This window comes from Ammospiza nelsoni, chromosome 16, assembly GCF_027579445.1.
Source record: "Ammospiza nelsoni isolate bAmmNel1 chromosome 16, bAmmNel1.pri, whole genome shotgun sequence".
Classification (NCBI taxonomy): Eukaryota; Metazoa; Chordata; class Aves; order Passeriformes; family Passerellidae; genus Ammospiza; species Ammospiza nelsoni.
In genome coordinates, this window is record NC_080648.1 from 1,480,863 (window position 1) to 1,767,206 (window position 286,344).

The 286,344-nt window shown below is 50.2% G+C and overlaps 3 protein-coding genes and 2 non-coding genes across 9 annotated transcripts; all 5 read right to left on the bottom strand.

Annotated features, from left to right (window-relative positions):
- Nucleotides 1–97,122: 97,122 nt before the first annotated feature.
- On the bottom strand, nucleotides 97,123–153,828 carry FBXW11 (F-box and WD repeat domain containing 11). 5 transcript variants are annotated; one of them, XM_059483517.1, is made up of 15 exons: nucleotides 153,715–153,805; nucleotides 145,644–145,723; nucleotides 138,371–138,472; nucleotides 120,807–120,869; nucleotides 119,527–119,752; nucleotides 116,241–116,427; nucleotides 114,822–114,912; nucleotides 107,472–107,609; nucleotides 106,843–106,961; nucleotides 106,068–106,317; nucleotides 105,022–105,140; nucleotides 104,390–104,500; nucleotides 103,782–103,860; nucleotides 102,195–102,383; nucleotides 97,123–99,371 (listed from the first exon to the last, which is right to left on the bottom strand). In XM_059483517.1, the coding sequence occupies exons 3-14, from the start codon at nucleotides 138,419–138,421 to the stop codon at nucleotides 102,222–102,224; spliced, it is 1,596 nt and encodes a 531-aa protein (XP_059339500.1). In that variant the 5' UTR covers nucleotides 138,422–138,472; nucleotides 145,644–145,723; nucleotides 153,715–153,805; the 3' UTR covers nucleotides 97,123–99,371; nucleotides 102,195–102,221. The 5 variants fall into 5 exon arrangements, with proteins under 5 accessions (XP_059339500.1, XP_059339502.1, XP_059339501.1 ...); XM_059483519.1 differs by lacking the exon at nucleotides 138,371–138,472 and having other exon boundaries at nucleotides 153,715–153,822; XM_059483518.1 differs by lacking the exons at nucleotides 138,371–138,472; nucleotides 145,644–145,723 and having other exon boundaries at nucleotides 153,715–153,828.
- Nucleotides 153,829–160,825: 6,997 nt separating this feature from the next.
- ETF1 (eukaryotic translation termination factor 1) lies at nucleotides 160,826–186,436 on the bottom strand. Its single transcript, XM_059483462.1, has 10 exons — nucleotides 186,221–186,436; nucleotides 172,285–172,460; nucleotides 171,404–171,543; nucleotides 168,176–168,314; nucleotides 167,114–167,304; nucleotides 166,546–166,675; nucleotides 166,037–166,192; nucleotides 165,447–165,511; nucleotides 164,204–164,351; nucleotides 160,826–162,966 (listed from the first exon to the last, which is right to left on the bottom strand). The coding sequence occupies exons 1-10, from the start codon at nucleotides 186,304–186,306 to the stop codon at nucleotides 162,884–162,886; spliced, it is 1,314 nt and encodes a 437-aa protein (XP_059339445.1). The 5' UTR covers nucleotides 186,307–186,436; the 3' UTR covers nucleotides 160,826–162,883.
- Nucleotides 186,437–187,665: 1,229 nt separating this feature from the next.
- Nucleotides 187,666–209,106, bottom strand: HSPA9 (heat shock protein family A (Hsp70) member 9). The gene is made up of 17 exons (XM_059483443.1): nucleotides 208,952–209,106; nucleotides 207,623–207,681; nucleotides 206,018–206,105; nucleotides 205,748–205,929; nucleotides 204,968–205,092; nucleotides 203,197–203,270; nucleotides 203,006–203,112; nucleotides 202,051–202,213; nucleotides 201,328–201,420; nucleotides 199,521–199,730; nucleotides 197,052–197,279; nucleotides 196,194–196,298; nucleotides 194,966–195,083; nucleotides 192,655–192,749; nucleotides 191,014–191,106; nucleotides 189,165–189,305; nucleotides 187,666–188,439 (listed from the first exon to the last, which is right to left on the bottom strand). The coding sequence occupies exons 1-17, from the start codon at nucleotides 209,021–209,023 to the stop codon at nucleotides 188,380–188,382; spliced, it is 2,013 nt and encodes a 670-aa protein (XP_059339426.1). The 5' UTR covers nucleotides 209,024–209,106; the 3' UTR covers nucleotides 187,666–188,379.
- LOC132080735 (small nucleolar RNA SNORD63) lies at nucleotides 195,643–195,711 on the bottom strand. The gene has a single exon (XR_009419605.1). It is a non-coding gene; the product is annotated as a small nucleolar RNA SNORD63 (small nucleolar RNA).
- On the bottom strand, nucleotides 196,752–196,823 carry LOC132080736 (small nucleolar RNA SNORD63). The gene has a single exon (XR_009419606.1). It is a non-coding gene; the product is annotated as a small nucleolar RNA SNORD63 (small nucleolar RNA).
- Nucleotides 209,107–286,344: the final 77,238 nt, after the last annotated feature.

Sequence of the window (286,344 nt, forward strand, 5' to 3'; positions counted from 1 at the left end):
GCTGCAAAGCACTTGGAAAGGAGTTTTTGCCCAGAAAATCCTACCATTTATCCTGCCAAGGTGCACCCTCAGGTGCAGACACCTGTCCCAGGGCCACCACAGTGCCAGGCTGGCTGAACCTGGGGGTTTCCTCCATGGCTTCAATTCCTCCTGACTGGAATCAGCCAAATGGCTCAAAGATAACAGAAGAAGTACAAAAGGACTGAAGACACTTTGAAGTAGGTGATAGTTTTCAAGAACAGAGCACTCTTGCAAATCTGAAGCTTTCATTTATCAAAAAATTCCAGTGGAAAAAACCCAAAATATTTTAAAACATTCTTATGAGAGTTGAAGTACTTTAACCCTATTAATATTTTTTTTAATCCCTGATTTTATTTAGAGTAGGAAAATTTGCCAAATAGACATTTTAGATGTATTTACAGACCAGCGATTTTTAGATGAGTTACATTAGAAACATCCACCAGCTCTGCTCTACACTAAGAATTCATGTCACTTAAAAAGCCAGATATAGACAAATAACCCAGAGCAGCCCACTCTGTACAGCTGAGCCCAAATGACCCTGAAATGTACAAATGTACATTTTATTAAATGTGCACTGAGAGCAGTGGGTGCTGGATTTGCACAGAGCTCAGTGAGGGCTCTGTGCAGGGCTCGTTTGTGATGCTGCAGCTCCAGGAAGAAAGGGGCATCCAAGCAGGTGAGGGAGCAGCAGCACCAGCAGAGGCCCCAGCTGAGGACAGAGATTCCATTTCCAGGAAAGGCACCCTGCAGGAAATGGGGGTGGGAGCAGCTCCTGCAGAGAGCTCGGACACTCCGAGGCAGATGCATCTGGATTTTTCCATTCTATGGAAACCTTTGCCCATATTTACTGCTTAGGGATTGTTTTTCCCCCTGCTGTTGTCCTGCCAACAACGAGCACTGGGGGCTGGAGCTCTGCAGTCCATTGGCACAGCAGAGAGGACTTTGAGGCCTGACCTCCCTGCACTTGTGAGCTTTGGCTCTGCTCGGTCCCCAGCCATCCACAATCAGCATTCCCAGGGCACGGCTGGCTGGGAATGCTGCAGCACACTGGGCTGCTCCTGATTCCCACAGCCCACTGGGACAGGAGGAAGCCCCAAGTGTTCCTCAAGCACCACAAACCTCAGCACCAGGCAGAGCACAAGGGCACTGAGCCTTTGCTGGGGATCAGGTAATCCCTGAAGAAAAAGGAGAGCCTGGCTCCAGGAGGGATTTCCAGGCAGCTGCCTCCCCACCTGAGCCCTGCTGGTCCCCACAAGAGCTGCAGGATGGGCACCAAAAGAAGTCTGAGCTGCTCTGAGCTCAGGCACCAAAGTGTTTTTCCAGTTGTTATTCTGGGAATTTAAAAGATTATTTGCCTGAGCTGCAAACATAGGAGGTATTTCTTACACAAGTGTAAGAAAAATGCAGAAATGAATACAAGTGTCAGGAAGGGGCCAGGCTGCAAGGCTGGTGGTCCCTTGTGGCCCTCACATGTGTGAATCAGTGAAAATCAGGATTTATCATAGCACTGAAGCAAAAAGTCATTGATAAAAGGGATAGTGAAAGCTCCAAGACAAGGAAAGTTACCCAAGAACAAAACTTTAATTACACATGGGAACAGCCTCCCTCAGGAGAGCAGCACAGTCCTACTCCTGGAAGTGCTTTATAACCAGACTCATCGACATTCTTGGGAAGGTCAGGTAAAGGAACACACCTCTGGGCTGACCCTGCCCCTGTGCCCAGCCCTGGGGACACCTCTGGCTGCTGTGTCCAGCTCTGCATCCTCAGCACAGCAGGGCCAGGAGCTCCTGGAGCTGAGCAAGGGCCTGGAGCAGCTCCGTGCCCAGGAAAGGCTGAGGGAGCTGGGGCTGCTCAGCCTGGAGAGGAGATGCTGAGGGCATCTGAGGAGCAGAGCCTGGCCCTGCTCAGCCCCTCCCAGCACACAGGGACACCCTGAGCTCAGGCCCCTCTCACCCAGCCCTGCCTGGCCCAGGCTGGCTCTGCAGGGCGCAGCTGAGCCAGCACAGATCCTGGGGGCACCTCTGGAAAAGCAGATCTAAGAAAGGGCAAAGCCACCAGACAGGCAGAGAAGAAGGGAAAAAAAGATTGCCTGTTTTAATGAGCAATAAATTAAATTTACCTAAGTTGAGTCTGTTCTGCCCATGACAGGGATTGCTCAGGGACTGCCCTTGAGCAACCCCACCTTCTCCTAACAGAGCACCCCTGTACCCAAATCTGACACCTACTCAGGGTCAATCAGCTTCCTCAGCAATGCTGAGTGAGAACATCTTCCTTTTAGCCAAACATCCTTCACAGCCTCTTGGAGAAATGGCAAACTCACCAACAAAAGCCCTTCAGCAGTCCTTCTGAATTACAAGCTGCTGAAATCTTTTATTTATGATAATAAGATGACTTGAAAACACTTCCATATATTAAAAAACCTATTAATACTTCTCTTGTCTGACAGATTTGCAAATGTAGTTCTGCTTTGTGCCTTTGGCAGCAGTGTTCAATGGCCAAGCATTTTCAGAAAATTGAAAGTTTTCCTGACCTTTCCTGCAGCAAAAAGTCACCGACTTCCCCTGCTGTGTATTTGCACAGGGAGTGCTCTTAAGCCAGCAGCAGTCAAAGGAGACTTCAGTAGTTATGTCCAGGGCTGTATCCTCAGCTAGAGGTGACTCCTACAGGAGTTCCTCCAGCCAAGTTCTTTAGAACCTGGAGGTTCAAATTTTATGAATTTTGCCCCTTTCTTGTATTCCTTATCCTTTCGTTACTAAATTCAGAGTTGTCACCTTTACATGGAATTGATCAGACAGTGGTGTGGCCAGAAGAGGCTTTGGGTCATTCAGAGGTGGATGATGAAGTGTCACAGCCATCAGCCTCCTGGCACTGCCCTCTGTGAATAAATCCTGGCTGTGCATGGTGCTGCTCCCACACCTTGCAGTGCTGCAAGGACTGAGATACAGCCCTGAGCTGGATTAGTCTGCCCTCTAACCTCCCTTACCTGAGGGGTCCCCTCTTGACTTTCTCACTCTTGTAGAGCCAGGCTGTGGAGCATTAATTTGCTGCAGCTTTTGTCATTTATGACCAGTTATTTGTGTGTTTTGTTCATTATTAGAGCCTGACTCATGTGCTAGGCCAGTCACTTCCAATCATCCCTGTCCTAAACACTCAGCTTTGAAAGGAGAGCCCAGCCCTGGGTGAAGCATTCTCTGGTGAGCAGGGCCATAAATCAGCCTGGCTGAGCTCTCCCAGCAGCTGGGCAGGCAGAACTTTCCGAGCTGGAAATGCTCCCCCACCTTCTTGCAGGCTCTCAGGCTTTTGATAAACATGAGCAATTAGCACCTTTGCAGACATCATTTTCCTTCCCCACTGGTGGAATATTGGATGCACAGAAGGAAACTGGGCCTTGGAGGGAGGCTGCAGGAAGGTGGGCAGGATGGGGGATGGGATGGGATGGGATGGGATGGGATGGGATGGGATGGGATGGGATGGGATGGGATGGGATGGGATGGGATGGGACGGGATGGGACGGGATGGGACGGGGTGGGGTGGGATGGGACGGGATGGGGTGGGATGGGATGGGATGGGATGGGGAACACTGCTCCACTCACCCACGGAGGGCTGTGCTCACACATCCTCTCTCAGCCACATCTCCCTGCCCATGCTCTGACAGCAGCTCTGACAAGCCCATTTCTGTCTGATGGGAAGAAAAACAAACATTGCAGTGGATAATCAAACAAATGTGGGCTCTTCAGTTCTTGGATGTGAACTCCAGCTAATGTCATAAAACATGGGAAGAATGCTCTGTAATTAATTCCTCCTCTGGAAATATTTGACTAGGTTTGGGATGTCCTACAGGAACAACACTGAAGTCAGCAGCAGCAGTAAAGGTGGCATGAGTCTGGAAACTGAGGGATTTTCCTCAAAGTAAGTACCTGGAAGAAGTTGCAACTGAGATGCTGTGGGGTTGAGCAGGGGGATTTAGTGAGGGATTATAAACACACCCAAGCAAGTCTGCATTTCCTCCTGCTTACATCCATGCAACCACCTGGGGAAAGCTGTACCTGCAAAGAGGAGACAGTTTTACACCTCTGCAGCCACTGTCACACACATCTTTCCAATGCAGGGTCCATCTTCCCTGCTGCCTTCCCATCTAACCTGTTTCCAGCCACGACAGGAGCTGAGCTGTTCCAAGGAAAGCACATGGTGGTGGGAGTGATGCTGTATGGATCTGCAGCCTGGAGCACAGAGCTCTGGGCTGGGACTGCAGGAGCCACAACAGCAGCATGCAGGGCTGGGCACCTCCCGAGAGCAGGATGGACAGCAGCAGTGTCAATTCAACCAACCACCACCAGAAATGCTGACAAGAAGAGAAAGAAGTGATGAATCCTAATGGGGCACAGATATTCAGGAAGCTGAGCCCAAGAAAGCTCTCTGACTGTTCTGTTCTGGATCCCAGCAGGATCTGAGGGATGTTCCAGAAGCAGGGGAGCACATACAGCCATATTTTGAAATTTCCACACCAGCAGAGCTGCATCTCATGAAGGTTCTGTCTTTATTCTGGACTGTGAGCTTCCCTTCTCCCCAGCCTACATCATTACACAATTCCTCTGTTCACCACTAATTCCCCTCCTCTCCAGGTGATGAGAAACAGGCATTCCTCATCCTTTGCCTTTAATCCTCCTCCAGAATGTGGAGCCCAGCTCCCAGCCCCTCAGAGGCTCAGCCACCAGAGTTGTTTGCCCAGGGCAGGTTGTTGATGTCCCTCATGGCTGGCAGTGCCAGGGCTGATGTCAAACCCCACCCTGCTGTGTGTGGGATGCAGGAACTTATTTGGTAATTGAGGTTGTGGGGCCAGGTTTTGGTAGCAGGGGGAGCTCCAGGGGTGGTTCCTGTGAGAAGCTGTGGAAGCTTCCCCCATCTCCAGTAGAACCAATTCCAGCTGGCTGCAGGATGGACCTGCTGGGGATCAGGGCTGGGACAGCCAGGAATGATGGGAACCACATTGAATCCACATTTCTAGACCAGGGCTGGATTACCAGGAGGGCATCAGGGTGCACAGTGCTGTAGATTGCTTTGTCTTCCCTCCTCTTCCTCCTGAGCCTGCCTTCCCAGGTGAGTCATGCAAAGCCCTGAGCTCCTGCAGCGCAACAGAGCCTGGGAGAACACACCCATGCAGAGAAAGGGTTAAAAAGGACAATAAAACACAGCAGGTGCAACCACACAAGAAAGAAATAAAGTAAAATTCCCTCCTTATGGGAGCAATAGAAATGATTGAGAGCGTGGACTCTGTAATCTGCAAAAAGTGGGGCGACACTGTTGAGTCAAATTAAATGCACAGAGTGGAAAACTCCGAGCCCAGCAGTGCATGAGTGTGGTGTGGCTGTGGGGAATTCACTGCCAGGGCTGGAGTCTGCCTTGCAAGGACTCAGGGCACAATGAACGGGGGAGACTCATTTCCCTGCGATGTATGGGCACGTCTGGAACCATGCTGAGCAGTGAGGAACAGGACAGGAAAGGTTTTGCAGTCCCCAGTGCCTCAGCTCCTGGTTGCGAGCTGTCTCCACCCTGTCACTCCTGCATGTGCTGATAGGAGACAGGGAAGGAATTTCCAGGGCGAATCCTTGGAAGACAGGTGTGTGCTCAGGGCAGGGAAGGGCTGGGAGGCAAGGAAGGCCCTGAGGGGATGTGCCCTCCCTGGAGCCACTGAGCCCCTGAGCTCCTGCCCTCAGCTGCCAGAGCCCAGGGGGGCAGAGCCCAGCATTCCTCCCTCTGCCCTTCCCAGGGAATTGGGGAGCTGCAAGGGCTGGAACACAAACCATGGTGACAAATCCGGGCTCTGAAAATCCACCAGGAACACCAGGACATGGAGAGATGGGATACAGGGATGGGATACAGGGATGGGATACAGGGATGGATACAGGGATGGATACAGGGATGGGATACAGGGATGGGATACAGGGATGGATACAGGGATGGGATACAGGGATGGGATACAGGAATGGGATACAGGGATGGAAACAGGGATGGATACAGGGATGGATACAGAAATGGGATGCAGAGATGGGATACAGGGATGGATACAGGGATGGGATACAGGGATGGATACAGGGATGGATACAGAAATGGGATGCAGAGATGGGATACAGGGATGGATACAGGGATGGATACAGAAATGGGATGCAGAGATGGGATACAGGGATGGATACAGGAATGGGATACAGGGATGGATACAGGGATGGAAACAGGGATGGAATGCAGAGATGTGATGCAGGGATAGATACAGGGCTGGGATGCAGGACAGGATACATTCCAAATCCTGCTGCCCACCAGCCCACCCTGGTTCAGGGCAGGGTAAGGTAAGTGCAGCTTCTCTGCTGGCTGCCTGGAAGAACTCAAGAAAAGGAAATTCCCTCCCTCACACTGCTCTAAGGATGGGGTGAGCACAGCCCCAGCAGCGCTGCCCTTACCCAGAGCCTCAAGCACCAAAGTCTTTTTCCCTGGTGCAGATAATCCAAGCAGACAGGTCGGTGTTGGAGCCCAGCATCCTTTCTGGAGGAGCCCTTCTCCTCTGCAGTGATTTTCCCTGCCACCCATCGGGCTGGACTTTGCTGTCAGTGTTGGATTTCAGCTCAGGGGTTTGCACTGCAGCTGCTGGCCAGGTTCAGCTCCGTGTGATTAGCTCTGGGAACCTTTCAGGGTGAAACACAAAACTGGGTCATTTTGGTGCATTACCAGCAATGCTCTGGCACGACTCCTTGGTGTTCATTAATACCAGGCAAGTTTCTAGTGCCCCAGAGTGATTTATTTTGTCTAATGGATCAATGCAAAGCAAGAATCACAGTTTGACTCCTTTCTGTAACACACACAAAATCCAGATCACAAAACTCCACTGAAGAGGCTTTGTTATCTTTGTTGCTTCACTGGTGTCAAATGCAAATTGCACCAAAGCCATTGAGTCCCAGGGGGTGGGAGTGCAAGACTGAGCCACAGGGGTTTGTGAGTCCTTCTGGGGCTGCCTTTGGATGGAATTGCCCAGCAGTGAGCACATCTCCCCTGCCTCAGGGCTGCACCCAGGCTGCAGGGAGCAGGGGCTCTCCTGTGTTAGAGGAGGGACTGTGCCACAGCCAGAGTTTCCAATTCCCAGTCATTCTTACAGGTCCCTCCATGTGATCAATTCTCCCCGTTTGCAGAGACCAGCAGGCCTGCCTTCCCCTGCAGGGCTCCTGACTGGAGGTGGTTACCTGCCAGCAGCAATCCACAGGGCTGAGATGAGCAGTAAATATTCCCTGGCTCCCTTCCAGCACCCAAACATTAAATTGTACTCTAGCAATCACACAGAAGTTAATTAGGTATCTCAACAGGCTGGTATTATTTATTCCATCATTTCATGGCCTGGCAGTTCTCACAGGATATTTGTTTGATGCTCCTTATTTCAATCTATGGGTTTTTGACAGCAAGCTGCTCTGCTGCTGCCAGGGGAGCAGGGCAGAGCAAGGTGGGCATCTGGGGGGCTTTAGCCTTCAAAACCACCCCCTGATCAGGGGCTGGGTCTCCAAATTCCCAGACTGGTCCCAATGTTCCCCATTCATGCAGCCAGGACATGGGATGTTTATGTCAAGGAAAGGAAGCTGGAATAAAAATTTCTGAAAGAGAAACACAAACCTAGTGCCCTCCATCATATCTGTCTAATAAAACTATCTGGAGGGAAAATTCAAATGGAATTGTTCCTGTTTTTCTATAGCAAGAAATCACATTGAAACCAATGCAGTGTCTGATTTCTTTCCCTGTCAGTGATACTAAAAACCCCATCAAACTGAGCACAGTGAGCCTTCACTGAAAAGTTTACAAATCTCAGAAATGTCTTTTAAGGGTGTAATTTTGTTTAGGAAAACAGAGCTTCAAAATCCATACCTACAGAAAGCTAACACAGGAGAATTCTGCTGGCTGGCCTGCAGTCAGACACAGCCATTCAGGAAAGGAAAAACACTGTAAAGAATTATTAGTAAAAGAATTTACAGGGATTTGGAAAATCTGAATATATACAAAACCATTTCTCCAGACAGCACCTTCATCTTCTCAGAAAGCAGAGTCACTTCTGTCCCTGTGCCTCCCCAAGAGCCCCTGCCCTGCTCCTGAGTGGGCACGGGGACAGGGGGATCTCACAGAGACAGAGCTCAGTGTTCTCATGGGCAAGAGCTCAGCAGAGCAAGGCATCAGCTATTGCACATGAGATTTGTGTGTTGTGTGAAACCTACAGTGCTCTGTAAGCTGCACTGCACACAGGCTAAATTCCACATTCCCACATGGATAAACCCATCCCATGACAGAGGATGACAATGACTGGCACTGGGAATCACACACACTTTATCAGATACAAGAAGAGCTCGAGCATCCAGGCACTGGGGGACTCCCAGAGCCTGTCAGAGGATGCCCCTGCAGCCCTCAGCATCAATTAGGATGTGATTAATGACTCGTTTGGGCCCTGAAAGGAGCACAGTGGGAGGAGGCCGTGACCCCAGCCCTAATGGAGAGCTGTGGCCTGTCCTGCAGGGTGAGGCTTGGGGCTGGTGGCAGCCAAGGACTGACACCAGGATGAACAGTGTTTGCTTGGACAAGAGCTCTTTGTTGGCCAGTCCATTGAGGGGTTGGGTTTCAGGCCTGAAGAGGTGTCTGGTTACTCCCACTCGGAGATAAGGTACCTGAAAGCCTTGTGCAAACACGCTGGGGCCAGGGGGAGAACAACACTTTGTGGAAAAAGGCTCTTGGTTGCACACTGTCAAAGGGAGAATGTTCTGAGGAAAAACCAAACAACTCCCCCTGACTTTTGTTAGCACTGATGGAAAGTGGCAAGGTATAAAAAGGAGCTTTACGGCTTGCCAGAGCGTGGCTGGGAGGGAACAGATGGCAAATTCATATCCAGCGAGCTTGGCACTTCCAACAAAAGAAACAATATGTGTTTGGCTGCCCTAATTTCTCCCCCAGGTACCCCGGCAGGTGACTGGGATGTCTGATGACAAGAATGACTTGACTTGTGCTCCCCAAGAGCACATGTTGCTTCTTGCTGTGGCCTTGCCATTGTTTTGCCCAATCTCCCACTCTTCTGCAGCGCTCGGGGAGGTGTCCCCAGATCCAGGGGACAGCAGCAGAGCTGGATGGCACCACCCAAATCCAGCACTCACAGAGACTCCTGTGCCACGTGGAGATTCATTCCAGCAGCCCTCATTTCAGTCTACAAACATCTATTTCCCAGCACTGGAGCTGAGCACAGCACATCCCAGGGATGCTTTGCTGAACGCAACTGGCTGTAAAAATTCCAAGATTAGATCGAGGGATCCAAAACTGAATTGGCTACCCCAGCATGTTTTCACATTTAATGCTATTTCCCAGGCACAACCTTGATTTCCAGCTTTATATTTTCCTACACAAGGGATAAGCTGCTGCACTTTCTCACAGAGAGGGTTTGGGGTGACTTTCACAGGGGAGGGAGGGTGAGGGAAGGGGAGAGATCATCCTCATCTGATGCAGCATGTGCAGGGCTCCTGCAACAGAGCTGAAGGAGAGGGCCATGGCTGAGTCAAACACCAAATTATATTTCTGGGTAAAATGCATCTTTTCTCAGCCCTCATGCTAAGGTGGACATTGGTGCAGTCTGGCACATACCAAGATCCTTAAAATTTGCAAACAAACACCAAAAAAGGAGCAGTGTGTCACCAATGCCTGCAATATTCTCAGGGTGGGCAGAGAGTATATCTCCTGCCATTGCTTTTCTTTGCAACAAGAGCACAGCAAATGAAGAACCAAGTCTAAAAGGCACAGGAGGCTGCTGCCCGACCAGGAACAGAGGAGGGGAGTACACATGAGCTCTGCAAGATTATCTTGAGAACCCCACACTACAGCTCTCCAAGGAGTCCAACTCTAACTAAAACTTGTTGGGCCTCACAAATTATTCTCTACCACACCTTAATGATGAGGCCAGAGCATTAAGCTGAAATAAAAATCATTAAAAATGATTAAAAATTATTCACTAGAAAATTTCTAGAGAAATCATATTAATAGATCAAATTCAAGTGACATTTTAAAGAAGCTGATTTTTGTTTGTATTAGTGATGCATGAGGAGAAACTGTAATGGGTTAATGTAGGATTTTATCCATAAGCTGTAATATTAGGAAATACAATGTTATATTCCCCACAGAGGAAAAAGTTGTTTTGTCTTATTAGTAAATATTGACTAAAAAATACTGATTAAATGAGTGTTCCCATGCTGCTGACTCAACCACATCCGTGTTTGTTCCCTTAAGAGAGCATTACACACGCTGAACATACATCCAGAGGAATCAATCATTAGACATATGGTTAGGATATTATCTTTTCCAAACCAAAAGTCCAGGCTTTCAGGGAGAAACCAAGAGCCAAGACAAGTTGTTAGACTTGGTTATCTCTCAGAAGCACAGCAGAACAGGTCACACCCCAGCCTTTGCCATATTCACATATTTTAAGGAATTTCTAAAGAGAATCATAGAATTCTTTTTACTTCTCATCCCATTATTTTATGCTGTGGCTATCTATAAGGAAATTAAATAGTCTTGCAATTAAAAACACAACCCTGAATCCACATGTTTTTAGGCAAATAATCTCCTGACAGGTTTTAAAGATCCTTGATGAAGATGCAGAGCTTTAGAATAGACTTGGATGCTTCCCTGCCACCACTTTCAAGGGAGCTGAAACCTACAACCTGTCTTACCCAAGCCTTGCAACAGTGAGTGGAACAAGGCCTGAATATCTTTAAAATGCTTGGGTTGGACAGATTTTCAACACAGCTCAGCTCAAATTTCCCCTCTTCAGCAGGACGCACATGAAGTCAGAGCGCGGGGCCTGGGGCTGCCGGCTCAGCTCTCCCAAGGCTGCCCAGCATTTTTGGGAATCTCGCCCCTTTCTCGTGTTCCCAGCTGAAAGATGAGCTGCTTGAAAAGCCCAGCTTTCCTCCTCTGTAAAAATAAGGCTCCCAACACATTGCTGATTCACAGAGGCTCGGGAAAGCTGAAAGTGTCCAGAGCTCAGGCCTTCCAAAGGCTCCTGAGAGAAGCAAACCAGGTCAGGCCGTGTCCCTGCACTCCCCACCCCAGAAATATTCCTCATTCCATTGGCCACAGCCTGCTCTACCATCTTCACATGCTCCCTTCTAAAACTGGGCAATTTCATTCAAAATATTTAAAACTGCTGAGAGAGAAAAGCTGCTACAGCTCTCCAAGTGACAGCCTGGGAACAACCTGGGAGGTCACATTTAGCAAGTTTACAGTAAATTATTTCTGATTATAGTGAAAATAGTGAGGTCTACAAGTCCTCAGATCTACTCCTCATTTCAAATAGTGTGGACAACAAGAGTTGGATGCACACAGACTGAATTTTTCTAGACTAAAATTTCTCTTTGCCATCCTAATACTGTGAGTTCCCAACAGGCTTTTGAAGGAGAAAACTTAAGTACTGAAGACAGTTATTAACTAAGAGTTATATTCTTAGTTTTGAAAAAAATTATGGCCCTTATTTTTGAATCTTGTCATGTGTGATGGACCAAAACCAAATTTAAGAAGGGAGTGCAGGTGGATTTTGACAAAATTACCTGAAGGGTAAAATTCTATCAAATCTGGAAAATTGCTTTTTGAAAAGCGACCTTTAAAATACGAGAAATGGTTTCTTTATTAACAACTCCATTTAGAGTGCCTGAGCAATGCTCAGTGGTGTCTCAGGCACATATTCCCAGGATATCTTGCAGAGCTGTGTAGCTCTGGCGGCAGACCCTGTGCAGAAGAAAGTTCCCCTGGCCCTGTCCCAGTGTCACAGCAGAGCAGCTCTCCAGGCCCCAGAGCCTGCCAGCACCAGGACTGAGCTGGAGCTGCTCTTTGGGATGAGCTCCAGGTGCCAAAGGGATTGGGAGAGCTTGGCTTGTCTCTCTGCTGTTCAAACGTGCTCATTACTGGCCTGGGGCATAATTACAGGAACCCTGGGAACGAGAGGGAAGGGACAAGCACAATCCTCTGTAAAATATGTCCCAGCTGGGGATGACATCATGGCCATTGATCAGCCTGGGAGCCCTGCAGTCCCCATCCATTTACACACAGCAGCAAAAGGGAACAAGGCCTGCACTGAGCTGCCCTGGGAGGCACCTGCCAAGAATTCCTTCTTGTCTCAGGACACTGCCAAGCCTCTCCAGAAGTTTTCTTAAAAGCAAAACCAGTGAGCGACTTCTTTCCAAGGATACTGGAATACCTCATGCCCTTGGGTTTGCTGTGTCAGGAGCAGCTCCTGAGGCAGTTAAGAGCTGCTAAACAACTTCAGGTGGGCAGACTGAGGGACTGAATGGCTCAAGCATGGCACTGTCACCAGCCTCAGCAACTGCCTTTATGTACATTTATATTTAATAAAAAACAACCAAGTGATGGGGTTTTCTTCTCCCATTTGTCCAACTTACAGGTCCCAGGCTGAGCTAAAGCCTCTCCAAACCTGTCCCAGCTCCCAGGCTGAGTTCCAAACCTGCCCCATCTCCCAGGCTGAGCTAAAGCCTCTCCAAACCTGTCCCAGCTCCCAGGCTGAGCTAAAGCCTCTCCAAACCTGTCCCAACTCCCAGGCTGAGCTAAAGCCTCTCCAAACCTGTCCCCTCAGTGCAGCACACGCAGCCTCACGCTGCATTCCAGTCAATCAGCAGAAAATCCCACACTCCCTCCTGGATGTTCTCCCTCCCTTCTGGATTGGTCCCAAGCTCTGAGTACTCCAGTAGGCACTGACAGACAGCCGGAGATGATGTAGAGGTGCAATCAGACCACACTAGGGAGAGAACAAATCTGTACAGCATAATGAGTCTTCTATTGCATATATCAGAGCTTTGAAACTTTTTCTAGTTAAATATATGGTCTGAAAGTGTTCAGCGTATATCATCTCAATGGAACAACAGGCTTCCATTGTTGCAGTGGCATAAATCTCTCCCAGGCTCCTAACAGCACCTGATTGCCACGGCTCCAGGCTGATAGAGTGTGGCACGAGGAGAGGAGGGCTTGTACATGGAAATCAACTTACACTGGAAGAACAAATTTTGCATTGTTCTGTACCTGCAAGTCACACGTCCCCACACTGCCCAATGAACTCTTGCACGGGTTGCTGTGAGAGGAAATAGCTCAGGAGTCAGGTGTGCATTGCCTGGGCTCTGCTGGGGTGATCTGCAGCTCTGTGCATTGCCTGGGCTCTGCTGGGGTCACCTGGAGTCACCTGCAGCTCTGTGCATTGCCTGGGCTCTGCTGGGATCACCTGCAGCTCTGTGCTTTCCCTGGGCTCTGCTGGGGTCACCTGCAGCTCTGTGCATTGCCTGGGCTCTGCTGGGGTCACCTGCAGCTCTGTGCTTTCCCTGGGCTCTGCTGGAGTCACCTGGAGTCACCTGCAGCTCTGTGCATTGCCTGGGCTCTGCAGGGGTCACCTGCATCTCTGTGATTTCCCTGGGCTCTGCTGGGGTGACCTGCAGCTCTGTGATTTCCCTGGGCTCTGCTGGGGTCACCTGCAGCTCTGTGCATTGCCTGGGCTCTGCTGGGGTGACCTGCAGCTCTGTGGCCCCACAGCCCTGCTGGATCAGCACAGCCCAGCAGTGCCAGCACAGAGTACAGCGGCCCCAAGCCCCGGATCCAGGAGGGTTTGGGGGTGCTGCAGCCCCACACAGCTCTGCCACTCCCTGGGGAACAAGAGCTGTCTCCTACACCCTGCAACCCCAAAAGGATTCAGTGGGGCTCTCTCAGCTCTGTGAGTGAGAGTAGGACACTTCCTCAGGGGAATCAAGGATCATTTCCAACTCGTGGTCCTGTGTCAGGACCAGCAGCACACACAGGTAGGCACTCAGTGGCTGCCAGGTGGAAGATATTTGCTTGGCAGGAAATGTCCACATTTCACCTTAGCTGCATGAAGCTCCACAGCTGGCTGGAGACAGCTGCTGCTCTGGGGCCAAGGAGAGCTCGGTATTAGGCCCTCTAAAGCAGTGGTCCCAGCCAGGCAGCCTGCTGCTCCATATTCTGCTCTCTTAGCAAAAAGGACCTGCATCACAACAGGCTGCCTGGAGCTGCTGGATGCTGAATAGAAGTGTTTCTACCCTAAAACAAGACATGGTCATCCTCAACCTCCTTCATTGTCAGCTTTGTTTCCATTCTCAGACCTGTCCTTGGTCACTTTTCCCTGCAGCTGTCCTTCTTTTTGGGAATACATTGTCCTCCCTTTGGGAATACATTGCTCCCTGTGAGGGTGGGCAGGCCCTGGCACAGGGTGCCCAGAGCAGCTGTGGCTGCCCCTGGATCCCTGGCAGTGCCCAAGGCCAGGCTGGACAGGGCTTGGAGCAGCCTGGGACAGTGGGAGGTGTCCCTGCCATGGCAAGGGTGGCACTGGGTGAGGTTTGAGGTTCCTTCAGCCCAAACCAGTCTGGGATTTGGTGATAACAATCACACCATGACCATCCATACCCCTACAGATGAAGACCCATAGTTTTCTCAGGGCTCTTGTGGCAGGTCTCAAAAGCACAAGAGAGAGATTGCAGCACCTGTTAAATGCTGGGGACATTTTATAAAGCCATCCCTGCACGAGAGGTGCTGCTCCAGGGGTGCCCCTGGCTCAGGTGCTGTCAGTGCCAATCCCTTTGCCTGGAGTGCCCCCAGGAGGGGCCTGGCACAGCACACACGGGGTGGCCAGAGGTCACTCCAAGGGCAGGATGCTCTCATATTCCCTTGAGGACAGAGCAGATGGAGTGCTATGGAGATGCTCTCTAGGGCTCTCCTGCAGCAAACAATTGACAAATTCAGCCTCAGAGGCATTCCCGAGGATGAGGTGAGTGCAGCCACAAAGGCTGATTCATGAAAGGGAGATAAAATACACTGTAAAAATATTCCCATTCCAGCTGGAGATGGGATTGAAGCCCTTTTGCCCTTACCCCTGAGGACCAGGGCAGGGAGATGCCCAGAATGCAGAGAGGGCAATTCCCAGGGAGGGTAGGAAATGACTCGGGGACTGCTGGAGGGGTGCATGAAATACTGGCTGTGCTCTCCCCTCCTACCACACAGGCAGAGAATTCCTAGCAGCACACAGAGGCTATAGGGTTACATTTCCTCATCAGAGCCCAGACACACAGCACAGATTGCAGGCACTGCATTGCTTGTCCTGCATGCACGGCTGTGTTCTGCTGCCACTCAGCTGCACTGAAATCTGAAAACAAGGTCATGAACTACAGCCTTGCCAGGGCAGGGGCCAGAGTACAACCATCATCTCCCTGGCCCACAAGCAGTCTGGGGTAAGGAGCGAAGTGCAAATAAATCTGTTTCTGGCTCAGGAATGGTTTGCCCAGCAGGAGCAGGGCAGGGATTCTTCCCCTGTGCTCAGCACTGCTTGGGCAGCACCTCGAGTGCTGTGTCCAGTTCTGGGCCCCCAATTTGGGAAGAACATGGACAGGCTGGAGCGTGTCCAGAGAAGGGCAACAAGGCTGGGGAGGGGTCTGGAACACAAATCCTGTGAGGAGTGGTTGAGGGAACTGGGAGGCTCAGGGGGGACCTCATCCCTCCCTACAACTCCTGACAGGCTCTGCTCCCAGGGAACAGGCACAGGGTGAGGGGCAGGCTGGACATCAGGAATAATCAGCATAAAGTTCTTCCTTAAGATAATCAGTGAAAGCACTGTACAAGTTTATAATTCCCAATGAAGTATTTATCTCATCTGAATAGTGTTTTCTAAATGAACAACATTTAGACCTTTCAGTAGATTTCAATTTCAGTGAATGCTACAGTGATATTAAAATCTGCATGTTGTAAAATGCTTTGCAACAGATTTTGAGGGTTATGGGAATGCTCCCCAAAGTTCACTTCTTTGATGTGTGTGACAAGGATGGCAATACAATTTTAGCACACAAAAGGACAGTGGGATTTAAATGACTCTATTTGAAAGTACATCAAGATCCTTAGGAGAATGTACCAGAGATAAGAAGGGCTAAATGTTAATATCCAGAAACTGTCATATGATAAGGTCAAAATATTGTTAGCTAATGAAATACAGACTTAATGTATCTCCTGTTGGCTATGGAGCAGGCAGGATGTCAGCCTATTTTATTAGCTTAATGAGAATTTGAAAATAAAGATATGAGAGAAGGTGGCCAGACCAACAAATGCTTTTTAATTACCCCAAAAGGGATAATCTGTTAATTTAAATTCTCAGCTCCAGACACCAACATGACCAGTGCTGAGACATCTTCACAGACTTTGGCACCCTTCTTTTAGTGAATAACAGCCATGAACATTCAAAGGTTTAAAACAGCGAAGTTTCTGATCTTATTAAACATAAAATAGGCATCACATTGCACACATTTTCCAGTCTCCTGGGTCCCTGAGGCACTGATTAGACTATTCCTTCAGGAAGCATCCAGGAAAGCCAGGAGAAGACCTTAAATAAAGGTTTTGATCTATGTTTCCAGCATAGAGCCTAGCTGATGTGTCCTCATTTGAATGAGAAAAGGAGCTCTGTAGAAATTCAGATCTCTAATGCTGAAAGGAAATAATGCTCTTAGTCATGACTCATTGGAGAAAAATAAGTCTCATTTGTTGCATTTAGGTTCTTGTTTACTTTCTATCCTGTTAATGGCTTTTTGCCACTGCTGTCCCCTCCACTTCCCTGTATTTGTTCTTCCCACACCTACCCGGGGTGCACAGTGATTCCCCACAAACACTGTCACTCATTATTTCCTTCTGTTATGCCTTAAACATCTCCTGTGCCCTCTCAGCCTTCCCTTTGCCTTTCAGGTGGTTCCCAGGTATAACTGAAGGAAAGAAAAATTGCTAAATACTCCTGTCTTCACATTTCTTCCTTTCTTCTCTTATTTCTCCTCATGTCTTGTTTGCAATTTGCCTTGACTTCCCTGCTTTCACTCTGTCCAGGGAGCTGGCACATAGATATTTTCCTTCAGAATGCTGAAATCAAAGGTTTTTCCCAGCAGTTTTCCCCCTGGACCAACATGGATATCAAAGAGCAATGTTTGTGTGCATGCTGCAAACCAAACCCCAAAGACCTCCAGCCTTTGCTGACACTCACAGATGATATTGCTGCTGCAAGACTGGCTGGTGTGGATGCACTCTGCAGCACCTTGATTGCCACAGAGGCTGTGTCCACCAGGCTAAATGTGTCTCTGGAGATGTGTTTCCATCTCCATTGTGTCCCTGGAGATGTGTTTCCCTCTCCATTGTGTCTCTGGAGATGTGTTTCCCTCTCCATTGCTTACTCAGGGGGTCACACATTCCCAGAGGCAGCTCAGAGACTGAGGTATTTCAGGGAGACAGAAAGAATTCAGGTGTGAGTATCTGACCCAACAATTCCATGTCAACAAAACACTCACTGAATCAACAAATCCTTCACCTGGATTGATGCAGTCATTGTCCTTTGGATTAACTGACACCCAGAACAACATGGGCTGCCCACATCCTGCCAAATTCTGATGGACAAAACCTGAAACATCTGGGTTTGGCTGTAATTCTGAGGATTCAGGAGATGAAGACCCTGCTGTGAGAAGGGGGAAAACAACCTGTTTAACCTGCCTGGGTCCCTTCATGGGCAGGTGCCTCACAAGTTTCACATCAGCTGGAGATGTGAACATCCCCCAGAATCCCAGCACAAACCATCCCAAACGGGTCCTGCTGCTCCAGCTTTCCACAGGCTGCACTGTGTCCCTCACCACTGCCCAGGGATCCTCCTGGAGGCTGCACCAGCCCCTTCCAGGCCCTCCAGCCTCTGCAAACACACACGGAACACCAGGGTAAGTAATGAGATGTAAATGTATTCCTCCAGAGGTTGATCCAAAGCCCAGTCAAGTCAATTATTATTAATGTAATTAGTACTGTATGAGCAGTTCAAGGCATAATTCAAGTCGGGTCTCCATCCAGGCAGGCTGTGGATATGTGCAGAGCAGAATGAAAGGGTTTACAAGCTAACTGAGTGTGACAGACAAAAAGAAAGAGAGGAAGGAGATGTGAGGTGATATAAAAAGAGCAGATAATCTGCCACAGAAACCCAATCTTAATCCTGGGCTTTGTCTGGCAAACCATGAAGCCTTCAGCGGGAATTTCCAATAGCAGTTACATCAGCAGTGTGTTCATTAAACAGTATTTTGAACCTTTATTTGTCATGAATTTTCTATCTCCTTACATTTTTATTCATTTCCCCCTGCACTGGGCTGGCATGAGCATGCTGTTTATTTCTCTGGCAGGGACTGTGTACTGGGGGTCACTGGAGCCAAGTCAATAACATGACCCTGGTGCTGCAGGCATGAATGAAGGGCTGAACAAAACCCACCATGAGCTTTGCTTTCTTCTGTACCAGTAATTAAAAATGCCTGACTCACACTGAGCACTGTGGAACTGGTTTGCTCGAGTGTCACGTCCAGATGCCAACCCACGAGCCCCTCGCTGTTCACTGGCACTCACCCAAAAGCTCTTTTTTCCCCTCTTTTTCACTCTCTTTTTTTAATTTTCCTTTTCCCCAGTCCAGAAGGAAGACTGGAGGGAGGGGCTGGGGAGGAGCGGGCACAAGGAGGGCACAAGGGATGCAGAGCTGCTCCTGCCGTGCTGGGCACCCTCTGCCCGGGCTGCAGCCCTGCTGGTGCAGTGAGAGCAGCTTCTGCTGCAGCCAGAGCCCCTGTGCTGCAGCCAGAGCCCCTGTGCTGCTGCTGCTGCTGCATCCAGAGCCCCTGTGCTGCACCCAGAGCCCCGGTGCTGCCCCTGCAGCCAGAGCCCCTGTGCTGCTGCTCTCCCCCCTGCAGCAGCCCCTGGCCCCGCAGCCCCTCTGAGCTCTCAGGGATGCTGTGGTACCCCCCGGGCTCTCTGCAGCCTCCCCGGCTCTGCCAGCACCGCCCGAGCTCCCGGGGCCGATGGAGGGAGGGGTGAGCCCGGCCGCCTCCTGCAGGGGCTCTGCTCACCTGCTGCACCACAGCTGCGGAAAGGCAGCACGATCTCCTTGTTCCATAATCTGCTGGCGCTGGGGATACAGGGCTGCACCAGAGCCCTTGGCATTGGCATAGGTTTATCTGGAAATATTTGTAACTGCCCTTGCTATTAGAGCATATGAATGCAATTACAATATTCCAGCAGAAATCAGCTGAGTATGTGGTAAAGCAGGGGAACATACACAGGAACGTGTGTAAGATAATCTCTCCGGCATGCACATGGCAAGGGCACCGGGATTCCTTCCAGGATCCAGAATCCAGCAGCTCCCCACACTCCCTGCTGCTCCTGGGGAGGGGGGCACAGCCTGCCTGAGGCTGCACTGCTGGTGTGGAGGCCACCAGGTCACCCCTGGAGCGGCCAGGCAGCCACATCGGGCAGCCACGGACAGCAGAGGTGCTGAGATCTTTGTAGCTGGAAAAGGCAAGTCAACATGCAAATCCTAGTTAAAATATCTTTATTAGCAGCATTTTAATCACTTGTAAAATCTGGACCAGGATCAAACCAAACATAAGGCAGCAGCTGCTGTAAACAGCCGTTGTTGAAATGGAAAAATGATTGGTGCTGAGGGAAGGATGTCAGGAGTAATGAGCCTGCCTTGGCTGCCCGGGCACCTTGGGCTGTCCTGCCCTGAAACCCCTCCTGGGGCAGGGATCCCCGGAGCTGCACCTCCCTGTTGGCCCCAGTAACCTTCCCTGGCCATATTTACAGCACCAAGGGCTTCTTCAGACTCTGCTTGGAAAAAGGAACAATTCCACTGGTGCAGGAGCCTCTCTCGTTCTGCCACACACTGGAGGATAATGCTGAAAATCATTTTAACTGCTACACAATTAGGTAAAAGTAATTATCCACCAAAACTTGCACTGAAACAAGGTGTGTATCAGCCATGTTTTGGCTCTGGTATTAATTACATTTTTTTCCCCTCTGCTGCAGGAAGGGAGCTGGGGGTCCTGGTCCAGCTGGATCTCAGTCAGCAGTGCCCTGGCCCCAGGACGGACATCCCTGACCTGGGGACACCAGGCCTGCCCAGGGAGGGATTGTCCTGCTCTGCTCACCTCTGAGGCTCTGGGACAGCCTCACCTCCAGTGCTGGGGCAGTGTGGGTGCCAAAATATAAAGAAACATTAGAGTGTCCAAAGGAAGGGCATGAGGATGGGGAAGGGTCTGGGGAGGAGCAGCTGAGGCGACTTGGTTTGTTCAGCTGGAGGAGACTGAGGGGAAACCTCATTGTGGTCTTCAGCACCCTCCTGAGGGGCAGCTCTGATCTCTTCGCTCTCCTGGCCAGCAGCAGGATCCAGGGAGTGGCTGGAGCTGGGCCAGGCTGGGTTTTGGGAGAAGTTTCTCTCCCCAGAGGGTGCTGGCACTGCCCCCAGGGAATGGGCACGGCCCTGAGGCTGCCAGAGCTCCAGGAGCCTTTGGACACCAGGGATGCACAGGGGGGACTGCTGGGGGTTTGTGCAGGGCCCCAGCTCTCACTGTGACACCTCAGCCCTTCCCACAGCAGAGAGCTTCTCTCCCTTCCTCGTTGACGGCACGCCACAAGAAATTCCCAATGTGAAGCAGCCCACACCATGTTGAGCACGAACATACCCCAGCCATCAATCATTGCCGGGTGGCACAGGAGCAGCAGCAGCGCCTTAAATCATCTGCATTTCAAACGCTGACTGTCAGAACACGAGCAGGGGCTTCAGCCGAGCCAGCTCCGAGTGCTGTCCGAGCTGGGAGGGGAAGGGCGGCGCTGAGTATTTCTCATTTCCATCAGGGGGAGCCTGTGCACAGAGGATCGGGCTGGTGCCTCTCCAGGCCCGGAGGCTTCCCGCAGTCACTGAGGGCCTGGGCCGGGATTCGGGCTCCAGGGCCCGGAGCTTTCTCGGGTGAGGGATTCAGAAACGTTTCTGCGTTTGCAGATGTGTCTGAGCTGTGCTCAGGAGGGCACAGCTGTTTATCTAATTACGTTAGGGGAAGGTTAACATTTTTATTTAGCTGATGTATAATTCATACCACCAACAATGCAAACCACACTCTGTGGTTTGGAGGTTGACTCTCCCTGGTAAATATTAACATTTGTGGCATGAAAAATAATTAGAGGGTTAGTGTCAAGATCTGTGTCAGGGTTATGTGGTAAAAGGCCCTAGACTGTAGGGCTTGGAATTAAAGACCTTACTGTAATCAGACTTTACAAAACATCACCCTGGATCAAAGGGAAGTAATAGTTTCTATCTGTTATGGTAGCACTTGAGTAAGTAAATTGCTGGTAAAAAATTCAAAAAATTCAAAACACTTCCCACTGGAGAGGTGGCAAAAAAGTCAAATGCAAATTATCAGGTGTTATACAGAGTGAATCAGGTGTTGAACACACTGAACTTCTTACACAACTTATAAAAAAACCTCAGTTGAATAAAAAGCAATGAAAATCTAACACTGCAAAGGCCTCTGAGGTGTAACTTTAGAACTCTACTTCCAGTTCTCTTGGAGGGAAAAATTGGCCTTCATGGTTAAACCTGTCCTGTGTCTGAGGAAAGAGCAGTGGCCACCCTGAACACCGTGTGCAGCATCTGCTGAAGTTCTCTCACCTCCATCACCTGCCAGGATTTCTGGGGCAAACCCAAACTCCCACACTCAGCTTAAGGCCTCCTGTTAAATACTCTGAGCCAGCTCTGTGGTACCCAGGAGCGGTAACCCCTCCTAAAATGATCACTTGGCATTTTGTTTACACTTAGTTTTCAATGCCTGCTCTGTCACTGCTGTAACCAAGGTCAGTTCCTACACCCTGTTCCCCAGTTCCTGCCTGTGTACCTGTCCTCCATGGAGGTGACTCTTGAAAACTCCTGCTGCACTCCCAGGTTTCTAAAAAGGGCTGATTTGGATGCCTCCCAAGAGGCTCAGCACATCAGAAAATCACGTCTCTGATTTAGGGACCACCAGACCATTCAGGTGTATCTTTTATCAGGTCAGTCTTTCTATGAGATCCAGAACAAATTTGGGGTGTGGTCCCTCATACCCCAAACTGCAATAATGGATTTGGTTCTTCCAGTGCCTTTTCTGTCTCTCATAACTGATCTGGTGCAGGAACACTCTCTTGCATTTTGCAATTTAGGACACAATTCAACAGGTGAGGCCATCAAAAAAATAATAAAAATATAGTGACTATAAAGTCAGCTCTAGTGGCTTGAGTGCAGACATGAGGTGGCAAGAGTCAAAGAGCTTATTATGTTAATTTTAAAATAACGATGGAAAAGACTGAATTCTATCTTCTGAAATCTTTCAGCAGAGTCCTACTAAAATATGTGCTCTACTCCTGCTAGTCTTATAGGCTTACTAGAGGATTCAAAGAGAATCAGAATGGTATCTCTTGGCTTTGAACATCTCTGGATCCTGTGTGAGCAAAGGAGTTGCCAAGGAATAAAGTCTCTTTTTGAATTCAAAGTAAAACACACCTACACCTCTGAGCTGGGCAGACAGCTACTGAGGAGATCCAATATCAGATCCCAGGCTTGTTTCCTCTGCTACAAGGCAAGGGCAGATCAGTCCAAAGAAAACTCCTCAGCAGATCGGAGCAGTTGGGAAAAAAATACATTTACTTGTTAATGTCTCATAGTCTCAGATGTCTATGGTACAAAGGAAAGTATTTGAACAACTTAAAGGTTTTATGGTTAGAATAACATTCAATAAAAAATACATTTTTGCAGGACTGACTAAGGAACCACAGGCAGGCAGGAATTCCGGGAAAGCCCCCGTTCCTCTGGGACGAGCCAGGGGGAGCAGGGAGAGGGGTCCCTGTGCTTCCCTGGCTCCCCAGAGACACGGGCAGAGGATGCTTGGGATTTTTACCTCTGGAAAACTCTTTGGTCAGGCAGCTGGGCTCAGTCTCAGAGATGCAGCTTTCTGCTAGCAAAATCCCCAATCCAAACGCTGGGTGCTATGTTTGCAATCTCCAAAAAAATCTGACGTGTTCCATGTGCCACTAAACCTCCCCATATCTGTGAGCTTGCCTAGAACAAAGTCATGAACTCTTGGAGCAACAACTGGCTCTTGGACAGAGGGGTTCTGGGCCAAGCTTCAAATACCCCACACTGTGATTTATGGATTGGTATCCAAAGCAGAGCAGCAGATTTACTGTTTCTTGTCATTTACAGAGCTGAAACCAGGTGAGATTCAGGGTTTTTAATGAGTTTGACCTAGAATTTGAAAATCCCTTTGATGCCCAAATTCAAAGTGAATTTGAGTCAGAGAAATGAGCCCACATGAACCAGGCCCAAGAATGCATCTCCTCAAAGCCCTGTGAAGTGAAAGCACAACTTTGCAGCAGCTTTTGTTGACATCTTCCCTTGCAGCACCTTTCTAAAACTTCTGACTGCCCAAATGCAAAATGTCCTCACCTCACTACTCACAAATGGCCTTTAAAAAATATTCAGAGGTCTGGTTATACATTACATGAGCATTATGAGAATGCAATGTCTGGCACCAGCATCTCACAGGCTTTCCAGGAGTTATATTCTCTCTGTTTCTGTTTGCATCACTCAATGCCAGCATGAACTAAAGGGGTATTTAGGTGAAGAGAAGTGGGAAATACAAAAAAACTAAAGGAACATCTGTATGTTCCAAGTATTTCCCTGAAAGGTGTCTTCCCACACTCAAGAGCAGCAGACCCACCAGTTCCCTGACATTGGGGAGCCATTCTCTGTGTCCTGTCCCTCCATCCCTTGTCCCCAGTCCCTCTCCAGCTCTCCTGGAGCCCCTTTAGGCCTGGAAGGGGCTCTGAGCTCTCCCTGGAGCCTTCTCCCCCTGAGTGACTTGAGCCCTGGTTGTGATGCTGAACTGAACTCTCCAGAACTGAAGCTCACAGTTTTTCATTTTAGAAACTGCACGTGGCACGAGCTTGAAAATCCTCTCCACTGCAAGTTACCATGAAACTTCTGCTAAGGACAATAGAGGGAACCAAACCATGAAAAAATGAAAGCCTAAAAGTCCCACTTTGGCTGAGCAAACCTGGCTGTACAGCCCTGTCCAAGAGATGGTACAGAAAAGCTTCTTGGAAGCCACCTGAGAAACTTCTCTGGTGCATGGCAGTGCCAGCTGACACAACGGAAAGCACACAGGGCAAGTTTCAAGAAATCACTTCACTTGGAAAAAACACTGTGAGCAATGCTTTTTTCTGAGAACTAATTTTCCAAATAGAAGGTTCATTTTCTTCCTCAGAACAATTTCTCCCTTCAGCTGTAAACTCAACAATTTACATCTGAAGTAGCCTTAAGATTCTACTAAGTCAAAATCAAGGCAAGTGTTCCGAGGCATTCATTCTTTCTGAGACATTTCTCGTTTGGAAAATGAGAGACCCAACAGAAACTGAAAGATTTTATTGCAAGTGACAGAACATCAGGCTCAGTGATGGAAGCCTCAGCCTTGGTGTTAAGGAACATAAAGCTCCTGACTCCAATTAAGATTTGTTCCATTTATATGGACAGAAAATTGGGTCTTTTGAAAGAAAAGTCATCGGGCTTCAGGCAGCAGCCATGGCAGGGAGACACCACGTGGAAATTGCTTTTATTTCTGTTCCCAAGACATCAATCCTAAAGGAAAGGCTATAGGTGCTGACAAGCTTCAGCACTACAGATTAAACCAGGACAGGAAAAGTAATTAAGGGTGAAAAACAAACAAAGGAATATTTTAGCTCTCTTGGGACTAAAAGGCTCTTTTGCCTGGCATTATTGGTCTTCTCACACAAACCTTTAGCTTTGCTGAGGAGAATGCTAGACTCTCCCTGGCATGCCAAGTCCTGAATCCATCATGAAAATCTATTTTGGAAACCTTTCTATCACAACTTTAAAGGAAAACCTTGTGTTGACAAAAGTGCCTGTTGCATTCGATGCAGCCTTTCCATGTTTGTTGTGTTGAGGAACATGAAGGAGGTTGGGACCAAGGGATTTATAAAAGTTAAGCAAACTCCATCCCTTTAATCTGAAATCTGCCTCACTTTGCCCTGAGTTGACATTTATTGTTTAAAAACGTTGAGAAAATGTGCTGAGGAATTGCCCATTCCCATCAGTGTAAGTATGAAATGTTTAAAGTGCACATTTTTCATCTGGTGCCAGCTCCAGGCCCGCAGCCAGGTTCTGTTTGACAACCAGATGGGCAATACAAAGGGGTTCCCCTCATGGAAACGTTTGGATGTGGGAGCTGGCCCAGCCCCTGGCTGGCAGCTCTCCCTGCCAGGAGCTGGGCTCAGGTGTGTGCAGGGCACCCAGCAGGAGCAGGGCCAGCTGAGCCATGCCAGGGAATGCCAGAGGGCAACCTGGACTCATTTTCCATTGCACTGGAATCCCAGAGCTGCTCCAGGGCTTTCCATGGAAGTGATTTTAAGAGAGAAAATGAAAGCAGAGCCCTCTTGGCCTGGAGGTGAAGCAGTGCTGGTGTGTGGGTTTGAGATGCTCAGTATGAACACTGCCCCTGTGTTGCATCTGCTTCACTGATTTCTGCCCTGAATCAAATTAACATGTAAAAATATAATTAATCTCTTTTTACTGGCTAAAATCTATGGATGAAATAATCTCTGCTTACAAGAGCAGGGGGCTCACTTCCCCTCCCAAGCACAGAAGTGCAAAAAGGATAAAAATGTGTGCTGATTTCTTGGGCAGAGAACAGAAAATAATTTCATTTCAAAGATGTTTTAGAAACTTTGTAAATTAAATGGGTGGTGCTCTACTTAGGGCCATCCTTGCATGGTTTGCAGGATTTACTATTGTTAATTTCTACTGATTGTGGGGTTTGAGCTGTACAGATACTCCCACCTCAGGGCTACCCTATAATGGCAAGACCTGCTCCTAGTTTATAGTGGATTGGGATACAAGTGTGTTGTTACCTCCTTATCTCCCTGTTAGCAGTGCAGAGCCAGTGGTTTGGGTTTGCAGAGGGTGGGAAATGCTGAAATGGGAAAAGGCAGATTCTCTTCCCTCTGCTCTGAGTTGAAAGCTCCCAGAACATTCCTGTCTGGGACTCAGCATTGAGCACCAGCAGAACAACTGAACTGGGAGCTGTATTTCTTCCAGACATTAACATCCACTAAATGATCACCTTCCCTCCACGTTGGGAACCTGCACACGTCCAGTGAAACAGGCTGGAATGGCAGTAGCAGCACATTGCCTGATGCCCACCTGGCAGAACCCGCTGCTAGAGAGTTTTACAATTTGGGGATGCAGCTGAGTTTGGCTCTGTCCTGTGCTGGAGAACAGAGTCAGGAGATGTTGTGCCAGAGGAGTTCACTAAACAGCACTGGAACCCTGGGCTGCTCCCAGACCTGGGAACAGGACACGATCTCTCTGCCCTATTTGTGTCAATCCTTCATGTTGTCAAGCTGGCTGCCAAATGAATGGCTGCCAAGCAAATTGACCTTGTCAGTTTTAAACCACCAATTATCATCATTACATTATTGAAAACAGCACTGTGCCTGGAATTACACCAGTAGGAAGATGCTCTCTGATACAATTTTGTTCCCATATGGAAATCAACAGATTAGTCCACACCACCTTTACACTGATTTAAAGTCTGCATCATGCAGCTCGTGCTGTTGTAATCATAATATTCTTATCCCTGGGAAAGACTGGGAGGCAGCTAAACACTGAACAAAGTGGGTTTCTTTATTTTATATTTTATAAAATATAATGCTGCTTCCAAATTCAAATAATGCCCTTACAGCACACTGAGATCACTGCACATTGATCATAGGACCCAAGAAGGGTCTTGTTTCCATGTGATGTTCATCACCCAAGGGGTCAGAGAGCCACTTTGCTTTCAGACACAGGAGTGGATGCACTGAGCCAGCTTTGGGGCAGAGCAGTAACCCCAGAGGCAGAGCCTTGTAGCCTATACCCACCTGAAGGAATGGTGACCTCCCTGGGTACCCTTTGTGCCTCTAATACCCATCTTTTATCCTTCCCCACTACTTGCAATCACTTACAGCTTAAAACAAACATAAAAATGCTTGGATCCCCCCTCCCAGATGCACTCGGGAAAAGAAAAGGAGAACACACAGTAAAAATCCCAAATTCTACTTTTGCAACCCAGCAGGGAGAGATTTGAGCTCCAAGCCCTCACCAATAACCAGAGAGGCCCTGAGCATTCTGCCAAGCTGTACCTCTGCACACTCAGAGGCTGAAACGGGTCTGGTCAGCACGAGCACCGAGTGATATCATCCGTAACACTGCAGGAGAAGCTTTAAAAGCAGATTCCTACAGAAATAATCAATCATCTGCTGGGCTGGCGGGCAGCCAGGGTGACGCCATGGCAGCGTGTCCAGCGCAGCTGAGCCGGGCATTCCCCCGGGGCGCTGCTTTGGGAGGGGATGCTGCTCTGCACAGCGGCACAGCTGGGGCCCCGCCAGCGCTGGCACCCGGCCTGGAGCTGATCCCCGGGGACACCGAGCTGGAGCTCTGCCTGCTCCTGGGGCAGGAACAGCAGCCCTGAGCTGGAGCTGCTCCCTCCTGAAGGGCTCACGGGGCCATGAGGTGTGGGAACTCAGCACATCACTCCTGATGTCCAGAGTTGCTGAGATAACCCTTGGGGGGCTCGGAAATCCTGGAATGTTGCCAGAAGTGCTTGGTGGTTGGATTTTGACCCTGCACGGGATGTGCCACCTGTATGAGGACAAGAGGATCACTTGGGGATAAGTGGTGAAGGAATTATTCACAGGGTGAAAATACATGTTTTGGGATTTTGGTACAGGGGGGGTTTTAGGAGACAAGATGGAGGAATTAGGGTGTGTCTTGTCCTTCTCTCTTCTTCTTGTCTTCCATCTTTGGTGGTGATGCTGGCACTTTGGGATTGGTTCACATTAAATATGCACTTGTTAATAAGGGTAAAGGGTATTGGAAGGTAAAGGTAAATATCTTATACGTAGTTTTTAGTATAAAAATAGATGACCACCCAGTGGGAGGTCAGTGTGCCCATGGCTGTCTTGCTGGGCAGACCTCTGTCAGGCTGGGAGACAACTTTGTAGGTAAGAGATAATAAACAATATTGAAGACCGAAAAATCTGAAGAGTGCACTCGTCATTTGGAGCGCGGGCTGTCCCAAGGCCGCTCTATGTGTGACCGGGCAGAGAAAAAGGGCCAAAACAGAGAATGAGGCACCAGCTGAGCCATGCACAGACCTGGGAGCCCCGTGCTCCAGTTCTGCTCCTCTGCTGCTGAGCCCCTGCAGCCACAGGAGGCACCTGCAGCCCCTGCCAGGGCTGGCCTCCAGCACATCTCCCCAGGGAGGCTGGACCAGGATGCTCTGTGGGTTTGTGCAAAGAAAATGTCCATGTGGACCCCTTAAACTGTAAATACTTACTTCCATGTGCCCCAAAATTCACATTTGGCCTTGAATTTTATTAAATGTGCCACGGGAAATAAAACCTATCATGCCAGTGATTTGGAGAGAACAAATGATCCCAGTTGCTTGGGTAGCAGCAAACCCTCTTATTTCCAAGCCCAGCCATTCCCAGCAGCCCATCATTCCTATGGCAGCAGCAGCACCCATCCATTATTACAACATTATGTGGTTTATTTACTTCTTTGCTTCCTGCTACTCTCTGCCTGCATCCTGTTCTGCTGGGCTCCGAGAGAGGCAGCTCCCACCAACAGATTTGTCTGACTTGCTATTTGTACCTAGAGCAACTTCTGCATCCAGAATAACCCTCCCCACTCAGAAATGTTAATCCCATAGATCCTCCAGCATCTTTTAGTGATTTTCCCACTTCTTCCATGGCCTAAGCTGCCTTCCCTGAACAGTTATAAACTTTCCTTGCCAAAACACCACTCAACCAAAAACCCCGAATCATCTGCAGGGCCCTGTGTTTTCCAGATTTCCCTCTTGGTTATGTGAAGGTCAAACATGTTCCCCAAGGTTTTATTCCATGGATTTCTTCACGTGCTGCAGTCAGGCTTCACTGCACAGACGTTTGTGCAGGGACTGATCTCAGTGCAGAAACCTCTGGCTCTGGAGCCTGGCTGAGCTGCTTTGCCTCAGGGAAGCTGCCAGGCTGAAAGTCACTGCAGGGACTGGACATCAGCTCTGAAATCTTCTTCCAAGGTCAAAAGACTCCTAAAACTAATGACAGGTCAGCCTAGAGATATATTTCTAACTTGGTCTACAGTTACAACAAACAAACCCACTTTGGTTGTGCTGAAAATTATTCTGGTTATTAAACCCCCAAAATGCCTCTAAACAGCTTTTGATGCTCAAACTTCCCCTGTGTTCAGGGAAGCCCTCATGCATCCATCACATGCACTGTTGCTATTGGAGCAGGATGACCAAAGGCACAATTTAAATAAAAAATCTGCTGGTGCAGTTCCTTGCACAGGAGTGTCTCAGCTGAAATCATTCTGTGTGTGACAGCAGGGCTTCCTCTGCCTTTCTGGCACAGAGACCTGTGGGCTTCACTGCTCCCCTCACTTCACACCAGCACTTTTCAATGGCTCTTTCAAACCCCAAGGACCTGTACACATCTTTCTCCAAAAATACCACCCACTTAACACAAGATGGCACCGCTGACCACCTCAGGGTGAATGCGAGCCCAGGTATGCAGGACAGGTTTAGATCTGTTTATTCAGCTCATTTATGGCTCCTGAAAAGCCTCTCCTGCTGCTTCTCCTCCCCATCCCTCACTGTGCTTCATCACAGACACAAATCTGTCCTCTTGCTTCATCTTCCAACAGCCCCTTGGTCAAAACAAGCTAAAATCCTCCCCAATCATTTTTAATTCCCTAATTAAGGCTGGCAATACCCTGATTAATAACTGCGAAGAGAAGGAGGATACATCAGACTCACTCAGTGTAGTACCACATCTCTCTTATTTTGCAGTACGAGCAGCTCCCAAGCTTTGCACCAGTGAGAAGTGAAGGATACCCCACAAAACCTCCTGTAAACCCAAATCCAGGAGTTCTGTGAGTCTGAGTGAGCTGCCAGCCTGGGCTGGGCACTCAGCACCACCAGGCTGCAACCAGCCCTTCCTGATCCATCACACAAAACTCCTCTGACAGGACTGGCTTTCAGTCACCACCAATCTGGACCCCATTACTAAAGGGGGGAACAAAAATAGGTTGACTTGATATTAGCATTTCTCTTGAGTCCCTGGGAAGCAGAAAGACTGGGGGAAGGGTGAATTCCTTCCCTATACAACTGAGAATTACAACCTTTCTCTGGAATGTTTAAGCTAATTTGGAGAATTTAACAGATATTAATGTTCTTGCTGCAGAGTCATACTCACCAGTCCACAGCCTGAGATGAATTACTTGTGAATCTTGTTCTATTTCCATAGTTCTCTCTTGAAACAAGGCATGTTTTATAGCACTTTATACTTTTTTTTTAAAGTAGATTCCCCAAATCATTGCCCTTCTGTGAAGTCCATGACATTCCTTAAGCTGTTTTATACCTAGACAGGACTGAAATCTCCAGAGCCCACTCAAAGATACGTTCTCCTGGTTTCTCATTCCTTGAGGATACACAGGCAGAACTTGCCCTGTGTGTATTCTCCAGGCTCACATTTTCCAGCACCTCTCCTCCCCTTAATGCTTCAAAGTGCTCCTGCAAAGAATCCAAACCCACAAAACATCCCCCAGTCAGAACTGAACAACCAACTGGCTTTACTGGGCTTGAATCTCACCCTCAGCTGCAGAACAACTCCTCAGCTTTCAGCTGAGCTAACTCAGACATTGTCCAGCTTTACCACTTGAGTGCTACTGAAAAAAAAAAGGTTCAGCAACTAATCTTTCAGGGCCATACCTGGGTATTTCTAGAAAGGTTCTTCCTACACTCAAGTCCAGAGTTACAGAATCATCCCACATCCCAGAATGGCTGGGGTTGGAAGGGACTTTAAAGCCCATCCCATTCCACCCCTGCCATGGCAGGGACACCTCCCACTGTCCCAGGCTGCTCCAGCCCCATCCAGCCGGGCCTGGGGGACTGCCAGGGATGGAGGAGCCTCTTTTGTCCTCTCTGACATATGAACACATCAAAGTTATAACTCTGATGAAAACCCAGTGGTTAATAAAACTCACAACTTATCCAGTATCAAGTGATTAATTCCATTTTCTGTTACATGCACCAGAGCTTTGCTGTTCAGGCAGTGGCCCAGCAGTGAAACCTGCAGGCCTCATTCCCAGTGCTCCTCACATACTCGTACAAAGGGATATCAAGCATCCAGTGTTGTAGGGGAACATGCTCAGAGTGTAAAGGTTTGTGGTTAAAACACCAGCAAAGCATCTCTTAAGAAGTGCATTTTGCCTCAAAATCAGATTTAATTTCTCTTTTAATAAACATTTCTGGAATGTTTTTACCAGGACAGGAACTGAAATCAGATCAAAAGACTTTTCCTATTAAAAGGAATTCAGGTGTAACCCCAAATTGCAAATTTCTCCCAAATTCATCCTCTTTGATTCATTTGGTTCAGGTTTGGTACTCGCAGCAGTGTCTCCTGGTTCCCAGAGGCAGCAGGAGTGACCTGTTCCCTGGTAGGGGGAACTGTTATGTTTCCATCACAATGCACAAGCTCCACTCTGAGAGGGCAAGCAGGCAAGGGGCCAAGAGCAGAATAGCTCTGCTTTGCAGTCATTTCTGAGCCAAGATATTTGCTTTGCTTTTCAAAAGCATGAGTGGTCAGAAAGCCCTGCTTGGAAATTGAAACCATCCTGCACGCACCTCTCTGAGCAGTGAGGCTGAGCAGCCTGTGGATTACATGACTCATGCAGCGTGGGGACTGCAGCTGCCCTATCAATAATGCTCTCAGCTTATATTTCTCATTTGCACCTCACTGCTTTTCCTGCCTTGATCACACGGTGAGGAGCCTGTGCTGAGGAGCTCACTGGACAGCCCATCCCCATCTCCATCGCTCTGGGACAGCTGCTCCTGCTCCACCTGCCCTCCCAAGGGGCCTGAGCAGCCCCTGGAATCTGTGGGGCAGCACCTGGGCTGTGTGGCACAGCCCCAGCCCTCTGTGCTGCAGCAGCCCGTGCCATGCTGGGGTTTGCCTGACACTTCCCCAGCTATCCAGGGCTTGCTTTCATCTCAGGAGCAGCCTGAAGTATTTTTCAAGCTGTAGAATTTCTGTTTTATGGCTGTCCAAATGCTGCAATGTTCTGCTGGTATTACTATAAAAATCCAAGAGGAAAAGCTTAAGCTGAATTAATTCTGTACAGATTGTGATTCTCCATGGGTTAGCTCAGTTCTTCGTGCTGACTCAGTCAAGTTTGGCCTCTTCTGCCTGCAGACTCTGGGTTACAGCCCCACTGTCAGGTACTGGGGCTGATCTCAGGGTAATTTATGAGGAGGGATGAAAGTGGGGGCCAACACATCCCACTGTTCTTTTTAAAACACTGGGAGGCTCCATTGTGCCCAGCACAGGCTCCACTCAATCCACCCCTGCTGTCCACAGTTAACTGGTGCTGGTTGGAAATGGGAATTTTGGTAAAACCCGCAGTATTTCATATCCACAGGCTGTAATGTCCACGGCCTCCCTCACTCAGCAAGCCAGCCTAGATGCTGAGCCTGATTGGGAATTAAATAAAACTGCAGTCTGGGGAGCAGGGCTGCCAGGAGGAGCTGGGCTCCCCTCAGCCACTGTGGGCTCAAGCACATCCCACTCCGCTCATTCTCCTGTCACAGCCACCTGCACATCCCCCAGAGCACGAGCCTTACAACCCAACCCACAGCTGAGCATTCCCTTTTATTTCTGCAGAGCGCCTTGTGCAACCCTCATGCACTGCATGTGGCATTTCCCTTTGCTCTAAAACCCAGAATAAAATCCCATGGAGTCCAGGCTGGAACATCCCATCCCAGCAGATCTTCTGTAGGAAAGCAAGCTGGAACAGGCCAGGAAATGCACAGAATTAGACATGGCTACTTTTAGACACTCGACAGCAGCCATAAAGCAAACTTGGGATGCTCACAACAGGTGGCAGCTGCTTGCAGGGACGTTGAACGGGCCCCACAGGCTGCTGCTAATGAAATAATCTGAGGTCAAACCAATATTTGTGTAGAACCACTGTGTTTATCTCCATACGTCAAGATAGCACACACAAATATTTATCTTCCCTGAAACCATTTTAAACAGAGTATTCCTACCGATTGGAGTGCTGCCGAAATCCTCAGCAGCCACTTCCTGGAGAATCCTGCAATTCCCGAGACAGTTCCCTCCGTTTGCTTTGGGCTTTCAGCACATCTGCAGCTGCTGTTATCAGCACATCTCCAGCTGCTGTTATCAGCACATCTCGAGCTGTTATCAGCACATCTCCAGCTGCTGCTTATCAGCACATCTCCAGCTGTTTTTAGCGGGGTGCCAAGCCCACAGCCCAGGCGGGAGCTCAGCCCTGCCCTGGCACATCCCGGGGGCTGCCAGGCTCTGGTGGTGTTCCAGTGGCACCGACAGGCAGGTCCTCAGCGCCACAAAGGGCAGAGCACCGCGCTGGAACACCCGGAATTCTCTGCCCCACGGAACACGAGCGCTTTGGATGGGTTTTCCCGCAGATTCCAGTTTTCTGGAGCAGGTTGTGATGTGGATCAGGACTGGGAATTGCTCTGGTGCATGGGATCACTGTGAGCAGAGCTGCACACACAGCCCCAGGTACAGCATCCCAGATTGGTACAGGAGGAGGGCAAACCTCACAAGGAAGCAGCAAAGCCCTGAGTAGGTACTAGGGCTGTTCACCACAGTTACTCACTCATTCCACAGAACCCACAACACATCCCATTTTCCAAAACCACTCCACTTCTCAAGAAGGTGTTAGGCCTTGTAATGGAGCTCCCAGGAACACCCCAGACCAGCAGTTCCCTGTGTTAACCCTTCAGCCTCAGAAACGTTCTGTGATATTTGTCACTGAGGAGTCTCCACGCCATCAGGGGGATTTTGCTGTGCTGGCACTGACTGTTCAGTCTCACTGTACACAAGAATTAATGCACAATGTACACAATTGATGTACAGCTCTATGTGTATGTACAACTGTGAACATCAATGCACTGAAAATCTGGCAGAGGGAACCTGGCAATTCAAGTCAAAAACTGAAATGAGGCTGCAGCATTTCTAAATTAACCTGTTTCCATCTCCTTTCCAAAGTGAGGTGGGTGTAGCATTAAAACACAAATTTGCCTCCACAGCACCCTTGTATTCCCCCCATGTCCAGGATGTTGAGCATTGGAAAGGCTGATGAAGTATGGGAAAGTGAAAAATTGCCTGCAGTGACCTCTGGAGTATTTCTGCTGTCAGAGACCAGCAGCCAAATGTCCTTAAGTTTTGAGAAAAAGATACAGACACTCCCTGCTTCTGTGCAGATGCATCAGCAAGTACCAGCAAGTTCTGCATCTCCCCCTGGTGAGAGGGGACCATCCTCAGTGCAGGTGAGTGGGAAACAGACATCTCCACATAATATCACCCAAACAACTTCAGAGATGCTGGGGACAGCTAAAGCAGGTGGTACCCAGCAGCTGATAGGTTGTAAAAGAGCTTTAATGTGACACTGGGTTTTACCCTGTGAGTATCCTTGTAGATGGTTCTGTTTATCCTCCTGACTGAGGCAAATATGTCCATGATTTATCTTGGTTTTCTTTTTTAATTACAAAATCCCTTTAAAAGCCATTTTCATACCATCATCCTTGCTTCTGATAGAACAGCAAGTGGGGGAGGGGGGATTCACTTTAAAACACATGTAACAGATGAGACCTTTGTTTTCAAGACCCCCAATAAAAGTCAGGTTTTTTCAGCTAAACCTGTTGCTTTGCTGCTGGTCCACCCTAGGACACCATCCCTTCATAACAAGTGTCAGTAGATGCCCCAGGTCGGCTGACCAGAGTCGCTGGGTGTGAGCACTCCATGGTGAGCAGTTCCTGCTGGAGAATCCCCAGGAAGGCAGGAGCAGCCCTGGGACACAACCCTGGGCACAGGACCCCCTGCTCCTGGGAGCTGAGCAGGCTCAGCAGGCACCAGCTCCTCCTTCTCCTTGGGGAGATCCCAGAGGAGCAGCCAGAGGGTCCATCCCAAGCCTGGGTCAGGCCAAAAACGTCTCATTAGAGCCAGGGGTAGGTCAGCAGCAAACAGGAGAAGTGGGCACCTCACCTACAGAGCCCCAGAGCTGCAGCCATCACCACGAGTGCCTGGGACAGGAGGGGTGGGGCTGTTTCCCAATGGCAAATTATAGAAATCTCTGTGTGCTTTTATTGCTCAACCTGCTGTGCATGGGCTTGTGTATTAAACACCAGCTTGCACATTCCACAAAGAGGTTTGGGGATTTTTTCCTGCTTTCTGGGCTGTCAGAAAGGATTTGGATGAGGTCAGTCTCTAAACACAGAACATTAAGTCTCAACTGGAGGAAGGACACAAAAGCTACATCTCTACTGTACAGCGTGTTGCATATTGTGCATATCAGTTTGATTTGTTTTATTACCAACAATTACCAGCTCCAGGCAGGGTGACCTGCTGAACGAGCTGTCTGACACAGTCATTAGTCACAGCTCAGCAGACACCAGGATGGAGGGGGAATTGGATCCTGTAAAGCAACAGGCACTTATCAAACAGTTGAAAAACCAAAGATTAAGCACAAGCAGCACCGTGGCTGCCAAGGGGGGAAGAAACCTCCTGAAATCTGGAATGTGTTTCTACTTACTGTCCATCCTAGTAAAATAAAATAATCTCTCATTTGAGCATATGGTTCTGCTTAGACAAGAAACTGTATATATTGGTCTAAATCCAGAATAGCCCTTCTGACATATTACTCAGTATTAGAAAATCACTACAACCTGTGTGCTCTGTAGCAGTTCCTAATGCTAAGTGCAACAAACCTTCAATGAGCTTCCTCCTCCCTCTCTCCTCCCCAGCTTTCTGTCCTGGACCCATTTCATTCTTCTTTTCTCAGCTTGATGCCTTTCCTATATCCTTCTCCTTTCTTGTCTCCATCCTGACACTCACCTCTTAAAGAAGGGATTATGACTTTTCCACAAGAAAAGACTTCCAGCAGCATCCCAGAGTTCCCAGTTTGTGTGGCAGCCTGCTGATTGTACAGATTGAGCTTTCAGATGGCAAACACCTCATGGATAATCTGCATGTGTATTTTTAAGGGCTTTATATATTTTAACAAATTGCTTGGCTTTTATTTGAGTACAGGCAGAGGGACAGAGGAAACTCCAAAGCTTTTGGGTGCTCAGGTGACAATGGAGATCAAGTCTCCAATTTCCAAAGTAGATTGTTCTGAGAATGAAGAAGGCTTTGCAGGTCATGGACACTGAATGGAACCTCTCCAAAGAGAAGCTGGTTGACATTTCTCTGCCTGCATTTCCCAGCTGAGAATGTATTTTAGGCACAATCCAATATTTCCAGGGCAGCATACTGATTTTCAGAAAATGGCATTGTGAAAGAAATATTGAACTGAAACATTTCAGTGAGATCAAAACATTTGAATGGGGAAAGCTCACCATGTAAGAATGGATATGGATGGGAAAGGAGCCTTTGCCAGAAAACCACGCAGCCAACTGGGCCTGGGCTGGATCCAGCTCTGTCAGAGATGGATTCATTTCTGCTGGGCTCTCCTGCAGCTCCCAGAGCCCAGCAGCCATGGGAGGAGGGGGCAGCTCCAGGGCACCTGAGCTGCACTGAAACAAGCTCAGAGCCCTGGGTCCCTGAGCTGTGCCTGCATCAAAACCTTCCTGGAGTGAGCTGGGAGAGCCCTGGCACCAAACACAGCCCAGAGGTGCCCCTGAGCCAGCACAGAGTGAAAATCTGACTCACAGCAGGGCAGAAAATAGCAGTGGCAAGGGCATGCACCAGTATGGCCCCTGGGTCCACTGCTTCTAAGAGCTGAGAATGAAAAGCAGAGTTTTTCCCATGAAAAATCAGCTTCTTAGATGAGTAAATGAATATTTACACATGAGCAACAGGTAAATACAACTGCAAGGAAAAATGCAAAAATAATTCCTTGGAATTTTCTTAAAACAGATTTTTTAGCAAAGCATTGGACTGGCAAAATCCCTCCCACTTCTTGTAAGGAAATTATTCCTTTGGGACCACGTTTGTCTCTGTGGACTAAGAAGTGATTTGCTGAAATTCATCCCAGCTCTTAGTTCCTGTTTAATTTGCCACACACCAATACAAGCCATGGCATCTGAGGAAATGGGCAAAATCACCCAGAAGGGTAAAACCATTTCAAGACACAGAGGGGAGGAAAGGGAATCTTTTGGGATACCATGGATGAGGTTGGAGGCCTTTCTGCACTCCAGGATCCTCAGTCTGTGCCAAGAGAACAGATCCTTCCTGCATAGGAAAGATCCCCATAGACCTCAGCCAAGACAATGATTTGTGCCAGGGATGAAGGGGCCTCAATTACTTGTGTAATCCTGCTAGAACAAGCTTCCACTTACTGGCAAGGCTTCAACAGGGGCTGAGGTTAGAGTGAACCCCTTCAGAAATTCTCAAATAGGGAAAAAAGGGTATTTTGTGAAGTAGACACCTTCACTGAAGTGGGGCTGAAAGCCACATGTGCCAGGGAGCAGTGGCAGCAGCAGGAGACAGGCTGGGATCAGGCAGGGGCACCACACCCAGACAGGGTGACCAGCACAGGCTGCAAAGGAGGAACTGGCATCTAAAAACATCTCTCACATCACCTCCAAATCCAATGCCATCAGAGGAGATCTCCATGAGTGAATGCCAGTGTCTTCTGTGGCCTTTGTTGAAATTATTGCTCTGGTTTGTTTTGGTGAGGTGAAGTTCATTTAGGCAAAGTGTACAAAAAATTAAAAATCATTACCAAATGAGGACTTTTTGACCAAGCAGGGCTGAGTTCAGCCCTTGTCTCAGGGTGGAAGAGCAGAGGCACCCCGGGGTTTGCTGGGCAGAGCTCTCTGCTCTCAGAGCTGCTCCGTGCAGGGCCCAAACCCTCCCAGGGCTCCGAGAGCTCCATCCCCTCACAGCCCTGGTGCAGAAACCAAACACAGCCCCGGCCCTGGCACTTCAGACCTGTCCCTAACACCTGCTTGGATTGCTCAGGCTGTGCCCTGGCTGCGGGCCAGGCGTGAGCTCAGCCCTGCAGCTGGACCCCCCCACACTTCACAAATCGCGGCCAGGCCGGGCAGCGCTGCCCCGCCTCATGGCTCCTCCCGCTCCTCCATCCATCACCGGGAACGCAGGGAGCAGCCCGCTGAGGGGAAAGGGAGTGGCACAGCCTGGGACAAAGTGTCAGCACCGGCACAGAGCGAGGCGGCAATCTGAGAGCAGCTGGGCAGGGAAAGCAGCCAGGGCACCCCCGGCCAGGGAGGGGGCTTGGAGGGCAAAGCCAGGGCGAGGAGGCCAAAGGAAAGGAGCAGGGATGAAGGCTGAGGGAAAAGGGCAGAGCTGCGCCTCAGCACAGCCCTGACCCCCATATCCATGGATCCTGAGCATCCTCCTGCCACAGGAGACAGTTCAGAACAGGGCAGGGCCAAGGCGCTGCTTCCCTCTGACAGGCACGCTGCCATCCCTCAGAAATTTCCTGGGGACATCCCTGTCTGGTGGAGTAGCAACAAATCAAACCTTCCTGTGACAACAGAGCTTGAACAGGGACACCGAGAAGTCAATAAGGTGTCAGAAAAACCTGCAGAGGTGTTTCCTCACTTTGTGATAAATCCAGCTAAAGCCAACCATCCACAGCAGACAGGTTGTGGTTGTGAAAGGTCCTGCACCAGCCAGCATGAAAAATGTCACCACTGTCCCACTGCCCCAGCAGGTGGCACAGAGCCTCGAGTGGCAGGAAACTGGCTGAAACAAATACCAGGTAAAACCAGGACTGATTGCTACATTTGGCTCTGATTTTGCAAAGTTGTTGTGATAAAGGGGTTATAATCGAATAGGAGGTATAAAAAACCCCCAAGATAATTTATTTTAAGGCAAAGTCTGATGATTTTAAGTAGAGAATGATGTTGTGTGCTCATTTCTCCAGCAAAGGACTGGACATGAGGGTTTGGGAAGTCATTTAATCTTGTCTTGCACATTAGTGGAAACATGGCAAAGAAAATTGCACAAAGAGAGAAAATTCTCTAGTTGGAAAAAACACCACAGCACCCAGTCTCCTCAAAAAAACCCCACACCCAAACAAAGGAAAACAACCCCAAAAAAGCCCCAAACCTTGGCCCATGACCCCAGGCCACAGATGTGCCCTGGCACATCTGTGCTTAGACCACAGACAGACACCTCAGTCTGAGCTGTACTATACATAAATAAATCAGCCTAGAAATTCTGTGATACTGACTTGTATCAACAGCAAAAAGAGAGCAGAGAAAAGGGGACTTGCCTGGCAGCAGGTAAACAACAATCCTGGGAAAAAGCCTGGTCTGTAACATCCCCACGCATGTGTGGCTCTGAATGAGTCCGAAACACCATCACAACCCACCAGAAACCTCAGCACAACCTGCCCTGTACAGAGCTCTAAGATGTCTTTGCTTCTCCAACCCAAATTTGGTTTTGTCTTCCCCCTTCACAGGCAAACCCCACCATAAAGATGAAGACAGTGTGCAAAACTATGGGTGGGGGTATGGAGCCAAATTAGCACAAATCCTTTCAATATGAGACAAAAAACATATGTGAGACCATCCTGCCTGGATTGGAAGCACAGGGAATTCATTTATATGCCAGGATGTTAGAAAGTGGATTTTTAGCACGTTTCAGAACTTCCTGTTGCATAACAAGGAATGGGAGCTGGGTAGGAAGCTCTGGGGTCTCACCCCAATCTGCAGCACCTCACTGCTCCTCCCTTGGCTTTGCACAAAGGAGAAGCAAGACAAACAGAATAATAACACAGAATAATGGGTTATCCTTCTTATTCAGCTTGAAAGCAAAAATAATCTGAATTATTGAAAATCACTGGGACTGATTTACAAATCAGGGCCTGGTGTAGTCCCCTCATCTCCAGCAGCCAGAAAGAATGAACAGCAGGGGAATGGTTGATTCAAAGACCTGGAAGGAAAATATTGATGGATTAAGAGCATCAGGAAGCATCCAGTGTAGTTCCAGTCTAATGCAGACACCAATAAAAGCCCTTGTCAGTCAAAGTCTCATCGGCCACCAGAATACAACCAAATCCATGTTTAATGTGTCCATTTTGAAGGTTAATCAGGGTGCCTGGCATTAGGGGGGGGAAAATCACTAGTTCTTCTTGTTTGAAGTAAAAAGAAAAAAGAATAAAGGGGAAAAAATTACTTGGAAATGGAATTACATTACATTACATGCAGAAATTGGAGAGCACTTAGAGCTGAGAAAAGAAGTGTTAAAAAGGAGAGTCCAAAAAAATTCCCTTCTGTAATCCTCAAACCAGGCCCCTGCACTTTGCCACATTAGAGCATCACCAGTGCAGGTGTCTCAGGAAACATCACAGAGGAGAAAACTGGGAAGAAATACATGTATAAATACACTTATTTTGTTAATTAATTTGATTTTATTAAATAGATATAGATGATATAGATATAGATATAGATATAGATATAGATATAGATATAGATATAGATATAGATATAGATATAGATATAGATATAGATATAGTATCCTCAAAGAATAAATTACAATAGGAGTTGTTTGTGCAGTAAAGAATTCTGTTGGAAAGAGCAGCAAGTTCTGACACAGCTTTTCCATCTGAGGATACCAATCAGCCACTTCTCTGAGGGTTGGTGTGCAGAACATGAGCTCCTGCTGAAGGATAACATGTCTTATAAATACTAAATATTTTTTATCCTTTCTGTCTCACAAATGAATGGGATTTTTTAGGAACTCCTCTCTTTTCAGAGCTGAAAATTTTTCTATCCCTGATGCTACTGCTGAGTATCTGCACTGTTTATTTGTACAGTTTTTTGTGTAACTGAGTCTCATCAAACAGGATTTCTGATTGTAGAATAATTATAAAATACACAGCAGAAGTAGCAAAGGCTGACAAAGTATCACGTCGTGGTAGGAAAAAATGAAATTAATTAATATGATTCTATTCTAGCTATTTCCTATCTACATTTCTTGAAAAAACTGCTATTAAAGACATATTTTCTTCCAGTTCTTTTAGCAACTTCCTCCTTTTGGAACCTCACTTAAGATGTCTGTTTGATTTTGCTTATTTTTGTAATGCTGCTGAAACTTGGCCAAGCACCTTTTAATATCAGCCAGGTCTGTTGTGCAGCTCTGTGTGGCTGCAGCATTCAGAGGCTGTCCAGTATCCCATGGCAACTGCTCAGAGTTATGAGCTGCTCTGCAAAGTTGGTGATTCCCTGGCTAATGGAGGAGAAAGAAGCTGTGAGCTGGGAGGTGAGGATGGTTCCTTTTATGGCCTCTGTCCCTCAAGTGTTCCATAAAATCACCCTGCCACTTCTGGATGCTATAAACCCACTCTGGATGTGCCTCCAGTTCCCCTGAGCCCAGCACTGCCCTCAGGGAGGCTCTGCTCCTTCTCCTCCTCCTCCCACCCAGCAACGCAAACCCACCCCCAGTGCCCAAAGCACACAGGGTGTGATCACACAGGAACCCTTGCACCAGTTCTAGAAATGCTAGGGTACAATAATTACTGTTAATTACTAGTGATTTGTACATACACTGAATAACTGAATTTATTCTGTTTACAGTTCCTTGGAAGAGTTGCACCCTGTGGTGGCACAGCATAAATGGAACTGAATCCCTGGGAGCTTCTGGAGATCCCAGAACACAAAGTATCCCCAGAGCAATCCCTGGGCCTCACTCCACATCTTTGTCCTCCAGAATATTCTTGAGTTGAATGGCCTGAGCTACTCCCCCTCCATTTCCCCCTCAGATGCTCCATTTGTGTAGCAGCTTTGTCCCTACAATCCCCCCAGCCCCAGGCTGCCCTGCCCCTGCACACTTTGGAGCTCTATTTTCACTCACAATTAACTTTAACAACTTATCACTCATCCACATTGGGCTTAAAGTTTTATGTTTAGTTTTATGTAAAATTATATTCACTCCCCCCGAGCCAACTCCAGCACCTCTTTAAAGTTCAGCCAATTTTCCTTCAGAGGCCATTTTCTAATAAACAGTGCCAGTCTACTGCACTTAATCTGTTCCTCATTTTATCTGATTGGAAGCTTTTGAAGCCTAATTCACCTGTTTTTACATCAGACCTCCTACCATGGATCAAACTGGAAACAGCAACCCCTCTCTACCTTGAGTGGGTCACAAAATGTCATCCCAACATAGAAAATCCAAACATTCTCTTCAATATCTTTACCCATTGGTTGCAATATAACAGTCCCAACACACTAAATAAAGGGAATTTATTTATATTTATAACATACTGGGAAGTTTCATGTAAATGTAGTGCAAACCACGTAAAGGTGGCAACCTCATCAAGTCACCATTCTGGATTCCTGCAATCTACCAGCTCTAGGTAAATAATTTTCCATTAAAAAAATCATTGCCCCAGAAATCCCTCATTAAACAATGAATTACCCAGACAGGAATACACCACCCAGCAGTTAATTCTTATTTTTCATTTCCATCACTCTATTTTCTACAAGATGTGGGCAAAGTCTGCTGAGTGCCTGTACCCCAGGAGCCTGGGATGCCCTTTGCTCCCTCCTGTGCTGTGGGGAGCAGTCAGAGAACCCCAGAGCCACTGAGGCTGCAAAAGACCTCCAGGAGCATCAAGTCCAAGCTGTCCAACCCAAAATCAGGCCCCAGTGAGGAGAGGCTTCACTTGTGCTCTTTGTTCATCTGAAGGCAGAATGCAGGAGGGTCTGAGGGAGTGTTCCAGTCATAATGGTTTCTTTTCAGGAAAGGTTACTGCTAGTGCTGCTGGGGACAATTTTTGTAAAAGTAAAGTGTATTTTCTAGAGCACTCTATCACCCAGCAGAGAAATTCCTCATGCAGGTATAAATGCTGGCAGCCCATTATTTTAGCAGTGACAGTCCACATGCACCTGCTGACAGCTGATTTGACTGCACTCCCTGTTCCTGGAGGTACCTGAGGCTCAGGAGCTGCAAAGGGAGCAGGGATGTGCTCCCAGATGTGCTCCCTGGCTCTCCACCCTGCATCTGCATTGCCATCTGCATCCCCACGAGCAGCATTCCCACCTGCCTGCCTGCAGACCCCACAGCCCTGCCAGCCCTGCCTTTGCTGGGGACCCCAGGGCTGCTCCTCACCCCACACCTGGCTGGGCTGACCCTCAGCAACGGGCTGAGAGCAGCAGCAGAGAGGGAATTTATGACATTTTGTTGACAAATCGGAACTCCAGTGTTGTAGACAGCAATGCAGAGATGGAAAACATGCTGGGATGGCCACCCCAGACCCATCCCATCCCTGGGCACAGGCCAAGCATGCCCAGTTTTCCCCCACTTTGTTCCCTCAGGCCCGAGCATCACCCATGGTGAGCAGATTGAGCCACAGTAGGGCTGAACTCAGTTCTGAGATTCCTCCCCCTGAACATCCCTTCCCTGGGTGTAACCTGGAGTTTTCATGTGCCCCAGGTGTGACCCTGCACCTGGCATGGGCCAGGCCTGCCCTCCAATGTGGCACAGGGCTCCTGGAGAGGGAATGGCAACAGCCAAGCAAATTCCTGGGCCATGGCAGCACTGCCTGGCACAGAAGCAAAGCTGGGGCACAGAAAAACAAAGCTGTGGCACAGAAAAGCAAAGCCCAGTAGGATTTAGGGAAGGCGGAGTGGCTCTGGTCCCAGCACGAGTCTCTGCTCCCCTGTCCAATCCTCCTTTGTTCCCAGACTGAGAGCTGACCACGGCCTTTGGTACCTCCTGCAGGGTGAAGTTACCCAGCAATTATTGAGATCAATTAGCCAGCTTCGTTTCCATTTCAACATCTAGCAGCGTCAGGAGCTTTCCAAGAGTCTGCTTCTTCTCAGGGCCTTTTTCCCCCAGCATGTTTTTAATTACAGCCCATGCTAATTTTAACGAGTTGTCTGCCTTCAGTTCTGCGTGACTGTAATGTTCTCCAGCTGATTTTCAAAAATCAGGAGGTTTTAACTTTTCAAGCTGCCTTTTCACCAAAACCAGCCGCCTGCTAAACGGCCTGGCAGCCAACCCTGCTCTGCAAACTGCACTGCTGCATTCCAGGCAGGAAAATTCCTGATCCTCCTGCAGCCCGGGATGGATCCCTGAGCCCCCTGGGATGGATCCCTGAGCCCCTGGAGCCTGGGATGGATCCCTGAGCCCTGAGCCCCTGCACCCCAGGATGGATCCCTGATCCCTGATCCCCCTGGAGCCCGGGATGGATCCCTGAGCCCCCTGGGATGGATCCCTGAGCTCTGAGCCCCGGGATGGATCCCTGATCTCCCTGCACCCCGGGATGGATCCCTGAGCCCCCCAGGATGGATCCCTGAGCCCCTGCAGCTCAGGATGGATCCCTGATCCCCCTGCACCCCAGGATGGATCCCGGAGCCCCCTGCACCCCGGGATGGATCCCTGAGCCCCTGCACCCGGGATGGATCCCTGATCCCTCTGCATTCCGTGTGGATCCAGGCACTGCCGCAGGAACACTCCAGGGCATTAACCCCTGCTCTGCTGGGCTGCACCAACAGGAACAAACCTGAGCTTCACAGCGCTGCATTTTTCACCTTCCTGGGCTGAGGAGCATGAGAGGCATTGATCCTCAGAGATAATTCCCAAAATTATTTTGAAAAAATATTTCCCAGAGTTTTCCACTAAGGTTTATAAAAGAGAAATATGCACTTAGAAACTTAATTATTCATAGAATCATAGAATTAATCAGATAATGGTTTGAGTTGGAAGGGATCCTAAAGCTCATCCCATTCCACCCCCTGCCATGGCAGGGACACCTCCCACTATCCCAGGCTGCTCCAAGCCCGTGTCCAGCCTGGCCTTGGGCACTGCCAGGGATGCAGGGGCAGCCACAGCTGCTCTGGGCACCTGTGCCAGGGCCTGCCCACCCTCACAGGGGAGAAATTTTTTTTTTTTATCTGTGATCTAAACCCACTCTCTTTCAGTTTGAACCATCCCTCTCACTGCCGTCCTCTCACTGCCACCTCTGGTGAATTGTCTCTCCACCCTTACAATGGAGAGAAGGGAGCTCAAAAGGGAATCCCATTGGATTTAACCAGATTCTCTATCTGCAGTCAATTCTTGTCCCTTTGTATAAACACAGAGCAGCCACCAAACTCCTCCTCCCCTGCCATCACTGCCTCAGACATCACATCTGAGGGGAAGCTCCAGCATTACAAATTAATGAATGATTTATTACCTTGTCATTATTCATGGCTATAAAACATTAGCATGCCCTAAATAAGTAAAAACATTTTTGCAGCTGCTGCAAATGTTTCATTCCTAGCTGTAAGCTTGGCCCAGAGCACGGGGCCCTATGCCTCAGTGCCAAATTCACAGTGAAGTAATTAGCACATTAAAAAAAACACACCTAATGCAGAGCTCTGCAGCCAGGGCTTTCACAGCAGCACTGCTGATAGCTACCCACAAACACAAATGTTTCCCAGGCTGCTCCATCCAGCCAGGTAACCCTATCCCTCATCCCCAAGGTGTGGAAGAGCAAGGATGAAGTGTTACAGAATGGGAGCGACGTTGCACATTACAGATGTGTAAAACAGCTGGGCAAATGATGTCATTAAAAATACTTTGCCACCTCTGCTACTTGCTGTTGTTATTAAAAGCAGACATTAAGTTTCTTTACCCAATCACTCTGTGTGAACCTGTTGTGTCAAGTGCTGGAGCCCGTTCTGCTCCCAATTACCAGAGACAACCTGCAGCTGCTCCCAAGAACTCCTCCCCAGCTTTCAACTCTGTGCTGCAGCACAGATGTGCTTTGCTCCTGAAATGCACATTTTTATCTGGCCAGGAGAGCCTTCTGAAGAGCCCATAGGTGCTCCACTCTAAACCCAAGGCCCATGGAGCATGTAAGAACCACAGTGGAACATTAAATGGAAATTAAACTATAAACACTTTCTTTCCATCTCTGAGTCACAAACACAGAGAAAACTTCCAGGTCAACTCTTCAAGCTGCTCCATTTCTCATGCTGAAGTCAACCAAACCTCCACTGAGCTTCTTGGAACTCCAAAGCCAGTTCCTAAAATCCAACAAGAATATCTCAGTGGCTTTCAAATTTTAATAAAGAGGAAACCAAGTACATGCTTAGGGGCCTTAAATATTGGCCCTGTCTTAGGTTAAGGGTGTCACCTCTCCAGTGCAGGATGCCTAAACTCTCCTGTGAGACCACCAAGCTCAGCTGCCCTGCCACTCTCCTAAATGCAGCAGAGTTTTCAGATAAACTCCCCGTGGCTCAGCCTTAGCAACACATTTAAGAGGGACAAATCAGGTCTGTGTGAGAACTGAGCCTCCTCTCACAAGTGCATTTTGCTCCTTGTCTTAATTTAGTCATGGCAGTAGCCCAAGACACCCCTGTGGCAGATTGGGATCATCCATTTACCCAGTGCCCCCTCAGTACCAGCCCATGAAATCCTGTTAGCAGGCAGGAGTTCTCTGCTGGGCTCCCTGTCCATACACTCCACATTTCCTTTCCAATAACAACATAGTCCTTCTGGACTGTTGTTAAAGAGGTGGAAAAAAACCCTAGATATTAGTAAACATGGATAAAAGTAGACTATTTTATAATCCTATTAAATTTCAATAGGTTTTCTCTAACTCCAGCTGGCAGCACTACAGCTGTTTTACTCAAGTGTGCAGCAGGAGATGAAGGCAATGAACCAATCACACTCAGTGTCTTTATAACGACTGGCAGCAGACCCAAAACATGCAAAAAACTGAATGTAATTAGCCTGAGTTGGGACTACCAAAGAATGATCCCATCCAGATGGTAAAAGGAGGGATAAATAGGTGTATTTACATTTATTAAATAGGTATATTCCCTCTGCTTTGACACTACAGCAAGACTAAAAACTCCTACTGGATCTGAGCTCATGGCTTCATACAATGTCTTGTAACCACATGGGATCACATCTGCTGCTGCCACACCTCCTCCTAGGCTGGATGCTCATTTACATCCCACTAAGAGCTGAAAAAGGGACAGGAGTTGCTTGGCTTTAAGTGGCCTTTGGAGAGGATGAGAGATAGAGACATTCTTTCCTCTGTTTTCAGGGAGAAGCCTTTTGAACTGACAGTTTGTGGCCAGCTGGACAGCAGCAGAGCAGCTCCTCTGGTCATGGGAAATAAGCCACTGCTCTTGGAAGGCTGGAGCTGCTGCTGAGCATTCCAGTCCAGGAACATCCTCACTGACAGCCCAGCTCAGAGGGCTGAACTCCTACGTGAGCAGGGAGTGACTCTCCTGGCCTGGTTTGGATAACCTCTGAAACATCCAGATGCTGCTCCAAATCCCCTTGGCCTGGAAACCAGGCTGGCAAACTCCCACCAGCAGTCTGATTTTTTTCCTCCTTGGCAAGTTTTCCAAAGCTTCCCGGTCTTGGCTGGGATGGCAATCCCACAAGAATTGTCTTCCTCGTGTATTCCAGAAGTTTCCTTTCCAGTCCCACCTCAGGCTGGGGTGGGGTGGAGCAGGCGGAAAAGACAAAATATGAGCCCCTGCTTGATCCCACAGGAGCCTGGATGTTCTCCCTGTGTTCCCTGGCTGCAGGCTCAGTCCCTGTAAAGAACAGCCTCAACAGCAAACCTTGCTGGAACCATCAGTTCAAGCCTTTATATGCAGCCATACATCGATAATATTTCCATCGTTAAGGTTTCTGAGACCATTACAACCAAACTGGGTTGTCTTAGAAAGACCATCCTGTTTGATTTGGGGTTTTAGACTTGAAGGTTCTGATTTTCCCTCTCTCCTCCCTTCAGTGACAGTCCCACTGCAGCCTGCAGATGCAGGTAATTACAGGTGTACGTTGCACCCCTGGAGAGAACCTGCAGAGGAGACCGGAGGAGCTTTGAGGTCCCTTCCCAGCGAGGCCATCCCAAGATTTTGTGATGCACCAGGACCCCACTGCAGTTCCTGGGCTCCTTCAGGATCACCCTGCTGGGGCCACTTGCTGAGTGAAGCATTTCACTGCAAGGAGGGTGTACAAAAATTGCCAAAATATTTCTCCACTCAAATCTGCCTGTGTTCCCCATAGTAGATTTTTTTTCTTTTTCAAAATTTTGATTCAAAAGCTTCTCACCATGGCACACAAGTATCTCAGAGGACTTTTGTTCGAACGATAAAATGCAGGGCTTTGTCTCTTTTCTATATGTTTAATTTTTATTATTTCAGGCTGTGAAGATCATTATCAGCTCCTCACTGATGCTGGCAATCTGTAATATGTTCTCATCTATTCATATTTCTTTTTGAGTGCCAGGAAAGGCATTCTTCCCCCCAACTGAAAAACACACCATGTGTTTCCCTGTCTCAGTGCCTTCAGTAGTGTATGAGAACTTGTTAAAAAAACCTGCCAGCATTAGGGACTCTGATTGCACAAGTGATAAGAACTTCTTCAAATTCCTTCTCCATATTTTTCAAATGTGGGAAATTTGGCAAGCCCCAGAAACTGTTCTCAGAACTTCACAGATTTCCTCACTGACCCCAACAGTTGTCTTTTATCTTTCTGAATTGGCCTTTCAGTTTCTGCAAAGGCATAATTCATGGAGTGATGAGAAAAATTATATAAATTGAGGAATCACTAAAGCAGCGCAAGCAAATGAGCAGAGCTTATTTTAGGGGATGGTCCTCTTTATCTCAGAGTAGAGAGTGAATATTTGACATCACCTTTACAAACATTTTATTCCTTCTCTCTGGCTGGCTTAGGACACAAAGCTCAGAGGTTAAGCAGAAACAAATGCACACTGTGAGGGATGCACAGCAATTTAACCAGCACTTCAACATGTGCTTTAACTTTGAACATGTGTTCAAAGCCCCTGATCTCTGTGGGGCTGAAGGACACGCTTAAGAGCTTTGCAAGCAGGGAATGGTTATGGGATTACACATCCATTCAGGGCTGGTGTGTGTGCTCCAGTGCCTCTCAGCACAGACAGCAGATAAAGAGCCCTACAGCTCAAACAATCAAAGTGCTTAAGTTCTGTGTTCAGAAATATTTTCCATAATACCTGGCATTACAGAGAGGATGTAGGTCCTAATCTGTTCTCATTTTTCCTCAGCCATCTGTTGCTTCTTGGATTTACAACTTTTAAAACAGACTGACAAATTAAGGAAATTCCTGTCTAATTAACATTGAGACTTTCAGCCTTATCTGTGGTTTTTCACTGCTGTTAGCACAGGAAAGACATTCCCACTATCTAAATAAGCTCACTGTTCCCTGCCATTGCCGTGTCCTTTGAACATTCATTTTAGACCTCGGAGAGTCAGGGGAAGAGTTTAACAAGGCACTTTAAACTCCAGCTGAGCTTCTGTAAGAGCACTGGCCATGCCATGGCAGATGGATGGGGATGGGTTGTTGGTTTGGGGCTGTTTGTGGGGTTTTTTTCACTGCAAAGCAACGCAGGATAGCAAAAGATGCAGGAGCAGAGCTGCTCTTCTCAGGCACTCAGGGAGCAAAAGGTGCTCTGTGACCAAAGCTGGGTGCGGAGGGCAGAGCCCCACAGCTCCTCCACCTCCTGTGTCACCCTCAGGACAGGCAGCTCTCCTCTCAGGAAAGTTCAGGGATTCACTGTCCCAATTCCCTCCCTGCTGCATGAAGCAAACAGCCCACAGCACTGCTCCCTTCCTGGACAGGCTCCAGCCCCTCGAGGTCTTTCTTGAAGTGAGGGACAAGTTTAGAAGGAAACATTTTCACAAAGCTTCACCTGACTCTATCGAACAACAATTAATAAATATACCTCCAGTTTCTTCATAATATTCTATTGGCAGAAGTATTGAAGGGAATTAAAAACAAGAACACTGCTCTGTGTCCATAGAAATGGGATTTTACACTGAGAATTATGGTTCTTTTTAATAAACAAAAACATGCTCAATTAGTTAGGCATTCTGAATTACCAAATGAAAGCAACTCTAAAGAACTGATAGACAAAATACTACTACACAAATCAGTAAAAGAATTTAAATTTACACTTATCTGAAGCAATTAATCATTTCTAATGTATACAGCAGAGAATAAAATGTGGTTTTCACATTTTAGGAGCAGGAACAGAGTGCACTGAAAAGAATAACAGCAAAATTTTCTAAAGTGCCCCCATGCCTTAGAATCAAAACTGATTTTTTGAGTAAAATTATACTTTCCCCACCATCTCTGTCAACTGAAAATTAAGACCTTGATTCTTAATTTCAAAATTAGTATTTAATCTGCCCTAAAGCCTCATTGAAAGTCAGAGGAAAACACCAACTAAATGGCTTGAAATGTTTTTCCCTGTAAAAAAGTGGTGCCTAAAGGCAAAGCAGCACAGGCTGGGTCTCTGTGTCTCTCCTGACGTGAGCAGGGCTCAGCCACAGCCTGTGCTGCTCCTGCCTGGGGCACACCAGGACAGGATCCAGCTGGGGCTGGAAATCCCAGCTGCAATGGGAGAACCTGGCACTGCTCAGCATCTCTTTATTCCTGGTCCAAGATCCCACAGAAGGGATTGCTCATGCTTTTATGAAACAATGAAATAGGGCAAAAAATTCACACCTCAGTTATCCTCAAAAAAGAGGAGGGATTTCAGGGGGCTTGTTTATATAGAGAGAATAAAAATGACAAATCTCCACTGGCCACATCTCTGCTCAGATTTCTGCCTGTGTCTGCCAGTTTTGGTCACCCCATGTTAAAGCAGAAAGATAGAAAGAAAAACAAAGTGTCAGAAGGTCTGGTGTGTGTTAAAGGCACTTCAGTCAATGAATGGAGCAGCAGGATATGACAGATTTTTGTAAGAAGCAAATGGAAAATGCTATTTAAAGAAGGGAAGGCAAAGCCGGGCTATTTAAAAGTGCCACAAGGCAGGGAAGGTGCATTTAATGCAGCAGAGACTGGGAGAGGATTCCTGGCAGAAACACAAATTAAGGGTGTGGACAAGAAGGTCAGCAGAGGGTAAATGTGGTGCAGGAAATGCCCGAGGCTCAAAACAAACTCCCTGCTGTGGTTTGCTCCTGTCAGTGCTGGGACAATCACAATTTTTCATGAATATTGAGAAAGCAAGCTCAAAAACAAGCCTTGAGAGTGTAAAGGGAAGTCGGGAAGAGTTATTTTGGTAATTGTGCCCTGGGAGGGTTTGGTTCCCTGTGTAAGGAAACACAAGTGTGGAGAGCTGTCCCTCAGCCCAGGAGCAGCCAGCACATCCCACTGTGCACACACACTGGGAGCCATTCCCATGCTGAAGTTCCCTGGCAAAAAAAAACCAAAAACAGTACAGCCTCTGTAGGCACAGGTAATTTTTAGATAATTTTGGTGCTATTTCTACAAAGGAAAGGAAGTGTGAGTTTTCCCACAAACTTTTTTTTTTTCCCCAAGTGACCACTTGAGCAGCAATGTGATCAAGCAGTTGTTATTGTTTAAACCATGGTAAAGCTGAATATCCCAAGCTGAGACCTCACCACCCACTGATGTCTGCTGAGTTTATCTGACAGATACAGGAGGGGTCATACAGGGTGGGTGCGGGGAAATTCTGACTTGGAAAGAGAGATAAGCCTGGTAACCTGGTTATGTCCATTCAGCCCCTCACTGGCAATAAGCACAGTCAGGACCTGCACATCAAGGGATAAAGGACAGCCCTGGGTATCCACTGAGCTTTCCACTCTCATCTCTCCTGTTAGGGCAGGGACTCACAAATGGCTGCTGAGTTTTCTCCTTTTGTGCTTTTCCCTGGCAGGAGAAGAACCATGAGCTGTTTTCCCCTTGGCTGCTCCCTCTTCACAAATACCACAGGCTCAGCAGCAGATAAACTCATGGGTGCACCTGGTGGCACGTGGTCCCTCACCTTCACGAAGCTCCCTGTTGCTCTGGAGGGCTGGAGCTTTGCTGACCTGCTGCTCACTGCACTTTGTTAGAGAACATTATTGACCTGCTACTTTGGCTCTCCCATTCACCACTCATGGAGTGAAAATAGAAAGTACTTTGCTTTTTATTCAATTTTACTTAGATGGCAACTTTTCCCAAATCATTTATCCAGGCTCATTTACAGCAGGCAAACTAATGAGGCCATTGAGGGATTTTAAAGAAACCAACCCAACCTCTTGAGGCAGCAGCCCTGCAGGGTCAAGTTCTCCTGCTGCTGCTCACATGTTGAGTAGTAGGGGAGGTGAGTGGAGGGTGGCCTGTCCCCATGTCACCATTCCCACCAGCAGCAATGAGGGTGACCCCTGGAAGCCAGCCCCGGGAGGGCATTTCAGCCAAACAGACTCTGAGGAGGAGGAAGGCAGCTCAGTTTGTTCCTGAGCTCTTGCCATGATGGTTTCCAGTGCAGGGTGTTTGTGACTGAACTGCAGAGTCATGAGCAGCCACCGCTCAACTGATTTACTGTGAAAAAAGAGCCACTGAGCAGAAAACCAAACAGCTTCTAACTGCAAATGAGGCATCTGGAGAGTCACTGGGAGGAAAATAAAGGCGTTACTACTCCATTTCATGATTATATGCTCAAGGACTCTGGCAAGTGCTGCTTCTGCATTGAAACACAATGTATTTCTGCTTTTTACTCTCTGTCCTTCTAATTAAACAAACTTTCACTAAGCAGAGAGAAATTGTATGACACATTAATTCCAGAAGATGCATTAGTAGTGGCTGCAACTTCTTCATATTAAGCAGATGTTGTTTTTAAAGTTTCCCTCCTTTTGTCTTGTGTAGCTCCCAGCAGACTCAGTGGCTCTGAGCAATCACCAGACGAGTTCATTTTGCCATTTGCAGAGCACACAGCGGGTGCACTCCAGATTCTGGGCAACGAGGAGCAGACACAGCCCTGGGCCGTTCCCTCTGCGTCGTGCTGGTGCTTTGTATTTTCGTCAGCAGCCACTGCATTTGTCAGGGTTCCTCAGCAGCCACACGTCATTCCATGGAGCCCTGGCAGCTCCTGAGAGGAGCTGGGTCCCTTTCAGCAGATAATGTAAGCTTTGGGCTTGCTGGGAGCAGGTCGCTTTGGGAAGCCTCCAAGCTCACTCCAAAACACTTCCTGCCTGTGCCAGGAGCTGCTTTTGAAGTGCTGTGCCCAAGCCACAGGCTCGTGTGCCAGGATGCTGCAGGGCCCAGGGCAGGAAGCGTGTCAGCACTATTGCCCCAAAGCAGGGCGGGGAGGGTGCGGACACCGGCGTGGAAAATCAGCTGACACGGAGCGGATTGGGATGGGTCAGATGACATCCATTCAGCTCTCGACATCAAACAAGGCTTTATTCTTTCATATTTTTGGCCCTGCATGTGAGAGCGTGCTGCAGTATCGTGCTTTTTTAAGTGGAATATGCCGGAAATTGTGTTTGAAAGGCCTGGCATTTATGGTATTTTTACGAAGTTCTCTTTCCCCTTTTGCTTTTCATCTGTTTTCTACATTTTTTTTTCAGCATGCTTTTCCTTCTAATTTATTGGTTTAATTTTTCTATTTTTAAAATAAGAAATATTTTCATTCCAGAGCTTCTAATGTAATGCACATGAAAATTAGCAATGGACAAACCTCAAACTCTTTAGAGGTCTGATCTGGCTGGGAGAAACATCCAGAAGTTCAGAGGCTTATCCAAAGCTAATCTGAATATTTCCAAACCTCTTCAGTCTAGACAGAGCTATAGGAACCCACTGGCTCAGGACCCCATCACGGGCTGAGCTTGCCTCTCCCTGGCTGCTCCCTCCTCCAGCATCCAGGAGCAACTGTGAACAATTCCTTGCTGAAGCGCACACAAGGTGTGCAAACACACCCTGTCCTCCAGGCAGAACCTGGCTCCTGGGACACTGTTCCACAAAACAACAAACAGATATTTGGTTCCACTGGAAATGGCTTAAAACATCCACCAGAGGCATTTGCTTACCAGAAATGCTTTGGCAGATTTCAACTCCACAGTGTGATTAAAATTTATCATCCCTCTTCATCTGAATCACAGAATCACAGAACAGTTTGGGCTGGAAGGGACCTTAGAGCTCATCTTGTCCTGTGCCATGGCAGGGACACCTCCCACTGTCCCAGGTGCTCCAGCCCCAGTGTCCAGCCCGGCCTTGGGCACTGCCAGGGATCCAGGGGCAGCCACAGCTGCTCTGGGCACCCTGTGCCAGGGCCTGCCCACCCTCACAGGGAACAATTCCTCATTCCCAATATCCCATCCATCCCTGCCCCTGGCAGTGGGAGCCATTCCCCATTGTCCTCCATCCCTTGACAATCATCTCTCTCCATGTTCCTGGTAGCTCCTTCAGGGTGGGGAAGCCAGGCAGGAGGGTGAGGATGAGGAAGGACTCACCTGGAACAGGCACATACAAGGTGACACAGCTCATAGCTCAAATTCCACAATGATTATGAGGTTTTACTTCAATATTCTGTCCTAGGCAGTGTTTACTTCCAAACTCTCTGAGCTCATAGTGCTAAATGTATAAAACCCCTCCAAGAGCTCCACACCTGATGAACCTTTAATATTAGGACCCATTATAGCTCAAATAACCTACAATTAATCACCAGAACTGCATCCAGCAGACATCCTATGGCTGGATTCTGAAATGGGGCTGGAGTTCTCTGAGCTTTGACAACATTTCTGGTTATGATTAAAGCACAAGGACCTTTTACCACCTGGATTCAAAGGCTGTCCCAAAAGCTTTGGTTTGGGTTTTTAGTTAGACTGGGGGTGAAGAGGGGCTGAAATGAGAATGTGTTTTTCTTGAGGCTTTCACATTCTCTTCAGTGTTCATTTATCAACAATGCCCACCAGCCAGCTGCCAGGCCTGTGAGACCAGCAAGACAAAAAGCTCTGCGTCTTGCTCCAATAATCCAGAAAAATGCCATATATTGGATTAAACAATAGCCAAACATCTCAAATCTGCTTAAGCAGATGATAAATAAGATGATTCCTGTATTCATTTACATCCACTCAAATTCAGAAGAAAGGGACTGGTATGACAGACACACAAAATTCTTTTTAATTTCAGGAAAACCCTATAACTTAGAAGGGCAGAGGGCTGGAATCCCAACCCTTCTGATCATGCTGTCACCCAGAAAGCACCTTTCCTCCTTGCTCCTGGCCAAATCCCTTTATCAGAGGGATTTGCTCAAGCTTTCCTTGGAAAAGAACTCTACCTCTAAAAGAGTTTTGGTTGTATTTAGGCAATTTTACCCAAAGAATTTGATTTTCAGTGTTAAAAAAGGAGATACTTGGGCAGATTCAGATGTTTGCCCACAGGGAGATAGAGATGCTGGAAATGGCAAAATTGACTTCAATTGTGTTCTGATTATTTAAAAATCAAACAAATCCACAGAGCTCACTACTACTCATTTTGCATTTTTTTTCTCCCTTCTCTCTTATCTTGGGCCATGACCTCTTCCAAAACCCAGTCCATACATCAATTTCCCAAGACAGCTCCAGTGGTGCCGTGTGTGGATTTGCCGCTGGTTCATTCCCTCTCTGGGAACAGGGAACTGTCTGTCCAGCTCTGGTTGTGCTCTGTGCTGCAGTGAGGTGAGCTTTAGAACCTGCAGAGCTCTCCAGCCGTTCCATCTGCAGGTGGTGCCATGCACAGAGCCCCACGAGTGGCTGCAGGGCTCCCAGGACCATTGGTGATTCCCTGGCACTCAGACGTTCTGGAAGAGAAACCTCCAGCACTGGCCAGAAGCCCAGTGGAATTCACTGAGTGTTTGGGTTGGGGATTTTTTCCCCAAAAAAAAGTATTTTAAACATTTTTCATTTTTCCAACTATCGACTCAGCTTCCTCCCTCCTTTTTCTAAGGCTTTTCCTCTGAAGTGGATAACGGTGTTATGTCTGATCGTGAAATTCCAAATGGAATTATACACCCAGGGCATGGCTTCCCAGAACAGCCCCTGGAAGAGCTCTTGGCCTTCTCAGGAAGAGGCAATTTGGATGTCTGGGTATGTCTTGGAGCATGTCAGGCAGCAGAACTGCCTGTCCTGCTGTCCAGCCACGCTGATCCACACCCCAGGGATGCCTTTCCCAGCTCAGTGTGGAAATATCAGTGAGAGGGTTCCTACCATGTGTGGGGACATTGCTCCCCATGGAGGAAGGCAGGAATCACCAGTTCCCAAATCCTCAGGCTGCAAACACACCCAGCCCCTGCCCATGGAGGAAACAGGTTCCACTGCCCTAGGACAGGCAGCTTTCTCCTACTCTGAGCAGTAAAAGCACAAGTCCAAATGCTATGAAAAACAGGGGAAAGCATCCTTTTCTCTGGTTGGGTTTTTTGTGGGATCTGACTCTTCTCCAGCCCCACCTTGCAAGATTCTTCCAGGTGCCTCTTGCTCGCAGCACAGGGATGGCTCTCCCAAAGGCACTGAGGTTACTTGTGCCCCAGGAGAGGCTGAGGGAGCTAGGAAGGGGCTGGAGCCCCAGGAGAGGCTGAGGGAGCTGGGAAGGGGCTCAGCCTGGAGCAAAGGAGGCTCAGGGGGCCCTTGTGGCTCTGCACAGCTCCTGCCAGGAGGGGACAGCCGGGGGGCCTTTTCAGAATGCATTGGCAAATACATGGAGCAAGAGTTGCACACTCCAAGTGCTGAATGTAGAGCAAAGGCTTTCACCTTGTTTTTTGCAGATCTCCAGGGTTGTACTCTCCAATCAGAATTGTGATTGCCATGCACAGTTTTAGGGTTTGTGCCTTCTCCTTGAAAAAAAGAACGATAGTTGTTCCACATCCACTTAAAAATATTCAAACTGACAGAAAAGCAGTTTGCAGAGAGAAAACCAGTGAGATGAGATGAATAAACAGCACCAGAGGTATTCACAACCTCCACAGGTACAAAATACCTCATACAATCTGTCCATTGTCTTTAAAACTAAAATGGTATCTCATTGATTGATCCCAGATGGAAAAAAGCCCACACTAATCTACATCTGGTACAAGTCTGCTCAACCAAATATTGATGAGGAAGAGCTTTTCCTCTGACTGGAGAGCACAATGAAAGTGTGATTATAAGCAAGGAAATGTGGTACATCCCCGAGAACACATGTTGGGTTTGTGATGGATTGTGTGTGACACTAATCCCTGCACACAGCCAGCAGAGCATGGACCAGGCACTGGAGCAGAGCAGGAAAGGAAACGAGGAGAACCTTTCTGGTGCACTGAAATCACAGGCTTTGCACATAATCTTGCAATTTGCTACCTTCTCAAATTCCCCCCACTCCCTTGCCAAGACAAATCAGGGAACATCCACAGAACCAGAGCCCTGCAGCAGAGAGCTGGGGTGTTCTCCCCAAATGGGAAATCCACTGAGTCTCTGGGGGTTTTCTGTAGCTCTTGAGAGCTATGAAGTGGATTGTCTCCAAACTGGAGCTGCTGAATGTCTGAGGTCCAATCCAGCTTCCAGAAAGGTGCAGGCTGGGTGATTGTTCTCTATATAGTCAAGGCAGAAATGCAGCACAATGTCCTGTGTAAAAAAAGCTTGAACAGACACAAAATACAGGTTTTGGGGAATGATTTCCAAAGTTTTTGCTGCTGGATTTTGGTATATTAAATTCTAATTGTCTCTGATTTATTATGGCTCTCAAACACTTCAGAGCAGACCCTCAACCTTCTGCCATTTCTGTCCAGGCTGTTGGAACACAGCATGTTGTTTTATAAAGAGAAATTTTACAAACGGAATTTTACAAAGAGTAAAGGAGATGAGAAGCCACCACTCAGTACCAGGAGCTGCCATGGCCAGGAAAGCTCTAAGATGCCACCTCCTGAATCCTGTGGATGAGTTTGGTGGCCCCAGCACTGGGAGAAGCTCTGGTCCCCACCACCCATCCCACACCTCTGACACTACAAACAGCCCAAAGTGCCAGAGCAAACTGGTTCTGCTTACAGGGAAAAGGGGAGGCCCCAGAGCCTCTCTCAGCTGGGGAAACTTGGATTTGCCCAAAGCCCCCCCTGCTGCAGAGCACAAAGGGCAGACCTCTGCACGGGAATATTTAGGAATGAAGCTCAGCCCAGAGCAAATCCCTCTGTGTCCCATTGCCTGGAATTCAGCTGCTCACCTGCCAGGGCTGAATCCCTCCCTGGGCTTCAGGGCAAACACAGCAAATTTGTGTGGCTGTGGTTTTCAAATTGGCATGGAAACCTTCAAAAGTGCCACCCTGAGCATTGTCAGGAAGAACTGGATCCAAAGCCCCTGGAAGGACACGGGAATGCTGCCATCCCTGCCCTGCTTTGGAGCAGACTGTTCCTTTCTGAGTGGTGCAGGAGCTGAGCCTGGCTCAGACAGGGGGAGATGAGCCCAGGGCAGCCACAGCCCTGATGCTGCAGGAAAGCAGACAGTTTCCATTGAATTCTGATTTCCTTTTGAAAGCTAGAGAGCATTCCAGGGCACTGGTGAAGCACATCCATTTCCATCTGAACTGAAGCTCACTGGCTCTCTCCCATGGTTTTTTGGGTGGAAACTCGGTGGGTCATGGCAGGGTAATCTCTTTTTAATGTAGTCCTCTGTAAAAATCCACTCTGACCCAGACAAAGACAGATATTAATGATATTATCTTGCCCACATACAAAAATAAAACATCTGTGGTGTTATTAATCTGCTTTGATGACTCTGAATGCTGAAACCTTGCAAGTTACCAGGTCTTGTTAAAAGAGACAGAAAAGATATTGATGGAACTAAAATGCAAATTTCAAGTCCTGGTCTAAGTGTGTTTAACCCAAGATAGACTTTGACTTTTCTTTGAGATCCCACAGTCCCTTATCAAGCTGAAGACCAGCTGGAGTTCTGGTGTACAAATGAAACTCTTGCATTCCATTAATAAAGGACACACTAAGGCTCCCATGCAGTTACCAAGCCCATGTATCCCAAATCCACATCACCTGACCACAGAGGAATGTTTTTGCTGACTTTAGGGTAGGTTTGATGGAACACAAGGAAGGACAACACTTCAGACATCCTTGAACCTCAGTTTCCAGGCCTAAAGAACAGCTTAATTTCAGCCCAGCTCACAGATAGCTACTGAAGCTTTTAATCTATTGCTCATCATGCCTCAGAAGTGTGTTCTAGAGATAAACCTGTCACTAGGAAGGCCTACAGAGAAAGAACTTCACTTTTCCTGAGCCATGGCCAGCATTTTCCAAACATGTGGTATCCAAATGCCCGTCTGGAAAGAGCATTCCCCCTCCTGAGGCAGGCACACACACACACCTCATAAAAACAGATTTACAAGTCAAAACAAGCCTGGCTTGGAATGCAGATCCTTCCCCGTGGATGCTGCAGAGCATGAGGTGCTCCCCAGATGTGCCTGGGGCCATAAAGTGCACCCTGGCAGGAACAGGGACCAGCTGATTCCCTGGAAGTTCCCCTCTCTGTTCCCTGTGGCTGCTCCCAGGGGTGATGGGGCACTGCCTGTGGGAACTCCTCATTCCCCCAGTTCCACCTCCCAGGGCAGTGCTGGGCTCTGCACACCCAGCTCCCAGGGATGGAAACACTGCTCACACACCCCAGATTGTCACTGAACACAAAGTGGGAACTTTGATTGGGACCCGTTTGTAAACTCCCCATTAAATTAACTGAAGGGACAGAATTGTCCCTCATTTGGGCACACTCAGAGCTGGCAAATCAATTATATGGGAAATAGGAACTATTCTTCATTCCCTCTGCATCATGTTCAAAAATAATTGTACTTATTGTTCACAAAATGAAGGGAACCCTTTTTAGAAATGCTTTTCCCCAGCTGCCATGGTGCAATTTCTGTTTTGGTGAGTGTTTTTTCAGTCTGTGCCTCACTCCTCAAGGCTTAACTTCAGCTAGAAAATGTTCACAAGTCGTGACTGCTCCAGTCACTGCTTTGACCTCTGACTAACACCCTGCTCCTTGCTCTGGAAAATAATGGATTGCAGGGAAGCTTTTTCTAAACACAGATCCTCAGAGGGAGAGCAGCCACCCCTGAAACACGAGCACTAACCAAACACGGCGGCGTAAATTACCTCAGTGGGCAAGCGAGGAAGAGACAAGAGTTGTCAAAACAGAGAGTGAGTTGTAGTAGATTTACTAAGTTTTTCTGCTGTTTAACTAACTCTGCCCTTAGCGTAGAGGGGGATATTTTTGGAAAGTCTTATAAAATCCATTCAGCTGTTTGAGGGAGATGAATGTGGAAAAAAAACCTCACAGCTGTCAACTTTATTTTTCAGATATTTTTCTTTTTTTCTTTTTTGGTGCTTGGATAATTCAAAAATGGCTTTGATTTAAAACTCCAAACTTGGCAAGGGCAAAATGGTAGCCTTGACTGAAAAACAAGTGCAGTGCTTGAAGTTCTGAAGTAACCAACTTATGGATGTTTAAAGCTGAGTCCTGAGCCTGAAAGGACAGTGCTCTGAACCTGGGCAGGTGCAAAGGCAGCCTTGGAAAAGCTGTATTGGAATATGGAGGTGTGAACTTGGAGTGTTCAAAGCAATCCCAGCTATGAAATACAGCAAGGGACCATTTAAAAAATAATGTACTGAAATTGGTACCATGGTAAGCCCCACAACTAAATATCAGGGCAAAATAGCATCTCCTTAAAACATCACACTTGATTTTCTTCATCTTTTTATCTCCACTGAAAAACAGCCTTAGGTGTGACTGAAAATAAAGTTAATAAACTGACCGTGCTGGGAATACATTTTCCTTGGCAGGATGAAGCAGTTCCTGGACACCAGTGGCTGCAATGGCTGCTCATTATCAGCTTTCATTTGATTATTTCCAGTTTAATGGGTCTGTGTGTTGATACTGATAATGGGATTGTGTGTTGAACATAAAGTTAACATCACAGGCATTTTTCTACTTCTCTAAATTATCATTTGCTCAAAATGTACAACCTTTGGTCAGGTACAACTGATGAACTCCATTGTTAACAATTATCCCTCTGTACTCAGCACCAGAGGCCCCACCTCGAGGGCTGTGTCCTGTTCTGGGCCCTCATGGCCAGAGAGCCCTGCAGGGGCTGGAGCGTGTCCAGGGCAGGGAACGGAGCTGGGAAGGGGCTGGAGCCCCAGGAGAGGCTGAGGGAGCTGGGCAGGGGCTCAGCCTGGAGCAAAGGAGGCTCAGGGGGCCCTTGTGGCTCTGCACAGCTCCTGCCAGGAGGGGACAGCCGGGGGGGTCGGGCTGTGCTCCAGGGAACAGGGACAGGAGCAGAGGGAACGGCCTCAGGCTGGGCCAGGGCAGGCCCAGGGTGGGCACAGCAGGAATTTCCCCATGGAAAGGGGGCTCAGGCCTTGGCAGGGGCTGCCCAGGGGGGTTTGGAGTGCCCATCCCTGGAGGTGTCCCAGGAAGGGCTGGAGGTGGCACTGAGTGCTCTGGGCTGGGGACAAGGCGGGGATCAGGCACGGTTTGGACTCGATGCTCTGGGAGGGATTTTCCAGCCTCAGTGATGCTGGGATTCTGTGAACTCCGTAGCTCAGATGATGAACTCTGACATCTCAGTGCCTTTCTCCTGAGACAACCCAGTTAATTCATACACTCATATGAGGGGATGGAGGGTGGGTGTGGGGAGAGGAGTAAACCAAAGCAAAAACTAAATTAAATGAAACTCAGGGTTTTCAGTAGCCTCCATTCAGTAGCCAAGAATTAGCAAGGAAAACACCATTTCCCACTTTTTAATTGATGCTTATGCCAAAAGGCCTCAGGTATGTACAATCCCAAACAAAAGTCCTGGGGGAATTTCAGCCTCAGGAAACAAACTCTCCTGGGCAAAATGTGATTTCCTGGAGTCAGTAGTTCTACTGCAGAATACTGGATGTTAACTTTGTTAAGAAGAAAACATTTTTCAAATGAAAAATGACTTGTTAAACCACTTTTATGCCACTTTTTCAGTAACACATTAAAGTAAACAAACCTAAGATGTTAAATAAAATAAAAAACCACTACACCTGCAGAGTTTTACCAGCTCACATTACAAAGTGCTCTCTGAAGTGGTTGGGGAGCTATTTCCATTACAAACAGCAAGTGTGCCTGAAAGTAATTCAAAGAGTCAAATTAGGCAGATTACATCAGAGTGTATTTCCCTGCAGCAGAAGGACTTTTGAAACACCTGCCTGACATATTTCAACCTCTGCAGAGAAATATGACACGGATGGGTTTCAGGAACAGCTACAGCCTGCACAGGGAGGCCATTTGATGTTTGGTTCCACAAAACAACCCTTAATTAACAAGCCCATTCTGTTTGCAATTTGTAATATTGTTTTTAAACACAAACCAACAATAATAAGCAGTGACAAGAGGCCAAAAGCTGCACCAGCTGAATTTACAGTAAGGTTTGTACACTTCATGTTAAACACTGAACTACTCCTATCAGTCCCAGCATTTTGTTGGCTGGGACACATTTTAGTCAACTAAATATCTCACCACACACTCAAGTGACAATACTGAGAAAGGAGAGAGACCAAGAGGTCCAGTTTAGCACTGGAGGGAAGAGCTGAGGGCACATAAATGGATCCACTGTTGGAGCTGACCCACCCCAGATGTGTCGTGTCACAGGGTACTTGGCATCTGAAAATTCCAGAGACTGCTGCAATTGCCTTTTCACTTTGCTTCAGTTCCTGGAAAAATGCTGGAACAAATCATTACACAAACATTTGAAGCCAGAGGCAGAGATGACTGATGGCCAACAGGCGTTTCTCAAGAGCAAATCCTGTCAAGGAGTGCAGTTCCCTCACACAGACAGGCAGGGGACAGACACTGGGCAAGGGCAGCACCTGGAGTCCATGCCCTAAGTTCTCAAAAGCAGTGGGCACACCACAGGGACAGGTGTGGGAGGTGCCCACTGGTTAGAGAATCATGGAATATCCTGAACTGGAAGGGAGCCACAGGATTATCAAGCCCAACTCCTGGGCCTGAACAGCCACCCCAACAATCCCACCCTGAGCATTGTCCAAATGCCCCTTGAATTCTGGAACCCTTGCTGGACCCCTTGGAGCTTTAACCTCCTGCAATAACATTTTGATGCTGCCTTCCAAGGTATTCCTCATCCTGGTGTACATGCAAAGGCTGATCTGCACTGGGCTGGGCTGCAGTGCAGGGATTTCCATCAGAGGGGATCCAAACCCTCAACCAGATGGGAAACACCCATGGGAAGCCAGTCCTGCCCCACCCAGGCTGTCATGGATGGAGCAGCATCAGCAGCAGTTCAGGGCAGGGGTGACTGGAGCAGGGACCTCCTGCTTGGTTTGAGAAGGGCAAGGTGAATTTTGGGGGTTGGAAACTCTGTGACATGAGCAAGCTGCTGCTGGGGTGTGGGTGGAATGATGGGAGCAGCAGCTTCAATGAGGAGAACCTCCAGGTGAGCAGGGGAGCACGGACCTGTCCCATCATTTCGTGTTAGAGGTCTGCTGTGAGTGAAGGACACGAACCTCAAGTTGAGCTGAAAATTATTTCCTACATTTCTTTCTCTTACAAGATCGTTTTCCTTCACTTTTTCTCCCCCAACAAATGAGTGTTGTGAAGCATTTCGTGCCCCTCTTCAAGTGATGCATTTTACCATATCCAAAACAAAACTCACTTGCCAAAGGAGCTGAGGTGCAGTGAGTGAAGGCCAGAATTGGTTCAGTATTCCACTGGATGGAGAACAGGAGCTGCAGGAGGGATCCCTCAGCTGTGACCGACACGCTGCCCAGCAGGGACCCAGAAAAGGACCTTGCCAGGTCTTCTGGCCCTGAGAGATCCTGGAGCTCTGGGGTAGAACAAAGCCCAGGAGCAGCCCCTGAGCAGAGCCAGCTCAGGGAAATGCCACATCCAGAGATGTGGGAGCAGGAACGCAGCTCAGGGAAATGCCACATGCAGCCATGTGGGAGGAGGAATGCAGCGTGCTGTGGGACCAGGTGGAGATTCCCAGAGAAATTCCTGTGAACAGCTTCCATGGGAGCATCCCCGCACAGCATCCCTGGGAGCATCCCTGCACAGCTTCCCTGGAGCATCCCTGCACAGCTTCCCTGGAGCATCCCTGCACAGCTTCCCTGAGAGCATCCCTGCACAGCTTCCCTGAGAGCATCCCTGCACAGCTTCCCTGGAGCATCCCTGCACAGCTTCCCTGAGAGCATCCCTGCACAGCTTCCCTGGAGCATCCCTGCACAGCTTCCCTGGAGCATCCCTGCACAGCTTCCCTGAGAGCATCCCTGCACAGCTTCCCTGAGAGCATCCCTGCACAGCTTCCCCTGCATCCCTGCACAGCTTCCCCTGCATCCCTGCACAGCATCCCTGGAAGCATCCCTGCACAGCTTCCCCTGCATCCCTGCACAGCTTCCCCTTGAGCATCCCTGCACAGCTTTCCGAGCATCCCTGCACAGCTTCCCTGAGAGCATCCCTGCACAGCATCCATGGGAGCATCCCTGCACAGCTTCCCCTGCATCCCTGCACAGCTTCCCCTTGAGCATCCCTGCACAGCTTCCCTGGAGCATCCCCGCTGCCAGCCCTGAGCTCAGCGCCCAGAGCAGCTCGGCTGCTGGACAGAGCCCTGCCCCGCAGGACAGACTGAGAGCCGGGCAGCTCCAGAGCCTTTGGAGTGGGAATGCCGTTCATTGCTCTGGAAATTCCTGCCCGACAGGCTGGGGCAAAGTCTTCTTTCCTCTTTTTTCAATGGACAATGGCCCCACTAGCAGAGAGGGCTGCAGCAGTTGTGGCTGAGGGCTGTCGCTATCAGCCTCGGGGAAGATAAGGTTGTTCACAGAGATGTTCTTTTGCTCCAACTACAGCGATTTACAGTTAATTTTACTTAAAGACAGTTACACAAGAAGCTGTGAAAGGAAGAGAGTCTTGCCTTGGGCCTGCAGCACAGAGACAGAAATTATTTCATCGTTGTCACGTCTCTTGCCAATAGAACAGAAAAATGGATCAAACTGGCATAATTTTTTTTTTTCAAAATAATTTCCTGGGCAATTTGACTAAAAATCCCTGACAGTAACAACATTAACCCAATTTTCACACCTGTCTGATTCCTCTTCAGAAAATACAATCCATCTTAATTGCTTCTTGAACACTTCAACATGAAAGAAATAAAAGAAATTCTATCCAGTGAGTGAAGTCAAAGATGCAAGAAGAATAAAGGTGACCTTGAGGGCAGCACTGCAATAAATGTCCTTAGCTGGATCAGCTGGCTCAGGTCACTGTGGGAGCTCCTGAGGTCCTTCCCAGCAGCCCCAATGTCCCAGCCCAGCAGGACAGACCCACAGACACCTGCACGAGCCCTTCCCCACCCCAGGTGCCCCCAGGCACAGAGCACTGGGATGGGGATGCTGCTGAGCCAGCCCTGAGCCAGGCTTGGCCTTTCCAAGCTCAGCCTCCTCAGCCTTTGGTGCTTCCCTAAACTGTGCAAAGCTCCTCTCTGTCAGTCCTGGCCGCTGGGGGGGCTCTTGTTTCTCGTAGGGAATAGCAAGGCAAATGTTGGCTGGTGGAACTCATCAGAGATGCAGCTAAAATCAGGTTTCTGGTTGGTCTCTACATCTGCAGACACACAGGGCAAAGTCAGGGACAATGTCCCCTCAAACAGCCAGAAACTGAGCCAGAAACTGAGCCAGAAACTGAGCCAGAAACTGAGCCCACTGCTGGGCTGGAATTGGTGAGAGGAGGGTGCATCCAACAAATCAACTCAAAAATGGCCTGTAAGCCTTAAATCAGCCTGGCAGCCAGGGAGGGAGAGAGCATCCTCCACTCTTCATATCTAAGAGCTGAACTCAAAGTTAAATGAAGAGACCAATTTTAAATTAATCCATAGTCCAGTCCCTAAGGAAAGATAGGCCCACTGAAGTCAGGCCTCAAGCAATTTGCCTGGGGATAAACAATAAATCAATGTAATTAGATTGTTTCCAAGCTAATTAAATTATTTACAGTTTTCATGTTGAGTTCAAAGTTGCCTGGCTATCCAAATATACCCAGGTAGGCATTATTTTATAAACTTTCCCTTTCTGAAGGAAACATAAACATACATATATAAAAACATCAAGGTTACAGCCCCAGCACTCAAAGCTTAGGAAATGCCAGAATTAAGTTTGCATGGGCAAAAGAAAATATTTTTCTCTTAATTTCATTCCCAGAAATGGTGAAACCATTTTTTGTTGAAGCTTTCCAAACAATTCATCTGAGGCAGACATTCAGCATGGAAAGTTTCAGCCCAAACAGTTAAAATCTGGCACAGAATTATGCCACTGAAAACTGGGGCTTATAATGGGAAATGTGAGGCAAGCTTAATTACAGGCAGCACTACCAGTAACATTTATAATGTATTTAAGACTAAAATTTCATAGTGGCTTTGCTCTGTCTGTTTTTCTAGGAATATTGTACATAAGTATTTGAACTTTCTTATATACCTTTACATTTCAGACTGTTTGTAAGTCTGGGGTCTGCAACAAAACTCCAGCAGAGTTTTCTTTGCATCAGCCCTCAGAAACAGGAGGCATTGCTTAGAGAAAGAAGTCTCACTTGTCTGATATGAACTAGGAGAAGCCTTATGTTTTCAAAAGATCCCAGTGCCCACACAAGGTTCAGATTTCTGTGGGCATTTTTTAGTTTGCATGCCTCAATCAGCTCTAGAGCTGGTCCAAGGTGATGGGTTGTTTTGCTTTGCTTTGCTTTGTTTTGGATTTTTTTGGTTGGCTGGTTGGTTGACTGGGTTTTTTTGGTTTTTTTTCCCCAAGGCCTTGGTTTCCAGATAAAAGCAAATAAATATTAAATTATTTATTAAAATTAAATAAATATAAAATAAATAAACATTATTAATAAAGAATGCTCAGATGATCTGCTCAATAATTAATACTCAGAATTTCAAAAGGAAAAGAACTAATTTCAAAACATACAGCTGGACATCCTGATGTCTCAGGATTTGGCATCACATGAGATTTTTTACAAGGGCCTGGAGTGACAGGACAAGGGAGAATGGCTTCAAACCAAGAGAGAGTTGGGTAAATGGGATATCTGGGAGGAATTGTTCCCTGTGAGGGTGGGCAGGCCCTGGCACAGGGTGCCCAGAGCAGCTGTGGCTGCCCCTGGATCCCTGGCAGTGCCCAAGGCCAGGCTGGACAGGGAAGGAGCCTGATTTATAAACTTCCTGAAAGCACAAAAATAAATCTTCTATAGATGGCTGACAAGTGATGTTCTGTTCTCCCAGCAATCCAAATGCCTTTACCAAGTGGCTGAATGAGCTTTTGCCCTGAGCTCACTGCAGCATGCTGAGATGCAGGAGATCTGCTCCCAGTTCTTTATTGATTACAAAGTTTGATTTATTCCTTTCCCTCTTCCATGTTTCAGGTGTAAATACCATCACCCCGTTCTCCTGCTCTTTCCAGAGAGCCAGGAGCTGCTCCAGGCAGGCTCTGTCTCATTCTGTACATTGTCTGCTGCCACCTGTACAATGACAGCGAATCCCAGGGGAATTTCTGCTGCAGAACTAAATCCCAGCTCAGTGTTCTCAGCTGATTAAATGCTTTCTTGTCAGCAAAATTTAAGCCCTATTCATTTGAACTAAGAATTTCTACTTTATATGGTGCTTCTTCAGTTTGCCTCTCTGGAAGCAACCCCTTCAGGTTTATATGAAATATTCTGCCCAGCTGAACACACAGTGACTCCTTTATTCCCCTGAGCAGAGCACAGTGACATAAAGGAATCCTGTGAGGAAAGGCATCCACGGCAGGAAAAATAAAGGTTCTTGTAAAGCCCTTCTCCAACTTTCCTAAAGACTTCATATTTGTGCCTTCTAACGCAGGGAGGTTTGTTCCACAGGGGCTGTGCCAGGAGGAGCTGCAGTGCCACCACACCGTGGTGGTGTTTGCACACAATTTCCTCCATCCATCACCCCTGATGGAGGGATGGCACAAAGCTGCTCACAGCTGGCACTGAGGGTGCCCTCAGCACAGAAACACCTCGGGGATTTGTTCAAAGCTGCTGCTGAGGCTGAGCTTTGTGCTTTGCAGCATCCTCCTTATTTTCATCCATGTGGAAGAGCTTTGTTCACAGCAGCAAAGTGCATCTGGTGTCTGCCCAAACCAGGGGGAGCCACTGCGATCAGGAGCAGCTCCTGCAGCTCACTGCAGGCATGAAAACTGCCCCAGAGCTGTGGCTGACAGTGGGGGCTCAGTTCCAGCAGGAGAAGGAGCATGGGCTGTGCTTCAGAGGAGAGAAAACCCCCAGGTGTATGAAAAATGACAGAAAACATCCACATTTCTTTGGGTTATCTGGACCACCATGGGCTGATATGACAGAAGTGCAATTCCTCCCAGGAAAGTTGAGCTGGCAGAGCCACTCTGATGCCCTGGCAAGAGCTGCAGCCAAGGTGTCTATAACTCAGAGTATTTCATTTCATTTCATTTCATTTCATTTCATTTCATTTCATTTCATTTCATTTCATTTCAATCTAACACCAAGATATTAGACACATTCTTACTACCCTTCCAGCTTGTGTTTTTATACATAAGATAGACACATATGGATCTTTCCTTGGTTGATGGATGCAACCATTACCCTCCCTCCTTAAAATCTGTGCTAATCCTATTTTTACTGCAGAACCCCAGCATGTTTCTTTCTCTCAAAGCACTACTCTGAAAATTCCAACAGTGGTCATTTCTCCCTACCTGTATTCCAGAGAAGGTTTCTGAAGGCATGAGACCTGACCCAGCTTTAGACAAGCAAGAACTGTAGCACCCAATTTTGTCAAAATGTCCAGAGGGGTCTTACAATATTCAATTGGCATTAAGAATTTGTACAGTATTATCCTTGATATCTGGTGTACATATACACACATATTTCTTCAGAATTTTCTTATACATGGTGGGGTAACAATGTCTTCAATCAGGCCTCTTTCTGTGTAGTGCTTCAGTGACAACAACAGGATTTTCTTACAGCCACGGTTCAATATAAGATTCAACATCCCTGAACAGCAAAGGCTCTGCAGATAACTTTCCTGTGATCCCGAACTACCAAAAATACACCAGCATGGCATTGAGGGTAAGCCACACAAATCTCAGGATGATCAAGCCATAAAGAAATGCCAAAGGTGCATTTTTCCCTCAGGAGCAGCAAGGCTGCCTGCCAGCCCCAGGGATGCTGCAGGGGCTCCAGCAGAGCACTGGGAATGGGAGGAGCAGAGGGGACCTGCCAGGGGAACAAATGTGATCAGCAGTGCCAGGAGGGACATCCCTGTGCTGGGGACACCAGGGAAAAGGGAGGGATTGAGGGATTGTGCAGCTCTGCTCTCGGCTTGGGCAGCCTCACCTCCAGGGCTGGGGCCCTTCGGGTGCCACAACATCAGAGCCCCAAAGCTGTCCCAGATGCCCAAAGGAGGGGCTGGGCTGGGGAAGGCTCTGCAGGGGCCACCCGAGGAGGGCTGAGGGCACTGGGCTGGTTCAGCTGCACAAGGAGCCCAGGGCAGAGCTCAGGGAAGGAGGGAACGGCTGCAGGGGAGCTTTGGGATGGACACCAGGGAAAGGTTCTGCCCCAGAGGGTGCTGGCACTGCCCAGGCTGCCCAGGGAATGGGCACGGCCCCGAGGCTGCCAGAGCTCCAGGAGCCTTTGGGCACCAGGGATGCACAGGGGGCACTGCTGGGGGGTCAGGAGCTGGACTGATGATGCTGTGGGTCCCTTCAGCCCAGAATATTCCCTGATTCTCAGCAGTTTTGGCTCCACTGCCCGTTTGTGTTGCAGTGGTGCAGCCCCTGCTCTCCCATTGCTGAAGCAGAGTCTGGGGCTGCAGCCTGGTTTGGGGGAACTCTGTAAATGTGGGGCAGTTTGGGAGTGCTAACCTGAACCTCACACCTGCCAGCAATTACATTTGCTCACTGAAGCACAAAGGAATTCTGCCCATTTGTATTATGCCATAAATGCAACATGGCCCCAGAGCCACGGGCAGGGCCTGAGCCCAGGAGCTGCCCCTGCCCAGGAGGCAGAACTGCTGCCCTGGCAGTGCCAGCCCTGAGCAGATGGTGCAGGGGCTGTGCAGTGTCCCTGCCTGGGGACATTGCAGAGCTGTGAGCACACCCTGCTGTGCCCTGAGCTCTGGCATGGCCCTGCTGGGGCACGAGGTGACACAGGTGACCCAGCCTGACCCATGCTGTGATTCTGGGACTCTGTAAAGCTCAGAAGCCAAGAGAGGCTCCCATGGTCAAGATCACTCTGGAGGCTCCCAGGGATGGGTAATTCTGCTGTGGGAATGAAACATGACCTTCTCCTCAGGCAGAGCAGCAGTGCTGGCCAAAAATCCCAGCCAGTGTGCCACAGCCACAGAGCTGGTGGTTAGGAAGGAGCTTTTAAATGGTTTTGAGAGACATGGAAAATGCCACAATTGGGGAACTGTATATCCCTTATGCAAATATTTTTCATATGCCCTCCCATGCCGGGAGGCATTTGATTTTAGGTTTGTTTTCTTAGGGAAACAAGGTTTAAGCAACCACAAAGTCTGCTTGCTCCACCCAACAACCTGTGTCAGTCATTGCTACATCTCTATCACGTTCATTCCAAACTGGCTGTTCTGCAAAAGGCAGGAAAGCACAAGGTCTGACAGAAAGGAGAGGTTATTTTGTGACAGAGGGATGAAGTCACAGTGCAGCCTTTATTACAGACCATATTGACAAAGCAGAAATTCCAGCCCTTGGAAACAAATCCTTAAGGCCCTGGATTGGATAATTGCTCCACATTACACAATGCATTCAGGACATGCACTAAGGACAGGGGAACAGAGGCAGACTCATTGTTTGCCATCTCCTTCCCCTTTTGAAAAAGCAGCTCCCAGCAGCAGCCGGGGGGGTTCTGGCAGCCAAAAGGTTCAGGCAGCAGAACAGAACCCCCCAATCCCTGCAGGAGTCAGTGTTTAAAGAACACAACCCACACCTGAGGGATGCACACACACAGGGCAGCACCTGTGACCCCACTCAAACACCCTGAAGTGGGTGACAACCAGAGGGACCTGGACAAGCTCCAGGGGTGGCCCAAGGGAACCTCGTGAGGTTTAACAACACCAAGTGAGGGAGCGGCCCCTGGGCTGGGACAACCCCAGGGTCATCCAGGCTGGGATGGGCACCTGGAGCAGCCACCTGGGGGTGCTGGGGGTGGGAGCTGGAGCTGCCCCAACCCAGAACCCCCAGCCCTGGGCTGAGCCCCAGTGTGGGCAGGAGGGATTCTGCCCCAGTGTCCCTGTGCTCAGGTGATTTCCCACCTGCAGAGCTGCCCCAGCACAGGCAGGAGCTGGAGCTGCTGGGGCCAGGCCAGAGGAGGCTCCAGGATGATCCCAGGGATGGAGCAGCTCTGCTGGGAGGAAAGGCTGGCACAGCTGCCATTGTTCACCTGCACAGGAGAAGCTTTGGGGGGAGCTCAGGGTGGCCTTGCAGGGCCTGAAGGAGCCCCAGGAAACCTGGAGAGAGACAATTGACAAGGGATGGAGGGACAGGACACAGGGAATGGCTCCCACTGCCAGAGGGCAGGGATGGATGTGATATTGGGAATGAGGAATTGTTCCCTGTGAGGGTGGGCAGGCCCTGGCACAGGGTGCCCAGAGCAGCTGTGGCTGCCCCTGGATCCCTGGCAGTGCCCAAGGCCAGGCTGGAGCACCTGGGACAGTGGGAGGTGTCCATGGCAGGGGTGGGATGAAGTGAGCTCTAAGGTCCCTTCCAATCCAAGCTGTTCTATCATTTTATGCTGCTATGACTCCATGAATCCATGACTATTACACACTCCTGGAAGACTGGTTTCCTCCCAGGAGCTCATCAGCAAAGGCCTCTTTACCACAGCAGCCCCTGAGTCCAGCAGGAATTGCCCTGCCCTGGTACCACAGTGAGGGTGAATTACCCTCCCTGCCCTCTCCTTGCAGCAGACAGGGCAGGGCTGAACCCTCAGTGTGATCCTGGAGCTGGTGTGTGACAATACAGGGAATTAGAAGCACATGTGCTGAGGGAGCAGTGTAATGTCATTGGCATGTTCCAGACATGAGCAAACCAAGACATGGACTGTGAGATTAAATTACAAAGGTGTCAAATTCGTGGCAGGGATAAAGGCAGCAAGGCAGAAATTGTTGGCAAGATGGAGAAAAGAAACATTACATCAGAAAATGTTTTTTAAAAGAGTGGTTAGGACAGGTTTCTAAAAGCAGCAGGTTTTGAGGTGGAAGCTGAGAGTGGCTGAAACACCTGAAGTGCAGACAGGGCAGTGCACAGTATGTAAAACATGACAGCAAGGAGAAAACTAAGGCAGGCCTTGGATCTGCTGATTCCATAGCCCAGAGAATGTTCTGGGCTTCCTTCTTGAGGACAATCCAAACACAGCAATGAAGATTCTGGTGAGCATCCACCAGGGCAGGCACAGGGAATGGCTGTGATGCCACCCAAGCACCAGGACAAGGAAATGAAAATCCAGGACAGGGAAGCACTGTTTGAGAGGAGCATGGAGGAGGAAGGGAAGGTGTGTGCATTTCTATAAAACAGAACCTCAGTTAGGTCTACCCAAGCAGATGCTTTTACACACAAATGGGGTAATGATGCTAAATCTCCATAAAATACTAATTTGCTATCACTAAGTACAAGATAACAGCTTCACAAGCCCCAGTGGACACAGAGAACAGGAAGTTCTGGGGTTGCTCAGCTCCAAGAGATGCAATCAGCCCCTGGGTGCAGTGCCCAGAGCAGGCTCCTGTCCCCTGCCAGCACTGGGTGAAGGGAGGGTGCCCTCAGGGCAGGCTGGGCCTGGGGCAGGGCTGGACAGGTCCCCACAACCTGCTGGGGATGTCCCCTGGCTGCTCCTCCTGGCACTGCTCTGCTGGGAGAAACCAGGCATCTTCAAAATAGCTGTGCCCTACACTGACATTCAGACTCTTCTCTTTGCTTCCTCTCTAGTTTGAGGCAGCTCTCCCAGGCTCACAGAAAGCCTCACTGGAACAGAGAAAGGGCTGGGGTTTGGCATGAGGTGCTGTCTGATGATACAAGACTGCTGCTGTCCCCAAAACTCACAGTTGCTTAATTATCTTCTATCATTTGCCAATATTTTGTCTTTTGCTGAAGCCACTGTCCCTCTAAGAGACCCTTGATTTTCCTTCCCAACACTCAGCAGGATGGCCTGGTGCCCACAGAGAGGCAAAGGTGTTTCAGCAGGTGTGAGGCTGGGCTGTTTCCCTCTGCCCCCTCTCCACCTGACCCCAGGGAAGGTCAGAGCACTGCCTGCTCTCCTCAGCACCCACCTGGGAGAAGGAAGCAGCAAAGGGATCCAACCCAGGCAGGGCTTTCCCCCAGGCAAGAGCAGGCTGTGATGACTGATGAGTTTCATCATAATTCACATCCAGCTCCAAGAGATTCAATGAAACTGTGAGAACTGGAATAGTGGAAGGAGTAAGTATCACAGAAGATCCGACAGTCAGAGGAGTTTTGGACTGGTTACTCAAGAGTGATAAGGACCAGGAGCTTCACTAGAAGACAAATTCATCCCAGTTGTGCAATGTTTTTGCTGCTGTGAAGCAGGAGCAATTTGCAGTGGGCAGTACCTGAAACGTGAACGCAGCTGCTCCAGCCTGGTGTAACATGAGACGGAACTTTGAATTTTTATGAACACAGAGAAACAGCTGCAGAGGTTAAAACTCACAGTAATCCCCCTCAGAGAAGTCTTTGGCCCAAAGAGGAGTTTATAAACTCACAGGCTTTGTGCATCATTTCTTCTCTGTGCTGTCCAGGTCTGCTGCTTCCAGCACACACAGCAGCACATCCAGGCAGGGAGATTTAACAAAGGGACACAACCTGCCAGCCCTCAGACATCCCTGACACAGCAGGTGGCCCTGCAGAGCACCTGCAGGTTATTTGTCACACAGATAACCCAGGAGGTCCAACTTGACAAATTAGGGCAGTGTCAAGCATGGAACCAGATCAGAAAGCAAAGCAAACCCCATCCATGGCAGAGCACTGAGGGCAGAGCAGGCCCAGGCTGCCAGGGGAGCCCTGGGCACCTGCCCCAGAGCTCTGAGGGGCACAGAGGATGCTGCTCACCTGGTGCCCTTCTGGTGCTCTGGGGTCAGCTGCTGCCAGCACAGCAGTCACTCTCTGGCTCAGTGAAAATGCACAATTTCTAAATGAAAAAGCACATTTTCTAAATTGGTGGCTGGGCTTCGAAGAGCAGAAAATGTGTGTGACTGCCTTGGGAAAGGCAAGGCAGGGAGCCTGATAGGAGCCTGCAGCATGTGCCAGAGCCTCCTGGATGAAGGCTGGTAGAAGATTTCAGGATCCAGCACTGGCAATTCTGAATTAGTCTGAGCAACACTTTGTGATTTGAATGAAAGCCATGGGCTCAGGGGTCTGTGCTGGTGAGGGATCACAGCCTGAGAGCTCCAGCTCCTCCTGCTCCTCCACATAACAGGAGAGCTCCTACACACTTCAGAGAAGCCACAGAGAACACTGTGTGTCTGGTCCTTTCACATCTAAGAGGAATTTATCACTGCCCTTCCTAGTCATTATCAAAATCTGGATTGAAACCTCAGGAGTGGCACAGTCATTTCACTGCTCAGCATGTTTGGGGCTGCTTCAGCTTTGCTGAAACCTCAATCCCTTGCAGTGCTTGGGCTGTCCTGGCCTCTCTCCCCACACTGGGCTGCTCACTGGGTCTTTTACCAAGCACTTGCTTCAAGCAATTGGATTTTAGGTGTTAGGAAAAAATCAAAAGAGCAGCTCCAGAGGGCACATTTGCTAGGTCAGAGCTCTGAGAAGTGTTACAGAGACCTCCTGACACTGAAACAGTTTCAGGCAGTTGGGAACAGGCTTAATTTGGGTAATTGAGTCTGGCATGGCTGTGAGTGAGCAGGGCAGAAATCCACTTTAGAGTCCCTAGAACAAGAAGATAAGTCAAATCTACCACTTGAAAATTATTTCTTTCATATCTTTCCTTGGCAATACCATGTACTCCTAGTTAATGGTGTAGCAGCTGCAAAATGTCCAGGTCACAGCTGCAATTTGGGGAAACAGGCAGGGGTTTAATTTGTTACCAAACAAGCTGAGGCTCTGAGCTGATGTTCCCTTTGGCAGCAAATTCCCACATCAGACATTCCCTCAAAGCCTCCAGCAGGGACTGTGGCTCCTGGAGCTGCTCTGAGGCAAGGGGAGCTGTTCTACGTGGGGACTCAGCACCTGGAATGAGACAAATTGCCTTTAATTAACAAATTGCCTTTAATTAAGCCCCAGCAGGACACGAAGGGGCATTTTTCAAGGCACCTGAAAGGGGCTGGGTGTCACACTCCTATGGAAAAACCAAGGTATTTAGTAGTGACCTCCTCCCTGGCCCTGTGGAGGAGCAGAATAGACCCACAGCACCCCAAGTGAGACATCCTGAGCTTCTGAGCGTGGATTTTTTCAGATGCCTGACACAGATGGCTTTGACAAGAGCATGTCCTGCTCATGGGGCTCCTCTGTTACACAAGATGAGCCCTGAGAGTCACTCTGAGGTAAAGACTTACCCATCAGGGGTTCAGGACTTCTGCTCCATCAGACACTCCAAGCAGCCCCTTGCTCATTATCCATCCCAGTGCCAGAGACACCATTTGAACAGACAGAAGATAAAATTACGAAAAGGATATAAAAATGAATTTCCATGGTGAAGGCTGAGCAGAGCACACCCCTCTGTGCTGCAGCCCTCATGACAAAGTCAGGTAAAAGGAGCACGAGTTAGGAATATTTTTTCATGCGGTTTTAACCCAAAGATCCCAAACCCACACAAATCAGCAATTTAATTGGTAAGAATATGGTGTCATTGCAGCCTCATTTGAAATTATAACACACTTTGATCTTAAAACTCAAAAAAATTCCAGTTTATCCCATCCCAAAAGACTGTGTGAGATGCCAAATCTTTTTCTTCTGTTTTTATTTGACGCAGAAATTAAGAATCTCATTATAATTCATCTATCCTTACAACTCTGAAGTTGCATGGTTTCATTACCTCACAGATCTCCTAAATTCCTGTAGCCCACAAACAGCTCCATCATCTCTCTGTTTAATTACAAATTACTTGCACTTCCACCAAAAATCTCTCGGGCATTGGATGCAGACTGTCTGACAGCACTGTTTGATTCTTTTCTGTGCCCTCTTTTTGAGGCTCTCCATCTCTTCCAGAGCCCTGATGCTTCAATTGCTTTCCCTTCCATGCTTTTGCTCACAGAGCAGCTCCTGGTTTGGTGTAGAAAGAAGGATGCACTCAGATCCATCACTGACTGCAGTGCAGACAGCCCTGAGCCTGGGGTGCACCTTTCTGAGGGAGACAATGCTCAGTGTGAAGTGGCAGGGTTTGCTAAAAATGTAATCTATTAACAAACAATGGACAGCTCCTCTGACCAAGCAGGCTCTCAGTCTCCTGCAGGCCACCACACCTCAAACCAGAAAAGCAATCTTCAAAATTCCTCCCACATCCACCTGAGCTGCTGGATAATCAGAGATACAAAGGAAGTACAAACAACTGGTCTGGTTTAGCAGAGTCATGCCCAAAGGTGTTTTCCTTGTCTGTTGCTCCATGAATAATTAACTGCCTTAATTCACTTTTCATTCTAGGTAAGGAGACATGAGAGCTCTGTGAGCCTCCTGCTGGCACTGAACCTTGGCAGAGGATGGCAGGGAATGGCACAGGGAAGATTTGATCCTGCTCAGGAATCCTCTGCCCGTGGGGTTTGGTTCCTCACCCTGCAGGAAGTAGATGTCCCAAATGTCCCAAATGTCCCAAATGACCCCTCTGTCCTGGAGAATGGCACAGAGCATGGGGACAGTAGGTGACAGGAGGCATGGCAGCCTTATCACCTCGTTAGCTGTGCCTGCATTAAAATTAACCTCTGCCAGCCCTTGTTATGTACTCAGGGCAGGAACTAACAAGGTAAAATCCCATGTTCTTTAAATACTAAATGTGCCTATTATAAAACTGTCTGGAACTTAAGAACTTATATTTAGTGTATATATATACATATATATCTATACACTAAATGTAGTATATATATACTAAATATATATATTTATATATAAATATATACTATATATATACACTATAGTATATATATAAAATATTTATAATGTAATATAATATATATTACATTCTAAATATTTATATCAATATCTATACTAAATGTAAGTTCTTAAATACCAGACACTTTTAATGTTCTGTGTTAGTTATACCTGCACAAATGTGATCAGCAGTGCCCTGGAGCCAGGAGGGACATCCCTGTGCTGGGGACACCAGGGAAAAGGGAGGGATTGAGGGATTGTGCAGCTCTGCTCTGGGCTGGGGCAGCCTCACCTCCAGGGCTGGGGCCCTTCGGGTGCCACAACATCAGAGCCCCAAAGCTGTCCCAGATGCCCAAAGGAGGGGCCGGGCTGGGGAAGGCTCTGCAGGGGCCACCCGAGGAGGGCTGAGGGCACTGGGCTGGTTCAGCTGCACAAGGAGCCCAGGGCAGAGCTCAGGGAAGGAGGGAACGGCTGCAGGGGAGCTTTGGGATGGACACCAGGGAAAGGTTCTGCCCCAGAGGGTGCTGGCACTGCCCAGGCTGCCCAGGGAATGGGCACGGCCCCAAGGCTGCCAGAGCTCCAGGAGCCTTTGGGCACCAGGGATGCACAGGGGGCACTGCTGGGGGGTCTGGGCAGGGACAGGGGCTGGATGGGGTGATCCTGGTGGGTCCCTTCCAGCTCAGGAAATTCCCTGATTCTATGATATATTTTGAGATTTTAAAAAAATGAAGGAGCTGTGGAAAATTGACAGTGAGACAGGATCAGAAACAAATCCAGAACAACCAAAAAGCCAAGGTGGATGTTAAATTGGACAAGATTCTGGGTTATGTTTATATGACTTGTTTATCTTTCCAGCTGACCACTTCTCCCTAAGGCTGATTTGCACCTGGAAGGGGCATCTTGAAGATAACACAACCAAGAGCCAAAAGAATACGGAAAATCGACTGATGCCATAATTTGGGTGATATTTTCAAACGGTAAACTGGGCTAGAAAAGATTAAAAAAGGATTCGGTCTGTGGTAGAGAGCATTGATGAAGGTGGGAGCGGGGCACGAGGGAGGCGCTGAGGGAGCGGGGAGGGATGGCTGGGCCGGAGGGGCTGAGGGAGCGGGGAGGGATGGCTGGGCCGGAGGGGCTGGGGGAGCGGGGAGGGATGGCTGGGCCGGAGGCGCTGAGGGAGCGGGGAGGGATGGCTGGGCCGGAGGGGCTGAGGGAGCAGGGAGGGATGGCTGGGCCGGAGGTGCTGAGGGAGCGGGGAGGGATGGCTGGGCCGGAGGGGCTGGGGGAGCGGAAAGAGCTGCCTGGGCCGGAGGGATCGGAGCGGTAGGACGGGCTGGATCCCGGTGTTTGCCTTGGCACTGCCGCTGCAATCCTGCGAGCAGCACAATTTACACCAGCTGACGATCTGGCCCGGAGGCTGCGGGGCTGCGCAGAGACCGAATCCATCACAGCGCTGCAAACCCGCCCCGCCCTAGCAAAACAAGAGGCGTAATCTGGGCCCTGGGCTGGCTGCAGCCCAGTGGAAGAGGTGCCAAACACCTGAATGTCCCATATGTGGGGCTGGCTGTTTGGGGGAGAAAAAAACCCAGACAATAAAAACAATTCTACTGCCAAATAAAAGTGTCCCTGACGCTTTCCTATAGAGAAACAATGACATCCAGTGGTGAGCGCATTCATCACAGGGATTTCCATGAGCCCGGGAAATCCCAGCTCATACTTGTCCCAAGGAGGGGTTCCATTGCTGGATCCATTCCCCATGTGCTATTCCAGCCCTGGCAGACTTTAACATTGTCCTTGCTGCCTGACAATGTTAAAAATCAACCTGCCAGCACAAGATCCCCTCCAGAGGAGTAGGTGCTGGTTACCTGTTGTGTTTTCAGGAGGACAATTAGAGGACAATTGGGATTTTTGGTGTATAAGCTCTTGAGATAAAAACACCCACCTGGTGTTTCCATCCATCGATGATGGATTTTACCATGTAAGTACTTTCAAAAATCCCATCAGACACACAAACTCATTGTTCAATGTCTGAACAGTCCCAAGACTTCCCCAGGTGTTTCTGTCAAAGCCATATAAAAACCTGGGCTAGGTCAGATCCTGAGGAAAAGCCTGAAGTTTGGATTGAAGCCTGTGGAGTGAAATGCTGTAAAAGTCCTCAATGAGGGCTGATTCTCCTCTCTGAATCCCAGATCCCAGAGTGGGTCAGGCTGAGGGACCCCAGGGCTCAGCTGTGTCACCTCGTGCCCCAGCAGGGCCATGCCAGAGCTCAGGGCACAGCAGGGTGTGCTCACAGCTCTGCAATGTCCCCAGGCAGGGACACTGCACAGCCCCTGCACCATCTGCTCAGGGCTGGCACTGCCAGGGCAGCAGTTCTGCCTCCTGGGCAGGGGCAGCTCCTGGGCTCAGGCCCTGCCCGTGGCTCTGGGGCCATGGCTGGGCCTGGAGCAGAGCCTGGGGTGCCCTGAGCCTGCACACAGGGACACACTGGGGACACAGGGACACACTGGGACACAGGGACACACTGGGACACAGGGACAGACTGGGGACACAGGGACACAGGGACAGACTGGGGACACAGGGACACACTGGGACACACTGGGGACACAGGGACACACTGGGACACAGGGACACGCTGGGACACACTGGGGACACAGGGACACACTGGGACACAGGGACACACTGGGACACAGGGACAGACTGGGACAGACTGGGACACACCCAGGCACCCCCAGGGCTGAGGCCCCTCTCTCTCCCTGGGCTCCTCTCCAGGCTGAGCAGCCCCAGCTCCCTCAGCCTTTCCTGGGGCACGGAGCTGCTCCAGGCCCTTGCTCAGCTCCAGGAGCTCCTGGCCCTGCTGTGCTGAGGAGCCCAGATCATTTAAAACCTTCTCAGGCAAATCACACAGAGGGAAAACTGCTGAGGGGAACACAACCATCTCAAAATAAACAGCATGTCTGTTAAATCAAGCTGTTTGTACCAGTTCTTGTCTTTGCCTTTGGTGATGAGCACTTCTAAGTAGTCCAGTTAAATGGTCCGTGATAAAATAGGTTTCATTTTTTGCTAAAGGACCCCTTGCTCTCATGTTAGAGACAAAAGTTAACTTGAGGAGTGGATTCGTTTTTTGAGTACCTTTCCTAAACACCTCACTCACATACTCTCCAACCCTTCCTTCTTCCAAGCTAAACAATTCTCACTTTTGCACTCTATCCTCAGATGTAAACCCCACCCAGTCTTCCAACCATCTCATGACATGCTTTTGGTGGACTTCCAAACCAGAGAGGTTTCCAGACTGAACCTCCAAAATGTTTGAGGTTTCCCCATCTCTGCACAGCCCTTTCCAAGAGCACACTCCCATTGATCCTGGAGGCAGCCCGGGATCCAAACAAACCAGAACGCCGGCAGGAACAAGTCTGGCTGCTTTTTAATGAGCAAATATGCTCTTGGGAAGTGTCCTGCAGTGATGGGCAAACCTCAAACACATCGGAGGTTCTGCTTATAAAGCCCTTTGATGTGGAAGTCTCAGCCAGTGGCAAACCCTGCTGTTCTGCATGCCCAGGAGCATCCCAGCTGTGGCAGGGGGAGCTGGCACCACACTGGGCAGGGCAGCTCCTGCACACCCATGGGGCTGAGCTGGAGCACTGCGAAGGTTTAGCGAGGAAAGAACATTTCACTACCAAGAATCAAAGAGAAAAGAGCCCAGGAGTCTGCAATTCAAGTTAACAACCACCCCTCCCACCCCACAAAGTCCCACTGCAGCTGTATCTCAGAGCCAGGCCTGCTGCTCTCAGAGCTGCAGCTGCACAGCTCCCCGGCCAAGCCAGGCTCAGACGATGATGAAGCTTTAAGTGCTCACTGCTCCACAGTGACAGGGAAATCAGGCTCTGCTGGGATGCAAAAACCTGCTGCATTTTTATTCATGGAAGCTAAAATACTTGAACTGTGAAAGAACAAATTTTGCTGTTGGTGCATATCACAGTTCACCTGCCCTGGGGACAAGTCATTAACAGCCAAAGGCACTCAAGCCTCAGCTTCAGGGCTGGTTTTTATTTCCATCTGCAAACTCCAAGCCCTGTTGCTGTAGCAGGAGGTGGCCGATGCTGTAGAGAGCTCTGTGACCAAGCTGGGAGAGGCACAGACCAAGGGCCTCTCTGGATGTGTGCCTGCCACCCTCTGCCTCTTCCCAAAACCCTGCCCGTGGGCACAGGGGGTTTCCATCAGGCAGAGAACCTTCCCATTTTGCTGATGGCAGTTATGGAACAAAGACTCTTTTTGTGCTACAAGCAGTATTTAAACTTCAGGACTTACTCTTCTCTAAGTCACTTGTTTGTTGTGCTGGACAACTCCACAGGACACCAGGCTCTGCTGCTTGGCTTCCCCCAAGATCCTCATCCCATTTCTTTATATCCCTGTCCCCAAAGAGACAGAAGTAACATGTACATTTAGAGGTTCAGCACATCATCAAAGCATTGTTACAAAAGCTTTTCAGTAAAAATTAAACTCCCTCTTGCTTTTTTCATGCCCCAGCAGAGCCAGCATTGGTCCTCCCCGGTGGCAGCCCCTGTGCTGGGCAGTCCTGAGTGTGCCAGGTCAGAGCAGGGCAGGTACCTGCAGCCCTGGAAAGGAGGGGGAGAGTCCTGAACCTGTCAGAGCCACCCCAGTGTGAGCCACAGCTCTCAATGTGATGTCCAACTGAGCAAGATCTTATTTCTAATTTTAATATTCAGGAGGAACTTTTTGTTTGGCCTGGCTGGGCCAGAGCTGCATTGGCAGCTGCCTGTGGCTCGAAGGCTGCAATGTCAGGAATTCAGGCTGGCACTCAGCAGGGAGGTGCTGATTCCCAGGGAGCTCTCCCTTCCCAGGGAGGTGTGGGGATGTGTTGATTCTCCCTCTGCTCTGCTCTCAGGTCCAGGAGCCACCAAGAGGAACTTGTAGGTCATGGCTCTGCTCCCATGCTCCACAAGCTCTTGCAAACTTTCAGTTTTCCATCTGTGGCTCCCACTCAGGTCAAACACAGGTCACAAGCAGCCCCAAAACCTCCCAGGTATCAGTAATTTTATTTTTCATCTGATACCCTGTGTAATAGGGAAAGCTGTGCAAATAGGCTGGAGAAAGTCAGACTTGAATCAAAATGAACCTTTCACTGTAAGATTTGAAAAGATTCCTTTAACTTTTTGCTATCAATAAGAGCTTTAGATTGTCTCTTCCTCTCTGATGTCTGGCCAGAGGGGCTGCAGTACCAAAGCAGAAGAAACACTGTGCTCACATGTGCCCTGCACCTTGGGCATCCCTCCCTGGGGAGCAGCAGCAGCCCTGAAGGGCTCTGAGCAGCTCAAGGCTGGAAGAACTGGTGAGGAGGGGAGGTTGTACCCTGTCTTCCAAACTCTGGAGGAAATAGGAATCTTTCCAGTGTCAGCCACTGCCCCAGTCAGAAAGTTCACAGCACTTCCACAAGTGAACTGAATAAACCCCACTAAACCTGGCCCAGCCTTTGGACCCACTGGAGCTGGGACAAGAAGACACCAAAGTGCATCAGTGAGATGAGACTGGATCAGCCCTGAGCTTACAGACTGACCTCATGGCCTGGGTCAGGGCAAATTTGGGAGAGAACCCCCAAAAGGCTCCTCTAAAACAGCAGATTCAATTGGCCCCTCACCCAGCCGGTTCAGGAAAAATAAAATACCTCTTTGGAGAAAAGTGGAAAAAAACAGTTTATTAAACAATAAAACCTAAACAATATCAAACAATAAAACCCCTTGCAGCTCCAAAAGAGATGACAAACTGAGAAAGTCCCTGCCCGGGTTGCAGCTGAGCTCACTCAGTCTCTGATCAGTCCCTCAGTGCTGGCAATGTCCCAGGCCCGGCCCGGTGGCCTCAGGTGCAGCTGCCGGTGCTCCCCTGGGTGTTCAGGCCAGAGCAGGTTAAACAGGGCCAAAGAAAAGGGAGAAAACCACAGTCCAGGGAACTTCTCTGCCTCAGCTAGCTAATACTAACTAAAAGCAAAGGAGAGCTCTGTCCCGCTGTCTGTCCATCCACAGACAACACAGTCAGGAGCAGGAATGTGGAGGAGTGAGCGCAGATTATTCTAAATAAAAGGAAAGGATGGAGTAGCTGCTATGAGTGCTAAGAGGTCTCAGTCCTTTCTTGCTTGTCAGCCTATAATTGTCTTTCCTCACACCCTTCAGATTCTCCCTCTGTGTTTGCCTGTGTGGCTCCTCTTCCCTTTAGGGCTTTCCCAGATTTGAACTCCTTCACCCTTCCTTGTGCCATCCCTAAGTCAAACCCTCAGGATTTGCTTTCTTATTAATTATTCCCCCATTTATTTTCCAATTCTTTTGTGTCCCTCATGTGCTTATTCCATGGCTACTCAATCCCCACAACCTTTGTACCTCCCATCCATTTGGGATGCACACAGCTGAACACAAGACCCCAAATCCCATGCTGAGAGCGCCATTTCAGCAAAAACCCTAATTATCTGTTTAATATCTCATTTGCTGTCTGCCATAACTCCCAGGTCATGTCTAACAGCACTGCTTCCCAAATCCTTGTTTGATTAAGTACTTGCAGTTTCCTTTAAGACACATTAGCTGCATTTTTCTAAACTGAATCATGTTTGTTTTCTTCTTATTATAGCACTGATCTCTTGAGGCTTCTTTTGTACAAGTGGATGGAAAGATTTCTTTTTTTCCCCTTATTATTGCACAAGAGGGTTTTGTGTCTTTGGATGTGTCATAATGAAATGGTTTTGGTAGCAGCAAACCTAATTCCTGTTGTTATTAAACCTCAACACAATTCAAGAGGACTTAGTCATTGTGGAACAACAGTGAGCACCACATCTACCTGCAGGAAGTGCTGAACTCAGAGGAAGTGGGCTGGAGGAGACGAGGAGGAAGGCTTTACAGGCTGAGTAAGACATTAAATTCAGCTTCTCTTAATGAATTAGTTGAGAAAATAAATAAACCACTAATCCCTAGCAGCTAGGTTTTTTCTGTTACTCAAAAAATTTTGCAGTGATTCCCTTTTCTACTGTTGAAGGTCAGCAAAAAGCATGGGAGGATAAACTTGGTTCTTAATTGTATATACGAGTTTTCTGCTGAAAAATATAATCTAAGCTTAGGCTCATGGTGGAGGCAGAATTTGTCCTACAGAACTGCCTGGACACTTGGCCCCAGAATTGTCTCTTTTCTTGACTTATTTGTGATCAATATATTTTGTGTGTACAGATGGGCTTGGAAAGAGTCACAGGTAGTTAAGGACCATTTTGTATTTTCTCCACATCCAATGTTCACCTTGCCCCCCAGACACTCAGTTCTGCTGCCATTTCAATTAACTGCTGGTGTAATTAGAGCTCCTTGTGGTGGGAATGGGGCAGCCCTCACTCTCATGGGCTGTCTGTCCCAGGTCCCACACCTGTCTGCAACTGAAAGTCTCCATCTGAAGATTATCCCAGACCAAATCAGCCACTCTGGGCCCCTGCAGATACACCTGGCAGGGAGCAGGGAGAGCCCACCGCTGGTCCAGAGAATGGAAGGTTGGGCTCAGAGCTGAAAGTGGAGAGAGGGCAGAGTGCAAATTCCCGTGGGCAGAAGCTTTTGGTGGGGTTTAGCCCAGGCCCTCTGCACCTCCCTCATCCCAGAGCCTGGGTCAGATCTCACAGCTCCACTGAGGAAGTGGCAGTGCTTGTGCCTCTGCTCCTGTGCATTTACAGGGATGTGTTCCTGCACAGAACCCAGGGGCATCCTCAGGCTCTCTGGGCACCCTGTGCCAGTGCCTCACACTCTTTCTTCCCAATCCGTGGTCCCCACACCCTGAGCAGGGAGAGATGGAAGTGCCAGGAAAGAAGGAGCAGGGGAGAGAAGGAAGTGGGAGGAATTAACTGGGCCAGGGGAAGTGAAGTGGATCAGGAGCAAAGAAAGTCAATAAACTGAGGAAGGAATGAAAGGAGAGAGAGAGAGAGAGAGAGAGAGAGAAAAATCCTCCCCTCACAGTTTATAGCAACAAGTCCTGGGAGAACTCTGGGACTCTGCACCTCTTGGAAACAAAGCCATCAATAGTGCAGACCTGAAAAGGCATCCCCACTGCAGGGCTTCAACAGTATGGATCCAGGGAATATTAAATCCATCTGCTGTGGAGAGAATGTTTTATCAATAACAAAAAAAACATTTGATTTATTCTCTAGACACTGGGCCCAGCCCCAGCCACTGAGCTGTGCTATCTAATGTGGTCAGACAACTTCTAGGGAACCAACCTTGTCTTGCCATTACTCACAGTGTTTGCTTTTCCCCTATTGCCTTACTCATCTGATTCCTCCCTTCTTATTATGGCTCTGGTTGGGTTGATAGCTCATAATTTATCCTCCAGGCTGAGGCTTTCATGCCTTTGTCAGTAACTTGAGCCAGGGAAGTGAGTTATTCTTGCCTTTCTGTGTTTCTCTGTCTCAGTCCTGCTCCAGCTGGGAGTTTACCTGGACGTGGAACACACAAACCCTGTAGCACTGCCCATCAGGAGAGATTTCCCTGCAGTCCCAGTTACCCTGGGTGTCTGGGCACAGTTTTTTTGCAGGATGTCAGGTGATTAATTAGAGCCTGCAATGCTCCAGCATCATCAGTCCCCAGGTGCTTCCCAAAGCAGAAGCTCACCCACTCCAGTTGCCCGAATTAACATGAAAACAGGGGCATCCCTGGGGCAGAGCAGGCACACAGGAGGCACGACCCCTGCACAGAGGGCTGTGTCCCAGGCTCTGAGCCCAGCCCAGACACTTCAGAGAGCCCCTTACCCCCCTTTGGTGCTGGTCCAAGACAGCCAAGGAGCTGCTGCTGTGTGGTCAAAACGCAGAGCATGGGGTGAACTCATTTCACACCCACATTGCACAGAGGACACAGACTAAACCCACTCCTGCCAAGAGCCCCAGTTGTTTTCCTTCACACAGGTACCCACAGCATTGGCTCTTCTCCATCCTGGTGGGCAGGAATCCCAGAGCAGCCACATTTCCTGCTCCCAAGCACAGGGATGGGGCTCTGCTCTGCTCAGCTGCACTCAGGCTCCTCCTCACTGCAGGAAACAGTTCTCAGTAAATTGCCAATAACTTCAGCTCCTTCTACTGGGATAAAGAAATCATGAAGGGGTGGGGACAGGCCCAAAAATGGCCTTTTAATTTGTGTTCTTATACCCACAGCAGAATGCTGGTTCCCAAAGGGCATGAATGTGTCCAGTTCGCTTACTGGTAGAGAGAAGGTAAAGAAATTCCATGGGGCAAAAATACCCCTCCCATCCCACCCCATCCCATCCCATGGATCCCACCCCATCCCCTCCCATCCCATCCCATCCCATCCCATCCCATCCCATCCCATCCCATCCCATCCCATCCCATCCCATCCCATCCCATCCCATCCCATCCCATTCCCTCCCATCATTTTTGCATTCTCCATCTCCAAAAAAGAGCTTCCCATGACAGATGAGAGGGAGCATGTTCTTAGCAGAATTCAAGACATTCTCTGCATCTTCCACCATCAGGAGTTCAGGATTATCTCATTACCTGCACAGTCAGTTCTTGTCTAGGTGACATCAGGAGAAAAAACCAAAGATTCATTTGGGGAAGGAATTCTCAGGTGGCCACTTGGGGTACATTGAATTTCTCCCCAGAAGCAGTTACATTTTGAGCTCACCTGCCAGTTTTTCAAAGACCAAAGCCCTAAAACACAAAACCCAAGCCCAAAGCACGTTCCCTTGCAGAAGGGAGAATCAGATGAGGGAATTCTGACAGCTGCCAGGGCGGCTCCTGCTGCTCCTGGGTGAGGAGAGGATTGTCCTGCCCTGCTCTGGGAAGCCTGGGACACCAAAGGCCCATTAATGCAATGTTATTGCTGCTGTTATGTTATTTCACTGCCCTTTGCCTCCCTCTCTGCCAGCACAGGAACAGGAGGCATTCCTGACCACCTCCAGCCCTGCCTTTAGTCAAGCCCTGTCTTTAGCACTGCAGACCTTCAGATATAATTTTTTCCCATCATCTCAGCTCACAGAGCCACAGACCACGTTTCTTTACTTGGTATTAACTTCAAAGTATTCCTCCTTTTAAAATACAAATCAATGTTATTTGTGAAATGAGAGTTTTGAACTTGGATCCAATATTTTTAGTGAACTAAAAAAGAAAAGAAAAAGAAGTTTTGTTTTGTTTTTTAACTGGAAGGAATCCAAACTATCCACAGCTTTTATAAACCAACTTCCTTATGAGTCAGAACATTTATTGCCAGAAAAATATTATTTTAACTTCATTAGTGCAATATAGCAGTGACATCTAGTGGCTTTCATCACCGTCCTGATGAGCGAGGGAAGGTGGGACTGGCAGGACATGGGAATGGATCCAGGTCAGGGGTTCTTATTCCATTGTTGAGAGTCAGTGGAAGCTGGACAAGCTCTTCCATTGAGCTTACCCAAATTAGAAAATTCTGATAATATAATGAAAATAAACTCTAGGATTGAAAAATCCACTCAGGTAACACCCATGGGTCATTTCTTCAGCTCATATTATAAGGTAAAATGACTTTCTTTATCCTGGTGAAAATACTGTTCATATTAGGGAGCTCCTTCACCAGGAACCACAGAAACAATTATTCTCAACTTTCTACATCAAAATTCAGTCTAAGGCTATTTACAGCCCACATCACCCAAATGCCCCTGGATCCCTGGCAGTGCCCAAGCCCAGGCTGGACAGAACCTGGAGCACCCTGGGACAGTGGGAGGGGTTCCTGCCCTTGGCAGGGGGTGGGACTGGAGGATCTTTAAGGTCCCTTCCAACCCAAACCATTCTGTGATTCTATTCTAAACTTTCCAAGTAGAAGACCTGTTTGACAAAAAAAAAAAAAAAAAAAAAAAAAAAAAAAAAAAAAAAAACAAAAACAAAAACAAAAACAACAACAAAAACCTCTCAACTCCACACAGAAAAGGAGAATACATTTGGGGAAACTCATTTTGTAGAAGCACACCAGCCTGCGCTGGGCTGGGTGCTGGGTTCAGCCCCAGGTTGCTCCACAGTGACAGAAAGCTTCCAGGGCTTTGTGGGGAGGCTGTGCTGGCTTCTGGCTGTGCAGGTGTGTGCCTGGGCTGGAGGCGTGCATGTGTTTTATTTTGAAAGGATTTATTTTTCCCTGCCCAGCAGTGACAGCAGCCAGAGTCAGGCAGGGCTGGAAGCCCCTGACAGAATCTTGGTGCTGCATCTGCCCTTTGTGTCCCTGTGCCAGTGCTGCTGCTCTGCTCTCCCTGCTCAGGATCACTGGGGGTTCCAGCCCTGAGCCCACTGCCCTGGCAGTGCAGCTGCAGAGCTGAGCTGGCTGTTCCACGCTGGCAGGGAAGCTGCAGCTCCAGCCATGGGTGCCAGGCCAAGGAAACAAAAGCTCAGCCCCACATCTGCCCTCAGCACCTCCGTGGTGCCACCCCAACCTGCCAGGCAGGTCAGCCTGAGCCCCTGGCCCTGGAGGGCACAGCTGGGGCTGGCCTGGCACCATCCCCGTGCCAGGGCTGCCAGAGGGGCCACTCCAGGCTGGCACAGCAGCTCCCCCAGGGCAGCACTCCCTGGGAAGGGGTGAGTCAGAGCAGCGGCTTCAGGGAGACCTCAAACACTCCAGCAGGTCTGGCAGAAATATTTATACACCTGCATGTTCAAATGTGCTCCACTTTCTCACTTTATAAATACATGGGAGCCCGCTGAACGCCGGCCCAGCAGAGCCAAGCGTGCCCCTTTGCTTTGATGAACCAGCTGTTTTTCTGGCCCGTTCACATAAACATATTTGTGTGTGTTGATTTTGCAGTTTATTGGGGAAAAGAAGCAGATGCCAGGTCGTATGTGCATTTCTGTTCTGTGTAGAACTGCCACGAGAGCATTCCCCCCAGCCCAGTTCCTGTTTGTTCTGCAGGAAGGGAAGCAGCACAGAGCAGGCTCAGGAAGGGCATTGCTGATGGTTTTTAACCAAACAGGTGCAGAATCAGCTCCCACAGGTGAGATGTTGCAGTGGCTCTGTTTGTAGATCCAAGTCTCCACTGGGGACAAGGATGCAGCCTGGGCTGCAAGATCCTAACATCCATTCCTTGGGTCTGGCTCCCACACCCCCATTTCCATGTGCAACCTGGCTCTGGCATTCCAGGTTCAACCCAGGCTTTCCACAGGAGCTGTGACTGCCCTTTGTGGCACCAAAATGCCATTTTTGTGGATGTGTGAGTCCAGAACCCACCTGCCCTTCTGCTGTGTGTGAGCAGCAGCCACAGCTCAGCTCCTCCCTGCCTGCAGCTGGGACAGGAGCTAATGCAGCTCCCTCAGGGCTTTTCCGGGTTGCTGTGACTCTGAGATTGTTAAAAGTCTCTTTTCTTAGCTCGGGCACTTGAAGAATGAGTCAGAGCTCTTCAGTTTTTGGTCTCAAGGTTGTTTATTGTGTCTTATCTATAAAAAATTGTCTCCTGCCCTGCCGAGGTCTGTCCAGCAGGACAGTTCCAGGCACTCTGCCTGCCCCAGGGCGGTGTTATGTCTTTATACTAAAAACTACATTTACAATGTTTACAATTACTTCCCAATACCTATCACCTATGTTAGACAGTGAGCTTCTACTCTAAACCAATCCCAAAGTGCCACCATCACAGCAGAAGATGGAGGCCAAGAAGAAGAAGGAGAAAGGCTGGACACACCCAGATCCCTCCATCTTGCTTCCTGAACCCCCATACCAAAACTCCTAAAATCTACTTTTTCACCCCATGATAACTTCACTGTCATTCTACTTAAACTGTTGTGGCTTGCTGATCTTTATCTAAGGTTGGTAACTTGCTCCAAGGGTCATAATCAAACCCAGAGGTGTTCTGGGCTCTGTGCCAGGGTCTCTGAGCCCCCTGGCAGAGGTTCTGGCCATCCTGGACAGCCAGAGGGATGTCCTGGGTTCCTACACAGCTCCACATCTCCACCAGCCCTGAAATCACAAAGGGATGGCACGGAACTCATTGCCAGGTCTGAAAAGGGGAAGTATTTCCATATCCACCATGGCCTCTCTGCAGCCCTGCTGAGAGCTGGGTTTTAACTGCTGCACTGGCCACTGCCTCCGGAATCTGGCTTGGGTTTGGGGCAATGCCTTCCCTTGCAGGTCAGACCCATCCCAGCCCTCTCTGGGCAGGGCTGGCAGCACCGGCCCCTGTGGCTGAGGGCTCAGCTGGGGAGAATTCCCAGCCCAGACATCCCAGCCAGCCCTGCTGCCCCTGGGGCTGGGTCCCTGGGAATGGGGCTGGGTGTGTGCTGAGCTGCTCTCAGGGCTGCAGAAGGAAAGCCCTGCTGTGGCACAGGAGACCATGACCTGTCTCAGAATAAACTGAATTAAAGCCTGTTTGGGTTTGTGCTGCCATTGCCCTCAGTCCCTGTCCTGTGGCCCACAGGAATCCCGGGCTCTCCTCACACCACACCACAGTCCTGGCTGAGGAAAGGGACACACATCCAGTCCACGAGGCTCCTGAAAGTGTTGATTTTCCTTAAAAAGGAAGATCATCTGGATGCCTGCAGTGCCTGCAGGAGCAGGGAGGGAGCATGGCCCAGCGTGTTTGGGCTGTGTCCCAGGGGACAGGTTAAACACTCAGCAGTGGCTCAGGAGCTGCCAGGAGGTCACAGAGGCTCTGCAGGGAGGGAGTCTGGCCAGCTCTCACGTGGATCTGTGCTGGCTCTGGAATTCCTGCTGGAAGTGGCAACTTGAATTTCCTCATTTCACTGTTCTTGTTTCAGTTCTCTGGTCATGGAGAGAAAAAGCAAAACAAGAGAAGAGCACCCAAGGTACATCATTAATCACCCTCAAAAAATAGCCAAGGGCAAGGCATGGCAAATAATTCACCTGCACTCTGAGAAGGAAGCTCACTGGGCTGGGTGTTCAGCCAGTGCTGGCCAGCAGACTCCTAGAAATGAGTGTTTGCAGGAAATCATCCACAGAAAAACTTGGGATTTGTTACTCATGTCTTTTCCAGTTCTATTATTTGCCTAATATGGCAAAAGGTGTTCAGGATGAAGCAGGAGGTGCAAACAAACTGTGCTATGCTCACCAAAAATCCAGCTGGGTGGGAGGACTGGAAATGGGAAGGTTGTGTGGAGACCTCCCAGCCCTGCCAGGGTCTGAAGGGGCTGCAGAGAACCTGGAGAGGGACAAATTCATCAGCAACTGGAGTGACAGGACAAGGGGGAATGGGTTCAAACTGAAAGAGAATAGCTTGAGATTACTGAGGAAGAAATTCCCCCATGAGGGTGGGCAGGCCCTGGCACAGGGAGAAGCTGTGGCTGCCCCTGGCAGTGCCCAGGGCCAGGCTGGATGGGGCTGGGAGCAGCCTGGCACAGTGGGAGATGTCCCTGGCACTGGGCACAGTTTCTCCCTCAACAATAAGGGAAAAGACAGTGGTTTTTGTCAGCATGAACAAGCACAGGCACACCCCAGCCTGTGCCAGAGGCGCTGCAAGGCCAGAGCAGGGAACCAGGGACCCCTAGCTCTGCAGCAGGGGCTCTCCCTTTGTTTAAGCAACAAATACTGACATCCCTCAGCCCAGGGTCCAGCCCAGCTCTCTGCTGAAGCATGTGTGTACCAGAAAATAAATTCTCCTATGGGAACACAACCACTTCCACAACAACTTTTTCCGAGTCCTGCTTGTAATTAATGTCCTGGATGTGACATCAGCGAGCTCTGGGGTCCTGTCCCAGCGTGGCAGGCCCAGAGCTGCCACCAGGAGCTGGGCAGATGCTGCAGCTGGCCCAGCTGTGGGAGCCCTGTGCCTGTGCCCAGCTCTGGGAGCTGCTCCCTGTGTCCCTGAGGCCTGGGCAGATGCACCAGGGCTGTGGCAGATCCCTGGGGATCTCACTGCTCCATCCTCTCCGTTTATCTCCCCCTCACATCCAGGCAGCTTGCTCTTCCTCAGCAAATTTAAAATACTCTCTTGTGTAAAGGATCAGGGACCAGGAGCTTTGCCCTCCACACACCTGCCCAGGTTTGCCCTCCAGCTTTCATTTGCATTTGGGCTTTTCCTTGCTGAATTTGCAAAATTTTGCCAGGTTTTGACAGCAGCAGCACAAAGGCACCAACCCAGATGGAGGCAATGTGGGGGCACTTGTAGAAAGCATCAGATTTGCTTTAAATCTGCAGTTGAAACCTGCAGTAATTCCAGCCTGGGCTGGTCCCTAGGAAGGAAAGCCTTGAGCAGTAACTCAGGGCATGGATCCAGCTCAGCTGGATGAGCTTTAATGTCCCTTCCAACCCAAACCATGCTGGGATGCTGTGATGGTGCCTCCTCTCTTTTTTGGCCGTACCTGTTCAGAAAAATCTGATCATTCAGGTACAAACACTTCTTTCTTTTGAGCTCTGTTTCTCCAGTATTGCAGACTCAGCATTTGTTACATTTTCAAGATACCACATAACAAGTCTTTCTAAAAGAAAAGGTTTGGAATCCACAGCTTTACCGAGATAGACCAAAAAAAATCAGGCTGGAATGACCTCACCACCTGAAGCCATGTAAACGAACATGGCAACACAGCAGGAAGCCTTGGGAGGGTGGTAAAATTAAATTTTTTCCCAAGCAAAACATTTTTATTAATTTGATAACCACCAGCATTTTATTTTGACATCAAGATCCTAGTGTAGATAATGGGAAATGGCAGCTTTCTGTAAAGAGCGTTTTTTTTACAGCACCATTCAACGGGCTTAGAAGAATTTGCTTCATTTCTGTTGGCGAATTTCACCTACAAGCAGCCCTATATGTTATGTGTTTTAAAAAATATTTCCATATGCTAAAGGAATGCAACTGGTTGCCAAGGAAAGTGGCTGTTACAGCAGCAGGCTGGGGCTGTTTTTCAAGGAAAAACTGCTGCAGAAACGAGGTATCCACAGAGGTGCACTAAAGCAACACTAACTGCAGTGACCTTGAGATGACCTAGACCTCCTCATATTACAAAAATGAAAAGGGAGTTAGAAAATCTGAGGCCAATTAGGCGCTTTTTTTTTTTTTTTCCTGGAGACATGATGAAATTTCCTGAAACAAAAACTTTAGCAAATTCTATAAAATACTTCTAGCTTTGGTGGAAAAATAAATTATTGCCTTTTTATCTCCTCATTCCTGAGGCACAGAACTGGCCCACTTCTGTTTGTGCAGATGGATTGGAGGGAAAACACCCAGAGAAGGGCCAAGTGGTGAGATTCTTGGCACGAGCAATTAAGTGTGAAGTTATTCTCAGGGCTGCCTATTTGTTATTGCAGCAGGAATCATTAAGATTATATGGAAAGATATTGTCTGGGAAAAAGTGTGAAGTCAGGATTATGCGCCCCGAGCTGTGATTTAGGGGCAGAGCATCGCCCTCGGCTCCAGGCCTCGGCCTTGGTCCCTTGGCTCCCGAGGGCCATCCAGGGGGAGCAGGGGCAGCGCCACCGCCCAGGGAAGGGACTCCCCTCGCTCCATGAGCCACGGCCGGGAGCGGGCGGCCCGGAGCTCCTGAGGGGCTCAGCGGGCCGGGCAGGGCTGTGCTGGGCAGGCCGGGCAGGGCAGGGCAGCCCGGAGCTCCTGAGGGGAGCGGCTGGGCCGGGCAGGCCGGGCCGAGGCTGTGCTGGGCCGGGCTGTGCTGTGCTCAGTGGGCCGGGCAGGGGCTGTGCTCGGCGGACAGGGGCTGTGCTGTGCTGGGCAGCCCGGCCCGGCTCTCTCGGGAAGGGGCCCCGCCCGCCCGGGCTGTCCCCGCCGCTGTCCCCGGCCTTCGCCACCCGGGAGGGGCTGAGCCAGAGCCGCGCCGACCCCGCCAAGCAATTGGCGCAGTCAGGATCTTCCTTCCTGCCGTGCTTGCGGCAGCCCAGGGGCTGCTCCTGCCGTCCCCCCCTGCCCTGGAGCCGGGATGAGGGAGCGGGCACCGGGACGGGAGCCCCGCCGAGGAGCAGCGGGCGGGAATGGGGAGTGCCGGGGGTCGGGCGGAGCAGGCGCTGTCCCCCCCCTAAAACCGAGGCTCCACATGCGGAGCCCGGGGCGATATCCGGACCCAAGGGAAAGGAAAGGTTTGGGGCCACCCCCGGCGCCGCTTTCCTCCTCCCCGCTCCGGACAGCCCCGGTCTGGGGGCGGGTTTGTGTCGGACCTTCCCGTGGCAGTCGCTGGGCCTGGGGACAGAGCTGGGACCGTCCAGGGGTGCCCGGGGCTCTGGGTAGGAGCCAGAGGGATGTCCCAGAGCGATGTCCCAGAGGGTTGTCCCTGCGGGATGCCCCAGAGAGATGGCCCAGAGGGATGTCCTTGTGGGATGTCCCTGCGGGATGACCCAGAGGGAAGCCCCCAGAGGGATGTTCCTGCCAGCGTCCAAAGCAGCCCCGGCACTGGGAGCCGCCGAGGTGTCTGCAGAGCGCTCCCAGCGCCTTTTCCCACCCAATCCATCCGCGAGGAGCTGCAGGGCGGGGACTGCAGGACCTGCAGAGCTCGTCAGGGGCGAGAGAGACCCGCGAGAGCAGCGGGGTCCCCGGGGCGCGGAGCCTCCCCGAGCTGATACGGGAACCCCACAGAGCATCCCTAAATCCTCTGCCACGGGGATTGTCCGGCCGGGGACTACTCCGGGCTCAGCAGCGAGCAGACGCTGGGAAACACGAGATGGGAGAGAGGGAGGTCCCTGCAAACCTTCCCAGAGGCAGCCGGAACCAATTACGGTTCCCAATTAGCGCTCCCACAGCGCTGCTGCTACTCAGGGAAGGCAGCGGGACAGTCCTGGTGTTCAACCCTGGAGCCCGGCTGGATGCGCCCAGCTCCTGTCCTGAGTGTTCAAAGCCCAAGGAAAATACTGCGAGTCTCTCTTTGGTTCAGTTGCAATTTTGATCTGTTAAATTACTGTTTACAACATTTTTTAGAAAAGAATCTCAAAACAAAAATACTAAGGACCATTTCAGTCAGTGCTCACAGATTTTAGTGGGCATGTGCCACATGTTTGGTGATGATAGAACCACTCAGGGAGACTGAGCGAGCTCAGACAGCCTAAACCAGAGAGGCCTCGACTCCCTGCAGTCCCTCACCCTGCTCCAGTGCCCAGAGCTGTTCCAAGAGGATGTTACCTACAGGCTTGGATAATCACTGCTGAATTCTGTTATCCCCTGCCCTGGACTGAGTTCTGCTGCAGAGCAGCTCTGCAGAGGACAGGAGCTCTGCCATGGAGCACCCACTGCCCAGAACTGCTTGGTCCTGGTGTGTGAGTGATTAACAAGTGACTCGAGTTCTGTTTCAGCACCACAGAGCATCGCACAAATGTGCTTAAAGTATCCAGGGAAAAGCTGGAGCTTGGAGAAGCCAATGCTGGCTCCATCCCCCTGCCCTGCTGAGGGCTGCGGGGCAGGGCAGCCCCAAATCCTGTCACTGTCACAGAGCAGGGACTGTGCCTGGCACTGTGGCACAGGGACAGCTCACACAGACACCACAGAGAGCCTGAGTGCCAGAGCAGCTTCCCACGGGAGCCATTCCCACTGCAGGGATGGGCACAGCTGTGTCTGGTAGCACAGCCAGGCTGGGGAGTGATCCTGGAGACTCAGCCTGGCCTGGAATTTTTAGCAAAAGCTGTGCTGGGATGGGGAGCAGAAAAGGATCTTTTCCAAAGGTCCTTTTTCTCCCTTCATCTCCCCAGCATGGGCAGCAGGGCAGGAGGGATTCAGTCCCTGTGTCCCTGTGCTCAGGTGATTTCCCACCTGCAGAGCTGCCCCAGCACAGGCAGGAGCTGGAGCTGCTGGGGCCAGGCCAGAGGAGGCTCCAGGATGATCCCAGGGATGGAGCAGCTCTGCTGGGAGGAAAGGCTGGCACAGCTGCCATTGTTCACCTGCACAGGAGAAGCTTTGGGGGGAGCTCAGGGTGGCCTTGCAGGGCCTGAAGGAGCCCCAGGAAACCTGGAAAGAGACAATTGACAAGGGATGGAGGGACAGGACACAGGGGCAGAGCTGAATGGGATATTGGGAATGAGGAATTGTTCCCTGTGAGGGTGGGCAGGCCCTGGCACAGGGTGCCCAGAGCAGCTGTGGCTGCCCCTGGATCCCTGGCAGTGCCCAAGGCCAGGTTTTATGGAGTTTTCCCCTCTGGAATTGTGCTGCTTCAGCCCCATCCACAGTTTGGGAAGGACTTGGCAGGAGCTGCTGGGCCTGAGTGAGACCCCAGTGCCTGTGGGGGTCCCTGGGGTCCAGCCCTGCCCTCTTGCCCGCCCTCCCAGGGCACTGCCCAGCCCCACAAGCACTCCACGCTCAGGACAGGGTGTGGGGAGAGTCCAAAGGGGCCTCAAATCCCCCAGGATGGGTGGGAGCACCCAGGGCCTCCACGACTTCCCTGGGAAATTCTCTAGTGGGAATTACAGCCAACCATGAAAGCTGCAAGGGAAAACCCACAAAACAACCAAACCCAAAGGCCACCCAGGTGTGCTGGAATGTTAAAGCCTGACCTCAAGGTTTACACTGCAGATCCATCCCAGAGCTTTTGTGGCTTATTTGGATAATGATATCCAGCAAGGCCTTCAGAACCCCATCCTGAGCTGGGCCAGGCTGTGCTCCCACAGAGCTCTCCTGGCACCAGAGGGACCTGGACTCACCCAGCTGCAGGGGCAGCCTCAGCCTGACAGAGGCAACGCTGCTCCCAACACTCCCATCCAGAATCACCAGTGGAGCAAGGAGAGCAAGAAGTCATCTGCACTGGAGCCATTCCTGAGGCCTGGATTTGCCAGTGCTGAGCCAGAACTGCTCATGTTTATAGTGGAGTTTCTGGCACCTCCAAAACCTTTTCAGGTCAGTGTCTCCCAGAAACACCCACCAAACCCAGCACTGAACAAGTCACTGCACAGCAAAGGAAAGCCCAAGGCAAAGCTTTTCCTGAGTCAGAGCCCTGGAAGACTCTGCACAGCTCAAGGCATGGAGGCTGCTTCAACAAGCCAGGAGATGAGGAGTATTTTAAAAATTCTATCTGCAATCTTAGTAAAGTAAGAAAAATTCCTTGTGATGTTCCTGCAGAGGCAGTGGGGTTCAGACCTCTGTGATGGGTGAATGAGCTCAGCTCCAGGTCTCAGTGTTCCTCCCAGTTTGTCCTGAAGAAAGGGAAGGGGGGAACAGCAGCTACCACCCCTGTGCCAGAGCAGGAGCTGGGCTGTGCCAGATGGGTTTGGGCTCCACAGGCCGTGTCTGCCCCTGGGGTTGGGCTGCAAGGGCATTTATTGGGCAGGGACCCCCCAGCCAGGCTGCTCCAAACCATCCTTAACTCACACCCAAACCCTGCTGAGGTGACATCACTCATCCATTCATGTGACAAATTAAGTTCAAACGTTTTTTTTATTAAGCACATTCCACAGTACAAAGCTTTAGATCATGAACGATATCTGTACAATTTAACAGTTTCAAGAAGCTGTTCATACACCAACTTTCCAAACAGATAATTGGCAAACATAATTACAAGTTAGAATTAGACTATCCCAGTGCTTTGAAACATTAATATCGCAGTAATGTACAGTTGCTCAATTATGGTTAGCAAAACAAAGTCCAGAGTGCAGCCAGGATCACTACCATGAATCCCAGGAGTCGAGTTCCTTGGGTGCCAATCACAAAAGTCCACTGCTATGTTACACAAAGCACAAAGAAGTTTAGACTGCATGTCCAAATACCATTATCTCCCAAGGAAAAACAGGAATTTAAATCTTACACATGCATTTTTAAAAAAAGGACTCCGCTCTTCAGAAACAAAGAACCTTTTTCTTCAGGGCTGCAACAGATCTTTTTTAAACGGTTTAATATTAAAGCTATTAGATGAGAAGGGTAAAGTAAGACACTTGCACGAACTACTGTCAAGCTTACCAAAAAGTGACCTTATGGACGCTCAGGAGCGAGTTTGCTCTTCTGGACTTCATCACATTCGCTCATCTGGATGAATAAATAGCTGGAGGAACAGGGAGGGCGGGGAGGGAGCCCTGCAGGGACCCTGTGAGGGGCTGGGCTGTGACACCTCGAGCTGCCCCCACCCTGCCCCAGGACTGCACAGGGAAAGGCAACAACCCCACAGAGCCAAGAGCTGCTGCCAGCACAGAACAGCACAGACACAGACAGGGGAGGCAGCACAGCCCGTGCCAGCCCAGCCCTCCCACACACGAGTGAATCCACCATGTGCACGGCTCCTCCCGGCCCCGGCACAACCAGGGCTTTGTGTGGCCACACAGATGACAGGGACATTGAGAGAACTGAAGAAGCAGCTATGGAGGCTCCCTAACAAAAGCATGGAGGAGCCAGGACACGGCAGCCGATCCTCCCGGGACACCAGCACAGGAAGCAGAGCGGTGACTGGAACGAGCTCCTCTCACCGTCACCAAGTGTCACAAATCAAACACAAATAATGGAACTTTGGCCCATGGTATCTTCTCCACTGAGCAGCCAAACTAATGCTACCGAGGACATCAGCAGGGGCTGGGAGGCCCCACTGGTGTCAGAGACACACAGCTGCAAACCCCGCGGCACAAAAATATAAGATACAGAACATAAATTAAACAGTTTTTAATTTTTAAAAAGTTTAGAAATTACATTTTAAAATATGTAGTTCCCATTAAAAAAAAAACAAACAAAAAATAACCAAAACAAAAACAAAACCCCAACTAATGAATACTGAAAACCTCCTTTTGCAGAGACAGTGTCTAGGTAATCATGTCACCACCAGTGCCAGGGGTCGGGTCATCCTGCTGCCAAGTGCCACCACGCTGAGTGTTAGGTGTGTAGTGTCAGGACACCCTGAGGCTGGCACCAGAGGCTCTGCTGTATGTACAAGGTATCTACATGCTTACACAGTATCCGAGATGAGGGAAGCACACAGGGAAGGAGGGGACTACAGCAAACATCAGGAAGCGCAGGACGGGGAGTACAGAGCACGGGGCAAAGGAAAAGACAGTGCTATACAACTAGTTCAGATAACCTAGCCTGAATTACAGGGAATCTTTAATTTAAAAGAAATTATTGGTGCAGAAACAAGTAAACTGTAATCCAAAAATATTACTGAGCAACTCAGAAATATTTCTAAGAGTCCAACGTACACCTATGGAACAGAACGGGCTCTGAACCTGCCATGGGGAACGCCTAAAGGACAGTGGTGACTGGAAAGCAAAGCTCTGTACATTCTGGGCATGTGTTTGGCACCCAAATTTCACTGGAGAATGTTTTTTTTTTTCCTTTAAAGTCAGACAAAAGTGCAAAGCAATATAAATTAGGCCAAGTCCTTTCTTGACTTCTGATTTATATCTGAAAAACAAGCCATCAGAGTTCAGTTTCTACAGACAATTTACATGTGAAGCTTTGGATTTCTCACAGCAGGGAAGGATAGGCTTCTGAAACTCATCTACTCCAAGTCAGTGAATTTGTAGCAAATTCAAAGACGACCACTGAGAGCAGGAAAGATTAAGAAATTTAGATATAGAATTGTGCTGCTTTGCATCTACACAGCATCTAGAACCAATTCTGACTTTAGCTGTCAATCATCTTCAGGCATGTAGTAGCCAAAAATCCAGTAGTTCAAGACTGTGGAACCCTGAAAAAGACAAAAGACAAGTGAACTGAGAGGAGGCACAGAGCAAGCAGCATCCCCAGGCACTCAGGCCCACAGCATCCTTTGCATCCAGGCCAGGAGGGGAAGGGCAGGGCATGTGCAGGAGGTGACACAGATGCAGGACAGCCAGGGCTGCTGGCAGGGCTCTGAGCCCCACTGCAGCAGGAGCCAGGCCCTGCACAGCTCTGCTCCTTGGCAGTGACCCAGGGGCAGTCTCCTCTCACAAAGCCACAGTCCCAGCCCAGCCCCCTGAACCCAACCCAAAATGGCCAGGGGATTGATGGTTCTCTCTTCCTCCCACTGCACAGGAGGCAATTTCAGCTGCTTTAATACATGAGCAGCTTTTAGGAAAACAGACAAAACCCTCAAATACTTTGATAATCCCATTTCCAGCCTGGTGGCTCTGTTATCAGTGTAAGGTCTGAGTGTTATTAAATCTGAACTTTGATTTTACCTGCCACTTCCCAAAACCACCTTTAATGGACTAGGGAGAACTTCCCTCTTCTGATATGACATTCCCATGAAAGGTTAAAACATCCTTAGGCACTTGCTCTTGACTTCCCTTCCCTCAGCCCAAGGCCTAATGCTTAATACCAGAATATTAGACTATCATATGGTAACAATTTTTATCATGTTACAATAAACAACAGGAATTCAACAGAAAGCAATAAAACTCTCACAGCCAACTGCCAGGACTGTCAAAATTGATCCACTTTGAAGAGCCTCACATTGCAAAGCCTGTAAAAACGTGTGCAGGGCTGCTTCAAAACTCGCAAGACTGTGATGTTTGAAAGCTTATAAAACTGTTTCATTAAATGTCATGATGAAATATTAGCTGTTTGACCATAATTTATGTAGATTTAGGCGTTTTGGATTCTCAAGTCAGACAAACCTGTCAAGAAGTGACATCACAGCATCTCTGCAGTAGAGGAAATGGCTGTTAAGGGACCGTCATTGCCAACAGCAGGACCTGGGGGCTGTGTGGTCCCAGCTGTGCCTCCTGGGCCAGGCAGGCTGAGCTGTGCTCAGCTGCCAAGGGTGCAGGGTGTGAGCAGCACAACCCCCTGCCAAGAGCATCTCCCCCTGCCCTGGCAAACCCAGAGGTGGAGCTGTGTGTGCCACGTGGCCAAATGGCACCAGCACGGCGCTGCTCAAGGAGTGACAGGAATTTTACACAACGCCTCATTCTTGAGCTGAGGGAGCAGCTGGGGCTGGGCCAGGGCAGGGCCAGGCTGGATTCTGGGAAAAGTTTCTCCTCAGGAACTGCCCAGGGAATGGGCACAGCCCTGAGGCTGCCAGAGCTCCAGGAGCCTTTAGACACCAGGGATGCACAGGGGGGACTGCTGGGGGGTCTGGGCAGGGCCAGGGGCTGTGGGTCCCTTCAGCTCAGCATAGTCTATGATTCTGTGATTTTTTTGTGTTTCAGACACCCTATATGTGGCTTTTAAAGACCTATGCCCAATCTGTAATTTAAAAACAGATTTTGTCCATCTCAAATTATCATTTTAGTTAACAGAAGCAAGGATGCAACTGATGCAGGACTGGAAGGCAGATGGAGACTGTTGATAAAATGCAGCTTTTCCAGGTGTCCCTGTCCTGCCCCAGGCAGGATGAGCCACTCCATGACTGTCACTAAGCTACCCCTGCAGCAGGGTTCTTAAAACCTGCTGTGAAGGGAAGGTTTAGCTGGGATTCTGCACATGGCCCATGTTCACAGCATTACAGCTCTTCCTTATTCCAGGAATGCTGAGAGGCAGCTCAGCCTGGCAATGGCCAACTGCTGGCTCAGACCCCAAAGCAATGTGCAAACAGATCCCAGGGTCAGATCCACAGAGGAGGCTGCCCTGGTGCTTTTAAAGGAGTTTGGTAGCAGGGAAGGCAGCTAACCCTTCCTGAGATGAAAGAAAACTCATCTTTTAGCAGGAGCACCTCCAAGTGTGTCTCCACAAGGGAAGGGATTTCCCAGCCTGACAGGTCCTGCAGGAGTGCAAAACCCTGAGGAATACATTGCCACAGCAGGGACAAATGTATCCAGAGAGATAATGAAAATCCTTTCTTACAGGAAGGCTTTCCACACCACATTTAAACAAAGTGCTCATTATCTACTTCAAACAAAGTAAATCCTTCCTGTTGGGGCAATGTCACTCCCAGCTCCTCCTGCTGTGGTGTGCCCATTCCTGGGCAGCACTGGCAGAGCCTGCTGAGCTCTGGAAGGCAGTGCCTGTGTTCCAAGCCCCAGCACTCACAGGCAGGTGTAGTTTGAAGTGCAATTGTTGGCAGAGAGAAGAATCCAGAATCCCAACAAAGGGCTCTGAGCACTGACTGCAGTCACTGGGAAAGGGAACCAAACTCCAGCGAGTTCTGGGCTCTGGTTCAGACAGCTCTGAGAGCTCTCCCTGCCACCTGTGCTCCTCACAGAGCTGCTGCTCCTGCCCCAGGCTCAGATCCCTGCACTGCTCCTCACAGGCAGCAGGGCCGTGGAGAGCCCCCAGCAGCTCCCACTTGATGGGACAGCTGGAATGTCTGTGCCATACACCAAGGCTCCTCAACTGCCAGCAATGCTGTGAATACATGACAGCTCTCTCTAACATGCCTCAACACCCAATTATAACCATGAGGCTTTACAGGAGGGAGAAGCCAACAGGACATGTTGGAGCATGACCACACAAAGGCCAGATGGGGAAAGAAGTGGCATAAAAAGGTTTCATTCTCCTAAGGAAAACCTCAGCTTGTTTGACTAAGCCAAGCTGCAGGCAGAGGGAATGTTTCAGACATTTCCCAGCCCCAGCCAGTGAGGAGCCTTACCTTCTGAGGGCAGTAAAGTGCAGACTGTTATCTGGAGATGTAGGTGTATGTTCTAGATGGAGAGCGGGTCTCGTTCTGGGCACTCGGTGGCACATTTAAGAAATCCCAAATCAGAATTGTATCGTCATGGGAACTACTAATGATCTGAAATTCATCAAACTGGAGCCTAAAGACACGTCCTGAATGTTCCTGTGGGCAAGAGGCAAGCAGTCAGCAAGGCAAGAGGGAAACATGGCACTGCACTGGTATCGCACAGGGATCCGGACACACAAGGTATGTTCAAACTCTGCTATGCTGACTAAAAACCTTCATAATTATACACAGATAGAAGAAAAGCTGCTTTTGTATATAAATTCTTTACAGAAACACACGGCTCCCAAATCCAGTGCTGCACCCTGAGCCTCCCTCAGTGGGCCCAGCCCAGCCACAGACTGAGATTATTCCAGATGGAAGCTGTCTGTCCACCAAGGGGCAGCAATTTTGGCCCTAGCTGGCACTGATGCTCTGCCAGGGCTCCATCTCCTGAAGAATTCTCTGCTGACTCTGTGTGAAGCCCCAAACAGCACATCACAGCTCCACCCTGCTGAGAGGATCCTCACGCTCACACAGCAGCAGCCAGGAACTCAAACTCTGCCATAAGATGGGGAGCACATGCTCCAGCAGCTTCCAACAAATCTCAAAGTGGCCCAAGAAGCCCAGAAAAGGCTCTTCCCCCTTTAGTGCATTATCCACATTCATTAAAGTGAGGACTCTGCCTTTACTGGAGAACTAACCCAAGCTGGCAGAGTGATCCCACACTCCAACCTAAGCCACAGGATACCTACAGAACATAGAAACAAAGAACTTCTTCACTAAAACTAAATAAAAGAATAGTTAAATCTCATCTCTATACCAAGACTACTGAAGAGAAAGAAAAAGGAGAAGCATTTCCAGGCACATAAGCACTTCTCCAGGTGCTGGAAAAGCTAAACACATGCATCACCTAGAGTCAAGGACTCTGAGTTGCTATGGGCTTGTCAAACTGACTCCTGAAGTAAAGTTCCACACACATTTGGGTGGAAAGAATAAGGAATTCATTCCCCCATTTTTAATTAAGTCTGCTGTCATAAGCCAAAGCCCTCATTACAAAGAAAAATATACCTTAAGCAACTTAAGCTTTAAATGTGACTGTCCTCTGAGGGGCTGAGAGTTCCTGTGGCAACCTGTTGGACTCAGCCTCCTTCCCCTTCCCAGCTCTTCCTTCCAAAGTGAAGTGTTAGGAAAAAAGTCTGGGAAATATTCTTGCCCCTTTTTTTAATAGGAGGAAATTTAAAAGCAGCCCTACAGTGACATTAGGGAAACACCAATAACCAGTGATTTGATACAGTATCATGATTTCTGTTTCTTTTCAGAGTATCTGAGAATCTCAAACCAGAAAAATCTGTTCTTTCATTTAAGCTCAGATGCAAATCATTCAGGATATGATAATAAATTTTTCTTCATTCTTAAGCCCTATAGACTTCATAAACCATCCTGACATTCCCACCTATCCCCCAATAATGCACTGAAACAACTCTGACTGCTCCAAATTAATTAGCTTTTACTTACCACTAACGTACGCAAGCATAACGTACTTGCTGGGGCACGAGGGTCAAGAGCAGCTTGCAAGTCCCAAACTTTAATTTTCCTAAAAGTAAGAGAAGAAAGAAATTATGAAAACATAGAAAATAACATCCAAAGCCCTGGAAAGCTTGCCATGTTTTCCCTACAGCTACTTCCTGAGGATCAAGCACACTGTGAGAAATACTAATGCTCAAGCTTGTAAAAGCCAGGTGATTTTGAGTCTCTTTGCAGCAGCCATTCCAGTGATGGCTCTGTGACACCTGTGACAGACAAGCTGACAATGCACACACAGACCCCTCTGCAATGTGGGAATGAAGCTGGGCCCACCAACCCCAGGCAGACACTGAGCCCAAATAAAAGACTACAGCCAAACCCAGTTCCAGAATTATTTTCAGTAACTCTCCAGGCAGAGAAAGAAACGGAGAATTTGGATATGGATGTAACAGCCATGAATCCACAATGCATCGCAGATGCTGAGCAAGCCAGAAGCACCCTGGAGAGGAGTCCTGCAATCAGCCCACAGAAATGGTCTGCAGACTCCTGAGAGCCCCACAAGAGAAAGGCTAAATTTTGGGAACTGCTTTCAGACCTACCCATCATAGGCTCCACTAACAATCCTCTTGTTGTCGAACCTGATGCACCGAACCAGCTCCTCATGGCCTTCTAACACTCTTAAACAGGCACCACATTCAATGTCCCAGAGCCTGGGGAGAACACAGGAGAAAGGCTGATTCCCACAGCCAGGGTTAAGCACCTACTGCCTGGTTTGCTATGGGGAGTATGTAATTTGCTGTAAGAAGTGTCATTCAGAGCAGCTACAGTACACATATTAAAATTATTTTAAGCATTCAGAATCTCATGCAAGTAAAGCTCAGATGTGTGTTATTCTGGGAAATCCCAACTGAGTTTTTTCTGTTCTTTGTAAGCCATTGATTAGAAGTTCAGAAAATAAGAAAACGAAAGAGCAATGTCTTCTCCATCTCTCCCAGCAAAGGACAAGGCAATACAGCAGCAGATCAGAGGTTTTGTTCACTCTGAAGCCTCAGTATCCCATTCTTCCACAAGGTTGTGAAACTTTACTCCCCCACTGAGGTAAGCCCCATTTATAAACCATCTGCTCCAATGGCAAGCCACGCCAAGGAAGCTTTGCAGCATCAGAACTGAGGGAAATGCTGTTTCCAGGACAGAAGGCCCTGTTGGCAGGCCAGCAGCTGGAGGCACCCACCTGATGGTGTTGTCCGAGGAGCCGCTGACCACGAGGCGGTCGCGGTACTGCAGGCAGGCGATGCCGCGCTTGTGCCCGTTCAGCGTCCGCACGAACTCGCACGTGCTGGTGCTCCACACCTGGGGACAGGGACAAACCCCTGAGAGCTGCAGCAAACAGCACTCCTTCCACATGAGAAACCACGAGGAATTCACAGACAGAGGGGCCTGGGGCTCACACAGGAGGGAAAACCCACACCAAGGGCCCAGGCACCACTGGGGACCCAGCAGGGACAGAGGCACAGGCACTGCTATGGCACTGAGAAGAACTGGAGGCTGTATCTAAAATATTTTCAGACTGCTCCAAATAATTTCAAAACCTTCATTACACTTCATAAGTTAAAAATAATTCTTCAAACTGGAGTTAGCAAACAAAAAACCCTCACACTTTTTTACCAAAAAAATTATTAGGAAGCTCTTAGTAAGAGAAGGTCCAAATGGCCTTTAGGCTTGGTCTTAACCTTAAAGGATTCAATCAACTTTGCCCATTTTTAATGAACTGTAATTGAAATTGTAACACAGAGTATGAAGTGCCTCATTTTCCAACAGAGTGCAGCAGGATCTCTGCAGAGATTTGGACATGGGACTGCCAAGAACTTTTTGGCCCAGGCTAAGGCAGCTCTGGTTCACAGAGGGCAGGGTGGAAATGCCTTTGTTATATTAGTGCACTCTGGGTAACTCAAATCTTCTGGTATGTCAAATGCAGCCTTTGAATCCTTCAAACATGGCACAGCCTGGCTGAGCTGCTGGGAAGGCATGGTGAGGAAAGGCACTGCTGAGAAATTTCATGTCTGGACAGAACTGCCAAGTGAAATTAAAAATACCACTGGAAAAAGGCACAGGATGTGCCACATTCAACAGAGCAGCTGATCTGGAGACAAAGAGTTCAAACAGCAAATGGGCTTTGCTTTTCCATGAAAATACTCCAGTGCAGTTGTGTGCCCAAAGTCACCAAGAGCCAGCAAGAGGACACTGCTCACAGAGAGACACCAGAGCTCTGCCACTGACCTTGATGGTCCTGTCCCCCGAGGCTGACACGATGTACTTGTCATCGAAGTCCACCACGTTGACGGCGGCGCGGTGTCCCACCAGCACGCGGCGCAGCGTGATGTCCGTGGGGGACGCCATGTCCCACACGGCGATGGACCTGTCCTTGGAGCACGTCACCATCAGCCCATTGCTGAACCTCAGGTGCAGCACGGCCTCGTTGTGGTGGATCAGCGTGTTGAGAACCTCCCCTGTATTTACATCCCAGACTCTGTGGGAGAGAGCAGTGTTATCCCACGGGAAGTGATGGCTCTGGGGGGAGAACAGGCACAAGCCTGCCCCAGTCTCCACAGGAGAGCTCTGGCTGGCTAACTCTGGCAAGGCAGGAAGATTGGCTGCTGAAGTGTCCTCACTGCCAGCAGAGCTGCACATCAGGCAGTGCTCCATGTGTACTGAACACCCTCTCAGTAAGAGTCACAACTGCAACATGTCACAGGGCACTAAAGAAACCCTAATTGAAGAAATTATTGCATAGTTGGCCATCAGCCACTCCAAAACTTCAGGATATGCCTTGAATCCCTCAGGTCATATTCCTTCAAAATTCCTAATGCTAAAAGAACAAAACAGATTTTGAAGAAAAATTATTTAATGTGATCCTTTGCCAAGTATGAGTATCTTGCTTCTGGAATACAAATATCACATTAATCGTAGGGATGTTTTCTGATATTTAGAGATTATTGAAAATATTCCCAGCCCTGAAACTCAAATTATTTTTGTACAAGAACTTAACACTCACCTCACTGTAGAATCTGAAGATCCAGTTACAATAACTCTTTCATCATATTGCAGACAAAGAACTGAGCCAGTATGTCCCGTCAATACTTTCAAACATTCCAAGCTTGTTTTGTCCCAAATCTGTAGGAAACAAGAAGGGTAAATGGCTTATCCACATCAAGAACATGGATCAAGACTTGAACATTGTCACAGCTGCAAAGGAGGACAACCATGAGGGGTGAGTGTGTCCCATCAGTGGGCCTTGTCCTTCCCTTCAGCTTTAGGAAGTCTTGATGTATGTTTCTGAGAGAACAGTGAAAAATAACCAAGCACCATGAGGAGATCAAATCCTGGCCAGCCAAAGCAGTGCCAGGAGGATGAGCACGGAAGCAAAGTCCTGGCAATGAAACAGCCAAGGCCAGTGGCACACAGAGACCTCCCCCTCCTGGGGAACACTGATTTCAGGGCAACGTCTGTGGTTAATGGACGTGATCCCTGGCAGTGCCCCAGGCGCCCAGAGCAGAGTGTGGGTGAGGACATGCCACCCTCACCAACCAGGCACTGTCCCATGAAGAGACACCAGGAAGCACAGGCAGCTTCCAGGGCAGGGCCCCACCCACAGCCAGGGCAAGGACCAAGGGGAGGGCTCACCTTAATGGAGTTATCTCGTAGGCCACTGATGATCTTCTCATCATCATACTGTAAACAGTAGACCCCTTTGCTGTTCTCAGAGCGGCACTGGATCCTTTGCAAGTTGTGCCTCCCACACCTCCAGTTGGATTCTATAGTCTGGCCAGAGGGCAGAAACAGGAGTTGGGCCTCAGGCTGCAGCAGGACAGTCCCACACCCCCCAGTTCCCCACTTTTATACACACCATCCTTGAATCTGAAGGACATAAACCAAATCTCTTGTCCTGCTCCCAATAAAGGCACACAAACCACAATGAATTACCATTAGCACTTCTGTCATTTGTCATGACAAAAGCTGTGTTTATGGAGGAAATCATGGTCAACCAGCCTTAATGAGGATTACACAAGGAGCCATTAGAGAGATACATTCCAGAACCATTTCCCCCCACATTTATGTGACCAACCAACAAAAGCTGCAGAGATGAGACCAGGAGCTCACATGGTGCCTTGTCTAGCCTCACCTGGGTGACCAACATTACAGAATTGCTGATTCCTGCATGTGGGTGAAGGGATTTCCTGGATCTTCCCTTCTCCTACCAGCCCTATCACCCATTAATTGTACTCACACACCCTGCAAAGAGGTGTTAAGATATCCTGATAAAAAATAAGGCTCAGCAGGAACTATAAGGTTTCAAACAACCCAAACTTGCTTTCCTCCCCCCACTTGAAATCTGTGCAAGAATAATTCTCAACATTTTCATTCGGAGAGGTATTTTTAAGGAGAGAGACCTGACATGCCTCAAAAAGCTGCAAACTATTTCACAGCAGAACCAGCATGATTTTCAGGTCTTAATCAGATTTACTCCTTGTTGGAAAATCAATGCTGGATTCAAAGAAATGTGGGGTTTTGGACAGCAAGATCCTAACACAACCATAAGAGAATGTATGCCCAGAACTCCAGGCCAACACCTGCAGCACCTGGGCAGGCTGGGATGCCTTGATCAGAATAGGCCATCTGTTTAGCTATTTCCCTGGAATTCTCCCCAAATACTGCATGGAAAACTGGGAGAAGCTGACAGACTGACAAGTTTGTTTGGAAAAGCATATTTATTATATAACCCTAACTTCCAAAGCAGTAGCAGGCACCTCTGCAGCTCCTCCAAGATTAAAACTGACTGAAGCCTCAGTAAAGACAGAAATGGAGTGTGACTGTGACATCCCAATTCTAGGAAAACATGTCTGCTTCGAGGGAAAACTGACTTTCCACTTTGTCTTCCACTTGTTTGCTCCTTAAATTGTCTCCCATTATGCAATCTGGAGAGAATTACACCCAGTCCTAATACAAACCTGATGTGCCCCAGGAATTTGTGTAAATCACAAATATGAAGAAATGCTTCTGGAGGAGCAGCTGACAGATCACTGAGCCCCCTCATTCCCTTCCAGTTTGGTGGGGAAATCAATGAAATCAGGACACAGTGAGGGTGTGAGTTGGGATCAGCTTTCTGGCCAGCCAGTGCCCTGCTGACTGGCACACTGAGAGCTGGGCCAAAGCTGGCACTGCCCTGGGAAGATCAGCCCAGCTCATCTCCCTGCTCACATGCAATGCAGGCTGGGAGGGGGAAGCACAGGCAGCTCCCAAGCTTCATCTCATCTGGGCTAGGAGGGCATGACTGCAGCTCATCAACTCCTCTGACCCTCAGGAACAGGACAGGACTGCAGGCATAACAGCAGGAACCAATGTCATTATACATCTGAAGGCAGCAGATTTAAATATGAAATAGTAACACTGGAGGCACAGGAGATAAGGCATCAGAGATTCCAGTCAGCCAATTTAAATAGTTTTAGAAACTATTTATGTTCAGATACTCAGTTCTGAATAGTCTTAAGGGAGAGCTTCCCCAAAGCCCTGTTCTTGGAAAGGTCTGCACGAAGCTTGCACCAAGCATGTGCCAGAGGGGCTGTGAAGGATCTGTGAGCACTTCCACACTTCAGCTTGCTGTGCCAGGCACTCCCAAGAGCTCCAGCACACACTGGGAACCCTCCAGATCAGAAATGCTGCTGGTCACAGCTCCCCAGACAGAGCAGCACACAGTGGAAGTTTGCTCACCAGGCACTGGGGACACGAGCTGGCTCAATTCTCACAGGTTCACTATAGGAAGCTACTTCAGCTGCTCCCCATGGGAAAATGCTGGCTCCAGATAAAGGAAACTGTCTTGTGTACCTCTGTGAGGGCAGTAAGGCACATACAAGTGCACATTTCAGCTCTGTGAGGAGATGTCATTCCATACAGGCATTATGTGGTGTGGCTACTGTGGGAAAACAGTGCCTGTGTTTGGAGAACTTGTAAAATCCCCTCACACTGCCTTAATTCTTGGGATGCTGGGAAAGCAGCCATGGCACACAGAATGTACAGCAGCACTTCCCTGGGCAGTGGAGTGAAACCAGATGTGCACACCCAGAGAAATAACACTTGGGATGACTGAACAGACTGAGTGGGTGGGCAACTGGAGGACCCTCCGAGAGGAACATGGTTAATGAAGAACTGGCAACCACATGAAAGCTTCTGCTACAGGGAATTAGGGAATTTCTGGTCATTGCTCCATGGTGCAGGAGTGAAAGTCTTCACCTGCACCCTCCTGCCAGGAGAGATCCTAACTGGGTACACTGAGCAGGGAGGACAGCAGGTATGGGGAGATCACTGTGTCTGTGGCCTCTTATGAGCACCAGGGAGTCAGGGCTGAAGAATCCCACAGTTTATTTGTGTATTTACGACTCCAAACCAACACCAAGACATCCAAAAGCCACTACTGCATTTTCTACACATGCCCTCAAAAATCTTCTCTGCCTCTGAACTCAGGTTTCCCCAGTAAAAGGCAGAACAGTCTCTGAGTTCACACCCACAGCTTCTCACACTCTCCTAAAAGCTCACCAGAGCAACAGCAGTGAGGAGCTCACAAATGCTGCACAACCAACAAAATCTGGACATACAAGGGGAAGACCTAGCATTTGCCACAGCAGGAGAGTCATTTGGCAGCTGAAGTGGTGCACAAATGGCTTGAATGAAAAAAAGGCATTTAGCAAGAAAAGTACAAACAGAACATAGTCCAAGATGTAGAGGTGTAGCCAAGTCTTGACCATGCCAGAATACATTCTCTGGTGCAAAGATGCACAGTGAAAAAAATGCAATTCATCTGCCTTAACAGCTGGAACATTAACTATACATTGGAAGTATTAAGGATAATCTGCTAGGAGCAGGGGTTTTTTACCATTGGATAATGTACACTGTGTTCAGTTCCTTGGCTAAGAATTGCATTTTTATCCTTGTGAATGTTATTGCAGAGTAAGTGGGTTTATCTTAATCCCATAAACCAAGGAGTTCCTGTTCCCTCTGAATACACAATTCTCCTGCAGGACAAGTGGGGCAGGACAAAGCAGAAGGAACATCCACATTTGTTATGAATGCAGGGATTTCTCCTGATGCATTAGGCCATGCAAATCCAACCCTTTGTTCTCCTCATGCTTTCCTCAAAGGGAAAAAGGAAAATCCCTCCTGACCATGGCAGAGGGAAGGCACAAATAAATGAACTTGTGTCACCAGGGTAGGTGAGAACTTAATAATTCATTCATGATCAAACTAAGAGGGTCTGATAAGCAAAGACCCCCAGGTTCCCTTCCAGGGCTGCTCTCCAGCCTCTCTGTGTTCAAAGGCAGGAGTGCTGTGGGGCAAAGGAACCCAAGGAGCCAAGGCAGGGCCCCAGCCCAGGGCAGCTCTGCCCTGCTCAGAGGAGAGAGCTGCAATCTGTGCCATGCACCACAAGAACTTGGTCCCTCCTGCTCCAAAGCCTCCTCTCTCCTTGGCCAGCGTCATTTTTAAGAAATGCTTTTTGGAAAGAGCCTGTGGAATAGAGATTTCAAAGGCTGGCTGAAAAAATGTCGAGGTATCTAATGCTGACCAGATTCTCCCCACACATGCACATAAAATTTCTCCAGCATCATAATTAGAGCTGTACTAAACAAACCCATTTCCCTCAGAAATTACACCCTGCAATCTTCATAAACAACCAAGTCCCAATGCTGGCAGGGACTCAGGGCAAGAACTGACTTCTTTCCCTTTTCAAATTGTCCCAAAGCTTTAAAATTTATGTTCCAGTCCTAAAACCTGAACTTTTCCAGAAATCAGAAGAACACAGAGTGTTTATCTGATGGCCTGGCACCACATCTTTGTAAAGTCTTCGAATAAACCACATTTTTATTTTCACCTTAATTAGGTGGACCCAAGTCTCCATGGAAACAAACTGAGGGCACTCACCATGTGCCTCAAGATAAGGAGAACATTTATGAAAGAAAGTCTTCTCAACTCATCACCAGAAATAGAGCCTTGTGCTAATCCTGAGGGGACAACACAATAGCTGGCCAAGCTTCACAAATAATATGGGAACATTCCAGGGACTTGGGGTTCTGGAGTGGGCAGGATTAATTCTCCCAGCCTGGCCCCATGGGAACGGCGACCCCGCACCAGCTGGGGCTCCCCACAAACAAGGGCTCACACCAAGACTGGTTTGCTAGGACAAACCCCAAATCAAAAAAGGTTTTCCCTTTAAAAAAAGCTCCTAAAGAACGCTGGCAGTTCAACATGTGACTTGGAGATGTTTGGAGGGACTGGGCCACCTCTTGTGAAATGAAACCTAATTAAATATTTGGTTTCACAGTGGAGGTGGGGAATAACCATCTCTTTCCAAGAATTTGGTTTCTGATCTCTAAATGTCCTCTTATTTTCAAATCAAATGACTTCAGAAGTGACATGAAGTTCCTAAAATGTGTTTGGCATGAAGTAAACAGACACTGGCACCAGCACATTTCTGGAGAGGCAAGGGAAGCTCCCTGTGCCAAACCCCTGCCTGTGTTACCTTCAGCTCCCACCACTCTGTGGCTGCATGAACTTTTGACCCACGATGCAAGCAGAGCCCAAGGGAAAGAATTCAAATTTGCTGTTTATCATTTCTCATTTTTCCTTCCAATTGTTAATTCAGGTTTGGGATTATTTTTCAAATTCTGACACTCAGAGAGTACATTCTGCCTTGAGCTTATCTCTGCCCACAACCCAATTTAGCACCAGCAGTAAATTCCTAACTCTCACCCTTGGAAACAATCTAGCAGGATTTGGTCCATCTTTGTGGTAAAATACCAAATGACAAGATTTTTGCGCTACATCAAATATATTTAACTGTATTAAAAAACCCCATCCTTTGGATTTGTTTTTAACAACAGGTATATAATTCTATAAATGCTAATATGGCTCCCTAAACTCTGACCCTCTGACAGAAACAGGAAGATCTTTGATTTAAGATCCAGGCAAATATTTGAAGAAAAAACATTTTGGTATTCAGAGACAAAAAATTCTTCATGACATCTAAGATGAAAGTTCTATTCAAGAGCTTCTACACCTTGCTGTGAAACATGGAAGAATGGAGAAATACAAAACTGTGGAAGAGCAACAAAAACAGGAAGAGGAGGAAAAAGTTAATCTTAAAGCTAGGTTTTGTTGTTATTGGTACTCACACTCTCTACATTTTAAGCAGTGTTGAAAGCTTCTTTTAACAGCCCTTTAGGGAAGCAGTTTGTGAAAAGTACTTTAAAGGGTGATTTATTTGAAAAATTCTAATAGACTTTTGGAAGTGGAAGAATTATTGGGCCCTTGACTATCAGCACAAACACCAACCCCACTCCAGGTCAGAGACCTGGCAAACAGGAATATTTCAGAGGGCTTGAGGGAATAGGCAAGCAGGGGGAAACCTGCTGTGGCAGAAACATTCATTGCTACAATACATTTTAAAATCCTACTCTTTTCCACTCACAGCTTTTCAAATATTGACAATTTATTCTATTTATTATTGATATTGGGGATGAGAAAAGCACAAGGGGTTTGGGTTTTTTCCTATTTGCTTCATCCTAGCAAGAAGTATTTAATTCAGGAGCTTTGTTTCTGTGCACTGGAAAGCAAATCCACAGCAACTAAAGAACCAAAACACTAAAGAGTAAATTGGGATAATTCAAAAGCCCTCAGAACACCTTCAAGGAGTCCTTCCATCTCTAATAACAACTGTGCCTACACAAATGTTCCACTTATACAAATGAGTTTCAGAACAATAACATTAAAAGTGTGAGTTACAGTAATGACAAACTGTTTTAGTGTTCTAGGCAAACATTTTCATGCTGCTTTTTGCCCATTTTCTTTACAGAACTAGGCCAGAATTGTGCAGAAAGCAAGAGAATATCACACTAAAAGCTCTTAATCCCACAGGCCTCTTATCATTGCAGCATCACTCTCATTCCCTACAGGGAAATACAACTCCCCTCCCATAATTAAGTGGATCATTCATATTACAGGTAAATATCAAGTTTGGTCATATTTTGCCTGAGGTGTATTTCATGCTCAGTACTTTAAACGTCTCTAAATAATGTAGCAAGGTTTATAAAAAGATATTTGGAAAATACATTATGGCTTCCAGCAGAACCATTTTACAGCTGAGTTCAGAGCTGAGGATAATTTTGTTTCCTGAGTGCCAAGAAGCACAAATTGCCATTTGCCATTCCACACAGTGATTCCATTAGTTCACATCTGTCTTCAACATCAAAACACATTTCCTCACTAATGAATTTCAGACCAATAAATTCCCATCCTGAAATAAATCCATGACAGTCTGTGGTGTAACTTCAGAGCTTTGTGGTGAGTACAGCAAACAGAGGAAGACACATTTTCTCCTGCTGGCAGAACAGCTGGGATAATCCTGATTTATCAGAAATATTTCAAAACCACCAAGGCAAGCCCAGCTCTGTAAATCTCAAAACAAGATAAGCCAAATTTTATATTTGAAGCTTCTTTACTGCTGATGGCCCTGTGGGTTCATCACCATATCACTGATGATTGTCCCCATCAAACCACTGCCGAGAGGAAAAATCCCTACGAGGACCAAAGCTGTATTTGCAACACTCAGCCACTGCTTTAGAATAAGTTACATTTAAATAATTGCTGTTTAAGGCATCAATGTCAGATCACCTTCTAAGTGAGTGTATCACCAATATACTGAACATTCAGCAATACAGGGAATTTTCTTGGAGTAGTGTGTCCTAAACCTGCTATTTTATTAAAATCCATAGTCTCAGAAGAGCTTCAAAACTCTTGAAATGCAAAAAAGATGGTGTTAATACCTAAACCAATGCACCTGCTGTGCCAGGGAGCTGCTGAGGATGCTTTTTACATCACCCCAGGAGAAGCAGTGACACAGATTCATTGTTCAACATTCACCACCTCTGAAACCCCAAAATCAGCCCCATTACCTGTCCTGCAGACAGGACAGATCAGAACACCTACCTCTATATCCTGGATTATCTTTGGGTATAAGGACCTGTAAAACGAATTTGGGGGCCCATCTGTTGGTCTGTTTTTAAACAGGTACTGATCCCTAGAAAGAAGGAGAAACAGTTTTCAGTGTACCACAAAGAATTCAAACTTCACAGGAATGCAAAGCCTGCCCAGAACAAAACCCTCAGCACATATACTCAGAAATGTCTGGGAGAATTTTAGTATCGCTATTACAGCCCTTGTGACTTTGCAATTTGGCAAATATTTAGAATGTCCAAGGTTAAAAAGATAACAAGTGTTTTCCAGTTCTGATTTCCTGCTCCACAAGGTTTCATCCTTGTGCCATCCCCTTGCTCTGTACATGCCTTTGCTCAGGCACACCACTAGAGAGCACAGGGAAACAGGTTTCTGAAGCAGAACAGCTCTCCAGAAACTTGGGATGGACAGGAAAACAAGGGTTTCCCCTTTGAGAGGCTCCTGCAGCCCAAGCTGCTATTTTATACTTTAAGAAAAAAAAACAAAAACAAAAAACAACAACAACAACAAAAACCAAACAGAAAAAAAACAAATTAAAAAAAAAAAAAAACAAAAAAAAAAACAAAAAAAAATAAACCACACCAAAACCAAACCAGAAAAAGTCAATTGGAAATAATTCACTTGAGAAAAAGCCCTGCAAATGTGCTGGCACTGTTTTTTGTGAGCTGATGGAACTGACAGTTCTCCTCACAATATAGAAATTCCAAATTTGCACAGACTCAAGCAAGAAAAAATGGTGTCAGACATGGGAGCTCAAAAGGACAGGGGCAAAGGCAGAGCAGAAAGGGGAGCTGACAGCTTTGGCCTCCAGCCCCAGCAGAGATCAGGAGCTCAGCAATACCCATCTCCTGTACCCTTCCTTTGGGGCAGAGCTCGTGGGAGGATGTGTGCAGGAGGCTGTGCAGCAGCAGGGGAGCTCAGGTGTTACTGTCATATTTTATGAAAAATCCCTTCACCAGGATTTTTTCTCCTGAGAAGCCTCAGAAAAGAAATGTAAATAATTATCTGATTGCTTGGAATGTGGTTTGAAGGTTGTTACCAACAGGTGCATCTTTGGTTCCATGTGAATTGTTTTAACTTAATGACCAATCCCAGTCTAGCTGTGTCAGGCTCTCTGAGTCTGTCACAGGCTTTTATTGTCTTTATTATAAGCTATCTTTATATATATCTTTTATTATAAGATATCTTTATATATATCTTCTATTATTATTATTCTTTTCAAGCCTTCTGATGTCTCCTTTCTCTTTCTGTAGTATAGTTTTAGTATATAATTTTCAGAATAGAATAGAACAATAAACCAGCCTTCTAAGAACTTGGGAGTCAATTCTCATCTCTCCCCTCACCCTGGGACCCACAACCCCCCAAAAACTGAGAGCCACAGTGAGCACTCACCAGCCCCTCCTCTCGGAGAGCCCCTTCCAGAGCGGGTCCGTGCGTACCATCCTCTCAATGAGCTTCTTCCAGAGCATCCCCTCTGAGATCACTCTCTGCCACTCCTTACACACCAGCTCTGCTGCACACAGGGATCTGGCATCGAGATAGGAAAGGATGTTTTCTGCTATGTGATCTAAGCCTTGCTCTACAAAGAAATGAAGAGCAGTCAGTGAGTGCACAGAAACAACCAAAGCAGCTTTGCAAGACACTGAGAATGCAGAGCTTCAGGGCAGGGCACCAATGTGAGAACACTGCCATTGGCAGAGGCACCAGCTACAGGTGAGTGCACACAGAGACACCAAAATATCCCCAAGGTTTTGTCTTCCCTGCCTGTCTTTCCACTCTTCCTATGGTGCAGGAAAAGCAGCGCGGACAGGCCCAGGAGGGGATTCTCCCCTGCACTCTGCTCTCCTGAAATCCCACCTGGAGCAGGGATCACAGCTCTGTGTCCCCAAGACAAGGACATGGAACTGTTGGAGCACGTCCAGAGGAGGCCCTGGAGCTGCTGGAGGGACCAGAGCAGCTCCCCCTGGAACCAGGCTGGAAGGGCTGGGAATGTTTAGCCTGGAGAAGGGAAGGTTCTGTGGGGGCCTCAGGGCCCCTGCCAGTGTCAGGAAGGGCTGCAGGAAAGTTCCTCTGCATCAGGAACTGCAGGGCCAGGACAGGGGGAATGCTTCCCTGCCACAGGGCAGCGTTAGATGGGATACTGGAGAGAAATTCTTCCCTGTGGAAAAGTCACTGCTCGGTCTGTTCCTTATTTCAAAGACCTGCAATTTTGCTTTCCACAAAACTTCCCTGAACCTGAGATGTTGAATAACTCAATTTTCATGAGTAACATACACCCCTTGGCCAAGCATGAAAAAAATCTTTCAAACCAGGAGATGACGACCTTTTTAATTTTCCACTTTATCTCATGACAGCCCACTTTAGGCTTCAAACAGTCCTGACAAATCAAAGGAACTACTGTTATTTTTTAGAGCATGAAGAAAGTATATTCATACAGTCCTCCACTGCACACTGAATTTCACATGGCCTTCATAAAAATGAACAGCAGCAGACAGCAGAAACTAATACATGCGAGTCTACTCATTTATTGATTTATTCTACATTATTTAGGTAACTATAACATATGTCTAGTGGCCCTGTCCTTTGTGTCTGTGCTTTAGACCTGATCCTATTATGTTAATTAGGGTAAATATTTCACTTGACATCTCTTTTGGATGTAGCAATTTAAACATGTGAACTTCTGCTAGCAGTAAAAATCTCAAGAATAGATTTGATGTCAGACAACATGCAGGACGAAGTTTAAGACACATTAAGGCCTGAAATAGCTGCATATCCCTATTTTATATTAAAAGACAGAGATTTGTTTTAGAAAATTTCTGAAATAGGTACTAAAGCCTTTCCACTTTCTGAAGAAAAATGAATTTGACATCTATTGGTAGACTTTTCAAAGGAAAATATGACAGCCATCCCTTATGACGCTACAGAGTCTTTACAGTTTAACCAAAATGGTGAAAAAGAGCTGTTGTTGATTAGAGGGAACAGCTGAAGGTTTGGTTGAATTTCAATAATAAATTCAAACAATTAAAATTCACAGGGATTTCAAAGGTCTGTGTATAAATATCACTTTGTGTGAAATGAAACCCAAATGTGGGATGTCAACTCTCTAAATGTGATCAACATCAGATACAAATCAGTCACTTAGATCAGGAAACATGCCACAGTTACCACTCTGTCACTGAAAACAATTCCATCTAACTCTTCTTCCATTTTTCCTGCATTCTCATAGGTGTAACATTGGTCAGGACAGTGAGCAAAAACTACTACTCTTTACAAAAAAAGATTTTGACTTCTTCAAGACAAGCAAAGCCATCTTTTAAAAAGAATTGAATTTAGTATCCCGAGTTGGAAGGGACCCACAAGGATCATCAACTCCAACTCCTGGCCCTGCACAGAATGACCCCAGAAATCCCTCCATGTGCCTGAGAGTGGTACTCCAGTTCCTTTAATGTGCCTGCAGCCCAACACAGCATTGATTTCAAGCAGCTGGGATTAAGTTCCTGGGTAAATCTGGACAGATGTTCTCTGCACACCACAGCACCTTCAAGGAAGGCTGAACATGGGAACAACTCCCAGTATTTACACTGGGGACAAGCAACAGAAGTTGTAAAGATGTATTTTGGTATATACAAATGTGGTGTAAACAAGTGTCACCTTACAAACCTTCCAACATTTTCTTAGGCAGAAATACATAAAATGAAAGATCTGTCCAATTCTCTATCAGCCCGGAGGTATAAAAGCAAACAAAATTTTAATTGAAGATCAGACTTGCAAATGAAGGGTCTGGAGAGTCATTTCTAGGAGGAGCAGCTGATTTGGAGTTATAGGATTTAGCTTTCAGGTTTTGCAAGGCCTCTTCCACCCTCAGTGCTCAGAACTGTCCTGGCATTCCTGTGCCCAGGCTGCTCACACACTGCAGGGTGAGGCTGTGCCAGGGGCACACAGAACACACTGAGCACTCACCCAGGCTGATTTCCCACTCTGCAAACAATGTCCATACTTTTCCCTTTCCAAGAATCATATGAATCACTGCCCCTAGCAGCAAGAACCCAGAGATACAATTTCTTCCAAAAACTTATTGAAAAAAACCACAACTTTACCAGATTACAACCTAGATATTCTGTATATCCACTATTGCTGCTCTGCATTTTTGTGAAAAAATTCACTGAGCAAGTACAAAAACAGATTTCATATGTGAACATATCAACACACGCTGACACTTGTGGGTGTCAGAAGAGGTTGTGAAAGGAGGAGCCAGGGTTGGACAACACAATAAAAATCCACAAGTGATTTTGCTCTCAGGTCAGCAACGAGAGTGGACAAACTAGATGCACTCATCTAAGCAGAAACTCAGAACAACACTAAAATGTAAGAGTTCCTAAACTAAAATACCTCTTCAGTAGCAGTTTCTGTATGAAAAAGGAGTTCAGACCAAAGCTTGCAGACACACAACTTTTGTGACAGCTCAGCTCCAATTCCAGCACAAATCCTTTGGGCTACACCAGCCCGACCGTGTTAACGTGGAACAACACTGGCATCCAGTGGCCAACACAATCAATCACAGAAGGGGTTCAGCACCCTGCTGCCCCTCCCTGCAGCAGGAAGCAGCAGAGGCTCTCTGAGGGACAGTGGGATGCAGGGATGTCCCCAAGGGGAGTCCCTGCTCGTGCCCTGGCCTTACCTGGCAGCGCAGTGATGAAGTCCCGCTGTAACATGGGCTTCAGGTAGGAGTTAATATGTCCATGCTGATAGTGACACATCCGGGAAATGAGGTGTTCCACAAATTCCACTTGATCTGATTCAGACCACTGGTCAAAGTATTTTATACACAAGTCTTTTTCCTTTTCGTAATTTCCTTCCGATGGTCTTTTTCTTGAGACAATCACAGATGAAGTTCCATTACTTATCTGGGGTTGGAAAAGGAACATTATTTATATGTTAGTGTACATTTAAATATTGATATTTATATACTTAAATACATATAAATACCAATATTGAAATATTGGTATTCATATATAAGCTACAGGAACAGCTTAATAAAATCTCTCTCAAGGAAGAACATGTAAGAAGATGCAAAGAAATAATCAAAACTTAATTTTAAAACACATTCTTCAAGAAATGAGTTACATCAGATGAATTTCAAAGACTTTTTGAAGTCTTTCATAGCCTTTGCTCCCAAAATTACTACTTACAGTGAAAATCTTGAATTCCTCCCTTACACTTTTTACCACTTAAACCCCAAGGATGTAATTGTTTTTAGAACTACCTTTCCCAGCTCAAAGCAGTGGTTTCTAGGCACATTGCAGATTGTCTCCACAAATGTTCTGCTCAGATTCTGGCAGTTAAAATAAGAATTTGAGACCCTCATGTCAGTGTTGCACTGGTTGTCCTCAAATAAAAACTGAGAATCAAAGGCTTGGTTTGTTTTTGCTCCTGTCAATGTTTGGGACATGCACATGAACACCTCATTAAAATCCCAGGAGCTTCAGCTCCACATCAGAACACCCCAGCAGGAGCCACTGCTAATTACTGAGCACAGCTCAGAGTGATGCCCCCTCCTCTGAGCCCCTCAGGAGCCAAGGGGCTGCTGGGGAGCAACTGGAGCTCCAGAATATCCCCAAACTTCTTCAAAGCAGACGTTGTGAGTCCTTGCCATGTTGAACTTCTCATTCTAAACAACAGTCACATGCTCAGAAATATAAATTAACTTTATTCCCAAGGTTGCTTTGACAGAGCATTGTCCTTCCAAGGTCAGCACAAACTATAAAATCTGAGCAAAAATGATAATTTCTTGAGGATTATCCACTGGCACCATCCTTCACTTGAAGGCTGAGCTAATTTTAGGAGGATACAGCCAACTACATCCAAGGATGATTATGCAGACCAAGATTTGGCCATTTCTCAAAAGCAGGAACATACAAAATCCTGGCACCTCTCCTTCTACATCCATGTTAGTCCTACCTGCCACAAGGTATTTTTCTTTGGAGACTCATCTTCATTCTGATCCTCCATTACTGACGTGTTCTGGAAAAAAAGAACAAATATTACTTCAGCTTCTTACTCTGTGACAATTTCTTGCTCTACAAGCATTACAAAAAAGCAAACCAATTGAACAAATAAAATTCATTTTCCCAGTGAATGGAATTCTCAAAGACTTCTGGCCACAAAACCTGAGTCTTATAAATAAATTCCCCTTTTAACTGACATGTTTATCAATTCCATTTACTGTAAAGATAACTCCCCAACCCCGCTTCAATTTCCTTTGACAGGTTTTCATGCAGCCTTTCAACGCTTTTCTCACTGGGAAATAAATTCACTTTCATCCTACTCAAGCCAAAGCAATTAAACCTGTCAATGTACTCAACCAGCACTTTCTGCCAAAGTTAAATTGCATACAGCTAGGCAAAAAAAAAAAAAAAAAAGAAAAAAATCACTATACACTACTTACATGCAACAGAATATGCTTTTTTCCCAGCTCTAGGAATAGGGATCATTCTCTGCAGAACATCTCTGCAATTCACTGCCCAGGCTGTGCCTACAACCCTTGGCAGTCACCCCTGCCTTTATTGCATGCTCTGCCCAAACCAGAATTGATCCTTACTATTGCTTCCCTCCCTTTCCTTCACCAATGAAAGATGGAAGCATTTCCACAAAGCTGCAGCTGTAAACGTTTCTCTGAGCTCACCCCTGTCTCTTTTCTGTCCCTGTTGTTGATGAGCTGTTCCCTTTTGCTGCCCATGGTACACCACCACCACCTCTCCTCCCTGCTCCCAAATCCCTCATTCCCAGGCAGTTCCAGCTTCCCCCAGCCCTGCCCTCCCCATCCCCATGCCCAGGGCACTGGCAGAGGGTTAGCAGGACAAACTGAGTGTCCTCAAACACCTGCAATTATTTCAGCCTTCTTCTCTTCTGTCTCAACAGGAACAAGGAGCTCAGCTAAAACATCCAATGGAGTAAGTCACACAATTCCCTTACTCCTACCATCTTGGATTATGGATAACTCCTTAGAAACTGCATCCACCCCCACTCAAAACACAATTCCATCTCAAAAGCATTCATCTCCTCCTCTTTCCTCCACAAGGATGTGCTGCACAAACCAGAGAACCCGGAAAATGAGCAGTGTCCTGCCCACAGCAACCCTCCCTCCCCTGCCCTGTGCCTTGGCTCAAGCCTACCCCGGGCCCTCTCTGAAGGAGAGGAAAACACATGGCACATGGGCTGAGGATGGCAGGATAAAACTGTGCCCACAGGTGATGGAAAGACTCAAGTGCCTGCTCATGACACACAACAGTGACATGTACAAACCCAGGAGGTGGCTGGAGGGAAATCCAGAAAGGAATAAAAGGCAGGAGATGTTTCGGGTGTCTCTACAAAAACATGGATTTTAGTGTTTCTGGACAGCCACAGAACAGACAGCCACACCTTCCATGGTTTTTGCAGTCACAGTCTCTGCAGGGCCATCCCAGTTATTCACAAGTCCCAACCAGCCCCTCTCACTGGGGCACAAAGCAGTGCAAGGGCTGATCCTCCCCAGGAGGGAACTCACAGCAGCCCCTCACTGACTGGGACCAGCCAGCCCACACCAGTTACACCATCCTGGAAAGCAAACATGCCACCAGGGAACTATGCAGGGTGTCTTTGATTTGATTTTATTTCAATATGAATATGTAAAAACACTCATTAGAGTGATTATATGTTGTTAACTGTGCATCCAATTAGTGTGTCCTTAAATGAGTAAGGAACATCTCGTGTCCTTTGGCAGCTGAAGGCTGAATAAACCCATGGATCCTGGCAGCTACAAACAAGAACACTGAGAATATCAAACAGGTGGCTTTGGTCAGCAAATTCAGCAGAAATCTCACATTTTATCCATCTATGTCCTAACTTTCCTTCAGCAGGCTATGGTGGGACTCTGCCATTGCATTTCTCCCTTTATCAGAAAATATCTCAGAGATCTTTGCCAGCTTTCCCAGGGATGGAGACCAAGAACTGCCTCCTAAACATGATGTCATTCTATGAACATCCAATAGAACTACAGCACAGCACACTGTGACACAGAGTGCAGGGACACAAATGTCACCAAAACCATCAGATTTCCACATCAGCAGACTGTAAAGTGAGTTTCCCTCTGTGCTGTGCCCTACTCAATTCCACTGAACTGGGAAAGACCTGGGCAGCAGGCTGTGGGAGAGGCTACAGCCTTGGAATCTCACAGGACCACAGAACCATTAAGGCTGGAAAAACCACAGGGACCACTGAGCCCAGGCTGTGCCCTATGCCCACCTTGTCCCCTGCCCAGAGCACAGAGTGCCACCTCCAGGTGTTCCTGGGACACCTCCAGGGATGGGGACTCCAAATGCACTGCTCCCAGAGACACTCGTGTCCTGTCACCATGTGAGCCATGAGTGTGGGGGCAGATAACTCAGCTTGTATTTTAGGCTGGAAATGAACATGGTATTCAGATATTTCACCAGGAAGTTGACAGCTGCATTCATTTAATGGCATCTACTACTACATCTACTCTTTTCCCACCCTGACTCATTCCACACTTTCTTACTGAATTTTAGAGCTTTTAAATCCTTCATCCTTTCCCTTTCTGCTCCCAAATACATATCTTGTTTTCCCTATTATATCTTCTTTTCCTAATAAACTTGCTCTGCTTCTCTTAAAACACTTCATTTTGGGGTCATTCCCGCATCACACCCATCCCAATTCAGACTCCAATCTCTCTCTCCAACACTTAAGCCTACTAACTGGAGAGCAGGAGGTGATGGGTGGGTCCTGCCCTGCTGGCTGGAAGAAGCAATCAGACAGCTCTGATCTGCCCTGTCCATTCCCAGCACTTGGCAGAAGAAGGATTTCAGAATTCCTGACAGATGGTGTCACCAGTCCTTGTGCAAGAACACCAATAGGCATCTCCAAGGGCAGCTCTTCCCTTCCCTCAGTGGCACCTCTGCTCACCCCACCCAGCTCCACACACAGCTGCTTTCCCACGTGGCTTTGAAGTGCCATCACCACGGAATTCACCCCAATTCCCCCAGCTCCGCTGCTCAACAGCTCCCAGGCCTGATGGAAGCACTGACATCTCATCCCAGTGACCCCAGCAAGGCTGAGCTGCCCTGCAGACATTCTCCAAGTGTGATTCTGACCTCCACAAGAGCCTTGCAGCTTCTCACAGGGCAAGAGCTTCTAAATATTGTCAATTCATCTTGTTTATAGGTTCATTTCTTCCAGGAATTCTTGTGAAGTTGCTCATGGCTCTTGCAAAAGTAGAATGATTATTTCCAACCAGCTGTCATTCCTTAATTAGTCAGCCTGGAGTAAGTGCTCTCCATCCCTACTGGGAACAGCAGTGACAGCCAGGAGATAACAATGGGTCCAAGCTGGGATGGTTTGTTGCTGCCTCACAGTTGTTGAAACCCAAATGAATTGAGTTACACTGAGCAAAGCCCCAGCCTCTATTTCCACTGACTGTAACCAGAAATGGCAGTAAAATTCACACATTGCTTCACAAGCTGGGCAAGTTTAAAAGCTCATTTCCTGGAGATTTGTATCCCACATTTCTTGCTTAGTCCCACAGAAACTTCAGGCTTTCCTTAGTCTTTCTGCTCCACAATACTTTAATTTTATGGGATTTCTATGGGGTGCAGAAAACTGTGGCAAAAACAGGTTTACAAGTTACTTGGAGAGAAAGAGGCTCTGACGAGCCTGATTACATCAAGCTAATTCCTTTTGGAGATTACAAAAAGCTTCTGAAACAGAAAGAACTATGAATGATCCCCAAAGGCAAAGATACTGTAGGTATTCCATAACTCCACAAATCACAGTTTCAATTAAGATCCTTGGATACCAACAGCATCTGATGTCTCCAGTACAGCAGTTGCACAGATCTGAGGATGTGAGGGGCAAAAGCACTCAGTGTTTTCCTGCAGGTGAGTGGCACTGCAAGGCTCCCCTCCCTCAGAAGGAGCAGGAAAAGCTGCACCTTTTCCAGCAGAAATCCATCAAACCTGGAGAGGCTGCTCCAGATTTCCAGCAGGCTGCTCTCAGCCTGGGTTGCACTGGGTTCTGGGAGTTGGGAGTGCCTTGAGTCACTCAATTGCCTGGGCAGGAGAACAGCCAGGTGCAGCTTTGTTCTGCAGCCACTGAGAGCTCCAGTACGGGAGAGCAATCATGGAAGTGATAGCAGGAAATCCTGGGAACTGGGGCAGAACACACAAGTTTCAGCACTGAGCAAGGCTCACAGCACTGCTAAGTTTCTCTGATGATAATAAAGCTTTCCCTGACAAATAAAAGATTCACAGGATACAGAGGATGGATGGACAAAACAAGACAACAGCTCTGTTGCCCTGAAAAAAAGAAGAGAGTCTTATATTTGAGCTTTAATGAAAGGGAAAGGAAGCAAGAACTTCTATGTCTCATTGCCCTTGAAACTACAGCAGTAATTCCCATCCCAGTTAAAGACCCAGCTAAGTCTTCAACAGTCTAACTTTTCACAAGGTTCTCACTCTCTGGAAAAAACCACCAGGAAATTTCAGGTAAACTTACAAAATAAGCAAAACCAATTAAAACAATTCAGCTGAACAGGTTCTGAACGCCTTTAACAAACCACATCTGATTTTGAAGAAGCTAAAGAACCAACACAAAATAACAAATACATACTTGGATACCTCAGAATCAAACTCTGCAGGTGGAGTACACAGCACTGCAGCTTCAATGCCCTCCTGAAGCCAGCTCTGCCCCACAGGGACTGTGGAGGTCCCACACACATTTCCCAGGGCAAGAGAGGAATCTGCCATCCTCTGGGACAGCTGGAGCCAGCAGCAAGGGACAAAGCTGGGCTGCCATCTGCACCAGCCAGAAGTGATGAGCACATACCCCTCATGGCTTCCTGCTTTTAATAGAGCCAGAAACTGCCAAAGGCTTCAGGGCATTTCCAAATGGAATGAGCATCTCCACGGGGAGAAATGGGCAGTATTTGCTGACCCAGGAACCTGTTAAACAATGGTTACTAACAACATCTTCATATTTGATCAGGGATTAGAGGGGATTTTCCTCTTCTAACTATGGAGAGGCTCTCAGTAAAAACGTTCTGGAGCACAAATATGAAATTAAGTTGGAGAACCCCTAACCTAGACTGCACAAGATGGGAATGAACCTCTCTCACAGCAAGGACCAAATCCCTCCCTTCTCACCCTCCTCAAAATCTGCCTGTGAAGAAACGTAAAAGTCCTCATGTCCCCAAGTTCCATTGGCCTCCTTGGCCCCCAGGGACAGCTGGCTGTCCACCAAACATGAAGGTTTACACTGCTGACCATAGCCATGTCTATATTTGGTGCCTGTTTTAGTAATTGCTTGTTTCAGCTTAAACTAAACTGTTTATGTAAGCACTGGGGAGCTGCACGAATTAGGCTGAACATGCTTCAATTCTTACCTAGCTTGCTGCTCTCCCAGTTGCCAGGTTTTATTTTAGTGCAGCTATTGCTGGAAGTTCAGACAAAAATATACTTAAAATACTTAAAGAGTCTACCAAGAGCCAACAGCTGAAGGCAAAATTAGAAAAAAACCCTCGGAACCAAAAATAGGGCATTAATTTTTATTTGGCCTCTGACTAACCACCAAAAAGTCAAAAGGAAGACATGCTGAATTCAGCACCACAGTTCCCCAGTTTGTGTTTCAAGCTGCTACAAACTAAAGTTTGACCACAAGTTACAGATGGTAAGTTTTTAGAAGATACCTAATGCTCTTCCATACCCCAGTTTGACACCTCTCAAGGGTTTGCTTTGCAGGAGGTTTTGGCCAGAGCAATAAGTCTCCCAAAACTAGAATTGCTTGCTCTTGCCTCTGCTCAAAGAAGGAAAACCTCAAGCCATCCCTCACCTACATGTTCCAGAACAGTCATTTCTGCAGGTTCCAAAGACCACAAGCAGTCACTAAGGAGATCACTCTGCTTAATCACCACTGCTTTGATGACTGACAATTAATACCACTATGTTAACTTTCCTTTGAGAGTATCAGTCTTCACCTTAAACTTATTATGAATTAACTCACTGATCTTGTGTGTGTGTGTATATACTTCTATAAAACACATAAAACTGTGTATCTCTGAGTGTTCAGAATTTCTAAATTCACATGAAACTAATAAAATCATGTAAATCATCTCTCTCCATGCTCAGTCACCTCTCCCTTCAGCTCCTGGAAGGCCAGAATGAGATCTCCTTGGAGCCTGCCCTTGTCCAGGCTGAACAATCCCAATTTCCTCAGCCTTTCCTCATAGGAGAAGTGCTCCATCCCTCTGATGACCCTGGTGGCCCTCACAAGTCAGGTCAGTGGGGGCAGCACCCAGAGTCACAGCACATAACTTCTTTTGAAACTGAAATTACACATGAAAATGCTCAGCAGCTCAGGATTACTTTTCTGATCCAATTCCATGAAACACTCAGCAAGGACTCCAACTGCACCATGAGCCTTTGGTGATGGCACATCCTTTTACAGGCAGCTCTGTGCCCAAACTGCAGCCTGAGCCTGCCTGGCAGGGCAGGATTTAATCCTTACCCCAGCCTGTGAAGGGCCACAGATGATGGAGAACTGTAGCAGGAAAGTCATTCTGGGGCTTTTACAACTTCTGAAATAACATATCACATGTTCTCAGAAAGATTTACATCAAAAATATTCACTGACTGACTTAATGACTTAGTTAGTTCAGTGTAGGTTGTCATAAGAAACAAAACAATTGCACTTCTGTCCAAGTTCAGAGCTATTTTCCAGCACGCCTCCATTTCCACACAGCAGGCTGATGTCACCAGAAAAACAATGTAATTACTGCAATCCCAAGAGACATCCAGTGGGGGTTTGATTTGGTTTGGTTGGGTTTTAAATTTGCAGTAACTGGCTGGGTCTTAAGGGCAGCCTTACCTCAACAGGTATTGCAGGATCCCATTAACAACACCTTCCTTGCAAGAACTGTTTCAAAGACACCCTAAACTCTCATTTAATGTTCTGAGTGTCTGGAGTAAAGAGTCAGTAACCCAAACCTGCCTGTACCCATGCTATAAAACCACGGTGTATTTACAAGGACAATGAGCAGGGAATTGTGTAATTGTAGCAATTTGATGACTCATCCCTGCACCACTCCAGCACCAAAGCACGGCCTGCAAAACTGCACATGGTGCAAACCCTGATGCTGGATGGAAACCAGAGCCCAAACACAGAAAAACCACTGTGTGTCCACCTGCCCTCAGACACAGAGCACCTGTGATGCAGGAGAAATGGCAAAAACAGCTGGCACTTCAGCCAGGGCTGGGGGTTAAGGTGCCCACAAGCTCAGCTTGTGCTGCCAGGGGGAAATTTTCAATTAATAATAACCATCATCATCATCATCTCCCAGCTTGCACAAGAGCAGCCAGCAATAAGAGGAGCTTCAGTCAAGGCTCTCTGCAAAGCCTCACCTGAGGCTCATCCAGAGGAAAACTGGATTCATTTTCCCACCCAACAGGAGCTTTAATTGCACCTTCAGCTCAGAGTGGTGTTTGTTTTCCAGGTGTCTCAGTTCATTCCTTTCACTGCCCAGTCACTCAGCTTTCCTTGGCAGGCACCGATGTGTGCAGGAACCCCAATCCATTCCTGCCACAGCAGCAAATCTCAACACTCAAATGTGAATCAAAGCAGCCATCAAGCTTATCACTGATATCACTGATAACACTTGCAGTCACTTGCCTAAAACATCTCACAATTAACTTTCACTGCCCTACAGGCCAAATACTTCAAAAGACAAATCCCTTCTGCCTGTGAATAACCTTTTCTTAAAAGTACAATGTTTAAACCAGAGACATGGCCCTGACAAACAGGCTGTAGGAAGGTATACAGATGTCAGGAGCAAGGTAGTGATTTGCTTTTTCAATTGATATTTTTAAATAAAGAAGTTACCACAAGTTCTCAGCCACAATTATTAGCAGCAGTTTTGCACTAATGGTTCATCTATTTTCGAGATAAACTTATTTAGGCAGAATCTGCACTTTTAATCTTAATCCATCCCAAAGCAGAACAGTTTTTCCTCTGTACTTTTAAAACTCAGGGCAAACTTCAAACCATGTCCCTTATACAGCAAACTCACTGAAAGTTCTGAAGGAAAAGCAGAGCTTAAGTTTTCAAAGCTTTGACTACACCATGTTACACTCTTGTTCACAACATCTGCACCTGTAACTGTATCAAAAGCTACTCTAATAACTGGATTTTGGTAGGCAGTTAGGAGGATTAGGTATGTCAAGCTTTTGGGATTTTTTAATATATATAATGAAAACATTAAGTCATATTTACTACCTTAGAAACTCTCTCAATGTCTAGTAAAAAACTGATTTGGCTTTTATTTCCTGTATTAAAAAAGCATCCAAAAAAGAAAACTTGAAGGGAAAATACCGGCTTAAGATTATCATCGCTTTTCTTCCTTTTAGAGCAGATGCAAAGAGACCTCTTCAGATCCACTCATCTCGTCATTTACAGGACTTGTAAAAGTAAAACAAACTATTTAAAGTTGCATTCGACTGCTGAGTGCTCAGATTCGCACACCTGACCGAGGGCTGAGCACAGAACAGCAGCTGAATTCCAGCTCCAGGAGCAGCCAAGACACTCCAGAGGCAGCGGCTGCATCCCTGCAGCACCAACTGCTCCACCAGCACTGCTGCTCACAGCTCAGACCCTGCCCAGCCCCTCCTGCAAGCTCTGCCTTTCCCATGGAGCATCCTTCCCAAAGCCAGGGCCTGGATGGACACCTCCACACCACGGCAAGGCAAAATCAAACTCCAAAAGCTCCAGAAGTTGGACCTTTTTCTCTACACCACATTCAGGGGTAAACAAGGCAGAAGACAACACTCTGCCCCACAGAATTAATAAATGTTAACAGTATTCCAGATTCAAGGCAGGATAAGTAACATCTGGGAAGCAAATTTCAGGCTAAGCTAGTAATTAGATCAGTTCAAATTCATCAAAAATAAATTAGCTTCTGTTAAGATTAACTACACATTTGCAACTCGGCTGCCTGGTGCAAAGTTAAAATACTTCAAAGATTATTCCTGGTTTCCCAGAGGGAATTTGGGTTCAGATCTCTCCTGCTGTTTCCATATCAAACTAAAGGGAGTTACCTCAAATTGTCAGCCCAAAGCACAACCCTCAGCATGAGGGGTTTGAAGAGCTGTGAGAGGGAGGGGACACTCAAAGGCCTCAGACACTGCAAAACTTTAAGCAGGTTTTGAACAGGCTTCTATACAAACTTTTACAGGGAAAGCTACACAAAGGTTACTGAAAGCCACTGGACAGTCTGAAATACTAAACCTGCAATAACCCTCAATTATTCATCTTTTGCAAAATAGATGGTATTTGCACACAAAAGAAATACAGAAAAAAGCAGCCACCACAATGAAAATTCAATACAACTGCAGCCAAGAACCAGCGAGCTACCCCAAGGAAGAATCCTGTCCTGCTGGAAGTCCAGTTGTTCCCTCCAGAGATGTAGAGCAGGGTCTTCCAGACTTGGCAGCTCACAGAAATGGATCAATCTTCACAACTCCTCAGGAAATTCTAATCACTCCCTAATTGCCTGAAACACAAGCTTTTTATGCACAGGTTCAGTGTGGGTTTGGAACTGCTGATATCCAAGCAACCCAGAACGTGGAGAAAATCTTATCTCCATGAGGGCTGCAGCCTAACTGCAGCTAAATGAAAAGGCCTTCAGTGATACAAGTTGTAAAAAAATACTCAAATAATTTTTTAAAAATATTCACCCAGCCTTGCCTGGGGATAGGCAGACACTCTGCACTTGAGTGCTGATTCCATCTGGCTTTTCAAAGGCATGTGCAATTGCATAATTTAGATTTCACATGATTTATATAATGGATGGTAAATGTTCCTGACCTGGAAGGTCAGCACCCCTTCTCTCTCTACAACTTCAAGATCCAGTTGATGAATACAGCAGCACCTCACTGTGGGACTCTGCAGAAGAGGATGTGAGAACAGCAGGAACAGTTGCCCCACGTGTCAGGTTCCTGGCTTGGGAAGATTATTTTCAATCCACACCACAGCTTCTTGTGTGAGAGGGATGGCAGAGCTGTGGCACAGGGCAAACCAAAGGCAGGGCCAGCTGACACCTTGTGCACCCCGAGCCCAGCCCTGTGCCCTGGCAGTGCCAGCACAATCCCTGCCCCAGGGCCTGCCAGGATGGCACAGAGGCAGGAAAGCTGCTGGAAAGCTTCTGAACCCAGGGACAGCCCCAGGAGTCCCAGCTCTGTTTCCTGGGGCAGCCCCACAGTCTGCAGGGTCTTTGGGAAGGGTAAATCAGCAAGGCTGAAAGAGGATTTCACAGATACTTCAGGATAACACAAATCAGTTACAGCACTGTTCTTCAAGGGCACAGCTTCACCTCAAACTTCTCAGGAATCCCAAAATCCACTTGGGAACAGTGGAAGACCATCCTGCACCACAGAGCAGTGAGGCTTTGCAAACAGGACCTTTTTGCCACAGAAATATTACACAGAGGAGTAAAAAGCTTACTTTACAGTTCCTCCTTTCTCTGCTGTAGCACTTCCCCCAGCCCTGCCAGATGGGAATTGGTACAATTTGCTCAATCCCCTGCTGTGTCTGCAGCCAGCTGTGCTACCCTGGACTCTGATGCCTCCCTTGATGTACTTGGGTTCTCCTGCCATAAGAAACCAACCACCTATGTAAAGACTCTTCAGTGTGAGTCCTGAAGGCCCACACAACAACTCCAACTCATCAGATGCAAATCACAGAGGCTCAGGGGAAGCTGGGAAGGGGCAGTGTGCTAAGCACCAGGAGTCTCTCACTTGGAGAGGGTAAGTGTCCTGATGAAGACGCAGAGTGGCACCTCCAGTATCAGCAAAGCCATCAACACTGGCACTCACACAGCTGCTGAATCCTCCTCAGCAAGGGACCCACCCTCCTGCCAGGGGGGTCTGATGAGGAGGCTGAGGTGCAAAGACACTGCACAAATGCCATATTTCAATCTTGGTAGGAAATATTTGATTATACATTTCTGCTTCCTAGAAAATTCCTCTGTGAGAAAGAGACAAGACCTGCAAGGAAGAGGACTGTCACACACACCCAGAGCAGATTGCCTTGCATCTCCTCCTCTCCTTGGGCAGATTTCCCTCCTCCATCCCTCCCAGCACGAGCATGGCACTTCCAGAAGGCAGGCAGGGAGCAAGGCACGTTTCCTAACACATTTCTTTCCACCATAACAGGATCAGAGAGAGAAAAAATCCTCTCTTCCACAGGAGGCTGAGAAAGCATCAACACAAGGCTGTGGCTAACAGCATCCTTTCTGCAGACACTTGAGCAGAGCCATCAGCAATAACAGCTCCTGCCCACCACTTGTGAAATCTCTCAGGCTTAGTGGGACTGTGTTGTGCTTTGTGAGGGACACAATTAATGTCTGGCATTGCATCCACTCTTGCAGCTCTGAGCAATGGGCACTGGATTTGCCAATACCTTGTGGTGATCCATGAATTCACCATGGAAAACTTCCCTCCACAGGGACATATCCTGCCCAGTGTGGAGTGGACAGACTGGGATCTCTGAATGGAACAGGACAGAAACACCAACAACAAAAAAGGCAGGCCAGCAAGTCACCCAAAGGAGTAAGGACTGGATCTCCAAGCTCCCATCACTTTTGGTGTGTTCAGAGGTCCCTTCAGCAGTGATGTATCTCAGAGGGACTCATTTCACTACTTCCACCTCATCTGGCTCAGAAAGATCAGTGATGAAGTCAATTACTGACTTCTGAATACTGGCAGCTTCTGAAGAGAAGACCACAATGAGAGAACTCCCCACCAAGAGGAGCAGGCTCCTGAAAGGGGTCACTCTTCTGTTCAAGCACACTTGGCAGCTTGGGGATGAAGTGTATGACCTTTAACGCTCTCCAAAAACCACTGAAAACAACAAAGTCCAAAAAAAGCACTCGTGTGTGTCAGGTGGCTGTAGTAGCAAAACTCTTTCCCCACAAGCAGAAAGGTCAGGGCTTGGCAGCACCCAAATGGTGCCAGCCAGGGGAGGCCACCACGGGTGACTCCCACCTGCCACAAGGTTTCACAGGCTGCTCCCACCCCCCTCTAGCTGATCACAGGGAATACAGCTGGAATCCTCACCCTCTCTAACTGATCACAGGGAATACAGCTGGAATCCTCATCCCCTTCTGCTGATCACAGGGAATACAGCTGGAATCCTCACCCCCTCTAACTGATCACAGGGAATACAGCTGGAATCCTCACCCCTCTCTGCTGACCACAGGGAATACAGCTGGAATCCTCACCCCCTTTTGTGATCACAGGGAATACAGCTGGAATCCTCACCCCCTTTGTGATCACAGGGAATACAGCTGGAATCCTCACCCCCTTTTGTGATCACAGGGAATACAGCTGGAATCCTCACCCCCTTTTGTGATCACAGGGAATACAGCTGGAATCCTCAGCAGGAGCCACAGCCAGCTCCAAGTGACAGATGCACGTCATGTCCCAGGCAAATCAGGAACCAAAACTCACAGATATTTACTCCATTTTGCTGCTTCTCCCACATCAAGGACACATTTCTGCTCCTCAGCTGAGGAAAGCAAAGCTCTGGCTCAGAGCTCAATCCTGGGATTCACTCCAGTAAATAACAACTCACTTCCATTTCCAACCAAACACTAGAACTGACCCAAGACACAGAAGGTCCCTTCTTGCCCCTAAGAATGAACAGGCTCAGTTAGAAACTAAAGTCATAAAGCCCAAAGCACTCAGATACATGAGGGACACCAGAGAAGTGCTTCCTTTGGAGAACAAATCACACTTGGACAAAGCAATCCCTACATTTCACATTTCCCCATCCTGCTGGGCAGAGGTATCTGGATCCAGCACCAAGCCATGGCTGGCCACACCAGCTGGAAGCACCACCAGAAGCTGCTGTGACTCTAAAAGATGTCCAGACTGCAGAATGCTCATCCCAGTTTAGGCTCTCCAAAGGAAACAGGCTGGGATATGGTGGAGAGGACAAGGATGGCCAAGCACTGGAGCACCAGGGAATAAAATGCAATGCTACCCTTTGCAAATGCCTGCAGGATGTGCAACTGCCACCAAACTGAGCTGCTGGATCAGGCCTCAAAATCTGTAACACCCACACTGAGAACTAAAAAAGAAAAGTTATTACAAGAAACTGCTGAAAACAAACCCCAAACTGGTGTCACTTTTCACTGAGAGGAGACTCCAGACAGAAGGAACCACACTGGAAAGCAGCACTGCTGATTACCAGAGGGAGAACTGGCCATTTTTACCTCAGGTTAAGGAACTGGGGAATCCAGGCCATGCCCCTGCCACACTGCCCCCAGACCCATCATGGGGAGTTTTATTTGCTTCTACACTGCTGGCCTGGGTTTGAAAGCTGTGTCCCTGAAAAGTCTGTTTAAACACAGGGAACAAGCAGAAATATTTCAGATATTGGACAGAACATTCTGTTCCTTTAAAGAAAAGGAATCAAATATGTATTTCTTTTTAATGGAGCTGTTGGACTGTTTCCAAAAAGAAATGGTAACAGTTCCACTGTTTTGAGGCAAAATACCAGAAAACATGTCAAAAAGGTATTTGTAAATGACTTCAGACCCAACAGAAGCAGCAAAACAGTTGTCTGGTTATGACAACCCATTTCAACAGCTACAGAGAGTAACATTTCCAAAGGGATGCAAGCTCCAGAGCAACAGGCCACTCATCATCTCCCATTGGTGATTTCATGCTCTGGAGGAGGAGGTTTGAGCAGAGCCCATCTCCAGCACTCTGTGGTTTTAAGAAAGCTGCATCATGTCTGTGCCTGAATTTGTACTGGAAAAGGAGGATTAAATAGTTTTCATGTTCATTTCTTAGCTTTCAACTGCAAGTTTTTCCAACTACACTTTCTGTTGTTGTGCTTCCCTCTGGTATCAGAATAGAAACATCAACAGAAACTCAAAATTAGTAAAGAAAAACAAACAGAAGCTTAAGCAAGTTAATACTAAATTGTAACATCAATAAATAAAAAAAAATAAACTTCCTTCTGAAAACTTCTGTGTTTAAACTGAAAGAAGGGAAACTTATGTTCTATACCCAGCCCAGAGCTCTGAGTGCCACCTCTGGGGATGGGGACTCCATGAAAAGGAAAATGCAGCTCCAGGAGCACCTCTGGAGCTGGGCAGGAGGCAAGGATGAAGGACAGGGAAGGCAGAGGTGCTGCCCCAAGCCTCTGAGTACCTGGGAGAATGGGCCTGGAGGAGTCTGACAATGCCACTGCATGAGCTTTATGGTCTGGCCTGTGGAGGAACCAGCTGAGATCTCCCACTGGCAGCTCTGGAAGTGAGACAGTTCTTGTTCCTGCAGGGAATGAACTCTGTTAGAGCTTCCAGGCCACACAGGCCATGGCTGAACACAGAGGCAAAGAAGAGCAGGGCACTGCATGCAATTAAGCTGAAAACTTTTCTAAGAACCCCAAAGACCTTGGGAGGGTGTAAATAAGCCCAACAAAACCTAAGTGGAGTTTTAAAAGAGAGATAAAAATATTTTTAAAAAAAACAGAAGTAGAAGAAAGGCATAACTGAAGGCAGGGAAGAAACTTGGTGGGGCAGTATTTGGTTACTGGGTTAATTTCATTTATATCTCTCTAATAATTCATTTCCCAAGACTTATTTCATCACCTCCTACATTATGCAATAATTCAAAGTGATGCCTGGGCTCTTATCTTCTGTTGCTTAATGAGCAGTGCTCACACCACACTGGAGATGTTTACTCACAGAGCCCAGAGCCCTGCAGTCTCTGCCTGGCAGCCCTGCTGGAGCCACTTCCCAAACAGCAGCACAAAACACTCCAAAAATCCCTGCTGAGCTCCAAGGATGGAGCCATGGAAGGTGCTGCATCCACAGGGCTGCATCACACACCTGCTAACAAATTTCTCTAACAAGAACCAGTTTCTCTAAAGACCTAAACAAGAATTTTGGTTTTAATCTTGCAGAGAAATCCATATCAAAGCAAATGAGAACAGGAGCTACTGGATACCAGTGTGTTCACGTACAAAAACATCATTAAAGGTAACTAAGCAGTTAGCAGTTAAAAATAAGGCCTTGCAGCAGTTTCAAGTATTATGAACTGGCACTTAATATGTACTTCTCCATGCAACAGAAACAAGTGTTAGGTGTCAGGGACTGCATTTCCTAATAATACCAATTAAACCAAAAGCCAGTGTAGATGAGAAGAAACCTCAAGTACCACAAACAGGAATAATTTTTTTTTTTAAATAAATGACCTGTTTCTCTTCTGCATTCACTAACAGCTCACAGAATACAGAAAGCAAATATTTCTCCAGTAAAGGGCAAGGTTTAAAATACTAAGGTTTAAAACACTGTGAGGGTATTTTACTGCATGAGGAAAAGCACAGAATACACACCCAGACTGAGAACTGGAGCACCTCCCCATCCATGGGCAGAGGGGATTTGCTGAAATTCTACAGCTTGATTTTAACTAGCTTTGTTAGGTGTGATGATTGTTAAAAACCTCCCAGAAAGGCAGAACAAACCAAATCCTGCTTTCTTCCTTTAGGCGGATGGCAGGTGACTGCTGAACCCTAAAGGTCTGACAAACCCCCAGGACTGAGCAAGAGCTTCCTGCAGAGATTCTCCAAGGCTCCAGACTGCTCTTCCCCCTTTCTGGCCTGCTCACACCACACACAACATTAACAATCCCAGGTAACTTCTGGCAATCACCAAGAGCTTCTGTATTTCTCTTCCAGCACTTCCTATTCATCATTTCACTCTAACCAATGTGTGCTGCAGAACCAAGAGCTCCTGCTACCTGTGCCCCACCTGATTTCTGTGTGGGCTTAAGAGTTCAGGAAGCTATGAAGGGCAAGTCACAGTGCCAAAAATAATAAATGGGGAAAGCAGCTGGTGTCACTTTTGCTTCCAAGTTCCCCTTACAACATCACTGACTCACACACCTAAAAGGAGAACTTTTTAAAAAACAATAATCCTTCACAGACACTTCCAAAAGTCTCAAAGCCTCTTCTGGTTGCAGCTCTACAGAACAATCAAACCTTAATAAAAAGAAAAAGTCTTTATTTTGGCACAATGTTTCACTGAACCATGGAATATCCTGAGCTAAAAGGGACCCACAAGGATCAGCAAAGTCCAACTCCCAGTCCTGCAGACACCCCAACAATCCCACCCTGTCAAAATTAGAAGTAGCTTGTGATTATTGCCAAGACAGACACCAAGCCTCTGGGACACTGCCCTGGCATGACTGTAGGCACTCCTCTATAAGCAATGATTTGGCCATGAGACTGTTCATTTCTATAAAACTGAATTACCCATCTAGGAGTTTGTCTTGGACGTGAGTTTTTGTCCTTTCTTTGAATACTATTTCAAAATTGGAAACGTAAAGCATTCAAATGGAAAAACAGATTCGTATTTTAACAAAAATTTTGAAGGAATTTCTGATTCTGAAATTCACATTTGCTGACTTTCAAGTGGCCACATTTTTCAGGTGAGAAGTTTTAAAATAACTGGTTACTCTCTAAGGTAAGACACTGATGTTCTCCAGTGGCTGACCTCAAATGGAGTGACACAATTGTTCATTTTCATTCACAAAAAAGCAATTTCTTTTAACTACTCATTTTATGCACATGAAAGACTTGAACCACTGAATGATGCTCTTATGCAAACAGACTAATGTTAAATAATCCTTGTTTTCTGCTAAAAAAAATGTTACACTCAGAAACACTTTGGGAGGTGCCACAAAGTTACTACACACATTCAGCATTTCCTTCCAAGGTAAATACCCTGGGAAAAATTGTTAACTGGTCCCCAAAGTTCCCTTTTTATCATTTTACATCCCTCCCAAACCAATGAAGCAGCAATTCCCCATCTATAAGTTATGCAGGCTTAGCTCCAACAGTTTACTAGAAGAAAAACAACAGACAACTTAGGATTTAGTGGTTTTCTATGCAGACCAACCCCCCACCCCCATCCCTCACTTCTAAGAAGTTAAAAAACTGAGTTAACAGGGCAACCCAAAGAGCCCAGGACTCCATGCTCACTATTCTCTGTTCAAACACGTGCAAAGACTAAGGTAAGGCTACACCCAGGCCCACGCTTAGGAGCAAATAAAAAGCTTTTCCTTTCTAAATTCAATCACACAAATATCACAGGCTGGTCAGTTCATTAACAGCAAAGCTCATTACGTTATTTTTAAGTTAAAAGAGAAAGCAAAAGGTAGCAGGCAACATGCAGAACTATGCTACTGATATCACAATGTCAGTAAACAGGCAATAAAACACAACAGCTCCCCCCAGCCCTGCTGCACAGAAAGCCCTTAAAGAGTCACTCCTACAATGCAGTTAAGTAGAAGATTTCAGAAAAGGATGCACAAAAAACATTTAGCAGACTAAACAATTCGATTAAACAGAGTCCTGAGAGTTTAACACAAGTTCAACAGCATAACATTTACAACAAGAAAGAAGAAAGGCACCTGGAGACATCTGACACTGGGCATGCTCTGCAGGCATCTCAGTGCGCACATGCTCTCTACCAGGTTGGAGCAGCCTAGCCACAAAGACCTTGGCACAGAACACTGCAGGGTGACAAAAAGGAAGGAAGAGAAGAAGCAGTTAGATGCCACAACAAATCACTCAAGGCAGGCAACTCATTAGTATGTTAACGTGGGTACTTATCTATGTTATTTCTACATTCACCATAGTTAGTGCCAGGGGCGAAACAACCACTGAAGGTGCTGTGCAGCCATCAAGGACAAGCCACCCCTCTGGCCTGCCCAGGACCAGCCACCCCTCTGGCCTGAGCTCCTTCTCCCCTCTGTAACCCCGTGCCTTCAGTGCCCAGCTGAATGCTTTCACTGACTCCCAGCAGCAGGAGAGTTCAGTTCACCCACACTGCTGCCCGCAGCAGAGCTTTCAGGGCAGAGCCCCCACCCAGCAACCCAGCCTGGCCAAAATCCCTGCCCAGCTGTGCCCTGCACAGTGCCCTGGGGACAGGAGGTGCCACTGGGGTGGCAAGACTTTAGAATCCACCTGGAGGAGCTTTGGGAATTAAGGTTTGGCACTCCCCAGTGTCTCAGCTTTCTCAAACAAACTGTGGTTCTTTATTCAACCCGACAATGGGAGCACATTTTAGAGAGGAACCACACTTAACTGAGCTCACATTACATGACCCAGCTCTGCTTAATCAAGGAATCCTAATGACCTGGGGAAAAATGTTGGAATTATAGTTGAAGATATCCTAAAGCCAAATCATCCCTTGGCTACGTTTACTGCTCTTCCTGCCACCCAAGCTTAACTACCAAATTCCCCACATGAGAAGTAGGAAAAGTTTGGAGAAAGCTGAAGAAATTTGATACAGACAGACTCCCCAAAATTTCTGTAGCTCCCCAATATTATTTCCCAGTTCTTTTTAAGGACAGAGCTTACATACCCGAGATGAAGTTAGGGAAAAGGATTCAATTTCTCAGCATCAAGCAGAGCACAAACCCAGCTGCAATATTTGGCACAGACTGAGCTTTCACTATTTTCCACACAGGCTTCCAATTTAGTTACAATGGACACCAAAACTTTGAAAGAAAAGCCCCACACAGGTCAAAGCTGAAAGTGGAATAACTGGAGGTGAAGCCTCATGGAAAGCAGTTTGTGCCAGGATCAAGGAGGGGGAGAGAGCCCAGAGCACCTGAAGGCTAAAAAACTTTTTTTTTGTTTCATATCTTATGGATAAAACAAAAGGAAGACTCATATTTTCATCTCCATGCCAAGGAGAGAAATTACAGCAAAACCAGCACAATAATGGCCCTAGCAGCACCAAAACACCTTGAATTTCCCTCTCTTACCCAGCAGGAAGGTGCTGATTCCACAGGGACATCCTGTGCTGTGCACTTGGAATGGCAAAAGAGGGAGCATCTCTCTTATGGACAGGGGTAAAAATAGTCATATCTATGTTTTATTGTATTATTCTTTCATTAATAGCAAAACAAATCCATAGTTTTCAATTACTAAAAGGTTTTAAAAGTTTATTTAATGTTTATAGAGAAATGGGATTTAGCTTTAAAGTAATTACTCCACTATATTTGTCATTATTTTGCATTACTTAACTTTGACATGTCCTTGCATTAACATTGGAAATTTAGTTCCCAGGACACTTCTAAGACAGACAATCAGTGACAACAGGGAAACTACCTTAACTTCAAGAAGACACCAAAAAAAAAGTGGCTTTCATATTTTCAAAAAAGATGGGATGTACTGTTAAAACCCACTGATTGAAGATACACATTTTATAGGTCTGTTTCTCAAAAATGAGTGTATAATTCAAGAAACTCCCTTTCCAATTCATTTTGTTCTTAGTTCCCATTTAGGAAAATACCTTCATCATGGTTCTGCAAACACCGAACCAGCAAAATTCAGGGTATTTCTGCAGGTGTTGATTAAAGCCCAAAAACATTTTTAAACATCCAGGCCTGATTTAAAAAGTCACTTTGCTCATGTGACTTTATAAAAGTCACTGATAAAAACCACAGCAAACTCCTCTCCTGAGATGTTCAGATGAGGTGTACAAAGCTGAGGATAATGTTTATAATGAATCTACACCTGTAGATTATAAACCAAAAATCACTGGTTTAGAGGTTATCATGTGGGGGGGAGTTTAGGAACTACTCTAGCTAAATAAACTGAATTTGAAGTGCTTAAGACAAAAATGGGTAAGTTGAGAACATTTTTTAAATTTAATTCAAAATGCATTAGACACTGAGGCCATTTCCATGCCAAGGTTAAGCCACACAAAACCCTTTTCACAGCATTATGAAACTGCATGAAAGGCTTTACAAAAACCTCCCTGGACACTCAGCTGCAGCACTGCTATTGCACAATGCTGCAAATTAAATATTGTGTCCCACTTCACACCAAAACAACAACGTGCAAATATTTGTGTGCTTCCCTGACATGTTATCGCCTGACCTGGGATGAATAAAAGCTTAACAGTGTTCCAAAGGCTTCACTTTGCACTGGCCCCTCTCTCACCAGGAGCCCAGGGAGGTGCAGCACTGTTTAACAAAGCCTGGGAAGGGGAAAGTGCCAGTGGCCAACAGGCACAGAATTGAATGAGAACAGAACTGCACAGGTGAAGGTAAACTGAAACTCAGATTTTAAGCAAGAAGGTAATCAGCAATGCAGAGCTTTAAGTGCCTCACATTGTGAGGGCAGGGGATCACCTGGAGGTTCTATCTGCAGAGCTGAGAGGGCTCTGAGCCCCAGGGCAAGGCAGGAACAGACACAAACTCTCATTCTGATCACTTCAATGCCTTGGGCTTGCAAAGATTCCTACTTTAATTTTATTATGAGACGACTGATGCTAATTCCATACACAAAGAACTGCTTTGGTGGTCTAGCCCCAGGAATTACATTTCAAGCTTTGCATTTCAATCTTAAATCTCAAACTGAAGCAGCCTATACAAAATGCTGCATTCCCAGAGAAATCTGTAAATCCTCAGTAAAAAGGGGAGATGCTTCAATGTCTTTAAAACTCAAATGTTAAGAACTTCTTATATTAATTAAGCACACAGCAGTGTGCATCCAACAAACCAACTTTGTAGCTGGGAACTTTTAGGATGGAGGTATAAAAAACACCTCCTCAGGCCCTGAACTATCCTATCTTAAAGTTTTCCTTCACTCTGGACTTCTCCCAGGTTACAGCATGGCCTGGTTAAAGCACTGTAACATGCCCAGAAATCATTTCCTTCGGAGAAATCCTCACAATTTTGTATCCCTTAAAAAACCTCACACATTTATCCTCTAAAGCCCTTTAAACTGCCCAAGAAATGCCCATAGCCTGTGTTTCTGATGGAATTAGAACACCTTTGCAACCCAGGCATGGCAATATTGCAGCGTCATAACTAAGAATGACAGCATTTACATAACCCAGACTTGTGCTGCAAGTTTTATAAAATATTAAAAATATGACCTCGAAATTTTTCACTCCATTCATTTTATTTATACAAGATAATTCAGAGAATCCAAATTTATTGGGAAATTCCAGTCTTAAGGAAAAAACATGCAAAAAAGGTACAACCAAATAACCTCAGCCTTCACTGTCAATTATTTTGAGATTTTCAGCAATAAGAAATTCACATGCTACTCAGCAATGGTGACTTCCTGGTTAGTTTACTTTGGCCTGGACCAACGCAATTGGTATTTATTTCCACCAACACTTAATATTGATAATTTTATGGGTAAGTGGTGCTAATTAAACCCCTCTCCATGGCTGGGGGCTCAGTTTAATGCAGCCCAAGAGGTGCTCTGAAAAGCCAACTTGGATTTGAGGGCAGTCTGACAGTCTGGGAAAGCCTTATGCTCCCACCTCCAACTTAACGGCAAGCTCAGATCTCCTCAAAAATCAGCATTAACCACACTAAGACATAAAAAAAACATGAGCAGTAACACTGTTTCAAGGCCTTCATTATTATTTTACACTCGGCAGGAACAGCAGCCAAGTCCAACTCCCTCCCGGTTTGCAGGCTGGGATTTCCTCCAGATCTTACCTGGTGCTTTTCCTGTTCAGGCTTCAAACAGTGCCAAGCAGAGCAGTGGTGAAGCCCTGGGCTGGGATGGAGTGTGCACAGGTGGGAAGCAGAACATCCAAGGGTGTGTGTGAACACTGGCTGGGACATGCAGGGTGACACGAGCTCCCCAGGGGACATCCCTGCACAGCTCTGCAGGCACCACCAGCAGCACTCTGACCGCTCCTGTGCCACCCCCAGCCAGGCTGTGCCCGGGGAGGTGCCCTGTGCTCCACACGGGTCTGTTGGAACCGGTGCCACCACATCACTGCCGCTGCCATGGCCAGGGCAGCCCCACTGGGCCTGGGCATTCAGAAGGCTGTTGGAGCACCATCCATACAACACATTTCCACACTCAGGGAGTTTTACATTCCATTCCAGCAATCTGCTTCAATTTCAGCAGAACTGGACTCCCAGGTCAACAAAGTTGTTTCAGACGTAATTTACTCTTGCATTTATTTCTCTCTTTCCATGCAAAAATTAATTTCTCAAAAATAAATACCCACAGAGTGGAAAACTAATTTTAACTTGTGATTTTTTTTTATTATTCTGTTATTAGAGCATTCTAAAAAAAATTAGGTAACCAATAGCTGAGTCACAGTGCCATTAGGAAAATCAATTTAGCCAAATCATTGCCATTCACAATAGTTTTTTAAACTGTTCAATGGAATAACCTTCCAACAGCCATTCAAGATCTGCACATAAGCTCTTGCACTGGGGGAAAAACACTAAGTGAGGAATCAGGAAATTGAAAGCAAGACAAGGGAAAAGAATTGATGAGAGAAATTCTCCTTATTACCACAGCGATGCTCTAGATAGGACACTGAATTCACAGGAGGCTGATGGAGAACGCTGTCCCACTCTGCTCCTGAAGATCAAAGTGTGTTTGCTACACACAGTCAATGCTACAAAAGGAATATGGGTTCAGTGGAGAGAAGATTAAATGCTTTCTTTGAATAGAATAACCACCTTACTCCATTATAATTTATTAATCAGGATAAGACTCATGAGATGCAGCAGTTCGTTTTCAAGAAGATACAAAGGACTGGGAAAAAATCCTAAAATGTTTGCACAAGCCACTCTGAACATTACTGAAATAATCTCAATTTTCCAAAATACACAGCATTTAGATTAGCCCTTGCCTCCTTCATGTACATACACCCCACCTCCCACAGCTGTATGATACACCTTTCTGCACTAATCCCCTGTGTTACACTAAAAAGGCCATTTCTAAAACAAAACACTTTCTTCTGCTCTCCTGCAGCAGAACAGGGACTTGCAGACATCTCCAACCAGCAGCTCAGGGCAAATCCTGAGTGGGCAACACAGACCCAGCACTGCCCATCACACAGGAGAAACTTGCAGGGTGTCAAACACAGAAAAACATGGCTGAAACTTGTCTAACATGTTAAGAGCTGTCTCAGACCCTTATGTTCTCAAGGCTGAGGCCTAACAGAGCTGACAATAAATCGCAGGACAGCCAAGGAGGGTAGAAGCACTCAAGTTCCAATGCCTGTGGAGGCTGGGCTGCCAGAACAACCCAGGACTGCCAGGCAGGGCTGCACAGGAGCACTGCCACAGCTCTGAGAGCGCCTCACAGGGCACTTTCTGAAATGCAACATTCAAAACACAGGCAAGAGCAAAGCCTCCAACCTGCTCAGCTCAACTCCTGCCTCTGAAGGGCTGGCTGATGTTTCCAAAAGTTAAGCAATATTAAATAACATTGAGGATCTTGATCAACAGGAGCACTCAATTATGCTTCCTCTTTTTTTTCTCCCTGCTTAGTGTATTTTAAATTATTTCCTCTTTTCAGTTTTCATCACTGAATATGCCAAGTTTGCTTCTGCCTCCCTGTTCTCTAGTTTTTAGAAAAAGGCACACCCTGAACAGCAAATATTCCGTAGAAAGACACTATTTCACAATTTTAACTCCAAATTGAGTCTGATGGCTGTGTGGAACAAATTCAATTTGATACTGGATGAGAATGCAAGAAATGTGTCAGTCTAAGGTTAATAAGTATTTCCCCTACATTCTCCCTCTGGTTTATTTAAAAGAGTCACACTAAAACAGACTTCTCCACCCTAACCAAATAAAATTCAACTACACTAAAAATCAAACCAGGAAACCTTTGCACAAGTAATTAATTATAAATGTATTTATCGATTAAATTCAAATATAACTTTGGCACAAAATACCACACCAGGAAAACAAATGCAGAATTCAAACCATGCATGAGATCAACAGCATGTACAGAGTTTCTGCTACAGCAGGTTAAATACAGAGGCTCCCCATTCACTGCAGTAACTCCTACAAAGGAGAACACACAAATGCTGAGCATTACTGCTCTTACTGCCCACAGGAATCCAGGCACACTGCTTCACAGTGACTGCAGAAATAAATTGCCAAGTCCATCAAAGCACCAACTTACAGTAAAGCTGGGCACTGGGAGGTGCAGCTCTCCCATTCACACCAGATATGATATTGAACACACATAATTTTCTTTTCCTGCCAGCCAGGGACCCAGCTTGCCTTCCTGAGGCACACAAATCATCTCTAGGACAACCTTTTGTAGGCATCCCAAATCTCAGAGGAATGAGACTCCAAGTACAATGGCTCACCCCTACTCTGAAATAAACCCAGTGTCAGTGTGGGATTTCTCCTGCCACCCCTGCCCTACACCTGTCCCAAACAGCTGAGGCCAAACCTTCACACTGACAGCTCAGGAAGGGTTTAGGACACTGACTCCAAGAATTTCAAATGGCATTTCAGCAGGAAAAGCTATAGGATATTGTCCTAGGAGTAACCAGAGAAGTTCTCTGCAGTTGTGATGGATCCATCAGGACAGGGCCTGAACTCAGAGCTGGGAGCTCCCTGAACTCCACAGGGAGCCCGGGACAGTCACTGACAAGGCTGCTCTCCCCTTCCAGACACAGGATGTGGCAGCCAATGGCTCTGTGCCCGCTCCTGCCCACACAGAAGGTCACCTCGTGCTCCCAGCCCGATGCTCCGCAGCAGACTGGCCATTCTCTCCAGTACTGCTCCTGTACCTCTTGGCCATGCCCTGACTCAGCTCAGCAGCTGATTCCCTGTGCCCTAACACCTGGGGACATGAAGCAGTTAAAGCAGGGACTGAATGTGCGGACAAACTCATCTAAGCAGAAGCAGCAAGAGATAGTACAGGGTGACTTCTTACCTGAAACTTTGTTTCTGGGCTTCAGATCCACCAATCCAGAATGAAAGGGGATTCGAATGGGTTTTCCTTCTCAGACTTGTCTGTTAAAAGAGAGCAGCCAATCATCTTCAGCTTGGTGTATCTACTTCTTTCTTGAACGAAATCCCAATTACTGCTAATGCTGTTAGAGAAAGGCAGCCCAGGCACCTGCCCAGCCCGGGACCGACTACGTTAGTGGGGTCGTCGGATTGGTGGATCTAAGACAGAGAAACGCATTTACAGACAAGAAACTGCTCCTTCCCTTACCCTGGGTCACCCCAACAAATGGTTTTGGGTACAGCTCACTTTGCTAAGATTAAGGAAGATGAGAAGAAGCTACAAGGCAAATAACAAAGCCAAGTCCTAAAGCTTCAACCAGCAGCTCACACCTCGCAGGCCTGCTCCAGGAACACAGGTTTGCACGACAGCTCAATAAGGTTCTCCTGGTCTGCCATAAACATCCTCTAAAGCACTTCACTGCAATGATTATTTCCCTGTTTCCAGGCTCAAAATGACCTCATTTGCCTTACACATCTGCAGCACAAAGATGGAGTTGTCAAGACACTCCTGATGGGAACACAGCACTGTATTCAGTACATTTGCAGTACTGCTGTGTCTCTGGAAAACAATCTAGAGCCAGAAGAGAGTAAGACACTGTACACCACTCCTGAAACAAGTCACCTCTTGCTAAGCAGGGAGATAAAAGGCCTCCAGCCAGTCCTGCCAGCAGCACAGTGAGAGTGTAACTACTTTAAAGCAGCCAGAAAGTGACACCTCAGAGAAGATGGGGTCTGCAGAAAACTCATACTCCACATGCAACAGAAAGCTCAGCCTGCAGAGACCAAACCATGCAACCTCCACCAAGAGCTTCAAAAACTTCAGGCCATGGCCTATGGAGCTGCCCCCACCAGCAGTGAGAACAAAATGCTGCAACATCCCCAGAGGAACACATCCCCACCACCTCTCACCCTCTCTGCTCTGCAGCCCCTCCAGAGCTGAACCTCAGCCTCCACTGCTGGGCCCCACACCTCGAGCTCCAGCAACTCACAGAAGGGTGGAAAAAATGCCACTGTCTCCAGCTGTGCCAGGAAACCATCTCCATGAGGGCAGGACTGCCCTGACTGCCCACAGCTCTTAAAGAAAGGAGCATCTTCCTGGTGGGGTGGTTTCCTGCTCCCAGGCACTGGCAGAGGCAGCAGTCCCAGGGCAGCGTTTCAAGGACAAAGCAGCGCTGTGGGGCCACTACCATGTCCAATGCATGATGCTTAAGGCTGCCAAGGAAAGTGCTAGGATGTCAAGGCATATGACTCAGAATTTTCAGAGTACAATATAGCTCAGCAAGAAGCCAGCTATCAAATTATATAAATGCACTGATTTGCCAAGTCACTGCAGAGCCAGCAGGGTGCTGGAAGGAGAGGCACTTCTCCAGGCAGCCAAACCTTAACATTATTTGCAAGTGTAACAGCACAGGTCTGATTTTTGTCTCCAGAAGGCCTGGCGTGCTGGAGACAGCCTGAATAACAAGTTTCCCTGGCTAGTCCTCCCCTGCCCTAAGAGAATTGCCAATGAGTCCAAGCTGGAACTTACTAAGTTTGGCAAATTCTGAGTATAGATTTTCAAAGAGATTTAGGCATTTTTGTCTGAAAATCAAAAACTGGTTTCACTGCAAAGGTTGGAAGACTTGAAAACAGCCCCATCATGCAAACCATGCTGAAATACACAAGCTCACACCCCTCAAAAAGGCAAACAGTGCACATTGGCACAACTTTCATACCAAAACTCCACATTCAAGAACTCAACAGAATGAAACTCAGAGCAAACTTGTAACACTGAATATATATATTTTTATATATATATAGTGATTCTCCTCTTCTCCTCTAAGTCAATGAGTAAACCAAAATTCTGTACTGTTGCCAACAGCTTGAAGTTGACCCAAAAAGCTTTTTTTGTCATTTTACCCAGAAAACACATCACTCCCTATTCCTAACAAGTGGGTCCCTACCTACATCTTACAAATTTCCATCTGTATTCATCCTACAAATGGGCCCAGGAAGCTGAATTACTCTTTGATCCCACACAAAACTGTTAATTTCCTGGGGTGGAAGTACAAGGATGCAAGTCCTGCGGGGATGTGGATTAATAAAGCACCAAAGAAACAACGTGCCTTCAAATGTTCCCACTGTTAATTCAGCCTGCATGAGGAGCAAATTGAGTTTTCAGAAAGAGTCAATGCTTTTCGTTGTTACAACACCAATGGCATTGCGTTATTTTTGCATTATCTGCTCTCGGTCATGCATTGCTCATATTGGGAAATGTGTGGAAGTGATACAGGAAAACAGAGTAGGCTGTCAGATGTCACACCACTGAGCTCATAAATACATCAATAAACTGGGGAAGGAAGGGAATTTCCAGAAAAAGTGGATTTTCTGTGAATAATGGTGCCATAAAAATCAAACCACGAAATCAGATTATGTAACAACATAAACAGTGGCATCCGTATAAAGAAGACATCGCCCAAGGAAAAAGCTAGAAGGAAAGAATTGTTATCCATCAGCATTAATTTAAACAACTCAGTCAATATTCTCATTTCCCTTCAATTCATTTTCTGCCCTGCAACAAAAAAAATTCCTCGTCACGGAGCAGCCCTCTCACAAGCACGGCCTCTTGTTCTCTCCCACACATCATTCCTCTCGCATTGGCACATTTGCTGCAACATCCATTTCATCTGAAAGCCATCAGCAATCTCCCTGAGCACGCTGCTGCACAAGCACTCCAGGCTGCCCAGGGCTGGGCAACTGGAAATGCCAAAGCAGCAGCGACCTCTAAACCGCGAGGCAACAAACCCAGCACACCCCGAGACACGCGGCAAGCTGATTTAACAAGCAGCAGAGGGGGTTTACAAAGCATGAAATGAAAAGGTACATCCATCTTTCAAAGAACACTCCCAGGTCTCTCTGAGGGTACAGCTTGTAACAAGGCAGGTTGTTTTGCTGCGACGCTGCTCACAACACTCCTCAGTGACCCAGATCTTAGCAGTGCTCAAAGCTCAGTATCCTGAGGGACACAGCCGGCACTGTCTGACACACACCAAAGGCAGATGGGCTTTTCATCAAAGCAGCAGCCCCAGAGCACTTCAGAGAGGGCAGCTGCACCCACAGCAGCTGCTGCAGAGACAGGATCTCCTTCCACACCGACTCCTGGGCAGGGATTCACTCTGGGAGCTGCCAGCCCCGGGGCAGAGCTCTGGGGCAGCCCCTGGAGCTGAGAGCTGCCCCATCACACTGCCCAGGTGAGCCCTGCACAAGCCAAGGGCTGCCCCATCACACTCCCCAGGTGAGCCCTGCATGTGCTCCAGACTGCAGGAACTTCCTCTGCTCAGCACCAGGTAGAGCCTGGACAACTTTGTTATGTTAGAAAATGTAACTGCAATATGAAGTGAGAAATCTGAGTCTGGAATGAGATTTAAAAAGCCTCTGGTTAAACACCAGGGCTTAGTCTCCCCAGTAATTGGTAACTTCCTTTCATTAAGAACCAAAAGCAATTTCGTTTCAGAAGTTCCCCCACAATTGGCACATCTGCAGCTTTCCTCCACCTGAATTATCTGATGGCTACTGCCACCATCACCAGAAAACTCAGATAACTTTACACACTTCTGCATCTCTATAACCTCCTTCTCTCTGCCACCTCATTTCCCCAATCAGGCCACTGCTCCTGCTAACCCTACCAAAAGATAAAGCTTTCCACACTCCTTTGTCCACTTCCCTCCTTTCACCACTCTGCTGGCTCTGAGTGCAGTTGCCTTGCTCTAATTCATGTTCTTAAGCTCTTCCTTCCCATTTTCTGCACTGCTGCCAAAGTCACAGCAATCTCTTCTCTTCAGATTTGCATCCTTCCTCTGCAAGGCACTCTCTGAAACAGGACTGTCATTCTGAGAGCCTGGCAGCAGCACAGACCTCACATCCCCTGCCCCAAGGCTGTGCCTTCCTCAAATCCATCCCACCAGCACCTCTTTAGCTGTATGCTCCAACCATTGCTGATTTCCCCACGTATAAAACCCTGCATGCTTTACTGTCCAGCGTGCAGCTCTCAGCTCTGCTCATTTAGCTACTGAAGATTAAAAAAAGATGCCAGCAAAGCAAACAGATTGTTATCCTGCTGAAGAAAACACATCCAAGTTACACACAGGTTTACAAATACTTTACTAACACTCCATCTACTCCCAGGCTTCAATGAAGAACCAGTCACATTTCAGCTAGAACAGCATCTCCTTTGTTTCAGCTGCAAAGATGATCACTGTCTGTGTCGCTACAAAAGTCAACTCTTTGAAGGGTTCCTCCAAGAGTATGTGAAAAATAAATCCCACAAATCCAACTGCCTGCTTAGCTTGCAATGACTGAGACAGGGAAGGAAAAAGCCAGAGCACTGCAGCCCTACTGAGATATATACACAGCAGCTGTATTTTAGAATGTTGGGATTTATTTTGCACTTTAGCTTTAAACAGTTTGGGGGCACAACCATCTCCAGTTGCAGTGACCCAAGGAACTCCAGGTAGCCCTGGAGTGATTTACAGCAGGAGCTGCTGCTGCTCAGGCCTGTGTGAAACACTTCCTTCCCAGGCTGGTACCTTTGAACTGAACACCTCCACCTCACATCCAAGTCCTACCAGGAGAAACAAAGATTTTTTTCAAGATATTAAATTATAATTCTTCATTTATTATTTACCAAGATACTTAAACACTGGATGCTTTTAGGAGAGCCAGAGAGAGGCATTCTAGACACTGAAGGCCATTTGTTAGGAAGATTATTTCCATATATACAACTTCAAGATACAAATGACAGCAGTGTGAATGAACAAGTGCTTGCCCATTTTATTGCCAGGCATGGCCTTCCCCAAACCTTTTCATGCTCCTAACACAGAGCAGTGAATGCTGAATTTAACAGGGACCTGTGTTTGGAGAGCAGCTTGGGCAGCAAGGCCACAGTGGAACATGAGGGGCACAAGCTCAGTGAGTGGGAGAATTTCCACACAGCTGGATTCCTGCTCAGGAGCCATCTCCCATAGGTGGCTGGTAGGTACAGAGCCTGGGAGCAGCAGATTTATTTTATTTATTCCACATCTCATGGTGCACACAGTTCACCCCACAAATGTATAAAAAGCCCCTCAAACTACTCACCACACTGATGTATTCAGTTACAACCACCTCAGTACAACCTAAGCAGCTAACCCTCCCACAGTGTGAAAGCTGCTGGTAACACTAAATAACAATTATGGGAAGGGTCCTGGGAAAATGAAGAACACAAGGCTTTCAGCAGATATTGAAGGTAAATGCAAATCACAGGGTTGGTACAACTGAACACGGATTTTATACACAACTCAGATCTGCAGGCAACAAAACTTATTTCACAAAGCATTGCAGTTGGTTCTTTAAAAGAGCAAAAAGGTCACAGTTATCTAATTTCACTGAGAAAACCAAAACCAGGGGCAGAAAGAGCCCTTTCAGTGAGTGTCCCTCCATCTGTTCTGGATTACCTGCTCACACCCAGCATTTCCCTGAGCCCACAGTGAACCCTGCCAGACACCAGGAGCTCAGCCTGGGCAGCCCCAGCCACCCCTGGGGATCCCACCCCTACAGGTGGGCACCACCTGCACCTGGAGTGGCACCACTCAACACTCATCCCCTGGGAATGACTGAGGACACCCACAGAAGCAGCACAGGGCACAGGAAGCCTTCAGCTGTCCTGAGGGACACAGTGGCTTGGAACACCCACTAAAACTTCACACAGCAAATCAAAGTTGTCACTCTGAAACCTTGAAATAGTTCTCTGAGATTCCAGCCTTAAAAATAGAACAGTATTATTTCCATGACTGATTTTCCTTGAAATAAATGCAAATGATCAATCCAGGGAAGGCACAGTTGATGAGTAGAGCAGCATGTTCTCAAACTTCCATGCAATTAACATATTGACACATTATGTTCATCAGAATGATGGTCTATTTGCTCCTCAGAACCTTCAGATCACACTCTGCTCCTGTATTTACTCATTTCTGTATTTACAGATTCATCCCTGGCACTGGAGGGAAGCAATGCAGCAAACCCCATCTCCCTGACCAAAGAAAGGTATAAAACATCTGCTTTTAGGAATGTGGAACATTTGAAAGGAGCAGCATCCCCCTAAGTCTACCAGGGATGACTGGGATGATCCCAGGTTTGGGATGTTCCCACAGACTGACTCCCACATTTCCAGATCACACAGAAATCCCCAACAGGGAACTCAGCCCAAACAGCTTCTGCCCCGTGGATTCACACAAATCTCCTGGACAATCTCCCCTGCTGCACCACACCAGAAGGCAAAACCTCCACATCTGCATCCAGCAGTGATCTGCAATGCTTTTAGGGAAACACCTCCACTCAAACACAAGTGATCCTGGGCAAGCCTCTACCAAGGTTAACATTAAATTCAACTACTAACTACATTGCAGAGAGCACAATTTCTCTTGGAAACGACAGAATTAATTGTTCATCTTATTCGATTTTTACATGTATTCATTTCTTGTGAAAGAGAGAAAAGTGTATTTCTAAAACCTCCTACTAGAGACTGAAACTCCTCCAAGCCCCACTGATGTTTGCATGGATTAGCACATTTCCCAGCTCCAGCAAGGGGAGGGTACAACACTCACCAGCAAAAATCCCATTTGCTTCCTCCTGATACAACCTGGCCACAAAGAGGAGAGACTAAAACGGGAGAGCACTTGTGAAAACACAAAGAAGTGGGGGTTTTTGAAAGGTGAGGGAGCCAAACCTTCCAGCTCCAAATGCTATTTGAGCACCTCACAGAACCCAAAGCTGAGGAGTGCTGGTGAGTGTTCCACTGCACAAAAAGGCACCAGAGCACTCTTCCCACCTCGGGAACTGAGGAGGCATCTCTGGGAGGCTGCTCCTGAGCTCTGCCCACAGAGCTGCCCAGCCCTGCCTGTCCTGCCGAGGGACTGATGGCTCTGATGTCCTCAGGGCAAGTGTGAGATCACAGACCAGGGCAGGAGGCTCCCTAGGAATGAATTTAAGCCCCTGCCCTCAGTGATCAGTAGAAATAATGAAAGATACACAAAGGTTTTATAGGTTCCCCTTTTTCTTTTTATTTCTGCTTTTTCAGACCAGATGGCACATTTAAAGAAAGTTCATATATTCTGGATCAGGTAGTTTAGCAACAACTCCATGGGGTTAAAAAACCCATTTATGTCTCCACTGAACCCAGCTCACCTTCAGAGTGCCTTAAAGGGAAATTATTTGCATTTTGCCACTCAGTTCTGGAGAACTATATGAAATTTTTTACGTGAGAGCAAATTATGCTTCGGAGAAAAAGCAATTATGTTTATAACAAATAAATTAGAATATTTTACCGATTAGTATTCTCTCTCAACTCCTAACTTAATTTTATTCATGCCTAAAGGCAGTAAAATGAGGGGCCTCCAATATTTGCCCATAGAGATACAAATTTGTTAATATTTAAAATAAATAATCAACACCTCTTTCTACCGCTCCCACCTGGCTGCCTCTCCATAGCGCGAATTTAGCGGCGTGAGCGTTAATGAGCAGCAGAACCAATACACCAATTAGGTCTCGTCAGGTAATTCCGTGTGTGCCGGAGCGGAGCCGCAGCACCGGTGCGGGGTCTGACCCGCCCCGGGGGCGCGGAGGGGTCCGGCCGGGCCGGGGCTGGGGCCGGATCCCCCGTGGCCGGGGCATTTCGCGTTCGGTTCGTGCCCTGGCCCGGCCCTGCCCGCCGCGGGGGTTCACTGCAGTTATTTATTTATTTTCAATGAAACGGAGGCGCTCGTGGCGCCCCGGGCGGGCCGCGGCGGAGGCGGGAGCGAGCGGATCCCCCCGCGGGGACGGCGCGGCCGGGCCGGGGCCGAGCAGGGCCCGCCACAGCCCCGCAGCGGCGGCGCCGGACCCCGCGGGCCGGGCGCGCCGGCGGGGCCTGAGCCGGGGGGGGGGGGGGGGAGGGGGAGAGAGGGGGCGGGAGGGTGTGCGCGGGGGCCGGGGGGACTCACCATGAGCTCGATGGTCTTGTCCTCGATGACCGAGTCGGGCTCCATCGCGGCGGCGGCCGCTGCGCTCCGCCTGCCCTGCCCGGCCCGGCCCCGCCGCCGCCGCCCCGCGCCCGCCAGGCCCCGCCGCGGCCCGCCCGCCCCCGCCGCGCGCACGCGCACACGCACGCGCGCTGCGGCCGCCGTGATGTCACGGCGCTCGCGGAAAGAGCGGGGACCCGGCCCCGCCCCCCGGGCAGCGCCGCGCTGCTCATTGGGCACCGGCCGCGCGCCGGGGCTGCCGGGAGAGGCGCCCGCCGGAGGGGCGGGGCGGGCCTGAGGGGATCGGGAAGGGGAACGGGAACGGGAACGGAAATGGAACGGGAACGGGACGGAACGGAACAGGAATGGAGCGGGGCGGCAGCGAGCGCCTCCGAGGGGCGGCGGGAGCTCCCGAGGCCTCCTGTCCCGCGCTGCCGGGCGGGCAGAGCCGTGTGGGAGCGGCCCAGGCCGGCTTTGCTGCGGGATCGGGAGCTTGGGAAGCGCCCTTGGGACTCGCCCCTGTGGGCTCCCGCCGTGCCCAGAGCAGCTGGGGCTGCCCCTGATCCCTGGCAGTGCTCAAGGCCAGGCTGGACACTGGGGCTGGAGCAGCCCGGGATGGTGGAAGGTGTCCCTGCCATGGCAGGGGTGGGATGGGATGGATGGGATGGGCTTTAGGGTCCCTTCCAGCCCAAAGCAGTCTGGGATTCTGTGGTACATGGACTCAGAAGATGGCTCTGCATGTTGGACTGTTTATTTAATAAACAGTTCTGTTTAACAAGTCCTGATCTGTGCCTTAGGCCTGGTCTGCTGGCACCACTGGGCATTTCCTTGCAGCTGGCCTCAGCCCTTGGCAATGAGCAGCTGATTCAGCCTTTGGGGTCTGGATCCCTCTGGCAAACTGTGCCTCTGCCACAGGAGCCACGGAGCATCCAGGGGCCAGCCAGGTGCTCTGGGGACCAAGGACACCCAGGCTGCCCTCTGGCCACAGGCAGGGACCAACTGCAGCCACAGGCATTGGAAATTGGAAACAAAACTGTGCTGAGCAGCAGAGTGCTGTGACAGCACAGCACTGGGCTTGCCATGGAAATGGACCTGCAGCTTCCTGCTAAGCATCTTTTTCTGTTACCTGTTCAAATCTCTGCCAAATGGTGAAGAGATGGAGGATGAACAAATGGAAATGGTGCAAAGTCCTTTCTTACTGACAGCTCACCTGCTCCACAGGCCAGTGGAGTCAGCAGAAATGTCCTTCATCACTCAAAATCCCTTAGAGCAATACTTACCATGAGGTCTAAACCCTTCTTAGGGCATTTAAAAGGCAAAACAAGAACTGCAAATGCCCCTCCCCATCAAACCCCTGCTGCTGCTCACCTGGGGATAACAAATTGATGTGTTCCCATTTCCATTTGTGGGGACAAAGCCAAACCCAGGGATGCCACTGCCCCAAACCCTCAGGGTGCCCCCAGCAGCGCTGGCCCTCACCCTGACACCCCTGCCCACACAATGGGTACAATCCCACTGCAATCCTTCCTTTCCTGCCAAACTGGGCCCCCTGGCAGCTGGGCTGGATCCTTCCCATCAGAGCCCCTAAGGAAGGATTGCAGTGGGATTGTACCCATTGTGTAACACCCCCACACAGAGAAAGGTGGGACAAAATCCAGCTCCTTTCTGCTGCCCCTGGCTCTGGACATCGACCAAGGCAGCAGAGATTTGTTTGGGACACCAAAGTCAAAAATCAGCATGTCTCAGTCTAAATATACCCAGGGCAGGGATGTGCTGACAGCACCAGGCTCCCAGTGCTTTCCCAAGCACAGCCTGGTGTTCTGGGGATGGGAAGGATTCCTAGGGCAAAGGAAATGAGGAGAAAATGAAAAAGAGAAGAAAGGAGGGGGGAAACCTTCCATGATTCTGTACAAAGGGTAAATCAGTGTGGCCAGCCTGGCAGTTTGAGGGTTCCTGCAGCACAGCAATGGATGTTGCACATCAGGATGGGTCTCACCCTGGCAGGAGATGTCAGATGGAATTGCAGTTCCTGTAATCTGCTCTTAATGGTGTAATAAAAGCAATTCCTATGAGGTGAGAAGGAGAAAAACACAGAAAATAATTAAGGAAAGCATTATAAAAGCATCAAATATTTTGCCTTTAGTGTGGAACACCAAGGAAAGCAGGAGTGGGGATATCAACCCCTGTACCTGTAAATTAAAATTGCTTCTGAACAAGTCATAATTTAAAACCTCATGAGGACTGAGCAACATGTCCGAGGTATAATAAGATGAAAAAACAGGTTTTGATAAATTAGTTCTGAGATAAAACTCGCTGGGAAAGAGTCAGTCCTAGGAGGGGCAGCCGAGGGAGCTGGGAAGGGGCTGGAGCCCCAGGAGAGGCTGAGGGAGCTGGGCAGGGGCTCAGCCTGGAGCAAAGGAGGCTCAGGGGGCCCTTGTGGCTCTGCACAGCTCCTGCCAGGAGGGGACAGCCGGGGGGGGTCGGGCTGTGCTCCAGGGAACAGGGACAGGAGCAGAGGGAACGGCCTCAGGCTGGGCCAGGGCAGGCCCAGGGTGGGCACAGCAGGAATTTCCCCATGGAAAGGGGGCTCGGGGATTGGCAGGGGCTGCCCAGGGGGGTTTGGAGTGCCCATCCCTGGAGGTGTCCCAGGAAGGGCTGGAGGTGGCACTGAGTGCTCTGGGCTGGGAACAAGGAGGGGATCAGGCACAACTTGGAGGTTTTTTCCTCCCTAGGGAGGTTTTTTCCTCCCTAAATGTTTCCATGGTTCAAGCACAACATTCCCGTGCCTACCTGGCTGCAGGAATTTGAGGAGCAGTCTCTGGGTGTGCCCTGCTCAGACAGGGCTGTGCCCGTGTGTGACAGATCTGTGTCCCATCTGCACAGCAGCCACCAGGGACACAGCTGCTAATTAATGCTAATGAGGCCCCTGCTCAGGTGGAGGCACACAGGGAGGTGGGGCAGTTCCTGTCCCACAGAACTCGCTCTGCCGGTTTTCCTGCGAGGTTGAGGATGGGGGGAAGTGGAAGGGAAAGTCCCGACCTGGAGATATCTCGGTGTTGTGCAACAGGGCGGGGATTCCTGGAGGGTCACCTCAGCCTCACTGCATGGCAGCAAAGTGATCCTGTGCTTGGAAAAACCCTGGGCACCCCCATTCCCCCGGGCTGACCCAGTGGGACTCAGCCATCGGCTCTGTCCATGTTTTCTGTCCACTCATTGTCCCAGGGAAGGATTTGCTGGTCATCCCCACAAGCTCTATTCCCACACAGGCTCTGTCTGTCTGTCTGTCTGTCTGTCTGTCTCTCACGTGCCCTGGCACCACCACAGCACACTGGGGCAGCATTTTGGGAGTGACACCGCTGGATTTTCTCTCACTACATCTTTCCTGGATAATGAGCTGATCTGTTTCTCCTGACACCCTCCCACACTGGGCTGTCCTGAGGCTGGCCAAGATTCACAGCCCAGACAAGCCCAGGCTCCCCAGGGTCCTTCCAGCAGCCACTGCCCCTCGTTCCTCCCCAGGCTGGCCGCAGAGCAGCTCAGGGCACACGGCAGATCCCAGCAGCCTCAGCCAGGCTGATTTGAAGGTTCCCCACTCCAAGCAAGTCCTGGAGCCTCTGCAGGGAAGAAAAGCAGCCACCTGGGATCTCCAGGCACATGGCAGGGAACAACCAGGCAGGGAAACACGGCTGTGAGGATCCCTCAGCTGGGGAGGAGGGGTTTGTGCCAGTGTGTGATCCTGGTGGCCAAACAGGTGAAGCAGCTTCTCAAGAAACTCCTGCCCTGGCACTGAAATGGAGAAACTGGGCGAGCAACAGCTTTTGTCTCACAGCTCTGGAGGGGGCTGGGGTGGGAGGGGAGCCCACACAAGGGACATTCACAGGATTTACAGAGTCCTTCAGCAGCTCCTGCCTCCATCCCAGCTGCCCAAGAGCTGCCATGTCCAGGGTGGCTCTGGGGAGAGCAGAGCTGCACACTGGGCATGGCCACAGGGCTGCAGCAGAGCCAATGGGGACACCCGGGGACACAGAGGGAAGGGGGGAGAACTGACCCCAAAAGGGGCACAGTGAGATGAGCAAGGAGCCCAGAGCCACCCCAGCATAGCAGCAACCATGGGACACCTGCACAGAGGGGACAAACGGGTGGCAGTGGCAGGGCTGTGTCAGCGCTGTGGCAGAGCTGTGGCAGTGTCAGGGCTGTGGCAGTGTCAGGGCTGTGGCAGAGCAGTGACAAGGCTGTGGCAGAGCTGTGTCAGGGCAGCAATGTGTGACCCCTCCCAGCCCCTTCCCAGCCTAGCCAGGGCGGGGGCTCCCCCAGCTCCCCCACTGGCAGCTGAGCCCTGCAGCAGCTCCAGGTCACCTCCCCATCCCGCTCTTTACAGCGGCCAGGACCTGCCCTTTGGTTTATTTAAGCACTGACAGTGATGCAAAAGTGTTGGAAGAGCAATTTTTCAGCACTGCCTAAAAATAGCGGGGTGAGATTCCAGAGCTGCCTCCAGCAGCACCGGCCGGCCCGGCTGCCCGGGACAATGGCATTTGTAACCCACGAGTGACAACAGCACAGGCCGAGCTCCAGCTCCCGAAATAACAACTCAGAAAGGGCAAATTGTGGCTTTAATTACAGCCAGACAAAAAGGAGCGTTTCAGAAGAGCATTATCAGAGTATCTGAGCATGCAGGGCCAGCTGGAAAGCGAGTGGGGAATGCAGAGGGAGCGGGGCGGCCTCCCCACACAGACACCCCAAATTCCAGGTGTTCCTCAGAGGAGAGGCACATGCAGCTGGAGCTTTCAGAAAAGCTGAAGCCTTTGGCACAAGGGAAAAAAACCCTTCAGAGAGCCAGAAGGAGCTGATGAACAGTGACAAGGAGCCTCCAGCCCCACATCAAAACCCAGGAGCACACAGGGATGGGCTCTCTGAACCTCCCCAACGTGCACAGCAGAAACTCCATGGGACATCCTGGAGTGACTCTTCTTCTCAGTTCCAGATAACCAAGATTGGATCCCTTCTGGGGAAATAGTAATCCCTCACAGAATCCTGCCCAGCTTCCAATCCCAAACCTACTGGAAGTGCCCAAACATGGCCCCATCAAACTCCCCAGTCCCAGCAGCAATCCCGTGTGCTGGAGGCAGCTGAGGCTCCTGGATGGGAGCTGGTGCCCACCTGGACAGGGCAGGGAGAACCCACCTGATGCTCTGCAATATTCAGTATGAAAAAAGGCTTTTTTGGATACAGAGCAGCCCGAGTGCACCGGGAACAAAAGCCAGGCTGCAGCAGAGCTGCTTTCTGAATGTGAAGGGACCCAGTGACCTGATCCTGGCAGCTGAAAGGAAGCAAAGTTTCACCACGTCTCTCTCCAGAGCCCTTGCATGGGTGAGGAGCTGCTGGGAGAATTCCAGGTGCCAGGCACTGAGGTGACCCAGCACACCCAGCCACAGCTGTGCTCTCACTGAAACGAGCAGGGGAAGAGCCGGGAACCAGCCAAACTCCACGGGGAAAGAGCAGCTCAAACACAGCTGTGACAGCAGAGCAGAGCTCTGGGCATCTCTCCACAGCAGCCAGGCCTCGCTGCTCCTCTTGGATTGCACAGCTGGAAAGCAGAAACCAGGCTTGGTGCTGCCAGTAAAGGGTCAACTGAGAAATATCTGGGATTTTATTAAGCAATACACACACACACACATCCCTGGCTGCACCAAATGGGGAGGCTGCAGGAGCACTTCTCTGCAGGCAGTAGCTTCCCCTCACTGCACCAACTGAAGGGATTATTTTTATATTTTTAATTTAGTGCTGAGCTCAGCTTGATGCCTTTACCTACACCAAGAGCTGAACAGTATCACTTTTGTTTTCCTGGGTCACACAGAGTGTGAGATTTGTGCATCACTTTAATGTCTGCTCCAGCAGAAACCTCCCATGTCCAAAATTTGGGAATCCAGAGAATGGAGAACAAGCCAGGCTGTCCCACCTGCCACAGCTGCAGATGAGGCACTGTGTGAGGCAGAGCACGAGCTTGGCAGTCTCAGCCCCAGGAATAACTCTGCCAACCCCCAGTGTGGCAGCAACAGGCCAAGAGCCTCACACCAAACCCTGCTGTTCCCATGGAAGGTGGAGCCTCAGCCTTGGAGAACCTCAGCTAAAAGCCCTGATATTAATGATACCTCTCCCAAACTGCCTGCCCAGCTGTGGGAGCAGGCAGGGGCTCCCTGGGCAGCCAGGGACACATGTGGGTGGCCACAGGAGAAGCCAGAGGTCAGGGCAGGCCCACAGAGCCAGGGCTGGCCCAAGGGGCAGAGTTGAAAAGGCTTCTTAAAAAACACCCTGGGGTTCTGGCCTTGGGATGCTAAGGGCAGGGTGCTGCTGCTGCAGGCTGTCCTTCCTCTGCCTCAGGTGTTCAGAGCACCCAGGTAACACAGCCCAGCTGCCTTTGGGCCTTTCTTGGGTTTCTCCCTCCTTTGGAAGCCACAGTTTCAAGCTCCAGCTTCAAAGAGGCAACTGAGTGTGCTGGAGAAACAGAACCATGGAATCACTGAGGTGGGAAAAGCCCTCCCAGACCATCGAGTCCAAACTGTGCCTGATCCCCTCCTTGTCCCCAGCCCAGAGCACTCAGTGCCACCTCCAGCCCTTCCTGGGACACCTCCAGGGATGGGCACTCCAAACCCCCCTGGGCAATCCCTGATTTCCATGGGGAAATTCCTGCTGTGCCCACCCTGGGCCTGCCCTGGCCCAGCCTGAGGCCGTTCCCTCTGCTCCTGTCCCTGTTCCCTGGAGCACAGCCCGACCCCCCCGGCTGTCCCCTCCTGGCAGGAGCTGTGCAGAGCCACAAGGGCCCCCTGAGCCTCCTTTGCTCCAGGCTGAGCCCCTGCCCAGCTCCCTCAGCCTCTCCTGGGGCTCCAGCCCCTCAGTGTCCTTGCTGCAGAGAGGGGCCAGAACTGGGCACAGCCCTCAGGGGCCTCAGCAGGGCCAGCACAGAGAGAAACATCCAGAAACACAAACTGAGCTGTGAAAGAGCTGCCTCCAACCTCCAGCCCTGAAGCTGGCATTGAGCTGAGAGCAAAAAGCAAAGAGTTTCCTGGACTAGAGAAAATAAACCAGGAGTCTGTACTATATTCTTAAATATGGTTTAATACTCTTCTCCATTTCTGTACATCACAACACCAAGATATCACTGCTTGGGATCTCTCTGCAGAGGCTATATAGTATGCAAAGGCTAGGATCTCCCACCCCCACTGAGTGTGTTTGCATGTGTAAGTGTAATACATATCAGTATATATTGATATACACATCAATATATAATGCAATATATATCACTGAAGAGAACACATTGATTAAAGAAATACAAAAATTTGGCATCATTTCCAAACTTAAATAGTAAAAATAAAAACTACAAAAAGGAGCTGCATACCCTAATGTATAATGTGAAACAACAAGCAGTATATTCAAAAATGTAAATTTACAACCAATTTTTGTGGTCTTGTCATGTCACATTAGACCCATTTACAATGGCAAAATCCAGAACATACTGCTGTGAGGGCCAGGGCTGTGCTCAGCCCTGAGCAGACCCAGCCCCATCTCCTGGGAGAGATTCCAGCTTGGATGTGGGGATGGCAGCAAAGCCACCAGCCAGGGCAGGGACCAGGGGACAAATGGTATTGCTCACAAGGACAGGAATTTTGGACCTCAAACAACAGTGGGACAGAAATTTGAAGAGAAGCTCCCTCTGTTCAAGTGAACCAGGACAAGAGGCGAAGGTTTGCAGCTGGAACAGGAGCTGCTCCTGAGGGAAGCACCGGGAGAAATGCTGGGAGAGCCCCAGGGAGGGACAGGACCTGAGCTGTGTCACTGCTCCATGGGACAGGACCTGAACTGTGTCACTGGGCACAGAGCCACTGTTCCCTGGGACAGGAGAGGACCTGAGCTGTGTCACTGCTCCATGGGACAGGAACTGTGCCACTGCTCCATGGGACAGGACCTGCCCTTGTGTCACTGCTCCCCTGGCCTGCACAGCCCCTGACCCCCAGAGTGTCCCCAGCAAGCTGGACACACCCCAAGGATGAGCTCCCTGATCTATGGATGCTCTGTGGAACAGGCAGGACACCAAGCCTGGGCAGTCTGGAGCATCCAGAGGAGATCCTTTGCCTCCTGCAGGGCACATCCCCACAGGACAGACACTGCTGGGAGCTGGGTGTTCCCAGGGCTGTGCCAGTGCTCCACGGATCAGAGTCAAATATTCCACACTCCCAGCACTAATTCAGCCTTCACTCCACTGACTCAGTATTCCTGTCAAACACCCACTTCCATTTAAGACCTGTGGGCTCAAATTCACATAATCAAGGAAACCTTACGCAGTCCTAAAGCAAAAAGAAAAACTTACTGAGGAACAAAAAGCCAAGTGTACCTTACTTCACTGAAATCTCATGTTTATTTTTGTCAAGACTGAAAAAAAAATAAATTCCTGAAGGCTGCACTGCTCAAATCCAAATTAAGCCCAAGACTCCAGCAGCATTTTCATTGCAATCCATGAAGTGCATTTCCTAGTTTGTAAGAGCAGTGTTTCTGCAAATAGATTAAAGCACGTTCGGCTGGTGAGCCTCCCCAAACCATCAGAATTTGCAAGCCACATGTAATGAACCAGCACTCAGGTCAGTGCCTCCTCAAGCTTTTGAAGAGAATTATGGCTCCAACCTCGTTCCATTTCTTCTGCAGGCTAAGCTGAGAATGCCATGTAAATGGGTCACGGCGCTGCCAAATGCAGCAATTGATTTCTCCAATCAAAGTATAAAGAAACAAACCAGTAGGATCTTACTTCTATTAATTTTGGAAGGAAGAGGTTTACAGCAGTTAATGTATCATGAAGGTTAAAAAAATCATTTCCATAAAATACAAGAGCAACCAATTTCACCATTGAGTAAAAGTAAAAACTGGGATTCTTTTTAAATTAGTCCAGAGTGGCATATAGGAACTTAGTAGTTTGCTGCTGTACTGACACTATGACAAATCAAAGTGTAGGGTTTTGCTTTCTTAAATCCAAATGCTCGTGGATCAAGTTCTGGAAATGTTCCAATTCTAAGGCAGGGATCAGTTGTGTTTTCCACCATGAGTTTGCTCCTTGGGTTGGATGCTGGAGGGGCGAGGCACGTGTTGCCGGACCCAGCTCGACTACCTAGTAGTCATCAAGGTCAAAAAATTCATCGTCTCCTCCTTGGTATTCCATGCCCTGGAAGTCCACCCGGTACCGCAAGATACCTGCAAAGAAACAGCCTTTAGCTCCCCCAGGCACAGCTCCTCACTCAGCCCTGGCAGCACAGGCAGCTGGGAGGGAAATGCCACAGGGAATTCATTCCGTGCCCCAGGGAAGCTGCCCAGCCTGGCCAGATTCCTCCTGGAAAAGCTGAGCCTGTTCTGGGGCTGCATCTCCACAACACCAGTGGCACATCCCTGCTCGAGGGTCACTGCCCACATCCAGCCTGGCAGTGAAATCCACAGGGCAGCTGGCACTGCAGCTACTTTTGCAATGCAGTAAAAGCAGGATTTATGTCTGTTTTCCTTTTCCTACCCCAAACACCAACCCAGGGCTCTGGAAATCCTGTATCCCTGGAATCACTCACTGAGGTGAAGGAGATTTGCAAGGACATTTCCTTTCCAGCCTACAGGGCATGGGAGCAAAGAGGATCCCACCATGCAATGAGGCTGGATCTGGCAGGAAATGAGAGACTCCTGGAATTACAAACCCTGAAACTTAGAAACCTTGCTCCTTATGGAGCCAAACAATCCCAGGTTCTTTCCTCCCAACTGGTGCTCTCTGTAACCTAGAAATTCTCCTTTACAATGCCCTTCTCCCTGGTTCCCACCACCAGAGCTGAGCCCAGCCAGTAGCACAGCTCTGTCTGGAACCCCAGCCCAGGCAGGATGTGGATCATGGCACTGCTGGGGTTCCCCCTGGCCAGGACTGGTCAGGCTGGCACAGGAGCCACCTGCACTCTGCCAGGCCTGGCTGATGCCAGGGAGCTGCAGAGCAGGACTGGCTCCCAGAGGCCTCACTGCTCCCCAGGATGGACTAAAACCACTTTTCTTCTGAAAAGAAGCAGAAGATCAGGGAGGCTCTGAGAGATGAGCAACAGCTCCAAGTGCTTCAGGAACAGGGCTGGGGGTTGTCAGAGCCCCAGGGCAGGGCAGGGGCTGCCACCAAGCCCCTGTGCACACAGAGCCAGGGCTCTCCTGAGCTCCAGCAGCTGCACAGGGGCACAGCCCATCCCTGAGCCCTGCACAGCACACAGGCATTGAGGAACACAGCTGGAAAATGACAGGGCCCAGCATGGATCACCATCCTGCTGGACAGGGAATGAATCCACCCTGCTGAACACAACTGTTCCTCAAACTGGTTTCAAGACTGCCAGGAATTAAGATTAATCCCGCTCATGTTGGCACCAGGTTATCAAACCAACCACTAAATACACAAACAGATTTTCCTCTTGCAGTTTACCTCCAATTCCTCCAAATCCTTTCACAAATTGGGATCCTTCTTGTGATTTGTCTGTAACAATTTCCAATGTTGCTCCAAATTTCTTGTAGTTGTTTGCAAACCACTCCAGGAGGGGCATACTTTCTATGAGTTCATGTTCCTGCCCAGTCTGTGGAGACATTGGAAGGGAAAAATAAATAATATAGCCCTGTTACAGTCCCTGTGTGTTCAGTACTGAGAAAATCCCCTCCCAAGGTTGGCTCCATGGCTCTGTCAGCTGTAGCAGGGACAGCAGCCCTCCCAGGGCTCCCTCCACAGGGACATTCCTGGGGGAAGGCATTCCTGGCACAACTGCACCAGGCAAGGGCAGGCACAACCAGCAGCTCCTGGTGCTACAGAATTAATCACTGACAGGGTTTTGGGCCTCTAACACAACATTCAGTGCAGAAGCAGGAGAAAAACTGCCTTGATGCTTCTGCTCCAGTGTCACTCCACAGTACACCTCAGCTTCACTGCTCATTCAGACTTGCTGTGCCCCCTCACCCAGCAGGAACACTGATCCACGCAAGCACAGAGCCAAAAGGCACCATTTCCTGAGCAGGAAGTGCAGTGATTATTGTGAAACAGAAGCCCCTCAGTGCAGGTAACACTGCAAACCCCCCATGCACAGCAGGGATTGGCAGCCCTCCCTCCAGGAGGGAACAGCTGGGAATGGCTCCCAGGCACAGCCCAAGTGGGACACATCCCACCCTTTGGCAAGGGACACTTTTTTCCCAGTTTATCCTGCAAAGTAACACAGACCCCTGGTGCACGAGGGCTGTTTGACCTGCACAGGCAGCAAATGACAGCTCCAGGTGTCAAAGGCATCCCAAAGCTGACACTCCCTTGGCTCCTGATCCAGGTCACCATTCCTGACCTCACAGTGGCTCTGCACAACCAAAGCAGTGCCAGTAAGCAGGAAGCAATGGCTCTGGGGCCTTGCCTGCGTGGGGGCTACCAAACCCTTGGAGGTGATGGTTTGGTGGTGCCCAAAGATTGGCACTGCCCATTTACACAGCCTAGGCACTGGCAGCAGGGAAGAACGGAGAAAAGCAGGTGTGGGATCCAAGGGGTTACACAGGAAGAGCCACAGGATCCTGCCCTGAGGTGTCACTGAGTGCCAGAAGGTCACTGTGCTCAGGTGCTTGGGACAAACTTAGCCCAGATGTCCAGAGCTCTGCACCAACACACTGAGAACAAAGCCAGAACCCCAAAGCTGAAATACCTCCTTGTCTGTGAAGTGGGATTTATCCTTCTCTTGCTCTGGTGTCAAATACAGGATCTTCTCCTCTGAGAAGGGAGGAAAAAATGATAGTATCAGTTTGGGTAAGGCTACAAGATGCAGTTTAAAGACAGCAGGAGACTGAGCACAGCCAGCAACTACAACACAGAGGGTCTGGGCACCACCACTGCCTTCCTTCCTCTCCAAAGCTCTGTGAGCAACCCACAGGGCACAGCAGCACAGAGCAGCTGCAGAGCCAACACAGAGGGGCACAGGCCCTGCTGCAGGCCCAGCAATTGTGTTTCTGGACACAAGGTCCCCTCAGGCTCCCCTCAGGTACCACACTCACAAAGCTGGAAGGAGGTTCCAGGCTGGCCCTGAGACCAAGTGCCCCCCTGGCACTGCAATTCCCTCTGTGCACTGGAGCCCTGCTTGCTCCAGCTCTCCCCCCAGAGGCTGGGAAAGCTGCAAAGAGCCCTACACAACATCCCTGTGGTCAGACATCCTCAGGGAGCCCCTCCAGCAAACCCATCCCAGCCAGGCCCCTCAGGTGTCCCACCCTGAGAGCTCCCATGTCCCAGAGCACCACGTACCCTCCGTGCCTTGGCAGTGCAGGACGTATCTCATGATATCCAGGTTTTCATAGACTATCAGGATCTCTACTGCTCCCATTTCCAAAGCTTTTAGTGTATCTTCCACACCAAAGCAGTACTTGCCCGTGTCCTGGCTGATCTCATCGAAGTATCGTCCTGCAGGGCACACAGAGGCTGCCATGAGCACCCAGCACAGCACACAACTCCAAACAAGCTGCATCTGAGTGCCAGAAACTGGGAGAAGCAGCTGCCACCACAAGGCCTGGAACTAAGGGGATCTCTGATGGAAGGACAGAGAAAGTCCAAGATGTCTGGTGTGGAAAAAGGAACCAACCAAACCCCTGCCCCATACCAGCAGTTGAGGTGTGCAGGTGACAAAAGGAACACTGCAAGTGCCACTCTCAGGCAGCATGGCAGGGCTGGGGCAGCACAAGGGCACTGCCAGGAGGGTGAGAGCGGCACCTGTGCCACACACCTGGCTCAGGAGGATGCTGCAGTGCATCACTTACCTATTAGCTTTTTCTCTTGGATGAATTTCACATTGGAGAGGACCTCAGTTGACAACTCAATTGCTTGATTGAAGCCATTTTCTCCTCCATATGAAATATCAACTAGTTTGAGCACTTTGGATTGCAACCGCTGAAGGAGAGGAGGAGGAGACAGGAAATGGTGAATCCAGCCCAGAGCAGAGCTCAGACTCCTCACCCTGCCATGGGAGCCACTGCTCTCACCACTGCACTTCACCTGAGGCACCTCTGAATGCACAGTACTGAAGCACAGTTTTCAGGCAACAGGGACCAGGATTAAGTTTACTGGAGTTCAATTCCAATAAAGCTTCTGCTTTATTGGAACACAAAGAATGTGAATGCCAGTTCCAAACCAGCGGGGACAGATTTCTTATTAGCCCTGTTTCAAGAACAGGAGCTCTCAGCTCCTTGCAGGAGGTATCAGAAATGGGAGACTCCTTTGGATGCATCACATTTTTAGTTTTGATCAAATCTCTTCAGAGGCCAGAGTTCCATTCCCCTGTACAATCACCACCCCAGCACTGACACTCAGCCAGGAGGGTTTGCTCACCTGATCAAACATGTCAGACTGGCTGAGCTCAGTTTTGAAGTCGGCCGAGCCGGCGAGGACGAGCCCGGCCACGTTGACCTTGTCCCCGGAGATGAAGAGCTGCACGGCCGTCTCGGCCACCTTGCGCACGTAGTTGTGCCGCTTCTCCATGCGCAGGCGGGCGAAGCGCAGGGCAGACTGACCTCCTCTGCCTGCAGGGAGGGACAGGGCACCCATGGGGACACACTGCATGCCAGCAGCATCCTCAGGACACAGCTGGCTCGCAATAACCACAGCCAAGGGCAGCTGCAGCCTCCTGAACTCAGTGTGCCACGAGGCGAGGCAAGGGCTGCCACGAACACTCAGAGAATAAAGAGGGCTCATTCCCACCAGGAGATTTTTCTCCACAGAGGAAAATGTTTCTTTTCTTTCTATAAAGACCTGCAACTCTGTAGAAATGGAACATTTGAGCACATCTTCTCTCCCTGTACCTTCAAGAGAAGCCATCTCCTTTGTACACTGCCTCAAACGCTGCTGACGCAGAGCACAGCCCAGCAGTCTCTGCTGCACAGCCTCACTGGAGGCAGTGCTTTTGTTTCATTTTGTCCCATCCCACTCTACAAAGGACAGTGGGCTGGGAGTAACCAGCAGACAATTTGCTGAACTCATCAGTGGCTGGCTAGAACACAGCAGCACAGAGTGGAACTCGAATTTTCCTTGCTCCATGAGGCCCCATGGAGCTCCCTGCAGAGAGCAGCTCGCTGCTCCTCCCTGCGGGGTGCACACAGCACCAGCACATCAAACCTTAATGACCCCACTGAGTGGGATTGCTGCTTGGGCTACTAACACCGAGTTACAACTGTCCCAAAGCCAAAGAAAGGGTCAAACGCAGCAAGAAATAAAAAGTGCCACTTCTGAGATCAACTGAATATTGCTGTGATTCATTAATTCTGACAGAAGGCTCAGACTGGAGGCTTTGCTGTCAGATTCCAAGGGAGCACAGACTTGAGCAGAGCTAAACCCCCACAGGCCAAGTTCCACCCTGCCATCCCAGCCCAGGACAGAGGCAGCCCAGTGAGTTACCGTGCTTCTTTGGAAGATCCACAGTGAATTTGTGCAGCACTTCCCGCGTGTTGCCCTGCAGCGTCCCGAACAGGGCCCCGCTCCCGTCTATTACAATGAAGCCAAACTTGCTGTCGTCGGAGAGCAGCGCCGTGAGGGCCTGCAAAGGACACAGTGTGAGGGGGCAGCACAGCACAGCCCAGCAGCCCCAGCTCACAGCTCTCATGGCTGCATTGGCATCAATAAAGGGGAGGAAAACCAGCACATTAAGGAGCTGTAACTATTCCAGATCACTACAGAATCTCAGGATTGTCTGGGTTGGAAGAGAGCTTAAGCACCTCCCACTGTCCCAGGCTGCTCCAAGCCCTGTCCAGCCTGGCCTTGGGCACTGCCAGGGATCCAGGGGCAGCCACAGCTGCTCTGGGCACCCTCTCCCAGAAAGGAATTCCTTCCACACATAATCCCATCCCATACAACACTGTCAGGAGCACAGAGGAAACTCAAGTTTAATTTTGATCCCAATTTCCCAGCTTTGCCAGTTCTCCACCTGAGGTCACGGTGGAGATGGGCTCTGGAGAGTGTGAAGTGCAATGGATCCCACCTCTCTGAGGCTGCCTCACCTCTCTGGCTGGCACAACTGGAGCAGTAATTCTCCTCAGTAATTCTCCTGGCATTCCAACCAGGAAAGCAGACCTTGCTCAATTCATTGTTGGTTCAGTTTTGTAGTCCAAAGCACTGACACAGCCTCCCTAGCACCACTACTGGGCTGCTGCACCTGCTGACTTCAAGTCCCACAGGCAGAATGATGAAATAAATCTACAGTGGCTGTAGCAAATTCAGCCTTACAGAGCACAAGGAAGAGCAGCAATAATAGTCCTGTGCATAACTGGCTGTGGAGAAGACAGCCAGAACATTTGCTGCAAAATGAAGTTATTCTTCAATTTTCCTCCTTTAAAAAAAGCAGCTGACTATTTCCCATAAGGTCATTTAAGTTGCCCAACCAAAGCACAGAGCAGTATCAAGGTTTTTGAGTTCATTTTGCTCAAGCATCCAAACTCTGCACTCCTTTCTCAAGGCAGTCTCTCAGCTGCTGCAGCCTCAGGGGCTGTCTGAGTGGGCAGAAACATCCAGCACACACACACACACACACTCCTGCTCACTTACACATGCCCAAAAAAGCAATAGCCAGAATCCTCTTTCTGGCTGGCAAAACCACATCAGTAGGATGGGGAACTTGTCAAAACTCCAGATTGCTTGAAGTAACCAGTTTAACACTGCAAGTGATGGTGCTGGGTTAGTGCACGGGATCTGGAGCTGCCTGCAGGGCTGTCAGCCTGATTACTGGGCTGAACTGACAGGATAAAACCCATCAGTCATCCTCTTCCAAAATCCACACTACCCAGGATGCAGCTCTCAAGCTTAGAAGAAACAGAGGCTAAGGTTTAATGGAATCTCCTGGCCAAAGTAAATATTCTGTATTAATTCCTCAGCAGTGGGATGAATGAGAGGAGGAAGTGGCATATTACACTGCTAACTATTGAACTGGGACTGAGCCAAGCAAAACGTGGGACTGGAATGAATGCTCCAGCCAAGGTATCAGAGTAAGTCACTGTAAATCCTGCCCCTCAGACACATCAGGGCTCACAGCCCCTGGGGGAGTTACTTCAGTTCCACACAGGCAATAAAATATCTAGAAGATATCTTATCAGATGCTCTTGCCAGGCAGCACATGACTACAGCTCTGATTTCTTGCTTTCCTCTTATTTCATACAGAACCAATGATCAGTGATTCCCTGATCAGCTCTGGCAGCAATTGCACTGTTTGACCTGTCAAGCACCAAGGGATCATTGCCTTTGTTCTGCTCCTTCAGCCTGCACTGATGTCCCCCTCTGCAGCCCAAAGGTGAAGAGCAGTCCCTCCTCTCACCTTCCAGGGGAGCTGTGGGTGCCCCAGCAGCTGCTCTCAGCTCAGGGGCTCCAGGCTCTGCAGCCAGAGAGGGGCAAAGGCAGAGCTCAGAGCCCACGGCCCCAGCAGGGCAGGCAATCCCCAGGGAAATAAATAACCCCACAGCCCCAGCAGGGCAGAGCACAGAGCCCGTGCAGGGAGGGGCTGGCACTGATCCATCACCAGGAGCAGCAATTCCCACAGATTCCCCTCAGGTCACTGCCTCACACCAGCACCAGTGGGTTTGCAGCTGCTCCTGGGAACAACCTGCTGGGCACTTCTGTATGGAATCAGTGTCCTGAGGCAGCAGCTGCACAGGAGACCAAATGAATTCATCTCCTGCCAGAGCAGGAGGAAACCCAGCAGCCTCCCACTGCCCACAGCAGCAGGGACAAACACTTCCCTGGGCCTGGCATCCTGGCTCTCTGCTGAATTCTCTTATTTCCCTCTTGCTTTCACTCATCTGTGCACACAGGGACCCAGCAGAACTCCAGACCTGTGTCTGTGCACAGGTTTTTATTCCTGGGAGGTCAAAGGCATGTTGGGATTTCATCCTTTGTGGAGACAGAATAGTAAGGATGGACCTCACCTGTGCAACAAGCACACCTTTCCCTGCTGTACTCCTGCCCTCTGGAAGCCACTTATGGATCAAATCTCCACAGACCCAAACAGACAAGCACAACTACATCACTGGAGGGCCTGCCAAGCCCTGTCAGATGGGTCTGACAACAGGCAATCAAGTCTCAGGCCATACATTTATTATGGGAAACATCAAGGACGTGAGGGGCACTGCAAACATTGAGACCTCTGCACCTGCCAGAGCCAGAACAGCCTCAGAGGCAATACACTGACTGCAGTAATCCACATTTCTTTCAATATGCCTCAAACCATTCATTTCACTTAATTAGATGTTGGATAAAAATAATCCCACTTCCCCCCAGACAGATTAGGCACATGCCAGTTCCCCATCAAGGCTCTCAGTTAACACATCTGATAGCATGGCAGGCAACACTGATAATATCTTGGCAGTATTTTAAAGGCTGACTTGCAATAGTATCTATGGGCCTCTGTGGTTAAGGAAAAACCCAGCCTTCCTCCAGTTACAGAGAGAAGCTCCTGTCTGGGTTACAGAGTCAGGGCTGGAGGAGCTGGGCAGTCCCTCAGCTCCTTCCAGCAGGCATTCCTCATCTCTGGCATTCCCAAGCCACCCAGAGCCCTCCCCAGGCCATGTTCCTGCTGCTCTTGTGGCTCAAGCACAGCAGGGCTGTGCCCACAGCTTGGCCCCTGCAATGGGGAGTTCTTACCTCCGTGTGGAATTTGTTGTCACACAAATACAACGACGTATTGATTGGTTTGAAAGGTTCAAAGTCAATGTTGACTTTCTTCTCTTTTCCTTCTTCTGTCACAATTGTTCCACAGTAAACAACCAGACCATTTGGAGGTACTACAAACAACACAATGCAGGTTTAGATCACTAAGGAATGTGACAAGCTGTACTCATCAAAAACTGACTGCCAGCACAATGAAATCAAGATCCCAGACTTTTCATTTTCCCTTTTCCCCACCTTATTCTCTCCCAGGTCTCTACAATGGGAAACAAACTCATTTAGTGCACCTGTAGCAGACATGCAGCTGCCTCTCAAAGCCATGAGTTTGCAAGCTCACACCCCCAGAGAAGGCTGAGCAGCCCCTGAAGCTCTGCTGCTCCCCACACAGGGATCTGCAGAGTGCCCATCTCAGGGAAGGCCACAGGCCAGGGCAAAAGCAGTAACAATGAACTCTGCCAGGGCTCATCTGACATGGCCTGGGTCTGTTCCCCCCACAATGATGGCAGCTGCTCAATGCCATGCTTAAGGCACACAGAAGTTTCTGCTTGACAGAATATTACTACTTTAACACAAATGAACTGTTGCAGAATATCCAGCTCTTAAGCCTGGCCAAGTTTAGCAGAGTCAGCCCTAAGAACAGAATCATGACCCCATTCCTTTAAGACAAGGACCACCTTACTACTCTAATCCCAAAGTCCACCCCTGAAGCAGCCATCAAGGCAACATACCTGGAATATCAGTGCAAAACAGCAGCACAGGCCAACAGATTTGATTAGCAGCAAACTGCATAGTGCAGGAACTTAAGGCTGCTTCCAAGCAAGGGAAGTGTGCCAGCATCCACACAAGCTAGGAGTTACCTTTGTTATAGAGTTTCAGTCTTTGCTGTACAGATGTGATGGCTCCCAGCACTGAAAGGCGATTCACCCGGGACTTGATGTTGGAGGCGGTGCCAAACTCGTCCGCTAACATCTTTGCCACTCGTGAGATCTGGTCTTTGGGGGGAATGATCAACGAGATCATGCTGGTACCATTGCTGCGGAGGGAAAACAGGGATGTGAGCAGGCAGCAGAGCAACAAGCACCCTCACACCAAATCCCTCCTCCCTCCTCCCTCCCCCAAGGACGCTTCTTCACTGTCGCCGGCGTAATTCCCCTTCAGCTGGACAACAATGGGAGAGGAAAGAAAACAAAACCAAAACAGGCTCTGCTTCAGTGCTCAGCCTCCACCAAGCAAGTCCTCCAAAAGCTGCTTGTTCACTCTGGGGCACTACATGGGAAGAAAGAACACATGTACAGAGCAAGGGCTGCACAGACCAGGGGCTGTGAGCAGAAGGAATGGAAGCAGTTCCCAGCAGAGATTATTTAAAACAATGCAGCCACATACTTCAAGGACATCTCAGAGCCCATTTAATTTGTTCTCAGACAGCTGGAGCACCAAGCAGCCCAAGTGCTGTCTTTTAACACGTTGTTTTCCTCAGATTAATACAGAAAATGGAAGGGGAAGGATTCCTTCGTCACAGTGAGTCTTCTCTGCTTTCCCACTATCACTTTTGTCCCCAGAGCAGCTCATCAGCTCTGGCAGCTGCTTTAACTGAGCTGTGCTAAGCACACACTGCTGCTTCACCAGCACCAACCCCAGGCACAGAGTCAGGAGATAAGACCCCACAAATCACAGGACAGGCTTAAATTAAAGGAAAATAAGTTTGATATTCATTTTTCCTAGGGCTTTTGGGTGGGTCTTGCAGAAATCTTAATCCCCAAAGCTGCCTTGTGGTTCAAATCCACCCAAAGCCAAAAGGAAAATTGGGGAAGCTCCCATCTGCCTTCCAGCAGGTACCTCCCATTTGCCATTGAAGTATCCCAGATGTTTGAAGTGCTGCCTCTGCATTGTCTCAGATTTAACCCAGACCTCATGCTTCCCATTAGACTAATGGCACAAAAATCAAATCCCTCATCGTATCCTCCAGCTCTCTCAAGGGCAAAGCAGCTAAGCTCTGTGAAAAAGCCTTTTCTCAGGATTCTGAGTCAGAGCACCAACAAAGTGCTTTTCAGACATCAAACCCCAGGGTTTTGCTCTTTTACATTTCTTCTGGAAGGAGCCTACCCCAGCCCCTGCTCGCTGCTGTTTCAGGCTGGCACATACCAGTGTCCTGCTGAAGTGTTTGGGCTACAGAGGCAGCAGGGAAGTGCTTTAAAAAGCATCACTCCATTAGCTTCCTTACACATCTTGTACAGCCCTCTCCCAAAGATCCTCAATCCAGGCCAAGTTGAAATGGAGGCTGGTAGGTCAAATAAGTCCTTGACCTTAAAGACAACTAATTGGTTTTAATATGTGAGCTCCCCATCCACACCAGTCGAAGTCACAAAGCCACACTGGCCTGTGTTATTCCCAGGAGGAGCTCTGAGCCATGCTGGCAGCTCTCAGGCTTGCAGGTCACCCCAGCCAAGAATACTCCACACAGCTCAGTCAATTAGAGCATTACCCACCCAGTGAATGGCACCAGCCCTAGGGGACAGATAATGGCTATCACTCCCAGCAGGCTCCTTTGAGCAAGAGGCTGATCAGAATGAAAGCAACTCTTCCCCACTTCTGTGCAAGCAGCACTCCCGAGTTATCTTCTCCTCTCAAAGAACAAAGTCTTACAGCTTCCCAGAGATCAGAAAGCTCTGCCCATCACACCTAACTTCCTGCACCCCCTAAGGGCATCCTAGGGTGGCAGGTGGGAGTGGGACTGTCACACCCCTGGGCACTCCATGGCTCTCCTGCTAGGAGGAGATTGCACACAATTTGTCCTGAATTGAGGGCAGAGGGGAAAGAGCAGGGAGCAAGTCCTGTCACAAGCTGCCTGGAAGAAGAGCCCAATCCCTCACCTACAACCCCCTTGCAGGAATTTGCAGACCAGGAAGGCTCCCCAAGCCTCCTCTTCTCCAAGCTGAGCCCCTCCAGACCCCTCAGCTGCTCCTCACAGGCCTGACTCTCCAGATGCTTCCCCAGCTTTGTGCACAATAAGGAGGAAGGCTGGGTGTGCACTCCCTAGAGCAATTCCTCAGTAAAAAGTCATTTGAAAAGCTCTCTTCAGTTTTCAACAAGCCACCCCCCTCAGATGCCAGCCCCTGGCCTTGTGCTGTGTTCCAGTGCCCCAGAAACACTGGGGCCAGCACAGAGCACCCACTGGATCCTGCACACAGCTCCTCATGCACCAGGCAGGGTCACAGCACTGCTCCTCAGGGACATCCCACCCGAAGTAACAGAGTGGCCTTCACAAGCCTTGGGATTCATTACTGCAAACAAACAAATGTAAAGGGTCTCAGAGGATGCATTCCCCTCATTTAAATCCCCAACTAGTTCAACACAGCACAGTATTGTGCCTGGGCCAATCCTTCAGCAAATTCCAGTCTGGATTTGTATCCAAAAGCACCTTCCACTACCAACATCAAGTGCACTTCTCAGGTTTGGCATGCTTCACCACTATTCACACAGTCAGAGCTATTTCAGGCTCAGACCAATTCCTGCAGAATCCAGCAGAACAGCTGGCATGCAGCTTGCCACAGGAGCCACCCTGCAGGCTGCTGGAAGCCCAGAGCACAAGGAACCAGCCAGCTTGTCACCAAGTCCCCATGCACCCAGCACTCCAAGGGATCACTAAACAAGCAAACAACCAAAGACTGAGACCAGCAAGGCAGCACTGAAGCAGATGGGCAGCAGCACTCAGGGTGGCTGCAGAACTCCCTCACATGCTGCCAACACCTCGTTATCTGACCGTGCAAGAGCAGCTTTCCTCTCTCAAAGCAAGCTTGTACCTGTCTGAGACCCTAATGCAGTATGGCAGGGCCTAAAAAACCCTGTGCTGCATCTGCTAAACTCACCCCAAGGAGACAAAATGCAGCAAGGGGTTTCTAAGAAAGCTGCTGTTCAAAAACACTCAGAAAAAATAGGTTATTCTGCAGAGTAAGGTAATTTCCACGTCTCCTCTGGGTCTTTGCAGCCTCAACAAGATAAAGGGTATTTCTGCAAATCCCACCCTGTCCCCTCCAGAGCTGAGGGCTCCAGAGAACACTTACCTGGGAATGAGGGAAGGAATTTCCCCAGAACCATCCCAAGGCCTCCCAAAAGGGGGCACAGCTGCACCACACACCTGCCATGGGACACAGCCAGGTGATGTGCTGGGATCAGGGGCACTGCTCACACTGGCAGCTGGGTGTGCCCTGCATCCCCCTCAGCACTCCTGGGGGAAGCATGGGCCCCATGCCAGGCCATATCCTGGTATCACAGCACTGCTGAGCTTGCCCCTGCTCAGCACACCAGTTCCACCACAGCAGCTGGGAGCTGATGCTTTTGGACCAAGCTGAGCCAGGGCCTTGCAGAGCTCCAGGCATTGCTGTCCCTGCTCTGGCCAAAGAGCTGCCAGTGCCATCCAAGGGCGGGATGCTCGAGATGTCTGTGATGTCTGAAGCACAGCCCAGCCCACAGGCCAGCACCACAGGTGCCACTGCTCAGGGGACAGGGGCAGAGGAAACAACTGGGAGCACGAGGGGCAGCAGCCCACACACTCCAAAGAAGCAAGGAGGCAGCTCTGCCAGCTCTGGAGAGGCAGGAGGCCTGCACTGTCTGCACTGTGGGCACTGCTCACAGTGCCAGCCCTGCCAGGAATGGGCAATTGGCTCAGATTTAGCAGCACCTGCCATGAGCAGCATTAGGTACCTCCAGGAGCGAGGACAAGGATCAAAGCTCCAACCTTCCCACACCACAGCAGGTGAGCTCTAGCTTTCTCCCACTGTGCTGGAGGGCTGTTTGAGGGAAGAGAGGAAGGAAAAATAAGCACATTTCACTCTTGGGACACAGCAAGTTCCTCAGAAAATCAAGGTTTGTGGATAGGACAGCCTTTCTATTATTAAAGCTCCAATGTTGCTACAGTTGGAATTTTAGACAACTGTGCCACCAAACAGCTCTCCCAGACACACAGAGACCTCAGAGCAACTGCTGACAGGTGATCACAGCGAGTGGCAGTGTGGGCAGCACTGAATCACCGCTGACCCAGTGCCCAGAGCTGCAGGGGAGCTGTGCCACTCCTTTCTTGCAGCTCCTGTCCCTGCCAGGAGAGGAGGGAGCCCAGGAGCCCTCCCTGCTGTGTGTCAGGCCAGGAGCATGGCTGGGGCCCTCCCAGGAGCAGCAATGGCCCAGGGGATGTGGCACCAGCTGGGTCCCTGCTCCCAGCCCATGCTCAGTACCAGGAGTGGGGCCCTCTGGATGTGCTCTGTGCTCCAGCACCAGGAGGCACCAGAGCAGAGCCAAGGGCACAGAGCAGGCACTGCACCCTCCTGGCATGGACTGCTTTCCATGACAGCTGCCAGAGGAGCCTCCTGCTCTGGGTGGCCATCTCACCATGTTCCTACCCTCCTGCCACCAGAAGGAACAGCTGAGCAGATCCTCAGACCTTCAGTTTCAGCTGGCACCAGACAGTAACGTGGTGGTTTTCCACAAGGCTCCCACCTCCCTACACAGCTCTGTGCTGTGAAATGGGTCCTGCTCTGCCACAGCCCAAAGCAGCAGCAGCCAGCACAGCTCCCCTCCAGCAGGCACACAACCACAGCACTCTGAGGAGGAGCACTCAAGCAACCTGGCTCCTGCAATTTGGGCTGTGAGCTGGCACGGGAGAGCACTAATTTCACAGCCTGCTATATAAATAGCAGTGACTGGCCTGCCCTGTGCTATCAGAGAAGGCCTGACAAACAGCAGCTGAGCTGTAGCTGCTCCACAGTGAAACATTTCACACTAACAGCACACTGTGGAATGTGGGATACAGAGGCAAGGCAGGGCAGTCATTCCCTAGGACTCCAAATGGGCTTATTTTATTTTAACAGGGCACAGCTCCATGAGCATCCTGCTCTCCCCAGTAACCAAGGGCAGCACCAGGCCTGTGGGTGACTGCCAGAGACTGGCAGGAGCACAGAGCCAGCAGCTCCCAGATAATCTGATCCCAACCACATTCCACAGCCAGGAAGCTTTCTATGAACCAACTGTTGGCACACAGTGCCCCAAGCCATGGTACCCTCCCCAGGTACCCTGTGCTGCTCTCATCCAGGACTGGGCATCACTGGGCAGGCACAACACATCCCAAGGAGCCCAAGGAGCCTGGACAGCCAAGGCTACCCAGGTTGTGTGGTGGCTAAAGCAGTTCCACGTGCAGCCAGCTGCAGGGCAGATGCAGCAATGTCACTGCAATCCAAGGCACAACTCCACCAGGAACATCACAGAGGTGCCAAGGAGCTGCTCCTGAACCAACACCCACAGTGCTGCAGGCACGTGGCACTTCAGTGAAGGACTACACCCAGGGCACACAAAATCTGGGATGAGAGGAAAGAATATTTGAGGGTTTTTCAGGCTGTACCTGAGCACAGATGCTGAATGGAGTGCTATAAAAAGGACGTGTCCTTTGGTAGAGGCAAGTACAAAATTGCTGGTTTGGGTTCCCTTACAACAGCCAGGCCATCAGACACTCCCCACTCATCCTGCCCTGAGTGCCAAGGCACTGACCTTGCCAGAGGGAAGCTCTACACACACTCCTGCAACTCATGAATGATGGCTGTGAAACAAACAGGTCACAGCTGCACCCATTAAAGATTTCATGTCTTTTAATAAGACAAAGCCCTCATCAAACACAAAGTGCCTCAAGTCCACTTGAGATGCCAAATCTGGAGAGACAACAGCTGATGCAAGAGCTGCACAACTTTTCCTGGAAAACCTGCTAGGAAAGAGCAGGGAATCTCCAGATCCCTCAGAGGCCACATCACCTGGAAGCCAAAGACTGCACAGCCTGTAAGATAACAGCTGAATGCTCTGCAATAAACCCAGCAAACACCCCCAGCCTGACTGCTGCTTGGAGGCACCAGGGTTTGTGATGCCTCCACCAGAAGCAATGAACTCCCCCTCCCTGCTCAGCCCATGGGCCCTGAGCACTGCACAGACACCCAGCAGAGCACACAGCGCTGGGCAGCTCAGTGGGACCCAGCACAGCCCCTCTGAGGTTTAATGTGGAGCTGAGCCAAAAGCCAGGCAGAACTTTGTACAGCACAACTTCAGCAGGAACCCCACAATCCCCCAGAGGCATCCTGCATTTCACCCCAGAGCTCTGGATCATCTCCTAAAAGGCAACATGAATACAAGCCATCCCTCAAAGGCTTCCATGTCACCCAAAGAAGGGTTTGAAGGTATGGAAGGGACCAGTTCCCAAGCAAAAGGAAGGCAGAGTTCACCTCTCTGGATGCACTGACACCTCAGAAGCACAGGAAAAGGACAAGATGGGGGCAGGGTGGGTATGAGGAGAGGATTTGCAGAGCCAGGAGACCAAGTAATTAATTCTTCAGGAATCCTTTTCAGCACAAGCATTTATTGGAGAAATTGAGCCCCCCTCCTCCACTGAACTGAAGAAACACCCCAGACACTGAATTCCTCCACCAGCCTCTGAATGCCACCTCTCCCCTGGACAAAGGAAAACCACTTAACTGCACAGCATGAGACCATGCAGCTATTCCACCATGGCTCACACAAAGCCAGCCTCTCCTGCTGCAGTCCTGCTCCAAAGCCCACAACAGGAATCCTATACATCATTCTCCCCTAATGCTGGCAGACTGGATAGAAAAAGCACCTCATGTAACCAGAACCAGCTTGAAGCAGACACTCAGACTGGCCTGGAAAGGCATCCTGCCTTCCTACCCTCACCCACCACCTTCTCAGAGAGCAAAGGCCTCCAGATGCCAACCAAGCTGTGAGTGCCAGCCAGGGAGAAAAGCACCCAGCCAGAACCCACCCTGGGAAACACAAGTGAGCCTCAGTGCACCCCTGGCTCCAGCAGCCAGGGAAAGCTTCCCACAGCGAGGCAGCAAATGACAGCAAAGGAGCAGAGCAAGGGTCAGGTGAGGCAGGGCTGCCCCTGAGCCAGGAGCTGCCCCTGAGCCCAGCCTCCCTCAGTGCCAGGACAAAGGAGGTGAGACAGGAATCAGGTCACGGACTCCTGCACACAGCACAGCCTGGCAGCTCTCCTGTGCCTGAGGCTGCACAGGGAGCAGGTGACAGAGAGCCCTTGGCCCCTGGGCCACCACACAGCACCTGCCCAGAGGGACAGGTCAGCAGCTCTGTCCCCACACTGGGGCTGGCTCTGATCCTGCTGCTCAGGCCACCACCAGCACCCCCATCCCACATCCCTGCAGCTCCAGAAGCAGATCCCAATTTCATCCCAAGCACTGAATCAGCACAAGTGCATCCTGCACACCCCTTGGAGAAGGTGAATCAATGCCTCTCCAAAATCCTTGGATCAAAGGCAACACACCACAAAACACAATTGCACAGGCATGTTTTGAATAGGCCTCATTGGCTGCATCTGACCTCATGCAGAAAGCCTGGATGCCCAATTACTGGGAAGTGGAACAGACATTTCTGCACTTCAGACATTTGTGACTCACTGGGAGGCTCAGTTTTGCCACAGCTCCCCTGCTCTCCCTCCTCCTTCTCCAATTATTAATGCTCCAAGTTTAAAAGACTTGTTGCATTATGCTAATGGGCCATTTGGGTACAAGATGTACACTGAGGGACTGAAACAAATCCAGATTTGCTTATTAAGATGCTAATGCCCCAGAGCTACATGGGAATAGGTGGCTAACAGGAGGGAAAAGAAATCCAGTTGCCACAAAGCCAAAAAAGTCTGTCCTCTTTTGAGGTGCTTGTTCCCATCTCCTACCACGTCATTCCTCAGGGGCTCATTCATTAGCTCGATGTGAATGATGATCTGTGCATGAATCACGCTGCTCACTAATGATTCACACAGTTGTAAAAGAGGTACCAGGCTGCTGAACAGCCACAGGCAGTCAGACACTCACTGGAGTTCTGATCTGGAGCCACTTTTCCAGCTCAGGTCCTCCTCAGCCACCTGCCAGTGAGCTCTCTCCAAACAGCACTTGCTAATTGTCACTGCACTTCCAAAGGAACAGGTACAGCAGGCAGGTGAGAGCCCAGGAGATGTTTTACAACCATTAGACTGAGGCAACCAGCAGGATGTCAACAACCCTTTGGACATTGTCCCTGGCTTCAGCTTCCCTGGCTCCTCTTCCCACCTGGCACAGCTTTCTCAGACCTCCCACCCTGAGCACCACTGAAACACAGGACACTGCTTAGTCCTGAGAGCTCTGATCAGCCCTGCCTGTATGAAATCCACATTCAGCTTGTACCCCAGCCCTGTGGACACTGGCAGCCTGAAGAGGCCCAGCAGAGCAGGGAAATGGTGTAGAAGCAGCTGCTGCTCATCCCACGTGGTTTGCTGCCACAGTGCCCTCAGCTCTCCCTTCTGCCCTGCACTGTTTCTATTCCAGCCCCTCTGCAAACACCTCCTCCCTGTCCCCACAGCAGCAAAAGGCACTACTGGCATGACAGCCTCTGCCTCTCACAGAAACATGACCTCCTTCAGGAACTCCCCCTGCCACAGGCAGCATGAGAAAGCACAGCTTGGAGGAAGCAATCTGCCTTGGGTAAGAACTTCAACCACAACCTCTTCCCTGAACACCCCACACTAAGGTCACATCACCAAGTCAGAGCAGAAACCTCACTGTCAGTAAAGCTCAATTCCTGCACACCCTCCTGCTCCCCCAGCCCTGGTCCCACCCGTGCCTCACACAGTGACAGCCCAGCTCAATCCAAGCTGGAGCAGGACCTTTCTGCAAGAGAGGGCCACTGGAGACACCAGCTCACAGGAGAGATCCTCAAGCCTCTCCCATGACTGGCACTGGCACAACGTAACAGAGCTGCAACCTAAATACCACAGCACGAGTTGGAAAGCCAAGGACCACCTTGGCATGGCTCTGCCCTTCCCAATGCACCAGCTCACCCAGGCCTGGGGCAAGGCCTCCATCACAACCCCCATCCTGAGGGGAAAGCTGCAGAAACAGCTCCTGTATCAAGTTAAACTGACCCAGAGCTCAGGTCCGAGGCACAGCCACAATGACAAACAGATCCTGATAAAGAAGGCAGGGAAAGAGATCTGCTGCCAGGCTGGGAGCAGGGGAGGGAGCCCCTGCACTGACACATCTCTGGCAGGGCAGGCAGACACCAGCCAGTGCTGACAGACCTCACTAAATGCTCCTCCTGCTGTGTGACACCCCCTGAGCCAAGAGAGCTGCTCTGGTCCTGCCTGGCCATGGTGGTGGGGTCACCCTAAATCTCCTGTATGGAGCAGGAGAATCCACGCCGGAGTTAACTCAGCTACAACACTGTCCCACAGTTATCCCAGCACAACTGCACCTGCAGCACCACCAGCAGAACAACCCACTCACAGGAGAGTGCTGCAGGAGCTGTGCCTGATCCAGGTGGGAAATACAGCTCACTCAGGCAGCAGGAGAGAACCCCAGCACCATGGCTTCCCAGGACTTTGTTCAAAAGAAACTGGGAGCAAGGCAAAGCTGTACAGGAGAGAGCTCTCACTGACCCAGTGATCCCTGACTGCCCCAGCAGCGGAGCTCTGCAGCCCTGCCCACAGTGGTGTTCACTCACAGCCAGATGGGCTCTCAGGCCTCTCATGGAAAGGGCCCCCATCCTCACAGTGGAACAGGTTAAAACTGCCTTATCCCCCAGAAGTATCAGCTCATCCAAGCCAATCTTAGCCCTGCCAAGCTGCCCAGTCCCAGAGCAGCACCATCCCAGCATATCCCACAACAAGGTGTTGAGAAGTGCAGCCTCCTGCTCCTGCTCCACAAGGCTGGGAAACAGCAGCAGCCTGAACCTAATTCCAAGGTTGGACTTTTCCATCAGGACCAGCAAGACTCCAGAGAGACTGCAAGAGAACCCATCTGCAAATGATGTGGGCAAATCTTTTCTGTCCAAGCAACAGGTGAGCTTGTTCACCCTCAAGCAGAACTATGCTCCATTTTCCAGGAACTCAAGCAGAACTTTGTCTCTCTTTGGAGAGAGAGAGGCCTCTGTCCCTCATGGTGACTTTGTTCCTCTCCCCTTCTGTTTCTCCCATATAGCAGATGGAAATCTCAACATGGCAGAATCCAAACCCAGGCAGGAACTGCAACATTTTGCTTTCCTCCCAAAGACTCTGGAGACACCAAGATGTCCCCTTCTCTTGCCATTTCTCCCTCCTCCAGCTTTGAAACATTTCTTCCAGTTACAACCACAATAAGTTACTTGTTCAGACTTTGTTTCTGCATTCGCCTGTCTGACCCACCTTCCAGAGCACATCATTTGGGAAATGTTCCTCCCCACACCAGCCTCAGTTGTGTTTGCACTCAGTGCCTTCAGTGACACCTCAATCTTCACCTCCTCTTTCCCTGTTCCAGTAAAGTAACCAACAAGGGCTTCTGCTCCCAACAGAGCAAGCTCAGGACAAGGGAGAGGTCTCCAGAGAGGATGTTCCTCAAAGTTTTCCCATTGTAAGGGAGCTCCACACCCTTCACTCTCACCTGGGGTCTGGAAGCCCATCTGGCTAGGCAGGTGCCAGTACCATTGCAAGCAGAGGTTTGCAGAGGAAAGCACTTCTAAGACATGGAGAAGTTTCCAAACATGATTCCAATGTGACATCTCAGGTCCTCTCCCAGCAAAGAGACTGCTTGTTGTTGCTGATACTTCATTTTGCCAAGCATTTACAGCTTAGATTAGCAGAAAACCCTGCCCATAGGCCAGCTAACTATTCAGAACTGCAGAGACCAAAGGAACAAAGAGGGATTGTCAATTTAGCACTGACACTGAAAAACTGCATGAAGCAACAGCAGAAAAGCCCCAAGAGAGAGGAGAAGAAAGGAAAACACAGTGGCTAATGCTGCTTCTGCTTGGGCTGCAGCAGCCCCACAGAGAAAGACACAGCTGCAGCTTCTGGGGGGCCCAGTGTTTCTCCAAACCTATTCTACAAAACTGAACTGTGTACTGAAAGCAAAATGAATCCCTCAGTAGGGGAGAAGCAGAAATGTTGGATCTAAGTCTGAGCACTCCAAGCTCTCAGAGATGCATGACAAGGTTAAACTTCTGCCAAGGCCACAACTGCCCCATCAGGAGCCTTTCACTCCCATCTCCTTCTGGCCACAGAGGTTCATTGCCTGCAGGGCTGAACTGGTCCCTGTGCTCCCCTCACACCCTGTGAGAGCCCAGCTACCCCCTCCACCTCACCAAATCACAAACACCAACTCAGCCACTCTGCACAGGACCACACGGTTTGCAACTCAGCTTTGGAGAGCTGGAAGGAGATAACTTCTGGTTTAGGAAGCAAGACACAGATAACAGCTCCTTCTAGTCCCTGTCAGCAGAGACAGGGCTTTGAGGTGGGGCTGGGGAGTTAAAAATTATTTTTCATTGTTTGGAACTGACAGATTCTTTCTATAGAGATCAGTGAGAAAGGCAGATTTCCTTAGCAGGGCTGGGAAAACAACACAGAGCATTCCCACTCGGATGTTAGCTCCAGGTTTGAGAGGCAGCCCTACCCCTGCTGGCCTCCAGCTGATCAGCTTCTGGGAAAGCTGAGGTTTTAACCTTTCCCCTGGGTGCTCTGACCAAGCACTGCCCCTCTCCTCACCCATCCCATAAAGGCCCTTCCTCGCCCTCCTGCTCACTTTTGTTAACCCCCTGCAGGCTGCACTGAGAGCTCACCCCATGAGCTGGGTCAGAGCAGAGGGGCCCCCACACATGCCAAGGCAATGTCTGACTCCAGCTTCCTCCATTTCCCGTCCTTTGATCCCGGCAGGAGCAGCCAGCACACGAAACTGGGACACTGCTGCTGGGTCACTAATGGAGCACATGAGTAAGGCAAGGTGGGGACGCCTTCCCAGCGAGGCCTGGCCCTCCACATCACCCTGCTGGAAGGCTTTGCCCCTAACCCAGCCCAGAACAGGTCTTCCCACTGCACAGGAAGGGGAAGTGACTCCTGCAGAGGCAGGAAAAGCCTGTTCCACTGCCCCACAGCTCCTGTGCCAGGGAGCCCCAGCCTGCTGGGGGCTGAGGCTGCAGCACCTCTCCTCCTCACTGCACCCACACCAGGGTCATTTGGGCTAGGCATCCCTGGAAGACACCAAACCAGCATCACCTCGCTCAGATTAGACTGCTGGCACCAGCACCGCCTTCCTCAGGAGCTGCTTCAGCAGCTGGCACAGATTAAATTAAGGGACAGCAGCATCACCACTTCCAGGAGATGTGCTGGATCCAGGGGGCACAGCTAAACCTCCTGCACGGATCTGACTGTGCCTGTGGCACCTCTACTGCACAGCAGAGCTGTCCAGGGATCACTGGAGGAGGGAAGACAGGGCAGACCCTGGCCTGTGGCCCCAGGAAGCTGACACCACAGGAGACACCTGCCAGGAGCACCCCAACAGCTGCTGGGACCTTCTCTGCAGCACTCGCCCATCCCAAACAACACTGAAATGGGCACAGCTCAAACCAGGGAGAGACAAAACTCCAACTCCACATTTCCAAAACCCACCCAGGCTCCCTAAATGCTCTTGCACAAAGCTCCAGCGGATGCCTGGAGTTTCCCAAGCCCTTTCAGCCTCCCAGGACCCCTGTGAGCACAGCCTGTGCTGCCCACAGCACACACAGACTCAGCCCAGTGATCAGCTGGGGCAGCCAAAGTCCAGTGTGCCACAGAGAAGGGCAGCCCAGGCTCCCCACTCCCTTCTACCCCCACCATCCCTGCACAGCTGCTCATGAATCAGAGTAAAACACATCCAGGGAGACCTGTGACTCGGGATCCCCTCCTACCTGGGTTAGTTTTCAGCTAATGATTGCACAGACCAAGCACCAGCACGAAGGACATGGCAAGACAGCAGATCTGCCAGCTGGCCCCAGAACGATGCCAGTGCTGCCCAGCTACAGCAACACCTGTTCAGGTGAGCCTGGGGAAATTGGAGCCACAAGGGCGGCTAAGGAGTGACCCCTCATTTTTATTTTACCAGGCTGTCTGCCCAGACACACTTTCTTTGCTATTTTACAGCCCCAGAACCTTGAAGTCTTGCAATTCCTCAGGCCCAAGAGGGTTCCCAAACGATGGAAGCAGCCACTGCCAAGCTGCCCTCTCAAACAGGCACTTCTGGCATGGGGCAGGCTGCAGGAACAGATATTCTGGGGGGACAAAAAAAGTTAAAGTGCAAGGATTAAAGGGGAATTAGAGACTTTAAATTTCCCACTGTCCAAACTTTGGAAGAGCTTACTTCCAGGGAAATGGAGCTGAGCACCTTCGCTGGGAGGGGAAGGGGCGAGAAAGATCGAACAACTCCCGGTAAGGAAAGCACCGAGTACGCGCTGCCCTCACCCCGCCGCCCTCCCCGGCCCAGCCGGTCCCTTGGGAGCGGCCCAAGGCGGCACGGGGACAGAGGAGCGGCTCCCCCGGCTGGAATCCGCCTCCCGCCGGTGCCAGCTGGCACGGGCCGGCCGGACGGGCCGGGCAGCGGGGACCCGCACCTGTGCCACCCCCGCCGGGCCGGGGGCACCGCCCCGCCCGGGGCCGGCTGCGGGAGCGGCTGCGGGGCCGCGCGGGGCCGGCGGAGCCGGGGGCAGCCGCCGTCCTTTTCCCTTTTCCCGTGCGGGAAGCGCGGCCACGCTTGCACTCGGCCCTGCCCTCCCGACCCCGGCCCGCCCTCCCGCCGCCCCCCGGGCCCGAGCGGCCGCCGGGTCCCACGCGGCCGCACAAAAGGGCCCCGGGGCCGGGGCTGCGCCTCCCGTCCCCCCGCGCCGGGCGGGCCCGGCCGGCGCCCCGGCCGCGGCCCCGCTCCGGCCGGAACACCCGGCGCTCCAGGGCGGCGGCCCCGCGGGCCCGGCGCTCACCCGCGGGCCGCCTCCAGGCTCTTGATGAGCTTCTTGATCTTCCAGATCTCCACGTTGCGGTCGGCAGCGCTGGGATCGTCCGCCATCTTCTCCCTCCTCCTCCTCCTCCTCCTCCCGCGGCGGCAGGCGCTGCGGCGGGCGCGGCGGCGCGGGGCGGGCGGGCGGCGCGGAGCGGGGCGCTGGGGCCGGGTGTGTCCCGGGCGGTGCCGGTGCCGGTCGGGCCCCGCCGCTCGGTGCCCGCTCCCCCCGGCGCGCGGCGCTGACGTCGCACGCGGTGCTCGCGCTCCCCCGCGCCGCGCACCATGTGTTGCAATCGCCTCACATGGGGGCCCTTGACGTCACTTCCGGGGGGAGCCGGCAGCGGGGCGCCGCGCCATTGGCCGCCGCCCCTTCCCGAGCGCGCGCGCGGGGCATTGTGGGGCGCGTAGTCCGGAGCCCGCCTGGCGGGGCGGGAGCGCGGGCGCGCGTCTCGCGAGAGCTGCGCAGAAAGGCCCGCGCGCGCTTAAAGGGCCCGTGAGGGGCGGCGGGGCCGGGGCGGGGCCGGCACCGAGCGGGACTGAGGGGACGGGCGGGGCTCGCGCGGGAACAGCCCGGGGGACGGACACCCCACAGCCGCTCTGCACCATCGACTCACGGCCAAGCACCGCCACCGGGGGAATCGGCCACCCCTGGGGGCTGTGTGTCACCGGAGAGCTCGCACTGACCCCCCTGTCCGAGCCACGTTCATCAATGCCCGCAAGGGAGAGGCCTCCGGGCTACGGCCCCCAGGCAGTGCCCAGCCCGTCCCGCTGTCCCCTCATCCAGCGCACAGCGCCCGGCTCTGCCCAAGAGGATTCCAGCCTGGACAGGGAACGGCCAGGGCTGTGCAGCCATTCACGCAGGGGCTGCCCCACTGTGGGAGGCAAGCACGCGGGTCAGACACAACTTCCCTTTAATGAACCCACACCGACGGCTCCTGAGCACGTGCCGGGCCACCTCTGTCCCCTCTGCTGGAAACTGTCCTGAGTGCCAGAACAAAACCCATCCTTTCCTCCCCCTAATACTTGAGCCTGCAGGACAGAGCAGCCGCAAACACGGGTTCTGTTCCAGTTCAAGAGACACAGAGTTACACATGGGGAAAAAGGAGACACAGCCACATTTCTGCACCTCCCTGCAAGGCTGGGTTGCTGGAAGCACAGTGGGCAAGTGCTGCTCCAGGCTGCAGCCTGTTCGGTAAGGCTAAGCCCAAGCACAAGGTGCCTGATGGTGAAGTCCCAGTGCTACTGCAGTCACAGGACCTGGGGCACCTCATGAGAGCAGCACTGCCACGCTCAGCAGAGCCCACCCCCAACCTGACACCAGAAACCTCCTTTGTGCCTGTGAATGAAGCACAAGTTCAGAAAGTTACAGCTGTCACAGGCAGTTAAGTACTTGTGCTCTCCACCAAAGGCCAGGAGACCAGGAACTCCACGTTGGACACTTTTCTGCTTTTATTTAAAAAAAATCCAGAATGGATCCAGTAACAGTTTTATTATCAAGGAAATTGTTTTACCATAAGCAGAGAACAGACACAGGATGGAGCAGAAGGCTTAGACAAGCAAAGTATTGAACTTCCACGCTGCCTCTTTTGTAAGAAATAATGTTACAGCTGAGTTTGAAGTAGCCCCTTTCCTTCAGAACAAGGGTACCAGCCTAGCCCAGGGCTAAATGGTCTCCAGCAATGTCCCCAGCCTTGCCCCTGCTGCTCCCAGCCCTCACCTGCTGCCAGCTCCTCAGACCCACGAGGAGGAGCCATGCAGGCTGAACTCTCCTCCCCATGCCCGGACAGCTTCCATCTCCACCCTCCAATTTCATGACATGGTTTCCAAGCTTGGATCTCGGATTTACTACACCATTGTGTCAAGTATTAAATGATCAGCCAGTCCCCAGGTGCTCAGGGAACACGCCAGGGCCAAACTCGTAACTTTGTCTGGCATGAATTAACTTTCATCAAGTGACAATTTATCTAGCAGACACATCACTAAATTTATACATTGAAGAATTTTATATATAGAATACTGCAAAAACACAGTAAGTCTGAATTCTGCCCCTTGCTGCTCAGGAAGGTCCCTTCTCTCCCAAGCATCAAGAAAATCGACCTCTTCATCATTCTCTTGTCAAGGCAAGACAGAGACTCCTCCTTATTGCTTCTCCTCCTTCTGATCTCCTGCACTTCCAGACCCCTCTCGCTCCGAGGCCATCTGTGAACAAACAGGATTGTTATACAACAGACTGCTTCTCCTGGCCACTTTGCCCTGGCTGGCTGCTCAGGTCAGCTCCAGCCTGCAGAACCCTCCCTGGAGTGCAACCAGCAATGTCCACTGAAAAGGGAAATCATCTCTGCCTGAGCTCTGAGAGGGAGAAACAATCTTCCCATTATTCCCCTTCCCAGGGGATGTAACAGGCTGACACTGCAGCACTGAAGGTTTGGTTTGACATCAGCAAAGCAGCTGTCCCCAGAAAGGACAGCTCAGCACCAAGGTCACCTGGGCACTGTGCCCCTGCCATGCTGGGACTCCTCCCTGCACAGGCAAGCACAGCCTGGCCAGGGGCCAGGGGCTGGTAGGGCCTTCCACTGGGAATGGGGTGGAGAAGAAATCCCAATGGCCTTTACTGTGGCTTTAGGCAGACTGAACAGCAATCATGTTTTAAAGCTCAGGAGTTACTTTACTCCTTCACTGCACTGAGGGGAAAGCCCTCTCCTTACTCTTCTGAATGCTCCTTACTAGGAGCTTCCCACCCAGCCTGAAGCATGGTCAGGATTTCAAGCCTTCAGCTCTCCCTGTCATTCCAGAGCTGCCCCTTCAGCCAGTGTCACTCAGAGGGAGCTGCAGAGGCTCAGCACCACCTCCCACCCAAGGGTTCAGTGTCCTGACTCCCCCCTTCCCCTCTGAGGGCTCTGACTGAGAGCTGGCCATGCACCTACCTTCTTGTATGCCATTTCAAAGAGTTTCAGGGAAGCCTGCTGCAGGCTGGTTGCTGCCTGCCTGATGTTCTCTCCTGTTTCACTATCTTTACGAGCCAGAAGTTCTCTCATTTTAGCAATTTCTTCCTTTAATTTGTTGCACTGCAAAGAAGACACAAAGGTGAAATGCTGCACTTGGTTCATCGTTAATCTCCACCCTGTCATGCCACCACCTGCTGGCCCCCTTTCTGTGCCAGAAGCCACGGAGTGGAGCCTCAAAGTGAGTGTGCAGGGCCTAGGACTGTGCCCAGTTCCCAGTGGGCACCTGTCCACTTCACCAACAGTGTCCCAGTTGGCATTAAAGGGGCCCTGTTTGCTGCCTGGGCAGAGGTGCCAAGAACAGAGCTCTGCAGGGCCTGACCACTGGCCAAGGCTGTGCTCTGTGCCTGGCACAGCTCACCTGGCACAGCCATGCCAGGGGACAGCAAGCTGGCTTCCATGGATATTGAAGCCCTGCTGGGGAGCTGCTCCTGCCCTGCTCAGAGCAAAGCAGCAGAGTGGGCTCAGCCTGGCCCACAGCCATCTGCCAGTCCCTGCACAGGCTGGCACTGCCTCCTTCCCTGGCAGGCTGCTGGAGGGGGCTCCTGGGCACGGCTGTGCCAGCAGGGCTCACAGACACAGCTCTGCAGCACACCAGGGGACAGGGACACAGAGTGACAGCCACCATCAGCACCAGGCTGCCCCCACCTCCCCAGGGAAGGCACAGGGAACAGTCCCTGCAGGGAACAGAGATTTAGGCTCTGTGCTCATGTGTGAGGAAACTCTCACATAATTCCAAACAAAGAGGCAGCTATTATCATGGAATCACAGAATAGTTTGGGTGGGAAGGGACCTTAAAGAACATCTCATTCCACCCCCTGCCATGGTCACTCAAACAAGTTGTTCCAAGCCCCACCCAACCTGGCCTTGGGCACTGCCAGGGATGCAGGGGCAGCCACAGCTGCTCTGGGCACCCTGTGCCAGGGCCTCAGCACCCTGCCAGGGAAGGATTCCTTCCCAATATCCCATCCATTCCTGCCCTCTGGCAATTAAAAACCACTGCCCCTCGTCCTGTTCCCATCTGATGGCAGAGAAACAGCCTTTAACTGACCAGAGGCTGCTACCAACAAACTGTAACTGTGCTCCCTCAGACACCTCAGAGCCCCCAGGAGCCCTTTAATTCTGCTTCCTGGAGCTGTTAAATTGGTAATTGGGTGCACTCTTCTAAACTTGACTTTTGAAATTCACAACGCACTGCCTTAGAATGCTGTGAAAAGCACTCTTGGATACCAAATACCCATTTCATTTCTGAGAGAGAAAAAATGGAGTTACGCAGGGGCTGCTTTTTACTGTCCCCAGGTTCCTGGGTGCTGTGCACACACTGCAGGAGAGCACAGCAGCTGTGCCTCTGTCCCTGTGCTAACAAGGGCAGGCATTGTCCTCAACCTCCAGCCTTGGAGCAAACCCCCTGTGAGGAGCCAGCCACAGCACAGCCCTTATCACTGCATGCAAGGCCACAGCTCTGACAGAAACCTCTCACAGCACCTTCCCAGGCTAATGAACCTTCACAGCCTCAGTGACACCACCCAGCACTCTGCAATAGGTTATTTGCCAGCACCCAAACCCTGTTCCCCTAAGGATGTCTGTCCATCCCCCCCTCAGCCACACTCAGCCCTCCCAAGGAGTGCCACAGGCAGAGGTGCAGGGCTGCGCCACCTTCACCCAGCACAGAAACACGGCCAGAGCCAGCTGGGAGTTGAGTGGGAATGTGAGCAATGATCCTGTGAGGAATTTCACGTGCTGTAGCACTCCAGAATCAGGAACCACCTACCTCATCTGCTGGCAGCTGATCCTTGAACTCTTCCATCTTGGACTCCGTGTCGTGGATGATGCCCTCGGCCATGTTCACGGCCTCCACGCGTTCCTGAGGGAGAGCGCTCGTCAGGGCTGCTGCCCACACCCGGGTGACACAAGTGCTGACATTTCATGCCCAGACTGCCAAGCCCCACAATAGCTCCCACCCAGGGTCCTTCTTAATGGCACCAGGGCAAGAAGAAATGCAAGCAAACCATTCCTAGGTGCACTGTGGCCCCACAGGGCCCCAAGAGGAGTCTGTGCCAGCCAGCCCTCGGGCATTCACTCACAGTCACTCCCCTGAACTACAAGTGACCAATGCACCACCATTGCTGGCACATGGGAAAGGACAAGACACCTCAGGGACAGCACAGCACACTGCTCCATGGGAAAGCAGCAGACCTTTTGGAGAACATCCTGAAGCTTCTTCAGCAACAGGGGCACTAGAGACAACTCAAATGTTGGGTGCTTTTACTCATGGTCCCTTATACAAAAACTCCTATTTATGCATTCCTGATGCTTTATGGCAGCAAAACCAGGAGCAGAAAAGTGTTACAAGGAAATTTTTGAAAACTACAGTTATACAAGTGATCACCTTGCTCTGTGAGCTCACTGGACAGGGGTGAGTCCCACTTCAGGATTACAACAGAGAGGAACTTATCCAGCAATTTAAGACAAAGTAAGGCAGCAGAACAATTTTCAGTGCAGCCTCCCCCACCCTCCACAGCGGTGATGAGGTTGTTCAAACAGTGGGATTTTCAGAGCAAGGTCTTTGAAGGTTTCCCAGCTAACCTACAAATGCCCATCAGCCACTGCTCTGTGGCTTTGGAGGTTCTGAGGCCAGGCAGTGATGCTTCCTGGGGATTTATTCCATGTCTTCTCCCCTTCAGCTCTCTTCTGATCCCTTCCCCACTGGGGGCAGGATTTGCAGCACTGCCTGGACACCTGAGACAGCCTGAAGGACACAAAGTGGATCAACTCCATGTGCCAGTTTCAGCAATCACTAAACACACGCTGGTGCCACATCCCAGAGTCAGCCTGTGCTGTGTCTGCTTAAAAATCAATGGTCTATATTTAGTTGCATAATTCATTATTACTACCCTCATTAAACCAATTAGTTCCAACCATTAATCTTGTGTGTATTACAGGTTCAGTCCACGGCAAGCACCAGTCTTTACTCAACAAGGCCAGTGAGGATTTCCATCACCTCCTTCTGGTCTCACCTGCACTGAGGCCAGCACTGCTCACATGGACACAGCATTCCAGGTGCCAAATGCACAGCCAAGGGGGACAGTGCAGAGCACTGATGACAGAAACCCTCACCAGAGCTGCAAAGCTGTTTGCCATGAGCAGCAGGCAGGTGGCTTTGCTCACTGCTGCCTCCACATCCCAGGAATTCCTCAGGGAGCAGTAAAGTGCAGTCACACAGGGCAAGGTATCCAACCTCAAGACCCAAATGCCTCTGCAAACACCTTCATGCAACCCTGGGGTATAAAATGAGTGTAGGGCAAGGAGCAGAGGCTTGGCAAGAGCGCAGAGAGCAGAGCCCTGGGCCCCCAGGGGTGGGCAGAGCTCAGAGCAGAGTGCTGAAGGCAGCAGCTCCTCTGCTCCCCGTTACCTTTCTCCGCCTGTCCTCCTCCGCATACTTCTCTGCGTTCTTCACCATGTTCTCAATTTCATCCTTGCTGAGGCCGCCAGAGGACTGGATAACAACTGCAGCACAGAAGAACAGGAATGAAGGATCTGCTCTCCCCTTTGAGGAGAGGATTATTCCCCAGCCTAACAGCAGCAGCCTGGCTCAGAGGCTCTGCACCCAGGGAGGTCCCATGGGCAGGACACAGCCTGTGACTCTTTAAAGAGCCACTGCTGCTGCTGGCACGGTGAAAGCCTCATCTCCTGGGTCTGCAACTCCCCAGCTCCGCCACACACACCCTGCCTGCTGGTCTGCAAGTCAATCCTCCTGCAAAGTGAGGGTGCAAATCCCTCAGACCAAAGGAGCATTCCAAATTAGAACCACAGAACTAAAAAAAAAAAAATCAAAACCAAAACCACCCAAACAAATAAACCCTCCAGCAAAAACCCAACCAAAAGAAAAAAATCCAAAGAGAAGGAATGGTTTCACTAAAGACTCCTCTCCCTGCTGGGAAACAGCCCAGGCTTGGTGGCAGGGTAAGACAACATTTCCCACCCAGCTCCTAGCATTACCCTTAATAAGGAATGGAGCATGATTCTATGGGCAGGCTCTTACACATCCCTTCCTTGGTGTTTTCCCTCTATTAGTGTCAAAAAGCACAGCCCAGATTCAGGTTTTATTGCAGGAATTAGTCAAATTTCATTGAAAGAAGACCAATATCCAAAATATCTCAATGCCCATAGAAGTGGATGCTACAATCACCATTTAAAGGAACTTTTCTAAGGAATTCTTTGTCTATGGTACAGAACCCTGAACAAATACACACACACAGAGGTGTCCATTGGATACAGATGTGGGATGAGCAATTCAGCTTTGTAATTAGGACCACATCTACCTACAGGTAGGCAGCTAAAAGTCATTCTGGTTGCCAGTCACCAGGAGCCTTTTACTCAGCAGTAGAAGGCTGCCACATGTGCAAGATCTCCAAGGAAATCCAAGTAACAAGTGTAGGGTGGTTCTGGTGTCAACCTGCTGCCAAAAAGCCAAGCAGTGTGATTAAACCCTCCAGCTGTGCATAGCTTATGCTTCTGCTAACTGGAGCATTTCACTGCTCAAGGGCTCTCTCCAAGAAACAGCTGAAGGGCAGTACAGAGGCTTCCACTTATAAGGGAGAAGAGGGTTTTATTTTGTATCAGGGGAATCTGTAAATGCTTAAAATTAATCTCCTGAACCTACCACAGAGCTTTTGAAACTGTCAACTGTGACATTAATTACCCCAGTACATGGGCCCCAACATTTCACTGTACCACAGAGCAGAATACACTGGCAACTTGAATTCCCTGAGCCTCCTGTCACTGGAGTCACTTCCAGCTTCAACACAAGAAATGGACAAGGTGGGTGCAGGTAAAAGCTGTTGCTTCAAAATATCCCAATCTCCAGACCTTTATAATGGAATATAACAAACAGGTCTTGGCACAGGGCTGCTCTGCTCAGCTGTACACGACACACCCTGGAGTCAGAGATCCTCCTGATCTGACTCTGCCTTAAAAGCTGGCACCTTCATGCAGCCAGGCTCTCCCTGCGTGCTCCCAAAGAAACAGCACCCCCACACAGCACAAGGACAACTCACACACAGTGCTGCAATCCCAGACTCCAACTTCTGTCCCCTCAGGGTACACAGGGCACACGTGACTGTCCCAACACCTCGGTGACAGAGCATGGCCCACCAACACCAGGGAGCCCTCAGAGAGCCACTCTGTGTGCCCACACCTGGCACTGGGACACAGCTGATCCATGCAGCAAACCCAGGAAACAGCTGCACTCTGCTCACATGTTGCTGCAATTATTCCAGATGGCAACATCAAGGCAGGACTGTCACACAGGGCAAAACCACTTGGAATGTGGTGAAACCCTGCCAGTGAGGGCTGCCTAGACATTGGCATAGGCAGATGCTTCATCTCTGCCTAACGTGCAAGGAGAGCATCCCCTGGCAGCAGGTACTGGAGAAGGCAGAGGCTGTGTGCCTACAGAGCTTCACTGCCCTACAACAAACCCAGAGCTCAGCTCTCACTTATCCCTTTGCCCACCCTCCTTTCCAGGGGAGACACAGGCTCAGATGACTTCAGCTGCATCTGTGCTGCACTGGCAACAGCCTGAAGAGTGGGGGTGACCCAAGCATGGAGACACACGCTCCATCCCCACCCAGGACTGTGGGACAGCACCCAGGCAGCACTGGAGCACACTCCATTCCCCTGGAGTCACCCCTGCTCAGTCCCTGCCATGCCCAGACACTCACTCTGCTGCTCCCGCCCGGTGCCCTTGTCCTTGGCTGACACGTGCACGATGCCGTTGGCGTCGATGTCGAAGGTGACCTCGATCTGGGGCACTCCCCGCGGCGCCGGAGGGATCCCCACCTGGGCAGGGACAAGGACAAGGACAAGGGGTGGCCATCAGCTCCCACAGGGACACAGCTCAGGGGACAGGCACATCACCCTGGGGATCTGACACTGAATGAGCCACTAACCAACCCTCAGAGCTTAGTACCTGTTGGCACCATGCTGTGCACTGGGATCTGGTTTCTGCCCTGCAAAAGTGCACAGAAACCCCAAGAGAGAACCCCCAGGGTGGGTTCCAAGGTGGGACAGGCTCTGCTTTATTGCTACACAAGCCTGTCTTCCCTAGATGTGGCAGGATGCTCTATTTCCTCAGTTCTGGACATAGATTTCACTGGCCACCTCTGGGGAACCATTTTAAGACAGTGAGAGGCAGCACAGCTTCCTTCAAAAGCACAGAAGGGCAAAGTCCTTCCTTTCTGCAGGGTTCCTCCTAGGAAGTTCACACAATCTTGGACAGTCTAACAGTGCCAAACTTTGCCAGCAGTGACCAAACCCATTTTGCTGAGGGAGCCGGTTGGGCAGTCCCTCTCTGCTCCCAGCAATCCCAGAACACATCTATTCCCCAGGGAGCAGGGTGTGGGCTCAGTTCACAGAGTCTCCACACAATTCTTCAGAATGATGTGTTGACAGTTTAACATCATGGCACACACACTGCAATCCCACAAACACACCCTGGAGGACCTCAGCTCACACTGCTCCCAGGGTCTCACCAGCCTGAGATGGGCTTCCCTGGGGACTGCAGGAATCCTGGAGCTGCTCCCGGTCCCATCTTTGCTACACCAGAAGAGAGGCCAGCATTCGGATTATTTCCTGGTACTTTCAGGCTTTTTATACCCAGAGAGCCCTTCCTGGTGACCAGGCCCTAAAGCTGCAGCAGCCCCAGTGCTCCATGGGAGTGCTCAGAAACTCTGAGCTCCATCTTCAATGCCAGCTGGTCCTCAGCCACAGAAAGGCTGTCCCAGGGCCAGGCTGTGCCTCTAGAGGCTGCTTTGTACTAGAAAGGGGTCAAATGTCTTCTGTAAGACGACTCCCCTCAACACTGCCTTCAGGGGGCAGCTGAAATGGAGAAGGCTCTGAACAGCTCCCAGAAGGTCAGGTCTAAGGTCAGGAGTAGAGAAGCCAACGTACCAATGTGAACTGGCCAAGCAGTTTGTTGTCACTGGCCATCTCTCTCTCTCCCTGGCACACTTTGATCTCCACTTGTGTTTGCCCATCAGCAGCTGTAGAAAACACCTATGGAGAAGGAATTGGAAGTTACTGTACAGCTAATTAGAACACAAACATCTGCAGTTACAAGCTGACTGAACAAGGAATACAAGGAAGCTGCTTGGAGGGGAAAATAATGAAACACTTGTTCCCATGTTGCTCTGACAAAACTCCATGGCATCAAGGCTAGCAAGAGCCAAACCAATGTCTTCTTGTCCTGTATGCTCCTGTGGACACAAAAGCTGGACATCCACGGCAGGAGCAGGTTCCAGGGCAGCCACCACACTCCAGAAAATCTCCCCTGAAGCAGCAGGCTCCAGCCCACACCCCAGGCAGCTCAGGTGCTATCAGAGAGCACACAGCAGCAGGCCCAGACAGAGCCAAGGGAAGGAAGTGATCACACCCAAGGCACCAGGACATTACAATGCAAAGATAACCCCTTCCCAGGCACTCAGCCAAGAAGGGCTCTCCCATGGGCATGGTGCTCAGTCCCACAAGGGCTCCACACAATCCTTCTTCAGAATGACGTGTTGACAATTGACATCATGGCACACACACTGTAACAACCCTCAGCAGGCCACAAACACCCTGGCATATCTTGTCATCATTAACTCAACTGCCCTCCCCTCAGAGATACTCAGTGGCTGACATTAAACCTGATTTCTCAGGCTCTCTTGTCAGATGAGGAGGCAAATCCATCTACTGGCATGCTCTGGGTGGCCTTTCCCGAGCTGTGTGACAGCACCAGCAAAGTGCCACCCATCCTGAGTCAACTCTTACCTGGCTCTTCTTGGTGGGGATGGTGGTATTCCTGTTGATGAGCTTTGTGAAGACACCTCCCAGGGTCTCAATGCCCAGGGACAGGGGAGTTACATCCAGCAGCAGCACATCTGTCACATCACCAGCCAACACCCCGCCCTGGATAGCTGCTCCAATGGCCACAGCCTCGTCAGGATTGACTGCTTTGCTCGGAGCACGGCCAAACAACTCCTGCACAGTCTGCTGCACCTGAGTGGAGACACAGCACAGCTCATCCACAGGGGAACCACCATGGCCACAGCAGCCTTGGCTCAGCTCTGTGTCCTTAAGCTGCCAAGGAAGCCTGAGACAGACACTGAGCCTCAGCTCTGTGCCTGCTCCCTCACTGCCCACCCTCCTGCACAGCACTGCATGCCCTCACTGCAGCCCAGGCAGCCCCTTCTGCAGAGGCTCTGGGTGCCAGCTGCAAGGCAGCCCCCTGAGTGCCCTGACACAGCCCAGCCACATCCCCAGGGGATCCTTCCAGGCTTATCTGGGAGTCAAGGACTGCTCCCTGGGAACTGTGCAAGCCAGCACTGAGCAGGACACAACTGCCAAGGACAGTACAGCTGTGGAGGAGCACAGGGAAGGTAAAAAATCCAGCAGCACAGTTCATGTTGTTTGTGTGCAGTGAAGGGGAGAAAAAGGGAATTGTATAAAGAACAGTATTTTCCAAGTCTTTACTTCATGGGCTGTTTCAGCAGAGATTGTTTTGTCAACACTCTGAGCTCTGCTGTCAGCTCTGCCCTGCTCAGCCCAATCCCCAGGACTGTGCTCACGATCCCAACAGATTTCCTGCTGAAGAATCCACGCAGGAATGCACTGAGGGTCTGCCCCAGAGCACAGCTCAGAATTGCCCTCCTCTGCCCTACAAGGGAAGGCTGTGGGGCTGGGCCTCCTCTCCCAGTAAAGGGGTTGGGCACACCAGCCCAGCTGAGTGGGATGTGCCTGGAAAATTGCTGGAAGCAAACACCCAACTCTGCAGCCAGGAGACATCAGCCCAGAGCACCTATTACAGAGGAGACTATGTGTGAACATGTAATTAAATGCAAGTCTTTCCCTCTGGAGGTGTATTTTACAGTACAAAACAATGCTTGTAACCACCCACAGTCCATCTCCCAGAGTACTGGCCATGGGACAGTTCCAGAGAAGCCACATTCCCTCCTAGCAGGGGGAGGAGAGAACAACAAGGTACTCAGGAGAAGGCCTGGCACCAATTGCAGAGGAAACACACACACTGGCACCAATTGCAGAGGAAAGCACTCTGTCACCCGAAACCTACACATGGCTAGGGGTTAAGAGGGGAAGAAGGGGGAAAAAAAAAATCAGTATTTGAGTTCTGTCTTCCACCTCTGAAGGATACATAATGTTTCAGGAAAAGCTTTTGTGTTTGTCATCACTTTATACATAGGTAATCACACCATTTTTCCTTTGTCCAGCTGGAACAACAAGGACTTTGGGAACATGCAGCAGAGTTACTCCACATGAGCTTTGGCCAGAACAGGAGCTTCTGTTTATCTTGCTGCTCTGGCTCCCCTGCCTGGGTGACCTTCTGCTTATACCAGTATCACCTCCAGCCACCAGGCTCATTAATGCAGGGATGAAAAACCCTCCCACCAAACCCCAAATCAACCCCAAGCAGGACCATGTACACACCTACTGCCCTAGAGAGGACCTGCAAATCAAAAAGCAACAAATAGTGCAAGCCTGAGTGATCCCTCTGGAGTGAGATTTTGGTGCTCTCTGCAGGAAAGGCCAGGCTGTACCCCTGGAGGGAGCAGTGAACATCCCTGCTCAGCTCTGGGACAGAGGAGCAGCAGCAGGGCATGGCTGGAACAGGAGCAGTAATAACCTGCAGACAGCACTTATCTGCACAACTGTGCATGTCAGCACAGCAGGCTTTAAAGCTACCTGCTGAGCTTATCTCCACAGAACTAAGGGCCAGGCTTTAGATAAGGAGTGTCTGCAAGAGCCAGGTAAATGGGCCTGCCAACAGCAGCCTCCAACAGGTAGCTCTGATTAAACACAACCAGCAGGTACCAGAAGGGTTCTGCTTGTGCAGGTTCTTCATAGCTGGAAGTGCTGGAAATCCCTTGGGAGGCACAGACTGCTTACAAGTGGCTGCCACTGAAATGCACTGAGCCCACAGCAAGAGGAAATGCCCTGCACTCCTCAGCAATGCTGCTGGTGTCCAGTGCACCCCAGGCTGTCAGGCTGCAGCTGGACTTTCACCTCCCAGCACGTTCCCTTGGCTCTGCACAGTGCAACTCAGCTCCAGCCCGCAGGGCCCAGCTGGGCTGAGCAAACAGAACAGGAGATCCTGGGCAGTGCCCCCGTGGGACCCTCAGCACTGAGCCTGCCCTGAGCACTCCCAGCTCCTCTGTCCTGCTCCCCAAACAGAGGCACAGGGCAGCTGTGCCAGCCCTGCCCGAACGGGCCCTGAGCTCATACCTTTGGCATTCTGGTCATGCCACCGACAAGGATGACTTCCCCAATGTCACTCTTGCTGACTTCAGCATCCTGCATGGCCTTCTGGCAGGGGGCCACTGTCCTCTTGATCAGGTCAGCCACGATGCCCTCGAACTGCGCCCGGCTCAGCTTCATGTTCAAGTGCTTTGGTCCGGAGGCGTCCATGGTCAGGTAGGGCAGGTTGATGTCGGTCTGTGGCACGGAAACAGGCTCAGGAAAAACCAGCAACGGGCTTCACACCAGCTTACAGGTTCTGTTTGGCCTGTGCTGAGGTATCTGTGCAGCTGCTCACCCTCCAGCCCAGTTTAAATGGCAGCAGGCTCACTTTTATGTTTGAGATTTCAGAAATAAGACAATTATTTTGTTCCACACCTCACTGTTACAATTGTTAAACCCCAATTTTAATGCCCTGTTACTTCTAAGTCTCATTTTTGAGCAGAACAATTTGTCACAGCCAGGAGGTAAGAGCAGAAATACTGGAAGTGACAACCTTAATGCTATTCCTTCAGCACAACACAGAAGAAAGCCCATCTGCAGAGCTCCAAAGATTCTGCCAACTGACTGACATCCACACCAGGTAAACTCCTTGAAGGTATTTCCCTCCCTCCTGGCTATTCTCTCAATGCCAACAGCTCATGCTCAACAGCCACTCTCCTGCCATTTAACACAAAGTTAATCAGAGCAAGGAACCATAATCCTCATTTTAATGGCTGTTTGTCACATGCTGGATTTATAAAGCAAATCTTATACTGAAATAATCTGATTCAAGTGCTGAGTCATGGTGACCTCAAAAGACACTACAATCCAAAGCAATTAAAACATTAGTGCTTTAAGCTCTAGAGATTAAGTTTATACAAGAATTAAAACCATGATGCTGACTAGAGGTGTGCATTCACTTTATACACAGCATGGTCAAAAGTATTAGGGGAAAACAGGACCAAAAGCAAATTGCTTTCACTTCACTGCTAAGGAATTAAAGAATTCAGTCTTTCCTGGTATGAACAAACTGCATTTGCCAGCTCTTGGGCTCATAAAACAGAGCTTGCTATGTCTCTGGCAGAACTATGCAGCCATTGTGACTGCCCTCAGCTCCTTGCTATGAGCTCCCCACTGGCCAGCAAAAAAGACCACCATCAGATAAAATTCAAGATGCTTATTCAGAAGCTAGAACTTGGCAGATTCCCCATTTCAATTACTATATAATTGACCTTAATTTCACTTAGCCAGGACTATTACACTCCCAACTTTCTGCTTTTACAGTTCCTTATTCAGTAATGAATTAATAAAAGACACACTTGACTGCATTAATATACAAAGCTGATGGAAAAAAGGAGGGAGGGTGGCTGCTGCCCATTGTGCAGCCAGCTTGTCCATAAGCAAGTAAGTCAAGGTTCTGTATAAGAATTACTACACAAATTAGCTGTTGCAGTGGAATGAGCAGCACCAAGGGTTTGGAAGTGCTTGCACAGAGCTGTAAAGCGGTTCCAGTAACCCAGCAGCACTGGCTAAATTCCCTGATGCCCATCACAGTTCTGAGGTACAGAACAAGTCGGGAAGGTCACGGTCCCTGCAAGATCAGATGTGGTGCCAGAAAAAGGGCAAAACCCAGCACCCAACAACTCAGCTCTCTGTGGTCTGAAAGCCCACCCTGCTGACTGACCTCCTGTGCCAGTGATGCCACTGGGTTACACAGAAGAAAAAACAGTGTCAGAGAGCTCAGTAAACAAAGCCAGCGCAGAACTCCACATCTCCTAGTGCTGTAGTGGATGCTCTGGATCCAGGCACGTACCTGCACAGATGATGAAAGCTCACACTTGGCTTTCTCTGATGCTTCTCTCACCCTCTGAAGAGCCATGTTGTCTTTAGTCAGGTCAACTCCCGTCTGAGTGAAAAAACAGGGTTAAGAGACTCTCAGCACCTGCCCAGGAGTCACATCCCTGCAGTTCACCACTCAGAGCTCTTGACTGAAGAGCTATTTCTAGAGCAGACTGCCATGTGCACTGTGCTGCTCTCTCCCTGCTGCCAGGGGTACTCAGCATTTCCAATCTGCCAGCCCCCTCTGCTCTGCAAGTGATCATACACTGAATTACAGACTGAACCTTGCAAAGGCTGCTGCAGCACAGAACAGTAAGACAGAACTGAATTAGCAAAGGAGTTGGAATTACCTGGCAGTTTCCTCCCAGCAACCCATTTGCATCTGTCCTGTAACATTCAATTGCACCACAGATGTTTACTTTTAAAAGTAAGCAGACTGTGCATAGGACAGTCCTGCTACACCAATGAGAAAGAAGACACAAGTTCTGCTATTCTGCGTATTCCAGGAAAGGAACATTCTACTTCAAGAAAAGAAGTGGAAGAAGTGGAAGCCAGGCTAAAGAGTGTCTAATCTTCTTAAATTCCAGCAGTGCCAGAGCTGACAAGCCCTAAGAATTTAAGAGAGTGCTCATTCTTCTAAAGAAGTGAGGTTGAAAAGCAGTGTAATACAGGATTGTACTCTCAAGAGACACCTTACCTCTCTCTTGAACTCTTTCACAATATACTGTAGCAAAGCCTGGTCAAAATCTTCTCCACCCAAGAAAGTGTCACCATTGGTAGACTTCACCTCAAAGACTCCCTTCTGGATTTCCAACACAGAGATATCAAAAGTGCCACCACCCAGGTCATAGACTGCAATGCTGCAGGGAGAGAAGCAGGACAATGTTACTTTCTCAACAAAGATGAGTGGCTCAGAACTCCCCCTCCTCAAGAGATGACATGCAGAACGCACACTGGTGCCCACACAAGTTCAAAGCTTCTCTAGAGACAGACTGAACTATCCCAAAATGTCCACACCCCGAGCACTCAGAGTCCACGTGGGGGTCCCTGGAAATGTGCTGCACAAAGCCTGACCTTGCCCATTTTTTCAGAGAGGGCAGCCCCTGCCTCTACAAAATAAGACATCGCCACATTCAGTGACAAGAGCAGTGACACCAGAACTATTATGAATTTTTTTCCCCAAAATGTTTCAAATGTAATGAGGCTTTTGCAGCATTATCACTAGCACAGAAACACAGAACGTCTAACAAAAGCCTGCACTTCTGTAACCACCCCTGACAGCAACAGAGGACAATGCAGGCAGGGGAGCTGCATGCCATTGACAGCTGGCACAGCTCAGCACAGCTCCTGTGCTGCCCATCAGCACCTCTAGGGACAGCCTGTCATCCAGCTGTCCTCAGCCACACCCACTGCTGCCACCGGCAGGTAAGGAAATTAAACTGACACTCAGGTTGGATAATTAAGTTGTAGCTGCAAATTATGAACTCTCTTTAACAAGGCTGGTTGGCACAGAACAGAGATGATATTACAGAGCTCTCACTAAAAGCTGAGTCCACTGCTTGGCAGAAGTCCAAGCAGTGCTCTAAAACCCAGCAAGCAGAGGAGGCAAATCCCAGCAGGTTTATTTCAGAGGGTTGGTGTTATGCACTCACACTTTGTCTTCAGACTTGTCCAGCCCATAGGCAAGTGCAGCTGCTGTGGGCTCATTAATCACCCTCAGCACGTTCAAGCCAGCGATCTGCCCGGCGTCTTTGGTAGCCTGAGGAGGAAAGGGGACACTGCTGACTGCTGAGAGAAACTGAATGCAATTCATGAGCCTCAACAATCCCAGCCTGATGAGTACCTGTCTCTGAGAATCGTTGAAGTAAGCAGGGACTGTGATCACGGCATTCTTTGCTGCATGTCCCAGATAATTCTCTGGAAGAAAAAGGAGACAAAACAGAAGTTATCCTTGTAAGAACACCAAGTTATCGCTCAGAGAATGGGTGGGAAAGGGACCTTAAACTCCATCCCACTGCACACCCTGCCAGGGGTGGGGACACCTTCCACTATCCCAGGCTGCTCTAAGCCCCAGTGTCCAGCCTGGCACTGCCAGGGATGCAGGGGCAGCCACAGCTGCTCTGGGCACTCTGTGCCAGGGCCTGCCCACCCTCACAGGAGAAACTTCCTCTTACTGTCTAACTGAAACTCACTCTCCTAATTTAAATCTACTGTCCCCGTCCCATCACTACATGCTTTTGTAATTAGTCTCTCTCCACTAGCACCTAGTTTGAAATTATTTCTCCCAACCAACAGAAGACAGGCCTGCTGTTTTCTGGGAAAATGCAGAGTCAGCTGTGCAGAATTCCAGTCCTTGCACAAAACAGAACAGCTTGTACACTTCTGGCAGCACAGCAATGCACCTCTGCAATTCCATCAGTGAGTGGATGCCACTGTAATGAATTATCTGAGAGCTGTCTATTTATTGCGTGAGACTGAAGCTGTACTCCATTTTCCTGCACATGATGCACTTAGAAGTTACCCATTTTGATCCTATTTATAGAATCTTGTGTTGCCAACACTTAGACAGCACAAGCAATGTACATATACCAACTTTATAAATGTTTGAGACAGCAAGTCAGAAAAATATCTATCACACCCTATTTTAAAGTCTCAAAAAAGGGAAGTCACCAAATGCTAAAAAACACAAATGTGCATGATGCAGTGTGGATGCACAGACAAGACTCATGGCTGTGCAGCAGTCCTGCACAGAGCTTACACACTGCACTGCTCTCTGCTGCCTGCAAAACCACTGCTGAAACCAGGCAGCAGCCAGGCCAAAAGACAACACTCCTCCAGAAAGCAGATCCCTGCTGAAGGTAGATCAAAGTCAGGTCTATCACCTCCAGATACTCACACACCACATAGTTGTATTTTACTACTGGTGGAGCTCTAGCAAGTGCCCAGAACCTAACAGAGAAAACACAATAACTGATGAAGCTTCAGTCCTGTCCTTCTCACACTCACTGGACGCAGTGTTCAACACGTGAGGGTGCAGAAGGCACTATTGATTGTTCCCTCTCTGTACTACACTCAGTTTCCCCAGAAAACAGTTAAGGAATTAAGAAAGAGAGGAATATTTCTCCAGGCCAATAGGTACTTTCCCCTAGTGAAGACTTAAACTCACAACTGTCTAATTAACTATTAGGGCCCAACAATGTGGTCCCTTGAACTCTTCCTCCTCTCTCTTTACCTGCCACATACCCAGCAGCTGAGTAGCAACAAAGCCACTTCAAGCCTGGCTGCCCCAGCCTGTGCCCAGCAGCAGCCAGGGAGGCACAGGGACTGCAGCTTCCAAAGAAATGGAGCTCGCCCTTCAGAGAAAGTGTGAATTCAGAGTCCACTCAATCAGCAACCAATTCTGGTATGAGTATCTTAAGTAAAACACTGATATTCTGCCATAGATCCAAGATTGAGGCAGGCACTGATCTTCCTTAGGCTTCCTAGGAGCCCACCCTGTTGCCTTCCCCCATCTGCAGCCCTGCTTTACAAGGGTTTGGTACCAAGAAAGTGCTGTTTTGGCTGCAGCACTTCCACGTTCAAAGCACAGACAGCAAAGAGCAAGCTGTACCAACCTGCAGTCTCCTTCATCTTCATGAGGACAAAGGCACCGATCTGGCTGGGAGAATAGAGCTTCCCATGAGCCTCCACCCAGGCATCCCCGTTGGAGGCACGGACAATCTTAAACGGGACGTTCTTACTGAAACCAACAAAACTCACACTCAGTTCCTGCAGCAGCACAAACCCCCCACCATCAGTACCAGCAGATGAACACGTGTAGCTCTAAACAGAGAACACTGAACTTGCCAGCAGAGCCCCAGGTCCAGAGTCCCAGAAGTAGCAATTACAGATTGCTGCTGCCAATACTTACACAACACAAATAATATATATATACCAACTTTATAAGCGTTTGAGACAGGTCAGAAAATATGTATTACACCCTATTTAAGGTCTCAAAGAAAGCGAATTAAGTCATCATCAAATGCATAGACAGGACTCATGCCTATGCAGCAGCCCTGCAGAGAGCTTACACACTGCATTGTTCTCTGCTGCTTTAATCAGACACCTCATTTAATCACAGGCCTGAGGTATGATCACAGAGCTTTGATTGCAAGCACCCTCAAGAATAAGAAAAGTCTGCACTGCAAGCACAGTGTTCTTTTTCTCTGGACTCTTTAATGTGATCAGCAATGAATGCAGCTAAACACAGCTGGCCCTCACACAGAAGCACTGCAATCTCGAGAGCAGAGGGCACAACAACTTCCCCCAGAGCAGGGTGGTGTCTGGAAGCAGAGCAGGTCGTGCTGCCCCCGTGGTGTTTGCTGCCCTGGCAGTGTCCCTGTGCCCTCACTCACATGTCCTTCTTCACCTCGGCGTCGTCGAAGCGGCGGCCGATGAGGCGCTTGGTGGCGTAGAAGGTGTTGTGGGGGTTGGTGACCGCCTGGCGCTTGGCCGGCATCCCCACCAGGCGCTCGCCCTCGGCCGTGAACGCCACCACCGACGGCGTGGTGCGGGCACCCTCCGAGTTCTCCAGCACCTGGGCACAAAGGCAGGAGTGACAGCCACACACTCACCTTGGGGACACGCTGGGGACACCCCACGTGTCACTCTCCTGCTTTACTCACCTTCGCTTGCTTCCCTTCCATAACGGCCACGCAGGAGTTGGTGGTGCCCAGGTCAATCCCAATAACGGCGCCTTTGATCGCTTCTGAGCTGGATGGCACATCAGGGGAGAGAAAAATCACCGTTAAAGGAAAATAATTAATTGTAAAAAAATGACCAGTCCCAAAGACAGGACAAAGTGATTTTCCACTCAGTGTTGAAGCAAAATCAGGCTGCATCCTAACCTAAGGTGTTCTCTGACTCTTACACCGAAATTCAAGCTTGTGCCTCTGTTCTGAGTCAGATGACTTACAGGTAAACCCTTGCTTGTTAAAATAAGCATATAAAATATTATTATTCCCCAGAATATCTTTACTTTATATTTATATCTTCTCAACAACCCTTAAGAGTTTGGTATAAAAAAGTCATAAATAACTTTGTCCCTACAAACAGAAATTGTTTTGGATCACTTTTGATCACAGAATCCCAGACTGGTTTGGGTTGGAAGGGACCTTAAAGCCCATCCAGTGCCACCCTCTGCCATGGCAGGGACACCTCCCACTGTCCCAGGCTGCTCCCAGCCCCAATGTCCAGCCTGGCCTTGGGCACTTCCAGAGATTCAGGGGCAGCCACAGCTGCTCTGGGCAACCCTGGTGTTCAAACTTATTTGAAAACATTCGCCTGGAGTGAAAAATAAACAAATACAATTTATTTGTGCTACCACTGCTTAGCATGGGGAGAAGAATCCACAGTGATAAATCACTTGGTCCATGCAGCGTGCTAAGGGCCAGAGCCAAAGCAAACCACCTTCCTGACCCTCAGGAGCAACAGGAGAATTTAGTCCTGAAAAATGGGGGTGGTTCTCACACAAGACAAATGTGAACCCCTTCCTCCTGTGTGGGAAGAGTGCATCACCCCTCCCAAGGCTCAGAGAATCCCTGAACCATAGCTTTGCTTCCAGACAAAGGCACAGTCTGGGATGGAGAAGGCATTCTGCAGCAGAGCAGGACTGTTTATTTCCAGGAATGTCACCTTCCCAGTGCCCAAGCTGCCAGGGGCTCTAACTCCAGTTCCAGTAACAAAGCAGTGAGCTTGGAACATTCAGCTGTAGCAGACAGACCCAGCTTTCCCAACACAAACAGATTTCCCAGCCCATGGCCTGAATCAGCATCAGCCACAAATATCTGAGTAAGTCACACAAGCAACTGCTCCCTTCTCCCATTATCCTGCAACAACGAAAATGAGTGATTCAAATGCATGTTTGAAATGTTTTATCTGCAGGGAAATGGATCCAGACATCACCCATACTATGTCAGTGTAAAACAATTTGTCCCAACAGTGTTTGGATTACTTTTTGGTTGGTTTTGATCAAACAAATCTCAGCAATCCATTATTTGTGGGCACTGCTGGTGAGGGGAGCAGCAGGGAACAGCAATTCTGAAAGCTGCCCTGGACAGAAACAAGATATTAAAAAACAACCTAAGAGAAGTTAATGGAGGAGACTCCAGCTTTATTCTGCTGGTTTGGCTCTGTTACCCAATCCCTGGCTCCAATAACCAGTTCTGGTATCAGAAAGAGATAAATATACACACCAACAGCCAAACACAACCACCCCAAGGAGCACTTACGCATATTTCCTGCTGGATGCTGCTCTGAGAACATTTTGGCTGAGGCCATTCCAAAATGTCTGTAAAACAGAGACATTCAATGAGAATTTAGTTTAAAACATCAAGAGATCTTCAAACCAAGGCTTTCAGAGGCAGATAATGGCTGACGTAACACAATCCTACTACAGTCAACCCTCTTCAAACCCTTAACTGCAAAGGAATGAATAACTTGAGCAAGACTCAGGCTGACATAAACAGCCCCCTCAATTACTGCACTAATTCATCTGCCACAAGCCTAATTTCTATGACCAGAACCAAGGTATTTCCCTGACACAGAATAATCTGTGAGCATGTTACCAGGCAAAATACATCTCAGTAAGTCAACACTGAACCTTCAGCATTCCACGAGCAGCAGCAGATAAACATTAACCCCATTTCTCAGAGATTTTTGTGCCTAGTCAGCAACAAAAGCCCCAGTGCATCCCTTGAGGAACCTGCAGCTGAGATTCTGCTGCACAACTCCAGCTCCGCCCCAGCTCGGCCGTCCCTGTGCACGTGTAAAGCACATCCTGGAGAGCCGGGGAAGCACTGGCCCTCTTTCTGATGAAGAACGAACGTCTTAAAAAATAATTAATGCAAACGGAACCGAGCCATGACTACTTTGAAGAAATTTAAAGATGTAAGGCCCGGGGACAGTGCATGGGTGGCTCAGGCTGTGACAGAGCAGGGCCAGCACAGCGCGGGGGGATTTGCGATCCCCGCTTGTCCCTAAATCGCCTCAATGTGCCCCGCGCAGCCCGATCCCCGCTGTCACCGGCACAGTGAGGAACCGAGAGACCTCACTACAAACCTCCTTAACGCCAAACAGACTCAAACATGTAAAACAGGCTCCTCTACGGCCCCCAGGTCCGCATCGCCCCGCAAATACACGAGATGGCTCTTAAAAAAACCGGAGCACTGAGGAGCCGCGGCCCGGGCCGGACCCGCCCGGAGGCAGCGCCCTTCGCGGCTCTCCCAGCCCAGCGCTGTCCCCCCGGCTCGGTGTCCTGGAGCGCTCGGGCCTCCACGGCCCGCGCTCTCCCCGCTGCCCCTCTCGGCCCGTGCTGTCTCCCCGGTCCCTCCCGGCCCGCGCTCTCCCCCCGGTCCCTCCCGGCCCGCTCTGTCCCCCCGGCCCCTCTCGGCCTGCGCTGTTCCCCCCGGCCCCTCTCGGCCCGCGCTTTCCCCAGGCCCATCTCGGCCCGCTCTGTCCCCCGGTCCCTCACCGCTCTATCTCCCCCGCCCCTCAGTGCCCGCTCTCTCTCCCCGGCCCCTCATGGCCCGCGCTCTCCCCCGGTCCCTCACGGCGCTGACCTGCGCGGGGCGCGCGGGCGGCGCGGGCGCGGCGCGCGGCAGCAGCAGGGGCAGGCGGCTCGCGCTCAGCATGGCGGCGGCGGAGGACGGGGCGCGCGGGGCCGCGGCTCTTCTGGAAACCTCCACCCACGTGGGCCGCGGGGGGGCCGAGACGCGCCGCAGGACCCCCGCCGGGGGGTGACTCCAATAATGCCTGATCCCACCGCTCGCTTTCGGCGCGCCGCTCGGACTCCGGCACCGGAGGCGCGGGTGCACGGTGGCTTCCCGGCACGGATACTCAGCTCGGTGCAAGGCTGGTGAGGGCCGAGGCAGGACACGGGCAAAGAAGCGGAGCGGTGCACACCGGCGCGGCTGTGACAGCCCGGGTCCTGTAGCGGCCGCGCACTCAAGGTCGGACAGGATAAAGCGCACGGCGATTGCAGCACCCTTGCGTCAGGCCCCGTACTGCGCATGCGCAGCTCGCGCAGCTCGCCGCATGCGCCGGGGGCCCGGGGCCGCACCGCCCCTTCCCGCGCATGCGTAATTCACCCTCGGCCGCTGAGCGCTGGAAGGCCGCGATCCCGAGAGCCGGAACGGAACCTGCCGAGCACAGCCCCTAAACTCTGCCGAGCACAGCCCCTGAACCCTGCAGAGAACAGCCCCTGAACCCTGCAGAGAACAGCCCCTGAACCCTGCCGAGCACAGCCCCTGAACTCTGCCGAGCACAGCCCCTGAACCCTGCAGAGAACAGCCCCTGAACCCTGCAGAACACAGCCCCTGAACCCTGCAGAGAACAGCCCCTGAACCCTGCAGAGCACAGCTCCTGAACCCTGCCGAGCACAGCCCCTAAACCCTGCAGAACACAGCTCCTGAGCCCTGCATGCACAGCCCCTAAACCCTGCAGAACACAGCTCCTGAGCCCTGCATGCACAGCCCCTAAACCCTGCAAGCCGTGGCCCTACCGCCCCACAAGCACCAGAAACCGCTGTGCCACTGGCTGCACCTGGAAAAATACCTGTGAGGGATGAAACTGATATTTCCTCAGCCCCAGAGGAGAAACAGGACTTCAAATCAAGTAGTTCACAATTCCCCAGCATTCCCAGCCTGAACCCAAAGCCAGCACCGAGGCAGTTCCTGGGATGAAAGGAGCCCTCTCCCAGTCAAATCCAGAGCCGCAGGAACACTCTGACAGCACTTTGGGGCAATCCCAGTTTATTTAACACCCATCCCAGAAGGGCTCTCCTTCCCCAGGCCAGCCCCAGGCCTGGGGGTCTTGGATGAGCCTCTGGAGAGCACAGAACCTCCACGGCCTCCCGGACACCGCCTGTGCCACCGAGCATGGGCTGTCCCGGCTGGCTGAGGCATCCTGGGAGCCCTGGGGTGGACACTGGGGGCTGCAGGACACCCGTGGCTCTGCCACCTGCTCCTGGCAATGCCTCTGTGGCTCCAGCTGAGCTCTCATTTCTGCTTCCTGGCTGTCCTTGGCCGTGTCAAGAGAAGTGGTTATGCCTAGCCGTAAATAGGCATATCCATTTAAGAGAGGTTCCAAACGAAGAAGAGATACAATATGCAACCTGTTGGGTAGAAAATAAAATTTGGGATGAGAAGATTAGAGTATATAAAATATCCAAAGAGACTAAAAAGGAAAAAGAGGAATTTGAAAAGAAATGGAACCCACTGGACTGTCTCCCACTCGCTCCTTCTCCTGTGCTCCCAGCAGCCCGTCCTCCTACTTCTCCATTACCTCTCTCTATCCAACCCATACTCCTCCCTGCCCCTCAATTACCTCTTCCTGTTCAACCCATACCCCTCCCTGCCTCTCCAGTATCCCCAATAGCCCCCTCTCCTATTATGCTCCCTACGCCACTCACTAATCCCACTGCCCCCCAGCCTCCCCCCTTAATCCTCCTCAGATACCCCACGTTTCCCCTGCACCTCCTCCTGCTCCTTCTATACTTCATCCCCCCCTCCCTAGTATCTCCCTAACATTCCAAGTTTCCTCAGGAGTGTCACTGACTAGTAAAGAGAATGAACAGGAGATTATAAATCAAGAGACTCCCCTGAGTGAAGGTGTAATTCATTCTTGTGATTGTACAATTGTGGTGAGACAAAGGAAGAAGCTGCAGTTTCAGGGGGTCACCCTTACAATACCCGATGAAGTGCCAGCTATAGTGCAAGTTGCTGTTAAGGGAAATTCGAGAGAGGGATATAGAATGTAATTCATTAGGCCTGGGGGTAGGAGTAATCCCTAAAGAAGGACAGATGGTAATGAAGATGATGATGCTCAAGTTGGAAGATGAAAGTGAGATTGATTGCAAAGTCTGGGCAGAAGAGGGAGGTCATAGCCTACTAAAGGAAGAAGGAGGTCATACCCGCCATAGAGGTGAAAATGAAACCAGGAATTTCACCTATCCAGGTAAAACAGTATCCCATTTTGGCAGAGAGGAATCAGGGATTGGCTCTAGTGATAAAAGAGTTGATGAAAGATGGGATACTGGAATCGTGCATGTCTTCCCATAACACCCCAATATTACCAGTAAAGAAATCAGATGGTGCTTACCAACTGGTTCAGGACCTGAGAGAAGTTAATAAACAGACCATCTCACGATACCCAGTAGTATCTAATCCATACAAGTAAGATACCATCAAAACATGCATGGTTCAGTTTTGTACACCTAGAAGATGCTTTCGGGGCTTGCCCCCTAGCTAAGGACAGTAGGAGTTGGTTTGCCTTTGAGTGGCAGGATGAAGAAACAAGGAGAAAACAACAGCTCCAATGGACCCAGTTACCCGAGGGCTCACAGAATCCCCAAATTTATTTGGACAAGCTCTAGAAGAACTATTAAGACAGTTCCAACCAGTAGGAGATACCCAGATCCTACAGTATATTGATGATTTATTAGTGTCAGGAGAACAGAAGGGACAAGCTCAGAAAACAACAGGAAAACTATTAAACTTCCTGGGGGAGAAGGGTTTAAAGGTGTCAAAGAAGAAACTCCAATTTGTAGAACCAGAAGTAAAATATTTAGGCTATCTGATTGGGAAAGGGTACAAGAAACTAGAAGCAGAACGAATCTGAGGAATCCTCTCACTACTGGCACCAAAACCAAAAAGAGATGTACAGAGATTGCTAGGGCTGGTTGGGTATTGTAAGTTATGGATAGATGGACAGACCAAATTAGTTAAATTCCTCTTTGACAAATTAGTAGAACAAGAACCTTTAAATTGGAATGAAGAAGATGGACAGAAATTGAAAGAGTTAAAGGAAAAATTAGTAACGGCCCTGTTTTTAAGTTTACCTGACTTAAATAAACATTTCAAGTTGTTTATAAATGTGGAGGAAGGAATTGTGTATGGAGTACTGGTGCAAAAGTGTTGTGGGTATAGAAAACCGGTTGCATATGTGTCAAAATTATTAGACTCAGTAGTTAGGGGCTGGCCAATGTGTTTACAATCAGTAGCTGCAACCATGTCCTTAGTGAAAGAGTTACAAATTAGCATTTGGAAGCAAAAATTAAGGCGTATACTCCTCATGATTTGAAAACCATACTGAGCAAAATGGCCAGTCAATGGATTACAGAGCCAGGTTACTGAAATATGAATTGATATTAACTAATATTGAAAACTTAGAACTAGCTACAACAAAAATTCAGAATCTAGCACAATTCTTATGTGGAGAACCTGATGAGAATCTGTAACATTGTTGCACAGAGATTATCAATTTGCAGACCAAAGCGAGAGAGGATTTACAAGAACAGCCATTACCAGAAGGGGAAATGTTGTTTTCCCATAGTTGATGGTTCTTCCATGGTGATTGGGGGAAAGAGAATGTTGGGGTATGCAGTAATAGATGGCAAGAACATGGAGATTATAGATAAAGGGAAATTCCCGACAAAATGGTCTGCACAATGCTTTATTGAGATTCATGCTTTATTAAAAGGACTGCAGTGGCTAGAATATTAGAAAGGAACTATTTACACTAACTTGCAATATGCCTATGGGTTAGTACATACATTTGGTAAAATCTGGGAAGAAAGAGGATTCATAAATTCTAAAGGCAAAACGTTGATCCATGGGAAATTAATAAAAGAAATAGTAGAGGCTTTGAAAGACCATTTAGAGAGTGCAATAGCGCACATAAAGGGACATCAGAGAGGGACCTCTATGGGAGCACAGGGAAACGACTTAGCAGATCAGAAGAAGCTGCCTCAGAAAAGGATGAGCAGATCCTACAGTTAGTGGACTTGGGGGACAAAGATAACGAGGAGAACCTTTAGTGAACAGGAACAGAAATAGTTACAAAAACATGGAGGAACCAAAGATGGAAAGGGAAGAGGACAATGCCAGATGGAAGACAAGTGTTAAATAAAGCTTTAACCAGAAAAATTTAGAAAACTTAGGTTCTTTGACACATTGGGGAACACAGGCCCTTTGCTGTGGGGGCTGAAGAGCCAGCCAAGGCCACAGACTGGTTAGGGTGAGCAAATTTCACCCCCAGAGGCCTTTGCAGTTCTATGCTGATTGTTTGTTACCCATTGGTCCCTTTCCCCATGCTCCACCCTTGAGCCTATATCCCATTTGTTGCCAGTTTAACCCCGGCCCTTGCCTTCCCTATACAAACCCCTGGTTTTCCCCTGTTCAGGGAGCTTCTGTTCCTGGCTCCCTTCACAGAGGGTCCTGCTATTAATAAAAGCTCTTACTCTGTGGAATGCTATACAGAGCTTGAGTCTCTTCTCTCCGTGTTGCCTGAGAGCTGAAGCTGAGCTGAACATCACTCGCTGGGCTGGGAGAAGAATGTGCCTGTGCCCCTGAGCCGTCCTTCATAGGACATTTCTTCAGGAAGGTCACAGTGCCCTTACCACCACCCCCTGCTGCCACGGCACTTTGCGATCATTTCATGTGAGCATGTGTATGTATGTATTGGAATATTTGAAATTGCTAAAATGGTAATGAGAGAATGTGTGATTTGTCAGAGGGTAAATAGAAAAGTGATGAGAAAAACACCGCTGGGTGGAAGGGAGCTAGCTTGGAGGACCTTCCAAAATGTTGAGGTAGATTTTACTGAACTTCCCCCAGTCCAAAAGTTTAAGTATTTACTAGTGGTAATAGATAATTTAACCCATTGGGTTGAAGCATTTCCAACTACAAGGGCTATGGCAAAAGTAGTTAGTAAGACTCTACTTGAGTAAATAATACTGAGGTATGGAATTGTGAATACTGTTGATTCAGATAGGGGGCCACACTTCACAGCCAAAGTTCTACACTGGGTGGCTAAAGCATTGGAAATCATGTGGAAACTCCACACCCCGTGGAGACCCCAAAGTTCTGGGAGAGTAGAAAGAATGAACCAAACTTCAAAAGAAACACTCACAAAATTACTAGAAGAAACTAAGATGAACTGGTTAAAGTGTCTCCCATTAGCATTAATGAGGATAAGAACAAAACCAAGAGCTGACATAGGTGTTTCCCCTTACAAAACAATGTTTGGATTACCATTCCTAACCACCTCAGATTGTGTGGGGACTTAGGAAGGACAACAGAGTACGAAGAAGTATATACAGATTATTACAAACACCCTGGAAGAATTAAAAAAGAACAGATACCTTCCTCAAAGCACACCAATTGACTTTAAAATCCATTTGTTCCAGCCGGGGGATTGGGTTTTAATAAAGGTGTGGAAAGAACAACCATTTACCCTAAAGTAGGAGTGTTCCTTCCAGGTCCTCCTAACCACATAAACTGCAGTAAGGACACGAGAGAGAGGATGGACTCACATCACCAGAGTTGAAGGTCCCCTACCAAATGGGCAGTGATCAATGCAACAGACACAAAACTAACCCTGAAAAAGAAGCTCCAGGAGAAGTAGAGTAAAAAGAGGTAGAATTTTTAACCTTTTATGAAATATCAAAGTTAAAAGTTATTTGTGAGTTGTAATGTTATTTATAAATAATGTTATTTAAATATTTATTAGAAACCATTGTAAAATTTCTGGTATTTCTCATTACAGATCTAAACCCCTGAGATCCCGAAGAATTAGAGCATCCCCCCACTCACTTATCAATCAGGCTCTACAAAGAGAAACATACAAGTCAATACAAGAAGGGAAGTGAGTCACTGCAAAGCAAAGTAGTCAGTAGTCCCCCTCTTCCTGCTGAAAGGCCAGGTCATCACTCAGGCCATTCCATTCCCACAGCAGCTGTTCACTGACCTGGAGCTTTCAGTTTATTACACTGAGGTGGTAGGAGAGGACAAGCCCCTCATTTAGGGGCCTTAAGAAAGGGGGGCACTCAATCCAGCTCCAAGGGATGACGGACACAGGGGAACACGGGACGGTCATTCCTCTGCACAAATGGCCATCATACTGGGAGCTGCAAGATGTGGTGAGTAAAGTACAAGGTGTAGGGGGGATCCAATTGGCAAAACAATCAAAGAACATTGTACAAATTGAGGGACCCCATGGGCAATTGGCTGCTGTATGCCTATTTGTTTTGAATTCGAAGTTCACCCTTTAGAGGAGAAATGCCACGTCCCAGTGCGGAGTCAGGCTCAAAATCCCAAAGACTCCCCAGCTTTTTTAGGTGCGGTCACTGAAGAAGAGCACTCTACCCAGAAATTAAATTGGCTCACAGAAACACTTGTCTGGGTAGATCAGTGGATGCTAAGTAAACAAAAATTAAGTGCACTCACTCAGCTAGTGGAGGAACAATTGGCCAAAGGTAAAATTTGAGACAAACAGCCCTTGGAATTCCCCAGTGTTTGTCATCAAGAAGCCGGGGAAGGACAAGTGGCATCTCCTCCACAATCTGAGAAAAATAAATGAAGTCATCAAGGACATGGGGTCTCTCCAACCAGGGATGCCATCCCCTTCAATGGTCCCCCAAAATTGGCAATTGGCTGTAATCGATATTAAGGATTGCTTTTTTCAAATTCCCCTACACCTGGCCAATGTCCCACATTTTGCATTCTCGGTCCTCGGTTTTGCATTCTCCCTCCATCAACCAAGAAGGTCCCATGAAGCACTACCACTGGCATATTCTTCCACAAGGAATGAAGAACTCCTCCACCATCTGCCAATGGTACGTCACCAGAATCCTGTTCCCAGAGCATGCCAGAGTCGGGGAGTGCATCATCTGTCACTATAAGGATGATGTACTGGTGTGTGCCCTCAATAAGAATGTGCCTACCAGGGTTCTTGATGATGCTATTATTGCTTTGTTGGTGGCAGGATTTGAGTTGCAGCAAGAAAAGGTGCAGAGGCTGATGCCTTGGAGGTATCTAGGCCTTGAGATCACCAACTGGACAATAACACCTCAGAGGTTGGTGATCAATGGTAAGCCCAAAACCTTAAGGGATCTCCACCAATTGTGTGGGTCCTTGAACTGGGTCAGGCCCTGGCTGGGGCTCACCATGGGATATTTATCTCCTCTTTTCATCTTATTAAAAGGGAGGAGGAGATAGATGCCCCAAGGGCTTTGACCCAGGAAGCAAAGGCTGCATTGGACAAGGTCGAGCTGGCACTGTCGAACCATCAGGCCCACCACTGCCAGCCACAGCTTCCATTTAACTTCATCATCTTGGGGAAACTGCCACACCTGTATGGGTTGATATTTCAGTGGGACAAAGATCAGAGGGACCCCTTCTTAATCATAGAGTGGGTGTTCCTTAGCCACCAACTGTCCAAGAGTATCACACGGCCACAGGAGCTGATGGCCCAGCTAATCAGCAAGGCCAGGGCATGCATGTGATTGTTGGCAGGGTGCAATTTTTGCGTGCATTCATGTATCCATCAAGCTGTCCACTGGGAAGTTAACCAATGAGACCCTGGAACAACTATTAAAGAGAAAATGAAAATCTACAATTCACTCTAGATAGTTACCCCAGAAAATTGTCAAACCACCATCTGGGCCACAAATTATTTAACATCTAATTTAATCTGGTCCCAAAAGACAAACAAAGTCCTAAGCCTCTCAAGGCCCTGAGAGTTTTCACCAGTGCATCCGGAAGTTCTCATAAGTCAGTAATGGCTTGGAAGGACCCCCAAACTCAGCAGTGGGAAGCCAATGTTAAGATCATTGAGGGCTCCCCTCAAGTAGCTGAGTTGGATGCAGTCGTCAGGGTCTTTGAAAGATTTTCAGAACCAATCAGCATTGTCACCGATTCAGCTGATGTGGCAGGGGTAGTATCTAGGGCAGAACATGCAGTACTGAAAGAGTTCTCTAACCCAGTGATTTATAGGTTGCTCTCAAAACTCGTACATCTGGTTTCCCACTGAGAGCAACCATTCTACGTAACGCACATAAGATTGCACACAGACCTGCCTGGATTCATCGCAGAAGGGAATTGGAGAGCTGATGCCCTGGCTGCTTGCTGCAGCTGGCTGGCCAAGGAATTCCCTCTTCTTTAGATCAATACCCAGTCCATCTCAAATTCATCACTTCAGAAGTTAATAAAAACTCTCCCCTCATTTTCAAACGTTATGTTCCCATTACAAACCCCTTACTTTTATGGTGTAAATGGACCTCTGAGTTGCCTGAGTTAGAAAAAGACCCCACTGAGTTTGAACTCCTTGGTTTGTCCATTGCACCCTTTTGCATTCCGTTTATTTTTAAGCGTCTCTACTACCCTGAATCTTATATTTCTGTCAAAGTCCCCAAAAAAGAATTTCAGGCAGCCAAATGGTGTAAAACCATCACCCACTTAAACATCCCATTGAGCGAGAACCAACAGCCGCTCAAGCTGCCAAAGGGTACCTTTTGGATTTGTGGGGAAAGGGCTTGGGCTTGTCTTTTAGGAGGCCCGTGTACCATTGGACAGCTGTCTCTGTTTTTGCCAAACTGAACCCAAATTTTGAATTGGCTAGTCCAAATCTAGCAATTCAGCCATCCAAAAATGTAGTATCAAAGACTTTGATGAACACTGTGACTCTGAAATTGTACATTGGTGTCTTCCAAAAAGAGCTGCTGTCTCTGCTTTTTTACTGTGGGAGGCAGCAGCGAAAGCCCTAAGTGAATTGGGCCACCTAGAGTGCTGGGTGGTGAAACAGGTGAATTTAATATCAGCTGCTCTTAGCGAGCTCCTTGAAGATGAGGAAGCGACCAGGCAGGCCACTCTGCAAAATCAGGCAGCCATAGACTTCCTCCTTTTGGTGCATGGGCACGGCTGTGAGAAATTTAAAGGATTCTGCTGTTTCAATCTATTGGACAGGAGCCAAAATATCCACACCTCCATCAGCAAGATGAAGGATATTGTCCATTCAATCAAAGAAGAAAGCGAGGAATGGTTCCAGAATATGTTTAAGAACTGGGGCCTGACTGGGTGGATGTCTTCAATTACCAAAGACATTTTATGGGTTGTTTTAGTTCTTCTATCGTTATAAGCATCACTTAAAGAGTTCTATTAAAGAAAACAGTCCACCAGAGGTCCTCCCAACCACAACTGCAGTGGGAAGAGACATTAGTCTGAAATCTATCACTTCCCCACTCCCCCCCCTCTCAAAAAACTAAACAAAAAAGGGGAGACGTGATGGTGCATTTTAGTTGTAACACTTAGTTCAGTTGTTGTTGTGTATTACTCAGTTTGTTTTATTGGGTTCTATCCTACCTACCCCCTTGCAGTCAGTTTAGTCCATTGTTGTTTCTTCCCCTTTCCCTGTCAGTTCAGGTACCTTCCCCTTGTTCCTCATCCTTCATTGTAACTTGGCCCCTCTCCCCAGTCAGTTAGTGCAAACCTGGCCTTTCCTTCCAGAACCCTCTGTGTCATTTATGTGATCCCTAAGTTCCCATTAGTTGTAGGAGGATGCTCTCCTCCCCTCATACCCCTCATTGGTTGTGAGATTGTGTATCCCGGCCCTGTACTCCTCCCCAACTCCCCTTGATTGGTTGATGTATCTTCCCCTAAGACCCTTCTCCCTTTATAAGTTGTTGCACAAGTACCAAAGGTGGTTCCTTGTCCTTATCCCCTTTATTCAGAGAATAAACCCTCTTGGAGACTCACACAAAGGACCCCTCTGGCTCCTTTGTCCAAACCCTCAACACCACTAACCATCCAATACTAACCATCCACCTGCTATTGGGGTCTGCACCCTGGCTGCACCAGGGGTGACCTGTGCCAGTTGGTGACGGGGCAGGGAGTGGCTGCTTGGTGGCACAGTTTGGGGGAGAAAGCGAGCCAGAGTGACAGAGGCTTCTCCCAGAGACTGGACATTGTGTCACTTTCAAACACTGGAAGGCACTGGGAGGTCTCCCCACAGCCTTCTCTTCTCCAGGCTGAGCAGATCTGACTCTCTCAACCTGTCTGCACAGGAGAGCTGCTCCCATTAGCAACCTGGTAGCCTCCTCTGGACTTGCTGCAACGCTTCCATGTCCTGATGTTGGGGACACCAGCACTCTAATTCCTGATCCAGGTTCATCCCACAGGGTCAGGATCCATGTGGGGCCAGTCAGTTCCAGCTGCTGTGACTGGGCAGGATTAGTGCTCCTGCAGGATCACCAGAGCGTTCCCCACAGCTCACAACAGCTTGACCTCCTCCCTCGGCCATCCTTGCTCGTGTAAAGCCGAGTCCTGCACGGGCCACCTCCAGACTGGTCAGAGGCTGCCCGTGCCAGCCTCTCCGCTCGCCAGGCAGGGGCAGCAGCCGGCCGTGCTAGCGCTGCTCGCAGCCTGCTCAGTCACAGCCGGCACAGCGACAGCTTCACTGCCGGCACTGGCAACTCCCAGCTCTTGGCACGGCAGTGATGGAAGCGCAGACCCCCCGGGAAGCACCTCGGGGAGCTCTGCTGTCCTTCCCCTCCGAGGGAGCGGGGCTGCTGTGCCCTCAGAGCCCCTGGCTGTGACGGGAGCAGCTTGTGCAGTGGCCCACGGAGCAACAGGCAAATGTTTCAGCAGTCTAGAGAGGAGCTAAAAAGAGGAGTAAAAGAAAATTCTGCTCTGAAGGTCACCAAATCCCCCTGTGACTACTTCTAAGTGAGATGTGACCTGTAGCAGCCCTGGGCACAGCATGTTGGGGTCTGGTGTCTTGGGGTGTCAGTGCATGAAGCTTGTCCATGCTCCAGGTCCCTCTGAGCCCCCAGCAAAAGCCAGCACACACCTTCAGCCTGCTCTCCTCAAGTGCAACAAGTTCTCCTGCTCTCTTTAGGCTTCAGGCTGCCCTCAGGTGTTGCTTTCAGCTGCCCCACTTCCAGTGCCCCTGCACTCTGGCCCCTCTTCCCACACACACTGATCCCTTAGGAGGGGCCTGCCTTGTGTCCCCTCTGCTCCCAAACTGAGCTCCACAGCCCACAGTGCTGGCAAAGCACCCGGCCATAGCCCTTGGTGGCAGTGGGCTCACAGCCCCAGCAGCCCTGCAAGAGCCCCAAAGCTGCCACTCGCTGCCTTTGGGTGAGCCAGAGCTCTGCAGTGGGCAGGATCAGCTCCTGAGCACGCACTTCCCTGCCCTTGGGCCTTCCTGGGGATAGGGGAGATGTGGCAGGGAGGGGACTGCAGGCCGAGGCCGTGTGATCCCTCTTGGACAATCCACAGCAAGCACCAGGCAGCGCCTGCCTGCAGCATGGCATGGGCACGGTGACACGGGCATGGTGACAAAGGCATGGTGACACGGGCCTGGCCCTGTGGCAACCCAAGGAATTTCCTCCCCATGAAGTGCTGCCAGACACGAGGCTGCTTTGAAGCCCTGGAGAGGATGCTCTTGCAGCAGGACAGCCCTGGGCAGGTGCAAAGGCAGAGCTCCACAGGGATGTCCTGTCCCTGCTCCCAGGGGATCAGCAGCAGAGCATTTGTAGGAGCACAGCCGGGCTGTAACTCCATCCCTGCAAAGCCTCCAACCACTAGGGTGCGTTTGTCAGTCCTGCAGGCATCTCTCTCAGAAGGATGTCATTTTCTGGCCCCACATGCATTGAAGTTATCCTGAGTGATGCTGGCCTGGCTTCAGGTGACCGGGTGTGAAAAGGCTTATTGAGGCAGCTGCCAAAACAGGCACACTTCAGCTGCTTTCCTGCTCACTGGGTGGAAGGAAATGGGAAAAGCAGTGATGGATCAAACACAGCATGACATGAGGCAGCACCCTGAGTCAGGCTGAATCACACTGCCCCACAGGCTGTGTGTGCAGGAGGGGAGAGTAGCCTTGGGATCCAGGGTTATCCTCCAGACTCACTGAGGGCTGCCTGGGGGAGAGGGGTGCAAAGGACAGGAGCAGTGGGAAGGGGCAGAAGGCAGAAATAAACCCACTGTAGGGGTGGGACGAATGGAGGTGTTTGACTCAGGTATTTAATTGCTCCAGTGGTGCAGTGAAGGATCAGTCAGATGCTGGCTAAGTAATCATTTCAGGAGAACCACAGCAGGAGCGCGAGGACTTGGGGTGGGCATGCAGCACAGAGCTGGTCACCCCCCAGCATCCTTCCAAGTTTCCCTGGTTTCACCCTCATGGTCCCAGTTGGGCTGGCAACAAGCATCAGCCTGGAGAGCATCACAACATAAACTGGAAAGTAACCTAAGGCAGCAAGGCAGCAAGAAGGCAGCTGGGAGGCTGCCTGTGTGTGCCAGCAGCTCACCAGACCTTCCTACAGGGCAAGTGGCAGAGCCCTGTCACTCAGAGAGGATGCAGGAGAGCAGAGGGAGCACAAACCACATCTTGCCCCTCCACGACTGCAGCTGCCTTAACAAGGATTTGAGGTGCCTCCAGGAACCATAATAATGAGGGCAATTAGCACAGTACAAACGAAAATTTCCAAGTGTTGCACTCTGCAGATTTTTTCACCCTGATCTGAAGCAGCTGAGGTACAAAGCCAGGCATTCTGAGAAGGCTCTGAAGGCTGGTCCCAGCCCTGCTGAGGGGACAGGCTGGCTTGAAGGTCACCAAGCTGTGCCATGGTGGGAAGGCTGACAGGGTCCAGCCTCGCACCAGGAGAAGGCCGTGGGGACCCCTCTGTTGAGGGGTTGTGCATTGGCACAAGTCTCCCTCTGCTCCTTGCTGGCCTGGGCTGGACCTACTTTTCCGGGCCCATGGAGGGATTTTCCAGCACAGCCCAGCACTCTGCTCTGGCCTGGAGCCTCAGAGTGGGCTCATCCCCTCTCCCACATACCCTGCAGCACCCCAGCACAAACCCCAGACATCTCCCTGTTCCTGCTTCCCAAAGTGGCTTTGGAAGGATCCCGTGCCTCTGCTGCACCAATCTCTCCCTCCCTGCTGGCCCTCCTGTCCTCCCCATTCTGGTATTTGCAGGATCACCAAATTCACAGCTGTGGAACTCCGAGTGCTCCGTGCTCCTTCCTCCAGGCCATCACAGGGGTGTGTCACTGTGTCCCCACACCCACCCCTCTGACCCAGCTCCTCACAGTGCCCATTCCCTCTGTCCTCTCACCTGTGCTGGTTTCAGCTGCTCTCTGATGTTCTGCAACCACCAAGAACCAGCACTTTCCATTCCCAGTGCAGCTCGAAGGATGCAAAACTCCCCAGTCACTGTCTTTGGTTTTGGAGGAAGAGCATAGCTTTCTGTTCTGGAAACAATAAAAAACACTCCACTGATCCATACCTGCCCTTCCTTTTCTTATTCTTCAGTACCTGTCCTTCCCTTTGGAAACCTTGGAGCCAGGAGCCTCATCAGCCGCTCTGTGCAAATACACTTTGCTTTGTGCTGGCTGTCTGAACTCAGAGCCAGGAGAGAGAGGCCAGCAGCTCCTGCTGGATCAGCTGTTGCCAACGCACGTGGCCCAGGTGGAGCCTGTGATTTATTTAATATGTACAGATACAATAATTTCATTTTGGAATCAGCCTCATGAGACAGGTGTGAACAAAAGGGTGACATTTGGAGGAGGAAAATTCCTGATTTGTGCTCAGACAGTAGAAATTCTCCTTCTCTGCTACCTTGGCAATAACACAATGAGGGAGGAAAACAAAATCATTCACATTCCCAACTCCCTCCTCTTCAATAGCACCAACATATATTTTGAAGAGCCTCAGTACAGGTTTTTACTGCAGAAAATAAAGAATGAATTGTGTCCCCCCTGAACAGCAGCAAGAGAAACATCCTGACTGCCTCCAGCCTCAGCTGCTCACTTCCTGCTGAGCCTTCTGGCTTGGCCAAACCACAGCACAAACACATCTGGCACCAGCCAACCCCTTCATTGCTGAAGGAGGACATGTCCAAGACCTCCACATCTTGAATTCCAGGAGCTCCTGCAGCTCCCTGGACCGGGATTGCTGGACTGTCCCTTCCCCAAGGCAGCTCCATGCAATGCCAAAGGCAGGCCAGGGTGGGCACAACAGCCAGAGCAGGCATAGAGGCAGCTTTTAACGCACTCAAATAATGCTGTAGCCAGTTATAGACTGTGAGAAACCACTGCTCACTTTAAAAGTCTGAAAGGTTTATTAAACCTTAACAAAGACAACAAAGGACTGAATGAGGAAAATGAGCAGAACTGGCAGCATGACCAACTACCCCAAACTCCTCCACAAAATGGCTGCTCCGCCTTTTAAATCCCTGGTGGTGCAGCCAACCCTGGCCCCTCCCACAGCCTGTCAGTCAACTCTTCTTCACTGCCCATTGGTGGGGATCACTTCCTTGCAGTTTGATTGGCGGTCAGGTGCTGTTGTGCCCCGCCCCCAGCACGGAGCCCGTTCCCGAGTTCCCGAGTGGCCGGGGCAGGGCCCGCGGGTACCCGGCACGGCCCTCACACCGTGTGGGGCTGTGGGGTGGCAGCAAGAGAGTGTGTCCAAACAACAAACTGCAGTAACTCAACGACCATACAGCAACAAACCTTCTTGTAACATACACACAGTATTCATCCCTTAATTGTGAGAGCCAGTCATCACATTACCCATCTGTAACACAGACCCAAAGGCCTCACACGGGTTTTTCTCCTGCAGGAGAAGCCAAAGCCTCTGGGTGTCATTAGCAAGTGGCTGCAGGGCTGAGGGACAGCTCAGGGGCTGTGTCTGAGCTGCTGCTCCCAGGTCTCTCCCTTCCCTCAGCAGGAGCTGGCTCTGGTGAAGCTGTGGGGATGGAGCTGCCTGCCAGGGTCACAGCCCCACATGAGGCTGCCCTGCTGGGTGACACCCTGATGGTCCTGCTGGGTGCCAGCCTGTTGGCCCTACTCGGTGACATCCCAATGGTCCTGCTGGGTGACAGCCTGTTGGCCCTGCTCGGTGACATCCCAATGGTCCTGCTGGGTGACAGCCTGTTGGCCCTGCTGGGTGACAGCCTGTTGGCCCTGCTGGGTGACATCCGGATGTCCCTGCTGGATGACAGCCCAATGGCCCTGCTGGGTGACACCCTGATGGTCCTGCTGGGTGCCAGCCTGTTGGCCTTGCTGGGTGACAGCATGTTGGCCCTGCTGGGTGACATCCCAATGGCCCTCTGGGTGACAGCCTGTTGGCCTTGCTGGGTGACAGCGTGTTGGCCCTGCTGGGTGACAGCCGGTTGGCCCTGCTGCACCCCTTGTTCTGCCTGTGACACTCAGCCAGGTCCAGGAGCAGCCCGAGGCTGGCCCCAAGCAGTGATGTCTTTGTGGGGACCCAGCCCCTCCTCGAGCCTGGGGACAGCACAGACACCCCTGTGCAGCCTGTGGGAGCCCTACTCACGTCAGCCACAGAGGAGGTGTCCGTGTCCTCTGGTGCCCTGAGCATGCAGTGGAGGCCTTGGGCTGGGTTTTTCCTGCTCTCAGCACCCTCCAGAGAGCTCTAGGGCCCCCTGAGAGCTCCCCACAGCACTGCCCATCCAGCTGCACCAGCATCTGCTGTCTGGGTGTATTGTTAGAGCAAATGAGGAAACAAGGACACACAAACCACAATTCACTCAAACTGATGCAGTAGATTGGGGTGAATTCTGCCCTGAGGTGTTTTCTCCTTGGATCATGTCAGTCATTTTTCAGTCCATCAGCCCTGTGTGTTTTGCAGCCTTTCAGATGCTCCCCTGACCCTCAGCAAGGGAATCCAGCTGTACCCAGGGCTCACGTGGATGCTTCATTCCTTGCTGGGGGCCATGAGCTCCATCCCTAACCTGAGCCACAGTTTGGCCTCTTCCAGACCAAAACTCTCCACTCCTTGAAGCCAGGAACCTCTGTCCTTGGGTGAGGAGGATGAGGAAAGGACAAGGTGGGGAAAAATACGAGCGGTGAGCTCAGCACCAAGTGTATGATTTCCACAGAGGCCCCTCAGATGCTTCCAATCCTGGTGTTTTTTGGAGGGAGGGCATAATTTCGAGTATTGATTCAAATGACCTCCACCATTAATCTTTGCAAGGGATTTTTTTTTTTTTATTCCTCCAAGAGAACAGGCAATTTTAGCCACTGCATCATCCTGGGGGGGGAGGAGAGGGACGTGGACAGCTTTGAAGGCACCCACCTCAAAGCCCCAGTTATTCTCCCTGCTTTTCCCTCACCACCTCAGCAGCAAGAACACATAAATTGTGTGTCATAGCTGCCTTTTCATCTGTCCCAGGAGTTATAGACTGCACACATAAGACAATTCGTGTTCCTCTGCATAATGAGGTGAGTTTTATAAATCATAAATCTTCACTTAATATGCAGGTGGTGTTTGCTGCCAGGTTTAGGAAAACTGATGTAGTTGCCAAGTTCATGAATGTCATAAATCATTCATGCTAAGGTAGTCTGCAATTGCTCAGTCCTTTGAGACAGACCAATTTCAAGGTGGTTGTTTAACACACAAACACGATCTTCATTGATTGTTTATACAAATATATATTTTCATTAAGTTTTTCCCTCTCCATTTTTTTCCCCTTTCTTTAGTGCCAATAGCGATGCCCCAAAGAGTCCCCACTAGTGGCTTCTCTCCAGTTTCACAATTCCATCAGAAATCCATTACCAAATGCATAAAAATCCATGGATTTGTAATAAAATGAGCCCCCTAAAGCTCAGAAAACAGCCTGGATGTCTCCATAAATCTCGATGCATGTGATTAAAGAAAACAGAGTGCAAGAGCGTGCCTGAATTCGTCACAGGGTCATTTTGGACATCCACTATTTTCTGCAAAATTGACATTAATTAAAGGTTTGCTGATCCCAGCAGGGTTTTCATCGCTGCTGTAGCTGCTGTGTGCACAGGAGCAGGTAATGCACTTCCCATGGGGAATACCCCGTGTGCTTCTGGATTTATCTGAGCCTACACACCCGGGAGCTTGCTGGGTGCTCTGCAGCCCCCTGGGATGTGCAGGATTCCGTGGGAAGTCTCTTGGGAAAGCAGCTTTCCTGGGAGATGTGCAATTTTTAGCGGGGTGGAAAATTAAAGCAGTGTAAATCCTGCAGGTATCTGGGAAGAGCCTTCCCCTGTCAGAGCTGCCAGTCCTGAGGGGCTGAGCATGGACAGACCTGCCCAGGGCTGGGTCACCAAGCTCAGTCCTGGTGGGAGATGCTCCTCTTGGCCTCACATCTCCCAGCCCCAAATGTCCCCAGGAGCTTTCCCCTCATGGCCTTTGTGCCTCATCTTCCCCTCCCACAACCTCCTGGGCTTTACAGTTTGCTTTCTGGTTTTCTATGACAACATTATTTCTAGGCTGGTTGAACAAGGTGAAATCTCTGTCCTATCTTGCAGTGTTCAGGGTCATCCAGGGGGAACTGTCACCTCCCCTGCAGAAGCAGGGGTTGGGTTATCAGAGCCTTTCACTTCCCACCTGATTTGCATCTTGGAGACATCCAAAAAACCAAGACACAATACTACTGGACAGAGTAGTAAATCAAAAAATGCTCAGGCTCAGACTCACTCAGCACTTGAGAGGGTCTGATATTGAACTCCACATTAATTTTAGGTGGATCTCAGAAAACTGTGTAGGTGGGAAAAGGCAGAGAATTTTGACTGCTGTTCTGTCTTCCATCATCCTTTTCCAGCGTAATTAACTCATCACAAAAAATTCAGGCACTGAGTTCTTTCTCTTCATTTTCCCTATGATCAGCCAACAAGTGCTGAAGTTTCTCGAGTTTATTCCTTGTTTCAATCTACTCACTGAATCACTGTTGCTGTTAACTCCCCGAAGGGAGGAGGAGGCTGTTCCTCAGCATCTCACTGTGTGTGCCAGCCAGAGCTGGAGATCTGGGCCAGACTGGTTAGTTCTGGTCAGATCTGGAGATGGCTCCTTTGATTTGATGAGCATGAAACCCAGAAAAGACTTTTAGGGGAAAAGATGACTTAAAATTTGACTTGCCACTAATGTGGTATTGGATTGGCTCCCAGCCTGCCCTGAGATTTCTGTGATGTCAGTATTACTCTTCCCAATTCTCCTTTGATCTTATGGTTCTCAGATTGGTGTAGCATCCTGGTTTCCTTGCACTCTTGCATGCAGACCAGCTCTCCAGGATATGATTGAGAACTCAGCCCTGGGCATCAGAACAGCCAAAGGGAACATCCCCCTCCATTCCAGCAGCTCCAAGGTTTCCACCTCCTTGTTGTGAGGTGCCCTTCAGAGAAGCATCATTCTCACTGGAGTGGCAGCTGATGCTTCCTACTAATTCAGAGCTGAGATAAAACCTCAGGGAAGCTGCAGTGCTGCAGGACCTTCACGGCCATAACTCTTCCCTCTGCAAGTATTTATGTTCTTGAGACTGATTAAGCTGGGCTTGAGCCATGCCTCACACTCCTTGAGGGGCTCTCCTCCTGCAGAGGGTGACATCTCCTGGGAGCAACAGTCAGGGATGTGGGAGTGAAAGCTGAGAGTCCACCAGGAACGATCTGAGGTGAAACCTGGCAAGAAAAAATATGAACTTGCCAAAATCCAGCGACGTTATTCCCACCCCATCTGAAATGGGAAGGAGCTTTTGGGGTGGTTTCTCTAAGGATGCGGAGGGGGGACTCAAATCTGCCTTTGATTGTTCCTCCTGGTCATAAACTAAAGACAGGGAAGATATTTCTGTGGAAAACACCACTGCTGGATATGTCACCTCTCACTCAGGATATCCCTCAGGGGCAGGACAGGGCAGCAACAAAATGCAGCTAGAATTGGGGAAAAGGAGAGGAAGGAGAAGAAGAAAGTCAAATGAAAATAGGGAAGAGAAGAGCTGCAGGGTCCTGCTCCCTCAGGTCCCTGCTGCTAAGGCAGCATCCAGGCAGGCACAGCAAACTGGCTGGGGCTGCCACATGGGATGTGATTAACAGGAAACTGCATTTCCCCCCAACACTTTGAGTTAAAGGGGAAACCTTCCCATAGCCTGGGGAGCTGCTCACACTCAGAGGGGCATGTGGGGCTTCCCTGGGTGCTGGCTGGGGCAGGTGGCCCCAAGGAATGCTGCTGTGCCCACAGGAATGGAGGTGCCAGGATGGGCCAGCCCTGGGAGCCAGGCTGTGTCAGCAGCAGCACTTCTCCCTTCCCTCTCATCCCTCTGAACACGTCCTACTTCTTCAAAGCTCCTGACCATCCCAGCTCCTGATTTCCCTCTCCTTTCTCCAAAGTGTGACATTCCCACCATCTGTAAGGCTGCCAAACAAGCGACTTTGCATTTCCCTGCAGGGCTGCGCTTCAATTAAAAGCTTTTCTTGATGTTTTAACTTTCACCTCACTTAATTGAGGTTCCCTTTCCCAGCCTCCTCCTCCTTTTTAATGAGAGGCTAAAATTCTGGTTAATGGTGTTTGCAAGGGGCAGCACCAATCATGCTTCAGAGGGCAAAGGCTGCTCCGGGCCTGGCCGAGAGCCATGGAGCCTGGAGCAAAAGCCACTGGAAAAATATAGGATCCAGGTCACAGAACCAGTGATCCTGCCCTTTTACAGGCTCCTGGACTTCCTCACTCAGCACTTCAGCAGCAGCACTGCTCCTTTCCTTATTGGAAAAGCAAGGACCTAAGTGCTGGAGCCCTGTTGGACACAGCCAGATGCTGCTCAGCCCAAATTTCCCTTTCTGGAGCACCACTGCTCCAGAAAGCACAACCACCCCCAAATATTTCAGAAGCGTGGGCTGGGTTAAATGTAGTGAAATTAAAAAAAAAAAAAAAAAAAAGCTGTACTACCTCTTTAATTTGCCTACTAATTTATAAGCAGGTAAGCTGTTCTGCTGCCAAGCTTTTCTTCACCAAAAAAAAGGTTAGAAACACTTCATAAAAAATATTGAGCACTTCAGAAATTCTACAAGTCTTTGTGCAGGGGTGGGGATGATTTTTTGTGAATTACTCCTGTTTTAAAGAGGATAATGTGTGTGAAACAAAGCACACCTTTATTTTACAGCCAGCCTAGGCTGGGTTCAGGAGGCTCCCATTAGGTTCACCCAGAGCTGCTCACTGGTGAAACCAAATTTTCTGAGGAAAGAAGGGATTGGAAGCTTCCAGGGAATGTCCCTCATGCTGCTGAGAGCTGGGGAGGATAACAGAGCCATCAGTGATCTCTGCAGGCTGGTCCCTCCCCATCTCTGCCTGGCCCAGCCCTGCTGGCTCCTGCCAGTGGCCCTGGGTTGCTGGTGATGGAGCAGCTCTGCACTGGGATGCACGGGAGCTTTTGGGGCTCAATGCAAAGGGTTTCCTTGCTCCAGGGCTGATCCCTGCTGCAGGCACAGCCCCATCTTCCTACGGGAGGCCCCCCAGCTCCTCCCCAGAGCGGCTGCGCTTGCTAAGCTGCTCCCATCCAGGTGGTGCCAGATGTCCTTGAAACACTGCCAAGGGAAGGGACAAATGTCTGCAAAATCACTCATCTCTCGCTGTCCTGACCATTTTATTTCTTCCCTCATGCTTGTAAAAGCTGGGACCCTCCTCGCCAGCTCTGCAGTAGTTTGAAATCCGAGCTGCTGCGCTGGAACACTTCCACAACTTCAGGTGCAGCTTTTATTTCTGGCCTTGGAACAATGTAGGAATTTCTGATCTGGGTGCTTGCTCATCTCTAAAAATCATTCATTTGCAGCATTGCATTGCCTCACAGCGCCGTGGTATGGGGTCTGGGAGGGAAGAGCAGGAGCTGGAGCAGAAGGGCGGCTCGGAGCCCGTGCCGGAGCCTCGCAGATGGACGAGCAGATGCTGCCAGGGGGGAGCCACAGGCTGGCAGCCAGGGAAGCGGGGCCAGCAGGGCCGGGGAGCGCAGGAGCTGCAGCCAAGAGCAGGATTTCCCAGCCCCAAGGGCTGGACAGTGCCCACAGGGCCAGCACAGGCATCTCTCCCATGCCAGCGCAAAGCCAGGGCCGAGCTGGCTGCAGGAGCCCAGCCCCGGCTCATCCGAGGGGCAGGGATGCAAACACACTGCTCCAGTTTTGGGTAAATTCTGGAGGAGGTGCACGCTTATTTTTGTAGACAATAATTTTGGTTAACAGAGAGAGAGTCAGTTTTATTGGGGCTTTTAGGGCGATGTCTACCAGCATGAATAAATGAATGCTGTCACCCAGCTCTGGGGACAGGCTGGGCATGGGGTGGGGGCACAACCTCAATGGGCTCAATGGACCACATGCCCACCACCCCCTGCTCCGTGGGGGCTCGAAGCCTGGCCATCACCAGAGCCACTGAGAAAAATGCTTTTACCTTTTACAGATCATTTAACGCTCTAATGAGATGCCTTAAAAATACAAACGAGCCGCCTGATACGGCGGGATGCAAACCTGTCTCCATGGCAGTGATTTTCCTGAAGATGCTTTTTGTCTCTGGCTGCTGGAAGCTTCGACGTAAAAATTTATCGTGCAGCCTCCCCTAATAAAATGTGATAGTTTTACTGTATTTTTTTATATAAATGTACATTTACTTGTGAATTATACCAAGAGGCGGGCGCTGGCTGTGGTCGAGCCTGCGACACTCGGCATAAATCACAGCTCCCTCTCAACTTCCCGGGACCGCGGACTTGTGCCTAAGGGTGTGAGTAACTTCTCTCGACTTCAGTGAAAGTTTCTGGTGTGCTGCCATGAGAGGATAGGCCCCCAGAGGCTCATTTAGTGTTGATTAAAAGCAGGAGACTGATAGCACCGGGCACACGGTGCAGCCGAGCGCTTCCGCCGTGCTGCTGCCTCACCTCGGAGCCTGGGCCTGCTGCTCCTGGGAGCCCCAGAGCTCTCTGAAATGCATCTTGTTTCTGACCCAGAAAGTGCTTACTTCAGCTGTAACAGCCCCAAACGTGCCCACTGCCACCTCAGTGTCGCCTCAGTGTCACCCCAGCTGCCCTGCGCTGGTCCCCGTGTGCCCACCACAGGCTGCCCATTCTCGCTGCCTTCCCGGGAATATCCCACCCTCTGCCTGGCTTCCAGCAGCTCCTAGGGCTGCCTCAGCAACTGTGCAAGGCACGGAGAGAGGGGACATGGGTTTAGGGGGTCACAGCTCCCACTGCTCACAGCAGCCCCAGCCTGGCTGTTTGTTTCTTGGCCAGCGTGTCCTGGGGCAGGCAGGGCTCAGCAGAGTCCCCGAGCTTGTGGCTGGGACATCAGGTGATGGAGCAGCTGCCTTTGATGTGATGGAGCTTAACGAGCAGCGCGGGAACTCGGACCTGCACCATCAGCACGATCAGCCGAGCTCTCCGGGGAAAGGGCTGCACCCGGGAGATGGGGAGATGACTGGTGATGGAGGAGTAGCAGATGGTGTCTCTCAAGGAGAACGCTGGGACAGTAATTACAAGAGACAAGAGGAGAGCTGCTGGCTCACGCACAAGAATTTGTCCAAGCAATCATGGGAAGCACAAGTCTCTCCAGAGAGCGTCATGGGGGAGGAAGAGTTTTGCCAGCAGCTCCCAGTGCTGTGCCAGGCTCTCCCCACCTCTCCAAGGGGGCACGGACGTGTCTGTGGCTCCCTATTCCCAGAACAGCCGTGGGGTCTGTGCTTCTAACTCGCCTTTGCTTCCTCCCACTCTGCCTTGTCCACAGGGCATCCCAAACACCATCCTGCCTGTCCCAACTTCCCAGCAGGTCTGAGGCAAAGACATGCCTTTGGTTCTTGTGTGGGAGAGCTGTGCCAGGAGGGATGGGCTGGGAGCATCCCTTCCCAGCCCGCTCAGGGAAGGACAAGCAGAGCAGAGCTCACAGCGTGCAAGCGCTTTCTCTCCTTTTGCTCAGCTGTGATTTTACGCCCTATTGCCGCTCTACCCCATGCCCTCATTTTTTCTACTCTACCATGACTCCCGATTCCCCTCGGAGAAGTTCCCTGCCAGCCAGAGCGGTTCGGGAGCAGTTTAATTAGCGCTGCTGTCCCTCGCTGTCCCTCCCCGTGCTCAGCCGTGTCCCTGTCCCGGGAGCGGAGGCTGAGGAGGGCTGTGCCAGCCCGGGGAGCTGTCACCGGGAGGGATCCCCTAACCATGCATCCCCACTGATGCTTTAGCTCTGCAATGCAGCCTGAGCAGGAGCTGGACCTGCAGGTGACAAGGAAATCGAGGCTAATTAGAACCGCTAATTAGATTTGTGTTGAAATCCCGCCTTTGCCGTGTGCCCGTGGGCTGTGCTCCGGGATGGGTTCCTCTGCCGGCACCTCCCCATCGGCAGCGCACACGCTGCACACAGGAGCCAAAACCAATAATAATTCCTAAAAAAGGCACTTGGCAAGACTGAAGGGTTTCACGTCCTGCTGCCGCTGACTCGGGAGAGCCGCAGTCCCGGCACCGAGGCACGGAGCCAGGAATATCCAAAGGAGATCTGCTTCACCTCCCATGGATCCTGCCTAGGGAGCAGCTCCTGGGGGTTGGGATGGCTCCGGGCACGGCGGGGAGAGCCCAGCGATGCCCTCCTCCAGCACCTGCCAAAGCGGGGCCAGCAGTGCTCTGGAGAGAGCCCCTGCCAGGGCACCCTCACCTTGGGGCTTTGCAGGGAGCAGAGGTGGGATTTCATTTCTGCACACTTTTCCTAAGGGCTCTCTCTGCAGCACGTCTGCCCAGCTCAGGCACCAACACCTTTCCCATCTCCTCCGTGGTAGAGGAGCAGCAGTGCCCATGTCCCAGGAACAGCTCCTGGCCCGGGCAGCTGGCAGTGCCAGCGCCAGCTTTATACTCAACTTGCCTGTCCTGTTCCCGCAGCAGCAAACCCTCAGGTCATGCCTGCTCTGGAAGGGCGCTCAGCACCCACATCCATCCCCCTCTGGCACTGGGGGACTGGGACTGCCTCCCTCCCTCCCTCCCCTCCCAGCGGGGTTTAAATGAAGCCCCCAGCACTCCAGAGCACAGCCCCGTGCCCAGCTGGGTGTACCTGGCCTTGTGTGGGCGTGGGCCTGTGCCTGGGATCTGCTGAGGGCATGGGGGGAGCCACGTTTGATTTGTTGTTGTCCCCACCAGGGCTGGTCTCAGTGCCCAGAACAGACTCCTCAGGGCAATTTCTGTGGTGGTGGGAGCTGGGTGTGGAGTTGGAGCTGTCAGGTGTAGTCACAGGATGGAGGGAGGGAATGCCAGAGGTGGGACCACACAAATTTCAAAGGAACGAAGCACAGGACAAGGTCCTACAGCTGGGTCAGAGCAATCCCAAACACGTACAGGGAGCATCTCCTGTAACACCGGGTGTCTGATCAGGTTTTCCCACTTGGTTCCCTCCATGCATCACCATCTCCTTTGTTTTTCTGACTGAGGGCAAACTCTGCATGTGAGATCCCACCTGCAGAGCTGCCCCAGCCCTGGGCCCAGCACAGGAAGGAGCTGGAACTGCTGGAGCCAGGCCAGAGGAGGCACTGGGATGATCAGGGGATTAGAACACCTCCCCTTTCAAAGATAGGCTGAGAAAGCTGGGGTTGTTCAGCCTGGGGAAGAGAAGGTTGTGTGGAGACCTCACAGCATCTTCCAGAGTCTGAACGAGCTGCAGGGAAGCCAGAGAGGGACTTTGCATCAGGAACTGGAGTGATAGAAAAGGGGGAATGGGTTAAAACTTAAAGAAGAGAAATTTAGATAAAATGTTTGGAAGAAATTCCTCGCTGTGAGGGTGCTGAGGCCCTGGCACAGGTTGTGCAGAGAAGCTGTGGCTGCCCTATTCCAAGGCCAGGCTGGACAGAGCTTGGAGCAACCTGGGCTAGTGGAAGGTGTCCCTGCCCATGGCAGGGGGTGGAACCAGATGATTTTCAAGGTGCTTTTCAACACAAACCATTCCATAATTCTAACACCATTCACCATTTCCATCAGCACCCCCCACCAGCAGGACCAGGGCAGGCAGCAAGCCCTGATTTACTGCCGCACTTAAACCTGTGCCTAACTTTAAGTGCACAAAGAGATCCATCGACTTCAGTGGTTTAAGGTTCGACATTTGTAAGTAAGTTGCAGAACAAGGACCTACATTATTCATCGGAAACCCCGGGTAATGCATTCTTAGAAAATAACTACCAAACTCCACAAATCCCTGCTGAAAGGACATCCTAAAGCCCTGCCTGGCTAGAGAGATTAGCTGGGATTGCTTTGTAAGCACCACACATACATACATACAGATATATGTATGTCTCTACCAGGCACTGCAATTCAGACTTGCCAGATCCCAGCTCTGCCTGCCTGGGAGGAGATGTGAGAGAAGCCACAGCAGCCAGCAAAGCAGCACAGCCCAGCCCAGCCCTCGCCACAAGGCTGCCAGAGAGGGGACGATGCAATTAAGCAAACTAATTGAAGTGCAAATGTAGGTGCTTATAGCACAGACTGCCAGGCAGCATGGGCCATAACCGCAGCTGCAGCTCAGCTCTCTCATTGCAATATCAAGATGATATAATGCCATGTCGAGTTAAGACACGGGCGTGAAATGCTGCAAGCAGAGCATTTTATGTCCTTTATTCTGCTCCCAGAATAAGGAGAGACCCCCTGGGAGCAGCAGAGCCAGCCCTGGGGTGCAGAGCCAGGTGCCTGGGCAGGCGAGCAGAGCCAGCCCTGCGACAGCCCAGCAGAGTAAAGGCCAAACCTGGGCAGCCTGGCCACAAAGCAGGGCTGGTGAGGCACAAAGCCAGGAGCCCAGCTTAAATCCCTGAAATTCTTTATCCTCCCAGGATGACGGGGAGGCCCCCAATGAGGCTGCTCCCACCTCCTCAGCACTCCCTGCCCCAGCCCAGCAGCCCTGGGCACGGCTGTGCCACCTCAGGACATGCATTAAACCCCCCTCTTGCCCCAGGATGGGCAATGTATTCCCTGCAGGATGGATTTTGAGTGTCTGAGAGGGAAAGCAGCTATGCCATGGCAGAATGCACCTCATTTGTGAGGAACAGAGCAGGGCACCCATGTCTGCAAGGACAGGCAGGAAGCACCCAAGGTTCTCTAGGTTGGCAGGAGCCACCCAAGGTTTTCCAGCTGTGGGGAGCAGGGCAGGGCCAGCACTGTGCATCTCTCGCTGCCCGTGACCGGGAGCTGCTGGCAAAATCAGCTGAAACTACACAGGTTTGAGCCATTTCATAAAATGTATTCGAGAACTATATCCCTGTTGTGCAATTCCAGCTGATAGCTGGAAAAATAAAAACCCCAGAACTCTGTTGGAAGGATCTCATTCTGCATTCAGCCTGATGAGCAGCAGGAGAAATCCTTGCTGCAGCCACGCGTGTCCCATGGCATCCCGTGGGATGTGCCACACACTGTGCAACCTACCTATGGACTGTGCATCCTCCCCATGCCCTGTGCATCCTCCCCATGCCCTGTGCACCCTCCCCATGCTCTGTGCATCCTCCCTATGCCCTGTGCACCCTCCCCATGCCCTGTGCACCCTCCCCATGCCCTGTGCACCCTCCCCATGCACTGTGCACCCTCCCCATGCACTGTGCACCTTTCCCATGCACTGTGCACCCTCCCCATGCTCTGTGCACCCTCCCCATGCTCTGTGCACCCTCCCCATGCACTCTGCACCTTTCCCATGCACTGTGCACCTTTCCCATGCACTGTGCACCCTCTCCATGCTCTGTGCACCCTCCCCATGCACTCTGCACCTTTCCCATGCACTGTGCACCCTCCCCATGCTCTGTGCACCATTCCCATGCCCTGTGCACTTTTCCCATGCCCTGTGCACCCTCCCCATGCCCTGTGCACCCTCCCCATGCACTCTGCACCTTTCCCATGCACTCTGCACCCTCCCCATGCTCTGTGCACCCTCTCCATCACTGTGCGCCCTCCCCATGCTCTGTGCACCATTCCCATGCTCTGTGCACCCTGACCATGTACTGTGCACCTTCCCCATGCTCTGTGCACCCTCCCCATGCTCTGTGCACCCTCCCCATGCACTCTGCACCTTTCCCATGCCCTGTGCACCCTCCCCATGCACTGTGCACCTTTCCCATGCTCTGTGCACCATTCCCATGCACTGTGCACCTTTCCCATGCTCTGTGCACCCTGCCCATGCACTGTGCACCCTCCCCATGCAGAGGGCCAGAGGTGCATGGATGGGGTGTATGTGCCTGTCCCTGTGTCTGTCCGTGCCAAAAAACTGGGAGCAGGTGGAAGAGGGCCACAAGTGGGATGGATCCATCTTCCTCACCACGCTGCTGCTGGTGAGATTCCAGCAGTGGGAAGCAGGGAAAGCCAAATGTTATGGATCCCTCAACCACTGTTATTTGTCCCCTTGTGCATCGCTGGTATTTTGCATTAAAATATATGTTGTTAAATTTATGCCTTAATATATATATAGATGTGTAATATGGCTGAGTTACAGTTGCTGTGGGAACTATAACTTTCCCTTTTCCAAGAGGCTGTTATATGTCTTATTATGCTGTATCATCTGGAGGGTGGCTGGGAACACGATTGCTGCTGTTAATCCTTCAGCACGGAGGGTGATTGGAGGCAGCCCAGCGAGCAGTGAGCGGGGCTGTGCCTGCAGGTGGGCAGTGCCACTCTCCTGCTGACTCCACTGCTCTGGGCCAGGGGATCTGGGCAACAGCACGGTGTCAGCCAGGTGTAAATCAGCTCTGGAGCTGCTCTCCACTCCCCCAGAGCTCTGCTGGGCTCTGTGCTGGGGACAAGCACAGCTGGGCTTGGGCTGGGACCAGCCACGCTGCTGCCACCTCTCCCAGGTGACAAAGAGCATCAAGGTCCTGCTTTCCACAGGGCAGGAGCTTGGGCAGGGTTTGGGTGGGGCCCATCCCTGCCAGGCTGAGCCATTGCTCTCCACTTGGGAGAAAGGCAGATCCCACACCCCTCCTGCTCCTGCCTGACCTCCATCCCGACCACTTGGCATTGATGGGATGTATCCAAGCTCTGCTCCCAGCAGGGACAAGGAGGGAAATGTCCACGGACAGCAGGGAAAACACCTGAAAGCTGTGCTGCCTGCCCTCCTCCTGCCTCAGTTTCCCCACCTGCAGAGGGGGAGGCTGAGCTCCCTTGGGTTTTGGGGGCTGTATTTGGCACCCCTTGGTAAAGCACATCCCAAGCCCTGTCCTGCAGGGAGCTGGGTCTCTGTCCCCAGCACTCATCCCATCCTTGGCACATCCATCCATCTCAGGGAGCTGTGTTTGCAGGAGCCCTGGCTGTGCCCAGCAGGACACGGCTCTGCACTTCACCTGCTGCTCCTCAGGTGAGTTTGTCCTCCCCTCAAGTCCTGTTTGGTGTGAGGTCACTCCCAGCCTGTTGCCCATGCCCACGGCTCCATCTCTGCCTAGTCCTGCCCCACATCACCCACCATCTGCTCTGGCAGATTTTTCCATGGACACTGGCTGGGTTTGGGATTTGCACTGCCTGGTTTGATGCCGCTTGTCTCTGCCCCTTGCCTGCATTTCCTCTGCCTGTTCCATCAGTTCTCTCCCCCCGCCCTCGCCCCCATGTTATTTGTTGTAATTTGGTTTTCTGGCGTTCTGCTTGGTTTTATTATTCTTGGCATTGCATCTTTGGGGATTTCACTCACATCATTTCAGCCCAAATTTGTGTTGACATCATTATGATTCTCCTCCTGACGCTGCCCACTCTTCCTGCGGAGGCAGCGCTGTCCCGATGCTCCCTGGCAGGGTTTGGGGACACTCCCTGCCCTCATTCCAGGCTTTGCCTCCGAGCTCAGCCTGGCCTGGTTCAGTGTCCAGGGCTGAGATGGGGAAACGTCCCCGAGCCCGTGACAGGAGCAGCTGTGGAGGCTGGGGCTGGCTGGAACAGGGAGCTGCTCCTGGCCTTGCCCCGACAGATCCAGCACCTCCTTTCTGCCCCGTTTTCCTGGCCACAGGAATTCTGCTTCAGCAGCCGAGGAGGAGAAGGAGCAGGATCCACCTGCAGAGCTGCCCAGCCCTGCCCCAGCACAGGCAGGAGCTGGAGCTGCTGGGGCCAGGCCAGAGGAGGCTCCAGGATGATCCCAGGGATGGAGCAGCTCTGCTGGGAGGAAAGGCTGGCACAGCTGCCATTGTTCACCTGCACAGGAGAAGCTTTGGGGTGATTTAATTGCAGCCTTCCAGTGCCTGAAAGGGCCAACAAGAAAGATGGAGAGACACTGTTTACAAAAGCATTATTTACTGCTGGTATCTCTCTCCCATTCTGCTTTGTCACATCCCTGTGTGTCCCTGCCCAGACAATTTGTGCTGTGTTTAACTGGGGTGTTTTCCCAGGGCTGGATGTTAGTGTTGGCAGGGAAGGAGCCAGGGAGCTCCTCAGGCTGCCCAAGCATGTGCAGCAGGTGAGGAGGAGAAGGAAAACCACCCTGCCTGTGGGGGACACCCCAACCAGTTTCTCTCTAAAGAGGAATTTGGATCTGTCCTTGTGATGGCAGAAACTGTTCCTGTCCGTGGCAGGGAACTTCAGAGTTACCAGTCATAGAATAACAGAATCACAGCATGGCCTGGGGTGGAAGAGACCTTAAAGCCCATGCAGTGCCGCTCCCTGCCATGGGCAAGGACACCTTCCACTAGCCCAGGTTGCTCCAAATCTGTCCAACCTGGCCTTGGATACTTCCAGGGATGGGGCAGCCACGGCTGCTCTGGGTGCCAGTTCCTGGACTCTCTACAGCAGCTCCAGCTCCTGCCTGTGCTGGGGCAGCTCTGCAGGTGGGGTCTCACCTGAGCACAGGGACACTGGGGCAGAATCCCCCCTGCCCTGCTGTGGCCTCAGCCCAGGGCTGGGGGTTCTGGGTTGGGGCAGCTCCAGCTCCCACCCCCAGCACCCCCAGCTCCTTCTCCCAGGGCTGCTCCATCTGCCCATCCCAGCCTGGATGACCCTGGCAGATGAGGGTGCCCCTGCCAAGCACCCCCTGCCAGGCTGAGCCCCCTGTGAGCACAGGGCAGGGCTGAAGCCTCATCCCAGATCCAGCACTTGTGAGCTTGGCTGGAGACACCAGATTTTACCCTCAGTCAGATAAAAGAGGAGATGCAGGATGCATGGAGGGAGCCAAGAGGGAAAACACGCTGAGACTCCCGGTGCCACAGGAGGAGCTCCAGCACGGCGTGTCTGAGCAGAACAGCACGTCCCTGTCACAGCCCATGTGTGCAGCCAGCCCTGGGAGCACAGGGATCTGGGCACGGCACCTCACGGGGAGCTGAGAGCCCCCACTGCCTCCAGCACAGCCCAGATCCACATTTAGACTCTGGGAAATGCTGGCTGGAAGGAGGCTGGCACGAAATTTCCATTTGCAGTCACAGGGGTTTGGAGAAATCAATCTCTTTAGAGTCCTTTGGAAACCTCAGTCTGGTGGCTTTAAATATTTACTGTACTCCTGCACACCAGATGCCAAAATTGCAGGGTTCATTCTCCCAGGCAGCCCGTTGGTGCAAGCACTGTGAGGCTCCAAACCAGCCTGTGCAGGTGCTGATGAAAAACAGCCCTTAATGTGATTGTGATTTGCAGTTCAAAATCTCTGAAGTGCTTTTGAATTTGGGGGAAAAAAATCAGAAATTATTTTTGTGCCTGCAGAGCGTTGGAGCCCTTCGTGGTGGCACAAGGGCAGCCCACACCTGGCCAGCTGTGCCCACAGCCCCTGTGCACCAGCAGCACCAGGAGTGCCCACCTGGCATCAGCCCCGGTGCTCCTCTGGCCCTGGATGGCTCAGCTGGGGCAGTGGGAGGCAGAGGTGGTGCCTGTCCTGCTGTGTGGGTAGTGCAGTGCCCTCAGGGGCTTTGACATGGCCAGGGGGAGATTTAGGGGTCTCTGGGATCCATCATTTTGTCTCATAACATAACAGCAGGTGACATCTGTTTTTCCCCTTTTGAAGATGCCTCTGATGTCCCTGCCTGCTTCAGGGAGAGCCCTTATTCAAACCTTAAAAATTCAACATGAGAGCACATGAAAACCCTGCCAGGGCTCAGGGCAGCAAACCCTGCTGGGCATCGCTGGGGATGGACAAATGTCACCTGGAGCTGGGGCTGGCTTTGGCTCTGCAGGGACAGGGCCGTGCTCCAGGTGTCCCTCAGGTGTGGTCAGAGCCCTGGTGTGCTGCCCACCCCACTGCAGGACACTGCTGAGGGACATGGGGACACTGTGGGACATGGGGACACTGCTGAGGAACACGGGGACACTGTTACAGGACACAGGGACACTGCTGAGGGACATGGGGACACTGCTGTGAAACACGGGGACACTGCTGTGAGACATGGGGACACTTCTGTGGGACATGGGGACACTGCTGTGGGACACAGGGACACTGCTGTGGGACACAGGGACACTTTACAGGACACGGGGGCACTGCTGTGGGACATGGGGACACTGCTGTGGGACACAGGGACAGTGCTGTGGGACATGGGGACACTGCTGAGGGACATGGGGACATTGCTGAGGGACACAGGGACACTGCTGTGGGACATGGGGACACTGTTCCAGGACATGGGGACACTGCAGAGGTTCCCAGCAGGGTGGGTGGGTTTGTGCCAGCTCTGGCTGGAGCCAGGGGTTTGTTTGGCCAGGCCAGCATGGCCTCAGCTGCTGCCTGAGCAAACAGCCTGGGAATGTCCCCCAAAGGCACAGGGCTGGGAATGTCACCCGAGGGGACAGGGCTGGGAATGTCACCCGAGGGGACAGGGCTGGCATGTCCTGGGTTGTATTCCCGGCCATCCTGAAGCTGCTCTGGTGCTGCTGGGCAGCTCCTGAGCATGGCTGGGAATGGCCAGCAGCTGCACCACACCAGCAGCTCTCCAGACTCACTCCCTGTGCCCCAAACCACAGGGTCTCCCCCAGCTGTGCAGCCCCCCAGCAGCACCAGGATGGGCACACCAGGATGGGCACACCAGGATGGGCACACCAGGATGGGCACACCTTTGCACACAGGAGATGACAACAGCGCCCCTGGGCCAGCCCAGCCCTGCCAGCTGTGCTGGGCCTTTGGTGGCAGTGCCTGAGCCCAGGTGTGCAGTGCTGGGCAGCCAGATCCCCCAGAAATGGGCTCCCAGGTATCAGCAGGTTGAAGGCTGAAGAAATGCCAGGTCTCATTCAGCAGCCCTGAGCTCCAGCAGGGTCACCCGGCCAGGACTTCCCACTCCAGCTCATGGACCAACAGTGTTCTGCACAGTTGTTTCCTCCAGTGCCAGCAAAGGTTCTTTGTTGCTGTCCAGGGTATAATTAACAGGAGATGCATGTGGGAAATACCAGAGCCATGAAATCAGAGTGGTTTGGGTTGGCAGGGACAAAGATCATCTCATTCTACCCCTGCCATGGGCAGGGACACCTTCCATGAGCCTCAGTTGCTCCAAGCCCTGTCCAGCCTGGGAGACCTCCAGGGATGGGGCAGCCACAGCTTCTCTGGGCAATAAATCCACAGCAAACCCACAGGGATGCTGCTGTTTGTATCTCCAACAGGTTTGCAAGCTGAAAAGGAAGGAGGAACCAGGACAGGACATCAACAGCTGGAGTGTAACACAGTGCCTGGTGCATCCAGCAGGATGAGGGCTCAGTGACACAAACACAGCACTGTGCAAGGCTCTGACAGCTCCCACAGTCACTGAGATGCCCAAAAGCACCAGCTGTGCAACTGGCTGACTCTGCTTCAAAGCCATCTTTCTGATAAAAAGGGAAAGGGAAGATTTAAAACCCCTCAGCAGTGAAGCCCCAGCCTTGCTCAGCCTGGCTGGTACAGCAGTGCTGAAGGAAGGGAGATGCTGTGGACCCAGAGCTCTGCTGGAGCCCTGCCCATCCCAAACCAGCTCCCCAGCACTTTCCCAGCTCCCCCAGCATCAGCAATCCCAGTCAGAATGCCACAACTCCAGGCAAGGGGCAGAGTGTGAACCAGATTGGCACAGGAGGTGAAAGCACCAGGCATGGGTTCAAGCAGTTCATGCTCCCAGACATCTCCTGTGCCCTGGCTGTGCCCTGGCTGCAGGGAAGGGCACATCCATGGGGATTCTCCAGGCTCATGCAGGGATTTGGGAGGGCAGCACAGACCCAGAGACCTGCTGATACCTGGGAGCCCATTTCTGGGGGATCTGGCTGCCCAGCACTGCACACCTGGGCTCAGGCACTGCCACCAAAGGCCCAGCACAGCTGGCAGGGCTGGGCTGGCCAGAGGGGCTGTTCTTGTCACCTCCTGTGTGCAAAGGGAGAGTAACCCCAAGCTGTGCTGCTGTGAGTGACTGCAGGGTTACACGACCTGGGGCTGTGCCCCTGCAGCCCCAGCAGAGGCAGAGCTGGGTTAGGGAGGATCTGAGTGAGCCCTGCTCTTCAGTCAGCACCCTTGCATCCAGAGAACCATGAAAAAAAATAACAGCCTGATAAAAGACTAATTAGGGACAATCCTAGCTCCTCTATAGCCAATAAGTTTTGCTATTAACTATTATCAAGGCTAGATTTTACCCAAGGAGATTTCCTGTTAAAAACAGCTTAATTAAAGTGGGCAGAAAGCCCTTGTAGGTCTCCCTACTCCCACACCAGCACCCCAGGCAGGCAAGTTCCAAACACACAACCTTACAGACCTGAAACAGGGATCAAGGGGAGATAAAAGGGACAGGGAGAGCCCAGTGGCTCAGCTTGAGCTGGAGCAGGGAGATGGCTCCTTCCCACAGAGCTCAGCATCCTCCCCAGCCCAACATCCCAGCCTGTTCCTTTACAAACATCCCCTGCTCCTCCAGATCCTGTCCTCACTCTCCTCCAGCCCATCCCCAGCTGCCCTCCCCAGCAGCCCCTGTTTCTCTCTCTGATGTCTCCTCCTGCAGATATTTTAAGGTATTTTCAGCCCCTGTGGTACCCAGCTCTTTGCAGCCGGGTGGAAGCAGGAGCTTCTCTCTCATCTGTCAGGGTAGATGCAAACCAGAGCCAGCCAAACTGGGAGAGAGCTTTATATAACTGGAAAGAAAGAGCCAAATTCATCCTGGCCCTGCCACAGGCTGGAGGGCTGGGATGTGCCAGGAGCTCTGCCTATGCTGGTGGTTGGGATGTGCCAGGAGCTCTGTGCTGTGGTGCCCTGGCTGGCAGCAGCCTGGGCTCCAGAGTTTCCTCCAGAGCAGAGCAAACCATGGTTCACCTCCATCCTGGGAAAGCAGGAGCTCCCAAGGCTGGTGTTGTCACAAGAGGTGGCTGCAAAGCTCCAGTTGGGTTGTTTGAATCCAGATTTGGAGGAGAGATTTTGTGTTAATCAAAGGTGTGAGGCTTTCCCCATTCAAAAGTCTGAAAGAGATGCTGACCAAGGGATCAATGTGATGCTGGTCCAGAGGGCCAGGGAAGCAGTGGAGCTGCTGCCAGGGTGTGAGCTCTGTGCTCAGGCCACGTGCCAAGCACTCACTGAGGGCAGAGCCTGAGCTATCCATGGGTGCAGAAACAGCAATTCTTCAAACTTTGATCCAAAGGAGAGAAGGAAGTGAGTTCTACTTTGCAGGAGCATGAAATCCACTGTACAGCATGGAAGTATCTCATAAAAAGACACAAGAATGACAGCTCCAATGTCACATAAACAGGCATTTTTCTTGATGCTTCCACAGAAGAGTCTTCCCTGCAAACTTTCCCAGTTGGGCTGTTCGGACTGAAACTGCAGAATGCAATGAATAAACGTGGCTTGAATAAAGGGGGCTGAGCTGCTTTGTGCAGAAAGGGCAGCCAGGTGTCCTGGGAGAGGTGTGAGAGCCAGGCTTTGGGGAAGCCAGTGGTTGGTTTGGGATGAGCATCCCACAGGACAGGGTTTGGCTGGTCCCTGCACTGGCTGCTCCTGCAAGGAAGAGCAAGGATGTGGCAAGAGCAAGGACTTCTTGTAGCAGTGATGGCTCTTTCCAGGAAATATCCAGAAAACACCATTTCCTAGGCTGGGCTGGGAGCTCAGAGAGACTTGAAAACACAAATTAATTGCTGGAAAGGAATGTGAAAATGACAGCTCTTTTTCTGCCTGGTGTTACACTTCACCACTCTTCTCCCTCCTTTCATTAATTCCTGTGACTTCATACATTTGAGGAAAGCTCCCATTAGTCACAGTTGCTTTCCCACTCATCCTTGGGTGCCTTTCAGCAATAAGTCCAGGCTAACTGGTGCCCATGTAAAATAGATTTCATGATGGCAAGAATTTCCCTGAGCCTAACAACGATCTGAGACTCGTTATGTCTGAGTAGTGTTACCTCTCTCTGACAGTCATGGCCAGAATGCAGAACCTAATGATTTGGGACAGATACTTAATATCAAATAAATCCTTGCTCCAACTCCAGCATCTCCAGCTGCAGGGACGAGCACCAGGCCAGGAAGGAGCCCTGTCAGCAGGATGATCCCTTCCAATTAGCTGAGATGATCTGGCAGGGATATCTGTGCACTGGGGAACTGAAGTCACCCCCAAAGGAGCATCATCAGCTTCTCTGCCACCCTCCTGAGCCCCAGACTGCCCCAGAGGCGGCTCTTGGCACAACCAGCCCGGCAGCTTCCCCGCCATCTCAAAGGTCGAGGGTTCCCACCTGCATCCTGTGCACACCACGTTTCATTCCAAAGCCTGCACGAGGGCTTGAAGTCTCCTTTTCCCCTCTCCCAGGCGTGAAGAACTCCTGGTAAAAGCGAATAGGAAAGCAGGGGCAGCTCAGCAGCGGGAAACCAGGTGGGGACAGCACCAGGAACGTCTGGGGAGCCAGCTCCCGTCAGAGCCTGCCCCACACTCTGCTCTGGTGTGTCAGCGCTGGTCCTCGCTCTGAGCACCGCGATGTCCCCGCTCTGAGCACCGCGATGTCCCCGCGGCTACAGGAGCAGCCGGACAGAGCAGCGGCCGAGCCGGGGACAGAGCTGGGAGGACAGTGCCATGGGGACAGTGCCATGGGGACAGTGCCATGGGGCAGTGCCATGGGACAGTGCTATGAGGGCAGAGCAATGGGGACAGTGCCATGGGGCAGTGCTATGAGGGCAGAGCAATGGGGACAGTGCCATGGGGGCAGTGCCATGGGGGCAGTGCCATGGGGGCAGTGCCATGGGGCAGTGCCATGGAGGCAGTGCCATGGGGACGGTGGCATGGGGACAGTGCCATGGGGGCAGTGCCATGGGACTGTGCCAAGGGACAGTGCCATGGGGCACTGCCATGGGGGCAGTGCTCAGAGCCTCCTGAGCTGGCTGCCCCGCAGCAGAGCCCGCTGCCCGAGGCTGGCACTGTGGGCACACAGGAGGATGCGCTGGCTCTCGGTGTGGCCCGAGGCTGGCACTGTGGGCACACAGGAGGATGCGCTGGCTCCCGGTGTGGCACACGCTGTCCCCAGCGCCGCGCTGGCGGCACACCCCGCGGGCTCGGTGCCACCCGGCAGATGGGCAGCGGGGCAGGAGCGGCGGGCGCGTTCCCTGGCGCGGTGTTCGGGCAGGATCGATGGTCAGGAATGTCAAAGCAGCAGCTCCCGCAGGGTCCCCATCCCTCTGCAGAAGGAGCCGAGCCGCGGGGTGGGGACAGGGCGAGTGCTGTCAGCGCCCCTATCGCCACCAGTCCCGGCACTCTGCTACAGAAATCACTGCCCCAACTCTTGCAGCCCCTTGCCAAGAGCTCGGCCCTCCTCTGGAAGCAGCCCCAGGCACTCCCAAGGCTTCCACAAGCAGGGAACGGGAGCTGAGTTTGCTGCAGACGGGGCCGCTCCCCCTGAGCTGTGCAGGACCTGCCCTGGCTGCTGCCGGTGCTGCAGCTCTGCGTGTGAGGGCTGACCCCAGATAACCACAGGGACACGCTGTGAAATTCCGAGATGAAACAACAATAAAAACCATCTTTATTGCTATCACTAAAAGCACAAACAGCAGCACTTTGCTCAAGCTGAGCTCTAAAAGCAGGGTTTTAAAGCCTGCCCAGGGGGATCTGTGCCAGCAGTACATGGCACCACAGATTCCCCAGGCTCCTTCCCAAATGCTGCACCCAGCATCTCAGGGACTGCCCCCTGCTCTGTGTCACTCCTGATTTGTGCAATAAAAACCAATTGGTTTCGAGTCCCTTTGTGCCAATGTGGGGTTATTGGATTCCAGCAAAAAGGGGAAAACAAATACTGAGATTTCACAAGCAAGCAAAGCCTGCACTGAAGCTCTGAGGTACTGTTGCACCCTCTCCCTGCCTCTGTTCTGTGCCTGTTTGACCACATTGTCATTGTTTGGTGAGTGGCAAGTGAAGATCTGCTGACAAGTCACAGCACAATCCCACTGGCAGGGAAGAGTGGCACAGAGGCTTTGCTGAGCATTGGCACTTCATCTGGAATCTGTTCTGTGTGTCCCAGAGCTGTGCTGTCCTTGCCAGAGCTCTGCCAGTCCCTGTGCCCACATCCTGGCTGCCTCTTGCCAGCTGATTTTGGCCAGTGCAGAGCTGTGCCCTGGCTTTTCTGTGCCATTGCTCCTCCTGACTCCTGAGAACACCAGTGCTCATCTTCACCCTGAAGGTTTCATTGGAGAAAGGTGTCTTCCCTTCCCCAGGGAGCCATGGCCAAATGGCACAATGCCCCAAATTATCTGTACCTGGTTTTGTTTCCTGGACCACTGTGCACCACACCCCGCTGTGTCTGTGTCACATCCCTTCCTCAGGTGCTTTCCATGTTTCTGAAGGAAAAGCCGTGAACACCTCACACAGCATGTCCATGACTCTCTCCAAGTGTAAGCAAATAAAATGAGACTTTAATCCCAACTTCCCTGGTTCATTCAGTGCCTGCATGGATGGTTTTCAGCTTCCCAGGCTGGTTTTGAGGTCTTGTGGTGCACCAGAGACTGGTGGGCAGATAGATGTTCAGCAGGAGAAGGGAAGGGGCAGGGACAGAGGTGGGTGGATCCTCTCCAATTTCTTTTTACTGATAGAGATAACACTCTTTGGAACTGTGAATTCCATCCCACTGCCCTGGGCCTCTTCTGGGAGATCAGAACAAGCTCCCCAGTGCTGGGCTGAGTGAGGAGAAGAGCTGGGAGGATGGGTGAGTGTGACCGTGTCACAGGGGTCTTAGACTGAGGGAAGAGACGAAGATTTGACTTTGTTTTAGAAGGCTTGACTTATTGTTTTATGATATATATTACATTAAAACTATACTAAAAGAATAGAAAAAAAGGTTTCATCTCAGAAGGCTAGCTAAGCTAAGAATAGAAAGGAAAAGAATGATAACAAAGGCAGCTGCCTCAGACTCTCTGTCCGAGCCAGCTGGGCTGTGACAGGCCATTATATTATACACATTAATTATACACATCTAAGATGGGCCAATCAAAGATTTACTGTTGCATTCCACAGCAGCAGATAACCATTGTTTACATTTGGTTCCTGAGGCTTCTCAGTTTCTCAGGAAGAAAAAAATCCTAAAAAAAAGATTTTCATGAAAAGATGTCTGTGACAGGTGAGGAGAGCAAGTCCAGCACAGGGTTTCTCTGGGCAATCCCAGATAGATCCAGCCCCCATGAGAAGAACAAGAGGCATTTGCCACTTCTACCAAAGTTCTGTGCTGGCAGGGAATGAGGCAGGGCAATGAAACGTGCCCTGGTTTCCATTTTTGCTGGGAGGACAAGCCAGAGAAGTGGCAGCACCATGCAGAGGGAGAAAAGCTGTCCCTGAAGGCTCTGCACAATTCAGGGCTCAGCTTTGCTCCTGTACTTCAGCTTTGGTGGTGTCTTCAAATCCTAATTTTCATGCACTGTTACCCCAGGGGATGGAGGGGAAGAGGCAGCCCCAAGGTAGCTCAGCTCTCAAAGGTTACACATGACTGATTGAAGGAAAAATCTTCTTCCTGTCGTGGTAGCTTGGAGTTCAGCTTGTGCCACAGAGCCTGCCCAGGGGTCACCTCTCAGCCAGGAATTCCTGCAGAGGTGGCAAAGCTCCCCAGAATGAGGAGCGGGAAGGAGCCTTGGCTTCGAGGTGGATGGAACCAAGAACGTTCTGGAATCATCGTGCTCCCTGCCAGCTGGATCCAAACATCTCCGGACTGTCCTTTCACGCCTGCAGGAAATAAACATGCTGCCACTCTCAGCACTAAAGCCCCAATAGGCCACGAGCCTAAAAGAGACAAACCAGGGGCTCTTCCCGTCCTCAGGAAGTCACCAGCACTCGCTTCATTCCCAGAGGAGAGGGCCAGGAGGAGCTGGGGGCTCTGGCTGTTCCACTGCACGTTCCCCAGGATGGCCCATCCCTCGCTCCCTGTTTGGCCACCGTGCTGCAGAGCTGCAGGTGCTGTCCCAGGGTGTGAGCAGTGCCTGGCACTCACCCAGCTCCCTCCAGTGCCTTTTACAGCTGCAGGTTCTGCTCTGCAGCCCCACAGACATCACACAGTGCTGGACTCGTGTCTGCTCTGGGGGCACCACTTGGGGAAGGCTGCTGAGCTCAGCTCTCCTGGATTTATTACGTGGTCAGGCTCATAAAACAGGTGTAAACTCAGGTGCCTGAATTCAGGCCCCCCATTTGTCAGAAGGTGAAATCCGTGCTGAGCTCAGGGTCTGACAGCCTGGAACAGCACAGTCAGCCCTGCTGGGCAGCCTGGAGTGCAGGGAGCCCTGCAGTGCTGAGTGGCCTTCCTCAGTCAAAATCCTCCTCATCATCACTCCTGGAAACCCTCTGGGGCTGCAGGCTGGCACTGAGGCCTTACACAGGAATAATCCTCCAGGATAAGGAGTTTCCAAGCAGTGAGAGCAGCTGGGTACACTGAGACCTCAGGTGCAACCACAGGGAAGATTCAGCCCTGGGAATCATAGTTTTGCCATTAAATATCCTCATTTCAGGCTGGTGGCACTGCAGTTTGTGTCACTGTGGTCTGAGCTCCTGTGTCTGTGCCAGAGCTGGCACACATCATGCTGTGCTCCTGATACCCACAGCCTTCAGGGCCCCCAGAAACCAGGATTGGGAGCTTTCAGGTCTTGTCTACAATATATTCTACCTTAAATGAGACTTGATTTAGCTTTAATAATTCTGCCAAAAGTTATTTAAGGAACTTTTGCTGTGCCTGCAGCTTTCTCCAGGGTCAGATGCCTCACACAGCTTGTCTGAGTTGTGATGGAACCCAGGTGACTATTGTTTATCCTGTTGGTTTGGGGTTATCTTATTTATATTACTCCCAGCTCCTCTTAGCTCCACTTTTGCTTAGCTCTGTGCAATTGCATGACTTTCCCCTCCATTAAGAAATCCCGTAGTACAGAGAGAAGTTCAAACAAACCTAAATAATCACAGCACAACAAATATACAGCCCAGCAGGAGAGGGGAGAGTGCCATCCAACAGCAGACATTGACTAGTAATTTATTAAAATAACCCTGAATGAACCCAAAATTGAAGAGGGATTGCTCCCACTGTGCTTCTCCAGGGCGCTCCTTTGGGAACCTCGCTGTGATGCCATGGGGAAGGGTGAGCATTAACACAGGGAAAGGGCAGGGCATTTGGCATTGCTGTTTCCTTACCCTTTTTCCACTCTGTGTCCCCAAAGCAGCAGAGATGTCACTGCCAGGAAAACAGCTTGGTGCGGGACAGTTTGCAGTAGCCTTCACCCATGCCAGAGTTTAACAATTTTCATTTATTTGTATCTAAAATCAGGAGGAAAAGTGGCCAAACCCCATCAGTTTGGGGAAAGAACACCCACACCCACCCAGGCAGATGGGTCTGTTTTTGGTTTATAATTAAACTCACCCTCCTGGCAGGGAGGGAGAGCCCGTTTACAGCAGGGGAGGGAGCAGGAGATCCTCTCCAGGCGGTTTTCCAGCAAGGGGGAGCTCATTCCTGCTGCGGGGAGCGGGATGGCAAAGCCGTGAGCGACCAGAGAGGGATTTGCTGCCCTCTGGGCACGCTCCCTTTATCTGACAGCTGGAATGGCCTCTTTTAAAACATGTTCAGCTTTTTGTCCCGAGGAGCAGAAATCTCTGTGGCCGTGGTGCCATCTGTCCCTCTGAGCAGGGCCCTGGGGATGTCCCTGCTGTCCCTCCCCGTGTCACCAACCCGAGTGGGGACAGCCCTGAAGGAGCCAGGAATATTCCCAGAGCCCACATTTCACCAGGACAGTGAGAAAACCATCACTGGGGCACTGGAAGAGCTGTGCTGGCCTCTGGGAATGGGGCAGAGCCAGAGGGGCTGCAGAGCGTGGAAAGTGCTGCCAGTGGGGATGGGCAGGCAGCAGAACGGCGGGGAAAGGGCAAAACAGGAACGGGGAGAAGGCAAAAAGGAAAGGGAAAAGGGAAAGGGAGAAGGGAAAAGGAAGATGGAAAAAGGGAAAAAGACAAAGGGAAAGGGAAAGGGAGAAGGAAAAGGGAAAAGGAAGATGGAAAAAGGGAAAAAGAAAAGCAAAAAGAGAAAAGGAAAAATGGAGAAGGGAAAAATAAAAGGCAAAGTAAAATAAACCAATATTCAGTTAAATTCTATTAAATTAAAGGCCCTTCTATTAAATTTAAGGCCCAGCAAGGCCAGCTGAGCTGCTCTGCATCTGTCTCCCCCAGTCCCTACCGAAGCCACGGCTGAGGGATTGTTCCCTGTGGGATGTGGCCCCGTGGGAGCCCCTGCTAAGCCCCCTCAGCCTGGCTTTGTAGGGGCTTTGCAGCCACAGCTGCAGAGCTGTGCTGCTGCCCAGGGCACTGCAGGCAGGGATGGGCTTTGGGAAGGGAGCCTGGAGCACGCAGGACACTCCAGCCTGGTCCCTGCTGGGTGACACTGCCGTGCTTTAGGGAGCAACACTCAAAAATTGTACCCTAAGAGCCAAAAATTCCTGAAGGAGAGCAAGAAAATCAGATTTTCCTCCTGGCTACAAAGGCTCAGCCACTGATTCCCCTTCCCAAGACTGGCTTGGAAACCCAAGGGGACAAGAGTGCCTTTGGCAAGAGACTGCCTGAAACGTGAGGAAGGCTTTTCTCTAGATTTTCAACATGGTTTTTTAATTCTAAGCAAAACATCCAGAGTCTCCTACCTCATGAACCTTGCTCCACTGCCTTGACTTTCAAGTCATATATTTCTCCCAGAGAATGCACTTGGCTTAAAACAACTGAACTACTGAGATGCTCAAGTGTCCTTCTGGTTGAGTGGTGCCCAGGGTGCCCCAGATCCCTGGCACTGACTGTAGTGGTGAGACAGGAAAATCCATCCCCCCTCGTCATCCCCCCAGCTCCCCATCCCCTCTGCATCCCCACACATCCTCATTCCCTCATCATCCCCACAGCTCCCCATCCCCTGTGCTTCCATCCCCACAGCTCCCCATCCCCTCTGCATCCCCACACATTCTCATTCCCTCATCATCCCCACAGCTCCCCATCCCCACAGCTCCCCATCCCCTGTGCTTCCATCCCCACAGCTCCCCATCCCCTGTGCTTCCATCCCCTCTGCATCCATCCCCACAGCTCCCGGTGCCTTTTCCCAGCCGGGAGGGGCCGGGGCCGGGGCAGAGCATCCCTCGGCAATCACAGCCAGCAGATAAAGCCTCATTTGCAACGTTGCCTCAAATTGACAACTGCGTGTGAAACAAGATAACAGCTTGTACTAATGAAGGTGTGATTTACAAACTGAGGGGCTCTAAGGGTGGCAGAAGAGCCCGAGAGAGGCAGGCGAGGGCTCCTGGTCCCCTCCACAGCTGTCCCAGCGCGGCTCCGCCCGCCTGGCCCCGGCACCGCCGCTGCTCCTGCCCTGAATTGGCTGTAACTGATCCGTTTTAGACAATCTCTGAATTTCTAATGAGGTGATTAGCTGCAGAAAGGATTTCCTTGCAGAACACTTCATTGCTGTTTTTCTCACTGTCAGGCATCAGAATAAGGACCCGCACTTGCATATTAATAGCAGCATTAGGTGCTGGTGCAGCTGCTTTATCAGGGATGTTATCACTCTCCTGAAATAATAGACGTGGAAAAGCCCCATGGTTTTATTTTGCATGAAATAAAACGTTCCAATTCCCCAGGTTTTGTTTTCAAAACCTGAAGCGTTTTTATAATTTCTGGAATGCAGAATAACAACAGAACAATTTCCCTTAAATCAAAAGCTGGATCTCTTCCAAGTCATTTAACTTCTAAAAGTTTGAGTTCCTTAAAAAAAATTAAAAATAAAAGCGATTCAGTCTGAGCACTTCTAATGAGAATATCACAATTATACTTAGATTGCCACACGGGATTTCTCCTTACAGCAGCTTGATTCATGGGGGAAATTAACTTGTTTAAAAGTAACAGTTTTTAATAGAAATGTTCTGCTGACTTTTCTCCCTGTATTCGAGCTGGAATCTGCTTTGGCACGCCAGGTCCCGAGGCTGGGATGAGCTCCCTGCTCCACGCCTGCATCATTCCAGCAAGTGGATCCTGCCCACAGCCTGTTGCAGCCACACAACTCATACCAACAAGGCCACTCTAACTGTTAAAAGGAAAAAAATCAAAGGGAAAAACTACTTAAAGTCTTGAAAACTTCCAAAGTCAGCACTTGAAGAAATATGAAATTCAGTGAATTAATGAGAAAGAGAGAATGAATCATTAAAATTGCATCACCACGGCGTGTTCCTGATCGCATCTCCCGTAATGTTCTCACAGTCTGAACAATTGATTAAGAAAAACACCACTGCACACTAAAAATTGGAAACGGTTAAGAAGAAACAGGATTAGCCAAGTCTTACAGGAAAGGTCAATTATTTCTCCCAATTTATTGCTAACCTGACATCTGTAAACAAATCACTGGGGGAACTCCCCGAAGACTACACCGTGTCCAACAAGACATCCTAATTAATGAGGATGCTCCATACAAACACAAACACGGGGAGAGAGAGAAAATCTAAACCCAGCCCTGAAAAGATGCAGTGGAAATGTTTGGCCCAGAGGTTGTGGGAAATCAGCAAAGGGGGAGAAGGTTCAGGAGAGCCGGAATTTGCCGTGGAGTAAAGGCGAATAATCTTTGCAGTTATCAGAGCTAAGATGGTGAAATGAATTCAATTACTTTAGAGAGGGCTTAGTGAGACTGGCTTAAAAATAAGAGAGAATTGGCTTAAAAATGATCGAGGGCTGCAATCATCTCTTGTGCTCCACGGTGGCAGAGGCCGAGCCAGGATTTTCCATGGAGCCAGCCAGAGCCTCGCTGACCTTCGCCGTCTCTGCAGGCCAAGCCATCGAGCTTGGAGAGCTCTGCAAGGAAGTCTCTGATCCCACTGGAGCTCCAGCCAAGCTCCCAGGCCCAAAGGTTGGGATCTTCTCCTCCCTAGCTGCCAGTTTGCAGCCAGGCACCTTGGTGGCAGCCCTTGCACCGGGCACGGTGCCTCCCCCAGAGCCCATGGTGAGCAAAGCTGGATGGAGACAGCTCATATTAAACATTCCTCTTCATCAGCATCCCAATGATTAAATATGTATAGAGGCATCTGAGATCCAATTTATTTCTTTTGTGTTGTAAATTCCTTTTCTCGTCAGCTTTTTTTTTGTTTTTTTTTTTTTTTTTTGAGCTGCTTATAATTAAGACCTTCAGACAGAGCTCAGCAGGGCTGGAAAGCAGCCATGCTCCTGTGTTATCCCACCCGTTGCAAGTGCATTCCCCTCTCTTACTCAACCAAAAGATTCTTCTTTATTCAGCCCGGTAATTACTTGATTTTCTTCTTTCTTAATGAACACAGCGACACTGCATTGAGTCACTCATGTACAACTTGGTGTTTTTTCCCTCCCTTTGGAGAGCTTTCAAAATATTTATAAATTTTAAAAGGAGTAGAGAAAGAAAGAAAATAAAGTTGCATTGTGTTTATCTGGCTGGTGCTGCCCCTTCTCTCTCTCTCATCTGCAGAAACTGCAATTGATCCCATTGTCCAGGCTGCCATGGGGCTGCCAGAGGGGTGGCAGTGTCCCCTGTCCCTCTGCTCATCCCTCCTGATAACCAGCACTTCCAGGGAAGGCAGGGCTTTATGAGGGGCAGGTAAGGAGTGTCAGAGCCAGGTGAGGGCTGCCAGACACAGGTAAGGAGTGTCAGAGCCAGGTAAGGAGTGTCAGAGCCAGGTGAGGACTGTCAGAGCCAGGTAAGGACTGTCAGACACAGGTAAGGAGTGTCAGACACAGGTAAGGAGTGTCAGAGCCAGGTGAGGGCTGCCAGACACAGGTAAGGGCTGTGAGACTCAGTGCCTGTCAGGAGGAGACTCCACAGGAAGCATGTGGAGGAGAAGGAATTCCCTGCAGGTGCAGAGCAGATGTACCAGGGACTGCTGCAGGGTTCTGGGAGGGAGCAGCCTGTGGCTGAACTGAGCTCCGTGGCTGTGGATGGACTGGATGGACCTTCAGGTGTGATCCAGCTCTTCCCTCATGCCATGGGGGACTCAGCACCTGGAGCAAACCTGAACCCTCAGCCCCCAGGTGGAAAGCCCAGAGCTCCAGCAGGGCTGTGGCACTGGGGCAGGTGCCCCTCACATCAGTGGGCCCCCAGCACGGTGCCAGCCTGGGTTCCCCTCTCTGCTCACACCCACGACAGGCACTGAGGGGCTGCTCCCATTCCCTGTGCCCCACACGGGGAGGGCAGGGCCAGCCCGACATAGCCCACGGATCCAGCACACCAGGGCACTCCAAAGCTCAGCATCCTCCTCCCCTGGGTGCCGGGGGTGTCCCGGGGCCCTTGGCTCCCACCCAGCGTGGGTTCCAGCTCCCCCCGTGCCAACCCCTGCAGGATCTGCCCGCAGAGGCAGCGCTGCCTCCCACAGCCCTGCAGCGAGGAGTGACTCCCTCCAGATGGCTGTAAAGGTTAACAAGGAATTTATTCAGAGTTACACACAAATCAGATTGTCTTTTTTTTTTTTCCTCCAAGAGGGAACAAAACCAACCACAATTTCAAGCCCACACAGGCAGTGCAGCCTTCCAGGGTGGTTCAGTTGCCATAGACGACCGCAGGCAGCCGCGCTGTCACACCGAGCCCGTGGGGACGCTGTGAGTCAGGGCTGGGGGTGAGCCACGCTGCCATCCCTCCCCCTGGCACCCAGTGAGCTGTCAGGGCTGGGGTGAGCCACCCATCCATCCATCCATCCATCCATCCATCCATCCATCCATCCATCCATCCATCCCCCTGCTGGCACCTGGTGAGCTGTCAGGGCTGGGGTGAGCCACACTGGCACCCACGCCAGCCCCGTCCTCATCCCCTCCTGGGTTGAGCCCAGGTGCCCTCCCCCAGCATTTTGGGACAGTGGTATTTGCCCCATGTTTGCCCCATGCCTGGTGGAGATGGGTGGCCCAGGTGGCGTCTGATGGGGCAGCTCCTCCCCAAGGTGCTGAAAAAGGGTGGAGCTGGAGATTTAGGGCAGAATCTGAAATCTGATGGTGGTTTCACCATCCATCACGAAGACTCAGCTTGCAGCTGCTGTGTGGCTGTACTCCATCTTCCTCCAGTCCTCACAGGAAATCATCATCCTACCTACAAAACCTTGCCATGGCCAGTCAAGGGGCTTCTTGGGGTGGCCTCACCACCCCACTGGCCAATGGCTTGTCCATCACTTCTGGGGGACCAGAACCCCCAAACTCATTGGGTTTGGTCTGCAAATCACCCCCACACCCCTGGGCTCTGAGTAAAAGGGATTTTTTGTTTCCCTTCAAGGCTGACTGGCAGAGCCCAGGGTCTGTGGTGCTGCAGAGGACCTGGGTGGAAACTGTTGTGGATTTGGGAAAAAGGGAAATGTTTGTGTGTGAAAACTCCAGGAGAAACACCCATGTGCTGTGAGAACCACCTGGATCCATAATGCCAGGACATGACCCCAGCAAGGACACTGGGAAGCCCCAGGGTGTGCATGGCAGCTCACCAGCAGGGACCAGCAGCTGCAGCAGCGCCAGATCTCTCTGGGGAATGGTGCTACAGCAGCCCTTGGGCTTTCCTGACACTGACAGACCATCTGCACTCCAGGCAGAGACATCCCAAGTCCCCCAGGGCTGGGACATCAATTGTAGATGTGGATGGAGTTGTTTTACCAGCCTGGTAAACTTCCCCAACATCTTTAATAAAATAAGTTTTTGGAAGTTTCAGGTAGAATTGATGTCAGATATGGAAAGGTCACAGTGGATATCACCAGCCACAAAGAAAATGTTACACTCAAATGAGCCAACACTGTCACAAATCACAGCAGATCCCCTCTGCTCCACTCAGGTGAGACCCCCCTGCAGGGCTGCCTCCAGCTCTGGGGTGCCCAACACCAGAAGGACCTGGAGCTGCTGGAGAGAGTCCAGAGAGGCCACGGAGCTGCTCCAGGGCTGGAGCCCCTCTGAGCCAGGCTGGGAGAGCTGGGGGTGCCTGGAGAAGGGAAGGGTCCAGGGAGAGCTCAGAGCCCCTGCCAGGGCCTGAAGGGGCTCCAGGAGAGCTGGAGGGGGACTGGGGACAAGGGATGGAGGGACAGGACACAGGGAATGGCTCCCACTGCCAGAGGGCAGGGCTGGATGGGAGATTGGGAATGAGGAATTGTTCCCTGGGAGGGTGGGCAGGCCCTGGCACAGGGTGCCCAGAGCAGCTGTGGCTGCCCCTGGATCCCTGGCAGTGCCCAAGGCCAGGCTGGACACTGGGGCTGGAGCAGCCTGGGACAGTGGGAGGTGTCCCTGCCATGGCAGGGGTGGGTGGTCCTCAAGGTCCCTTCCATGCCAACCCATTTTGTGATGCAGGGTGATGGGAGGCTGGCAGGTGTCAGTCACTGCAGTCCCAGCACATGCAGTGCCAAGGGTGGCTCAGAGGTGCAGAACTTCCCCATTTTTTGCCTGGGTTGCTCTGCAGGCCTGGCTGAGGTGCCTGTGACATGGAGCAGTGTCATGTCCCTTGTCCCTTTACACACACAAAACATGGAGAGCACAGATAGGCTGTGCCTCGGGGAGAGGAAGATGAAGAACACTTCTTCCTCTCCTCCCAAAGAAAAGTTGATATATCACCAGCTTCCAAGGGATTCCCCTGGGCTTATAGGTGAGATAAAGGGGAATGGAGAGGTTTGATTCTGGTTTGCAGAAGGAAAATGTCCTCCAGCTCTGTGGGGTCTCGAGGCATCATCTGACACTTTAAGAGAAGTACTCCTGGTCAGATTGAATCCTGCCATTCTTGCTACACAGCCTCACTGGTCAAATAAAGCAATCCAGAGCTACTTGGATGGAATGTGCCTCTGCAGCCCTCCCTTTTAGGTGCCAAAATAGGAAACAAATGGATCCATCCCTCCCTGGACACAGCTGCTCTGCACTGTAAACCATGCGAGTCCAAGGCAGACCCTCAAAACAGCCAGTTTACGTTCACCTGGAAATTTCTAAAGCTGTTTAACAGCATCTGGATGCCATGTTTTCCATGGCTGAGCAGGGGAAAGCAGGAGGAGGAGCTGCAGTTAGCTATTATCAATAATAGGAACGAGCACACCACGTGCCACATTAGGAATGTGCCTACAAAATGTGTTCCTGGGCTGCACATTCACAACATGTGTGGCTTCTTTTTTAGCATCAATGTGCAGCAGAATCCAAAATCTGTGTGGTTTCTTCCCCTCAAGCCTGTCCTGTTACCCAAATTGCTTTGGCTTCAAACATTGGTTCCCTTGGGCGTCTGTTATTCGCAGCCTTCCCGGTGCCAACTGAACAGCTTCCAGCAGCTCTGATGTCTCTCTTTTTATTTTATTTTTTTAATACTGTGAATCACTTTATTCCATCCACCTTCTGGAGCAATTCCTTGGAGAGTACCAATTCTGACGAGCATCTGCTCGAGCAGGAAAGCCACGGCCATCCCTCCACTGGAATTTTTCACTCTTTATGGTCATTAAAGGCTCTTCAATCCCATTTACTGATGAATCTTGGGGGTAATGGATCAAAACAAGTTGTCCCCGCAGATATCTGTCACTTGGGTTGCCTGGAGCCTGTCCCCACTGCTCCCAGATGCTGATGCCCATCAGGACCATGGGCAGCCACATGGGTTCTTCTCTCCTGTCCCTTTCCATGGGTCACAGTTTTTCTGTAGGTCCACAAGTTTCCCCAGAATTTCTCCTAGGCTCTATATGGAGGCTCCCTGGGAGAGGAAGGGAGGGGAGAGTGAAATGAGAGCTTTTTGTTAATGCTTCCATATTATTTAGGATATTAAGGACAAGGAGTGACCGTGAGAAATTGCAGAAGGACCTTGAAGTGATGACTGGCCAAGAAAGTGACAGGAGAAATGCGGTGTGGATAAATAGTGGCACACGTGGGAGAAGCCATCCCCAACTTCAGAAATAAAATGATGGGCTCTGAGCTGACTATTAACTCTCAGGAACAAGATCTTAGGGTTATAATAGATAGTTCTCCGAAAACATCAGCTATTGCTCAGCAGAGATAAAAGAAAAAAACGCATCTTGAGTGTTAGGGATTACTCAGAGAAGAACAGAGCAAAACAGCCCCAATCACGCTGCCACTGGATGAATTCCCCGTGCTCCCACACACCGAGCGCTGCACAGGTGGAAAGGGATGTAGTAAAGCTGGGAAGGCGTCAAAGAAAGGTGGGAAGGATGATTAAACACGCTGACTGCATTGAGGAGAGGCAGAGAGGGTGCAGGTGGGGAGCTCCAAGGCTTCCGCCCATGTGATGAGCCTTTCCCTCCCACTGGGAGACAGCAGCGACCTCAGCTCAGCTCCTGGTGCAGCAGCTCCTCAGCAGAGGGTGATCCAAACCCACACAGGTGTTCCCCTGGGTTTGGGCTTGGTGTTTCTGCCGCCCCCTCCTCTTGCAGGGAACTGATGGCCACCAGGCCTGGCACTGCTGTGTCCCCCATGCTGGGCAGGCAGCGTGGGCACTGGGGAAGAGGAACTGGAGCAGTTTGGCAAAAAGCAGGCAATGGATGCCAAAATAAAATTTTAAAAAAAGGGGAGAAAGATCTAGCTTCACCTTCTGTTCTTGTGATTCTTCTGTGCAAGCAAATCTGGTGGGAGGAGGAAAGGGAAAAAAGGCAGAAATCCAGCCCAGTGATGGAGGCAGCAATGTTGCACTGGAAGGAAAAAAAAACCAAAAGACTTTGGGGCTAAAGCCATCACCCCCATTTGAAATGCCCAAGTCCAAAACTCTCTTCCAGCCCTGACTCTTGGGTCTACCAGACACTGAGGGAATATTTATCTTTCTAGAGGGGGAGGATGAGACCCAACAGCAAACATCTCCTGGTATTTGGGGTGGGGCAGCAGGGGGCTGAGAGGAGAGGGGGAGAAAAAGAGAAGGATGAGAGTGGGGGAACATTTGTGCAAAGAAGCACTAAGGAGGACAAATCCCCCCTGAGGCCACACCTGCCAGGGCCTTGTCCCCTGCCAGGTGTCACAGCCCTGGAGCAGCACCTGCATTGCCACTGCTGGTGCCAGCACACTGAATTATCAGGGAACACAGGTTCCTGTTGCCAGGGGAGGAACAGGACTGAGCATGAACATGTGTATGAGGGGACAGCTGAAAGCAGAATTTTTGCAGGATTGGGCTTATCTGCTGCTGGCAGGTTGGAGCTGCCCTTAGGAAGGACTGGGGTTGCCAGGGAGCAGGAACTGGAAGCCTCCAAAGAGTTCCCCCTTCTTCTGAGCATGACACAAGGAATGAGACACTCCTTGCCTTGACTTGTGCGCAGCTAGAGAAAGCAGGCATTGGAGAGAAAAAGAGAGGTGCAGGAGTGAGAGCCATGCCCCAGAACACCCCTCTGATCACCCCTCTGATGGACAGTCCCAGCTGGACACTCTGCTGTTCCCTTTGGATAAAGCATCCCCAGGGTCCTCCTTTCCAAGCTCAGGCAGTCCCAGGGTCCCTGTGCCAGGGACAGAGGAGTCCTGTGGAGCACTGATGCCATTCCCAGCTCTGGAGGGCAGGGTACAGCACACATCTCCCCTTGGTGTGCAGGGGCAGCCAGGGATATTTATTGCTGGGGAACTGTCTGCTCCCAGCACGGAGCCCACGCACTCGCGGGGCTGTGGGACAAGGGCTGATTGCTCTGCCCTTCACAGGGGCATCTTCATCCATTCCCATTATTCCTTCCTCAGATCCCTTCTGGAATCCCTGGCTGCTGAGGAGGAATCACAGCTAACAAGAAATTATGGCAAAGTCACTTTGTCCACCTATAAATTATTAATTTTCATCATGTGAGGGAATAATAGACTCCTCTGCTCAGAAGCCTTGGCCCATCAGACAGAGTGCCCTTACAGATGCAGGGACTTGATTCACCCTCCTTGGAGAAATTTCCAGTATTTCACCATATTCTGGAGCAGGGCAGAAATTCCCACCCACTGCTGGCTCTAACTTCCTACCTAAACAAGTTCCTTGTGTGTGGAGTGAATTACTTCCCCTCGCCTCCTCCTGCCAGAGTCCTGCTCTGAAGTGGAGGAAGGTGCTGTGGGAGAATGTGCACAGTGAGGAGCACAGTGCTGTGAGTGTGCAGGGACATTTGCTGTGCTCCCCGTGTCCCCTCTGTGGCAGCAGTGCCCTGCAGGACATGCGGGTGGCACCGAGGAGGAGCTGGGCTGGAGGAGCTGGGCTGCTGTGGGGATGGAGGCAGGCAGGGCCTGTGGGGCTGCAGCTCCCTCAGGGGGTTCAGCTGGAAACCCCAAACTAAAATCAGGTACTAAACCCACCCCGAGCCTGTGAAAAGCCCTCACTGCCCCCAGCCCAGAGCAGGCGGGGCTGTCAGGTCAGCACTCCCAGCTCACTCACAGGATTTATGGCTTTAATCAGATCTGTGGGGTGAGCACGGGACAAGCAGCAGCTCTCTCTGGTTCATGTCTGGAGCATGGCAGGAGGGAGCAATCACAGCCCTGCTCAGTGTGAGGAGGATGAAGGAAAATCCAGGCACGCTTTTCCAACTGTGCTGCCCCAGGCTCACACTGCCTGTCACACCACAGGCAGGGACCCAGGATTGTCCTCGCTCCCTCTTCTTTGGCAAAATTCCTTTAATTACCAGGGTCCATTCACAGAACCATCTCATTTCACCCCTGTGTCTCTCCACACCCCCTGCCCCCCCATTTTTTCTGTTTCTTGGGGCTTTCACAGGAATGAATATGGGATTAGGAGTGAGGCATTGTGAGCTGAACTGAACATGTTACTTAATGAACTGTATGAAATATTAAACCATGCCTGATATGAAGCATGGTGAATTCTGTAAGAAAGAATATATTACACTTGGGGAGGACTGAAGATAATCAAATCTAATGAATGGATTGAGAATCAGGACACAGCAAGCTTAGAGGAGTTAAGTTTGGTTCATTGTGAGGCTGAATTGTGTGACGGCTGTGCAGGACAGGTTCTGCCATCGTGTGTTTTCTCCTGTTGTGAATGACATTATTGTATTTTTCCATTTAACATAAATCTATTTTTCGGAAGGCTGCTTCCACCCAAATGGCATCAGCAGATCCCATTAATCACGGTGCTCTCAATCACTCAGAATTATTTAGAACCTCTTTTGTATGTCTCTGGCACTTTCCCCATTTATGATTAATCTTAAACTAAACCAACTAAATAAATAAAACTGCAAGGATCCAAAGAGCATCCCTGTGAAGATTTTATTTAAGCAAGACACGTTGACAGCTTCGGAGGTTGGGAAGTTTCTGCTCCTGGAAGTTTCAGGAGGAGGAAAGAAGCTTTTTAGTCCAAAGAGGAGGCTGAGCTTGGAAAGGAGCTGAATCCCTGATTTCAGTGGGACTTCCTATATTTTGGGATTGATCCCCTTGGTCCCAGCCCATTTCATTTGGTCCTGAGCCTCTTCTACACCTACAGGAGACACCTGATGGGCCACCCCTCTGCTGTGGGGTGGCCTGTGCCAAGGATGGGGCATGGAGCAGGGGCTACTTTTGGGCTCTGCTCTGGGTTTCCGCACCAGGGCTGGAAGCCAAACTGAGCCAACCTACTCAGGAAAAAAGAGACAACGCCGCTGTTCTGGCATGTCTGTACCTCTCTGTTTCTCAAGTGACAATTGCTATGGCAATGCCACCCCCTGCCACCGGTGAGGATCCAGCTATGCCCCAGCAGAGCCATCTCTCCAGGTGCTTCTCCAGAAAAATCCAGGAAATCTCCAGCTGGACTCCTGGATGTGCAACAGCACTGCTATTTCTGCAGCCAGGGCAGTGATGGTGAGAGGTGAAGGAATTTACAGCTGGAATGGGTTGTGCACCAGCCAGAGCCAAAATCCTACCTGGAGCTGGAGAGAGCTGGAAAGAGCCAATTGCCAGTGTCACAGCCAGGGCACGCTGCAGTGAGCCAGATGAACACGTACAGGTTGGAGAGTCATTCCCTGATGGAAACCCTGGGGTGTTTGATGAAGCATGCCAACAGCACATATCCATACTTTAACCCCAATCCTACATCTTTGTATTAGCTGGTGAGAATTTTTTGTTGCTGTTATCCACATCTTTATTTGGGGCTTACAAATATAATCCCTGTGAGTCACAGCCACCAAGACTCTGAGTTTCCTGTCCCCCCAGCACGTTTCCCACCCCCTTCACAATGTGGGGATGCTGTGTGCTCCTGAAGGGCTGCCCAAGGAGCCAGCTCAGCCCTGGCAAACAGCAGATTAAACCATGTACTCACCAGGTCTGGGGAACCAGGGCTACAACAATGATCTGTTGTAGGGCAAACCCACAAGGGCTGCTTTAAACGTGCAGCATGGGGTGATCTCTGAGGAAGGGCAGCTGCTCTGCCTCCTTTCCCAGGGTGCAGCATCCCTCTGCTGCTCAGCTGGCTGTGGCTCTCACTAATAAACTAATTGATTCAGCTTGGCTGTCCAGAGGTCTGAGTAATTTCAATATTGAAGCTCAGCTGTAATTAATTCAGTCAATACAGTCAACACAATCACGGGTGAGCAGGGCCAGTGGTGCTCGAGTCCCTCATCCGGGCAGAGCACAGAGAGGGAGACACTTCACAGCTCCAAGGTGAAGAAAATACCCCAGAAAAGCTTGCCCATGACACCAGGGACTCCTAGCTACCAAAAAAACCTCCACAGGGCCCCAAGAACAGAGACACTCCTGCAGCCCACCCTGAACAATGAGCACATGCTTTGCCTGAAGTGGTAATTTTAGAGTTTGGAGGCAAAATAATTTAAAATTTAGCAATTTAATAGCTCTGAAATGGGGGAAAAGGCAAGTGCCCTTGTGGGGATCTCACCCAGGCAGACCCTGATCGCCTTGTTTTCTCCTGCCAGGTGCAGGGAATTGTCCCAGGAGCATGAGGCCACCCTGGGCATCCAGGAAGGCAGGGCAGGAGCTGAAGGAGTGCCTGTCATCTCTGGAATACAGCTCCTGAGCCAGGAGATGGATTTCCTGGAGCCTGGTGAAACCCTGGGTGCTGGGCCTGTGGAACACCAGCATCACATCTTGGAGAGCTCAGCACAGGGAGGAGGAAGGACTTTGGCCGGGAGACACGAAGGCAGCTCATAAATAGTGGAGGGCACTGTTATTACTTTTTATCTTACAGAGTCAGAGCAGCTTATGAAAGCCAGGCTGGTGCAGAATGCTAATGGGGCAGCCCTGGCAGGATGGAGTTATGGTTCCAGCCCCACATGAGAGTCAACCTCCCTCCCCTGGTGTGCAGAGCTGTCTCTACAAAGACTCTGCTCCTGCCTAGATCATGCCTGCCCACTGGGTAGAGCCCCTTCCCAGCTCCTTCCCTGGTTTTTGCTCCTCTGATAAATACCAAGGACAAGGGAGAGCCTTGAGGTGCTGGGGCAGGTGGCTGGGACTGAGTGTGACACGTGCTGAGTGAGAAATGCCTTCTCCTGCCATGTGAAACCACCATGGGAATGGCCAACAGCCATGGAACGGGAGCCCCTCTGTGTGTTATCTCACCGTGGGGATTTATCTCCTTGTCTCAGAGGAGGGGCAGGGGGTTTCTGGAGCCAAGGGTGGTGCCCACCATCACAGGAGGTGCTGGTGCCTTGCCCTACCCTGGGCTAACACGTGCTGCATTGAGCCCTGTGCTGGGGTGCCAGCTCTGGGAATTGCCCAAAATCCCTGGCAAGGGCAACGCACTCCAGTGAATAATGCTTCTTTTCTTGCTTAGATGAAGAGGAGCAAATGCAGTAACAGAGGAAGTGCAACAGAGCAGCTGTGAGGAGGCATCAGGGAGGTTGGGAAGCAGAAAAAAGCAAACAATCAGGTGTTTGGCATGAGAATGTTCCAAAGTTCCATGAAGCAAAGGTAAAACATCAAAACATCAAAGGCTGACTTGCAAAAACCTCCCTATCACTTTGACAGTCCCCTGCAAAGCTGTGGGCAGCAGCCCTCACTGTGCCTGGCACTGGAACAGCAGCGCCTTGGGGCTGTTTTGCGCAGTCTGGGCAGCAGAACAGCAGGAAAGGGCAGCAAATGAGTTCTGACTTGAGTGCTGCTGCTGTCCCCCAGCTCCCCACCCCCCTGCAGGATGGGGCCCTCAGCTCAGAGCCTTTCATCACACAGGCTGAGTTCAGATAATTCCCCAGACCTGCTTTTGACAAACCACTCTTACAGTGTGCTATTTACAGAGGGTAGAAGGCACTATATTAGGAACCTGCAGAGAGAAAAATACTTTGTTTATCCGCACAGGAGGCACAGCTGATCCTCAGCAGCGTCACCATGGCCCTGTGCTGGCGCTGGCTGAGGTGACACTCCTGTCACTGCAGGCCCAGCCTGGCCCTGCACACTCAGAGCCACAGCACCAGCTTTTCCATGGCAGCATCTCCCCAGTGGCGCAAACTGGGGCTGTGGGTGGTGGTGGCAGGGACGAAGTCACACAGGGGTTGGCAGTGTCACTGCTGGCACTCAGTGCCCCATACCCAGCAAGGTGCTGGCTCCTGCCTGTGACAGTCCCCACCTCACAGAGCCCTTCCCAGACCCCAGGGGTGTCCCAGGCTCCTGGCACTCATGCTCTCTGCTCTCTCCCCTGGGACACAGGCTAATGCCAGCTGCAGGGACACTTGTCTGTGAGCCCAGAGGGATGGCAGGGCTGCTGTGGAAGAACCATCACCCCCCGAGGTATTTCACCTCCTTCATTTGTATGCATGGCACACACAAGTCAGCAGGGCTATTTTTCTAATTATTGGATTTTATTGGAAATCAATAAGCAAATAAGATGATTTTTCGGTCCTAATACCTCCATAGCTCTTCTTGCAGAGCACAGGTATTACCAAGCCCACTCTGAGACTCTTCCAGCATGGTGATGGATAGTCCCTGCCTAGCTGTGCTCAGGATGTTTGCTGGCATGTGGGAGTGGGGTTAACCCTGATGTGTGAAGCCTGAGGTAATTATCCCCTGAGCTCTGCAGGAATTGGGGTGCTGGGTCCTCTTCAAGCCCCTTTGCCTGCTCAGAAGGACTTGTGAACATCTCTCACTATGAGAGCTCAATTGCCTCTTAATTTGAGCCCTGTCACCACAAGAGCTAAATGAAGAGTCGTTTCTGTGAGAAGGAGTGCTGAGAGAGCCATGGGGCCTCAGGTGGCTCACTGGGGGGCCAGTGAGCTCTGCTGCATCCATGGGCTCCAGCCCAGCACATCCCAGCCCCTCTCAGCACAGCTGGGTACAGGAAACAGAGGGCAAGCCCCTCTCCTCAGGGAGATGTTTTTCTAAGTATTGGACCTACTGAAGATCAATAAGTGCACAGGGTAATTCTTCATCTTATTGTATTGGAGAACAATAAGCGTACTTCAAATCTTCACAATTTGTCAGTGGAAAGAATAAAAAAAAATTACTTACGTTAATGCTGCATGTTTTAAAACTCTAGCCTGTCTCTTTGCTGGAGCAGTAGAAGAAAACACTGAAATAGAAGTAATTAGGGAAGGAGGGAATCATGGGCAGCCTCAGCACAGCAAAACCCATGAGAAGGTGCTTGCCCTGCTGCTCCAGTCCTCTGGGGCTTGCTCCCACTCACCCTGGCTACCTAGGGAGTGCCAAGTCCTTGGATTGGGAACACGATTTACAAAGAGACCTTGTGGAAAGGAAAAAAAAAGAAGGAAAAAAAGGCTGGGCTGATTTAAAGAAACCTGGAGTGAATAAATTAGTGGGGGAGCGGAAACGAGGAGATGGAATTACACGGGAGCGTTACATAAAGGCAGCTGACGTCTGACTCCTGCAATTAATTCCAATTGGGCTGAGCCTGGGCTTTGGGGAGGAACAACTGGTGGGTGGTGGTGAAAGGCAGAATGAGCAGTGGTGCACTGAGCACTGAGCTGAGGGTGGTGCAGGGCTGGGCTCCTGCTAGGCCTGGCTTTAGTGAGCACTGAGCTGAGGGTGGTGCAGGCCTGGCTTTAGTGAGCACTGAGCTGAGGGTGGTACAGGGCTGTGCTCCTGCTAGGCCTGGCTTTAGTGAGCCCTGGAGCTGAGAGTGGTGCAGGCCTGGCTTTACTGAGCCCTGGAGCTGAGGGTGGTGCAGGCCTGGCTTTACTGAGCACTGGAGGTGAGGGTGGTGCAGGCCTGGCTTTAGTGAGCAGTGGAGTTGGGGCTCTGTAAGGATATACCAGGGGAGCTCTTCAGTGTTGGGGGCTGGAAGGATAGAGAGAGGGGCACAAGCACAGCAGAAACACGCAGAGGGAGAGGTGCTTGCAGCTCTCTGTTGGCTCCTTGGCTCACAGGCAGCCTTTGCTCTGTTCCCCTGCAATCTGGAGAAGGCAGAGCCTGAAGGTGGCCTCAGGGTTTGACCTGGGCTGCAAAGACCTCCTGGGTCACTGAGCCCATGCCCTGCTCTCAGGGGCATTGCCTGTGTCAGTGGCTCCTCCTGGAGAAAGGACACCAGCGAGCCATGGCCGGGGCTGTGCTCTCTGCCACCATCCCTGGGACAGAGAACAGGGAGTGACCCTCAGCTGCAGCTCCTACAGCCTGGAAAAGGCTATGGGAAAGGGGGATGAGGTCATTGCACAGTGCAGGTCAGAGCCAAGGGCACTGATAAATCCCCTTGTCACCTCTGAGCACCAACACCTGTGGTGGCCTCGCTCCTCCTTAGCATGGAGGCTCTGGGAAGGGGCTCAGGGGCACAGCAGGGTCCTGCCATGAGCAGAAGCATTCCCTGGATCTCAGGCATCCAGGGATTCCCCTACTCCAACAGGTTTGCCATGGTGACTGCTTGTTCTACAGGCACTTGATCCACCCCCACAGGATGGCTCCCACTGAACCTGTCACTGCCACTCCTGCTCATTGCTGTTCCCAAAGCGTCCATTTCATCCCAATCTCCAGTCCTCCAAGTGCTCTGACCTTTGGGTGGTCTCTGCTCCCCAGAGCACTACCATACCCAAAACCTGAGCAGGAGACAGAAACAGGCACGAGATGATTCTGAAATGGAGAAGTTTTGTGCAGGGACAGCTGAATTTGGGCTGAACTCAGAGCTTGGGAGCAGAGCCCCGTGGACTCCAGCAGCCCCTGGGCTGGTGCTCCAGCCCAGCTCTGAATTCAGGACAGCACTCCTGCCATTGGAGGAATCTTCTGCAGTCTTTGTGTTTGATAATCTGAGATCTGTGGGAGTCTCTGCTTCATAATCCATATATCTTGTGACCCTCTGGAAGCCTGACAACTATTTCATGCTCGGATGGCTCCTTGCTCATCTTCGTCTGTGCAAGAGGAGCGTGTCCTGACTGGCACAGGAGTAGCTCATATTTCCATCACGTCCAGACAATGATTAAATGTCTTCAGCCAAGCACAGGGCAACTTTAACTGGGTTTATTCTCTGTGGTCCGGAAGGGCTGGGAATGAGGCCAGAGGAAGATGCAGAAGACCCCAGGCCAGGCAGAAGCTGGAAAACAATGCTTAGAGATAGATCTGGCACCTCCAGCAAATCTCACCAGAGTCTGCTGGGAAGAACAGGCTGTGTAAAAATCAGGATTGTCCCAGGTGCCCCAGGGTCCTTATGGGTGGCCAGGCCAGAGCAAGAGGTCTCTGAGCCTCTTGCACCCCTCCTCAACCTGTGATGCCTCCTGGGGATTTTAATCAGGATGGGGAGGGAAACCAAGGCATGGCTGGATCTATTTACTTTCCTTAAGCTATTCCTGGTCTGACTGTGCAATATAGAGCCCCCACGGCTCCACCCTGCTCCTGGCACTGGACCCTGACAGAATTCCTGGTCCCACCATCCAGCAGCACCCCACCAGCTCGTGCAGCTCTCCAGGCTCAGTGGGGCTTGGAGCAGCGCCCAGACAGGAGCCAAGGCAGGTTTGGCTCTGCAGGTACAAAGCTCTGGACACAAATAAACCTACTAATAGAAAAATGGTACAAAGGGAGCTGGGCTCTCGGGGCCAGGCTGGGAGTGAGAGCAGTAAATTGGAGGATAAAGCAGTGGCTGCTGGTCAGCCTCCATTTCACCCTTTCAAGCTGCAGTAAAGAGGAAATGGTTTTTTTCCCAGATTTGTGCTATCATCACTAAACCCTGTGTATGTAGAGAGTGTATTTCATGTCCTCACGGGCTTTGCAGTCAATTGAAAGCTTCTAAAGCTCTCCCTCCCTGCTTTCCTTGCTCTGGATGCTAAGGCACGCTCTTGCCTGGGATTGGGAGCCAGGCACGATGCCACCGGGATGGGCATCCATGAGTAGGGACCAAAGACTTGGGGATCAAGCATTTAAAGTGACATTATGCCTCTGGGCCCCCTTTTACTCCTGGTTTCCTGATGCTATCCCAGGTATTTGCCTTCAGGGACTGTTGGCACCCTGAGGCACAGCCCAAGAGGAGAGAGCAGCATTGCCCCAGGATGATGGCATGGGGTGCAGAGAAACCTCAGCACACCACTTGGAAGCATGCAGAAACGTTTTGGCTGTGCATGGTGTTCTGCAAACACAGCAGTGAATCGGCAGTGCAGCACCAGCAGATGAAAATAATTCAGTACTTTCACAATTTTCAAGGCAGCCCCAGCTTAGCTGGTGGGGGATCTATCAAAGGTCACAGAGAATCACAGCAACAGCCCAGCAGGGAAAATTCATTTTCCCACCCAGTGGCAATAGCCCAAGTCTGGATTTGTGGGAGTAGGCATGAACACACCCCACATTCTGCTGCCACAACCCCAGCCCTGTGGCTCAGCTCCGGATGGATTTGCAAAGACAAAGGAAATCAAGGGAGAGGAATGCCAGGAATACACTCATACAGGAATTAAAGAAAGGCCTGGCTCTTTCTCCAACCTGCCAGCCCTGCTCTGAAATTCTCTTTAGTTTGGTAGCTCAATTTTTCCCTTGCTCTCACAAGAGCAGCGTGGTGAACTTCAGTCTGAGGTGCCCCCTGAGGGCTCCCACACTCTTGGGTGTCCACAAGCAGCTGGACTCTTCTTGTAGGGAGGTGTGGTGCTGTGGGAGATGGAGATGAGACTCCAAAGCACTCACTGATCCACCTTTCTCCATCCACCTCCTCCATCCAGACCTTCCCAGCCTCCATCCAGACCTTCCCAGCCTCTTTTGAATCCTCCACCCAGACCTTCCTGCTGTCCTCCCCAGCGGTCAGAGTTTGTCCAAGGACTTTGATGTTGGCCATTGGCCTTGGAGGAGCTGTTTTCCCAGGAAAACGAAGCGTCACGTTGGCTCCATACATATGTCTGGTAGAACCATGAAATATTGCAGAAGATTGAGATTTATCAGTTCGGACAGATTGGCCTCTTTTGCTGGGCCTATAAAAGCTCTGAATGATGCCATCCATCACGGGCTGGACAGCAGCAGCTCTGACTGAGGACCAGGCAATTTTGCATCGCTGGGGCCAAGTGCCAATTCCTTAAGTAATCCCAGGTTTCATTACAGAGGCAGCTGGAGGAGGGCAAAGCTTTCAATTTTTTTTTAAAGTCAGCTGCAGGACACTTGCAAGTTACAATGGAATTGATGGTGGATGACTCGTTAAAATTAATTATAGCCATAATTAGGAATATTCAGGAAGAAAACCACAGGAAAATGATCCATGGAAGAATATTTTCGATAGTAATGTTTTAAAATGCAGCAAAAATTTTTCAGCTGCTTTATTAATTTAAATAATAAGCCTAGTATTTTTCCTGCACAGCTTCAGAAGGTTTCTAATGGAGGGGGCTGCTAGATGAGGCATTTCAGAAGAAATCAAATAACCTCATAAATAAATGAGTTTTCCTTTTTTTCAGGGCTTAACTGTATTCATTACAATATTCATAGAATGTCACATTATGGGCGGAAAGAGGCAGGAGGAGCCTCCAGGCTGCTGCTGCATCCTGAGGACAAACTTCTCCATGTAAGGAACTGCCAGGTCCTCACCATGACCTCATCCTGCCTGTGCCTGCAGCAGGGCAGCTCCTGCAAAACCCTTCCCTCGGACACAGGGACACCCCCAGAGCCTCCACACCAAGAGGTACAGGAATTTTAGCTGTAGCTGGATTTTTTTTCAGTGGATTTTCAACAGAAACAGCCCTGCTTTTCTATTCTTCACATTCCTCTACTCAACAGCCCAATTTCCTCCTGACAAAGAAATTCATTAGGAAACTTTCAAGTCGATCCCAACCATGGCAGCGAGTTGAAATTGCTCAAATCATCTCCAGAAAACCTTCTTACAATACATCCATCTCCGTCTACCTCTGCCTCCCCTGGTAACTGAGTCGAACTCATAATGACCCACGAGCCTTCTGCCTGTTTAGTCCAGCTCTGGCACTCTTCATACCTGTCACAGCAGAAATATATTCTCCCAAATTTATTTCCAGGCAGTATTTCTGTCCTCAGGTTGTTTCTCTCAGCCACTCTCTTTCATGTGGTAATTGTAGGAGACTGCAAAGCTGAAGAAACCTTTCCCCAATATTCCTGTTCCTGTGCAAAGCAGGCAGGTGGAGGAGAGATTGGAGCACAGCATGCACTGCTCTGGAGGGTCAGGTGATGTCCTGCAGGATGTGGAGAAGCAGATCCAGCACAGCCATGAGGATGAGGAGCTGGAGCTGGCCTTGCTCAGACTGTGCTCCCCAAAGGGAAGCGCTGTGGCTCATTAGCCAAAGAAAGGGCTAATTTTAGACTGGTGGCAATTAAAAAGCATTGTTTTATCTTCCTGTGCTAAACCAGCCAGTCACCATCTTTGGGTAAACCTGCAGTTAAATGAGGGGCTGATGGGGAGTTATAATAAGGAAAGACAATGGCATCATTATTTTGGGATTTATCTTCCCGAGACAGGATTGTCCTCATTATTCAGGAGCAGTGTACCCAAAAGCCACTAATAAGGCTCCCTCCCAGCATGGAGATAAATCCCAAACCTTTCGGAGACTTTTGAATGTAAATGCTCTGTGGCATTCAAAGTGCCCTTTGATTCCAGCAGGCTCATCCCTCATGCCAGTCCTGCTGGAGGCTAAGTGGGCTTTGGGGTCTTCATGGGCAGAGAATGGGATTTGCTGGGATGAGGGGGCTGGCTCCTGCAGCACAGAGACATTTGGGTCAGCTCTGCAGGGGCTGCAAAGTCCCACCTGCACAGAACCCAGCCCCCAAATTGCCGTGGCCGCGGTGGCCACAGCTGGGACCAAACACCTGCAGGGACCCAGATCATCTCTGTGGGACACAGAGCTCTCAGCTTGATACAGATCAAGGGGAATTGGCAAACTGTTTTCTAAAATGCAGCAAGGACAGGATTGGAGAGCTCCAAGCGGGCAGAGCAGTTTGTAGGGTGCTAAAGGGGCCGGTGTGCCCCATGTCCTGCAGTGAGCCTGGGGATATCAGCTCGGCTCCTCGGTGCTTTGTGGCACAATTAAATTGCATCCACCTAAAGAACCCCTTCCCTTCCACCATGCAGGAAACTCTGTGCTTCAAAAACACCTCAGACGCTTTCTTTTTTAATGCTACAAAATAACAGGGTGAGTAGAATATCCATCCATGGGTGGGAGGGGGGCGTTGTTTCAATTGCTGTGCTCTCACCTTTGACATGCTCAAATGAAGAGAAATTCCTGATAAAAACCATAAGTGTTGGGATAGATTTGGAAAGGCAAATCAGCTCAGCAGCAAGATGAGAAAATGAATTTCTGGCTCTGCATTTCAAAGGGCTCAGGGTATAGGAGCAGCCCGGGGCTGGCTCTGGTGTCCCTACCCCAAGAGCAGCCAGCTTTTCCATGGGTCAGTAAGACTGGGGTGTGACTAAGCAGAAAGGATGGGGTGCCCACTTCCCAACCTCCTGCTGCAAACCAAATTCCCTCAACAGCACCAAAGCTGCCAAACCCCAGTGCTGTGGCACAGCCCATTTCACCCACCCAGCCTGCTGGGGACAGGACAGCTGGAGGAGAGCAGCCCAGAAGGGTCTTTCTAAAGTGGTGGTGAAGCCATGAAAGACCTTTTATTGCAGGGATTGGAGAGCTCATAAAGGGAGTGTTCTGCCCTGCCATCAGGAAGGCAAACCCAGAGCATGCACAGGGTGGGAAATGCTGACAAATCTCTCATCAAGCTGAGGTCAGGGTCAATTCTAATATGAAAAAGACATTTACTGAGAGCTTTAGGATGACCGTTGAGACAGACCTGCAGGAGGCACACGGGGTGAGGTGGGAGACGAGCTGGAGGCTGATACTGATGAGATTATTTTCACTGCTGGAGCCTTTGTGGGGAGCAGCGCTGCCCAAGCAGCCTGATGCTGATGGAGGGATTTCTGTTGTGGTAGCTGGGGGATTTTAATGGGCTTTGAGAGTCCAGAGTGCCACAGATTTGATGACAAAAACTCCCTAACCAGTATCCCTGCTGCTTTCTCCCATGGCAAACAGCCCTGGCACACCATGGCTGTCAGACTGCAAGTGCTGGGTGCCAGGTGCCCATGTCACAGCTCCTTTGGGCTCTGCATCACCCACATCCATCCAGTAATTAAACCTCGTGGTTAATTTATCCAGTGCTGCCTTGGGATCTCCCCTGGAGCAGCAGAGAAACAAAGAGCAACCAGCCCCAGCCCTCACATCCCAGTGCCCAGTGCCCTGGACTAGGCAGCACTGTGCTCTCTCCTCCAAAGTGTTTATCTTAACAATCCCATTTAATGATTGCTGGCTTCTATTTCACCACTCAGGAATGAAAACCTCTTAAATAAATATTTAATGAGTGCTGTTGGGTGCAGGGCTGGTAATGGGGCTGCAGGCCCAGGGAGCCACGCACCCGCAGATAAAACCTCCGGCAAAATGAGGACTCTTGTTTTATTGTGCCCGATGTTACAAAGATTGACTCTGCTATTAGAGCTTCTTGGAGGATTTCCCTGGGATAAAATCTCCAGCTAGCAGAATTTAATCAGTCAGGGATGAGAAATAGATTTCAGGTGGCACCAGCTTTTAAATAGGTGTAATGTTGTTTCTGCAAACACAGTGCCTGCTCTGCTAATAAAGCGCCCTGCTGACACCCCCGGCCAGTCCTGACCATGCACGGTGGGCACAGAGGGCTGTGGTGCCCACCCTGAGGGGCTGTGAGTCTGCTGGTCCATCCTCCATCCCCTATGGACCTCAGGGAAGTGCTCCAGCCCAGGGCCAGCAGAGCAAATTAAGAAGGAACTAATTAACAGGAGGCTGGCACTGGGTGGGTTTCAGGTACAGCACGTTTGGACAGGAGAAAAGCTTTATTTATTTAAGAGTAAAACCCTTAAATAAAGGGTTGGGTTTGGATGGTTTGTTCCATCCTCAGCTCTGGGATTTGGAGGGGCACAGCCCCCCACCTGTCCCCACTGCCAGAGAAAGGTTTGGGGATGGTGTGATCCCAAAAGCACAATCCAAAAAATGGGAAGGGAAGGGAAGGGAAGGGAAGGGAAGGGAAGGGAAGGGAAGGGAAGGGAAGGGAAGGGAAGGGAAGGGAAGGGAAGGGAAGGGAAGGGAAGGGAAGGGAAGGGAAGGGAAGGGAAGGGAAGGGAAGGGAAGACTGAGGCTGGCAGAGCACATGTTCCAGCCACAGCAGATGTTCCCATGGGTTGGGAAGTTGTTTACCTGCTCGCCTTTTGAGCTCATAGCCCTGGCAGCCACCTGTGAGGAGGAGAAGCTCCATCTGCTCCAGGCCAGGCTGGGGACCCTCGAGGTGGCAGCTGAACCCTGCAGGACCGGGTGGCTCTGCCTGGGGGCTCTCTCTGGCTGCTGGGCAGCTCCCCTCCTCCTGACCTTCCCTCATCCCTGCCTTGACCAAGTGAAGTTCAGCTGTTACACAGTGTCAGGAGATGAATTACATGAAATTATAATTACATTCCCCTTGCCTGCTCTGGGCAAAATGCAAAAGGTCATCCTTTCCCTTGCTGCCTGAACTTTAATAAGTTAGACCACTTACAGACACTGACATGGTGGTTACACAGGGCCAGGCAGGAAGGATGCACGGGCACTCACCAGTTTTTCCTCTTCTGAGGGACTGGTTTGACTGGGGACAGCCAGAGCCACGCTGAGCTGTCAGAGCCAGGCTTTGCTGGAGGGCTCAGCACCCCTGGCACAGAGAGGTCAGACAAGTCATCCATTCCCAAAACTGAGGGCCTGCAGGTGTTTTTGGGAGGTCTCACAGCAGCTTTCCCATCTCCCAGCCTGGAAACTGTGATGACTTCAGGAACAGCAATGCCTGGCTGTGTGCTTGGTAGCACAGGAGAGCCCAGAACCACACAGAACATGGGGCTGTGCAGCTCAAGGCCTCTGGGGAGGCTCTCCCCGCTCCTCCAGCCTCCCAAAGTGAATCCCTGATGGTAACTGCACTGCTAAAAGCCTTTAGGTACCTTTCAATGACACGTGTGAGCAAACACTGTGGCTGCTGACACGTGTTCTGGGATGAGCTGCAGCACTGACCACCTGAAGCAGATTTGCTGCCAGGTTGCCCTGAGCCAGCTCTGAAGTTGCTTCAGGCACACCTGTGAGACCTGAAACTGATGACAGGGACAAGGACAGGCCATGGGGCTGGGGGTGCAGGGCACACTGCAGGGCTGGCTCCCTCAGGGCAGATTCAGCCCCCTCAGAAGGTGAGAAGCCAATTTCCTGCTTTTCACAGCAATTTTCTTCACTGCCAGTGGCTACCAGCTGCTCTACTGATTGTAAATAAATACAAGGGGAGCTTGGCCCAAAATAGAAAGCAGAGAAACCTCCCTAGCTCAATAAGCAATAATGAGCCCTTGCAGGCAGAGAAGCTGTAATTTGTAGCTCCCTCTCCCCACGGGATGCAGGCTTGGCTGGGGTCCATCCATCGAGGTCCAGCAGGGATGGAAGATGGACCCCAGCCCCAGAGTCCTCTCCTGGGCTGTCCTGCTCCTCTCCCTCACAGGCAGGGATGGCAGAGGTAGCCTGGCCCCAGAGCTCCTCTCCCTCACAGGCTGGTTTCTTGGGATGTGGCTGAGCCCTGCCACACCTGGGGGCTCCTCCTGTGGTGCCCTGCCCTAAGCCCAGGCAAACCAATTTACAGTTCCCCACACCAGAGGTGCTCACTCAGAGCACAGCCCTGGCAGAGGGCACAGCCGTGGTTGGTTCCATCCTAAAACACCCTAAACCCCCCCAGTCTGAGTGAAATGAGTCCCTGCCAGCACATCCCTCCTCCCTCCTCCCATTCTGCCAGGTCCTCAGAGGCCACAGCTCCTCCTGTGCCTCCCACCAGACCCATGGGGCTGCCACCAGCAGGGAGGCACCAGCAGTGTCCCTTCACAGGCTCTGAGTGACAAACACGAGCTGGGGAGCAACTCCTCCCTCCTCAGAGCCCAGTGGAGCCACGGTGCTCCAGGCACAGCTGCACGGGAGCCCCTCAGCACCACAGTGACCACGCAGGCCACACCTGCCTGGCCTCCCCCTGCTCTCAGTCCTCATCACATCCAGGGGGTGGAACATTCTTCCATCTCTGTGGCTCTCTGTGACCCTGACATGCTTCCAGGAGAACCTGTGGCCCCCCCAGCCTGGGACCAGCGAGGCCACCGTGGCCTCTGGCTCCTCCATCACTGGCAGCTCAGTGCTGGCCTGGCACTGGATTTTCAGTTGCTGACTGTAGTAAATTCCTCTGAGTTTGTGGTTTGCTGTTGCTGCTCTCCTTTAATAACCTCTAATAGGTTTTTCTCCTTAAGATAAGACCTCAGTAGAAGCGGTTTGGCATCGGATCAACAGTATCAGGCATTCTCCTCTGCTGTAGGTACACTGAGATAAAGATTTCAGAGTCCTTTGAGCTATGGTGTAGACCTTTCCACAACAGTAAATGGTGATATTTCCATTCAGTAATGTATTTATATCTTCCCAGTGAGGTCAATAACAGAGTATCCCTTGAGCTGGGAAAAATGATGAGTGATGTCTAGTAATTACAGAGAACATAAGGCATCCGTGAATCTAATTTTGACATTAAAAATCACGACAAGCACCTCCATAGCCTGCTTTATTTGCTGGCTTGGACAGTGAGGTCCAGTGCTGTGCTGGGGAAGGGATGTCTGCACACAGGGCACGTTTTGGGGCTGTTGGAATCTAAAGCAATTAACTGCTCCTGCCTCTCTCGCTTTGCTGGCATTGCGCCTGACCTTGCATACGATTCATCTTCCTCATTCCTGTTGGATGTTTGCAAGTCATCTTGCTCTGAGCAGTGTGGGCTGCAGTGGGGATTGGGGATTGGAATGTGTGCCACTGCCATCCTGGTGCTCAGCCCGAGCCCGCTGGGGCTGGGGCTGCTCATGGAAAAGAGGGACCAAGAGCTCACAGTGCAGATGAATTGCATGGAACAACTCTCCAGTGAGGTGCATTTTGCATTTCAAACACCATCACTCCAAATGCCCAGCTGTCTGTGCCAGAGGAACCGATGGGAAAAAATAAATTCATTCCCATTTCATAGAAATACCATTGTTCCTATTTCTATTTTAGAAATCCAACACTTTTCCACCACAGTGAGACCTTCCCAAGCCAGGCTTTCCAAAGGCAGGGTGGATGGAGGAAGCCAGCAGGAGCTCCAGTAGCTCCTGGAAGACAGGTTACTCCATTTATGCCACTTGTTTGGAAATCTGGGTTAATATACTGAGATTTTGGTAACCAAAATGCAGTGCTTTTTTTTCAAAGTCATCACATATTTCCAGATTTTTGTGGTGTTTTTCGTACTTCCCCCTAGGAGTCATTAGAGATGTGATGCTGCTTTTGGAATGATGCAGAATCACAGAAAATAGGGCTGGGAAGGACCTCAAGTGTTGGCCCTGCCCCAGGGTAGGGTCAGCTTCCATTAATCCCAGGAGATGTTTCTCCAAACTCTTCTCAAACACTTCTAATGATAGAAACTCCAGAGGCAAAACAATCCAGTGCTTAATTGTCCTTTCTCCTGCGAGGCTGGAAATCGCCTTTTCTGCAGCTGCAGCACTAATTCCCATCCTGGAGCTCTGCAGCCTGAGCAGAGAATATTCCATCATTTGGATCGTTAGGGAGAACACTGACTCGTATTAGACTGAGGATGGATTCCTGCAGAAAGTCACTCAATCCATCCTTTTATTTGACAGCCAGTTATTGATTTCTCTTGTCGGGTTTCCAGCCATGTTTTGCACCTCTTCCACAGTAGCTGTGTGGAGACCTGCTCACCAACCTTGCTAAAAGGAATGTCATGGGAAACACAGCAAATTCCTAGCAAAGCCAAGGCATCCAGCATCCCTGGCTTCTTCTCAATCCAGAATATTTAGTCTCATCACACAGGGAAATCAGATTAGCTTTTTCTTTTGGGAAGGAGATTTTTTTAAAATTTTCATTAAGAAATATAATTTAGAAATTATATTTTTCTGGGACATGAGTTTAAAACAGTCAAGTTAGAATGTTAATACCAATTCTCCAAGCCTCCTCCTTTCTTCCCTCTGTAAATACAGATTTTACCTTTGCCTCTGCCAATCTCCTGGAGAGCTGTAACAGCCCAGATGGCTTCTGCCCATTCCTTGACTAACCAAGGATAAAATTCTGGTTTTGGCCACTTCCAAAATGCTTTACTTATCTGCAACTGATCCTTATTGCCCTTCATAGTCCCTGCTGATTGCACAGCATCTCATACCCTGAGCTGCCTGGTTCCATCCCTTCCTGCTCATGCTTTGGGAATGTGACCTGGATTTCAGTTCTTGCAGAATTTCCTTCTCTCCCAAAGGTCAGTGCTGGGCTGGAGCTGAACAGACACAGCCCCTGCTGCAGATCCTGTCCTGTCTCCTCAGATTTGGATGATTCTATTTGCATACAAAAAGACTTGGTTCACCTCTAGACCTTTGGATTTTAGGAAAAAATTCTTTCCCCAAAGGCTGACACAGCTGCCCAGGGCAGTGGTGGAGTCCCCAGCCCTGGAGGGGTTCAGAGGCTGTGTGCATGTGGCACTGGGGGACACAGTTTAGTGATGGCCTTGGCAGTGCTGGGGGCATGGCTGGACTCGATGATCCCAGAGGTTTTTACATCCTAAACATGATTAATCACAGGTGAGCAGCCTCACAATGTGAAATATTCGCTCATCTCCCCCAGCTTTTCTGTAGGTCCCAGATCCCCTTGTTCTCTAGAGCTTGTGGCAAGGCTGGCCATTCCTAACACAGAGCAAAACCATCTCCCTTCTCCTCTGTTTCTTTTCTCTCTTCTGACACCATGCCAGGCACATGAATCACTTGGCCTCAGCCAAAAGCTTCCCAACCATACTATCAAAGAGCTCTCCTGGAGATCTCTGTGTCAGTGCTTGTCTGGCTGCTCCTTCCAAACCTCCACAAAGGTGGTCTGGCAGCACTTCCCAGTCCTACAGGGACAGGTTAAACCTAAAAAAGGACTGGCCAAATCCAAGAGCACAACCCCACAGTCCTCATTTCCTCAGACTCCTCTGCCTCAGGAGTGCTGATCTTGGTCCCAACACATGGATTTAGATTGTAACCTCCTTTTTCACTCCTTGCCAGGCAAAAAATGATGGAAGCAGCTCAGTTGCTGTGGTCTGTCCTCTACCATGTCAGTCAAACCTACAAATCACTGTCAGACACTTCTCCCTCACGGGTTGGTCACATTGACACGTGCAGAAGATATTAATTCCAAGCAGCTCATCATCCTTTTCAGTCAGGAGAGATCCTGACAGCGTTTGCCACGGGAGGTCCATGGCTGTGACAGGATTTTGCTGGGTGAGCTCAGGAGAGGAGCCCCCAGGATGGGAGAGAGAGGGAACAGCTGAAATCCAAGGGCTCAGTGCAGCTGCACAGGGAACCCAGCACGTCCAGGGGACAGGGACAGCTGGGATGTGGCACCAGGAGTGTGGATCACAGCTGGCAACATGACAAACAGCTAAAGGACAATTGTCCTGACACTTTTTTATGGCACATATCATTCTTTTTAATAAGCATTTCTTTCATAATTGCATGTGTTCCCCAAAGGATTTACTATGGATTAGGAATCCCATGCGAACATGGGGAAGCAGACTGTGATTAATTATGCTCAGCTTGCTCAAGGTGTGCTGTGGGTAGACACACAGAGGATGAACATGAAAAAAAAAATGCAAAACAAAGTCACTGGGCTGTTTTTTTCAGCAATGAAGCTCTGAGAAGGGAGAAAGCCTTGAAAATTGCAAAGTTCCCAGGCAGTTTGGAGAACTGTGTGGGCTTCCCAGCCTGCAGCATCCAAAACCACGTGGCTGGAACAGAGCAGCCAGGTTCAAGAACACTGCTCCCTGCTTACACCCGACTTTTGAGTGCTCTGCTGGAGCTGGGCTCAGGTGGGGGACACAGGAAGGAGAAATATGGGAAAGCTGAGCCCTGTCTGCAGGAAACAGCCCAGGCAGATGGTCCTGCTGCACAGTGGGGATGGTCACCGAGAGCCCCTGGAAGGCAGGGGACAGTGAAACCCTGCTGAGCCCCAGAAGGGAGCAGAGGAAGGAGCAGGAGCAGCTCCCAGGCCCTGTCTCTGTTGTGCAGGAGCCAGGGCCGTGGGAAGGAGAGGCCAGGGGTGCCAGGTCCTGCCTGCCCGGCAGAGCACGGCTCAGTCCCGCAGGCACCTTGCCAGCCGATCAATAAACCATTGTTCTACTCAAGCGAGAGCCATTCACCACCCTCACACTGACAAATCCCCTGCTCCTCAGGAGATGCTGCCCCTGTCACCAGGAGCAGCACCAGGATTTCTGAGGTCTCCTGTCCTGCTTGTGGCTCACCCTCCTCCTTTGGGCAGCACTCACTTCTCTCCCTCTCCTTCCCACATTCCCAGAACTGATGCCACAGGAATATTTTAGCAGGAAACAGGGGGGATCCCCTCCTTCAAGGGGATAAAACCAGGGGCTAAACCTTTGTGCAATTCTCACCACGTGGAGAAGGAGCTGTGAACAGTTCTGCCACCACCACCACCGCGCTGAGGTCCATGAAAGCTCAGAAATACTTCCCACCTGCCCTGCAGAATCCCCTCAGCTGGGCTGGGACACCCACCTGTGTCCCCAGCTGAGCCCAGAGTATCTGTGGGCTCATGACAATGCCCAAATGGCCATCAGCTGGGCACAGGCAGATCTCTGCTCTTTGGGGAGAAGGATGTTGGTTCCTGTGGGCTCCTAATCCTGAAAAAATGGCACAGCTTTTTCTAAAACTGCTCCAATTTTGTTTTCTGAGCACTGCTGAGGCTGTTTTATGATTCCAGGTGTCCTCTCCTCTGAGTGGAAGGCTCTGCCCTGCTAGGTATGGGATAAAACAACACATGGAAAGCAACAAAAGGGTTAAACACAGAGCTGGAGTTCAAAAGCTATTTGATCCAAGCAAGAACATCATTTCAGGATGGGGAATTTCTCCCTCTAATAAATATATATGGCAAGGAAAAGCTGCTGCCAGTAGAATTACTCATAATGTTATAAATGAAAATGGATTTGGGGATGCTGGGTTTTTGCAGAGCAAGAAAGACTTTTAGACCATTAAACAAGAGACATTCATATTTTATTTCCATGCACACAGCACTAAACAAGGATCTCAGATCTCTTGGATCTGAATGCCCAAGAAGTGGGCACAGTGGTTGGTTTGAGCATCAGGAAAGACACAGCTTTACATTAAATAAAATCCAAGAGAATGAAGAAATAGAGAGACACCCTCACTCCCTGGCTGTTGCATTTCACATGGGATCATTTGTCAGTGCTCAGCTGGGACACACCTGCAGGAGAGGCTGAAGTGCTGGGAGAGGGTGCCCATGCTGTGCCCAAGGCACAGATGATTGCAATTATTGCTGATTAATAACTACAGTTAATAGTAATGCTGGTTGCCCCACTGATATTCAAGCATGGAGAACCAGTGCTCACTAGGGCTGAGAACCCAGAGACACCATCAGACAGGTAGAAAAGACAAAAACAGAAATGAAAAAGCAGGAGGAGGAGCACATTCCCCCCTGGCAGGAGGAACTGGGGGCAGCAGGGCAGGCACTGCTGGAAGGATGGAGCCTGGGTGCTTCATGCAAGCTCTGCCAGCCGGGCACTGAATTCCAGCAGAAACAGAAACGCAATGAAAGAGCAAGGCAAACAGTTTAAATGAGCCCAGGAGGCACATCTGAGCTTCAGAGCAGGCAAGGGGACTGGCATTCCAGAGACTGCACTGCAAACACTGAGCAATAAAAACCACGTAAAAACCCTAAACACTCCCCTGGTCCTGTGTGAGCTCCGAGTGGAGAGCAGGGAGGCTGGGCTGGCTGCTGGCCAAACGCTCTGCACTGAGCTCCCACACAGCAACACCCCAGGGACAGCTGGGCTGGCTGCTGGCAGTGCCACTGAGGGGGCAGCAGGGTCAGAGCAGGAGGGGGACAAGGGCAGAGCTGCCACCCATGATTGGGAGCTGGAGAAGCTGCTGGGGGCAGGCACAGGTCAGACTCTGCTGGTGAGCAGGACAGGGTCCAAAATTCTCCTCTTGCCCAGCAGGGCTGGCTTTGCCAGAGGCTTTGGCAACAATGGGCACCAGAGAGGCAGCAGGGAGCTGTGAGAGGCAGGATGGAGCTGTGAGAGGCAGGAGGGGCTGTGAGAGGTAGGAGGGGCTGGGAGAGGCAGCAGGGAGCTGTGAGAGGCAGGAGGGACTATGAGAGGCAGGATGGATGGAGCTGTGAGAGGCAGTGGCAGGGGTGGCTCTGTGGTGTCTCACTGTGGTGACAGCACCCTGGGCCAAGGCAGTGGGAGTCAGAGTGGGGCTGAAGTGGTCTGGGTCCCTTCTGGCCACCACAGGAGATGTGGAAAAGCCCAGGAAGGATTCAGGGTGCTTGGCTTCATGGGTAGGACCAGTCCAAGCTCCTCTGAAGCGTTTCTCCAAATTAATGCTTTCTGAACGTGACCACATCATTTAGAAAAGCACCCAATCTCCATTTTAAAATCACAGGTGAAGGGGAATCCATCAGGAGCCCTGGCAAACGGCTCCAATTGCTGATCACCCGTCCTGTTCCCCTGGATTTGTCTAACTTCACCTTTCAACCATCAGGTCTTTGCACGCTAAATTGAAAAGCCCTCTGTCAACAATTTGCATCCTTTAACCTTCCCCTGGAGAGCTGCAGTCACTGCAGCGTGAGGAGTTTGCTTTAACCTTGGAACTGCCTCTGAAATGACAACACAAAGAAACTCAGCAAAAGTTAAGGAGGACAAGCAGGAGATTTGGGTCTCTAATGAAAAAACAAAGACTAAAAACTGATGTGGAAAAAGGCTTTCTGAAAGAAACATTTCCTTGGACTTGATGCAGACACCAACAGCTCCTGGCTGTGGTACACAACAGGGTTCCTGTCAGGGAGGATGTCCTTCCTTTCCACCCCAAAATGCTGTGGAAGGCATCAGGAAACCAGGAGGTTTCTAAAATGTTGAAAACAAGACAGGGTGTGAACCCCTGATGGAGGTGAGGCTGACACCATCCCCATGGGCCCTCCTGCCCTGGCAGAGCTGTTCAGTGTTTCCCTCACTCCGTCTCCACTTGCAAAATCAAGGCAAAACAACTCAAAGCCAAAACTCAGTTTCTGTCAGGCACTGCCTCCCTGTGAGCCTGGTCCAGGCAATGCTCCCCAGCCACCCCTGGCCCTGGCACCCCGATGGGGACAGGCATTGCTGTCCCTGCACTTGCTGACCATGTGTCACTCTGCCCCTGAAGGACCTTTTGTGGAGTTTCACCTCCCAGGGGCTGCAGATGACCCAGAGAGGTTGGGTTTGCCCCGCTGCTGAGGCTCTGAGGTTGGCTGGTGGCACAGCAGGCTCCTGGGGCCGGTGGTGGCTGCAGGGACCTGGGCACATCCCTCTGGGAATGCAGCTCTGGAGTGACAGTGCAGCACAGCCCATGCAGGGCCTCCTTTGCCGCTTTCTGTGCTGTTCAGCTGGGCTAAAGCTGGCTCTGGGTCCCTTCTGTGGTCACCACGCTGGGCTGGACCCTGTGGGGAGCACTGATGTGGTGTTGAGGCTCACTGGATGGTTGATGTGGTGTTGAGGCTCACTGGATGGTTGATGTGGTGTTGAGGCTCACTGGGGTGGTGATGTGGTGTTGGGGCTCCACTGCAGTGGTGAGGTGGTGTTGGGGCTCCACTGCAGTGGTGAGGTGGTGTTGGGGCTCCCTGGAGCAGTGATGTGGTGTTGGGGCTCCCTGGAGCAGTGATGTGGTGTTGGGGCTCCCTGGATTGATGATGTGGTGTTGGGGCTCACTGGATGGTGATGTGGTGTTGGGGCTCACTGGATTGATGATGTGGTGTTGGGGCTCACTGGTGACTCCCAGCCCATGCCCAGGGGAGCTGTTGTAACCACTGAGCTCCCTGTTTTCCCTTGCCTGTCCCTTGGCACTTCCAGGAAGCTGCTGGGCTGTTTTCCAGGTAGGTCTGCCCTGCCCCTGAGTCATGTCTCTGCAGGCAGCCTGTGCTGCTGCGTTTTGGGGCTGGTTTGTGCTGTTCACCACCAGCTCCTTGTTTCCATGACGATGACTAACACAGGCTGACATCAGGATGGGCCCAGCAGGGTGGCAGCAGCTGCCAGCACCTTGTGGGAGCTGCCCTCCCTCGTTTGGGGTGAGCATCACCCGTGGGAGGGGGGCAGCAGGTGCCCCCCTGCTCCCACACTGCAACTGATCTGGAAAGATCCTAAACCACAGGAGAGCTCCCAGCCCTCTGCCACCCCAAAGCACAAGTGCTGCACAGGGATCATGACTGCATTGCAAATGTTTGTACAACACCTTCCAGGCCACAGAGGCAGAGAGCACAGCAGGGTGGAGCCAGACAAACCAGCACGTGCAACTATTGGACGAGGAGGGATTAAATGGAGCAGGAAAAGCAAAATGCTCCTGGTCCAGCTCAAGGGGCAGCTCTGCAGCACCCAGCCCTGCATGCCCAGGCAGCCCTGAGACCCCAAATAGCTGCCACAGAGCCCAGGTGGGGCTGAGAGAGAGCTCAGGTGCCAGGCAGATGAACCTGGAAGGGAGGGATTCCCTTTTGGTACCTTTATTAGGTAGGAAATGAGATTTACGATCTCCCACCCCACTCAGAGCTCCCCATGCCTGGTACCTCCCTGCCAACCCCAGCATCTCCTCTTTGCCAGAAATTCTGGGGTGTGAGCTCCATGTAGGCACCAGGGTGGGTGTTGGCCTCAGGCAGAGGTGTTTGAAGGATGGGAAAAGAGGCACCTCCTTGGTGAAGCTGCCAGGACACCCCAAAAGCCCCTGAGCCGGTGCTGAGCTTTCTGCCAAGGCTGGCACCTCGGGGGAGGCGGCTCTGGGGCCCAGCAGCACTCCCTGTGTGCCCCAGCTGCTGCTGGCCCTGCCAGGGGCTGGGGACAGGAGGCTGTGCCAGGGGGGGCCTGACCTGCAGGGCCAAGGCTGGGAGAGCAGCACACGGTGGCTGTCACCAGCTGTGCTGAGGGTGACACCCAGGCGTGCCAAGGGAGGTGTTACAGTGCAGGCCTTGGTGGCTGCTGGTGGGTGCAGAGGCTGGAGAAGCCCTGGCACGGCCTGAACTCCCCCCCCCAGTGCTGCCAGTTCAGCCCTGTGCTGGGAAGGACCAACATTCCTGTGGAAATTGCTTAGCCAGAGAGGCCAAGTGATGATGAGTGGCACTGGGGGGGACAAGGCCACAGAGCAGCTCAGTGGCAGCTCCTGTCACAGCCCCAAGGCTCTGCCCTGGGCATTTCCAGCCGTGCCCAGGCAGCCTGTGGGCAGGGGATGCCTGTGTGGGATGACCCCAGCAATCCCTGGCTTGGGTTCTCTGGGTTCCATCCCCGAGTGCCACACTGGGGTTGCCCTTTGGGGGAGCTCTGAGGTGCCCCTGGCTGTGCTTTGTGCTGCTCTGAGTCACTGCCAGCTCGGCTGTTAATCCACCTCAGGCTGATGTGAGGGCTGGCAGTGATATTTTCCGGGATGATTTCAGACTGTTTACTGCTCCGTGTTCCCATGGTGATTAATGCAGTGCCACTCCATGCACCAGTCCTATTAAACACCCACACACGGGGCTGCTTCCACTGGGGATGAGCTCCCCATGCCCTCAGGAGCCTGTGCCCAGCTCCCTTTGGCACAGCTGTTCCCTGTGCTCTGTGCTCATCCCCATCCCCTCTGAGTGATCCCGTCCCTGGAGAGCCCCACAGCCACTGCTGGAGCACTTGTTTCACTTTGCTGTGACTTGACATCCACAGGGAGTTTCCCAAAATCCCTGGAGCACGCAGAGGCTGGCGGGAAGGTGAACACCAGGTCAGAGCTGCCTCTCCATGATGATCCTCCCTGGTGAGAGGAGCTGAGATGCTCAGAATCCTCAGGGCAGCAGCGAGCAGCACCCTCAGCCTGCTGCTCCAAACCCACCTGGGCACTGTGGGACACCTGGGGCAGGGCCTGGTGCAGCCCTGGCTGTGGGGGATGCTGCACTCCCAGCTCTGCCTCACTGTCCACCAGCCACTTCCCTGCCATGGCACACACACTCACAGAGCATTTTAGGATCGATTTTCCCCCAGCAGCCCTGATTTAATAATTCTGAGGCTGCTGCTGCTCCCTGCTCCCACTGCTGGGTGGCTCCTGGGGGATGAGGAGGCAGCAGGGGCTGCACACAGCAGGCAGGAGTGCCCCTGAACAAGCCCATGGGCATTGGCAGCAAGGAATGTGGGGCTGGGGACAGCCACAGGAGGGATGGCTGTGCAATGTGGGGCTGGGTACAGCCACAGGAGGGATGGCTGTGCAGTGTGGGGCTGGGGGCTGCCCAAAGGAGGGATGGCTGTGCAGTGTGGGGCTGGGTACAGCCACAGGAGGGATGGCTGTGCAGTGTGGGGCTGGGGGCAGCCACAGGAGGGATGGCTGTGCAGTGTGGGGCTGGGGGCAGCCAAAGGAGGGATGGCAGTGCAGGCCAGAGCAGCTCCTCACCTCCCTTCCCAGCCTGAACACACAGAGCTCCCAGCCCCTGGGCCAAATGTTTCTCAAGAGCTCCCAGGAGACACCCAGGGGAGTTGTCCCTGTGGGATCAGCCACCCACAGCAGGGTTTTCCTGTGAGGGGCAGAGCCAGGGGAACAGAGCCCTCTGTTTGCCCAGGAAAGCAGCCTCTCTGTGAGTGTTCCCTGATCAAGCAGGAGGGCACTGTGTCACTCTGCCCTGCTGCCCCTTCACCCCACGCCTCTCCAGCACCCCCATTTCCAAGCAGGCCACCCCACAGCCCTGCCAGGCTCTGCAGAAATGCCGGGGCAGTGCAGGAGCAGCAGCAGATCCGTTTTCCAGCCTCTGGGACATCTCCTGCAAGAGGTGTCTGTGCAG

Bases quoted from the DNA above. Each gene is read 5' to 3' on its own strand.
- FBXW11 (XM_059483517.1), bottom strand. From the start codon at position 138,421: ATGTGCGCACTGAGATGCCTGCAGAGCATGCCCAGTGTCAGATGTCTC. The intron at 119,753-120,806 runs GTAGGACTAACA...TTCCAACCCCAG, and splicing joins AGAAAAATACCTTGTGGCAG to ATAAGTAATGGAACTTCATC. The intron at 106,962-107,471 runs GTGAGCCCTCCC...TGTTTCCTACAG, and splicing joins TACGAGATAACTCCATTAAG to ATTTGGGACAAAACAAGCTT.
- HSPA9 (XM_059483443.1), bottom strand. From the start codon at position 209,023: ATGCTGAGCGCGAGCCGCCTGCCCCTGCTGCTGCCGCGCGCCGCGCCC. The intron at 207,682-208,951 runs GTCAGCGCCGTG...TCTGTTTTACAG, and splicing joins CGCCCGCGCGCCCCGCGCAG to ACATTTTGGAATGGCCTCAG. The intron at 202,214-203,005 runs GTGAGTGCATAA...CTCTCCCTGCAG, and splicing joins GACAAGTCTGAAGACAAAGT to CATTGCAGTCTATGACCTGG.
- ETF1 (XM_059483462.1), bottom strand. From the start codon at position 186,306: ATGGCGGACGATCCCAGCGCTGCCGACCGCAACGTGGAGATCTGGAAG. The intron at 172,461-186,220 runs GTGAGCGCCGGG...TTCCCTCCGCAG, and splicing joins AGCCTGGAGGCGGCCCGCGG to CAATGGTACCAGCATGATCT. The intron at 167,305-168,175 runs GTAACTCACTGG...CCCTCCCTGCAG, and splicing joins GGATCTTCCAAAGAAGCACG to GCAGAGGAGGTCAGTCTGCC.